The following is a 288358-nucleotide window of genomic DNA, read 5'->3' as shown; positions in this document are numbered from 1 at the left end:
GGGAATCCAGGTGGCTACCTCTTTGGAAATCTCGTGTTTGGTGGAGGTATTTGTGGTCCTTCATTGACCAAATATTCACCTATGTCTAATGCAATCCATGGATTTGTGCTTTCTACAGCTCTATATTCTCGTCCATACTTGTCAACAACTGTAGACTTCCATTGACAGGTGACTCCGTATGTATAGACATATAAGAGCTTGTAATCTGTTAGCTCTTTTGGGTATGGCTCTGAGCACCTATAAAGGTGGATCTCATTGTCATCAACGTATCTATACAATCCTTCACTCTCATGGTCTTTCATCCAAGCTCTCTTAACCAGATTGGTCTTTATCAATTGCAAGTTTGGAAGATCCATTATGATCTATCGATGGGATTCCGAAGCTTATATAAACTGAGTTTGACTCTCTGGGCTTAGTGCTTTGGTTAGGGACAGTCGAAACTATTTCCAAAACTCCGATCATTTTCTCCAATTCTCTCAAATTGTCAGTTTTAGACACCCCTAATTTTCGGATGATCTTTGAGGCCTTAAACGACGTTATTTTGGGCGTTGACCAATATTGAATGACCCGTAGGGTCTTTGTTTGTTATTCAAGGTTGACATTGAATCTTGTAGAGCTACTCTGGAGCTTCATTTTGATAAAAAAGTTTTCAAGTCCGATACCAAGAGCTCAAGTTATGGCCAAAACACTCAATCTGTGCCTGGAGACTTCATATGCATATGATGTCTATTGGTTCAGAATTGCTCCAAACTTTAACTGTAGACTCTCCTTGATGTACTCTAACCACTCCAAGTCTCAGTTTGTGATTCTGACACTTTTAGTCAGGTCTATCTATCAGTCCTTTTTCTGTTTGTTGCCTGCAACTTCTCGAGAAGGTTTACTAAGCGAAAGTGATCCAAATTGAATGAAACTTGGTCTCTACACTTCTGTACGCTCAGATGTAGCTTTTGACCTCTAATTTGGCACTTGAGACATCATACACGTATGATGCATTTTGTGGCAAAAGGAAGTTAGTTTTGTCCCGCTAACTCCTTATCACTTAAGCAACTCTCATCAACTTTCAAAATTCAATTTGAACACTTCTTATGCAAGTTATGGTCAATACAACTTAAATCTTGCCTAATTCTGTCTTTTGGCATTTTTTAGCCCAAATGTGCTCCAAATTCAATGAAATTTTGGCTAGGGACTTCTTTATGCTCTAGGACGCTAGGGTATACTTAGATGTCTTATTTGACCCATATCTGGCCCCTAAGACATCATACATGTATGATGTCTACTAGCTCAAATTTCACTTATATTTCTACCCAAGGTGCTCCTTGATGCATACAACAAAAATATGTGATTAAAACAAATCTTGGATGCCAAAATTGCTCAAAATCACTCCTTTTTCACCTTTACCTTCTTGTATCAACAAGCATCTCTTTAAATGCAAAAGTAGGTGACCAAATGAGACGAAATTTTGCAAGCAAGCTTAACACATCACTCCCAAACCCCCTATGTGGTCAAAAGTGCAATTGGACTATCAGATCTGGCCTTGAGACATCATACGCGTATGCTGCCTATGTGCTTAAAAGGCTCAAACTTGGTATGTAAGATTGTTTTGTTGTGCTAAACACCATGGTAAGCTCATATTTCAATTTTGGTCTCTAAAAGTGCCCTTTAGACATCGTACGCGTATGATGTCTAATTGGTCAAATTGAAGTGAATTTCACTCCAGAGGTTCCTCACCACATTGGTAACTCACAACAAGTTTTAGGATTGAATTCCAACACTTTGTGTGCAAGTTGTGATCATTTCAAGCCTTTACTTTGCCTAGATGCGTCTTGTGGTCTTTGCAAGCCCAAAAATGCTTCAAATTTGATGAAATTTGGTCCATATGCTTCCTAAATGCTGTAGCTCACAAGGGTGCACTCAATTGTAACTTTTGACCTCAGATTTGAGCTCTAAGACATCATATGCATATGATGTCCAAGTGGTCAAAATTGACAATTGTTTCTACCACAGATGCTCCTTGGTATGTACAACAATAATATGTGCTCACAACAACTTTTGAGTGTCAAAATTGGACAAAATCACCACTTTTTGACAAGGAAATCCACGAAAGAGTAAAGTCTCCTTAACTCTCAATCTATAAGCCCAAATGAAATGAATTTGGTGTATGTGCTCAACACAACATATAGAAGATGGGTATAAAAGCAAACTTTTTAGAGATCATGAATGCAAACCAACACTTTAGCAAATGAATCAGTGTGAATAGATCTAGATCAAAATCGGATCACTTACTTAAAGCTACTCCTACACATCATATGGGGTTTTGCATCTATGGGTAGAAAAATGCTTCAATGCCACACACAGATTAGTAAACTCTTTTATCATCTCATAAATCACTCGATCACCAAAAACTACTCTACTCTAATCTAAATCTAATACTATAAATCCTAATTAAATCTACCTAGTCGCAAACCCTCGTCAAGACACACGCTTCCTTGCTGTCCACTTGATCTCAAAATAACCTCTTTCGGACCCACTTAAGAAAAATGCTTTCTTTAGCGTAAACTAAAGCAGGGAACCATCACACGAGTGTTAGTAGGAATACCTACTCAAGTCCTTGTGTCCCCGGCAGTGGTGCCAATGTTGCGGGAGAGAATCACACCACCCATAAAGTGCACGCAACACAACCTAGATCAACATAATGTCAATCGAGGACACAGATGCCACAATAGGTGCACGGAGGAAATCTCTTTAGCTTGTCAGGCTGACTCTGGAAGGCTAACTAAACCACAGTCTCGAATCTCATTGCTCTCAACTACACCATCCAACCCACATACACACAAACAGAAGGAAACTCACTAAACCATATAAGAATCGTACAAAACTTTAGGAATACCATCTCCTCACTAGGATACACCCATCCCAAAGCCTCTACACTCAAAATCCTAGCTCTTCCATCTGTGAAAAACACGTTTTCAAGAGTTTTTTGGAGCAAGGGATTGCGCATATGTACATATACATGCATGGTGCATCAAATAAATAATTGCCCATTTTTCAGATCCAGGTGGTTACGTGGGGCCCACATGTGTACAGGTAGGACATGATGTACATAGTGCATCGATTTTCACTATTACCAGTACCAGTGTGTTTTTTCTACAATAATGAGGAGTTGGTGGCGCTTAAAACTTCTCGAGGAAGCTATCTGCGGGCCGATGACATGAGGTAAGCAGGTGCGTCAGATGGCATCTAGTGGCGTCAGGAGGCCGAACGGGGTCAATACTTGCACGTGGATGAGTACGGACACAACGTGGGTGTTTCCTTGTGATAATTATGCAAAAAGGTCATCATGAGGACCACTTTTTGGGGCCACTTCATGTGGTGGTGAGATGCATTATTGGGAAAAAGCTGAGTGCTAGGTGTGCGAATGATGCAAAAAGGTGACAACTATGCACTGCGAGGTCAGTTTTTGGCCTGTTCGGGGTTCGTTTGAGGTCATCTAAAAGGCCAAGGGTTCCCAACTAATAAATCTAAGTGTGGGAACTAAAAAAACAGAGAGAAGACCAGAAAAAACGTGGAGAAGAGAGGAGGAACAGCCGCAGGTGTGTTTTTGCTTATTTTGGAGTCTATTTTGGCCGTAAACTGCTCATCCGAGGTCGGATTTGAGCACTTTGACGTTGTAGACTGGGGTTTTGGGCCGTTCCGGACGCGATGGCGCTGTCCATTTTACCAAATTCCTCACTCTTTTCTTGCTGTTTTTCTGTGTAAGTTTCTCCTATGAGCGAAGTTTCTGCTCTAGTTTGTGATTGTATCTGGCTTATTTTACCTATATTGTGTGAGCTATTTGCCCCATTGGTGTTGGCCCAAGCTCAATTGTATCTAAACATCAGAAATTCTCCTCTTTTGAGCTGAGTTTTTTGGGTGTGTATATGTGTGTGTGTGTGTGGAGTGGGCAAGTGGATAGTCTCTCTCCTCTCACTCCAGAGGTGTATTCCCTGTTTCGGCCAGGTGTGTTGTCTAAGCCGAGTGGTGCCCCATAGTGTGTGTGTGTATCTTCCCAAGAGTGTGTGTCGGGTTGTTATAGAGGCACTGTGTGTGTTTTCATCCCGCTCACATTCTTTTGGCGCCCCCACGGAGGATCTTCTTCGAGTACCTTCTGCTTCGAGCTTCAAGCTTCGAGATTCGGGCTTACAGGCTGCAGGTTGGAGATTGCAGATTACAGGTTACAGGTTATAGAGACAGATACAGGTACAAGTGATTCACACAGCTACAGGTAGCTGGAGTACAGTGATATACTAGCAGTGATGTCACTTGCAGTTGTGGGTATGCATCATTTAGTGCCTGCTTGAGCGCATTGTCTACTGGGTTGTACGTTACTTGTGGAAACTGCCATTGTACACATTTGTGGAGCCATACTTGGTTGTATTTGGCAGTCCCAGCCATTTTTGAGACTTGGTCTGGAAGATAGTCATTTGTGAGACTTGACTATACACAATTTGCATTAGCCTTCGTGTGAGGGTCGATAGCGTGAGGTTTTTATTGAGTTGGGGGATTCTCAAATGTAGAGATCCTTTCGGTGATACAGGTAGTTGGAGCACCCTTTTCGTGACCTCGCCATAGGCTATGTATTAGTGATTCCTGTTTGATGCTCGAGTTCTATTGTTGAAAGTTTATGCATACATATACAGTCTATATTTTGGGTTCCTACTGCTCTACTTCTGGGGAAACTCTGCCAAAATGTTTCTAAGTTATGATGGCTGGTTTTTTGGTCTTTTGAGCCATTTATGATGTTATGCTGCTGAAATTTTGGCAAAATCAGAGGATAAGTCAGGTGTGCCTTCTTGGGAGCTTCATGGTTGGCTTTAATGGATGATCAAAATGGCCCTCAATTCACTCCATTTCATTTAACTCAAAGAATCCAGATAAATGTTCATGTGTCCAGGAAGATTTTTTTCCAGCAGCACATAGTCTTTATGTTCGGGCCAAGAAGATTACGAGAGATCTTGGAATGTCCTTTGCCTGTTGTAATTCCGATGATCAACTATGAAAACTCATTTGATGTGCATGTGTTTGTCCTTATCTAAAGTTGAGCTCCATTGAAGTTTCTGGGGATTGGGTAGTCAAAAGTTTTGGGTTCTTGCACGTGTATTCAAAGGGGTTCTCAAAGCATTGAAACTTGGGTAGCCATGGCTTTCTCTTATCCGGAGTTTCATGGAAGAAGTGATGAAGATGTGGAAGAATTTTTGGAAAAGATGGAGGTTGCCTGCATTAGCAACCAGATTCATGACCCTGCGCAGATGTTACGCCTTCTCCAAATTTGTTTGAAGAGTGATGCACGAGTTTGGTCTAAATAATTTGAAGAGGAGTTGCGTGTGGCTGATCCACCTATAAGGTTGAGTTGGGACAATCTACGACATGGGTTGGAAGTGGAGTTTGTGAAGATAGAAGATCCTGACAAAGTGTGGCAAGAAGTACAGGCTTTGGTGCAAAAGGAAGGTGAGGCAGTAGATGCGTACATACGTAAGTTTTCATTGGCATGGGAGCGAATGTGCAAGGCCTTAGCACCACAGGTACCCCCGCCTGACATGATGAAGAAGGACAGGTTCTTAGCTGGTCTTTGGGAGAACATACGTTGGAGAGTGGAGCTAAAGAAGCCTAGGACATATGAAGATGCACTAGAGGTAGCAAGGAACAAAGAGTGGAAGCTGAGGAAAATGAGCCAGTTAGGGGTGGAGTCTTTTCCAATGAGGTCTGAATTTCAGCCTATAGAGTCTTTACAAGGTCGCATGTCAGGGGTTCATCATGAACCAGTGGTTCCTCTTACTACTCAGGTTATGCCAACAGTGGTCACTACATCGGTGCAAGATGATGGGCTAAGCCAAGACATGAGACAAGTGGTAGATTTGATGAAGAATCTCAACCTAAACATGCTAGGTCAAGTGGGAAATAATCGAGGTCGAGGGAGGTTTGAAAATCAGCCAAGAGGTGAAGAAAGGCCTAGGAATGGTGTTGGACAAAGCAATGGTAGGTACTGGAGGTAGACGCCCACATGTTATAATTGTGGAGAGTTGGGTCACATCAGCCCGCAATGTGATAAGCCACCAAGGATGGGGGGAGACATGTATCCATTGCCAAGACAGGTGCTAACTAGGTCAAATGATTATGGCATCGAAATTAAGGGAGACGAAGGAACCAGTGGACTGACCCAGGAGGAAAAGGGAAAGACAAAAGTGCTAAGTGTAGTCACCTTGGAGAAGGCATAAAAGCTAGAGGATACATTAGTGATGCCTATTGGGAAGAGGACCAAAGAGGATAAGGAAGGAAGAAGTGCCCCAGGTCCTAGTAAGAAGAAAGGAAAGAGCCATGAAGGCGAGGATGTCAAGGCCAAGAGGAAAAGGAGAGCTCGTCGAAAGTTTCATGTTTCAGATTTTCCACTAGGGGATGGGCAATTAAGCTATGACTTGAAGGAGGATCTGACGAGCAGGAAGGCAGATGTTACTTTTGGGCAGCTTATAGAGATGGTGCCTAAGCTAAAGCGACAGTGGAAGAGGATGGTTAACCCAATGGAGAAAGAGCCAGAGAGAGGTTCAGTAAAGGTGTTGGCAATGGATGAGCTACCAGACATTTGTCCAATAGTAGATGTGTGGCATAAAAGGAAAAATTTGGGACAAGGTTATGTGGATGGCGGAGCCCAAATATGTGTCATAACACACTCATGCGTTGAGAAGATGGGTCTCACAGTGGCTGGGGTGTCAGGTTTTCGGATCAGATTGGCAAACCATCAAAAAGTAGAATGCTTGGGTGTTGTAAAGAGCTTAGAAGTGGAGGCATATGATGCAAAGGTAGTGGTTGATTTTCATGTGATGCCAGCAGGGTTGGGAGCATATCCTATTATACTGGGCAGACCATGGTTACGTGCAGTGGGAGCTGTTCAAGATTGGCGACATGGTATGATTAGCCTCTATGGAAAGACAGGTACCAAGAAGCTTGATAATATGGACACAAGGAAACGATTAGAGGAGCTTTATGAAGATGAGGATGAGTCTAGTGATGAAGACTCTTCCACGGTGACAGATGAGGACAGTGATAGTACTACCAGCAGTGATGAGGATGCTGATGTTGCATTTCTTTTGATGGACAAAGAAATCCAGGAGTTTGGTTTAGTTGCATTTGCGAATGAGGTTGAAGATGAAAGTGAAGGGCCTTATGAAGTGATTGAAGGGCTGATGCAAACCAACGTTGAGTTGTCAAAGAAGCAAGAATTGATGACACAAATGATCAGTGGAGACCTCTCAGCTATGGAGAAGGATATATATTTGCATATGCTGGATAGTTTTCCTGATTTGTTCATTACTTCATATGAAGAGATCAGAGGGTTCAAGGGTGAAGAGATGCATATAGAGCTGAAAGAAGGTGCTAAGCCAGTGCGGCAAAGGCTAAGAAGGATGGGTCAAGAGCAAATGGAAGCCTTGTGGGTAGAGGTGGACAAGTTATTGAAGGCAGGGTTCATAGTTCCAGTGGAGACCACAGAATGGGTGAGTCCAGTTGTAGTCAGTCCAAAGAAGGATGGGAAGTGGAGAATTTGTGTGGATTTTAAACCCTTAAACGCAGCCACTAAGAAGAACCCATATCCTCTTCCATTCATCGATTAGATCTTGGATTCAGTGGCAGGTTATGAGAGGTACAGTGTGTGTGATGGTTTTTCAGGATATTTTCAATTGAAGATTGCTCTTAAAGACCGCACAAAGACAACTTTTATTACGCCATGGGGCTGCTATTGCTACACAGTATTGCCATTTGGGTTGTCAAATGGACCTTCCTTCTATCAAGAGAGAGCAAATTGGGTGTTGGAACCATTCATTGGTAGTTGTGTTAAAGCTTTTATGGATGACTTCTGTGTCTATAGCAGTAGGGCTGAACACCATGAGAAGCTACAGATGGTATTGGCTCGATATGATGAATGTGGAGGACAACTAAATCCAAAGAATTGTTATCCAGCACAGCCAAGGGTGAAGTTATTGGGCCATATGGTGTTAGAAAATGGCATTGAGGCTGATCCAGATAAGGTTAAGTCTATTATTCTTCTTCCATCACCTACGAGTACGAAGCAATTGGCAACCTTTATACACAAAGTGAAGTACATGGCAAGGTTTATTCCATTGTCTTCTCAGATTCTTTATCCATTACAACAAGTGGCAAAGCATGATCCATTGCAATGGGATGACAAGTGTGAAGAAGTGTTTCAAGAGGTGTTAGGGGGTTTGTCAGCCATGCAGGCTCCTGATTGGGAGAAAGTTTTTTATGTAAATCCCTCAGTAGGGGATGATGCCATTGGAGCCATGCTATTGCAAAAGGGGAAGGGCAGCCATTATATGAGGCTAGTGTATTGTGCAAGCCGAGTGAAGTTGGTAGCGGAGAGAAAGTTCTCGGAAGTAGAGCTAGTGATGGCCAGTGTAATATTTGCTTGTCGACGATTTCGTCATTACTTGCTACCACGGCCTTTTGTTTTCTTGACGAGTTATGCCTTTTTGCCACAGTTAATTAATGGTACTAACATGTCAAATGTGGTGAAGAAATGGGTAATTGAGCTGCAAGAGTTTGAGTTCTCTTTTCTAGTGGAAGATAGTACAAGGGCTACCCTAGCTGATTTGTTGACCTACAAGGAGAATCCCCTTATTGTTAAGGAAGAGGTGGTGAGAAAGGTATTTGAAGAAGTGCCACAGATCAGCAATGCACATGTGTTGTTCTTTGATGGTTCATACAGAAAGAGCCATGATGCAGCTTCAGGGGGTATAGCACTTTATGATCCAGAGGGGAAGCTAGTATGCAAGAGAGGGTTCAAATTGGATGCTCATAGTAACAATGAGGCTGAATATGCTACTCTGGAAGCCGGATTACACATTTGTTTGAAGCATGGGGTTCGAAGGTTGAGCATAAAAGGTGATGCCTTGTTAGTGGTGAAGCAAGTGCTGGGTGTGTGGAAGAGCAAGAACACCTCATTGAAGGAAATGTGCTTCAGAATTAAAGGCCTGTTAAAAAAGTTTGAAGCATGGAGCATCAGACACATTGAACGTGCTCTAAATGGAGAGGCACATGAAGCAGCTCAAGGCATGATTGGGGAACTATTTGTGTTGAGGACCACTTTACCTCTTTATCATGGCCGGGAAAGTTTGGCTCAAGAAGAGGAGTTTTTGCTAACAGGAATCATTCCAAAGGAGATTCAGAAGTCTAAGAAGTATAGCTTTGTGCGCAGAGCATACAGGTACAAATTGATTGGTGATGTTTTATACATGAAAGGGGCTGATCTCATGTTGAAACGTGTACCTTGGCGGGAGGAGCTTTACAGAGTGTTGGAAGAGAATCATGAAGGCGCATGTGGTGGCCATTTTGCTCTAAAGATCACCTTGCATAAGATTTTGCAAGAGGGGTATGTATGGCCTAGTTTGCACAAGGATGTTCACCATTGGTGTAGGTCTTGCAATAGGTGTCAAGCATTTGGGAAGAGAGTGTTGAAGCCAGAGCTACGAAAAACCATTATGGCGTTTGATGTGTTTGAAAAGTGGGGGATTGATTCAATAGGCCCGTTACCTATCACAAGCAGGGGCAAAAGCTATATCTTGACGACAGTGGACTATCTCTCTAGATGGGCAGAGGCTATAGCAGTAAAACAGATCACTGCAAAGGATGTGGCAAAATTTGTGTATGATGAAATATGTTGCAAGTTTAGAGCTACTTTCAGATAAGGGGCCAGGATTTAGAGCTAAACTGCTATACTTCTTATGCACAAAGATGAAGATTAGGCACCAGCATACCACTCCTTATTACCCGCAGTGTAATGGCTTAAATGAAAGATTCAATGGTGAGTTGGTACAAATTCTTTCTAAAGTGACAGAGCACCAAGGAAAGAATTGGGATTTGGAATTGCCTAGTGCATTATGGGCTTACCGTACTTTGGTGAAGACAGGTACAGGGTTTACTCCATTTCATTTGGTGTATGGAAAGGAAGCACTATTGCCTGTGGAGGTAGAGTTGCCTGCGGTCAAAATGTTAGAGAAGTTGCTTGGACCGCCTAGTGATGCATTCAAAGAGAGGCTCTTGCAGTTACAAGAGGTCCAGTTGGATAGGATGAGCGCATTGGAGCATTATGGGCAGATGCAGGATAAGGCTTTGGCAAAGATAAATGAGCAGGTCAAAAGTAAGGGTATCAAGAAACATGACTTGGTTTTGCGCTACAAAAGTAAGCTGGACAACACCTTCCAAAAGAAGTTTCAAATTAAGTGGGAAGGCCCTTTCAAGGTAGTGGAGTGTTTTCCAAATGGCACATATCAGCTGGCTAACCTGGATGGTGTTCTACATAAGTCAAGGGTAAATGGATTGCGTCTTAAATTGTATCATGCTAGATTGATGATGATGGAGCAAGATGAGCTGCTGTCTGTGGATCAAGCAGTGTTGGTGAGGGATGAGGAGACCTGTGATGCGGAGAGTCACATATCTCTCTTTGCTGCTGTTGATCATGAATGATCTAGCAGGCTAGGGGATGGGCAAATTATGTCAGGAGTTTTTTGGAGCAAGGGATTGCGCATATGTACATATACATGCATGGTGCATCAAATAAATAATTGTCCATTTTTCAGAGCCAGGTGGTTACGTGGGGCCCACATGTGTACAGGTAGGACAGGATGTACATAGTGCATCGATTTTCACTATTACCAGTACCAGTGTGTTTTTTCTACAATAATGAGGAGTTGGTAGCGCTTAAAACTTCTCGAGGAAGCTATCCGCGGGCCGATGACATGAGGTAAGAAGGTGTGTCAGATGGCATCTAGTGGCGTCAGGAGGCCGAACGGGGTCAATACTTGCACGTGGATGAGTACGGACACAACGTGGGTGTTTCCTTGTGATAATTATGCAGAAAGGTCATCATGAGGACCACTTTTTGGGGCCACTTCACGTGGTCGCGAGATGTATTATTGGGAAAAAGCTGAGTACCAGGTGTGCGAATGATGCAAAAAGGTGACAACTATGCACTGCGCTGTCAGTTTTTGGCCTATTCGGGGTCCGTTTGAGGTCATCTAAAAGGCCAAGGGTGCCCAACTAATAAATCTTAGTGTGGGAACTGAAAAAACAGAGAAAAACGTGGAGAAGAGAGGAGGAACAGCCGCAGGTGTGTTTTTGCTCATTTTGGAGCCTATTTTGGCCGTAAACTGCTCATTCGAGGTCGGATTTGAGCACTTTGACATTGTAGACTGGGGTTTTGGGCCGTTCCGGACGCGATGGCGTTGTCCATTTTGCCAAATTCCTCACTCTTTTCCTGCTGTTTTTCTGTGTAAGTTTCTCCTATGAGCGAAGTTTCTGCTCTAGTTTGTGATTGTATCTGGCTTATTTTACCTATATTGTGTGAGCTATTTGCCCCATTGGTGTTGGCCCAAGCTCAATTGTATCTAAACATCAGAAATTCTCCTCTTTTGAGTTGAGTTTTTTGGGTGTGTATGTGTGTGTGTGTGTGCGTGTGGAGTGGGCAAGTGGATAGTCTCTCTCCTCTCACTCCAGAGGTGTGTTCCCTGTCTCGGCCAGGTGTGTTGTCTAAGCCGAGTGGTGCCCCATAGTGTGTGTGTGTATCTTCCCAAGAGTGTGTGTTGGGTCGTTATAGAGGCGCTGTGTGTGTTTTCATCCCGCTCACAACGTGTGAAGAAAGAGCAGTGTTTTGGAAGTGCCCAAAACTGAAATCTATGAGTACCTATGCGTAGTTTATGTCGCCACAATTCTAATGACTCCTTGCAAGCAAAAAACAGACATTGTTTGATACATTTACGACCACAAATGGCTTGGAGATGCATTAGCGCGTGCTCCGTCTTGTGTGGAATGCTTGGCGTTGTCGCGTAACTCTCACCAAGCCTATCACAATGATGTTGTTGATTCTCCAATGCCATGAATGAGCCGGGAGTAGCGTCAGGAAGAAGCTCACGCTCTCTCTCTTTCTCTCACACATAGTTGACGACAACTTAAAACTTGATTATGATAAAATTTTTGTTTACAAAATTACCTGGGTACTTTATATAGTAAGGCTACCATAGGTTAAACCTAAAATAGAGTTCAAGGGGTCAAATGGATTTGTATTTACAATTTGGAAGTGCCATTGCACAGTGACTCCTGCAACTAGACTAGCTACTTATTACAAAGGATGTTTCTAACTATAATCTACAACATTTTATAACTCTCAAAAAATAAGGCTTTGTTGCGAAAATTGAGTTATGCCGTGCTGCTGACCCACGGGTCAACACTTGAGCCAGACCATCTAGATCTGCCCATCCACTACGTCCATAGCACAAGGAAAATCTGTCCCCTCCCATCTTCCAGCAAGCAGGAAGGGGTGGTTCAGGACGTGGACCCCCGGCTACCCTTGCTTGCTCAAGGGACCTCATGCCCTCTCAGGTTCGATCATTAGGTCTCAATTCTTAGTATAAAATATGTTTTACATAGATAAAATCACAATCTAGCTTAAAAAGGGACTCCAAAGCTTTCTAAAACTTTTTATAAAAATGCTGTAGTTTTTCTGTGGTGCCAACAAATACAAGGGCTTTTAGAAAAATGAAAACCTAAGGTAATTAAGGCCAGTAATAACTCATCTCAGTAATAACTCGTCTCTTTACAAGAGATTCTTAATAAAAGTAGTAACTTATCTCTTTACAAGCTGGAATTGTGAGTGGATGCATTAAATTCTTCCAAAATAAATGTACAAAGCAACCTCTAGCTCATGTCGAGTCTTGAGGGGTCTCGAAATACACCGAGAAGCTACCTGACCCTAGCCAGATGCGAACCACTACCCATGTTCTCATAACACAGTTCGGTCAGTATGATGCTTATTGCCCTATTCCACTCGTTTGAGTTCTTCCTTTTACCAATTGTGCACGTATGTCGCACGTGTCAATGCAAGGAACTTGCCGATACACCGTGTGCAAGCCACAAATGGCTCCAAGCACACAACAAGACTAATCTAGCAAGCTCAAGAGAGCAAAGGGTGTGTCACTCACCGCTCTACGCTCGCCTTCGTGGTGGATTCCTCGCCGCGATGAAGAAGAAGCTGTAGTTGTGCCGCGCTCAACCGCTTTGCCGCCGTCGTGCCTTCGTAATGCTCGATCGCACACACACTCTCCCTCTCTCACTCTCTCACATACACACACACAAGGAGGTGAAGAAGAAGAAGATGGAGATGGAGATGGAGCAAGAGCACTCTTCAATTGCACAAATGAGAGAATGAGTGAATTTTAGGTTTAGTTGACTTGTATATGAGCTCGCCCCATTCACACTTGGGCGCCCATGCTTAGCCAACTAATCCCTTGAATGTTCCAGTTAGAGTGCGCCTCTCATCGGCGATCACTCTTACCCTTTTCCTATTGGACCCACAAGCCCGATACCTGACTCTACCAAATAAATAATATAATTTCCGTCGTAGGTTAGAACGTCTGTCGTAGGTGATAGGCTGTCCGTGAGCCGTGAGGGTTAACATGCCCCCCTTCTTGATGTAGATTCCGTCCTCAGAAGCTATTGAGTTGAAGCTCGTTCGTCGAGGTGGAAGAGCATTTGAGATGAATGTCCTTAGCCTTCTTCAGTCACTGCAAAATCAAACAACATTGGCACAGTAGTTGCATTCTCATAAGTGATTAAAAAGCACATGCAGTTTTAGGCAGACAAATTGATTGGTAACAGAATTTTAAACAATTTGTCAGCAATAAACATGAAATTGCAATATAATCAAATGCATAAACAGATGTAAAGGTAAAAAATTAAACAAGTTTGGGGTCGCTAATTTAACGGTCGAAAGGCACTAGAGATCGACTATTAATACCATGGGTAAGCTTCTTAATTTTCTCTGGTCAATTAAGTTGTTTAATCGCGAGAGCGAAGTATTTCATGTTCGAGGGCTGACTAGAGGCTATACCTAGAAGACCTTGTAGTTAAGCTACGATAAAAGGAATTTCTCATGAAATCATCGCTTGACTGATTACCTTTTCTTTGACCCCCGAAAGTGTTTTCACAGTGATTCAATTTTGATGTGTGTGCTTATTTTGTATGCCTTGGGTTTTTTGCTTTTCAAGGAAAAGCGCCCACACTGGGAACCTCTAGGGCTCTAGTACCATAGGCGATACATGTGAGTGAAGTACCAAATCAAGATGAGATTTCTTTTCCAGCTTAAGATTTTACAATGTGGCACTTTGATTTTTTGTTTGTTCATTTTCAGCATTTTAATTTTGTAACTTTGGGGGGTCATATAACACTGATACACCTCCCCAGGCTCATCACACAAGTAAACTCCCTTTATAATACTTAAGCTCAAGGTCAATAGGGTCAAGCCCACTAGAAAGCCCTAGTACATTTCACACAATGCTGCCTAAATCGGATTAAGAACCTAAGTAACCATTGATTATTAGGAAGGCATTCCCCATGGTATTAAGAGAAGATCTCTAACACCTAACTTGGTCAAACTAGCTTAGTCGGACTGCTTGATTTTTAAACCTAGACAAGTGATTATGACAAAAAATTACATTGAATTGAATGTTTGTTACTAAGCAAATGTGCTGGATATTATGCTACCAATCACAATCAAAGCAGACAATCATAGATGCAAAAAAGATAAGGGGCAATGCTAATGGACAAGAAACACCTGTTTGTGTTGATGGTCGTGCTTCATTTGAAGTGTGAACGAGAGAAAGATTCCATGAAGGTCCAAATCCTAACCACAGCAACACGTTCCTGTACACACTAGGAAACACAAAGAATTCCTCTAGGAGGCACATCAGTGGGAAAAAAGAACTTTGCTAATCACTCAACTCTAAAACAGAAACACTCCTATTGTATTAATCCTACCTACCCTCCATCACTCGAGTGATGGGGATCAAAGGTATTTTATGACATAGGTTTCTGTTTCAATGTACTGGATGTGAATGTGTAGGTCTGAGTCCATGCTTTGACTTTTATTGTGCATACTCGTTTGCTAATTGGTCTTGCTCTTTATTTTTTAATTTTTTTGTGAGTATAAGGCTATATATATACATTCCCTAAGATTGGGATATTAAGAGGTTCGGGAACAAGGTTGAGAGGGGAGTAAGTGAATGATGAATGTCAACAAACACTCCCCCCTTCCTTGGGTAGATCATACCGTTTGAAATGAGATTGTCACCCTTTGAAACCAATTGTTCCAGTTGGTAATAGGTGAGGATTTTTGCCAGTAGTTTTCTATTACCTTAGGTGCCTCATGGAGTTGCAAGGGTGGTAAGGTACTCTCCCAGGATCGAACTTGAAGTGGTTCATTAGGTGATTCTTGAACACTGGGAGGTGTGGATTCCTTTGTAGCTTTATGGAGGTCCACTATTGTAGGTTGAGGTTTTGGAGAAGCTTTTACCTCTATGGATGCATTACATGAGGAGCTAGAAGCTTCATGGGACTCCCCCCTCCCTAAGCTAGGTGGAACAAATCGTTCTTTCTTTGGTACCCAAACTAGCTCTGGAACGGGTGTGTAGCATTCTGTGATTTTTTTCTTTCCGTGATTGTTGATTCATTTTGGAGCTATAGGATTGGGCTCACATGGATTAGGTGATAGGTAAGAACACAATCTACGTTTTGGCACCCAGATTTAATCATTTCCTTCATAGTAGCCTTGGGCTTTCAATAGGTGTTTAGGAATCCAACGCCACCTTTTCTTACTTTTCTTGGAGCAAGTGGTATGTTTCTTACAAGGCTTCCACTTTTTAGTACTAGCCATGTTCGCTAAAGAAGCTTTAGGGACCCACTTGTATGTTTTCTTCATTATATTAGGATGAGTCTTATCAAAATCTATATGCATTGCTTGTAGCATATTTAAGGGTACGGGCATTTCATCCCCCTCATGTGTTACCCAGGTCGTCCCCCTATTTCCCCAAGTGTCTATGGTTGCTGCTAGGTGGACCCAATCCACATTGTCCGACTCAGTTATCCCAGGTAGTACATCCATATAAGGAGAATCTTCCCCAACATTAGTGTCCGCTTTACACGTGTAACAATACTGCAATGGGGCCGAGTGAACTGTGGTGTCAGATCTATGATCAATTATAAACCTGTTCCCTAGAGGATGTGCTCGACCCATCACAAGATCCACTCGAATGACAGAATCTTGGAACTGCAAGTAGACATGGTTTTTAGACTAGTCATGCACCATTTTTTCTTCCCTCATGAAAGGACGTCCTAAGATCATCTCCGATGCCATAGTGTGCTTGGAGAAATCCATAACAATGAAGGTAACCCTTATTTTATGTCCAAACACCTTGATCTTGAGATCTTCTAGCATCCCAATAGGTTTAACAATAGACCCATTGGCCATCTTCACTACTATGGTTGTGGTCGCAAGGTGAGGTATTCCCATAGTTTCCCAGCAATTTTTAGTCACAATGCTAACCCCAGCGCCACCATCAAGGATTCCATTCATAGTTAATCCCTTAGTAGTGATTGGTATAGTCGCATTAGATTCATCACCCTCAAAGTATTGTCCCAACTTGTTAACAGGTATTTCTATAACAAGGTTCTCATCTAGGTTGGGTTGTGGATCTAAGTGTTTCTCCTCTATTGGCATCTCCCAAGCTCCATCCATCTGTGCAAATTGTGGTAGTCCAAACTTTAGTTCTCCATTGAGGAAGGCTCGAAGAGCTGAGACTAGCTCGGGGTCTTTATATAGTTTGGACATGATGGTGGTTCTAAATTCTGAAGACATGAAATCCATCAATTTGGCAATGTTTAACGGCACCTTTTGGCCTTGAGTCCCTTGACGTGGGGAAGATGGGATCTCCATTTCTTCGATAGGATCAGGTAGTCCCTCTGTAAACATTCTTTCCATCAAGAAGTGAGTACGCCCACTTTCCCATGACTTTAAGTCACTTTCTTCTTGGATGACACTAGGTATGTCCAAGGGTCTATGGACTTGGTGAGGTTGTTGTTGCGTAGGCAACACGGTGTCTGTAATCTAGATCTTCCTAGGTGCTGGTTCTAGATCCCTTTGGGCATCTTCTACCAAACTCCTTAATTGCTCGACTCGCTCGATCTCCTCTGTAGGGTTTGGATAAGTTCCTATCTTCTTTTTGGATCCTAACCATTGTGGCTCATGAAGATCTTCCTTGTTGGTTTCTATGTTAGTGGTCGTTTTGGTCTCCATGGTTTCACCTGAATCAGAATCTTCTTTAGTGTCATTCATATATACGGGGTCGTCACCAGTCCCTATGTTGGTCTTTGAACTAGGGTCTGAATTCATTGCTTTTTGCGATCTCTTTCTTCGTGTTTTCTTCTTTTTGTGAGATTGGGCAATTGATGGCGTGTCTCTTTCCTCAAGAATATAATTTTGTTTTTGGAGCATCGATCGTGTGAGTACGTTTATTGGTACCACGGGTGTACGTGGTGATGGCTCCTCGGTAACATCAATCAAGTTTAATGGCGTGATCTTCGGTGCATTTGGATTATTTGGACATTGGGCAATCAAATGATCTATGCCACATCGATTACACATGAGTATCGGCATTGTAGACGTGCTTGCTTGATTGGTTTGCATTAGTGTGGCGTTCTTTTGTAGCCTAATAGGACACTCAGCTACACGATGTGGACCTCCACACTCATAGCATTGAAGAGGTGGTCTCTTAGAGGTGTAATTGATATTTTGGCCTCTTGCCGCAAGAGCAGCTACTTGATATACAGGTTTGACTTGTCCCCAATAGTCCTCCATGTAGTATTGTGGACTTTCTTCAAGCACATCCATCCCATAGGCGATATTAGGATCTATATCTTCCTCATAGCCTTCCAAACAAGAAATAGATGACTCACAACCCACTTGATTCACAGAAGTGATTCTCGGATGTGGTGGTTGCGGTCCTAGCACTGGAGGTGGTAAGGGTGTTGTTTGAACAACATTTTGGGCCCTAGGGACCATGTGTTGTGCTGTTTGTTCAAGAGGTGGGGCCGGCATCAATGCAGGCACTCGAGGTGTGTCTGTCCATGCTAAGGTTGGTCTATTGGCCATCGTGCGCTTAAATACTATGCAATCCTTAGCTTGATGACCATACCTCCCACATGCATTGCAGTTCCCATTGAATTTTACTCTAAAAGTAGGGCATTCATTGGTACTATGCGGTCCATAGCATACTGAGCACCATTGTTGCTCCCTTCTTGGATACATATGATTGTTTTGCAGAGCACGATTGTCTCTAAGACTCTCTTGAATAGCCTTGGTGAGATCTGCTAAAGTCATCTCAGATATCTTTGGCTCCTTAGCAATAGGCTTTAGGGTCATTGGATGATGCCCCGATGCTTGTGAGCTAATAGATTTAGGCTCAACAGACACTCTTTCTCCTTGAATCATTAAATTATCCTCCAATTGGATCGCATTGGTGGTGACTGCTTCCCAAGTGGTGATACCTCTAATGACTAGGCCATTGTAGATATCCTCATGTCGTAATCCCCTAATGAATCTATCAAGCAATTGGTTATTGTTGAAGCGCTCATTTGGATTACAACGAGAATTCAAATGCTTCAAGCGACTTATAAAGTCTCTCACCGACTCTCCTTCCTCTCGTTGGGCTTTCTGAAGCTGAGAGGCTACACCCCAAAGCACTCCCTCTCGTATGTATTCCTTTAAGAACAGTCTCCTAAGAGTAGGGTAAATCATTTTTTCTTCCACCCTTAGGGTTCTATACCAATCCCCAGCCTTTCCACTTAAGGTTAGGCTTAAAGCATTGCTCTTATGTAGGTCATTGTGTTCTCCTAGAGAATCGCATATTTGTTCAAACACTTCGATATGCTTCCTCACATCCCCGTCTCCACTAAATTTTTGTGTGAGCTTGGCTATTTGTACTGCCTTACTTGTAGGCTCTCTATCAGGCGTGTTACGCATATTCTCAGCAATAGATCGACCAATAGCTTGAGCAAATGTTGCCAAGTCACCTAAGTGAGTAGGCACCGTGGGTGAAGGTGCTCCAGAGACTACATGTGGAGTAGGTATTGGCATTGGGCCGGGCGCATAGGAAGCCCTTGGGTTCCACGTTGGGTACGATGTTGTGCCATGTGGTGGTCCATAGTTCATATGAGTGGCCCTAGGCATAGCAGACGTCCGATGTGACATGCTAATGCTAGCCAGTATAGTCCCATGGGAATAAGAACTTGTGTATTGTGGTTGTGGAGCATCGGTAGTTGAAAAAATGGGAGGGGTAGGGACTACATGAGTGTGAGCCATAGGTGCATACGATTGGTACACACTTGTAGGTACTGTTGCAGGCATTGAGCTACCATGTACTGGTGCTTTACTAACAAATGAGGTCCATGGCGTGTTTCTTGGCATGCCCATCATTGGGGTAGGCATGGTAGCCGTGGTGTCATCAAGGGAAAGATGAGCTAGACTTGGAAAAGTAAAGCTAGCACTTGTGGGCTCAGATTGCATTGAGACCCCTGGCGAAACAACATATGGGGGATCGATGGGATTCACTGGGGGAGTCTCCATTTGTGATAGAGTGGGTTGTTTCCCTTTGTCCGTGTCTAAAAATCGCATAGGACCCTTCGAAGGTATGTTTATTCCTCGATTTTGCCTCTCGGACTGGATAATCCTATGGATGACATTGCAGATCATGTGTTGTTGTTCCTCTAGACTAGTGGCACTAGATGTGGATTGTACAACTTCTAACCAACCCACATGGTATGTGTAGCCCATGTATAGGTCAGTCAAAGTCTCCGTGTGTAGGTCATATTTCCAATTTTCATTGAGAAATACCCCGTCCAAACTTGGTGTACTAGAGGGTTGCCGTGAGGTGGATGCAATGTTGCTTTCCGTGTTTTGACTTTTAGTCACCACTACCTTAGAGGCGACTTTGGAAGGTGGTAGCTCGGTAGGGCCCTCATTAAATGAGGTAGGTAGAATGTCCACGTGGACACTCTGAGGGAGTGTGGGGTCTACAAGAGATGTGAATGGTGATTCTACTTCCCCACCCCCTTCGTTACTTCACTAGCCGTAGGTTCAGAGCGCGTAGCTCTACTAAAAGTTTCCATCAAACGTCTAAAAACACTAGTTCCAGGTTGTTGGGCCCAGCTAGGTACGGTTTCATTTGTTCCCTTGGGGCTTTGTGTAAGATGCTCTTCCATAATATCGTAGTCATAGGAAGAGTCGCTAGCCGCTATATTTGGGTCTTGGGTTGCACTACCTTGGGTCCCCGCCGAGGGCGTAGACCCTAGCGTGAAAGGATAGTGAGTACCCCCGTAAATCGAAGCACTAGCTAGTTGTTCAGACTCTAGCACACGACCAGAGCGTAGATATGTGCTTTGGGTGCCCTACAAGTGTCGGCAAGTACCCTCAAAGGTTACTTGCTTTGTTTTGTGGGTGTTTTGCACCCCGTATTCTACTTGATTTTTTCTTGTTTTTGATGTTTTTTTAATGTTTGATTTTTTTTGATTGAAGTGTGTGATAGCTCGAAATGAGCGTATCACTTAAAGGGTCGCTGTGTGCTTTACAACACAATTTTTGGGCATCTGACGTTCCGTTGGTCCTTAAAAATCAATTTTTAGCTACGTGTGAAGCTAAAATTCGTTTTTTTAAAAGGCGACTGAGGCCTAGGCTTGAGCAGGCCTGAGCGTGAGCTTGGGCTTGGGTCTGGGAGATATTCCCGATCCCGGTCCTACCTTTAAATTTTTTTATTTTTTTTATTTTTTATTTTTTAATTTAAAGGATAAGGCCGCCGCGGCTTGCGCGAGAGCACACACACACACACACACTCTACCTACTTCTAACTAATACACCTACTCTTACACACTAACACACTCTATTAACTCTCATTAATCTACTTCCTACTTACTGTACACAGAAAACTAACTACCTTAATGCACAGAGAATAAACACAGAACCTTTGAAATCTCTATTAACAAAGAAAACTAACTACCTTAATACATAGAGAATAAACACAGAATCTTTGAAAACTCCATTAATAAAAAAAACACATATTATAACACCAAATCCCTCTTCTCAACACACACACACTCCTTCCTTACCTTTCCTACAATAGAAATTGCACCACGGAGAAGCACAGAGTGCTACTCGAGCTTCATGTATGGCACTCCCCGACAGCGGCGCCAAAAATGTGCGCGTATGTCGCACGTGTCAATGCAAGGAACTTGCCGATACACCGTGTGCGAGCCACAAATGGCTCCAAGCACACAACAAGACTAATCTAGCAAGCTCAAGAGAGCAAAGGGTGTGTCACTCACTGCTCTACGCTCGCCTTCGTGGTGGATTCCTCGCCGCGATGAAGAAGAAGCTGCAGTCGTGCTGCGCTCAACTGCTTCGCCGCCGTCGTGCCTTCGTAATGCTCGATCGCACACACACTCTCCCTCTCTCACTCTCTCACATACACACACACAAGGAGGTGAAGAAGAAGAAGATGGAGATGGAGATGGAGCAAGAGCACTCTTCAATTGCACAAATGAGAGAATGAGTGAATTTTAGGTTTAGTTGACTTTTATATGAGCTCGCCCCATTCACACTTGGGCTCCCATGCATAGCCAACTAATCCCTTGAATGTTCCAATTAGAGTGCGCCTCTCATCGGGGATCACTCTTACCCTTTTCCTATTGGACCGACAAGCCCGGTGCCTGACTCTACCAAATAAATAATACAATGTCCGCCGTAGGTTAGAACGTCCATCGTAGGTGATAGGGTGTCCGTGAGCCGTGAGGGTTAACACCAATGGAAACAATCACTTCCCTAAAAATCTCCATGAAACTAACTATTGAGAGACATTCTCAAACACTGGATAGTTCTTTGTCTTGCAAAATTGGTTAAATCATCAGAATGTAACAATTTGTATACAAATAAGCAATGCTTGGCTTTTCGTCACCTTCCCTCCTAAGAAAAGGTCATTCTTGAAGAACCCTATCTTCCAGGTCTTTTGAATCCATTTGCAAATCTTCCCTCTCAGGTCACATATTGTCGACGGATACTCCTTGAACAGGTGAGGGAGGTCCTCATTACCTGTTTTGCATCCCGAGCATCTATCCAAGTCAATACCTCTGGCTATAATCTTTATGCATGTCGGCAACGCTTGGGCTTTTATGTCCGCCATGGTATCTTCCACAGAAAGATCTTCGACAGTGGCCATTGTGAGCCCATATGTTATTTGCTATCATCACCCATCTTGACTCCGGCCATTGCTGTGCCCATTGCTTGTTAAGGGGGGAGAATCAATTAGTCGAGATCATTAGGGTGTGGTAGACATCCTTGGTTGGCGGTTTAAAGAAGTGTATGCTCTTGGACCGCTGCCAAGATTTCCACTCAAAATTGAACTCGTATACCTGCAATAAGTAGCTGTCAAGCCCTTCTACAACTCTGTTAATCAACAGTCTTTCAGCCCCTCTAAGATGGAACTAGGAAGCTAGTTGGTCTGTTCCTTTCCAGCTTCTACTGTTGCTATCCCAAAAATGGGCTACTCGTCTAAGCCCTTTTTTAATGATCTTTCTAGGAATTTCTCTCCAAAATGGGTTCAGTAAGATGCTTCTTGCTTTAGAGAACTAAGGGGACTACTGAGTTATGGAGTTTTGGAAATACCTTGTTATCTCTCCCCACTTGAAAGCCTTAGATGCTCTAATACACTTTCATACTAGCTCGCCCGTTGTGGTTAGGCCCTAATTCTTGATAAAAGATGTATAAAATCACAATCTAGCTTAAAAGGGGACAAAGCTTTTTGAAACTTTCTATAAACATAAGGTAGCTTCCAAAAATTCCATTTCTATGGTGCCTATAGGTAACATTCTCTCTGCTCATGTGATGCGGCTCCTCGAGAATTATTTTCGCACTTTAGTGGCCTTTGTCCTCCTTAGGTTAGTCTAAAGCTTTCTAGAACTGAACTGTAAAAGTCGTGCTTCAAGTTCCACCGTTGGTTGCCAAGGAGGACTAGTGGGCTAGATGCCCACCCTGAAGTGTCTGTTCACTCCTCAAAGGTTTGCAGGTGCTCGAGGGAAACATGACTGAAGAATAAATTCTCATAAATTAAATGATGTTTCTATTATGAGAATCTATGAGGCCCCAACATAGATCCAAGGATGTCCAACGTAAAATTCATCACTGAGAACTTCAATCAAAGTGATGAGCATATTTGCAATCTTACAAAGAATATGGCAATCAAGTCTGGTTTTGTCATGGTTTCTCATTGCATCTTTTGGGTGTTTCCCTCCTTTTAGCCCTCTCAAGAAGCTACAAACATGTAAAGATGCTTATAATTTCTACCGCTAGGAATTGGTTAAGTCATAGCTTGGCACCGTGAAGGAGCCCAACAATTGTGATTTCTAGGGCTCCAAAGACGTAAAATTCATCACTGAGAACTTCAATCAAAGTGATGAGCATATTTGCAATCTTACAAAGTATGGCAATCAAGTCTGGTTTTGTCATGGTTTCTCATTGCATCTTTTGGGTGTTTCCCTCCTTTTAGCCCTCTCAAGCAGCTACAAACATGTAAAGATGCTTATAATTTCTACCGCTAGGAATTGGTTAAGTCATAGCTTGGCACCGTGAAGGAGCCCAACAATTGTGATTTCTAGGGCTCCAAAGACCTATAGGGTTTGACTTCACCAATCTCTTGTAGCCTTAGCTTACAAAATGTTTAGATGGTTAGCCAACAATTTAGACCTAATTCTCAATGCAAAATCCCATTTTCCACTATTAGGCTGCATTTAATCACTTATTAGAGCTCTAATATGTAGCACACATTGAGAACCCAACACTTGATGTTTCCCGCATCACACATGTTCTCAAATGCATAATATGCTCTCTTTCCCGCTTCCAAACGACGCATAGCACATTCATGCCACTTGTGATTGGATGGAACCTCAAGGCCAAGGTACTTAAAGCTCTCAACAACTTCAAGTGTCTCGTTGTTGTACACAATGCATGGCTTCTTCTTATGGTTGGTTTTCACAAGTATAACCTTTGTTTTGGATTCATTTACAATCAGCCCACTATGCAAGCAAAAGTTCTCAAGGACAACCATAAGCTTTTGTGCATCTTCTAAAGTGTGTGCTAGAAGCACTACATCATCCGCATACAACAAAAGCATGATTACCGCATTGCAAATAGTGACCTCTTCAATGCCTTCTTCTTGCATAAAGTCAAGTACCATTTGTTCCAATTGATCGATGCATAGACCAAAGAGAGTTGGTGACAATGGACATCCTTGTTTAACCCCAATAGTGCTTACAAATTTTTTTGAAATTTCTCTTCCCATGCGCAATTGACAAATCACCTTCTCATAGATTCGAGAAACCGCAAGCATAAACTCACTTGGCACTTGGAGTTCTTCCATCCTTCTCCACAAATTGTTACGTGGAATCATATCAAAGGCTTTCTTAAAGTCCAAAAAACAACAATACAATCGCTTGCCTTTCAACCAACTTTCCTCCATGAGAACACGAAGAGTGACAAGATGATCAATGGTGCTATGGCATCGACGAAAACCCGCTTGTCCCTTTGCACGCTTGTCATTCTCTTCAGCCCAATCACTCAATTTCATCTCCATTATGCACCCAAAAAACTTTGCCATAAGAGAGCCAATCATTATAGTCCGGTAGTTGCTTACATTCTTTACATCCCCTCCTTTATGCAAAGGCTTAACCCAATTAGTACTCCAATCATAAGGCATACCATGTTGAAGTGCAAGGTTGAACATATCACACATCCACTCATGGGTAAAATCTCCCGTCCATTTGATCATCTCCGGCTTGATACCTTGAAGATCTCCCGCTTTGCGAGTGGCCAACTTTTAAAGCCCACCGCATACATCCTCAATAGTAAAAAAAGACGGCATACATGGGAGTGGACCATAAAATGGCATTTTTTCAGTATTTGCTTGCTCATATAATTGCCTACAATGTGTGTACATATCCACTAGACTTAAGTTACCAAAATTCTCAACCCGCTTGTCTCTCAAGTTTCTCCAAAATCTTCCACATGCATGTGCCTTTTCTTGGACTTGAAATTCTTGTTGCTTTACTTCCCATCTTCTTCTCTTCTTTTGAATCAATGCCTTGTATGTATGCAAATGACTTTGATAGTTGTCTTTGTCCATAGTTGCATCAAGCTTTATCAAGGACTTTCGAGCATCTTGACATTCTTTATCAAACCACCTTTTGCGTGATCTATCTTTGTTGATACCATGGAGATGCTTTATGGCAAAGCATTCTTTCGCACAAGAACAAATAGATTTCTTGAAAGCTTCCCATTTAGTTTCCAATGGTGCATCACATTGAAGCTTTGTCATCCATAATTTTTGCTCAACCATTTCAATGTACATTGGTGCCCGTTTGAAATCCATACATAGTGATAACTTCTCTTTCCTTTGGCTGAGATTATCATGCTTAGTTGCTTCTCCACATGAAAGGTCAATACATAAGGTGCGATGGTCGGATTCCGGGGTCCATTGACCAAACATAAAACTCTTTATGCGATACATGATGGCTTTAGAGAGTAGAATATAGTCAATCACACTATCCCCATTATGTCTCCTACATGTAAATCCATTGGTTCCACTCCACAAAGATACACCATTGGCAATGAGCATACCCGTGCTATTACACATGTGTAAAAGTAACTTTCCATAGTGATCCGGCTCTTTCTCATCCATTGAAGTATGATCATACAAGTGAACTTCCTCCAACTCCCTTGAAATGTATGGCATATCAAATTGTTGAGTATCATGTTGCAATGTTTTTGTGCGAGTATTCATATCCCCAAATACAATAACATCACCTTCACCTTTGAAATAAGCAATGTCCTCTTCCAAATCAGAAAATGGTTGATCTCTATCCATGCAAGCATAAAAGGGAGAATCATGATGAGGAATGTAGCAACCGGCTACGAAAATGGGTGCTCTTTTTGGTGTCATAATTTTCAGCCATACATAACGTTTGTACTTGTCATCTTTCACAATTGATACAAAATCTTCTAATCCTTTCTTAACCATACATGCTAACCCTCCTTGTCCTCTTCGTTGCTTGAGATTCTTTGACCACATCAATGAATGTACATTGTAATCCTCCAAGCCGTTAATCCTTTGTGTATCATGCTCCCAAGTTTCAACAAGAAGTACAACATCGGCTTTGCTTGTTCTTCACTTCGTCTCATCCGGCATGGTGCATACAATTGGCCATTCTCCCCCGGACATGCCAAAGTGGGTTTTGAAGAAATCTTCAATAACAATGGCAAGAGAAGGAGGTGTCTCTAACTTCTCTTTGGGAATTCCACGAATAATAATGTTCTTGGAACGTCGCTCCCGTTCCTTCAACTCCTCCACATCCACATTCTCAACATTCTTTGCTTGAACCATAGCTTGCATGAGTGAGGAATTAGAAACCACATTGCTACCACATACATCAGCCCAAGACTTGTTTGTGCATACATTTTTCATGTCGCATACATCCCGGCTCATAGTGTCAAATTTCTCCTCTTTCAATACATGGTCATGCTCTACTTTGCTCATCCGCTCCTTCAAAGCATTCAAGTCCACAAGAGAGCGTTTACATTCCTTGACTTCCTCTTCAAGTTGCATCAAACGTGTTGTTTGCATCTCAAGTGTCCTCTTGAGATTCTCATTCTCAACCACAAGTACCCTTAGTGTGCCATTCTCCATTGCAAGTGCTCGTAAGTCTTCGCCTTGTTTGTTTACGGTCTCTTGCAATGATACCAAGTACGCCATGATCATGGTTTCCGATGTCATTGGTTGGGTGGTTGTGTTGCTATCTCCACACTTAGGAGATTTTGGATCATTTTCCAGAATGGTTGTGGATCTTGTTGAAGAAGAAGAACCCTTGCGAGGCCGGAAGACATTGTATGTAAAATAGGAGATGAGAATTAATTTTGTTGAACCTGTTCACTTCGAAAATGCTGCTACAGAAATGCCTTCCATAACTCTGAAAATTTCTGTCTTTACATCAATGCGTAGAGGACTTCGTGCTCTTCGATTGAGGCTATAGATCACCCAAATCGGAGTTCGGATGAAGAAGTTATGATCAAAAGAGTGGAGAGAGAGAGAGAGAGAGAGAGAGAGAGAGAGAGAGAGAGAGAGAGAGAGAGAGAGAGAGAGAGAGAGAGAGAGAGAGAGAGAGATCACCTGCCAACAAAGAGAGATGGGGAATGGTAACTTTTAAAAACTTACACACAAAAGTTAACATAGAGAGATGGTAATGGCAATGACTTACTTGCAAAAAAATACACACAAAAATCTTCTCTCTCTCACGCGCACACAAAAATACTGTGCGCTATTACCGCATGTGTCAAAGGTTGGAAACTTGCCGAACACTGTGTGCGAGCCACGAATGGATGCAAGCACACAACTAGACTATCCTAGTAAGCTCAAAGGGGCAATGGTGTGTCACTCACCACTCAATGCTTTGAACATCGTGAAGGATTCCGTGCTATGAAGAAGAGGGAGCTGCCGTCGTCGTGCTCAACTGCCTTGCCGCCATTGATGCCGCTGCAATGCTTGATCACACACTCTCTCTCTCTCTCTCTCTCTCTCTCTCTCTCTCTCTCAAGCGTGCACCCACACACCCACACACACACTTGTGAGCACACGATGGAGAAGAAGGTGGAGATAGAGCAAGAGCACTTCTTTAGCATGCACTTCCAAGAATGAGGTTAGGTCAAAATGAACCTTTTATATGAATCTGACCCATTGGCACATGGACGCCCACAGTGGCGGGTCATAACCAAATTACTGTAAAAATAAGGTAAGTGGTGAGCCTCTCATTGGTGATCACCTACGCACCTATAGGACCGACAAGCCCGTTCCATGACTCAAATAAAGAGATAAGGCGTCCATCAAAGGTGTTAGGATGTCCGTAAGTGGTTAACATGCCCCCTTTCTTGATGCAGATTCCGTCCTCAGAAGCTAGTGAGGTGAAGCCCGTTCGTCGAGGTGGAAGAGCATCTGAGATTGAATATTTTTAGCTTTCTTCAAACATTGAAAAATCAACCAAAAATGGCACAGTAACTAAATTCTTATATATAATTTAAAAGAATATGCAACGAATAGGCATACAGATTGATTGGTAACAGAATATGAAACAATTTTTCAGCAGTAAATATTAAACTGTAATATAATCAAACACATAAGCACTTGAAAAGGTTAAAAAAAAAAACAAGTCCAGGGTCGCTAATTTAACGGTCAAGAGGCAGTAGAGGTCAACTATTAATACCATGGGCAAGCTTCTCAATCCTCTCTGGTCAATTAAGATGTTTAATCACGAGAGCAAAGTATTTTATGTCTGAGGAATGACTAGAGGCTATACCTAGAAGACCTTTTAGTTAAGTGATGATATAAGGAATTTCATATGAAATCATCGCCTGAAGTATTCCCTTTGCTTGACCCCCCAAAGTGTTTTTCACATTGATTCAATTTTTGATGTGCTTATTTTGTATGCCTTAGGCTTTTTGCTTTTCAAGGAAAAGCACCCACACAGGGAACCTCTAGGGCTCTAGTACCATAGGCAATACATGTGAGTGAAGTACCAATCAAGCTGGGATTTATCTTCCAGCTTAAGATTTTAAATTTTTAGCACTTTTGTAATTTTGTTTTCTTGAGTATAGGGCTATATTGATATGTTAGAGAGGAAGGTTAAGAGGGGAGCAAGTGAATGATGGATGTCAATAAACACTCCCCCCTTCCTTGGGTAGATGATACCTTTTGAAACAATGTCGTCACCTTTTGAAACCAATTGTTCCAAGTTGTAATGGGTGAAGACTTTGACCAATAGTTTTTCACCACCCTATGCGTTTCATCTAGTTGCAAGGGTGGTAAGGTACTCTCCCATGATTTTACTTGAAACGTTGTTTTAGGTGATGAGTTTACAATGGGAGGTGCTATTCTTTCCTTGTTTTTTTGTACAATTTTGGTGGTAGAGTTGTTGTATAAAATATAATATCTAACTTTACCAAATGATTTTCTCGTATTAAATTGATCATTTAATATGGAAAGATAAAAGGGAAACAAGAGTTAAGTAGATACGTGCTTCTAGACCTATCTCAACAGGGGACCAAAACGAAAAATTGTTACATCTCAATAGGGGTTCAAAAGGAGACGGTCTACCAAAGAGCAATGTGCAATAAGTGATTCTAAATTTATGTCAGCAAGGGACCAAGAGGAGAGATGGTTACATCTCAATAGGGGTCCAAAATGAGGTAGTCTATCAAATAGCAACATGCATTTAATGGAGCTTAAAAGACCTTAGTGTTAGATTCATTAAAAACCTCTAAATGTTAGTGTTCAAAAGTCCTTTGACCTTAGGCAAGCTAGGGCTGACCTTGAGGTGAGAATCCTACCCAAGCATGGGGTGCTTTTTGGCTTGCTAAGTGTTAGTAGGAACCTTACCCAAAAGATTGTTAAGTATGGAGCCTGATTTATCCTTGTAATTTTCTGTGGTAAAAGCGCACATTTGTAAGGCCCCCATTATGAGAAGAAGTCATCGTGCGTGAAAGAAAATCACTCACCGAAAACCAAAATTTTCACGGACAAGAATCAGGGGCAACTTTAGAGGCCTCGGGGACGGAGGCCCCCCGAGACTTCTTTTTTCGCAGGAATATTCCTTTTTGCCGGAATATTATGGCCGGACGGCGGCCGGAAAGTGGTCAGAAAACAACCGGTCGGTTGGCCGGTGGCCGGTAGTCAATGGCCGATGGTCGGAAGTCAATGGTCGGTGGCCGGTGGCCGAATTCAAAAGCGGACTTGTCTTCTCAAGGGCGGCCACAAATGGGCGGATTGGAGGGTCCCATTTGGACTTATTCGCACAAGGGCGGCTACACATGGCTGTCTCTCATAAGAGAGGGCAGCCCTTTTGGCCTATAAAAGGAGGCCATTTCTACACACATTTCATTGTGTGAAGTTGATGCAACAAGGTGAGTGTGAGGTGGTGAGAGTGAAGCAAGGCGGGAGCTCTATCAAGGGTTTAATCCCTTTGTAAACTACTTCTTCTTTTGAAGTGCTAAAGCCATTGAGTGGCTGCTTTCCCGTGGACGTAGCCCACATTGGGTGAACCACGTATATCGTGTGTACTCTCTCTCTCTCTCTCTCTCTCTCTCTCTCTACTCTATAATGTCTTGTGTGTGAAATCTATCTCCCTCCATTAAGTAATCTACTAAAAAATCTATTTAGCTACGTCTTATTTCCTAACAACTGGTATCAGAGCAAGGTTTGCTCTTAGCTAAATTATCTCAAGGAAAGGATTCCTTGAATTGAGTGGGAGTTATGGCGGAGGAAGGGAAGCTCAAGATTGAGAAGTTCAATGGCAAAAACTACCAACATTGGAAGATGCAGATTGAAGACTATCTCTACCAGAAGGACCTCTATTTTCCACTAGGCGGTCTTGCGAAGAAGCCCGCAACAATGGCAGATGAAGAATGGATTGTCCTTGATCGAAAGGCACTGGGAACAATCCGGTTAATCTTGGCGTCAACGGTGGCCTTCAATGTTTCGGAGATGAAGACCATGGAGGACTTGATGAAGTCACTTGACGACTTCTATGAGAAACCATCGGCATCCAATAAGGTATTTCTTATGAAGCGCTTGTTCAATCTAAAGATGGCAGAGAATGGTTCAGTTGCACAACACCTAAATGACTTTAACACAAACATAAGTCAACTTCGATCGGTGAAAATCAATTTCGATGATGAAGTGCGAGCTCTCCTTATACTATCATCTCTATCGGATAGTTGGGACAGCCTTGTGATGACTGTAAGTAATTCTATTTCTGGCACAAATACTCTTAAGTTTGATGATGTTGTGGGTGTTCTCCTAAGCGAGGAAATGCGAAGGAGAAGCACAAGAGAATCATCAAGTGCTGCACTGTCAGTGGAAACAAGAGGAAGGCCTAAGGAGAGGTTCAAAAACCAAAAGGGTCGTGATCGCTCAAGGCGGAGCAAGTCACGCACAAAGTCAGTTCTTGAATGTTGGAACTGCGGCAAGAAGGGACACGTCAAGAAGGATTGCTAGTCCAAGAATAAGAAGGAGACAGAGTCTCAAGACAACAAGCCAACATCGGAGGACAATGTGGCAGGTAAAGTAGAGCAAGATGCTCTAATTCTCTCATTAGACAATGTGTCTAATTCCTGGATAGTAGATTCCGGGGCTTTATTTCATGCGACACCACACAAGCAACATTTCCAAGACTACACCAAAGGTAATTTTGGGTATGTATACTTGGGAGATGATGAAGCTTGTGAGATTGTCGACAAAGGTACAGTTTTTGTTAAAACTGCTAACGGAAATGAATGGAAGCTTAAAGATGTTAGGCATGTTCCTTCTCTTTGCAAAAATTTGATCTCTACAGGACAATTGGACGATGAAGATCACAACATTGCATTCGGAAACAAACTGTGGAAGATCTCAAAGGATCTTTTGGTTTGCCAAGGGAGAAAAAGTCGGTACACTTTACTTGTGTACTGTTAGCACGCAACCTTCAGCTTGTGCAGCAACTACAGAAGTTGACAGTGCGGTGTGCACTACCGACTTGGCATATGAGTGCCAAAGGAATGCAAATCCTTCAAACAAAGAAGCTTCTACCAGTTTGAAAGAAGTGGACTTAGAGTTCTGTGAAGATTGTGTTTATGGTAAACAAAAGAGGGTAAAATTTCAAAAATCAGGAAATGAAAGAAAAAATAAAAAACTTGAGTTGGTTCATTCTGATGTTTGGGTCCTGCAAGTACACATCACTTGGTGGCTCATTGTACTATGTAACATTCATAGACGATGCGACTAGAAAAACATGGAGTTATGTCATGAAGAATAAATCCGATGTATTTTCCATATTTCAAAGTGAAAGCCTTTGTAGAGAATAAACAGGTACCAAGGTTAAATGCCTCAGATCCGACAATGGAGTGAATATTGCAGCCAAGCTTTGTGCTAGCAATGGCATTCGGAGGCAAATGACAACCCCAAGGACACCTCAACAAAATGGGATTTCGGAAAGATGAACATGACAATCATGGAGCGAGCACGAAGCATGCGGCTACATTGTAGAGCGAGCACGAAGCAAGCGGCTACATGTGGCCTACCGCTTGAGCTTTGGGCGGAAGCTGTAAGTACGTCTGTGTACTAATCAACCGGTCACCCTCAACGGCATTGGATGGGGAGTTCCAGAAGAGGCATGGACAGGTAAACCGGTGGATTTATGCATTTCTCAAAGTGTTTTGGGTGTGAGGCTTTCATGCACAAGATAGAACCTAAGATCAAAGCTAGATGCAAAGTCCAAAAAGTGTTTCTTTCATTGGCCTATGGAGAAGGTGACTTTGGGTATCGCCTATGAATCCCTGAAGATGGTAAAATCTTAAGGAGAAGGATTAATTTTAACGAACAAAATCTTACAAAGATTACTTGAAAAAAACCTCTTGATCTCAGATTCTGGAGAGCCGGAATCATACGAAGAAGCTATGCAACATGAATCCAAAGAAGATCTACAAGAGCAAGAAGACCTCCAGAAAGGTTGTTCCTTCCTTCAACCATCTCTTGATCTCAGATTCTGGAGAGCCGGAATCATACGAAGAAGCTATGCAACATGAATCCAAAGAAGAATGGACGAAGAGCATGCAAGTGGAGATGGACTCACTACATCGCAAAAAAACATGGGAGTTGGTTGAGTTGCCTAAAGGTAAGCGGGCACTTCAAAACAAATGGGTGTACAAGCTGAAGGAAGAAGAAGGTGGGAAGAAAAGGTACAAGTCTAGGCTTGTGGTAAAAGGTTTTTCTCAAAAGAAAGGTATTGAATTCAATGAAATATTTTTTCCTGTTGTAAAAATGAACTCAATTAGGCTTGTCTTAAGCCTTGTGGCTGCTCATGATCTAAATCTCGAGCAAATGGATGTAAATACGGCATTCCCTCACGGTGACTTAGAGGAGGAAATCTACATGCTTCAACCAAAGGGGTATGAAGTAAAAGGTAAGGAGAAAATGGTTTGCAGATTAAAGAAAAGCTTGTATGGTTTAAAGCAAGCATCAAGACAATGGTACTTGAAGTTTGATCGATGGATGTTGGATCATGGATTCACAAGATGCAACTCAGATCACTGTGTTTACACGAAGAATTTGGGAGATGGAAAATTCATCATCCTAATGTTGTATGTTGATGACATGTTGATTGCAAGTGCTAACATGCAGGACATCAAAGACCTAAAAGAGGAGCTGTCCAAATCTTTTTCAATGAAAGATTTAGGTGCTGCAAAGAGGATAATTGGTATGAAAATATCAAGGGACAGGACGAAGAAGACAATAAAGCTATCTCAAGAAGATTACATCAAGAAGGTACTAGAAAGGTTTGCAATCCAAAATGAAAAACCAGTTTCTACACCTTTGGCTGGTCATTTTAAACTAACGAAGGATATGTGTCCAAAGACACAAGAGGAGCTAGCCTATATGTCTAAAGTTCCATATGATGCAGCGGTAGGTTCTCTAATGTATGCTATGGTCTGGACAAGGCCAGACATTGCACATGCAGTGGGAGTTGTGAGTAGGTTTATGGACAACCCAGGTAAAGAGCATTGGCAAGCTGTGAAGTGGATACTTAGGTATCTAAAAGGGACAACAACAAATGCTTTGTATTTTGGAGGAACTGATATTTTTTCTAGAAGGGTATGCTGATGCAGATATGGCAGGTGACAAAGATACTCGAAGGAGCACTACTGGCTATGTGTTCATGGTTGGAGGCAAAGCAGTAAGCTGGGCTTCAAAGCTGCAGAAAGTGGTTTCACTTTCTACCACGGAAGCAGAGTATGTAGCAATGACGGAGGCAAGCAAAGAAATTCTGTGGCTTCACAGATTCTTAGAAGAGCTTGGATTCAAACAAAACCATTGTGTCTTGTACAGTGATAGCCAAAGCGCTATCCATCTTGCGAAGAACTCAGCCTTTCATTCAAGGACAAAGCACATTGAGGTGAGATATCACTTCATACGCACTCTTTTGGAAGAGGGACAACTAAAGCTAGGAAAGGTGCATACAAGTGAAAATCCTGCAGACATGTTTACAAAGGTGGTCAACAAGGAGAAGTTGAGCTTTTGCTCATCTTCAATCGGCATTCAAGGATAAGAAGCTAGAATGGAAAGCAGTCACAGGTTTGGTTTGAAGATCAGTCTCCAAGTGGGAGATTGTTAAGTATGGAGCCTGATTTACCCTTGTAATTTTCTGTGGTAAAACCGCACATTTGTAAGGCCCCCGTTATGAGGAGAATCCATCGTGCGTGAAGGAAAATCACTCACCGGAAACCAAAATTTTCACGCACAAGAATCAAGGGCAACTTTAGAGGCCTCGAGGGCGGAGGCCCCCGAGACTTTTTTTTCCGCAGGAATATTCCTTTTCGCCGGAATATTATGGCCGGACGGCGGCCGGAAAGTGGTCGAAAAACAACCGGTCGGTTGGCCGGTGGCCGGTAGTCAATGGCCGATGCCCGGTGGTCGGAAGTCAATGGCCGGTGGCCAGTGGCCGAATTCAAAAGCGGACTTGTCTTCTCAAGGGCGGCCACACATGGGCGGATTGGAGGGTCCGATTTGGACTTATTCGCACAAGGGCGGCTACACATGGCTGTCTCTCATAAGAGAGGGCATCCCTTTTGGCCTATAAAAGGAGGCCATTTCTACACACATTTCATAGTGTGAAGTTGATGAAACAAAGTGAGTGTGAGGTGGTGAGAGTGAAGCAAGGCGGGAGCTCTATCAAGGGTTTAATCCCTTTGTAAACTACTTCTTCTTTTGAAGTGCTAAAGCCATTGAGTGGCTGCTTTCCCGTGGACGTAGCCCACATTGGGTGAACCACGTATATCGTGTGTACTCTCTCTCTCTCTCTACTCTATAATCTCTTGTGTGTGAAATCTATCTCCCTCCATTAAGTAATCTACTAAAAAATCTATTTAGCTACGTCTTATTTCCTAACAACTGGTATCAGAGCAAGGTTTGCTCCTAGCTAAATTATCTCAAGGAAAGGATTCCTTGAATTGAGTGGGAGTTATGGCGGAGGAAGGGAAGCTCAAGATTGAGAAGTTCAATGGCAAAAACTACCAACATTGGAAGATGTAGATTGAAGACTATCTCTACCAGAAGGACCTCTATTTTCCACTAGGCGGTCTTGCGAAGAAGCCCGCAACAATGGCAAATGAAGCATGGATTGTCCTTGATCGAAAAGCACTGGGAACAATCCGGTTAAGATTGGCGTCAACGGTGACCTTCAATGTTTCGGAGATGAAGACCACGGAGGACTTGATGAAGTCACTTGACGACTTCTATGAGAAACCATCAGCATCCAATAAGGTATTTCTTATGAAGCGCTTGTTCAATCTAAAGATGGCAGAGAATGGTTCAGTTGAAAAACACCTAAATGACTTTAACACAAACATAAGTCAACTTCGATCGGTTAAAATCAATTTCGATGATAAAGGAGGCCATTTCTACACACATTTCATAGTTTGAAGTTGATGCAACAAGGTGAGTGTGAGGTGGTGAGAGTGAAGCAAGGCGGGAGCTCTATCAAGGGTTTAATCCCTTTGTAAACTACTTCTTCTTTTGAAGTGCTAAAGCCATTGAGTGGCTGCTTTCCCATGGACGTAGCCCACATTGAGTGAACCAGGTATATCATGTGTACTCTCTCTCTCTCTCTCTCTCTCTCTCTCTCTCTCTCTACTCTATAATCTCTTGTGTGTGAAATCTATCTCCCTCCATTAAGTAATCTACTCAAAAATCTATTTAGCTACGTCTTATTTCCTAACAAAGCTTGAGGTGTTTCTCACATGCTTAAATGACTAAAGTTCTTCTAGTATTCAATTCAAAGATAACTCTCAAGAGGCATCAATGTTTCCATGCTTGATTGACTAAGTCCTTGAAGTATTTAATTCAACCAAATGACTTAATAAACGTAAAAGACACATGTTCTTCTAGTATTCAATTCAAAGATAACTCTCAAGAGGCATCAAAATTTCCATGCCTGATTGACTAAGTCGTTGAAGTATTCAATTCAACCAAATGACTTAATAAACATAAAAGACACATGTTCAAATGATCCTCAGCAAGTGGCCCTCATGATGTGTTTGAATGCTATTGGATAGGTTTTAAAGGGGTCCAATGAGAATTTAGATACATAAAAATAAATAATTAAGTTCTTTCTCTCAAAAAGGAAAAAGAGGACACATGTTCAAATGAAATAATAAAATAATACGAGAGCGAGAGAGAGAGAGAGAGAGAGAGAGAGAGAGAGAGAGAGAGAGAGAGAGAGAGAGAGAGAGGGAGGGGTGTGGACCAAGCATGAGAGGGCGGGTATACTCTCACACACACACACACACACATTCTCTCATTGTGTGGAGTGCAAAATGCAAGAGCTTCATCTCCTTCTCCAAGCTTGTTGAGAAGTGGAGAGCCTACACCAACACTCTTGGCTATGGAATGCAAATCCAACCAAGATCCATGCTTCAATGGTTAAGCTTTCCATCTTCTTCATCTTCATTACTATGATATTATGCTCTGCTAAGCAAGAAGAGTGATGATAAGTGAGGAACTATTTCTTTCTTCTATGGATGATTCTTCTTCCTCTTCCCTACCCTCATTCCCTGCTAGCTCTCTCCACCTTCGAAGGTGTTTGAGGCCTTGAGACTGAGTCTTGGGATAGTTAATGCTTTTTGCAAAGTTTATGTTAAGCTCGTGATGCATGAAGCTTTCCATCTTCATAGCATCACCAAGGTCACAAGGAACACAAAGATTGTATTGTAACCTTGGGGAGTTCACTTTGTGTAAAACTACCATATCACATGCGTTCAAGACATGTTTGTAAAACCCTTATCTGTGAATTTTGTTAAGAATATAATGTACCCTTTTATTTTAAAATCTGTAAGTTATTTTCAAATTTGAAAAAATAATGTCCTTCTGTATATATGTTTATGTAAGTTTCAAGAACTTTAAATACCCTTCTGTTCAACTCACATGATAGGTTACATTTTTATTAGGTGACCTCCCTGGCATTGTAACAAGTCTCGCTTGATGGGAGAATCTATAATACAAAAGCCTTTTAGAGCGGGGACCGGCTCCAAGTAAATCCGATCCTCAACTATTGTCATGTTCTCTAATACTCTCTCTCTTGCAAAAGTATTGTTCATGCCAAGTTAATTAAGTACTATGTTTATGTTGCTACCATCAATTAAGTTCACCCTCCATGTTCTCAAAGTAATCTCACAAAAATGCTCACTCTAATTTTCTTAATTCAGCTATTCTTAAAGTTCATAGGCCATTTCCATTACATCAGTATCAGAGTATTTGGTTTCTCTTTTTTTGCTTAAGAAGAGAGGTCATTAAGTAGTCTATTAATGGTTGATTTTGTTAACTATATTAGGGTTAGTGGGATTGGGATCTATTCTCGGTTTTGTTGAGCCCACTATGTGGGATATGGTGCACATGTCCAGAGCTTTGGTCTTAATAATGGGGTCTTTTTAGATTTTCCTACAGATTTACTATTATTGCACCATAAGAAGTCCAAAAGGAGCTATCCCTCGGCAATTCTGTTATGTTAGACCTACCCACTACTCACTTTAATTAACCAATTCGAGCCGTGGATGTAGATACTTAGTGCTTATTTTCAAAGGCTAAGAGGAGTAGCAACTAAGGTTTTGAGTTGCCAAAGAATACAGTAATTAGACACGTAAGTATAATTAGCATGGCTGACAATAACCAAGAGAGTTGAATGAACATTGATAACTTTGATTTTACACATGAAGGTGCTAATGGTGATGCCCCCATGTTTATCAATTATCTTGTTACTAGGTTGCATCAGGCTATATGCAACCCTACTTTGCAGGCCGAAGTTACTTAGCAATTGCGTGCTTATGGGATTTGCCTTCCTCTCCAAGACAAGAGAGAGCTTAGGAGGCCTCTTGATGAGGCCCCCAAAACAAGACTCTCTCCCATACGAGAGGAGGAATCTAAAGAACATGAAAGTAATAAATCCTAAGTTCCTCAGACGGCGGTCTAGACTAACGCCAACTCCTCCCAAGAGGAAATGGTCAACCCATAGTCCTTCTCCTTGTCACTCCAAAAGGGAAGAGATGAAACAAAGGAAGAAAAAGGCAAGAAAGAGGTCACCCTCTTCTCCTTTTTCTTCACCTTCCTCCTCTTTCGACAAAAGAAATAGTTATTCTCCTAGAGAATACAAGAGGGGAGGACATTGCAAATCATACCCTACATGGAGAAGATCCCAAAAGCTCAAGAAATTCAAAGAGGGAAGAAAGAGTATCTCTTTTCTCACCTATGATGGAAGGTTTGGTGCCACGGACAAAGTATTGGCCTTCATCCAACAATTTGATGTGAACTTTAGAGACAAGGGCTTCATGGACTCCTCTAATCTACACCATGTAGCTATGCATTTACAAAAATTTGCTCATCAATGGTGGGCTAGCCTTCGTGGCAACGATGAGGCCCCAAAGACAAGGAAAACTCTACGAGTTTCCATCATGAAGCAACTCCTTGCAAGCGATGCAAAGGACAAAGTGCTTACCAAATGGCGGAGCTTGAAGCTGCTCTTCAATGAGTCTATCCACAAATGTTTGGATAAGTTTTGGGATTTACATCTCAAGGCTACTGTCTTTCAAAAGATAGACTTTGCCGATATAAAGAAACAATTTTGTGCGGGATTACCTGAATAAATGGCCGAGTATGTCAACTCCCAACGGTCTGGTTGTATCACCTAAGTAATCCACCACACCATGGTTGCTTATTACATCAATTTTCAAAAAGGGGCTAGACGAAATGTCAAACCCATGAAAAACAAAGACAAAAATGATGCAAAGGGAAAAACTAATGCCCAAAATTATTCCCAAGGCACTTTCTACAACAAAAACTACAACAACAATAGGTCCAAGGAGAAGGGAGTTTACAAAGGTAAAAAAACAAGGGTATGATGACCATCAAATTGAGCTCCTATCAGGAAGCTCACCGCTTAACCAGCCTCCTTATCGAGTTTTCCAAGCTCAAAAATAGGAGATTCTGAGGAGGCAAGTACAAGATTTGGTAGACAAAGGGATGGTGAGGCCTAGCTCCTCTCCCTTTTGTTCTCTAGCCCTTTTAGTTCAAAAGAAAGATGGTACATACCGCATGTGTGTGGATTATCGCACACTAAACCATATCAATATCAAAAATAGATTTCCCATACATCGGGTGGAAAATGTGTTTGATAATCTATGTAGGGAGGCATTGTAGCATGACCTAATTGCAACCCACAAAATTGTCAAATCGTGGATCGGCAACCCGACTAGGGCATGGAAGCACGAGCCTAAGATGTATAGACATAGAGGATTCAACGGATCCTTCTACTCATCATATAGAGAAGCCATGGAAAGGGCTTCCTCTAATCAACAACACATTCCTACTTACTAATCACTTGCACACAATCATGTGGTTGAAATTAACCTCTCACATCAATCACTCTTATTCACAACTCTTAATCACAACTACACAAGCATGCAATTAACATACCTACTATGCATTAGTGTGTCCATTCTGTCACAACCCCTCAATGTGACTACATATGCACACACACTAACTGCACCTTGTAGAGAGAGATGAAGAGAAGGAAGGCACAACCCTCACACACCATGGCCAATCGTGTGGATAGAATAGATTAACTCAAAAAAAGAGATTAGAGATCTACCATCACACTAATACAATCTCAGTCCACATAATCAAGCAAAGAAGACTAATAAGAAAGAAATAATAATTGATTATTAGAAATTAAGAGCTACATGGGCATGGAAAGCCCATGAGCCTCATGACCATCCACTCTACAAAGAGGAGAACTCACCCAAGAATGACTACTCATTAAACATAGGGCTCTTTTATAGCTTTGTGCCTCAAACCCTTCAACTATGGGATAAAGTTGAGCTCTCTAGCTTAGATTCATACAACTTTGGAACTCCTACATGAGCCCAAGGCCCTATACAATGAAAATGAAACATTGTGCACTATAGCACATCTATAGCTTGGTGCATAATTGGTGTAGCCTGTGTTAGCCATTGCTAACAAGCTACAAGACTCTACCTACTTCAACAGGAATGACCTTAAAAGTGGCTATCATCAAATAAGGATAGTGGAGGAAAATATATCCTAAAGACCCCGTTTTGTACAACGTTTGGTCTTTATGAATATCCAGTCATGCCTTTTGGCTTGACCAATGCACCTGCCACATTCAATCATTTGATCAAAAAAATATTTAGACCCTACCACAAGTTCACTAGAGTGTTCTTGATGATATCATCATCTACTCCAAGTCCTTGGAGGAACACAAGAAACATCTCCAAGTGATTTTTCAAGCATTGAGGCCCAGAACAAGCTTTTTCTCAACCAAAAGAAAAGTGAAATTTTCCTTCAAAAGATTCAATACTTAGGTCATATTATCTCTCAAGATGGTATCCTATGGATCTATCAAAGTTAGAGGTTATAAAAGCATGGCCTAATCCAAGGAATCTACATGAGCTAGTGCCGGATAGTGAAGATGCCTTAGACAAAATTCCATTCGTAGAAGAAGATTGGCCAGGACACTTATGGAAGAAAGTTATAGAGATTCACGATGGGAGCCTAACTTTGAAGTCAGATCCTATAGAGGACGTTTGGTTAGACAACCTACCTCCTAATATGGGCATGGATGTACAATCCTTGTATGGGGATTGTGGGTCTGAAGCTTCAAGAATGTCTAAACCATCGGCTTTGAAAGCACTACCCTCTTCTTTGGGAGATAACAAATATGAATCCTTAGTGTGTAGAATCACTCAGGTAAAAAGAGTGGAACAGACTCTCGAGGTAGGCAACATCCATTCAATCATGTTTACATCCATTCAATGTACTCTTACTTTAAGAAAACTATTAAAAATCAGACCATATTTATGGAATGATCTACAAAAAACTCTAGAGAAGGTGGGGATAGCAGGGCTTATTGCAAAAAATCTAGGAAAATTGAAACACAAATTGGATAACAAAGAGATTAGATCTGTTCCAATGAACAAAGTCAGAGAATACTACGAAGGGGAAGAAGGAAATACAACGCTTCCAGTGAAATTTAATGATATAGAAACCATGTCAATATTGGATAGTGGGGCAGGGATAGCCATAGCCACAAAAGCAGTATGGGAATAATGGGGGCAACCAGCCATTGAACAAACTCGAATGAAATTGCAATTGGCTGATGGACATATCAAAAGACCCTTGGGACTGCTTGAAATGTGATAGTTAATTCCTGTGGGATTTAATATCAACACACTTTTGCCACAGTAGACTTTGGTAAGAAACTCAGTTACAAAATCAACTTGGGAAGACCTTTCATGCGACAAGTACAACTCATCCAGGATTGGGAAAACAATTATCTGTACTTGAAGCAAGTGGGATCAATAACAAGGGTTAATGTAAAAGATCACACCTATCGAGATGTCATGAAAACACCCATACAAGAATTTGATTCAGTCTCTTTGGCTGAAACTAAGCTTCTATTTTGGTTGAACAAAGACAGACCTATTTGGATGTGCGAGCCTCAGAAAACGGGAGTTTAAACGAGAAGAATGTATCTTAGAAAGGGATTGCATAGACGAAGCCTATGTACCTGAACCCTTTCCAGAGCATTTGTTTGAGCCTTTTGAGTGGACTTAAATTTTAGCAACAATGGATGTATGTGTAAATACATGTATGCCTACTCAATTTTGCAATGAGGACGGCTATGACATAATTCCGATACAAATGATCTCAACTCTTCACATTGAAGACAATATTGAAGAATCCAAGGACTTTATAAAAGCTCAACAAGTCTTTTCAGAACTCTACTATGGTGTAACAAATGAGTTAGAAGACTATTCAGCTACCTCAGATGATTCGGGGTCAAAAAAAGAACATGTGAGAGATAAGCTACTCATGAAAGGAGGGGAGAAATTTTTTTTGACATTCCAAAACGAGAACCCTAGAAGATAGAAATGGTATAGAAGAAAAAGAGACATGAGAAACTCAAAAGCTAGACCTATGCCATCAGTCTCCAGTAGCACACAGTTTATGATGCACATGATTGTGTCAAGAACAAAATCGCTGGTAGATATCCTTTAAATGAAAAAGCAAGAAATGTCCAAAACATTGAGGAAAACGAGAAAGGAAATTCAAGCAAAACCTAAATACTAGGACAAGGATTCAACCATGAGACGAGTTGAACGAAGAAATAAATATCAAGAGTTGAAAAACGCTTTAAAGGAGATATATACAACTGAAATGGAAACCACTGACGAGGATAATAAAGAGGTAATGAGTGTTCCATCCCATTACAAAAAATATACTCTTCAAGACCAAAAAATCATAGTCAAACAATTTGTCAAAAAACTACAAAAACAGGACGAGTCCTATGAAGAATCTGAAAATGCAAAAAAGATAGATTTGGCCAAACCAGAGGAAGAGCCTAGACCAGCCTACATTGCAAATGACCTAACGAACAAAGAAGAAGAGCCTTTTTTAAGCTTACTAAGAATACTGAGATATCTTTGCTTGGTCTTATAAGGATCTCAAGGGTGTTGATCCAGAAATCTGTCAACATAACCATACCTATGAGAGATGATGTGAAACCAAGCAGACAAAGGCCTTATACTTATAATGAAACATTTGCTAGGAAGATCAAAGAAGAGATAGAAAAGCTAAAGGAGGCCAAATTCATTTATGAAATTGAACACACAGATTGGGTTTCTCCAATTGTGGTAGTATCCAAGACAAATGGAAAATTAAGAGTGTGCGTCAATCTCAAGAAAGTGAATGCAGCTACCATTAGAGATAACTTTCCTCTTCTAATCATTGAGCATGTTTTAGAACTAGTTGCAAGAAAAGAAGCTTACAAATTTTTAGATGGCAATTTGGGATACAATCAACTTTTGGTTGATCCCAAAGATCAGCATAAAACTGCCTTTGCAACTGAATGGGATATTTTTGCCTATCGGGTTATGCCTTTTGGGTTAACTAATTCTCTTGCCACCTTTCAAAGATTAATGAGCCATACTTTTAAAGAATAACTTTGGAACTTCTTGGAAGTATATATGGATGATATATGTGTACATTCATCAATCCGGGCTGATCATTTTGAGCACCTCAAAAAGGTATTCGAAAAAGGTAGACTTTATAGGATTTGCTTAAATCCTAAAAAGTGCACAGTTATGGGTAGACAAGGAAAACTTCTTGGAGATATAGTGTCTAAAAATGGCATAGTACTGATATGGATAAAATCATGTTATTGCTAATTTGCATAAACCAACAATAGTCAAGGGGGCTCAATCCTTCATGGGACATTGTGGATATTATATACGGTTCATTTACATGTACGTTGTAATTGCAAAATCCAGGTATAGCTTGATTACACTCTTTGAATGGACTGATGAGTGTGAAGAATCCTTCATGAAGCGTAAGCAAGCTCTCACTTCAGCTCCAATATTGAAAGCACCAGATTGGAATAAGATATTCCACATACATATAGATGCTTCCAATTTTTCCATTGGGTGTATCCTAGCACAACCACGAGACGAGAAAGCTAATTTTCCTATTTCTTATGCTAGCAAATAGTTGAATATGGTAGAGAAAAACTATACAACCACAGAAAGGGAAGGATTATGAATGATCTATGTTGTAAAAAAGTATAGACATTACCTGATAGCTAACAAATTTGTGTTCTTTCTAGACCACCAAGCCTTATTGTACTTGGTCAACAAGCCATGCAGCACAGAAAGAATAGTGAGATGGTTCATCATTCTTTGGGAATTTGATTTCACTGTAGTTGTGAAAAAGGGCACCACTTATCAAAGAGCAGATCATTTGTTAAGGATTGTTTCAGGAGAACCACCTAAAGCAGTAGATGATGACCTACCAGATGCATATCTGTTCTCTGTGGAAATGATACCTTGATGGTCGAAAAACATGGTATCATTGACGAGTATAGCTTAAGTGGATTTAAAAATACCACTTCCTATTACAAACAGATTAATTGAGCAATCGGCTATGTATAAATTACTAGCTGGAAGGTTGTACAAAAGAAATTGAGATGGAATATTGTCGTTGTGTATTAATCATGAGGAGAAAATCCAATACCTAAGTCAAGCACATGTTACCATAGTAGGACTTCACTTCGCGGAAGACCAAACTATGCGATGAATCTTGAGACCTTGAGTATTTTGGCCAACTATGAGGAGGGATGTTAATTCATTTGTGAAAGATTGTCCTCAGTGTCAAAAACAAGCACCCATACCTCATGTAAAATTGTTTCGAATATCACTTGTTCCTAAGTGGAGTAACTATCTAGTTACTTACTTATCAAGCCAAACATCCCCTGAGGATATGAGTAACCACCGTCAAAGAGCAATTGAAACAAAATCAAGAGACTATGCTCTTATTGGAAACCAATTGTATCGGAGAGGTAAAGATCAACAGCTGTGTCTTTGTACAAATGAATATGAATATATTCCCATTATAGAACAAGCACATGTTGGATTAGATGGAGGTCACTTTTCGAGTGAGATCACTGCAAGAGAAATCTTAATGGCAGGCATATGGTGGCCAAAACTTTTTGCAGATACCAAGGAATCTGTTCTAAAATGCCAACCCATGTAGATAGAATTCCCTTAAGACCAATGATGGGGGCTAGAGCTTTTGCAAAATAGGGTATAGACTTTGTTGGGCCAATACAACAACCTCCTTATAGAACCCAAGCTCAATATATCATTGTAGCTACGGACTATTTGACCAAGTGGGCAGAGGCTAAAGCAACTCAAAAGAATGATGCCAGAACCATAGTTGCATTCTCAAAAGACCTTAGGGTTCATCCCATTAAGACTTCGAAAATGCTAAGGTTCCAAAATTCAAAGGTTGTGTCCAAAGGTCAAAAGCCTAGGAAAATTGGATGCTTTGTGTGTGTCCCAAAAGCCTTTCTCAAGCCCTACAAAGGAGGGGGCGAGCCCAAGAAGTAGTAATGAGAGAGAAACTCTCTCACACACACACAATCTTCCTTTGTACACAAGGGGAAAGAGGGACACATGTCAGCTCCTTAGCCTAGATGCCCACAAGGTGTACTCAAATCCTATTGGATGGCCTTGGAGGTGGACCAATGAGAATAAGGCTAGAGTAAGTCTAGTTTAATTAATTTAAAAACACTTAATAAAAGAACCAATAAGAATTAAGCTCTCCAGAAGACTATTGGACAGTCTCCCTAGGGGTCCAATGAGCATTCAGCAGCCCATTGGCTTGCCTGATTCCTATTGGCCAGGACACACAAAGGGGTCCAATGAGAGTTTAGTTGCATTAATTAATTAGCAAAATATCTCACAAAATGGTAAAGGGGGACACATGTCAGAAGGCTATCATTATGCTGCTTAACTTCCATTGGCTAAGCCTGGGGAGGTCCAATAGGGAGTGAGCATGAGCAAATAGCAAGGGGGGTCGACCAAGAGAGAGAGGGGGCTGATTTTTCAAAGGAATTATTCACTTACACGCTCACACAAACTATGTGTGGAGCAAGAAGACTCTCTCTCTCTCCTTCGCAAGCTTTAATGGAAAGCTTATCACCTACTCCAAGCTTGTGAGAAGAGAGGCCTACACTAACAACTCTTGTCTTTGTGATGCAAATCCAACCAAGATCCAAGCTTCAATGCATGATCATCTCCTCTACCATGCTAATTACTAAGCTAAGACATACTAATATGAGTGATAATGTGAGGAGACGTACATCTTTCTCGTAAGACTACTCCTTCTTCCTCTCAATCTACTCTCATACCCCGCTAGCTCTCACCATCTTTGAAGATGTGTGAGGTCTTGGGTCTAAGACCATGAGGTAATTGATGTTGTGTTTGATAAGTATATTGCTTAGTGCTTGAAGTTTCCATCTTCATTGCACTAGCTAGTATTGAAGGAACACAAAGAATTGTATTGTAAAATGTATCTCTTGATGGGAGAAACCATAATACAAAGCCTTTTGGAGGGGGGACCGGCTCCATTCAAATCCGTTCCTCAACTATTGTCAATTGCTTAATTTCTCTTTTGAAGTATTGTTCATGCTATCTAACTAGGTGTTATGCTTTTTGTTGCTCTCTCCACCCAAGCACTCTTGTTATTCTCATTAGGAATCTATTCTAATGAAATGCTCACTATGTTCATGCTATTTTCCACTACACACAAGTTACTAGAACATTAAATGTTACACACCTTGTTTATGGTCTTGATGCCATACTGCTGATAGAATTTCTATTGCCGACACTAAGGGTAGCTAAGAATCTCGAGTGGAGTGGACATGAACTATCAGAGAGATCAGAGAGACTTGAAGATTTAGAAAATATTGATGAGCAAAGGCTAACTGTTGTAGCTCACATCTATGCAGAAACGCGGAAACAAAAACAATTTTTTGATTCGCAGGGACTTAGTTTTAGTCTATTCCCTGAAGCAACACATTCCCAAGTTTAAGAAAAGCCAAAACGAACCGTTTATCATTGAAGATGTATCTCCAAGTGGAGAAGTTAAGTTGTCCACCCTAGATGGTGAACCAATGGCTAATTGGATTAGTGGATTCCGTTTAAAGAAGTACAATTTGCCACTAACCAATGAATTGCTAGAAACGATGCATACAATAAAGCAAAGAAAGATAAAAGGACAACATGTTATTGATGAAGCCCAAGAAGAAGCTTGGCTTCAAGTACTTAAAAGGAAAGCTGCTCAAAAAATCAACAAATACCTATTCCCATTGACACTCTGGAACTAGATGACCGAATATGGGAATTGCAGAAAGATGCAGTGTCAACAGATGATGAATGGTTAGATGGAATGGACCTTCGTATCAAAGTACAACTGAACAATCATAGCACAAACGCATTAGTTGATATAGGAGCTTGAGTAAATGCAGTCAGTTATTCCACGTACAAGAAAGCAACAAGCCGGTCTTTGACAGTAGGAATAGCGACTATTAAAGGATGTAACAAGAACCCAACATTGACATTGGGAGTAGCCAACTTAAATGTGATAGTACATGGATGTTCATGCCCTCATCATTTTGTATGCCTACCAGATGAACACATGAATGAAACGATGATTCTTGGAATCTCATGGATGCGAACGTACAAGGCAGTACCGGATTGTGATACCTATCAGCTCAAGCTATCACCTAAAGGCGGACAACTCATTGTTCCAATTGCACCAAGCAAGGAGGAATGGAAAGGAGGTTACCAGTAGAGCAAAACACGAAGCAATCAAACTTCTCCATCTTATAGACAAGCAAATGCTACAACTAGCATGCAAGGATTCGGGACAATTTGGATGCCAAAAGCACAGATTAAGGACAAGCCGATTCAAATTTGGATGCCCAAAACATTATCTACAGTACCAAAGACGGTTCTAAGGTTCAAAACACAAAGAAGAACATCTTCGAGCACGGAACCTAAAACAAAATGGATTTGGAAGAAAAAGGAGCACTTATCTTCTCCACAAATTGCAAAACCGATAAAGCAATGGAGAGTTAAGTTTCAAAAGACTCAAACATAACATGCTAACCCAAACAAACCAAGATACCAATGGCGGGTAAAATCTCTACAAAAACCATCATTATTGATACCAACAACTCAAGAAATCAGTGTGCCAAAGCATCTTGATGGTACAATCAAGTAAAGAGCACACAAGCTACAAAATTTCTCTTTGGAAGACAACAAAAGAAAACCTCGACATCAGAAACCCTTGAGTTAATTACTCAAGACCCAACTTTCGCACAACATAATGGTTTTAACTGCAGTGATCTTCAAAGCATGGTAGAGCCAACCAAGGCTATGCATGGACACGATTGTTCAATCCATGCACACAGTCGTCCCGGAGTACGCCATCTAGGAGGGGTGGAAGGAAACTAAGTAATTAACGGCAATGTTTGAAGAGGGAGGAAAAGTTTGATGTTAACATGTGATTTTTTGAAAAAAAATTACCTAATAATTCTCTTAACAATCATCAACAGGGGAAATTTAACTGATAACATCTCCCCAATGAGTGTAAATAGTGTATATACTAAGAGAAAATCACAAAAATAGTTTTTTTCGTTATTTTTTATCATTTTTCTTGATATTGAGACTTAAAAATGGAGAAATCCAACAAAAAACAAAAAAGCAGTGTTTTTCAATGGATTTTCTTAATTATTGGATTTTCACTTTTCTTTTTTAGCGCATTTTGTTATTTTCTTTGATTTTTTCAATATGAAGATATGCTATGATCAGAAGGACAAGGCAGACATGCAAAAAAAAAATCAATCAAATCGACAGATGGAAGCGGGAAGCTTAAATTAGGCTGTCAAGGCCTACTTTCTCAAATTCTTGTAGAATGAACTATAAAAATCCGATTGAAGAAATTTTTGGGGCTAACATATGTTTCACGACCTAGTAGGACTAATAGGGGAATTTGAGGAAAAATGGTTTGGGAAGTCCGAATATAGATATCCAGGGTAGTCTAAAATCACCTCATTTCCACTAGTCGCCCTTGGAGAAGAGAGCTCTTGACCTTCTTCACATGCGATTTTCGGAGTTCACAGTTGCCCGTTTACAGCGCTGTCTCACACAAGACATGAGGGGCAAATTCTATGCTTATCAATGATCACTTATGTATGGCCGATAGCCAGTCTAAGCTCACTACAAGAGGTTCTTTACACTTGTGACGACCTTAGTGACGAAAATACACGGGGATGTTTTTACTCCCGGCGTCACTATAAGCGTCGCTATGCGCGTCAGAAAGAGAACGTCGCTATTTGCGTCGCTATTTGTGTCTCTATATAAAGACGAATATAGAGACGCATATAGCGACACATATAGCGACGCTACAAGTCCAAAAATAGTGACGTATATAGCGACGCCTGAGAATAACTTTTTTTGGTGGCAGGACATAGATTACCCTACCATCCCATCAACCATTTTGAACATAAAGTTTCCAAAAGTAAAATGCAAAACTGACAAAAGTATATCGACGAAAGTGAATTGACAAAGTAATAAACTGACAAAATTATACACACCATAAGCAAAATCACTTGATTGTTAAGCTTTGATCAAAATGTACTAGCTACAATACAATTATTGAATAAATACATTGTTGGCCAATAGTTACAAAATTGACGTACACACGTCATCTCCTAATACATGTTGTGAAAAAATAAAACTAGTGTTATCTAGCTATGACTACTTTGACGTCGACTAATCGGACGTCAAATCGCATCCCAACGGCATATCTGTTGAATTCTGCAAAAAAAACAAAACAATAAGACTTTCTGTAATTATAAATATATAATCACAAAACAATCTAATTTTTAGCTTATTATTAAAATATAACAAATGTAAGAGTGTAAAGTTAAAATACTAACCAAACCAAAGCGAGAACTCTGAATGTCCATAAGGACATTTAAGCCCTTTTTGTCTGCATACACGCGCTCGTACGGTGTGGGGTCATGTCTAACCATCGACCATTGTTCAAAACATACAAAGAAAACGTTATGTTAGAATTTAAAATTACAAATATCCATAACTACCATTCGGCCTCAAATGATGTCCATCTGTTGCTCCCCAAGTGGTGCGAGCTTCCTGATTCTACTCGCACTCTGGCTACCTCCTTTTGTTGCTTCCACTTGCCGGGATTCTCAAATGCTGCTTGCTTCACATTCTTTTGATCTTTTTTGGCCAGCCAATCTGGTCTACTCCACCCATGCTTTATTGCTTTCTCTGCACTTAGAGCGCTTCTGCTTGCAATACTCACGCATCCGCACCTTCAGCAAGTCTTCATTGAAGCACTCATCCCGATTTGACATGGGAAACTCGTCATGCAGCATGCTGATGACTTTGTCTTTTAATTCATTCAGCACTTCACTCCAGGTGTTTAGTATGTAGTGTCAAAACACCAGAGAGAAAAGGCTGTGCATGGACGAGATCACCTTCTTGCCTTCGTCATCCCAAATGATTCTACTGCTGATGTCGATTGAGTACGGTAAGCCCTCTCGTATGTGATGCGTGTGTTTGGATAAAGGCACTACGCCTTTTCTCGAGGTCGAACATCCGGTGTCCGGTCGCCCGTCCATTGTGTATACACACTTCCTTATTCTTTCTATACATAAGAATAAGAATAAGGAGCACCTCACTCACTTAAGTTACTTCCTGAGGTTGCTTCACCCACACGGTCTCTTATTTTCTTCCTCTTCCCCGCATGCATTTTTGCACATGTGCACTCACAAGTGGTATCAGAGCTATGATGGCGAACGGCACGCGCGATGGCTTTCCAGCGAGACGGAAGTGACGGAGCTCGGCTATGGTGGCTTGAGCTTGGTGACGGTGGATACGGCTCAACAACGTCAGATCATAGCTTAGGCATGTATATTCAGCCTGTATCAAGCTTTTGTAGCAAGCCATTGCTAATTTCCAGAGAAAGAGTAGGAACAAGAAATATTGAAGTTAGTTTTTGCTGTTTTTGGCTATTGAAACAGTGTTTTTTAAATATCTCCGTCACACAGAGCCGGATGAATATGATCCAAGAGTTTAGGTTGGAGTTTTGGCATATTCCAAACACGATGGTGATGTACATTGTTTTAAATTCTGATCAAAATAACAGTAGGTGCAACAACAATAAAATTAGTTGCGTTTTTTGGAAAAAAACGGACGTTTTTGGCATATTTGTCACTCTCGGATTCGGATACATGTGATCTAGGAGTCTACCCTGGGGTTTTAGCAAGTTTCAAATGCATTGGTCATATTAAAATTTTAAAATTCTGAGCGCTGAATTTTTTGCAGCAGCCTGTTAGCAATCTCGACTTATCAAACTTTCGCAGTTTAACTTCTACATTGTAAAGAATGATATGGTTTGCAACTTTGGCTATGTATGGCACAATGTGGTGCTATTTGAGAGATAATTCACCTTGTTTTTGCATATGGAAGTGATACTTTCAGATGTTACTTTGGTTATGCGCTTTACGCTCGGTTGAGCAGTTTGTCCCAGATTATATGCTTACAGATAGAAAATTGTGGAGCAATTTTATGCATTCGCGAGCATCGGTTTTGATGTGATTGGTCATGTTTTCATGATTGTGTAGCAGTCGAGTGATCTCCCACTTTTGTTTATTTTAAACCATTTCACGTCAAACACGTCCACACAAAATCCTCAATAGTCTATCTTGTAGCGTGCCGAAGAATGTGAGTTCTGCCACCACAGGATCTGCATTAGAGGACCGTCATCGACTAGATTGTTCAAAGTTTGCCATGACTCCATAATCTTGTGTAGAATGCTTTTTTTCAATCCGTTCTACCCAAAAATGTCAACCTTTACACCATGCTACCATGTACGACTTATATTTACAACCATTGCTCTTTACTTACTTGCAAGCTCACATGCACAAACAACATGTCTGTGAGTCGTTTGCGCATGTGAACTTGTAAACAACTACATACCTAAACTCGTGTGAGCTACATGCAAACTTCTACGAACATAATTATAAACCTAACTCTAAATTTAAACCATAATCCTCAAGCTAAACTTAAATATAGAAACTAAATCCAAAACCTAACCTTAAATCTAAACCTAAGCTCTAATTACGAACTATTTTTAAATATTCCTGGACTATTCTCCAAAATCTAAATATACATTTAAATCTTTCTCAATGTATATGTGTTTGTCTCTCTCTCTCTCTCTCTCTCTCTCTCTCTCTCTCTCTCTCTCTCTCTGCTCGTCAAAAACTAAGCCCCATCTCTGCTCGTCAAAAAACATCATTTCGCTATTATCTCGCCAACACAAAGCATGAAAATGCTTCCACTGCAAAAAAATTAAATCAAAATAAGCCCTTGATCTCACACACCATTGTGTGTTTCAACAACAGGAATTCCCTTCTGTAGCCTGATGTCATGCTTTGGTACCCCTGTTGCACGCAAGAGCTTTCTTGTGGTGGCAGAGGCACAAAGGAAGGACCCCGCCACCTGCCAAGAAGCACGAATCACAGCCCTTGAGGCTCATATTCAAGAACTCATCAGGGAGAATGAGAGACTCAACGAACGTTTACAAATTCTTGAAGATGCAGAGGAAGTAGAGAGCCAAGCTCTTCTTGAAAAAGAGCATGCAATCGAAGCCTCACTCACCAAAATTGTCATGGTAGTGGAGAAAGTATCATAGGAAGAAACACATAAGAAGATTGACACCAAGATATAGGTGGCCCTACAAGAATGCTGGCTACAAGAATCTCTTGGCCTCAAGGTCAGGATTGGGTGGCTACACTTGTCGTGGTGTACCACGGAGGACACCCTTCAGGAAGAAATCACCAAGCTCAATGACATTCTTCAACCTATCTACATCAAGCCCGAAATTGTTGCTTGGATCAAAGATACACATACGCATGTGCCACCCGAGCATTGCATACTCACTTTCAAGGACAAAGATGAGCGTATGAAGTTGCTATGTCAATGTCGACTTCTCAAAGGAAAAAAGATTTGGAATGCAGAAGAATTGACCACGAATCAACTCAAGAGTAAAGCAAGCGAGCTCAAGAAGATGCACAAAGCATGCAAGCAAGGCAAATGGGCACTCTACCAAGGTGGCAAAGAGATTATCTAGGAATTTCAAAATCCCAAACCAGCTCTCCCCTCAACTGACCCTTAGGTTTTTGTTCTCTCTTTTTCCCTACTCTACCCTCTTGATGGACCCTCAGTCCTTAACTAATATGTATCAGCCTACACTTCCCATGGGTCATATATGACCTTCATGGATGATAATTCAATCTATCTATCTCTCTATCTCGCTCTCTGTCTCTCTCTATCATACTAAAGAAATATAAGTTGAAAGAGCCATTGAGTTCGGGAGAGCTAGACATCCACGACATCAATCGAGGCTCCATTAGAGGATCAAGAGTACTCTAGCGTGATATGGGAGATGCCCATTACGTCTATTTACAAAGGTGGACATTGAGAAAGCTCTTCACCGACCGATGCACTACTTTCTCCGACAACACCCAATGTTGAAAATTGATGATGATGATGATGATGATTTTAGTCTTCCACTTTACTTCACTTTTATGTTTGTACCTAAACATTAGATTAGATCCACAAGGAGTTTATCGTATTGGTCTCATAAGTCATTTTGGCGTTTTGAAGACGTTAAATATATCATTTCATTTCTTTCTCTCTCTCTCTCTCTCTCTCTCTCTCTTTACTTTCTTTATCTCTCTCTCTTGATGTGTGTGTGTGTGTGTGTGTTCTTTGTTTATGCATGTGTGTGTATATTCTCTCTCTCTCTCTCCTCTCTCTCTTTCTCTCATACACACACACATGTGTGTGTGTGTGTGTGTGTGAGAGAGAGAGAGAGAGAGAGAGAGAGAGAGAGAGAGAGATAAAGAGAAAGAAAGAGGGGAAGGGAACATAAAAAGAAGAAAAGAGAGAGGGAGCATACCTGGCTCTCCCTCCTCTCCTTGAGCTTAACATGAAATTTGCAAAAAGCATTAACTATCCCAAGCCTTAGTTCCAAGGCCTCAAACACCTTCAAAGGTGGAGAGAGATAGCGGGGAATGAGGGTAGGGAAGAGGAAGAAGAAACATTCCATAAGAGAGAGAAATATTTCCTCACTTATCATCACTCTTCTTGCTTAGCATAGCATAATATCATAGTAATGAAGATGAAGAAGATGGCAAGCTTAAGCATTGAAGCATGGCTCTTGGCTGGATTTGCATTACATAGACAAGAGTGTTGGTGTAGGCTCTCCACTTCTCCACAAGCTTGGAGAAGGAGATGGAGCTCTTGCACTTTGCACTCCACACAATGAGAGAATGTGTGTGTGTATGTGGGAGAGTATATCCCCCTCTCATTCTTGGTCCACACCTCTCTCTCTCTCTCTCTCTCTCTCTCTCTGTCTCTATCTCTTGTATTATATTATTATTTCATTTGGACATGTGTCTTCTTTTTTCTCTTTGAGAGAAAGAACTTGATTATTTATTTTTATGTATCTAAATTCTCATTGGACCCCTTTAAACTTATCCAATAGCATTCAAGCACATCATGAGGGCCACATGTGGAGGATCATTTAAACATGTGTCTTTTATGCTTATTAAGTCATTTGGTTGAATTAAATACTTCAAGGATTTAGTCAATCAAACAAGAATGTGTCTTTTATGCTTCTTAAGTCATTTGTTTTGAATTGAATACTTCAAGCCTTAGTCAATCAAGCATGGAAATATTCATGCCTCTCTAGAATTTATCTTTGAATTTCACATTTCAAAAACCTTAGTCATTTAAGCATAAAAAGCACTTCAAGCTTTGGGCAAGGTTCCCACAACCACTTTAAGCATTTTAGCACCTCATGATTGGGTAGGATTCCCACCTCGAGGTCAGCCCTAGCTTGCATAAGGTCAAAGGATTTTTTAACGCTAACTTTTGGAGGTCTTCAATGAAGCTAACCCTAAGGTCTTTTGGGCTCCATTAGATGCATGTTGCTCTTTGATAGACTACTTCTGTTTGGACCCCTTTTGAGATCTATCCATCTCTCCTCTTGGTCCCTTGCTGAGGTAAATCTAGAGCCACTTATTACACATTTCTCTTTGGTAGACCGTCTCCTTTTGGACCCCTATTGAGATGCAACTATTTCTCTTTTTGGTCCCCTATTGAGATAGGTCTAGAAGCACATATATATATCCTAAATATTTTTTTCTTTGACCTTTCCATATTAAGTGATCAGTTTAATATGATAAAATCATTTGGTAAAGCTAGATATTATATTTTATGACAATCGATGGAAGAACCTATGACTTATACTACACCACAGCTTGCACCGATGTACTATGTAGGTAATCAAGGTGTTAGACCTCCTATGGTAAGACCCATGATTAAGCCAAGAACTGAAAACTATCATAACTGTGGTGCATATGATCACTGAAAAAATGAATGCCCAGAGCTTGACAGGAACATTAAGCCAGTAGAAGCTTTTTGTATACAATGTTGCAAAAAGGGAGGACACTTCCCTGAAGATTGTCCAAAAATCCTTTTGAGCAAAGGTAAAACAGTGGTGAACCTAGTCCAAGTGATACCTAGTAGCTCATCTGACAGTGAACCTATTGTTCCAATCAAGGTAATCACCAGAGCCCATGTTAAGAAAAAGAGACATAACTCCTTTGATGATTCGGAAATACTCAAATTTCCTCTCGAAAGACCAAGAGAAGCAGAAGCAAAAGGTATGAGATGAGGAAACAAAAACAAAGGGCTGAAATCAAAGAGAAAGCCAAGAAACTATTCCAAGAAAAAGTAAAAGAAACTGGAAGTGAAATCAAGGAAACCACCGTGAAATCTGGAGGATCAATTTTGGTAGACAAATTTTTTGAGCCAATCAATGCAGCCTTGAAAGCTTACCAAGCGACATTTAAAGCAGGACAAAATATGGAAAACAAATGAAAAAACTATCCTTCTCCAGATATAGAAGCAGCTAAGCTTGAAACTTATCAAAATCTAGTAAGAATTACTCAAGGGATGTTGGAAACCAAAAACCCAAGCTCGAGAGTATTGCAAAACCTAAGGAGCTTGTGGAAGGAACATGTAAAGAGAAATCCAAAGTGGTGGTAGAACCCCACCTTGAAACTAAAGAGCCAAAACTCATAGTGCCTGACAATGGAGAACGAAGACGAATCCATAGTGTGTAAAACCACTCAAATAAAGAGAGTGGAACACACCCTAGAGGTAGACAACATCCATTCAATCATGTCTACACCCATTCAATGCACTCTTACTTTAGGAGAACTTTTAAAAATCAGACCATATTTATGGAATGATCTCCAAAAAACTCTAGAGAATGTGGGAATAACAGGGCTTATCGCAAATTTTTTGAGAAAATTGAAACACGAATTGGATAACAAAGAGATTAGATCTGTTCCAATGAACAAAGTTGGAGAATACTACAAAAGGGAAGAAGGAAACACAACCCTTCCAGTGAGATATAACGATATAGAAACTATGGCAATACTGGATAGTGGAGCAGGCATAGCCATAGCCATAGCCACGAAAGAAGTATGGGAATCATGGGAAAAACCAGCCATTATACAAACTCGAATGAAACTGCAATTGGCTGATGGACACATCGAAAAACTTAGGACTGTTTGCAAAAGTGATAGTTAGTTCCTGTGGAATTGATTACCAACACACTTTTGCAATAGTGGAGTTTGGAAAGAAACTCAATTATGAAATCATCTTGGAAGACCTTTCATGTGACAAGTACAACTCATTCAAGATTGGGGAAACAATTATCGGTACTTGAAGCAAGTGGGATCAATAACAAGGGTTAATCTAAAAGATCACACTTATAGAGATGTCATGAAAATTCCCATACAAGAATTTGACTCAGTCTCTTCGGTTAAAACTAAGCTTCCATCTTGGTTGAACAAAGACACATCTATTTGGATGTGCGGAGCCTCAGAAAACGAAAGTTTGAAACAAGAAGAATGTATCTTAGGAAGAGATTGCACAGATGAAGCCTATGTACCTGAACCCTTCCAAAGCATTTATTTGAGCCATTTGAGTGGACTCAAGTTTTAGCAACAATGGATGTATGTGTAAATACGTTTATGTCTACTCAATTTTTCAAAGAGGATGGCTATGACATAATTCCCATACAAATGATCTCAACGCTTCACATTGAAGACAAAATTAAAGAATCTAAGGACTTGATGAAGGCTCACCAATTCTTTTCAGACCTCTACTATGATGCAACAAATGAGTTAGAAGAATATTCAGCTACCTCAGATAATTCGGGGTCGAAAAAAGAACATGTGAGAGCTAAACTACTCGTGAAAGGAGGGGAGGAAAAGTTTTTTGATTTTCCAAACCAAAAATCAAGAAGAGAGAAATGGTATAAAAGGAAAAGAGACACGATAAACTTGAAAGCTAGACCTATGCCATCAGTCTCCAGTAGAACACGGTTTCTGATGCAAATAGATCCACATGATTGTGTCAAAGACAAAATCACTAGTAGATATCCTTTAAACAAAAATCAAGAAATATCAAAAACATTGAGAAAAATGAGAAAGGAACTCAAGCAAAACCTAAATACCATGACAAGGATTCAACCATGACACAAGTTGAACGGAGAAAGAATTATCAAGAGTTGAAAAAGCTCCAAAGGAGATATATACCACTGAAATGGAAATAGCGAGGAGGAAGGTAAGAATGTAATGAGTGCTCCATCCTATTACAAGAAATATACTCTCCAAGAACAAAAAACCGTAGTCGAACAACCTATTAGGGAACTACGAAAACAGGGTGAGTCCTACAAAGGACCTGGGAACGCAAAAAAAGATAGATCTAGTCGAACTTGGAGAAGAGCCTAGACCTGCCTACATTGCGAACGACTTGACGGAAGAAGAAGAAGAAATTTTGTTAAGCTTACTGAAAGAATACCAAGATATCTTTGCTTGCTCTTATAAGGATCTCAAGGGTGTTGATCCAAAAATCTAAGAAACATACCATACCTATGAGAGCTGTGTGAAATCAATGAAACATTTTCCAGAAAGATCAAAGAGGAGATAGAAAAGCTAAAGGAAGCCGAATTCATTTATAAAATTGAACACACAGATTGGGTGTCTCCAATTGTGGTAGTACCCAAGAAAAATGAAAAATTAAGGGTATGTACCAATGTCAAGAAAGTGATGTAGCTACCATTAGAGACAATTTTCCTCTTCCAATCACTGAGCATGTTTTAGAATGAGTTGCAGGAAAAGAAGCTTACAGCTTTTTAAATGGATTTTCGAGATACAATCAACTTTTGGTTGACCCCAAAGATCATCATAAAACTGCCTTTGCAACTGAATGGGGTATTTTTACCTATCAAGTTATGCCTTTGCGTTAACTAATACTCCTGCCAAATTTCAAAGATTAATGAGCCATGATTTTAAGGAATAACTTTGGAATTTTTGGGAAGTATATATGGATGATCTATGTGTACATTCATCAATCCCGGCTGATCATTTTGAACACCTCAAAGAGGTATTCAAAAAATGTACACTATATATGATTTGCTTAAATCCTGAAAAGTGCAAATTTATGGGTAGACAAGGAATAATTCTTGGACATATAGTGTCTAAAGATGGCATAGCTACTGATATGGATAAAATTCATGTTATTGCTGATTTGCCTAGACTGACAACAATCAAAGGGGTTCAAGCTTTCATGGGACATTGTGGATATTAAAGATGATTCATTTACATGTATGCTATAATTGAAAAACCCATGTACAGCTTGATTACACTCTTTGAATGGACTGAGGAGTGTGAAAAATCCTTCATGAAGCTTAAGCAAGCACTCACTTCAACCTCAATATTGAAAGCATGAAATTGGATAAGATATTCCACATACATGTAGATGATTCCAATTTTGCCATTGGGTGTATACTAGCTCAACCAGGAGACAGAAAAAATGATTTTCCTATTTATTATGCTAGTAGACAATTGAATATGGCTGAGAAAAATAGTTGAATATTGATTTTCCTATTTCTTATGCTAGTAGACAGTTGAATATGACACTTGAATATGGATGAGAAAAACTATACAACCACCGAAAGGGAAGGATTAGGAATGATCTATGCCATAAAAAAGTATAGAATTTAGCTGTTAGTTCACAAATTTGTGTTCTTTGTGGACCACCAAGCCTTATTGTACTTGATCAACAAGCCATGCAACACAGAAACAATAGTGAGATGGTTCATCATTCTTTTGGAATTTGATTTTACTGTAGTTGTGAAAAAGGGCACCACTCACCAAAGAGCAGAGCCTTTGTCAAGGATTATATTAGGAGAATCACCGAAGGGAGTAAACGATGATCTACTAGATTCATATCTGTTCTCCGTGGAAATGATATCCGGATGGTAAAAAAATATGGTATTGTTGATGATCATAGCTCAAGTGGATTCACAAATACCACTTCCTATTACAACCAGATTAATTGAGCAATTGGCTATGTATCAATTACTACTTGGAAGGCTATACAAAAGAAATCGATTTTGTGCATTAATCCTGAGAAGAAAACCCAATACTTAAGTCAAGCATATATTACCATAGTGGGACTTCACTTTGCGGAAGACTAAACTATGCACCGGATCTTGAGACTTGGAGTACTTTGTTCAACTATGAGGAGTGATGTTCACTCATTTATAAAGAATATCCTCATTGCCAGAAACAAGCACCCATACCTCATGTGACATTGTTCAGAATATCACTCGTTCCTAAGTGGAGTAACTATCTAGTTGCTTACTTAACAAGCTAAACATTTCCTGAGGATATGAGTAAATGCCACCAAAGATCAATTGAAACTGAAGCAAGAGACTATGCTTATTGGGAACCAATTGTATCGAAGAGGAAAGATCAATATCTGCGTCTTTGTGCAAATGAAGACGAATATATCCCCATTATAGAACAAGCACATGCTGGATTAGCTAGAGGTCACTTTTCTAGTGAAATCACCACGAGAGCAATCTTAATGGTAAGCATATGGTGGCCATCACTTTTTGCAGATTCCAAAGAATATGTTCGAAGGTGCGATGCATGTTAACAAGCAAAAATGCCAACCCGTGTAGATAGCATGCCTTTACGACCAATGATGGGGGCTAGAGATTTTGCAAAATGGGGTATAGACTTTGTTGGGCCAATACAGCCACCTGCTTATAGAACCCAAGCTCAATATATCATTGTAGCTACGGACTATTTGACCAAATGGCTAGAGGCTAAGGCAACCCAAAAGAATGATGCAAGAACCACACTTGGATTCTTGTATGAGAATGTATTCACAAGATATGGATTGCCAATAGAAATTGTCAGTGATAGGGGAAGTCATTTCCTCAATGAGGTAATTGAGTATTTGCTTAATGAATTTATGGTCATCCATAACAAATCGGCTCCCTATCACCCACAAGAAAATGGACAAGCTGAGCATACGACTAAAATTATTAGCTCGGTATTGACTAAAGTGGTTAGTTCAGGATGGACTAATTAGGAAATGAATCTCCATGCCACTCTATGGGCTTATAGAGTTTCATTCAAGATAGCTTTAAATGATACACTCTTTAACCTTGTCTATAGTCTTGATACCATACTGTCGATAGAATTTCTATTGCCGACACTAAGGGTAGCTAAGGATCTTGAGTGGACTGGACATGAATTGTCAGAAAGGCTTGAAGATTTAGAAAAGCTTGATGAGCAAAGGCTAACAGCTATAACTCACATCTATGCACAAAAGTGGAAACAAAAAAAGTTTTTTGATTCCCATCTAGTTACAAAAATCTTCTAAAAGGGGGACTTAGGTTTAGTCTATTCCCTTAAGCAACACATTCCCAAGTTTAAGAAAAAGGAAAACAGACTGTTATCATTGTGAAGACGTATCTCTGAGTCTAGCAGTTAAGTTGTCCACCCTAGATTGTGAACCAATTGCTAATTGGATTAGTGGATGCCATTTAAAGAAGTACAATTTTCCACTAACCAATGAATTGCTAAAAAAGATGCATGCAGCAAAGCAAAGAAAAATAAAACGACAGCAGGTTATTGATGAAGCCCAAGAGGAAGCTCGCTTTGAGTACTCAAAAGGAAAGAGGCTCTCCAAAATCAAACAAATACCTATTCGCATCAACACTCTAGAACTAGATGAACGACTATGGGAATTACAGGAGGATGCAATGTCAACGAATGATGAATGGTTAGATGGAATGGACCTTCACATCAAAGTACAGCTGAACAATCATATCACAAATGCATTGGTCGATACAAGAGCTCAAATGCATTGGTCGATATAGTCAGTTATTCCACGTACAAGAAAGCAACAAATTAGTCTTTGACTTAAGGAATATCATCAATTAAAGGATGCAACAAGAACCCAACACCGACAGTGGGAGTAGTCAACTTAAATGTGATAGTACATGGATGTTAATGTCCTCATCAGTTTGTATGCTTACCACATGAATACATGAATGAAACAATGATTCTTGGAATCTCATGGATGCGAACGTACAAGGCAGTACTAGATTGGGATGCCAATAATCTCAAGCTATCACCTAAAGGCGGACAACTCATTGTTCCAATTGCACCAAGAAAAGAGGAATGGAAAGGAGGTTACTACCAGAACAAACCATGAAGCAATCAATCTTCTCCATCCTATAGACAAGCAAAAGGCTATAAGTAGCATGCAAGGTGTTAGGAAAATCAGGGTACCAAAAGTACAACTTAAGGACAAGCCATTTCAAATTTGGATGTCCAAAACATCATCGATTGTACCAAAGATGGTTCCAAGGTTCAAAACACAAAGAAGAGCATCCCCAAGCAGAAAACATAAATCAAAATGGATTTGGAGGAAAAAGAAAGACTTATCTTCTCCGCAAACTATAAAACCAATGAAGCAGTGGAGAGTTAAGTCTCAAAGCACTCAACCACAATATTTCATTGAAGCAAAACCAAGATATCAATGGTGAGCTAAAGCTCAACAACCGTCATCATTGATACTGGCATCTGAAATTAGCGTGCCAACGCATCCTGAAGGTACAATAAAGCAAAGAGCACACAAGCTACAAGATTTTCTCTTTAGGAAACAGCAACCGGAAACCTCGACCACAGAAACCCTTGAGTTAATTACTCAAGACCCAACTCTTGCACAACATAATGGTTTAGATTGCAATGATCTCCAAAGCATGGTAGAGCCAACCAAGGCTACGCATAGACACAATTGTTCAACCCATGCACACAGTCGTCCCGGAGTATGCCATCTAGGAGGGGTGAAAGGGAACTAAGTAATTAAGGGCAATGTTTGAAGAGGGAGAAAAAAGTTAGATGTTAACGTGTGATTTTTACAAAATTACCTAATAATGCCCTTAACAAGTCATCATCAAGGAAAATATAACTGATAACATCTTCCGATGAGTGTAAATAGTGTATATACTATCAAAAAATTGTCTTTTCTGGTTATTTTCATCATTTTTCTGGATATTGAGACTTAAAAATGGAGAAATCCACCAAAAAACAATAAATCAGTATTTCTCAATGGATTTTCCTAATTATTGAGTTTTACTTTTATTTTTTAGTGCTTTTTTTTGTTAATAAACATGTCAAAAATTAATAATAAATAGCAAATGAGCTTAGATGGAGAAACTGAAGATACATTGATGATCAAAAGTACAAGGTGGACACACAAAAAAAATTTCAATCAAATTGACAAATGAAAGCGGGAAGCCTAAATTGGGCTGTCAAGGCCTACTTTCGCGAATTCTTGCAGAATGAGCTAACGGAGTCCGATTCAAGAAATTTTTGAGTTTAACATAGACTCACGGCCTACTAGGACTAACAGGGGAATTTAGGGGAAAATAGTTTGGGAAGTCCGAGTATAGATATTCAAGGTAGCCCAAAATCACCTCATTTTCCAATAGTCACTCTTGGAGGAGAGATCTCTCGACCTTCTCCGTGCGCGATTTTTGGAGTCCACAGTCGCCCATTTACAGCGTCGTCTCAGACGAGACATGAGGGGTAAGTTCTAAGCATATCAATGAACAATTCTATAAGGCCGGGTAGCAAGTCTAGGCTCATGGAAAAAACCTAGAAACCCAGTAGTGCACGAAGTCCTACGACCCAAAATTTACTATAGCAGCCTATCAGCTCAACCGAATTGGACGAGACTTGAATTGTAGCATGCCCCTATATAATAGAACACTTCTATATCACTAGATGACCATTTGGTAGGGGTTGAGGGGGGTCCCAAGTAAATAATCTAGGTGTTTTCCATATGCCAGAATTGGATTCTGACTCCACAGGAAGCTCATAGACTGGGTCTATACACAATGTACCTGGATGGTTTCATGAAAACAGCCAAGGCAAGCTCTCGAATAGCAAAAAACAGCTTGAATGCTACAAAGCGTAAAATTTGACATATGAAGTCAAACTGACCCCAAATGGGCCAAAATTGGATGGGTAGCGTCAAGACTATGTAGCGGACAAGTCCATAGCTTCAAAAGTGACTTACCAACTCCACCGGCCATCTAGTCACAAAAATCGGTGATTTCAGAGTCGACAAGAGCACAAAGTGATGCCGACACGACAAAAATTTACCAAATTCATTTTAGGATCTGTTTTTGATGTATTGAATATGTCTAGGTCATCAAATTGTCAATCTTGCAAAAAAAAATGACTGTTGTAAATAATCACGATTATTTACTTTTATGCTTGTTTGACTTGATTTTGATCTCTTCACTTTACCTATCATATGTACACATCTATTACATGCCATATGTCAAGTATGAGCCAAAATGATCAAGAAAAACTTGGAAATTGTCAAAAAACGCACCAAAGTCTTTTCAATCTAGAGTTATCTATCACATTTTTTGATCCAAAACACCCCATATCTCATACACAGAGTCTACATCATGCCTAGAACCAAGTTGCAACAAAAAACGTACATTTTGATGAAAAAGTTAATAATCATGATTATTTACTTTCTTGCCAAAATGGATGAACTCTGTAACTTTGACCTTATGGGGCCAAAGAACATAATGTCCCAAGTCCATTGATCAAGTTTGAGCAAATTTGGATCTCTAAAACTCAAAATCTCTTTATATCTACTATTTCAAAGTCTGAAAGCCTAAATCTGGCACCATTTCCACCCAGTGCACTCAAATGAGCCCACACTTCACTTAGAGTACCTAAATGCCATATATTTCAAGCCCGTCATGGGGCCGTCATGTCAAAAATGCAAAAAGTTGGAAAAAATCTCCAACTGTAAATAATTGCGATTATTTACTTTTGTTGCAATTTTTGCTAAACTATATGATTTTGATGTTTTTATGCATCTATGCATGCTCCAAAATTGATTTGAAGCAAAAGAGTCATCATTTGTCAACAATTCAGACTCAGGGCATTTCAAAGCAGAATTTGCAGAACTTTCTAACTTTGGCACTGTATTCCCTTAATAGGAGCAACGCAAGTTACCGAGAAGGAAAAGAAAAGGGTGTCCTAGAGAGAAAATCTGCAAGAGTTTCCACCCTACTAACTAGATCCAAGTTCAGTAAAGACGGCAAAGGCAACTTACTTGTCAAGAGAGCAACTACACCACGGTTTTCACTTGCAGGTTCAAGAGCGAAGAAGGACACCAAATGGAACTGCAAATGCTACCAAAGCAGATATATGATATAGTTGCAAAGCTAGACACTAAAGAAGCCAACAAAAGGACAGGCCTAAGAGACTTCTACGACAAGGAACCATGCAGCATGGATTTCCAGAAGGCATATGAGTTACTGTCTATGATCAAAGAAGATGGGTCAGCCCAAATCACTCATCAACAAGGGCAGAAGGTAGAAGTAGTAATCACTAAGGAGATAGTGGCTGAGGCACTGAAGTTTCCAACTGAAGGTATGACGATGCGGGCCAGAGATAGAAAGACAGCAGGCACTTTTACCAAAGACACTGCTACTGTCACCTTTTTTGATCTCATCCAAAGGCAAGTGGAAGAACCAACTCGCCTATACCATCAACACTTCCACTTCTTATCAAAGAGATCGCCGCGATACACCACCCCAAACCATGCGGTTGTGACCACCTTCACCCAAGTATTGAAGCCAAAAACCAGGCAGGCAATTGATCATGGGCAATATGTGATGATGACACTGAAAGGCACAAAGAAAGAAGGAAAAATCACATATATGGGCACTCTTGAAGTGCTGACAAGAATAGCATACCATGCTATTGGAATGGCCAACAATTTGCCTCGGAGGGTCCACCTCTATGCATGTAAGTATATCATGAGAGTTCAACAGGAGGGGTTTTTTAATTCAAAAATTTTGGGTAAATTTACATAAATATATATTTAAATAAGGGGTTTTTTTTATAGAACTTTGAAAAAAAACCCGTAAGTTCATAAAGAAAGAGGGGTTGTTTTATTAGTTCAAGATTCACAGATAAGGGGTTTTTTAAATACCCTTTGAACACACATTGTATAGATGGTTTACATATAGTGAACCCCTCGAGCAATTTGCCGCCAGGCCCAGATCAGAACACCTGGATCGTGGTTGCTCAAGCTTCTCCAAGAACCACATGTTCAACAAAGAGAGTGTATAACTCAGACGAGGAATCTGCAAAAAGCTCCCATGAAGCTCATAGCAGTGAAAGCTCGGACAACGAAGAAAGACGGGCAAGAATTGAAGAAATAGAAAATAAAGCAGTAGCCACACACCAAGAAGAACCTTAGCAAAAGAAGGCAAGATTTGAAAGAGAAAAGCAAACTTTTAAGAGGAGCCGCCAAGCTACAGGTGAGGACCCTGAAAACTGGGTTCCAAGAGATATAAGAGGACCCAGAATCAAGGACCCTGCATGGAAAGGAATAGAGGATCCCAAGGATTTGCTTGAGCACATGTATGCGAAAGTTGAAGCTCTAAAGCTAAATGAAGCTCAAGAAGCTGAAAGGAAAGCAAAGGAGGAAGCGCGAACAACAAAGACAAGCAGAGGCTACTGAACAAGGTGAGTCACATCACGACCAAGGGGATGTGTCTCCAAAATCCACTTCACCCGCTACGAAGCAAGAAGACCAACCAATGCCAAGCCCAAACCCTTCACCAACAACTAAACCCAATGAGGGTGAGGAAGCCAAGGAAAAAGAGCCCGAACAGCAAGAAGAGGCCAGATTTGAACAGCCAACGACATAAACGACTGCAGCAGGACCTTCTACAACAACCCAACCAACAACAGTGGAGGCAACCACAATGCCTTAAGGAGGAGAAGTAGAACCCCCACCACAACCGCAAGCAACAACCACAACACAACCCAAAGAGCCACAAACTAAAATAGTTAAAACCTCTAGACATCCTCCGATAGAGCCTGAAGAATGGCAAGAAAATCACGAAGTCATCATGCAGGTCAATGAATATGCCAAGCATATGTAGCTGATGACAGATAAAATGCGAACAACAGCACTTAGCCGCAATGCTAAAGCTAAAGAACTTGAACTCGTCATTGATGCTCTACAAGGGGCGTTGGATGACAAAATGAACATTATTTCAGATCTCCAAAGACAGATCAAAGAGCTGAAGGATGAAGCAGAACAACACCAGCTTGCCAAAGAGAAGCAGCAGAAAGAAATGGAAGAGCTGGGAGAGCTTCTTACTAAGTTATCCGATGCATACAAAAGCAAGGATCAACAAAACTAACAGAAGTAACCAATGAACTTCTAACCACTACGCTGTCAGTCCAAAGATCCAAGTGCAGCTTGATGTAGCAAATGCACCTCTGCAGTACTTTGAGAAAAGAATCAATGATCAAGCAGCCTTTTTAAGACAGATAAGAGAGAACCCTGCTCTTGCTTTAATCGAAGGTATAGATGAAGTCTATAAGACTTTGGAAAAGAGAAACAAGGATCTTGAGCTAGAGCTGAAGCTAGAACAATCAGAGAGACGCGACCTTGCATTGATGCGGGTCTAAAGAGAAGAGCAACTGCTCAAAGAGATAACCGAATTAAAGAGAGTCAATCTGCTGCTGAGAGAGGGACATCTAGAACATCAGGAAGAAGCAAGAACATCTAAACAACCAATAGTCGACATACCCTCAGTCTCATTGGCTGAGATGGAAACACAACCGTCAAAAGGGCTAGCAAGAGAGTCGGAGTACCACTCACTGAAGCTGAGCAAGTGCTCATGGTCCAGCTTTCTAAAGCTGAGGAGGATGCACTAAAAGAGCAGATTGCCTAGGAAACATATGTTTAATAGAAAGCAGCAATGGATTGGGAGTTGAGAGTTCTCCACTCGATAAATGTAACTCAACTCACTCCCAACCAAATCAATGCTCAATGGCATCAACAATCACTGTCATACCCATTGATCAAAGTGGATCTACTACAGGTAAAGGAAAGACTATACAAAGATATGCAGGGAGAAGGCTCAGAGAATATCCACCCCAAGTGGAGAAAGAGCTCGTTGAGCAAGAGTTTGAGATATCTAATTCTGTTCACAAGAGAACCTGCAACCCTCTAGAAAGATCCTACATTCTGTCATGTACTAAGAGTCAGGACATGGCAGGTATACAAAGCACTGAAAAAGAAGAGGCCTACATGACTGAATTACCCACGCCTACCAGCTTCAGAGCAGGGAACACCAACGAAGAGTACATGGTGAAAACCGTAACGGGTGCCATGACATTCTTCGAGAGCCTCCATGACCTCTCATGTGCCCTGCTATATAAGATTTGCAGAATGCTGCTCAACTACATTCAAGCTTTTCACGAGCCTGAGCAAGGCGGAGCACCATGGATGTCTTTCATCGAAGGCAATAAAGGTCTTTGTTATGACTTAAGTGGACAGCCTTCAGAAGAAGTCCTTTACAGCTTCTACGTCCGATGCATGTTTTTACCCTCTAGCAATATGTTGGCATTTGAGGAAACATTCTATACAGGTTTCTTCACTTGGCGAACGAAGATATTTGGGCCAGTGATAAGTAACCTTACATCCAGATTTGTTGGTTATTCATCCATTGAACTTAAAAACAGAGTCACCATGCAGTTATCGCAAGTTCTTGACAAAGAAAGAAGATTCAGATATTAGAAAGCACTATATGCGCTTAAAGACCGCCTCGCCAGCCGTCAACCCGAAGACTACTTCAGTCCATGAAGCCATGTCAAGGGACGACACAGTCAAGAAGGTGGGGAATGTTAGCAGCAAGCTAACTCGGATAACATTTTTCCGAGCTTTTATTGTAAAAACACTTATTATTTTGATGAATCGGGAATTTTGTAACTTCTACTTTCCAAATAGACAGTGTAATTGATGAGCCGGGTCTACAAGCTTCCAGATTGTATCAATCTGTCTTTAGTTAGAGCTCCCAACTTATTAGTTTTGACCACAAAAATCATGGTTAAGGTATAAATGTCAATTTTTGTAAGTATTTTAAAAGTTTTTGAATAGTAGAAACACAGCGTGAGCTAAGGACGCTCACTTCTCTCCTTCTCGCACTTCCTACTCCCTTCGTGGTTGTCAAATTGCAGTGCCGTCTGTTGCGTTGCAACCGCAAGTAAGAGCTCTACACATTGACGTAAGCATTTCATGGTCATTCGTAGCTTTTGACGTCGCCGCGACCCGCGGCCTAATTTCATCATAAGTAGAAATTTAAGCTTCAAATCATAAACTAAGTATAGGCGGGGTATTGGGGCATCATTGATAAGCATAGATCCATTCTGGGTCGAAAAGGACTAGGTCAAAAACTCACTGCGGTTAATAATCGCAATTTTTTCACTTGACCTAAAGTGAAATTTGAGACCATAATCATGTGCGCTTAGGTCTTGTAAACATGTCCGAGAAGTTTCATAACGTTTGGATATCGTTTGATGCTATAACGATTGCAATTTGTTTGTCGATTAGCGACTAGCTTTTGATGATTTCCGTCATTTGAGTGTAGCTTGAGTTAGATGCGAGTTGTCTGTTGTTTTCCAAGAGATTGACAACCTCTTGTAGCCTCTATGCACTAGTCGAGTCAGCTTCGTCCCATGGATTGACAATCATATTTGTGGTTCTCGCTATGTCTGCACAATAAGATAGGAGTGAGGTTAGACACCCGTCCCACACCCTCTATCAAGAAGCTTGTCGCAAAAGCAAGTGTCTAAAATTTTACATACTAGTATTGTCTTTGCAACATGTATGTGGTAGGTGTGAAATAGTTCCACAAATAAACTTATAAGACAAAAATTAGCAATCTTCATCAATTTGGTGAGTACAAAATCTCGTAGGGACTTTTGCACATCCCTAAACAACTTACTTTAGAGAGTTTCACATACTGTGGTGTCCAGGACTGGTCAGTCAATACAGCTCCAATTGGTAGGGAGAGAGAAATTAATCAAAGTACCTCTTTGATTTCTCGGGTTGAGCTGGTAGAAGTGCTTGTAGAATAAAATGCCCTCATTTGCAAGGCTCTTTGTAGTTCTTCCAACATATTGTAAAGCACCAATGTGAGCGTGGATTACATATATGAGACCTACAATACACTCAACTGGCTCCCATTTCTCGTATGATGAAGGATAGACATTTGAAATCGCAATAACCATTAGTAAGAGACCACGTAGTCTGAAAATTGAATAGAATTCAGAAATACTTTAAAGAACTAGATCTACCCTATTTAATATAGTTCTACCTCTTCAAAAAGAAAAGAAAGTAAGAGACCACGTAGTCTGAAAATTGAATAGAATTCAGAAATACTTTAAAGAACTAGATCTACCCTATTTAATATAGTTCTACCTCTTCAAAAAGAAAAGAAAGTAAGAGACGAGCAAGGACTAAAAGGAAGAATACAGAAGGACGGCTAGGAAAGCACTTACAGTTGCATCGTGGATGATAAACTAGTGAGACATCTCTGCCATTTGCAATCACGTCAAAGCGACTGCAGACATGCTAAACCAAAACTCGTTAACAGTTTCTTGTTTCCCTCCACTTTGAAATCTAGCACTCGTGCTTTTCTTGCTAAACAAAATAGCTTTGTTGTAGAGGATCCTTTCCTCCTTCTTGGTTGCATAAGAATCCAAGAGCCGTTGGATATTGTCTTCTATTGCCATTGACTATCTATATTGATAGAGTTTGAGATGGTGATAGAGCATATGGTGCTACTTGGCCTCCTTGGCAGACTAATGGTGAGGTTAGCTAGGGAGAGAGTACAACAACCCCTTGAGTTGTTAGGGCGCACGGGAAGAAGAAGAAGAAGCCATGGTTCTTTCCGAGTGGAAAAAGAAAGCTTGAACTTACTTGCAAAGGAGGGAATTTCAATTTTGAATGATTTTGTCATGGTGCAAGAGCTTTTGGTGGCGAGAGTATGATTTTGTAGCTATCTTTCAGTATCTTTATGACTATCAAACTCTATTTACAGAGTAGTCCACATATGGATGGCGTAAAGCCCATAAAAACGAGATGTTAACTCACGTTTGGTCCTTTTTTTTAATATTTTTGATTAATTTTTTCTATTTTCTACGTTATGTTGCCTTGATGCTCATTGGACGTGCCTCCTATTCTCTTTCCTCAATAAGGCCTTTTAAAAGACCTCCAAAATCGCCTAATGTGAGATTTGAGAAGGAAGGGGAAGTCTATGGCTGCAAGCATTTGCAGCCACATGGAACCCATTCGTGTCTTTTTAATATAAGATATAGATTTGATCCTCAGCTGAATTTTATGCTTATGGAGGTCAAGGTTTTGGACTACTTACCGTACTACTAAGCGAAAAATAAAATGCTCATAACAAAAATCCTATTTAATGGTATTTTGGTGGGTCAAAAAAAGTTTTGTAGGTTAACTGTCTGAGTTGATAATGCCGACATTGCTAAAACTTCAAGAAAAAAAAATAGCACCCATACATTTTGAATCTCCAAAGTAGCTTAAAGAATTTTCACAACTCCTATCTAGCTATCAAAAGTTTAAGATGAGAGTTGATGTGGTTGAAGCGTTTGTGAATGTGAAAATGTGCATGAAGAAATTTGAGTGGTTTTGTTTACTTGATAATCTCACAACCTCATTTGAGATGCACAATTTGATTAGAGAGTTAGTTTATCCATATTTCCAAGAAGTCACACTTGGACGCAATGAATAATGGTCTATGTGAGACCTACGTTGGACTTACCCTCTTTTATGAGGCCGACCAATGAATTTATGCTTTCACTTAGAAGCGATTCTATTATATGGAGTTGTAAGAAGAAACCCATTGTTGCTTTGTCAAGTAGAGAGGATGCATGCATGGGTTGTAATGGTAATTGATTATTGTTTATTTATTGTAGTTTACAGATGGAAAAAGCTAAGGTTAGGCGAGGATATCACATTTTATGTATATGTATTATTCAAGTGCTCTTTATGAGCTATGGCCATTTATGTCCAACTGGCCAATGTGTATTCACTTTTGAGCATTGAAGAATCTATAAATAAATACATGCAAGAGGAAAATGTTTACTTTTGCACGGGGGGGAGATTGTACCCAGTGCTTGTGTCTTTCTTCTCTCCTCTTCTCTCCTTTGTCTCGTCGTGCCGGTGTAGCACTCCGCTCTAGGAGGAGCACTTGCAAGTGCTCTCTTACTCTCTTCCGCTCTCTTTCCCTCTTTGTTTGTGTATAGAAATGATTATAGAGCACAAGTTATTCGTCAGGTATACAGTTTTGTCGATTATGGCTTGCAGTATGTTGTTTTTGCAATTTTGTTAGGACCTTCTACATCTCCGTTTGTAGCAGTAGTATCACAGCACAGAGTACTAACCATTGTTTTTTATAAGTATGGTCTACAGATTCTTATTTTTGCAACTGAGGACAACTACTTTCTAACGGAGAGGTATGTAATGGTAATTGATTATTGTTTATTTATTGAAGCCGAAAAATGGAAAAATCTATGGCTAGGTAAGGATATCACATTTTATATACATTTATTATTCAAGTGCTCTGTATGAGCTTGGCCATTTATGCCCGGCCGGCCAATGTGTATTCATTTTTGAGCATTGAAGAATCTATAAATAATTACGTGTAAGAGTAAAGTGCTCACTCTTGCACGAGGGAGATTGTACTTCGTGCTTGTGTTTTTCTTCTCTCATCTCCTCCCTTCTCTCTCATTGTGCTGGTGTAGCACTCCGCTTAGGAGGTGCATCTGCACGTGTTCTATTATTCTCTCTCCCTCTATGTATCTCTTGTGCCATACTTGATATGGATTCCTTGTGTACACTATTGTCCAGGTATGTGGATCTATTGAATTTATCGTCGATTATGTGCTATTTGTATATTTTGCAGGGCCTTTCGAGCCTCCGTTTGTAGCAGGGGTGATGCAGTGGGCAACATGTCAAATAACATGGGTACATATACCACTCGAAGAGTTGGGAACACTGATACAAAGGTTGGTTGTCATTTCTTGTGATAACCTTCACAACATACAACTAGCATAGAGCCAATTTACGTGAGAGTGAGGTTGGCAACTAGTTGCCAATCGGCAAGCTGTCATGCCAAGTTTCCATGGAAATATAGGAACACATGAGAGCGAAGAGAGAGTGTTCCTTTGCAAGAGAATTGAAAAGAAAAGGTAAGTGAGAGAGAGGAGAGAGAAAGTACAAAAGGTTTGGTTTTTCCTAATTTCAAAGGGGCTCACTTTTTCAAATTCTATCCTCAAGTGTGGTTTCCTTTTTGTTCCAACCCCTTGACTTAGAGCCCAATTGAAACGTGTTGACAACATATTGCCCATGTTGTTTTGGAAACCATTCATGGGAAATGAAAAAGTTGACAACATGTTGCAAACCCGGTCCTCATGTGAACTGCACCATAGAACCCAATGTCCCACACGAGAACGAAGCACATTAGTACCACCAATTGATTGGAGACAAAGACTTGGCTGACATCGACCACTAGGGAATCCAATATGTAAAAATTTTATATAGCACGTGCGAACAAGAGGTATTTAAATAATCCCTTACCTGTATATTATATGTACCTCTTATGTACGTAATTTTGTAAAAACCACTAGCCCTTACGTATAAAAATTTTCACTTTCTCAATTAAAAAACCCTTTATGTAAGTACATTTTTTTTGTAAATGTACCTAATTATAAATCCTTTATTTTGTTCGCACGTGCTATCTTACATATTTCCTAGTGGACGCCCCAAGCATCGCCCTTAAGCATGTGAGGATGGAAGAATAGATTGCAAACATCTTCATGAAAGCCCTGGAAATAGACAAAATGAAGCGATTTTTAGTGATTCAGAGAAAGAGAGAGAGAGAGAGAGAGAGAGAGAGAGAGAGAGAGAGAGAGAGAGAAATATTATCAGACATGACCCATGGGACCATACAAAATATAACAGTGTCTCCTTCTAAATGAAGGGGTTTTGGTCGGATACATATCAGTTAAGGATTGAGGGTCCGCTAGGAGGGTAAAAGAAAAGAAAAGCCTAAGGGGAGTCAGGTGAGGGAGGAGTCCCTTTAGGAGTCCGAAACTCCTAAATGATGGCTTTACCACCTCTCTAGACGACCCATTTACCTTGCTTGCGCGCTTCGTGCACTTTCTTGAGTTCTTGTTTTTTTAACTTGAGCTGATTTGTAGTGAGTTCCTCAGTGATCCAGACATTTGTTCCTTTGAGGGCGTGCGATTGGCGTAGCAACTTAACCCGTTCCTCTTTATCCTTGAAAGTGAGAACACAATGCTCGGGCGGCACATGCCTATGTGTATCATTGATCCAAGAGATGGTTTCTGGCTTGACGTTAACTGGTTGAATAATGTCGTTGAGCTTAATAAGTGCTTCTTCGAGGGTATCCTTGGTGGTGCACCATGGTGAGGGTAGCCCACCGATTCGGACCTTGAGGATGTTCTCTTCCTGTAGTCGTTGCTCGTGATGCTCAGTTGTCACACAAGTCTGCACCTTGGCAATGGTCGCCGAGTGAGCTTGGCACACCTTCGCTTCGACTTGCTTGACCTTGTTGTTGGCGAGATCGACCATGGAATCAAAGCGTGCCTCTAGCTCGCTAAGGTGAGTTTTGAGGTCACGGTTTTCTTCCATGACTCAATCGAGAGCCGCTTGAAGTTGAGTGATGCGGTCGAGTTTACTGGTGCTAGTACTGTGGCAAAGGTCAGTCGCGCTCTCAAAGGGGTCCTCGGAGAAGTTGTCATCCTTAAACTCGAATAGATTCTTCTCCAATGTGCCTCAAGACTCTGTTCTAAGTAGACTCTGCTCCAAGTATCTCCATACTGTGCTCACTTTGCTCTGCTTTTAAGTGTTTCTCCAAAATATGCTCAAAGTGCCCGTTTTGAGAGCACCTTGAACCTCCTTTGATTGAGAGTACCTTGAGTACTGCCTGTGGTCGTGAACTTTAAGGCTCAAGACATGGACCGAACATAAATCAAAACTTTCTGAGCCATGAAGAATTTGACAAAGGCTGACGAGTAGAGAACCTGACGGGCTTGAGTCTTGTGCGCTGTGTAGAACCAGCCGTTGACCAACCTGATGACATGCAGAGAACCTGACGGGCTAAACTGGTGAACTTGTGTAGAAGCGAGGTCTCCTCGATCTTGCTGGGGCTGACCTGGGCGTTAACGCCTACCCCACAGGGTCGCCCCTCACCTTGTGGGATAGACGATAAGAGAGAGAGAGAGAGGGAGAGAGGGAGCATTGTGGTTGGGTAGGTGTGTTGAGATATCAAGCTCAAGACATCGTTTGCTTTGATGATCTGATCACTAGCACGAGATCGTAGACACCGTAAGATCATCGATTGTGCTATTATATGTGGACTTCACCGATTTGATCTACTCTAAGATTGATAGCCTTTTATCTTTCCAGCCCACTTAACATATCGGTTTCACAATGACCATTGTATACATTCATTTCATTATATGTATTTCTACGTAGAACATCTTATCATTTTGAGTAGTGAAGAAGAAGAAGTTGCTTTCAACCTCCATCTCCATCGTGTACTCTCATGGTTGTATATGCGTCTGTGTGTGTGCCGCGTGCGCACATGCATGCACACTCTTGCAAGAGGCTACTTCTCTCCTCTGTTTGCCTGCAGGCTTGTGTAAATGTCTCACCCTCATCAATAAAATGTGTGTAATTGTCTTGTAATGAGGTGATGATAACACCTAGGTCTTGTTTATCCTTCACTTAGTTTTGTGCACTCTTGTTTATCCTTCACTTAATTTTGCTCATTGAAGCCCTGGTTTGTGTGCTCTCAAAAATTGAAGGGCCACTATGGGGGTTTTACTATAAAACAAAGGCCATGCCCAAATGCAGACCTTAGGAGAGCTTATGCACACAAACAAGGACTTAGTCAAGATAAGCACTAGAAATTATCAATAGTGAATGCACAAAATAGTGAAGAAGGGGATTTGAAATTAACACTTCCAAGAAAGTAACACAAGCACGCAGACAAATATAGCAAGTGTATGAAGTAGGGGCTTAAATGAAGTAGGGTAGTGGTGCCTAAATGTAGAGCTTAGGAGCTCTCCTACCCAACACCAAGAATTACTCAAGATAAGGACTAGAATTCACCAATGGTAATGCAAGGATTAATGATCAATCGGCTAATGGGGGTTTGAAATTAACAGTAATTACACTTAGAAGGAACTTAATTATCAAAGATTTGAGTAGTACCATGCTCTGCAAGGAATGATTAGAGCTAGGAATTCTTGAAAATCTCAATCAGATCACCTCCAAAACTTGAGATTTTACTAGGCATGGTATGGTCACAAGAAGATTTAGAAATTTTCTCATGTAGGAAAATGGAGTCTTTTTCAGTGTTTTTCATACAATGCATAACATCATGAGCTTCTGCTTGGGAGGCACTACATCATACCTAGCTAGGTACGATTGGGGGCAAGGGACCGCCGGCCCGATGGGAGCTCGAGAGGCACCACATACCTAGCTAGGTACAATTGGGGCCAGGGGACTGCCGGCCCACCCACCGGGCCGGGGGTCCCCTGCCCCCAATCGTACCTAGCTAGGTATGCAGCGCCTCCCTCACAGAAGTTCATGATGTTGAGGTGAGTCACAATGTGAGAATTATTGTGAGAATCTGTCCAAAACTTCTTGTGGGTATGGTATTTTACTTTAGTAAGGGGAGGTGAGGTAGTCTATTCGTGTATCCAATTGGCTGGTTCAAGTGCTTGGCTCTTTTTCTGTACTTGAAGCTTTTACTAGTAGATCTACTGACTTATCACCAAGGTCAAAGGCCAGGTTAAGCCCTTTGAGAAGCTAATAAAAAGAAATTGGAATTTGGAAACCCCTTGGGCCTTCTCTCAATGATCAAACGCATCCAAGGTCGATGTCAGACTTCTTCACGTGCTCAACAACCAAATTCCAACTCTTTCATAACTTACAAACCCCCTGAAATGCATTAGAGTATCAGGCCTTCAATGCCTTGAAAAAGTACCTAAAAACTAGTAAAAAGTAGCTGAAAAAAAAAGTGAATTTTGAATAGAATTGAGACAACAACATATGATCATATCCACATTTAGAGAGGCACCATTTCTAAGGTGACGTCAGCTACAACTACAAGCCTCTAAACCTTAATAGGGTGACATCATGTATGCATGTGGTTGAATTGTGAGAACCTCAACAATTCAACCAGTATATTACTCAATTAGTGCAAGCAGCAGCAGCTAATCCCAATACGAACCCTTAATTAAGCATGCCTTGATGTGAGAATTAGGGGTTGATTGCTCTTACACCCAAACAGATCCGGAAGCTTATGCTTTGCTCCCTTTCCCACCCCTTTCGACTTCGACCTCCGGCTGCCACATGAGATATCCACCACAGGAGGGCCTTCCTGTTGCCAGGGCGTCTTGCAGCGACCCTGCATTTCTGTTCTTGCCATACTCAACGCCTTGACGGCTTTGCAAGCCAGACGTGCTGAATGCATAGACTCATTTTCCTCAAAATCATGACGGTGGCACACCTCGTCGGCTGTATGGGTATGATGTACCTTCCTTGATGAGAACTTGACAGAATTCAAAGGCTCTTCATCGTCATATCTAGCTTGATCAAAGGCCTTCCCTTGCTTCCCGCCACTCCAACCTTTCCTTGACTTTGTCTGAGTCTCTGGTGCGCACGCACCCTGGCGTGGTATGCACTGGTCTAATTGAATGCTATCTTGTACCCTCCTCGCAAGTCCAGAATCCGTCCTGCTGAATTCACGAGGGAGGAGCGCTTTAGGCCCCTTACACTGAACTGAAATACCCTTGTCTGCATCATTTGTGCATGCCACCATTGCCAGCCAGAAGGGGTCATCCTCAAGGGAGGGGGAGCTCCTGTGATGCCTTCTTTTGTGAAGAAACAAGGAGGCCATAATCTTCGATCCAGTGGAGGCACCACCGGGATGATGATGTTGATGATGCTGGTGCAACATGTGTGATCTTGTGAATTCGCAGCCTTCGACTGTGTTTGCATGCAGCTCCAGATGCGATAGGCATGGTGGGGGGCGTATTTGTGGGAGGTCAACTTTGCCTGTATGAGAAGTTCTGGCATGCTTGTGGAAGGGTTGCAAATTCTCATCTCCTGCTATGTCTGCGTGCACATCGAGCTCGTGGTCGACATGGCAAGCATGCCCATCCAGATGACTGGTTTGCATGGTCTGTTTCTTAAGCACTCCTGGCTTTTCTTCCCATGAGAAAGGGACGATAGCGGAAGACAGGCCGGGTGTTATGCGTCGCGGAGAGGGGCTGTGGTTTGGGGGTGTGAGAGAGTTGTGGTCTGGTGAGGAGGGAGGTGAAGAATGAGACGAAGAGGTGGAGGCGTGAGAGGTGCGAGACAAGGAGAGGGATGAAGAGGAGTGAGAGACCATGATCACCGCTGCGGCACCTGCATATAAGCGTTGAGGAGATCATGCAGAAGGAGCGACTAATTGCAGGGCGGTTGAGAAATGGCGTGTGTGTGTATGTGTGTGTGTGTCGAGAGAGAGAGAGAGAGAGAGAGATGAGGGTGAGCGCGCTAATCGTGCTGTGTGTATAGGTTGCGGGTTGAAGAGGGAAAGGCAGCCGCACGCATGCTGGGCGCCGGAAGGAAGAAAGTGTACCGAACTAAAGGAGAAAAGCAGAGAGAAACGCAGGAATTTGTGTTCGCGCGTCTGTGTGTGTGTGTGTGTGTGTGAGAGAGAGAGAGAGAGAGAGAGAGAGAGAGAGCGAATCTTGGAAACCCCTGCAAAACCCAAGTAAGCCCTGCAAGCATGATTGGAGAAAAAGGAAAATGGGCATGCAAACAGGGAGCTAACTGATGAAGAGGTTGGTGAGCGCCAACTCCAGTTAAAAGGTTACAAAAGTTAGCTCAAAAGGCCTGCAAAGCTATAAACACATAATCCTCGGGTCCTCTTCATGAGAGGCTGTGGCCCTAGCCCACTCACTGCCAAGTATAATATACCTATCCAAAAAGTACATAGGGATAAATATACCATAGTTGTTTCAATGGAAGAGCCCATGTGTGGGCACTCTAATCGCCTAGCCGTGAAGTCATTGTGCACGTCCGCGGATTTGTGAAGCCCTGAGGTCGTAAAGTTGCGAGATCGCGGGTTTGTAAAACCCTCAGGTCGTAAAGTTGCGAGATCGAAACCGGGAAGCATTTTCACCTCATATAATTTGTTGATTTCAACATTACATGTCTAGTCATGTGGGCAAAATTAGAATTGAGATAATTCCTAGGAATCAATATCTAAGGATTTAGGTATGAGAATATGATTTTGTATTGTTGTGTATGAATTCCTATAGATTAATCTACTCTCCTTGTTGGAGAGTACAACCTATAATATAGAGAACTTTGTACTATTGCATGCACATGCATCTCCATGTGTAGCCCATTTTGTGAGTGCCTTCACGAGACCCCAATTCTCTAACGCTTGGACTTTGCCTCCCCTTTTTTTAAAAGAGAGCCCACATCCTTCACCTAACCCTAAAATGGCACCCTCGTGTGAATGCCCTCTTATCGTCTTTCCTACCCATCTTGGCTGTTTTCCGTCTCCCTCATTTCTTGCACATTTGAGACGTGTCAAGGTGCTCAACCTTGACTCCTTCCCTAGAAAACCCAACTTTGTATCGTAGTTTTCACGCAAGTTAGGCTCTACCAATGTCCTTCCTCTCTTAAGGGCCACGTCTCACCAATTGGCTACACGAATTACACAACTTCATATGAGTGCACGAGAATGACTAATCACGTTCTTCATCTAGTCATTAATGCCAATGGTTGCACACGGTCTACCTTCTTCCTTGTGCAAAACAACCCTTTTAGCAAGGATGGCAGCTTGTTTGTTGATGTCCTTGCAAGTCTTCCTTACCCTTTGGCCTACTCTTTGAATTGTTTTTTGTATGCACCAAGCAAGGACATCCCAGGATTTAGTGTTCTCTAATCCTATGTCTTTAGCCCACTCGCTCGGTAGATGAGGAAATTTGTTGCCAGACTTTCAGGAGACGACTCCGACCTCATAGGAGCTTCTCTCCTCGGAGTCTCAACCCCGGTATGGACTCTCATCAATAGAGGTGTTGCAAGGCCGAGATCATTGATGGTGCAGGTCAGGGCCAACTATTAAGAGTGGCATGTTTGTGTTGTGGTCCCTCTCTCTCTCTCTCTCTCTCTCTCTCTCTCTCTCTCTCCCCCCCCCCCCCCCCGAGCTGGCAAGTTGAAATAATGCACCGTGCCTCACTCTCAATTGCATGGGTAAGTTGAACCTTATCCGAAGACGTCACCTATGATTTGTGCACCACCTTCTCACTCCTTGCAGTGTGCTTACCACCCTCTTGCTCTCACCACCTTCTCCCAAGAAGATAAGGGTGAATTCTAGAGAAGCCCATTTAAGGTGATAATGGACTCCTTATCGTGCTTTTTTGTTGATGGCATTCATGTCCTCTTTCTTGCACCACCCCTCGGAATATTGCAAGATCTCGGCATTGCATCTTCATATTCTTCTCTCTCTCTCTCTCTCTCTCTCTCTCTCTCTCTCTCTCTCTCTCTCTCTCTCTCTCTGGCCCTATCACCTACACTATTCCACTGCTTGGAAGAAGACCCACTCTTCTATTGATTACAGGCCTCCTTTGCCTTCGATCTCCAAATCTCTTGCTATGCGCCATGGGGTATTTCATGACTCTGAAGCCAAGGTTGTGCTTGCTAATTTTCCAAATGAAACGATGAACAAGGCCATGTTTTTGGCCATAACATAGCTATGATCGGCATCGAGTATGAAAATTAAAGTTGTCATGATGGCTTTGGGCTTTGGTCCCAGTATGTATGCAATAATGCACACCCTTATAGCAACTTAGCATCAATAAAGACACATATTCCCAAATTATAGAGATTTATTGATCAATCTTGAGAACCTTGAACGTTAAGGAGTTGCAACTAGAGAATGTTATATTTCATGTAACTTTCATTTTAGATTGACTACACTAAGGGAGATAGGACTTGGTGTAGATAGATTAGTTTCAAGAGAACTCATCACTATTCTCTTTCCTTGCAGTTATAGATTTATTGGTTTGGTGGAGCTCTTCAGCAGTTTAACTTAGGTGTTCATCGGTACGACATAGGTTTCCTTTTGTGCATGCAAATTTCAAGTTATGTAGTAGCTCTTGGCATATCTCTAAATATCTAATGGAATTAAAGATTATTGTAGTTGAAGTAAATAGTTAATAGCTCATTTGTTTGATTATGATTATGGTTTGAGGGAAAAATATTAATTATGGTTCAATTACATAGATGATGATATTATAGTGCAAGATGTTGTAGAGTTCGACTTCACTGGATTCTATTTTTTGCAAGTGCTTTGGTATACTCTTGGTTTACCATGTGTGTGTGTGTGTGTGTGTGTGTGAGAGAGAGAGAGAGAGAGAGAGAGAGAGAGAGAGAGAGAGAGAGAGAGAGAGAAGGGTTGTCCAATGGCTCAAATGTAACTCTCCCTCATACACACCACCGCTCTAAACAATAGCAATGAACTTTCATTAATTTGGTCTTCCATAGTCTCTCTCTCTCTCTCTCTCTGTGTGTGTGTGTGTGTGTGTGTGTGTGTGTGTGTGTGTGTGGCCACTGAGAGAGAGAGAGAGAGAGGTGGTGTGGTGAGGGATGCCAACAAGAGAGAAAAAGAGAGAATGTGATAGACACACACACAAATATATTATATACACACGTAGGTACGTATACACATACTCACATGTTGGAACTTGAGAAACTATATAAGATTGGCCTATTGGTAAAAGTGAGAAAGATCCACTGGAGATGTGGGTACATACACACATTCTCCGATGAGTGAGATTGGCAAGCTGTATAGGAATGACCCCTTGGTAAGAGCAAACGAGAACCGTCAGAGGCGGGTCACGTGAGCTCGTAGTAATAATAATCTATGATGAAGGGGTGCCACATGGCATGAGATAAGCCCCTGCTTACTTATGGGCCACTTCTAAAGCAAGCAAGAGTTCTCTCTAGCAAGTGCGTCACGCTTATTGTAGTATGTGGATATTATGGACAATGAAAGCTGATCTATGATTGTTTTGATTGAATGCAAAGAGAATGCCTATCTCAAAATGACCTCACCTAGTCTTAACATGCCCAAAAATGGTAGAGGCTTGATCCTAGAAGCTCCCAAGTATGGAGATCAACAGAAAGAATATTCACCATAATTATTGAACCTTGTGCAAACATGGTAGCTTTCATCTTGGGTACATTGAGGTCCACCTTTTTTCCTTGTGCAATGTGCCTTCCGTTCTTCTTACACTCATCTACATATAAATTATTTAACTTGAACTTGATTTGCAAAACCTACTCAACCATTTGCTCAACAAACACCAAGATAATATTGAACACATGAAATACATCAATCAAATACTTTCCATTTGTTAAGAGAAATGATTGATTTTGATTTCTCAACCATGGCCACCTCCTTGACTTGACCGTTGCCGTCTACCTCTTCCTCTTTTGTTATAGAGGATTTGTTCAAACTTGTTTGTAGCTTGAGAAGATGATTCTTTGTTGATGGTGTTCTCTTCCACAATCATCTTAGACACAAGATATGTAACACTCATAGTGTTTTCCCAAGTATTGATGGAGGTATCGAAGTACTTGTATGTTGATCCTAAACCATGCAATCAAGCTTCAACCTTGTCACTATCATCAACAACAGTAACAATAGTAGATGCTAGGGATTCACCTATGTCCTTTAAATTTAAAACATAATCATTCATCAACATGTCTTTCTTTTGCACAATATTTAGATCTATATTCAGCTACAACTTTCTCTCCTTGTTGTTGGTCAGTGCGCGCGGCCAAATCTATGAGGACCCAGGGACTGCCGTGAGAATATATCCTACCCTTTAAATTGGCCCATGGCCTCCGTATTTGGTATTCCCTTGTCCATACTTAGACAGTTGGCCCTTGGCCTGGGTCTGTGACCCTCCTGGGCTTGCCCTTGGATTGACATTATTACCCCCCCCTTGGAGAAGTGTTTTTGTTCTCAAAAACAAAAGTGGTTTTATCTTCATAAGAACACTAATGTTTTCCACAAGGCATCCTTCATGGATCCAGCTGTTCATTTGAACAAAACATGTTTCAGAAGGAGGTTCAATGAAACCAAGACTAACATCTGATTTTTCACGATGTTGTCCCTTTGTAACCGTCTTGTGTAACCGACCCATAACCAACACATTGTGTAAACTCCATTTAGAACCCACCCACATGAGCATGCTAAATGAGTTATCACAACAAAGATGTATCCCAAAGAGTACCTCTTTCACTTTCCATGAAAGTAACTGGATGACGTAAATTAGAGGAATTGTATGCTAAGATAGATAGTAGGATCAACTCCTTTCAAGCCCTTATAAGACCATGCGCACACATCCTTATACTCCTTGAGCGTTTGAATTTGCAACTCTTCCTCATCTGGTGATAAATCGGTAGAAATATAAGTAGGTTTAAGTTCGTCTCTTGGTTTTGCTAGATCCATTCGTTTAGCATCATTAGGTCCATCATAAAATTTTCTTGGTTCAGCCTTCTCCCTCATTGGTTATTCAACGATGATTTTGCGGTCATGAATAGTGTAATTTTTGTAATGTGAGGGTACGCTTATTCCGTCTTTCCCTTATTCTTCCCCATTCTTGTTGTCACTTTCCTTTTTTGTTGTTCAAACCTCTTTCAATGTTCATTTAAGATCATTGTATTTCTTTTTCCGTTCAACTTTGGTCCATTTAGGTTCACTAGCAGCATCCCATATCTTTGATGCATCTATAGGAGGTTTGGTTGGATGTCCTTTTTTTGGTTTAGTCTTGTTTGGTTGAGAAGGTGTTGTTGCCTTTCGGTTTACCATTTCTCTTATGCAATCATGAGCTCCCACTTTCCCTCAATATGTTGTATTGGATTATTTGTCATCCCTTTTGCTGCGCATTTGTTTCTGTAGTGTTGTTGTCTTCTAGGTCTCTGATTTGGAAAGTCGAAGAATTTTCAGGTTTTGTTTCAAGATCTCTCTCATGACCTTATGATTTTTCATCATCTGCACTAAGCTCCTTGTATCTCTAAGCATCAAGGGTGTCATAATAACATTCATCTCTTGATTCCCAATTTTGCTCCAAGCTGTGGCCTGAATCACGTTCCATGGTAGACCTTCAATAGAAATCTCATCCTAGATATGCAAACACTTCACGTCGGTTTCAAAACCTTGTACTTCACCAATTTGTGGTTTTGCTTCACCATAAATACGGTGGACCTCGGCGTTGTAGTTGTAGCCTGCGACTATGGGAGTCATTTCTTTCTATTCTGTACGGGTGTTCTACGGTTCCTGAAACAAGCACAGATCGTTCTTAAGACGAGAGAAATAAGGCTTGTGGGCTTCATACCAGTGAATGAGTAAGGTAAGGTTCGTGGCTAGTATGTGTTCTCGTGTGTGGATCTCTACCCTTGCCTCTGATAGATGGTTAGAGAGGTATGGGGATAGGTTATCCCATCGATCCCCGATGCATATGTCCCAAAAAACCTTTGTGGTTTGTGATAATTATCAAACATGATACGGCTATGGTGGGAATTATTACATTTTTTTTTCCAAATACATCATGAAAGTGATTGGTGTTATGGCATAAGCCACACACTGTGGGTTATGCGGATGTCCAGACACTGCGGACTAGGAATTCATGCGGCTTTAGACAGTTCTTCATGGGATATCAGGGGATAGGACGGGGTTTGCACCATTCCCAATCTACACTGGAGCAACTGGTGTATTTGGAGGGGCATACTAGTCATTGTGGATATCTCCTAGTCAATCAATATATCATTCTCATGTAATCTTGGGTTTTGCTGTGTATAAATGAAGAAGATGGTGTTTTGTTCCTGTGTATTGTCATCTATTTTTTCTTCTTATACATTGTTGATAATCTAATATAAGGAAACGTGAGCGTATCCATTCCGGTAGTGCTTATTGATCCACTACGGAGCTACAGGCATTACATATGGCGACCACGATGCGTGATGGGAGACCTGCTGTGAACATGCATGCGCACTAGGTCGCAGGGTGCTCCTGAGCCTGTTGTTCCAGTCGTGGGTAGACACCAAAGGAGAGGTGATTCGGATGAATTCATTTTCTCTGCACCCCAAGCTGAGGAACACGTGTCTCCATCACCAAGCTCGGTTTGTGATTGATGTATTCGGCGTGTGCGGCATACTTCGCGTAGTCAGTCGTGTCCTCCTACCATGCGCTTTCTCTCACCAACTCATGTTGCTCCACCACCGCCTCCGGTAAGTATTTTCGTGGTTTCACCGCCATCGTCCCTGTCTCCTATTGTTTGGCAACTCTTCCAGAAGGAGGCACAATTGGGCAAGGGGCTATGGTGCAACCAGTGGTGGGTGGACATATTAAGTATAGTCGCTTTTGAGGTTGCTCAAATGAAGATCCTGATGCACATTTGCGGCAACTTAATAAAGTAGAGAGGGTTGAATCATCATGGTGCTGTGGTTCCTCTCCATCAACAATCAGTGTTTGAGTCCACACTTTCAGGAAAAGTTGCAAAATGGTGGTCAGAGTATCCTGATGATCATTATCAAACTTATGTTGAAGGTTCTAGAGTGCTCTTGGGTTGATTCAGAATGAAAAAGATGGTCCCTCAATATTTGGAAAAGTTTCAGACCTTGCGTCAAAAGTCGTTGCCAGTGGAGGATTATGCTGCGAAGCTTCGGATGCTCTTGCAGTGGGTACCTCAGGCACAACGGCCAGCAGCTGAGGTGTTGAATGATTATTTTCTGCGAGGACTAAATAAGGATCTTAGAACTGCTATGGCAACAGTGGATAAGGTAACCACGCCACTAGATAATGTTATTGCATGGGCTGTTGTAGCAGGTGAAGCCTTGGAAGATACAAAGTCACGAAGGAAATCAAAGAAAAAGGATCGCAAGAAATCTCATCGTAAATCTTAGGGAAATGGCAGTGATAGTACAGAGTCGGAGAGTGCAGACTTAGAATCCTCAGATTCAGGCAGCAGCACGTCGATGAAAGAGTCAAAGGAGGCACCTCGAAAAAATCCCAACGTCAAGGGCAAAGTGTTTCATCCCGATTTGCGGAATCTTCTACGATGGTAAAGAGTATGAAGGAGCTATGGTGTACTCAATGTCGGAATCCTGGACATGCCGCTCAAGATTGCGTAATGAATCAAAAATGGTGTGCAATTTGCAAAGCCAATACCCATAATATAGTGGAATGTTATTACAATGGTCGTGGCCGTAGGAGTCGGGATTCTTCTACATAACGGTCAGGACAAGAGCCTGCGGTGGTATTGGCTCATGCTCATGCAACAGAGGCACCTTTTCCAGGACTAGCCGGTGGACGAGGTCAAGGAGGGGGTCGCGACCGAGGAAGAGGTGGCCAAAATCCTAATTGACCCAAGACCCGCCTTTTATGTTTGAGAGATGGGCATTGGTGGTCGGAGTGTTCAGAAGCTTTGGAATATGATCGAAAGAAACAGTAATGTGCTATCGGAAAGTAGCCGCGTGCAACTATGGTTCAGATTGAGGGATTGGAGGAATCTGAACCTGGTGGTTTCGCAGGTTAACTGTTCGGACAAAAATGTGGTACCAACATCAAATGTTAAGCTTCAAGATTGGGAAACTCAAGAAGATGTACGCAAAAAGACTGTAACATGGATGACACATTCAGTACCACCGTTGCAATCATGAGGACCATTGGCGACCTCCTCGGAGATGAAAGAGGGGAAATTCATAAACAAGACAAATACCATGGAAGAGGATAATTGGGATTCTGTTTGGAAGGAGGCACGAGAATCACCATTACAAGTGCGATTGGGATCTTTATTGAAATCAGTTTCAAATTTTCATAAATCTTTGCTGAGTCAGAAGTTCAAAGAAATGAGGGAGATGGAATTTGATGTTGCGGCAGTTGAGGAAGAGCGGGATGATTCAGTTCCGTTGCCGGTAACAAGGATTACGGATACATGCATTTTGGAGCTTTCCATAAGATATCACTGTACGTATATCGACAAAGTCCTATTAGATGGAGGTATCGGAGTGAATATTATTACTCACGCTTGTGAGCACTTTGGTTTTAGTGATTGGGAACCTACTCCCTTTGTAGTTTGCATGGCGGATCAGAGAAGAGTACAACCAGTAGGATTGCTCCGAGGCGTCGTGCTGGATGTGGCTGGTGTTGGAATTAGGGTTGCAGAGAAACACACACAGCTTGGAGAAGACGAAGGAAGCTCAAGGCACACAATAGAGAGTGTATTCCTTAGTGTGCAATGGAAAGATAGATAGCCCTAGAGTGATGGGCGTATATACAATGCACGGGGGAAAAAACCTCCTAAAGAGGGAAAAAATGCCCCGGCGGTCCTAGTGTGTTCACACACATCACTACCACATGTATATGGTAACAAATCCCCCCTGGAGTGATGCGGTGAACGAGAGCTGGCACATGAGTAAAGGGAAGTGCCATGCCCTGAGGACAGGATCAGTCCACAAAGGGGAGTAAGCCCAAAGCTTTGCGGAAAGCTTCAAGCTTCTCACGAGACAATGCCTTTGTGAAAAGATCTGCAAGGTTGTCCTGTGTTGGCACATAAGCCAAGCTGATCTCTCCTGCTGAGAGCCTCTCCCTGACATAGTGGTAATGCACCTCAATGTGCTTTGTGCGAGCATGAAAAACTGGGTTCCTCGCAACTGCCAATGCGCTCTGACTGTCAGTGTAGATAGTGTTGGCAGTGTCCTGTCCAACACCCAAGTCAGCCATAAGGCGTCTGAGCCATACACACTCAACCGTAGCTGTGAAGACTGCCCTGTACTCAGCCTCACAACTCGAAGTGGCCACAGTAGGTTGCTTCTTGCTCAACCATGATATACATGAACTGCCAAGCATGAAACAAAAACCACTTGTGGACACTCGCGTGTCAAAACAACCAGCCCAATCTGAGTCCGAAAAAGCATGTAAGTCTGGCGGCAATGATCCCCCCTTGGGATAAAACAAGCCAAGATGTAAAGTGCCACTAAGGTAGCGGAAAATCCTCTTGACAGCCTGCCAATGCTTAGACCCTGGGCTATGCATAAATCTGCTGACCTACGAGACTGCAAACTGAATATCTGGCCTCGTGTTGCATACATAAATGAGGCAGCCAACAGCAGTTTGGTAAAGAGTGACATCAGCAGGATCGCTAGCATCATGTAGACTCAACTTCAAACCTGTTTCCATGGGAGTGGCAATAGGTTTGCAATCCTCAAGTCCAAACTTACATAGCAATGTCTCTATGTAACTTTTCTGACACAAGGCAATACCACCATCACACTGCTTAAACTGTATACCCAAGTAATGATGCAACAGCCCCAAATCTTTCATCTTGAAAGTAGCATTCAAATCAGCCTTAAATTCAGCAATATGTCTCTCATTTGGTCCAGTGATCAGCAAATCATCAACATAAAGAACCACAATGAGAAATACATCATCCTCACGCTTTACATACAATGTGCTTTCTGTTGGACTGTTACGAAAGCCTCGTTTAACCAAATGAGTGTCAGCTTTCTCATACCAAGCACGAGGAGATTGCTTCAACCCATACAAAGCCTTCTTACATTTGCACACTTTGTCCTCTTGTCCTTTTATGACAAAACCGCGAGGCTGCGTTACATAAACTTCCTCAAATATGTCACCATTCAAGAAAGCAGTAACAATGTCTGATTGATGTACATCCCAACCAAAATGAGCTGCCAATGCACATAGAAAACGCACAGTAGTCATACGACAAGTGGGAGCAAAAGTCTCTTCATAATCTATGCCTTTTTGTTGTGCATAACCCTTTGCAACAAGTCGAGCCTTATGGCGATCGATCTCACCATCCGGCTTGCGTTTCAACTTGTAAACCCACTTGGTACCAATGGCCTTTTTGCCAGGAGGCAAATCACATAAAGTCCATGTGTCATTCTCTATAAGTGCATCATATTCTGATTTCATGGCAGCAATCCAATTTTCTGAATTCTGTGCTTCATCAAAGGACAGAGGCTCCTCAACATCATGTAAACTAGACACAGCCAAAGCATAACAATCTGATGCATAAGATGCATGGCGAGAGCCTGAACGAGTACGACTAGATAAAGGTGCATCCAATTTACTGTCACGCAAAGTGTGCACCAGCCATTTTGGCATACCTCTAGCCTGCTCATTTTCAGCCCTTTCCTCATCAAGTACATCATGTACATCTACATCAGTAATAGGCTGTTCTAAAACATTTTCAGAAACCCCCATAGGCTGTACATTTGCCTCATTGGAACTTACATTCGTATTTCCACCACTGAAAAGAGGCAACAAAGTGTCATAAATGTCCTGTGAGCTTACATTACTGTCTCTAGTACATGACAGCAAGGGTTGAACAGAATCTTCCACAAACACTACATCCCGTGAAACCAAAATACGTTTTGTTTGCGGATGATACAACCTGTAACCTTTGCTTTCAGCACTATAACCAACAAAAATACATTTGACAGCCTTATCATCCAATTTTCTGCGCTGCACTTGTGGCACCAAAGCATATGCCAAACAGCCGAAAACACGCATGTGCTCAATAGAAGGTTTTCTATCATGCCATGCTTCATATGGAGTAATAGACTGCAAAGCTTTCGTAGGACACCTGTTAAGTACATAAGTGGCACACATGATGGCCTCAAGCCAAAAAGAATGCGGCAAAGCTTGACTTTTGACCATACATCGTGCCATTTCCGTTAGTGACCTGTTTTTCCTCTCAGCAACACCATTTTGCTGAGGTGTATAAGGCACTGTACATTGGTGTTTTATCCCACGACTAGCCAGAAATGCATTAAATTCATGAGACATATACTCCCCCCCTCGATCGGAACGGAGGGTGCCCATAGTACATTTTGAGACATTTTCAGCCATAGCCAAAAATTGTTTGAAGCACATAAAAACTTCGGACTTCGCTTTAAGCGGAAATACCCACGCATGCCTGGAGTAATCATCAATGAAAGTCACGAAGTATAGGTAATTGCCCAAGGACGGAGTTTGCATGGGCCCACAAACGTCACTATGCACAAGCTGCAACCTGCATGTGGCCCTAACTGAACCATCCTTTGGAAACTTAGAACGCTGCATTTTACCCAGAATACAGCCTTCACAAACATGTTTGATAGGTGCTTCAAGAGGCGGCAAAGAAGCAACCATATCAGATTTCTGCAAACGTAGCAAACTGGCAAAATTCAGATGACCAAAACGTGCATGCCAAAGTTTTGCATTTGAAATAGCCCTTGAATCTGCAACAGCATTTGCAAAATTTTGTCCACACTTGTCATACAAAGTGAGCTTATACAGCCCACGGCACAAAAGCCCAGATGCAACAATTTCATCACCAAAACTGAGATCATGAACTGTACATCTGTCATCCACAAATTTGACTACAAGTCCAAGTCTAGCAAGTGCGGATACAGACAATAGATTCTTCTTGATCCCAGGTACATAAAGTGCATCAACAAGTGTGAAGGAACTGCCATTAGCAGCAGTGAGCACAATCTTTCCAACTCCCTGAACTGGATAAGAGGCGTTGTTGGCACAAGTGACTGAATTCCCATGAGGGACAGACTTGAGAGAGGTAAACAATTCACGATGTGAGGTAATGTGCTTTGTAGCACCACTGTCGAAATACCACACATGTGAATCTGCAGCAACTGACAAGCATGCATCATGGACAACAGGATTGTAAGTGCACTCTGCGCTAAAAGCCCATTCTGCATCAACATCAGCATCACAATCTCCTTTCACAGAAGACTCAACAATGGCTGCATTTGTAGTGGAACCAGCATTTGCAGTGGAACCACCCTCTTTCTTCTTAGCCTCTTTGGCCTTCAACTTAGGACACGACTTGATCAAGTGATCATTGGCTTTACAATAATGGCAACGCATCTTCTTTTTGCCCTTATCACCAAAATTGCCAGACGAAGTGCTGCCAGCAGAAGCATTAGGAACAGAATTTTTGCCACTCGCAGCAGAACCATAAGAAGTGGCTGCATTACTGTTACCACCCTTTCTTTGAGAAGCAATAAAAGCCTGCTCAACTGCACGCTGCCTAGTCCTGTTTTTTCTAGAAAGTGACTCTTGCAACAGCAATGTGCATAATGCATCAAACTTGACAACTTCAGGATTTCCTTGGGTCATCAGTCTCCAAGTACTAGCAAAAGTCTGGTAGGAATCTGGTAAGGCATCAAGAACAGTCTGCACAAGGGAACTGTCAGAAATGACTTCACCTGCAGAAATGAGTTGCTCATTGATATCCTTGACACTAGCAAGGAAAGTGTCCATATCATCTTCCTCATGCATAATCTTCGACTCTAGCTCTTTACACAGCAAAGCAATTTTAGCCTCATTGCGGCTTGCATAAAGACCTGCTAGAATATCCCAAGCCTGTTTTGCAGATTTTGCTGAACGGATGTGAGGAATAATGGTGCGCTTCACAGACAACGCAATCAATGCATGAGCCTGCGCATCCTTAACATCCCAACGAGCTTGTTCTGCTGTAGGCAAAACAACTCTAACAGCTGCAATCCTTGCAGCAAGACCTGCAACATCCTCAATATCGCCTACATCTTCAGAACCAGGACGTACATCAATGCCCTGCACAATGTTCCAGACACCTTTTGACACAAGAACGTGTTGCATCATATAAGCCCACATAGGGTAGTTGTCCCCATCCAACCTGTCCTCAGCAGCAAACATCTTGAACACATCTGTGTTGTTGTTGTCAGCCATGGTAAATGCTGCACCTGATGTGAAAACTGCCCGAAAATAGGAGAAATGGAGCGGGAACAACTTGTGCTATATAGCACAAACCGTAGAAGACTATAAGGCACCTGTTATGCAGAAAACGGCACTGACAGATAATCTGCACAAAATGACGAAATAGCCTGTGCAGTACTGCCCGTAGTGGAAACGGAGGCCGAAATGAGCCCAAATCAAAATTCTGAGCACACCAAGCTCTTCGAGCTCTCCCACAATATTTGTCGACCTGCGAACGCTCGCCAAAGCTCACTGAAATCGGAGAAAGTGAGCAGGCGTGTGCTGGAGCAGCTGGCGACTAAGCCCGGGAGGACGTGACCTGCTCTGATACCAATTGTTGGAATTAGGGTTGCAGAGAAACACACACAGCTTGGAGAAGACGAAGGAAGCTCAAGGCACACAATAGAGAGTGTATTCCTTAGTGTGCAATGGAAAGATAGATAGCCCTAGAGTGATGGGCGTATATACAATGCACGGGGGAAAAAACCTCCTAAAGAGGGAAAAAATGCCCCGGCGGTCCTAGTGTGTTCACACACATCACTACCACATGTATATGGTAACAGCTGGTCTGTCCTTCGCTATTTTGTTAGTGGTGTTAAATATTGAGGATTACAGTCATGACTATCATATTATTTTGGGGAGACCATGGCTACACCAAGCCAAGGTAAGCATAATTGGGAGGCAAATATATTGATAGTTAAAAAGGGTCGCAAAAACGTTCAGGTGATATCATGAACATGTAGACAACCAGTTCAGGCAGCATGGCCTGTGATAATGGAGACAATGAATATGGTGGAAGGATTAGAAGAGAATGAAGAGGAGAAATTCCTGAAGGCTAATCCGGATTTAGTTTTTCTTTTATCTTGCAGAATTTTTTGCGATTTCGGAGGGGAAGTCTTTATAGGGTCAAGAAATGGCAGCACTAGAGGAGCAAGAAAAAGCCTTGCCTATGCCTAAATCAATGGAGGAGATTATTAGGCAAGAACATGAGTTTGAAGCGCAGATGAGTAGAGTAACAAGGGTGAAGGAGGATGAATTGGATATAGTCTTCCTAGGAGATCCAGAGGAGACTAAGCCCATCTATATCAGTTGACGACTTGAAGCAAATTTCCGAGGGGACTTGATTAATTTGTTGACAGAATTTAAGGATGTTTTTGCATGGGAATATGCGGATATGAAAGGATTGGATCCAAAGTTTTATCAGCATAAATTCATTTGAAACCAGATACAATGCCAGTGAAGCAACATTCATATAGGATGAAACCGAATGTGGCCAAGCAAGTCAAGGTGGAAATTGATCGTTTGTTGCAAGTGGGTTTTATTACCCCTATTGACAACCCATAATGTATTTCTCCCATTGTGGTGGTACCGAAGAAGAACAAGAAAATTCGAATTTGTGTAGATTATAGGAAGCTGAATGCAGCTACTGTTCTAGACCCTTTTTTGCTTCCATTTCTAGATTCTATTTTGGATGATGTGGCAGGTCATGAAATGTATTCTTTTTTGGATGGATTTAGTGGCTATAATTAAATTCAGATGGCTGAAGGGGATCATGCTAAAACAGCTTTTATTATAGAATGGGACATTTTTGTATGCACAGTAATGTGGTTTGGATTACGGAATGCACCCTTGACTTTTCAAAGGGATATGTTTCAAATGTTTGGTCTTACTTGAAAGATTTTATGTGAATCTTTCTAGATGACCTCAACGTTTTCTCGAGATAGACCCACAGTTGTGGCAGAGGTTTACAGGGCCCATCGGCAATGCAAGATTTTTGTGGGTTCAACTACATTGACATTTCACCATCACAAGAGCGTGAGGAAGAGCAACGACCGGAGCCTTCGACACAAAGAGGCTAAAGATGTGGGTTAACGCAGTCCACTGTGCATGCCTGGTGTTACGGCATAAGCCGCACACTGCGGGTCCTATGGATATTCGGACACTGCAGACTAGGACTTCATGCAGCTTTGGACAGTTCTTCATGGGATACCAGGGGCTAGGACGGGGTTTGCACCATTCCCGATCTGCGCTGGATCTGCGCTGGAGCAGTGGGTGTATTTGGAGGGGCATACCAGTCATTGTGGATATCTCCTAATCAATCAATATATCATTCTCATGTAATCTTGGGTTCTGTTGTGTATTAATGAAGAAGATGGTGTTCTGTTCCTGTGTATTGTTGTCTATTTTATCTTCTTATACATTGTTGATCATCTAGTGTAAGGAAGTGTGAGGGTATCCATTCCCATAGTGCTTATTGATCCACTGCAGAGCTATAGGCATTACAATTGGGAGGAACGGAGTAAAAGAGTGGGATACGTTGTTCTTGACCATCATATCCCATACTCTAAACATGACAATGGAAAAACAACCCAATGTTGGTTTTTGACTGTCGACAAGTGCAACAAGTCGAATGCATTGATGTAGAGAATTTTTTTTGTGACTTGAATTTGTCGGTGCAAAGCTTTGCTTTCACCTAGTTGATATTTCCTGGGCGGGGCGTGCCAAAGTTTGGAATTCCATGAAATTTGGGTTGACCCTCACCGTATTTGTGCCAGGCACGCAAGGTATTAGGCACCACGTAGTCTATTGTCAATCGGCCATTGGAAAAATATCGACGCACTTTGACAGCCCAATAGAAGTCACCAGCAATAGGGTAGTCTTGTAAGATGGAAATTTAAATGTCTTGTAATGCCATTAGGAAGCCACTACAAATTTAGTGGTTCATGAGTCATTGTAGCCGCTTGGTTCTCAGATAGTAAGGTTTTTGCTCATGTAGCTTTTTCAGTTATGCATCGCCTTTGCGCTTTGCTCTATGATGATGTTAGATCCTATCATGTGAGTGGGACATGGTGAATTATAGTGCATAATATGGGAGTTGTTGATGTAATGGATTAAAAGGTATTCCTAATGGATTCGAAAAAATTAAAAGATATTCCTAATTCAAAGATTCTCTTAATAATAACAAAAATGATGTGTTATTCTATAGCACATAGCAACGTGCAATGACGAAGCACGTAGATTTGCAATAGTATTAGTTAGGAAGGACATTTATAGAGAGAGAGAGAGAGAGAGAGAGAGAGAGAGAGAGAGCAAGGATACTTTAAAGAGAAGAAAATGCTAGAGGAACATAAAATAAAAAAGAAACACCTCTTTATATGGATACAAAAGGTCTTTTGACTTTCTACCTTCATATGTCTTTTGACTTTCCACCTTCATCTTTCTTTTCATTTCCTAAACTCACCCTTCACTTATGCACTTAATATGTTTAGAAAGAATTTTTATTTTTCTAAGATTGGGGACACCTAATTGATTTAAGAGGATTTAAGATGGATAATTAGGGGGTGTGTTAGGAGTAGGAAGTTAGGAATGTAGAGCGAGGAGATTAAGTGTTGAGGCGGTGTGAAATGGTGATTATAACGGGGAGAAGAGGGATAACCTTAGGGTAGAATTTAAGGATGGGGAATAGAAATCAATGGCTTGTATAAAGAAGGGTTGGCTTGTTGAAAGTAGCACTACTATTGGGAATTACGACTTAGAATGGATAGTCAGTGATTTAGGTGGCCATCATGGGGAAGAAGGGTAGAGAAGAAGAGTGTAGTTTTAAATAGAGGGAAAGGAAGGAAAAAAAAATAGCCGATTGAGTTCCATTTAGGGAGAGAAAGAGAGAAAAAAAAGTGCCGCTATCCTACATGCAAACACTAAAAAAATTGAGGTTGCAGTTGGTGATGCCAAAAAAGAGCATCTTTGACGCTACACTGTAGCATGTGGGAAGTAGTGGAAAAAATAAAAAGCATAAGGCGATAATGGCTCGACTAGATGGCTGATAGATTGCATGTATTTTGGACTGTGTGGTGGAAAAGGCTGTAGGTGGAAAAGAAAGGTTATAGGTAGTTGGAGGATTTGTCGTCTCTAATTGTTGCAAACAGAGAGAGGGAAAGAGAGATGGATGGTGGTGATAGGAAGAGAGCGAGAGAGAATATATGCAAACTATAGAGATAGAGAGAAGTGGCCGAGAGAGACTTACTATGTGTGTGGTTGCATGAGAGCATGAGAGAGATTCAGGTAGCTCAGCGTAGTTGGAAGGATAAAGAGTTGGGTGCTTGAGAATCGACGGATTGCGAGCTGCATTCACAAGGTGGGGTGGTAGCTTGCTGAGTTTGTCATGATGCATACACGATTTCTGAGTGGCTCTGCGATAGGCTATGGTTGCATGGTAATGAGCATTGTTGATGGCACTACATTTGCTATTATTGCTCCATCACTTGTTTTACTAGGGATGGTTGTCCCCTATAGGCGACGGTTGTCGCCTATAGGGGATGATCGATCAAAGGCCCCGTCAATAGGCTAGTTAGGAGCACTGGCGGTTATGTCTTTCTCAATCAAATTTGCCCAATGCAAACATAATAAACAACATCAATTTTGGGCAGGTTTCACATGGTGTGGTTGTTTGGCCCTCAATTTGCCCACACAAAGTCAAAATCGAGTTTGTTTGGTATTGGCCCTTGATAATATTTTGGGTTGCATGTTCCTTTAGAGGTTGAATACATATTTATCCTATTAAACACTTTCCCTACTCCTTCCAGTCTCCATTCTGGCATCATGAACTTTATCATACCTATGTGGTAATTTATCATGTAAAACATCTTTGTTATTTTCCTTCCTTCTACTAATTTATGATATGCACATGTTCCTCTCATATTAAAGATCCTCTAAATCATCTTTCTCCTTTCTAAAATTGTTCGAATGAAACTTGTCATGCCTGTTAAAATCTAATTTACTATAGCTCAATCCTAAGAGCTCTATGAGCACTGAGTGTGCCTCTAAGATTAACATGCATGGTCTCTAAACAAATCGAGGAGGTTTAATTACATAGGCATATTTGACCTACTATTCCTATGCCCAATATTCTTCTATGAAAAGATATACAATGAAGGCTTGATTGGTAAATACAAATGATAATTAAGTAAAAACATTAAGCAAATGCTTAAGCAGAATCATGAAAATTCACATCAGAATTTACACTTATCTTTGTATATACTTTTTTGTGTCACAAGTATGTTGTGAGGATTGTTTCCAAAAAGCTGCGATACCGGTGCTACAGATGAAGGTGCGAAGAGCCCTACAAAATGGAAATAACATAACATAGGTCATAAACAATGGATCCATGTACCTGGAAAGTTTCACAAACGCATAATCAAAGCTACACACACACACACACACACACACACACACACACACACACACACACACACACACACACACACACACACACAGAGAGAGAGAGAGAGAGAGAGAGAGAGAGAGAGAGAGAGAGAGATAGCACGTGCAGATAAGCGGAGTGCAGCACCAATATGGCGAGAGAGAAGAGAGGAGAGGAGACAATAATAGACACACGTACTGGGTGCAATCTCCCTTGTGCAACAATGAGCATTTTCCTCTTGCACGTATTTATTTATAGATTTTTTGAATACTCATAATGAGTATAGACTACCTGATCAGACATAATAATGATGATGGCTCATAAAGAGCACTTGAATAAGAAAATATACATAAATGTGATGCCCTTTACATAGCCCATAGCTCGAGCATGCTTTTGCCACCTGTCAGTTGTAGTAAATTTTAAAAAAATCAATTTTCATTACACGATAAGCATTAGTCCAATGGAAAGATAGACTTGAGAAAAGTGCCACTTGAGAAAACATTAGTGTTCTTTAGAAGAAATTTTATACTTATGTTTTTGAATGCTTCTCCAAGAGGGGAGTAATGTCAAGCCAAGGGCCAAAGGCCACATGCCGGTGTGAATGTAGCTCAAGGGTGCTTATAAACGGCTATGGCTTGATGGAGAGTGGACTCACAATATGCTATTTCCACATCTTGCATACATGACACAAAAAATAGATCGAGATGCACTGCATGTGATGCATTCAAAGAGCATCATCATAAGTAGAGGGACCAATTACCTTCTAAATATTAGAAGAAAGACAACTCAACACATAGTCCTCATCTTCATACAACTTGATAATGTAGCTACTTTGTATCACCAAAATTTATGTCTAGCCCTTCAAGAACTCTGATTACTAGTAGATTCTCTGTCGCAATAAGGTTGAAGTGAGAAGAAAACTGATTAATATCTTTCCATTTCTTGTTATTGCAGTCCCAAAAACGGGCCAAATGACTTAGACCTTTGTTATTCAAATTTTTGGCAGTGTCCCTCCAAAGAGGGTTCAATTGCAAATTACCGGCTTTAGAGAGCCAAGGGAACCTGTGAGTGATGGAGTTCTAGAAGTATCTGAATAACTCTCCCCACTCCAGTGCCTCTGCTACTCTATTTCACTTTCATACTAGCTTCTGCATTATTCCTCCCAGTTTTAGGTTGGATCACAAAGGGACAATCAACTTGTCGTGCATCTCTAGGCCTTCCCAATCATGATCCTTATCATGTCATGCCAAGGGAATAAACCCCGGTGGTCAAGCACCAGGCCCAAGGGGTCGACTGCTAGTGTGAGACCCCTAGAGGGACTACCCTGGAATGAACCTCCCAACCTTTGAGGCAGGTGTTTACATTGCTACGAGCAATGTAAACACCTACTACATATAACTTTTTTGCTACAAGAGAAAAAGTTATAGCCAAAGAGTCGAAGTGTGCTTTTCTCAAGGAGGAAAGTCACAATTTTAGGGCATGTTATCTCTGTTAATGGGATGCACATGGACCAATCCAAAGTGGATGCCATTTGGAGGTGGCCTTCTCCCAAAAACCTAGAAGAGTTACATATTTTCTTGGGCTTTGCAGGTTTTTATTGAAGTTTTGTTAAAAACTATGCTCATATTGCTGTGCCAATGATGGACCAATTGAAAGGCAAAGGGAGAACCTTTTGATGGGATGTCGCTCAACAACAAACTTTTGATACTCTCAAGGATGCATTAGCTACGGCTCCTATCCGCGCTATTGTTGATCCTTTGAAGCCATTTGTTTTGGAATAGGATGCCAATAATTGTGCTATTGGAGAAATCCTTTTACAAGAAGGAATGCCAATTGCTAGCAAAATTATTCTACTTATGTTCACAAACTCTATGCAATAGTGTCTGCCTTAAAGACATGGAGGCATTATGTATGGAGCTCAGTTTAAGATTGTGTTTGACCATGAAAGCATAAAATGGTTTACACAATAAACTGACTTCAAGGGTCAAAAGGCTTGGTGGGTTGAAATTCTTCAGGAGTATGATGCAAAGCTCCGGTATCGGAAAGGACAATACAATGTGTTGGCTGATGCTCTTAGTCGTATGCCTGAGATCAACTCTCTTTTGTTCACGGAACTTCGAAGTGAGTTTCTGGATTCTCTGAAGGGCAAATATGAGCATGACGATGCATACTCCAAAGTGTGGAGCTATGTGCAAATGAGGAATCCTTCTCACTCCAATGCTAGTGGTGTTTCGTTAACCTCCACACACAGTTCTCCTCCGTCGAGTAAGAGATGGAAGAAATTTTCCATAGATAATGGGTACCTACTCCACAAGGGGAGAGTTTGTGTAATGACGGACATGGACATTTGGTGCCAAATTCTTTATGAATGTCACGACAGTCCAAGTGCAAAACACCCAGAAATAAAAAATACTTATAATGCTCTCGTAAGACAATAGTTTTATTGGCAAGGTTTATACGTCTTTGTTCAAGACTGATGCAGAGCGGCTGAAGGCAGGAGGACTCTTACATCCACTAGAGATTCCTAATGGTAAATGGGAAAGTATCTCTATGGATTTCATTGTGGGTTTACCAAGGACTATATGAGGTCATGACTCGGTATGGGTGGTCGTAGACCGGTTGACTAAATTGTGCAAGTTTATTCCAACCAATTCAACAATAAAGACTATAGAATTAGCTAAGCTATTTGTGGACAATCTGTACAAGTTGTATGGATTTCCAAGTAACATTGTGAGTGATCGTGATCCCAAGTTTAACAGTCACTTTTGGAGGGCTGTGTTTAAATGATTGGGTACACAACTCAATCTCAATACAACACATTATCCAAAAAAGGAGGGTCAAACTGAACGAGCTAACCAAGTGCTAAAGGATATTCTACGAGCATACATTAGCAAGAAACAAATAGACTGGGAAGAGTATCTCCCTTCTTTTAAGTCTGTTTACAACAGTGCTAAGCATGTCATGATTGGTTTTAGTCCTTTCATGCTAATGTATGGTTTTCAACCTAGGTCACCAATTACAGTGGGGCTGACAGCCGGAAAACTCCAGCAGGTTAAGGATTTTATCCAAGACCATAAGGATATGTTGAAACTCACTCATCAAGATGTTCGCCAAGCAAAGGATCGGTATAAGAAGTATGCTGACGAGAATGTTCTCAAGTTACCTTCAAGGAAGGGGAAGAGGTATTTTTGTGTGCCCCAAAGCATTCATAAAGTTTGAAGACTAGGCCAACACCTAAACTATCTCCGAGGTACTGTGGGCCTTTCAAGGTACTCAAGCGAGTTGGTGATTGTGCTTACAAACTCTCGTTACCAGCACAGTCTCATGTCCATCCGTTATTTCATGTAATCCGTTTACGTAAATGCTTGCATGGGTACGACAACTTCATTGACCAACATATTTTGGTTGATTTTTTTGAGCTTCCTACCCAACCTCATGAACCTGAACGTATTCTCGACTATCATGATTTACGTATGCATCATCATGTGCGTCGACAGTCTCTTGTCAAGTGAAAAGACCAACCTCAAGAAGGTGCCACTTGGGAAAACATTAGTCTTCTTAAGAAGAAGTTTCCCACTTTTGTTTTCAAGGACGAAAACACTTCTCCGAGGGAGGAGTAATGTCATGCCAAGGGCATAAACCCTAGTGGTCAAGGACTAGGCCCAAGGGGCCGACTGCTAGTGTGGATAGGGAATGAGGCCTAGGGGGCTATATAAAGGGAGGTTTGGAGGTTCATTGTAGGGCAGTCTCTCCAAGGGTATCACATATCATCCTAGACCATGCTTGGTCTTGCTCAGAGATTGCCAAAAGAATTTTGTCACAATAGGTCTCTACATGGATAATATGGTTGATAATCCCCAACCCTCCTTGCTCCACCGGTCTCGCAATGGATTCTCATCATTCCCATTGCAAAGGCATTGCATATTTGGTGTTGTTTTTCCACAGGAATTGTTTCACTGGTTTCAGAGATCTCCTTCCAATGGCACTTAGCTATCTTGAGATTCAAGCTATTGAAGGCTATGTATGGGATCATAAACATATTAATCACTTTCACCCTGCTCTGGAAGGGGAGCAACACATACTCCCATCTTTGTATTTTTCCTTGACCTTGTCCAAAACCTATTGGAATCTTTGCTTGTGAGTAACCCCAACCCCCAACAGAGCAACAAGGTGTCTAAAGATCTTACCTTTTGAAACAACCTCTCTGGTCCACACAATGGATCAAAAGAATTGTTTTTAGACAAACAAATCAATCTTGATTTTTCAACATTGCATTTTGAACCTGAGACCACCGTGAATGTTTGCATAATCTTTAGAGCCTTTCTAACCATTTGAGGCCAGGATTTGGGAAAGAGGAGAGAGTCACCCACAAACAACTTCGCTCAAGGATGTTCATTGTTGTGCAGGGACAAGGCTTGGATCTCCCCTCTCGTAGCATTGTCTTCAAGCATTGTAACCAATGGATGTGAGACGATGGTGTAAAATAGAAGAGGAGCAAGTGGGAGTCCTTGTTTGATAAATCTCTTGATCTTGAAAGTGCCCACAATTTTGTTGTTAAATAGTAGCTCAGAGTGGCTTCCAACATTAAAGGTGATAGCTAACTGACACATATGTGGCCCAAAGCCTTCATGACCTTCTCAATGAATGACCATGTAATTCTATCATATGCTTTGTCAAGATCAAGATGAAGCAAAACACAATCTTGCCTGGTGCATGCTACATATTCTACTTTGACCATGGTTGCCAAGATATTATCATAGATATATCTTCCTTTGATGAATCCATTTGGTGAGGAGTGATAGATTCATCCAGAATGGGAAAGAGACTTAGGGAAATAGATTTGGCAATAATTTTGTAAGCCACTAACATCATGAAAATGGGCCACCAACGCTTCCGTTGGGAGCAACATATGTGCTTCAGGATGGGTTTAATGAGTCCCTTAATGCCTAAATCTAGGGCCTTACTGACCAGGGTCCAATTGGCCATTTGCGTGATCAGGGACTTTAAATCCTCCAAAAATTTGTAGAAGAACTTTGTAGTTAGGCCATTCCACCTCGAGGATTTTTCTTTGCCTAGTGCCTTTAGAGAAAAAAACATTCTTCCACAGTAAAGGACTTCTCTAGGAGGTTAGCTTTTGATTTTGTCACTGTTTTCTTAACGTTCCTCAAGAGCTTGTCCTTTGATTCCTCCACTTTGGCAGAGCGGCCTTCTAGCTGGCCTATTATCTAGCTTAAGTGATCAAGCATCATCTTGGACATTCCTTCTTGGTCCTTCACCTCATTCCCCTCCCTGTTTTGCTAGCCTTGAAAAAGTGTGCTTGGTTAGCCGCCTCGAGCTGCAAGTAGGTTTCTTATGGATAAGAATCTAGCTTTTTTGACTTCTATGAGCTAAAGTTCAGCCAGGTCAGTTTTGGCTTGCAACCAACTTCTGTGTTCAACTTCAGAGGCTATCCTTCCTGTGTTCAATAGTAAGTTGTTCAAATTTGCCTTCCAATTGATTAATTTGCTCCTCTTGAGATTTCGAGTCAATCTAGGGCATGCAATTTTGATCACTTTCTGAATGTTCTTGGTGACAAAGGAATCGTAGGCTTTAGAGTTATCTGCATAGACATCTTTACCAAGCTTACATAAAGCTTTTTTGGCCATGCTTTTAAAAAGAGGGTCTTTGAACAGGTGCTCACCCATTGGGATTAGCTTTTTAGACCCTTTAGAGTGGTGTCCTTCTTGGCTTTTTTGAGTTTAATGGGAGACTGGAAAGTGATCTGACAACCATTGGGAAGTTACTACTTTCACATCCAATAGCAACAAAATGCAATCGGCTCAAGGGGTACATCTTTAAGAAACTATACATATAGCTTGCGCTCAAAGGGTATTAAAAAAACCTCTTTACTTACATGTTTAAGGTAATAAAATGACCCCTTTTTCTTAAAAGACTTATGGGTTTTCTTCTCTAAAATCAATTAAAATCCCCTTCTATTAACATAATCTTGATAAACTTTTAAAATTTTGGCAAATAAAAAACCCATTCATTTGAACTCACGCGTGTTACCATATACATGTGGTAGTGATGTGTGTGAACACACTTAGAACCACCGGGGAATTTTTTCCCTCAGTAGGAGGTTTCTTTTCTCCTAGAGCTTGTTCTGCTCAGAATTTTTATTTGGGCTCATTTCTACCTCAGTTTCCACTACAGGCAGTACTGCACATGCTATTTCGTCATTTTGTGCAAGATTTTTGTCATTGCCGTTTTCTACATACCAAGTCCCTTATAGTCTTCTATGGTTTGTGCTATATAGCACGTGTTGTTCTCGCTACATTTCTCCTATTTTTGGGTAGTTTTCACATCAGGTGCATGCATTTTCCACGACTGACAACAACAAAGATGTGTTTAAGATGTTTACTGTTGAGGATAGAGTGGATGTGGACATGCAATTACCCTACATGAGCTTATATGATGCAACATGTCCTTGTATCAAAGGGCGTTTGGAATATTGTGCAGGGCAATGATGTAAGTTCTGGTTCTGAGGATGTAGGCGATGTTGAGGATGTTGCAGGTTTTGGTGGTAGGATTGCTGTTGCGAGAGATGTTTTGCCTACAACTGAGCAAGCTCATTGGGATGTAAAATATGCACATGCTCATGTTTTGATTGTGTTTTCTGTGAAGTGCACTCATATTCATTCAACAAAATATGCAAAACAGGCTTGGGATATTCTGGCTGGTCTTTATGCAAGTCGCAATGAGGCTAAAATTGCATTATTGCGTAAAGAGCTAGAGTCAAGGATTATGCATGAGGAAGATGAGATAGACACTTTCCTTGCTGGTATCAAGGATACCAATGAGAAACTTATTTCTACAGGTGAAGTCATTTCTAACAGTTCCCTTGTGCAGACTGTCCTTGATGCTTTGCCAGATTCTTACCACACTTTTACTAGTACTTGGAGACTTATGACCCAAGGAAATCTAGAAGTTGTCAAGTTTGATGCATTATGCAATTGCTATCGCAAGAGTCACTTTTCAGAAAAACAAAGCTAAATAGCATGCAATTGAACAAAGCTTTATTGCTGCTCAAATTGGTGAATTTAAGGCTGATTTGAATGCTACTTTCAAGATGAAAGATTTGGGGCTGCTGCATCATTACTTGGGTATACGGTTTAAGCAGTGTGATGGTGGTAATTCCTTGTGTCAGACAAGTTACATGGAGACATTGCTATGTAAGTTTGGACTTGAGGATTGAAAACCTATTGCCACTCCCATGGAAACAAGTTTGAAATTGAGTCTTCATGATGCTTGTGATCTTGCCGATGTCACTCTTTACCAAACTGATGTTGACTGCCTTGGTTATGTATGCAACACGAGACCGGATATTCAGTTTGCAGTCTCACATGTCATCAGATTTATGCATAGCCCAAGGCCTAGGAATTGGCAGGCTATCAAGCAAATCTTTTGCTACTTGAGTGACACTTTACATCTTGGGTTGTTTTATCTCAAGGGAGGATTGTTGCCGCTAGATCTACATGTTTTTTCAGACTCAAGCTAGGCTGGTTGTTTTGGTACACGAGTGTCCACACGTGGTTTTTGTTTCATGCTCGACAATCATGCATATCATGGTTGAGCAAGAAGCAACCTACTGTGGCCACTTCTACTTGTGAGACTGAGTACATGGCATTCTTTACAGCTACGGTTGAATGTGTATGGCTCATACGCCTTATGGTTGATTTGGGTGTTGGACATGACACTTCCAACACTATCTACACTGATAGTTAGAGCGCATTGGCACTTGCGAGGAACCCAATTTTTTCGTGCTCGCACAAAGCACATTGAAATGCATTACCACTATGTCAGGGAGAGGCTCTCAGTAGGAGAGATCAACTTGGCTTACGTGCCTACACAGGACAACCTTGCAGATCTTTTCACAAAGGCATTGTCTCGTGAAAAGTTTGAAGCTTTTCACAAATCTTTGCGCTTCCTCCCCTTTGTGGATTGATCATGTCCTCAAGGCATGGCGCTTCTCTATACTCTATGTGCCAGCTTTCGTTCACCGCATCATTCCTAGGGGGGATTTGTTATGATATACATGTGGTAGTGATGTTTGTGAACACACTTAGAACCGCCGAGTCATTTTTTCCCTCACTAGGAGGGTTTTTTCCCATTACATTGTATATATGTCCATCACTCTTTAGGGCTATCTTATCTATCCTAAGTAATACACTCTCAGTTGTGTGCCTTGAGCTTCTTTCATTTTATCCAAGCTATGTGTGTTTCCCTGCAACCCTAATTCCACCATGTCTAAGAGGTGAACCCCCCGAGCCAGTCGGCTTAGTGAGAGGAGTAGCATCTGTCAAGGCGAGAAGTCGCCCGTGCATATTGGATGCTGGTGTATGTGAAACCGAGTGTGCTGCTCCACGACCAACCTCCCGCAGGTCCACCAACGCCCACTTCTCACAAACGATAAGCCATTTAGCTTTTTTGAAGCCATCTAACATGCTGGAGGATCCTGTTCTTTCATTACTCTTCTCCACCTTATTAAAATCTTTGACTAGGATCCACTCCCCTTCTACATGGAGATCTTTGAGTTACTCCTACAATCTCGCTCCTTCTTTCGCTATGCAGGGCCGTAGATGTTGATGATGGTAATTGGTTGATCTTACCACTTGACCTTGGCTCCAAGAGCTCTCTCAGATGGGTGATTGAAGACCACCTTGGGCTCTAGGTCCTTACCAACAATGGAAAGGACACGATTATACCCATAAACTCCCTCCCCATAAAACACTAACTTCTTCCCAAATGTTTGTTTTCTTCTGCTATGCACATCCAGGTGGTGTTCTTGGATGGTCAATAGTTGATCTCCTTGCCTTTTCTAACTTCCTTCCAAAAGAGGGAACTCTTCTTCTGGGTTTTCAGGCCTTTCACATCCCACGATTGAATAGTTAGCTCTTCCATTACTGAGAGAGGCCCGGACAAACTCTTCCACTTCAAGGAACTCCTCCTCCGTCCCCTCTTTTCGGTTATCCTCCTCCATTAGTGTTGTGAATGCTATATTGCTTAGTTGTCATGAGATTCTCAGGATTGGCATCCTACAACACCTTGTTATAGATGAAGGGGTTTTGCAGACATTTGGTGGGGCTTCCTTCAGCTGCCCAACTGCCCCCACCTAGTATTTGAGTCGCTTGCACAAGATGTTAGCGATCTGATGCCACCCTTCATCATTCTTTCTGTAAGTGGGTGACATCTTTTGCACCATAGGGGTTGACGTTTTTTATTAAGTGATGGAGGAGAAGTGGTAACGAGGGATGTCCTTACTTTGCTAGAGTGGGCTTGGATTGTCTTCTCTTTTTCTTCAATGGTTATTGTGTTCACATTGTTCTGCCCCTCTTCCCTTGATTGAACATTATTCTCTTGATGTAAGTTTACTCACTCATCTGTTGTTTGGGATAGTGTTGATACATCTTTCTCCCCAACGATCATGCCTACAACCATGGTCAAGGCGACGAGGCAAGTCCTAGCAAATTGCCCAAATTTGTTGCACTTAAAGCGCGCAATATGTACATTTAAGGCCTCATAAGGTAATATGTACATTTTCTTGGTAATTCAGTTCCTCCACTCACAATTATGGGTTTTGGGCCCCCCCCCAAAAAAAAAAAAAAGTAATTTAGTGAGGTTTCTTGTTTTAATGAAACTTTGCACATCAAAGTACTCAAAGATCTTTGTCATTTCTAAGCATTCATGCATGCCGAACTGCATGCTAAAGTACGTGATACAACCAATCTTTGTAATGCACGCATGTGCTGATTCCCAAGTTTTTCACGCTTCCAAAAACTTTTTTTGATTCCAAAGCATGTCGAGGCTACAAGTTGCCATGGTTGATAGTCAACCTTGCTGGAGGCTACGCTGACCGATTGCTCAAAAAAGAAAAAAAGGGGAAAAGTTTTTACATAAAGCTTAGAGGTAAGTTGACTAAGTATGAAGGGTTTCTATGGTAATTGTTGAGCTCCAGGCTAAAATTAAGTAAGTAGGCCGTGCCAATTTTGAAACCATTAGTATTAAAGGGAATCTTGGAGGATTCTTTCAATGCTTCGAAGTGAAAAAGCAAGGAGGAGACATGTCAAGGGGGAGAGAAAAATGGAAATTCCACGTGTGTGGGACAACACGTGCTTTGGTCAGATTGCGAGGGTCCTGACTCTTGTTTGGCAGCAAGTTGTAGAGAGAGAGAGAGAGAGAGAGAGAGAGATTGATTTTGCGGATGAGATCACCAGCAAGTCATTGCTCGAGTACACTGCGACAATCCAGGATGCTACGCAACAAGATTTCGTCAACAGTCGAGGGGGTGCTTTGGTTGCGGGGTGGTGCAGTGCAATGGAGCAAGTAATGGAGGCGGTCCGATTGATTGAAAGTTTGAGTGATGTGAGAGAAGTCAACATGCAAGCGGACAAGGAGATGCCCAAGGAGAGAGGGAAAGAAACGGGGGATCATTTTTCTTTGGTCCAATCACAGTAGGTGGGATAGAGATTGCTTTTGCATTGTTTGCTGGCAATGTGGACAGATGGGTATTGTACTAGAGACTGATCTCTGCTTGATGCTCAGCAAAAGGCAACATTTTAAAGCAAGGCAGTGGCTTGAGCTCTCCTTGGTATGGTCACATGAGAGGAGGGTGGTTTGTAGGTCCATACGGGCAGGATCGGTAGACCTGTTTCTTTGTCTTGCTGCTTCAACTTTGGGCTTGTAGAAGTGAGTTGGTGGGCTATCTTGCATGTTGCTTAGGAGGAAAGGACCGTGCAAATGAGGCCATGGCAGAGGGCAAGAGTAGCACATATGATAGTGATGGACAGATGGCGAGGAATGAGGCCAATAGAGCAGGAGGAGGACGTGGAGGAGAGAGAGGTACTGTCAGGAGTGCACATGAAGAGAGAAAGAGGGTTGTCGTCTGTAAAGAAAACGATAGTGAGGATGGTTGCTCATGCTCCTTCTTGCAGCTGCACCGAGTGGCCCCAAAGGTCCAGGTTGGTGTGTGTAACAAGCTCATTCTGAGTGCAGCCTTGCAGGTCAAGAGACTTGCAGAGAGTCGAGGCTGATGTTGAGGAGCGAGCAGCAGATATGAAGAAAGAGCAACGAGGAAAGCTTCAAGGAGACATCTGGGGATTTTTTTAGGCTCACTACGTAGGCATTGCTGAGTGCGTCTGTGAAATGGCACTGAGAGAGAGCGATGGCAGATGCAGGGAGATGCCTGTGCAAGGGTGTTGGAGCGGAGGGAGAGAGACGGTGCACACAGAGGCAGAGACCAGCCTAGGGGGTTTTTGCTATTCTTTTTTCATTTCGTGTTGAAAGATTCGATGGGAATCTTGGAGAAAAATTAATTGAGCTGCCGAATTGTAGACCCAGTAACTAAACGTAGTTAGACTTGTTCACGGCTATGCTCTCTCATGCCATTTTTGCCATCTATGTAATTAACAAATTAACCATTTTTTGGTAGCAAATCGCACACATCTCGTGCGAATCGATATAAAGGTCTTTATGAGCGCACACAATCGTTTGGTCGCCTTTGAATCCATGACCGAGTCACGAAAGAACAAAGACTCAACCAACCAACCTAGGTCCTTTGGACTATTAACTAATTAACCTTAGGTGGTGCCACAAGCCCGACCTTTCTCTATGAGGCAAAATGAGGTTTTCAAGGACAATGAGGAGGAGAAGCCTACACATGGCCCACTTCCAACAGTTGGTCAACTTGTAGCTTCAGCTCTACCATGTCACTCGATATCAAGCTGCACTAGTAAGAGTTTCAAAATAGCTTGTTCAGATCTTGGAGACCAAACTTTAAAAATGTTGAAAGTATCCAACACATTCTTAATTACAGCAACATACTTGTGTAATTTAATACTTAGTAAAAGCACTCGAAGGAGTTGCTTAAGGTTTTCTTGAAAACGTTAATTCAGATTTGAGCACATCAAGAAGAAACTAAAGACAAGATAAGACATAGATTGCATCATTAGAGTTCATTTGTGATGGGCACCCTTACACTTTAATTTTCCAACATTTTAACTTTTTTTTTTTGGCATTTTAGCGTATTTTTTGAAGGTTAGCTTACATTTTCACCCGTTAAAAATGGATAAAGTATCCCAAATCGGGTAAAATGCTTGCCAACAAAAAGCAACCTTAATTGCACGAATACACATGCATCTTTTTTTTTTTTGTTGACAAAAGTCACAATGGTTGACATCTTATGTAGATAACATTTTGGGCCACGAGTACTGCCAGCCGCCTTCGGTGGCCTCTCTCTTTCTCTCTCTTCCGCTCCCCTTCATCTCACTTGGCATTTAAGCTCATCTCACAGAGAGAAGGGTTATGTACTCCGCCATATTATGTTAGTAGATAGCATGTAGATGTTGGTAGGAATATCTCGTATCTTTGTTTTTTTGCCATACTCACAATTGTGAGTGGAAATGTTTTATAACTCAACAAAGAATGTACAATGAAGCTCAAGCACTATGTGTGCCTTGAGGGACAACATTTCCAAAAAGGGGTTGTCCAAATTATAAGCAGGAGACCCTGTGTTTTCCTTATCCCAACAGCTCTAGCCATATATCAACAATCTACTTAGCCCTAAATGGCACTACCCAAACTACTTATGCAACTTGAGCACGTTTCTATTTTTTTGGCTTGCAGAGATGAATCTACTCTTGACCATATAAAATATTTAAGCTTGACGCTTTCATGCATGATAATGTTGAATTGATCTACCACAAGGTTTCTCTCAAAGGTATGAAGGTTTTGAGATTTCCAATTCTGCTTCAAATAGAAGTATCTGGTTATTTGTTTGCACACTAGAATTGCTTGGTTTTGAAATCCTCTCCCTCCCAAAGCCAAGTCATTCCTAAAGACGTGTATCTTCCATGACACGCATTTTAACCCCTTGAGGGAAGGTAATTTTTATATAGACACTTTAGACACTGCTTTGCACCGAAAGCAAGTGTCTATGCCAATCCCTCTAGCAAGAACCTTTTTCCTAGTTGGGATAGCATATCATCACAACACCCTCCAAGTGAATATCTTTTTTTTTTGGGTGGCAAATGTTAAGTATGGAGTCTGATTTACCTTGTAATCTTCTGTGATAAAAGCGCATATTTGTAAGGCCCCCATTATGAGAAGAAGCCATCGTGCGTGAAGGAAAATCACTCGCTGGAAACCAAATTTTTTATGGCAAAAATCAGGGGCAACTTTAGGGGCCTCGGGGGTAGAAGCCCCCGAAGACTTTTTTTTTCCTTCATCGGAATATTCCTTTTCATCGGAATATTATGATCGGTCGGCGGCCGGAAAGTGATCGGAAAACAACCGATCAGTTGGCCGATGGCCGGTAGTCAATGATCGGTGGCCGAATTCAAAAGCGGACTTGTCTTCTCAAGGGCGGCCACACATGGACGGATTGAAGGGTCCGATTTGGACTTATCTACATAAGGACGGCTACACATGGCTGCCTCTTATGAGAAAGGGCAGCCCTTTTGGCCTATAAAAGGAGGCCATTTCTACACACATTTCATAGTGTGAAGTTGATGCAACAAGGTGAGTGTGAGGTGGTGAGAGTGAAGCAAGGTGGGAGCTCCATTAAGGATATAATCCCTTTGTAAACTACTTCTTGTTTTGAAGTACTAAAGCCATTGAGTGGCTGCTTTCCCGTAGACGTAGTCCACATTGAGTGAACCACGTATATCGTGTGTACTCTCTCTCTCTCTCTCTCTACTCTATAATTTCGTGTATGTAAATCTGTCTCTCTCCATTAAGTAATCTACTTAATTATCTTTAGCTACGTCTTATTTCTTAAGATCAAATCTCACAAAGAGTGAGAGAATATATTATAATCATGAAGCAATCCATACATAGCACCATGCTCAATCCGAGCCATGGCAAAAAAAAATTCACAAGTTTCAGAGGCTCGAAAGCATAGATACAAAACATAACCCAAGGCTTTTACATGGAGCCCTTAAAATCGGGATACATAAAGAAACCAATACGGACTCAAGAAGCTAGGACAGAGCTACCACTTGAGAGACACCAACTGCCACTCAGAGCCTCTCCACCTCCAACCAAAAGCTTCCAGCGGCCAAACCTTCACGAGAACCACAGTACCGGGCGAGGCCCATAGTCCTCACCCCAGCAAGGCAAGAACATTTGGATGCCGCCAAGGAGGTCCTCCTGCCACGAGCACACCCTTGTCCGAACGACCAGAAGAAACACCACAGGCAAGCCGAAAGCCTCCAAATATGTCACCCCAACACTGCGCCATCATGAAAGAAAACAACCAAACAAAACCACCAGCCAATCAGAACCACACCAGCATGATCGACCAAACAACTGCAGAGACCAGGACCTCGATCAGAGCATGATGCCCCAACTCCACAATGTGCAAAAACCAGCGCCACAACTCGTAATCTATTGAGGAAGGCCGCCACTCATGGCTCCTCGGAAGAAGGACAACATGATCCATGCCCCTCTGCAATGTGGAAGCTTCTCGCATTGCATCATGTGCCTTAGCTTAAGGAAAGGAGTCCGCAAAACTCCCCACACAACAACAAGCTTGCTGCCCTGAGCGTTTCCCTCCAAAGGAGGAGGCCTCCGTGCAACCGATGTTCCAAAAACGAAGGGAGCCTGCTTGCGCGAAGCGGGAGGAGCACAAGGCTACCCAATCACGGTCCCTTCCTTGGGAGAACCTTTGTAGCAAGGGCCTCTTGTTGCGAAGCGAAGCAGACCCTAGGAAGGTTAATTTTCTTCTAACATACCTAAATATCCATTTTTTTCTTTTTGCAAAACTCACAATTGTGAGTGAATTATATTGAGCAACCGAAAAAATTACAAGGTTTTGTCATGCTCATGTTAAGCCATGACAACATCCAGGAATCATAATTACAACGGCTATTAGGGCAGCCACTCCTACCTATGGCAAAGGTTTTCCCCCGTCCCTGGTATTCCGTCTGCTGACAACAAGGCACAATTAGTCCTAGACCATAGTCCTAGACCAATCCTCCGAGTGATGCTTGCGCCCGAGTGCCCAAATTAGCACTTTGCTTCCCTGTATAATTTTTACGAAGCTTACCACCTCAAATCCTCCTTCAAAAACACGGTGGTTCCTTGTTTGCCATACATTTTGAAAGAAGAAGTATCTGACAATCTGAGTGCCGACGAGGAGTGCATGACTACCTGAGTTTTTACCTCCAAAGCATAGGTCACTCTTGAAAAAACTAATTTTCCATGCTCTTTGGACCCACTTGCATACTTTCCCTGCGAGGCCTTTTATAGCTGGGCCGTCCATGAAAAGGTGGGACAGATCTTCACTAGTCAACCTGCACCCCGAGCATCGATCTGACCCAATCCCTCTCTCTTGAATCTTCACCCCCATCGGTAGAGCACCCCAAATAACCTTCCATAAGAAAACCTTCATGTACTGTGGAACCTTTGGCTTCCATATGTTCTCCATTACATGCTCCCACCTTTCCTCCGGCCATTGCTTTTTCCATAGCTTATTAAGGGGGCTAGACCAATTCTTCTTTTGCATCATTGTCCGATAAATGATTTTAGTATGGGGTTTCCACAAGAGACTGCTTCTGGGCCATTTCCAGGCTTTCCAGTCCAACTCCGAGTCACAGATTAGCATCACCTTCCAAGTGAATATCTTAATTGAGCTTGGCCATTTTACCTCTCAAATGTTGTTTATACTCTTCCACCACTTGTCTTTTGACCAACTCACCCTCCATAATTTGATGAGTGGTGTGAGCCAATCTGATTTATAAACCAGCTTGTCACACATGTTCCCAATGTTTTTGGAAGTGTAAATAATTTGTCATTGGGCCAATGCCAACAAGATTTCCAATCAAGCTATCTTCCAATGGCTAGCGTAGGAGAATTGCACAACGCAATTGAGACTCTACTAATCAATAGCCATTCATTTAGATTCAAGCTATGTTGCTCCACCAACTGGTCCACATCCTTGTAGAAAAAGTTGTCATCATACCAAAAATGTGCTAGCTTGGATATCCCTTTGTAATTCACTATTTTTGAAGGACCCTCTTCCTAGCTTGGACAACAAAGGGGACCAATGTAAGATAGAGCACATAAAGTATCTAAAGGGTCTCTCTCCATTCTAGTCTCAAAGCCACTTTGCTACACTTTCTTAGTATTTCCCACGTGTAGCCCCCCAACTTTACAAAAGTCCAACTTGGAGCTAGAAGCTTTTCATGCAATTTACCACAGACCTCCTTGCAAGTCAGCTCAACTTTGTCAATCATATCCCAAGCCATGATCACCTAATCTTGCGTTTGATTGGGTAGGGAGACTACTAATTTTGTAGACATGGCTTCTACATGCAACATTGTGTATAAGTTCCCAATGCCATCTTGGTCCTTGGGTCTCGCCACCCATTCCCATTTCCCCCACTGCCATGGACTTGTGTATATTGTGTTATTTTCCATAGGAACCGTTTGATGGGTTCCAATAATGTCTTACCCTCTCTAGAAGAGAGAGTTATATTATATCAATCAACATCCATACATGTAGCGAAGTTAGGAAGATCATCTAAATGCAAGATTCCCCAATTGTGCCTTTTAGCTTTGATTACCAACTAACTCTCACAACTCCAAACAAGAGCTTGAATTTTTCACGTTAAGCTTAATGGAACTCTTTTTCATGTCATCATCTGTTTTCTTTTTTTATTCAAAATTATTTATTGTGTTTGCTTAATTTATATGTCGGGGCCTTTTTGCTTTTTCAAGAAAAGCACCCACACTGGGAACCTCGAGGGCTCTAGTACCACAAGCAATACATGTGAGTGAGGTACCAAATCAAGCCGAGATTTCTCTTCCAGCTTAAGATTTCACCTTTGTGGTACTTTTTCTTTTTGCTTCCGTGTCCTTTGTATTCTCACTAGTGTCTTTCTTTGTTAAAGTGAGCAAGCTTCTCTATGCCTAAAACACTCCTAAGGTCTTAAACACCCATATAATTTTACCAACTAGGACTAGTGGTTAAGTTAATGAGTTAACGTAAAGTCACACTCTCCTAAACTCAATGCTCATCTATAAGACTAAACTCTAGCTCATCAACCTAAGCAAAGACAAATTTATATAGCTATAATGGCAGATAACAAAACATAACTAAATGCACTTAATCAAACCATGTAAAACCACAAAGTAGAAAATATAAATATCACAAGCATGAATCTTGGAAAGTAGTACACCTCGAGGTATGGAATTGCTCATTTCGTTGAAGAAGATGTTCCGAGTCATGTGGATGGAAATCCATATAAGTTCTCTTAATGCTTCTACACAACAATATCAAGTAACAAGGCACTATACCTCCAGGAGGCTTGTCAGTGTTGTGAAAAGATTAAAACTCATGGAAAACAAGCTGAAACAAAATCTAGACCCCTTACCGACCTATCTGTTATCACTTATGGAATCAAGGAAAGAGGATATTATATAGACATGGTGGCATCCCTAAGGCTAGGACTCTATCCTCATCATCTAGATAAACAAAATCATTGTTAGTGAGACCATAGCCTTCCTCAGATTCTTCATCATTTTTGTGTGCACATATGTTAATCAAGAAACTCCCTACGCGTGGATACTCATCTTGTGCAAAAGAATAGGCATGTGCCACTGGAGAAACATTCGTTACATGGTACGGGTCACTAGTAGTCCATAGATGTATTAGCCATTCTAACTCCTCAAAAATCTTCTCACACGCAAGTCTCTCTACCAAATCCCATTCACAAGAAAGTATAGGGTAGCATATGTGAAATACATGAGAAAAATAAAAAGGGTACCTTTCATAAAAAATAGAAACGCATGTCTCTGGTGAACTAGCCATCTCTAGGAACACAGATAGATTTAGTTTGTTTATTAATCTTTGGAATGTAGTAGGGACATTAGTTAAGCCAAAAGCCATAACACAAAATACGAACACTTCGAATTCAATTATAAAAGTGGTTTTAGCTTGGTCCTCTAGTGCAATCAATGCTAACCCCAACGCCACCATCAAGGATTCTCTTCATAGTCAATCCTTTGGTAGTGATTGATAGGTTTGAATTGGATTCATTGCCTTCAAAGTACTATCCTAACTTGTTGACAGGTATTTCGACAACAGAGTTCCCATCCAGGTTGGGTTGTGGGTCTAGGGTTTCCTCCTCACTGGCACTTCATTGTCGGTGCAAATTGTGGTAACCTGACCTTGAGTTCTCCATTGAGGAAATCTTGAAGAGCTAGGAATAGCTTGGGGTCTCCATATAGTTTAGACATGATGGTGGTTCTAACTTTTGAAGACACGAAATTAATCAATTTGGCAATATTTAACGAAACTTTTTGGCTTTCAATCCCTTGACATGGGGAAGATGGGAACTCCATTTCTTCAATAGGGTCAGGTAATCTCTCTGTAAACATTCTGTCCAACAAGAAGGGAGTACACCCACTTCCCAAGAAAGTGACTTTCTTCTTGGATGACATTAGGTATGGCTAGTGGTCTATGGTCTTTGTGAGGTTGATTTTGTGTAGGAAACATTGTGTCTGTAATTTGGATCTTCCTAGTAGGTGTTGGTTCGGGCTCCCTTTGGGTCTCATCTACCAAACTCCTTAATTACTTAACTCGCTCGATGTCCTCTATAGGGTTTGGGTAAGTTTTGATCTTCTTTCAATGTTCCATGGGTTGTGTCCATTGTGGCTCATCATGATCCTCTTTGTTTTTTTCTTTTCTAATGATCATTTTGGTCTCCATTGTCTCACCTCAATCAGAATCATTTTCACCGTTGTTCATATATACGGGTCGTCACCAGTCCCTATGTTAGTCTTTGAACTGTAGTTTGACTTTGTTACCTTTTGTGATCTCTTCCTTTGTGTTTTCTTCTTCTTCTTGGATTGGGTGATTGTGATGCCATGTCTCCTTCTTCAAGAATATAATTTTGGTTTTGAAAGATCGATCATGTGAGTACATTTACTGGTACCACCGGTGTACTTTGTGACGGTGCCTCAGTAATATCAATTAAGTTCAATGGCATGATCCTTGGTGCATTCGGATTATTAGGACATTGGGCATCAAATGATCTATGCCACATCCATTACACATGAGTATCGGCATTGTAGACATACTGTCTTGATTGGTATGCACTAGTATGGCATTCTTTTGCAGTCTAATAGGACACTCAGCTACACGATGTGGACCTCCACACTCATAGCATTGAAGAGGTGGTCTCTTGGCAGTGAGATTGATATTTTGGACTCTTGCTATAAGAGAATCTACTTGATAAACAAGTTTGACTTGTCCTTAGTAGTCCTCCATGTGGTATTAGTGCCAGTCTGTGAGTGGTAGGAGAAGTGGAGGTGCAGGCTTGCAAGCACATATGCAAGAAAGGGAAGGGATGATTCGAAGTAAACAAACATTTTATTTTGACATCTCTCTCTCTCTCTCCCCCCCCCCCCCCCCCCCCAAAAAAAAAGAAGAAGAAGAAGTAGAAGGACCCAAAATTGATAAAGAATGCACTTTCCATATAATGCATGGTACCAAGGCTCACCACTAGCTAGTTAAAGCATTGTAGTACAATGCTATACATAGCTAGGCTTTTCCAACACTTGATAATGGTGCATGATGGTGATACAAAGTGGCCTTCATAATGGTAGCCTCTCTCCACCACCCTCATGACTAAAGAACACGGGTTCTTGAATGAAGACCCCCCCGTCATGGGATCCACTGAGGAGAACTCTGAGCACAAAAGCAAAGGCACACGACGCCACTCGAGTTTTTGAAAATAAATTTTGTAAACTCGAACATGCAAAGAGTAAAATCAAACAAGAATAAGTAAGTGTAAACACACCCATTTCAACAAAATCAACGTGAGTGTACGGTTAGCACATTGGGTTGCCACAAAGCTCCTTTGGGTTTGAGTTCGGGGGAATGCATTGTCATTTTTTCTTCACCGAATCTCCTCAAGATCCACGCTATCGATTGTCAATCCCAATGCTTGGGTGATCGCCGATGAGAGACACACCACATATCTCATTTGACAACATTTTTACTTTGATCGGCCAGTCTAGGTGCCCATGTGTGAATGTGCCAAATCCATATAAAAGGGCCATTGTGACCTAAATCCCTCATTCTTAAGGGTGCATGCTAAATAAGAGTGCTCTTGTGTAAGAATTAAGGATTCTAGACCATAGGATCCTCCTCCCAACCCCCCATTATATAGGCGGGCTCCTAGCCCCTTGCCCTAGACATCCTTGTCCACACTATCTAGCCCGGCCCCTGGCCATAGTCCGTGATCGCCCTAGTCCTTAGGTTTGTGCCTTGCCCCTACAGACCCTTGTCTTGACATTACTCCCCCCTTAAGGAAGAGTTTTTGTCTTTGAAAAAACAAGTGGTAATATCTTCGTAAGAACACTGGTGTTTGCTTTATTGACGTCCCATACGTGGGCTAGTTGTCCGTATGACCGATAATTGGTGTAGTGAGGAGGTTCAATGAAACCAAGAGCAACATCTTGATTTTGAACATTTTTGTCCTTTTGCAACCACTTGTATCGAATTGGTAACTCAATTTGTAACTCACTTTAATACTTTAAAGGAGTAATCACAACTAAAAGGTGTCAAAAGACATAACCAATTTTCAGACTTTCGGAAGAGACTGGAAAAATGCAAGAAAACCTTGGCGCAACTATCCATGAAGTTTGAGCCAGATTTCCAACTCGCATGAGTATCTTGAAAAGCTCATAGCTACCAAGGGACATAATAGGGAATGCAGACTTCTGAACATTTTGGAACCTACAGAACTACATGTTCACCCCTAATGAAGGATATATGCCAACATGCTTTGTCAGCACATCTACTAAGTCCTCATCGAGAGAGGTAACAGAAAAACAAAAAAGACATCCTAACCTACCTATCTTGCAGGGATCGTGATTGTATGAGGACGACTTAGCATTGGCACTTTGCTTCTTGTCCTTGACAGAGTGTCCAGTGTTATAACGGAAGCGTATTTCATGAGGCGGTAGAAGTAAATCCACCTAGCTAGCATGCCATGCATGCAGACTTTTAAGCCCGTGGCAAAAGTGATGGCCTCAAATGTGAGAGCCAACACCATAAGTGCCTTGCACAGTCTAGACTGGTAGGGATGCAGTGAGGTGATATTCCCTATTTTGCCAGTTCCCCAAACTTGTGTGCCAATGGTCTTAATTCCAAGTCAATGGGCAGTATTGTGGTACGTGTGAGAAGTCGTGCCTCACGTGAAATTGTCAAAGCACTTTGATTTGCATAGCAAAAAATATTCTCCAAAGTAAATGTGAAACAGGGAAAAACAAGGAAAACTTAAAATTGTCTAACCTGGTCATCCTGTTGTAGCCAGTTGTCTAGAAATTTCGAAGGAAAAACTTGCTGGAAGATGTCTCATAGCCATAGCTACTGCATGAGAGAGAGAGTTGTCGCGTATATCATATACATCCTCTTTGCATGTAATGAAATAACACACAGACAAACTGACAAATTCCTCTAAGTGTGTGGGGAAACTCTCAATGCACGTTGTCGAACTGGAAGCCTTGCTTCCCTTAACGACTTATGGAGTGCCAGAGAGCTCATATCAAATAGGTTCTCTTGTTGACACACATATGTCCAAGCAGAAAAGGATCGACCTTGTCAAAATTTCATAGAGAATCAGCCATGCCGAATAGGGCTACTTGCTAAGATTTATGAGATTGCTCAATACTGAGAGAGATAGAATCTACAGCTGAGCAGTCAAATACCAGCTATTTCCCAACACTGCTTGATCAAAGCAACATTTGCGCGACAAGTTGGCATTATAAAAATTCATGTGATGGTATAGGTGGTGGTCGATAGTGGAATTAAGCTCATAACTATGAATACAATGTTTTGCCACTATGCTTCATGTAGTTATGTTTCCTGCTTTCCTCCTCCGCCGTGAGGTAACACAATGAGGAGATATCAAAATGAATACCCGTGCTCGTGAAATGTAACTGATGGGAGACAGATTGCCTAGGAGCCTTGTCCTAAAAAACTTGTTGTACAACATTGTAAAATGGTAATTACGGATGGGCTATGCCGAATAACTTGATCATATAGATCAGAGGCCCTGCCTAGCTTGCCTTTGTATAAAGATGCAACCTCCCACTCGCGTGTGGTGTACCGTGCATTGATTGTCGTTGCATGACAGAGCTATGCAACATGTTTGAAAGAATTTATCAAACAAACAAACAAACAATAAATAAATTCATACCTTGATGTCAATCACTAGCATGTAGCATGCAACTATACGGTTGCCAGCATGTGGCAACACTCCCCACATGGCCTGTATAGTCGAGCTTTCATGAATCTCAAACCGAGCATCGACATCGTCTTGGCCAAGAAACTTCTCGGCTCAATTGTTGAATCCAGAACCGTAGTCATGAAGTTGAGCTTTCCAAAATTTGCAATTAGGCAAAACATTAGCGAGCTACGATCATCTTTACTCAAAACATGACTGTTTCACTTGTGTATCGAGATCCAAAACAAGAGAGGGAGAAAACAATGATCGAAAGTTTCTCACTCCGAAATATTTGCATGGTTTGTTTGTTGCCTTCAACTTGCCGCCCCGACCCTCACTTAATCCTTGGTTGCCTTATCGATGCTTACTATCCTCGATAGCACGTTCGTGCATGAGATCCGGAAAAAGACTTGAAAACATAAAAAATATGCACCTGAGAAAACTTTCTGCAACTCATGGCGCCCTTGGCGGTGGCTACGGTGTCTCATCATCGAGGTGCAACGTTCGAAGCTTGTTGTGCCGCTTATCCTGGAGCTTTTTGAATGGGGGGGTGTGAATGCCCATCCAAATCCTTGAAGAATAGCCACCGTTTGACTATGGGCAGCCCCCCCAAGTGGAAAACAAAGGAAAAAAAGCAATGGTAGTGGGCGAGCGACTGCGCAAGAAGAAGCCGCATTGTTGCTGCATCATGCAATGGTCAACGACCTGCGGCCCCATGATGTAAAAGACTCCCCCGCCGTCTGCAAACCCGTAGAGCCACTTTGCGAGAGCTTTGGAGGTGACCGACCTCACCTCGCTTCCCCCTCCTAGGGGTGCTTGCACACGGCTCTCAACCATCGGCCTTCGACCTCGTCTGCTAAGTGGCCGTGCCCGCGCAGTCTTCCTGCGGCGGTTGCTCCTTCTCCCTCATGCGAGGCATGCAAGAGAGCAAGAAGCCATGCAAGGTTCCCTTCCGCCATAGCTCTCCCGCCTGAGCTCTGATATCAATGTAAGAACTAGGGATGCTAGACCATAGGACCCTCCTCCCAACCCCCCATTATATAGGCGGGCTCCTAGCCCCTTGCCCTAGATGGATCCCCTGTCCACATTGTCTAGCCCGGCCCCTGGTTGTAGTCCGTGACGTCCTAGTCCTTAGGTTTGGGCCTTGCCCCTATAAAACCCTTGTCTTGACATCTTGCCCTATCTCCATCTCCTTCTCCATTGTGTGCTCACGAGAGTATGTGTGTGTATGCTTGAGAGAGAGAGAGAGAGAGAGAGAGAGAGAGAGAGCATTGCAACAACGCACATTTTTGGCACCATTTTTGGGGAGTTTTCTCGCAACAAGCTCGAGAAGCACTCTGTGTTGCCTTGTGAAGTCACTCAGTGCATGTAGGAAAGGTAGAGGAAGGTGCATGTGTGCACTTTTGGTACAAGTCTATTAGGAATGGCAAAAAAGTTTTGTTCTATTCATTAGGAAGAGGATGGGGTGTAGGAGGGCCTCTTTATTTGCCATGAGCTTATGGAGGTATTTATATTTTGATGAATAGGCACACACCATGTGTGCAAGAATGGTGGGTGTGTAAGAGATGTGTAAGAGTGGTCAAAGGATGCACTTTTCCCCCAAAAGAGGAGGTGGATAATTTTATGATTTTTGGCCTTCCATAACTCCCATATATGATCGCTGATTTGAGCGGAGATCATAGATCTGCAATCTATGCGTTGAGCTCTTTCCATAGATGTGCTACATGATATGGTTTTACTTGCTAGATTTTAAATTCCATTTTGGGGAAAATTTTGAATTCAATAAACTAGCCATTTTGCCTGTTTGAATTTAAAGCTGTCCTTTGACTACTGTCTTAAAACTAAAGGTTTGACTTCCTTAAACTGCCAAATAAAGAGGTCCTCCTAGAACCCATTCTCTTCCTAATGAAGCTATGTACTATTTTGTTCAGTTAAGCTCTGTTCAATTTTGTTAAGCCTTGTTAGGCTTCGTTCAATAAAGAGGTCCTCCTAGACCCCATTCTCTTCCTAATGAAGCTATGTACTATTTTGTTCAGTTAAGCTCTGTTCAATTTTGTTAAGCCTTGTTAAGCTTCGTTCACTGGTTCTGCCAGCTTTGTTTTAGTTTTACTATGTTAGTTCTCCAATGTGTTAGCTCTATTCTATAGTTCCATTTTGTTCTTGTTCTATTAGGTCCACCACGCAATCGCTCAGTTCTATGTGCATCACGCAGATCTGTGTGCGGCCACAGCCACATGCAGCTTCGTGCGCATGCGGCCAACGACCACATAGACATATCCGAAAACCTTATCCTTAAATTTAAAAAAGAAAATAAAAATAAAAATAAAAACCCGCAAAAAATAAAAAAAAGAGAGAAAAAGAAAGAAAAGCATGTATTAAAGGAATGATCGGGATCGTTCCCCAAGCCAAAGCAGCCCAAGTCTAAGCCCAAGCCTCAATCCTCAATCTTATGATATAGTATAGACCCAAGACTATATATATAGTCTACCCCCACAAGAGAGAGTGAGGACATGTGAGACAAGTCCTCCACCCTCCCTTCACACTTGCATTCTTGGACTTTCCATTTTAAACCTTGTTTCCAACTAGAAATAGACTATTTTGAGAATTCTCAGGGTGTAAAGTAACCAAATCTTGTGTTGTAAAGCACACCACATCTCCTTGAACGAGATGCTCATTTTGAGCTATCAGACACAATATTCCATAGCTTGGTAAAAAAAAAAGAACAAAAAATCAGAAATTTGAGAGTAAAATAGGGTTGTAAAACACCCAAAAAACTAGGTGAGTGGCCTTCACGGGCACTCTCCAACACTTCTAGGGTGTCAAGGTCACATGCACCTGCGCTCTGGTCGTGTGCTAGAGAACGAGCATATAGAGAGAGCCTTTGTTTACACGGGCACCCATTATCCCTCCATATTAGGCTCTAGGCCCTTGGCAAGAACCCAAGGCAGTACTACTTAACACCCCCACCTAGTAGCTACTGACTCTTTCTTTGACTTACACGTGATGGAAGGTTATCCTTTACAAAACTCTGAGGAAGAAGGACACGCGTCCATTGGGGCTCCATAGCCCAGTGCTAGCATGTTTAGCCATTTTATGGAGACATTTAGTAGAGCTACCCACTCCGAACCCAAGGCCAATGAAGTGTATGAAGGGGGTGGGGAAGTAGATTATCTGTTCACATCTCACATGAACCCCACACCCTCTGAGAGTGTCCATGTGGATATTCTTCCTACCTCCTTCAATGCAAGCCCTACTGAGCTACCTCCCTTGGAAGTTCCCTCTAAAGTATGGACCATGAGGACAAAACCATGAGGAGTAACATTGCTTCCGCCTCACAAAGGACCTCCAACATGTCAAGTCTAGAAGGGTTATTCCTTAATGAAATTTGCAAATATAACCTCCACATTGAGATGTTGACGGATCTATACTCTGGCCACTCCTACCATATGCAGGTTGGATAGAGATTGTACAATCTACATCTAGTGCCATTAATATTGAGGAGCAAGAAAAAATTCTATGTAATGTCATCCATGGCATCATCCACTCGGAGAGGCAAAATTGCGGCATAAACGTACCCTCAACTAGCCCCATGAGATTTATGGATACAAGCAAGGCAAAACAGCCCACTCTATCACAAATGGAGACTCCTATGGTGAGTCCCATGGACCCCTCATATGTTGTTTTGTGTGGAGTTGCCCACGAACAACAACTTTAGTTTTCCTAGTTTGGCTCAACTTCCTCTGAAAGAAACCGCGGCGTCTACTTTAGTGATGGACCTGACAGAGAATGTACTCATGACTTCTAGGGCTAGTGTAGTACCGCTACCTAGTGGCATAGTACCTACCACTGGACCTCAAATGTACGTGCCTATAGACACTTATGCACACATGGCTCCTACACCTCCGATTATACCAATAGCATATGCTCTACGAGTGTCATTCTCGATCCCTTATCCAAGTGGGCCTATGATAAATCATATTCCATATCCTACGTTGGCTACATATATGCCAGGTCCAGCTCGCGGGGGTCACTTAATAGTTATGTGACTATCACGTGAGTGCAGCAGAAGGGTTTTTTTTATTTACATTTTCACATATGAAAGGGTACTGTAAAATGGAATTGGGAAAAAAATTTACAAACTGAATAGGAAAAGGGTGTATTTTACTAGTAAAACATTCACAGGTAAGGAGTTTTAAAAATAGTCCTTGAACGCACGTGATATACACAATTGATACATAGTGACCCCCCCCCCCCCCCTCCCTGCCCCCTCGAGAAGGGTAAAAAATAACCCCTGTCCCACATATGATTCTAGGAGTGCTTCCATTGGCCTGTAACCACCCCTGTCCTGCATATGATTCCAGGAGTGCCTCCAAACCTTTCCATATTTGCCATGTTTGAAGCCCTTGCTTTGAAGTTTTGGTCTTTGCTTTCAAAAGTCAATTCCAACTTTCTTGGCTCGACTTATCAATTTTTGTTGATTATCTGTCATTTTTAGCTTTTTAGTAAAGGAAAATTATTTACAATTATTATTATTTGGCCAAAAACTAGCCAAAATTAGTGTAATCTCTCATACATACATATTCTTAACCCGATATTTAGATGGTGTCAGTATAGCTCATGATTATGTTGGCTAAGGGTTTATAAGGCTCTGAAAAGCTCGTTAAAGGAAAAGAAAGGAAAAAGAAATGATGATAATATATACAAAACGATGATCTTGCTGCATTTTCCCCCCCTTCCTAGAGTGAGTCGTCCAAGACGAACATGTGTTAGAGTGCATGGGAACGAAGTATGTGTCTATGCATAGCCGTATATTGTGGCTCTATGATGTGAATTGAGGATATGCATGTGGTAACAAAATGTTGTGCAAGAGATGGGTTCTGAACAATAAGTTCAATGGATTTTGATGGTGAGGTTATGGTGAAGCTACGTGGTCCAAAAAGAAGTAATTGTAGCAGACGCGCTCTTTGTTTGACAGTGGCCTCCTGAAGTTGTGACTTTACCTTGTTTTGTGGTTGCAAGCTCTGTTTTTTTCGTCGCAACTGAAATAGCTTGGATGTGGTCTTCATTGGTAAGGCATCCAGTGAGCTACGTTGTTTTGGTTTCCATAACCACTTGACCTGTTTTGCTTGTTCGATGTTGATATTGGATTGGCCTAGGTTGGAGGTCGAATTTATGTTGATGCATCATGGGGGGGATTGCATTGTTTTTTTGTTTTTGTATCCATTATTCCTAGAGATTGGTTTGCATGATGGACTTTTTAACCCAGATTTCACTCATCTCCAACGGCAAACATTGCTAGATTGGAGCAGGTGGTGATTGGAGAGGTTCCCATACATGGTCTAATTGTACAAAGGATGTGGCGAAAGATTGGTCCTCTTGTCTGAGCTGCAAGGTATTAGCCTACGAGTTCCGTGTGGCTTGATAACTACGCATCCATGGCACTCCCGTAATAATTGCTTCATTAAGATCCTTATCCTTGACCACATGAAATTGATGAGAATAAACTGTTCCATCAACAGTTATTGTTAAATTCACATGTCCGTGCCTTTGTTTGTCACTTTGAACCCCATTCTATTTGGCATTAGATGTTCCTTTGTTAATTTCTTGAAAGTGGAGTAATTAACAAAATTTTCTCTTGCTCCAGTGTCTATTAAGGCATGCTCTGTGGTACCATCTGCAAGTTGCAGCATAATGCGTAAATTCGTGCCACCTAACCATGTATCCGCCGTTTGTATGGATGTTAGCAGAATAAAATCGATACAATCATTTTGTTGGTCATTTTTTTGAAAGTTTGCTCGCTTCTTTCGCTTTAATATTCTAATTTTGGCTTCCTGATGTGCCTGTTCTTGAATGTCATGGGCTTGATTTCTCCGTTGATCTGCTGCATGTATTATGTCAAGTTCTTTTGGTGTCAGTGGAAGAGATATTTCTTTAATCTGCAGCCACTTGTCCAATTACGCATCTCCTCACCTTCTAATGTTGCAAGCTTGATGGTGCCACTTTGTGATATATCATGTATTACAAAATGCCCCATCCCTTGCTTTTTTAGTTTTTTAGAGTGTTTTTTGAGGGTATACATTAAAACGTAATCCCCTTTTTGGAACTCCTTGCTGATCACATGCTGATCATGGAAAGCCTTCATTTTTTTTCTTTTGAGCATATATCCGAGATATTGCTGTCATTCTCGTCTCATCTAATTGCTCCAGTGTGTCTAGTCTCTCCCACAACAGTCCATACTAATTGTGTTGTGACTCATAGTGTTTTAATTAGGAGTTCCATGGATAGAATCACATTAATCCTAAATACTAGGTTGAAAGGAGTCGTCCTGATGGAGGTTTTTAAATCTACTCTGTACGCCCATAATGCAGTGTGTAGCTTATGATCCCAATCATTTCTTGAGTTGCAGACTATTTTGGTGAGCACCGTGCATAAGATTTTGATTGTGCTTTTGGCTTGTCCGTTAGCTTGTGGGTGATAGGGTACTGATTTGCGATGGACCACCATGAGTACATCAAGGAGGATTTGAATGACATGGTTTAGGAAGTGTGTTCCCCTATCACTCACTATTTCAATGGGTAGACCATATCTTGTTAAGATATGTTCAAAAAGGAACTGAGCCGTAGTCCGTGCATCATTTTTCTGTGTTGCCTTCTCTTCTGCCCATTTGGTCATATAATCGATTGCGACTATGATGTATTGTGCATGCGACCTATATGCTGACGGTATTATGGGGCCGATAAAGTCAATGGCCCATTTGGCAAAAGCACGTGTACCCATCATTGGTCGTAAAGGCATTTCATCTCTTCGTTTGGGTGGTTTTGTGCTTTGACATTTATCACATCGTTTGACATAGGCCTTTGCATCTCCAAACAGGGTTGGCCACCATATACCTGAGTGAAGTATTAGCTTTGCCGCTTTGTCAATAGAGAACTGTCCCCCTAGCTGGCCTGAGTGAGCTTGTTCTAGGATAACGTAATATTCGCTTTCTGTAGCACACAATCATAGTTGTTCATCCTTTCCTCTCTTATACAGTTGGTTTGCAATTAGCAAATAGTGTTTGGGCTCTTCTTCTATGGTTCTTTTTTTTGGCTTGCCCCATCCCTCAAGGAAGGTCTTATTTCTTAAGTACTCAATTATGTGAGTGCTCCATTTGGGTGCTTGTACTACTAGAAACAGGGTGGCATGTCTACTGGAGGTTGTTTTGTGCAGATATCACATGATTTTACATAAGTATGGACATTGTGTTCCATGTTTTGCCAATAGACTCCCAGTCTCTTTAGCCTTTGGTATGATTGCGTTTCCCCATTGTGAAACCCCGTATGTTGTATGTGAGCTTGTTTGAGGTAGTTTTTTTATTCTTTGGGCTGTACACATAGTCTCAAAATCCCATCCTTATTGTGCTTGTACAGTCGTCCTGCTAAAAGCTGGAGATTTCTTGTTCGTCGATGGATTATTGATGGTGGTCTTTCCACCTGTAATGATTTGATTGTGAATAGAGGGATAACCTCTTCACTCCACCTTGGAACCATTTCGATGTTAAACATGTACGAATCTCGAAGATCATCATCAATACCTTTAGGTGCTTCCCCATGAAACAGTCTTGAAAGATGATCGGCTCGTGTGTGTGTGTGTGTGTGTAGTCCCCTTTTTTACGACTACTGTGAAATCAAACTCAAGCAAGAGTATGAACCATCGAACAATCCTTCCAATGTTGCAAGGTTTGTTGACCAGATATAATAGTGCTTGGTGATCTACGTAGAAAACAAACTTGTTTGCAAGAAGGTAGTGTCTAAATTTTTTGACAGCATATATCATTCCTAGACCTTCTCTCTTAGTAGTGGTATAAATTTTTTCTGCGTTATTCAACTACCTACTAGAGTAGCAAATGGGAAAATCCATTCTCTTCTCTCCTGGTTGGGCTAATATGCATCCTATGGCGTAGGCTGATGCATCAACATGAACATAAAAGATTTTGCTCCACTTAGAGGCTTGCAAAATTGGAGCAGAAATTAGTTGCTGCTTCAACTTGTGAAAAGGCTGCTCGCATTCTTCTATCCATTTAAACTTAGCAATGAGGACATACAACGGCTTAGCTATTACAACATACATGTATATTGTAAGGTCTCCACCTTTCAAGCTAATGGATTGAACTCAAAGCTTTAGGAGAAATCATTGGTCATCCAATAAGTTAAAAACACTATCTCAAAAGTAATAAAAAAATGGTATTTTTGGAATCTTAAGCACAACAAACCCCGGGCTAGAAATTTTTAGAATTAAATTTGGAGAAAAACTCACCCCGCTAGTCCTTCCGAAAGATTCAATGTAAATAAGAAAATTTGAATGGTTGCAGTAATCATTTAAGCATAGACTTTACTAAAGGCCTCCCATATATTTTACAGATATTTACCAATTAAGCAAAAATTAGGTCAAAATATAGCAGATTTGTCTCTTGAGCAACGTTTGGAGTAGTTGATGCCTTCCTCTGCATCTTCCTTGGAGGTGGAGCAACATGAGCGTCCTTCGACCTTTGAGTCACGAGCTTTGAGTCAGTCACTTCTAGGCCATCGTATCGATGTAGAGAAGAGGGAAAGAGAGAAGAGAACTCTAGAATTCCAAGGGCAACACGACGATGGTAGAGAAAGACTTGGAGATGGAGATGTCTTGAAGGTAAGAGCTTGAGGGAGAGAGGTTGAAGGAGAGAAGGTAACTCCAACGTCAAAGCAAGAGAGCTTCCACTTCTTAGAGTGTGTGTCTGTGTTTTGAAAGTGAGGGGAGAGGGGTCTTTATATAGGCTCTCAAGGCCAGCTATGAATAGAGGACTAAGTTCACGTATGTACACGGATTCCGATGCACAATTTCGATCCTCCAATTTTAAAAGAAGCTTGGGCTCCAAGACAAGAACTTTAAACTTAACTCCCTCCTCTTTCTTTCTTGAAAATACTCCTCCTTTCCTAAAATTGCTCCTTCTTTCCCAAGAGTCAACTCTTATCTCTAGATACAATCTTGAGATTTCAGTTTCCCATCAACCTTATTGTTTTCAAGTGAATAAGGGTTATAATTAATAGTTCTAAGGTCCGATTTTCAATCCGAACGTTCCGTTTGAACGCATTATGACTTAACAAAATGTGAACCTTAAATATTTGCAAAGTAAATGAAATACTTTTATTGAAAAATGTTGGATACATTACAATCTCCCCAACTTAGGGATTTGAGATGTCCTCATCTCGAGGAAAAGTGAGGATACTCCTACTCTAATTACTAGCGACCATCATTATGTCAAAAAGGGTGATGTCTTTAGTATGCTTCACTTGCTATTGCTGTTCCATTAGTCAGTTGTGAACAAGTGTTACGATAATGTCCCAACTCTCCACATTCAAAGCATCGAACATTCAGGCGTTGAGAATCTTGCATGGTTGCGGCATAAACACTTTGTGGTTGTCTATCATTGAATCTTTGATTCTGTTTGATTCTTCTTATAATCCCTTGTTCCTTCATCAAAGGTTTAACTCGTAGTAAAGCATCTTGTATAGTGATAGGTCAGGGCTTCCAATGGCGAGATAATTGATTCTCTTAAACCTTGGCAAAAGTGATCTACCTGCTCCTCTATGGTCATTGATGGTGCATAACATCTTAGTCTTACAAACTTTGAGTAGTACTCTTCCAAGGATAAACTGTATTGTTTCAAGCTAAAGAACTCGTTCATCTTTATCACTTAATGGGTAGGAGGTAAGTATCTTTCCTTCACCGCTTGTTTGATCTCCCACCAACTCTAAGAGTTCTCTAACACTCCCATGTCATGGCAATGTTGTTTCCACCATAATTTTGCTTCCCTTGAGAGACAAAACATCCCTAACATCGCTTGATTTGCAGGTGTGGTCCTTGCAACAGAGAAGTAATGATCCATAACTTCAATCCATACTTATGCATCTTTCTCAATATCATCACCCTCTCCTTTAAAAGAAGGTGTTTGCGTTTGTTTGAGCAACAACTTCTTCTCCTGAATCTCCGTATAGATAGCATCATTCTGAGGGTTTTACCATGTAGAAGTGATTTGAGGATTCCCCTGAGTGTACATCAATGTTTATAATAACTCAAATCAATCTAGTCCACTAAAAGCTCAATCGTATGACTTAGCCAATCATTACTTATCTGATTCATTACAACTCAATCACATGACCTAAACCAATCTTGACTTAACCACTCCATCAAAACTTAGTCATATGACTTAACCAGTCATATCTATCTCAATCACATGACCTAACCAATCTTGACTTAACCAATCCATCAAACTTAGTCACATGACTTAACCATTCATGATTATCTCATCGACCAGTCAATGGGTTTTCCAATCACATGACTTAACCAGTCATGGCTCATTCAATCCTCCAAAAAACTCACTTTCATGACTTAACCAATCAAACTATTTCTTTGTAGGAAAACAACTCATTCTTCTAGTCATAAAATCATCAAAATGTCATATAGGGGTCTACGAAATATCTCTTCATGAAAAAATATAATATAGGTTTCGATCATAACTATGGTACATATCAATCAACATAGCATAATATCTCTAAGAGTCGGATAATGGGTATAGTAACCATACACATGAGGAAGCTTGAAGTAGACAACTAAATATTTTTAACCTAGGCTCTGATACCAATTGTGAGGTCCCCAACCTCGAAAAGATTGGGGCTACTTGATAGATGACCTTCCTTTATTCTCCTTTTCCATCGACGACACCCTACTCTGTTTCCACAAAGTAAAGATACGAGCAACAGAAGAGAGAAAGTCCTCTATCCATCATTTACGTGGTTATAAGGTTCATACGCCACAAGCCAGGTCAATAAATTTAGGATTCTAATGAAGATGTTTCCTAACATAAAGATGAAATCCCATTGACATATTTAGAATTAATAAACAACACCTTTTTTCCCACGTTTAAGAGGCACGGCCGCCATCCATAGACCATAAATATGATTTGAGACTTAGTCTAAACTAAATAGTAATTTTATGTCACTTAGATTTGGGTCATCTCGACTCTTAGCACAACGAGTCTCTAATTTCACTTCTCTTATAAGAGGGAGTGGAGAGTTTGTCAACTAATCGAGACCACCCATCCTTGATTGGCAACCTGAGCCAACCCCCACTTTCCACGCCACACTCACACTTTTTAGCTTGTTTTCTAATTACTACCACACTATTTTATATATACAAACAATGTTCCTTAATTAATTCCAAACACAGGTTCTTTTATATAGCCCTTCAAACAATACCAAAACAATTCAAAAAAGGCCTAATGAAGGCAGTCCTATTATTCAACCAAAATAACTTTTCCAATTTCTCATGAGTTGCCACTACCCGCGGACTTTCGCTGTCTAACCAACAGAGCCTTTGCAAAGGATTTATTCGCTAACCGCAAATTGCGCAACCTTCCCATCTCGCTAACCGCGAGGCATCCCGCTACCCGCGAGGCATCTTGCTAACCACGAGGCATCCCGCTAATCGCGAGGCATCTTGCTAACCGCCAGGCACCCCGCTACCTGCGAGACATCCCGCTAACCGCGAGGAACAAAAGAACCTTCAAACAATACCAAAACAATTCAAAAAAGGCCTAATGAAGGCAGTCCTATTATTCAACCAAAATAACTTTTCCAATTTCTCATGAGTTGCCACTACCCGCGGACTTTTGCTGTCTAACCAACAGAGCCTTTGCAAAGGATTTATTCGCTAACCGCAAATTGCGCAACCTTCCCATCTCGCTAACCGCGAGGCATCCTGCTACCCGCGAGGCATCTTGCTAACCACGAGGCATCCCGCTAATCGCGAGGCATCTTGCTAACCGCCAGGCACCCCGCTACCTGCGAGACATCCCGCTAACCGCGAGGAACAAAAGAGAGCTGATAACCTCAGCTTAATCTCTGCTAATCATGGAATCATCTCGCTACCCGCGAGAACAAAATATATTCTTTCAACAATTATTCTCTTTAAATGATTCTTCAAACATGATCAACCAACTCTTCATATCAACCAGTAACACTTATGAAACAATAATAATTTTATCAAGCAATAACAATTCAACAAACAATGACAATTTATCAAATAGTTCTTTCACTAATCTATGAAAACATATATTTGTTTCTTGTGATAGTATCACGTTTCTTGGACAGTTTAAAGGGTTCACTATGCTTAGCTTCCCAAGTCAAAGATGAATAGCAATGCAGAATTATAAATTTGTCTTACCGGATTAGCAATATGTTCGATTACCTCCCGTGTTCGAGATTGGACGACTTCGACTTCTTCCGCAACCAATACCTCCGCTTGAGCAACGTTTGGAGTAGTTGATGCCTTTCTTTGCATCTTCCTTGGAGGTGGAGTGACATGAGCGTCCTTCGACCTTTGAGTCACGAGATTTGGGGCCATTGTATCGATGTAGAGAAGAGGGAAAGAGAGAAGAGAACTCCAGAATTCCAAGGGCAACACGACGATGGTAGAGAAATACTTGGAGATGGAGATGGCTTGAAGGTAAGAGCTCGAGGGAGAGAGGTTGAAGGAGAGAAGGTAACTCCAACGTCAAAGCAAGGGAGCTTCCGCTTCTCAGAGTGTGTGTCTATGTTTTGAAAGTGAGGGGAGAGGGGTCTTTATATAGGCTCTCAAGGCCAGCTATGAATAGAGGGCTAAGTTCGCGTACACTCGTGGCTCCCAAATTTATTTTTAATTTTTGTTTTGTTTTGTGCGTACACGGATTTCGATGCACGATTTTGTTACCATATACATGTGGTAGTGATGTGTGTGAACACATTAGGACCGCTTGGGCATTTTTTCCCTCTTTAGAAGGTCTTTTCCCCCCGTGCATTGCATATACGCCCATCACTCTAGGGCTATCTATCTTTCCATTGCACACTAAGTTACACACTCTCTATTGTGTGCCTTGAGATTCCTTCGTCTTCTCCAAGCTGCGTGTGTTTCACTGCAACCCTAATTCCAACAATTGGTATCAGAGCAGGTTGCGTCCTCCTAGGCTTATTTGCTAGTTGCTCCAGGACACACCTGCTCACTTTCTCCGATTTCAGTGAGCTTTGGCGAGCGTTCGATTTGGACTCATTTCGGCCTTCGTTTCCACTACAGGCATGTCTGCACAGGCAATTTTGTCATTTTGTGCAGAATTTCTGTCAGTGTTGTTTTCTGCATAACAGGTGCCTTATAGTCTTCTACGGTTTGTGCTATATAGCACGTGTTGTTCTCCCTTCGTTTCTCCTATTTTCGAGCAGTTTTCACATCAAGTGCAGCATTTACCATGGTTGATAACAACAACACAGATGTGTTCAAGATGTTTGCTGCCGAGGACAGGTTGGATGGGGACAATTACCCTATGTGGGCTTATATGATGCAACACGTTCTTGTGTCAAAGGGCGTCTGGAATATTGTGCAGGACATTGGTGTACGTCCTAGTTCTCAGGATGTAGGAGATGTTGAGGATGTTGCAGGTCTTGCTGCAAGGATTGCTGCTGTTAGAGTTGTTTTGCCTACGGCAGAACAAGCTCGTTGGGATGTAAAGGATGCACAGGCTCATGCATTGATTGCGTTGTCTGTGAAAATGCTGCGAGTAGCAAAAATTCTGTTCCTAATGCTTCTGCTGGCAGCAATTCATATGGAAATTCTGGTGATAAGGGCAAAAAGAAGATGCGTTGCCATTATTATAAAGCTAATGATCACTTGATCAAGTCGTGTCCTAAGTTGAAGGCCAAAGAGGCTAAGAAGAAAGAGGGTGGTTCCACTGCAAATGCTGGCTCCACTACAAATGCAGCCATTGTTGAGTCATCTATGAAAGGAGATTGTAATGCTGATGTTGATGCAGAATGGGCTTTTAGCACAGAGTGCACTTACAATCTTGTTGTCCATGATGCATGCTTGTCAGTTGCTGTAGATTCACATGTGTGGTATTTCGACAGTGGTGCTACAAAGCACATTACCTCACATCGTGAATTGTTTACCTCTCTCGAGTTCGTCCCTCATGGGAATTCTATCACTTGTGCCAACAATGCCTCTTATCCAGTTCAGGGAGTTGGAAAGATTGTGCTCACTGCTACTAATGGCAGTTCCTTCACACTTGTTGATGCACTTTATGTACTAGGGATAAAAAAGAATCTCTTGTCTGTATCCGCACTTGCTAGACTTGGACTTTGTAGTCAAATTTGTGGATGACAGATGTACAATTCATGATCTCAGTTTTGGTGATGAAATTGTTGCATCTGGCCTTTTGTGCCATGGGCTGTATAAGCTCACTTTGTATGACAAGTGTGGATAGAATTTTTCAAATGCTGTTGCAGATTCAAGGTCTATTTCAAATGCAAAACTTTGGCATGCACGTTTTGGTCATCTGAATTTTGCTAGTTTGCTGCATTTGCAGAAATCTGATACGATTGCTTCTTTGCCGCCTCTTGAAGCACCTGTCAAACATGTTTGTGAAGGCTGTATTTTGGGTAAGATGCAGCGTTCTAAGTTTCCAAAGGATGGTTCAGTTCGGGCCACATGCAGGTTGCAGCTTGTGCATAGTGATGTTTGTGGGCCCATGCAAACTCCGCCCTTGGGCAATTACCTGTACTTTGTGACTTTCATTGATGATTACTCCAGGCATGCATGGGTATTTCCGCTTAAAGCGAAGTCCGAAGTTTTTATGTGCTTCAAACAATTTCTGGCTGTGGCTGAAAATGTTTCGAAATGTACTATGGGCAACCTCCGTTTCGATCGAGTGGGGGAGTATATGTCTCATGATTTTAATGCATTTCTGGTTAGTCGTGGAATAAAACACCAATGTACAATGCCTTATACACCTCAACAAAATGGTGTTGCTGAGAGGAAAAACAGGTCACTAACGGAAATGGCACGATGTATGGTCATTACAAAAGCTTTGCAGTCTGTTACTCCATATGAAGCATGGCATGATAGAAAGCCTTCTATTGAGCACATGCGTGTTTTTGGCTGTTTGGAATATGCTTTGGTGCCACAAGTGCAGCGCAAAAAATTGGATGATAAGGCTATCAAATGTATTTTTGTTGGTTATAGTGTTGAAAGAAAAGGTTACAGGTTGTATCATCTGCAAACAAAACGTATTTTAGTTTCTCGGGATGTAGTGTTTGTGGAAGATTCTATTCAGCCCTTGATGTCATGTACTAGAGACAGTAATGTACCTCACAAGACATTTATGACACTTTGTTGCCTCTTTTCAATGGTGGAAATACGAATGTAACTTCCAATGAGGCAAATGTATAGCCTATGGGGGTTTCTGAAAATGTTCTAGATCAGCCTATTACTGATGCAGATGTACATGATGTACTTGATGAGGAAAGGGCTGAAAATGAGCAGGCTAGAGGTATGCCAAAATGGCTGGTGCACACTTTGCGTGACAGTAAATTGGATGCACCTTTGTCTAGTCGTACTCGTTCAGGCTCTTGCCATGCATCTTATGCATCAGATTGTTATGCTTTGGCTGTGTCTAGCTTACATGATGTTGAGGAGCCTTTGTCTTTTGATGAAGCACAAAATTCACAAAATTGGATGGTTGCCATGCAATCAAAATATGATGCACTTATAAAAAATGACACATGGACTTTATGTGATTTGCCTCCTAGTAAAAATGCCATTGGTACGAAGTGGGTTTACAAGTTGAAACACAAACCGGATGGTGAGATCGATCACCATAAGGCTCGACTTGTTGCAAAGGGTTACGCACAACAAAAAGGCATAGATTATGAAGAGACCTTTGCTCCCACTTGTCGTATGACTACTGTGCGTTTTCTATGTGCATTGGCAGCTCATTTTGGTTGGGATGTACATCAATTAGACATTGTTACTGCTTTCTTGAATGGTGACATATTTGAGAAAGTTTATGTAACGCAGCCTCGCGGTTTTGTCATAAAAGGACAAGAGGACAATGTGTGCAGATGTAAGAAGTCTTTGTATGGGTTGAAGCAATCTCCCAGGGCTTGGTATGAGAAAGCTGACACTCATTTGGTTAAACGAGGCTTTCGTAACAGTCCAACAGAAAGCACATTGTATGTAAAGCGTGAGGGTGATGTACTTCTCATTGTGGTTCTTTATGTTGATGATTTGCTGATCACTGGACCAAATGAAAGACATATTGCTGAATTTAAGGTTGATATGAATGCTACTTTCAATGAAAGATTTGGGGCTGTTGCATCATTACTTGGGTATACAGTTTAAGCAGTGTGATGGTGGTATTGCCTTGTGTCAGAAAAGTTACATAGAGACATTGCTACGTAAGTTTGGACTCGAGGATTGCAAACCTATTGCCACTCCCATGGAAACAGGTTTGAAATTGAGTCTACATGATGCTGGTGATCCTGCTGATGTCACTCTTTACCAAACTGCTATTGGTTGCCTCATTTATGTATGTAACACGAGGCCGGATATTCAATTTGCAGTCTCACAGGTCAACAGATTTATGCATAGCCCAGGGTCTAAGCATTGGCAGGCTATCAAGAGGATTTTCCGCTACCTTAGTGGCACTTTACATCTTGTCTTGTTTTATCCCAAGGGGGGATCATTGCCGCCAGACTTACATTCTTTTTCGGACTCAGATTGGGCTCGTTGTTTTGACACTCGAGTGTCCACAAGTGGTTTTTGTTTCATGCTTGGCAGTTCATGTATATCATGGTTGAGCAAGAAGCAACCTACTATGGCCACTTCGAGTTGTGAGACTGAGTATAGGGCAGTCTTCAGAGGTACGGTTGAGTGTGTATGGCTCAGACACCTTATGGATGATTTGGGTGTTGGACATGACACTGCCAACACTATCTACACTGACAATCAGAGCGCACTGGTAGTTGCGAGGAACCCAGTTTTTCATGCTTTCACAAAGCACATTGAGGTGCATTACCACTATGTCAGGGAGAGGATCTCAGCAGGAGAGATCAGCTTGACTTATGTGCCAACACAGGACAACCTTACAGATATTTTCACAAAGGCATTGTCTCGTGAGAAGATTGAAGCTTTCCGCAAAGCTTTGGGCTTACTCCCCTTTGTGGACTGATCATGTCCTCAGGGCATGGCACTTCCCTTTACTCATGTGCCAGCTCTTGTTCACCGCATCACTCCAGGGGGGATTTGTTACCATATACATGTGGTAGTGATGTGTGTGAACACATCAGGACTGCCAGGGCATTTTTTCCCTCTTTAGGAGGTTTTTTCCCCCGTGCATTGCATATACGCCCATCACTCTAGGGCTATCTATCTTTCCATTGCACACTAAGTAACACACTCTCTATTGTGTGCCTTGAGCTTCCTTCATCTTCTCCAAGCTATGTGTGTTTCTCTGCAACCCTAATTCCAACAGATTTCAATTCTCCAATTTTAGAAGAAGCTTGGGCTCCAAGACAAGAAATCTAAACTTAACTCCCTCCTCTTTGTTTCCTAAAAATACTCCTCCTTTCCTAAAATTGCTCCTTCTTTCCCAAGAGTCAACTCTTATCTCTAGATACAATCTTGAGGCTTAAGTTTCCCATCAACCTTATTGTTTTCAAGTGAATAAGGGTCATGATTAATAGTTGTAAGGTCCGATTTTCAACCCGATCGTTCTGTTTGAATGCATTATGACTTAACAAAATGTGAACCTTAAATATTTGCAAAGTAAATAAAATACTTTTATTGAAAAATGTTGGGTACATTACAGTGCTCTTCCCCAAATCTTTTTGGATTTGACCAACTTTTTCCAAGTCAAAAGCAAGATTTTGTGTCTGCTTTGCGGTTTGTGCAAACAAATCTTTTTTTGGTATTTTGATCAGGTTCTTTTGCTTTTTTGATGCGGCTCCTTTCGGAAAATTTGTTCCCTTAGTAATTAGGAGTACATTGGTCCAATTTCACTGTCGGATGTCTACCAGGTACATGGATCGTGATCAATATTGGGAAGCATCTGGTCATGATAAAGTAAAAGTTCATGACCGAATTCTCTTCCCTTTTGAATTTGTACAAGTAAAAGCTCATTTTTTTCCAATTTTCCTCAATTCTCAAGGTTTTGCTTTGCTTCACCCAATTTCTAGATTTAAATGATCTTTTAGCACTCTATTTTTGACCAAATTCAAGGTTCTAATGCTTGAGAGTCTGTTCTAATCAAAGGAAACAATTTCAGCTCATTTTTTCAGAAAGGTACATGGATCGTGATCCATGTTGGACACATAAATTAGAAAGTTTCTGCACAATATGTATCTAGCAAGCTTGTCTATCCCCTTTTTGAAGGTTTTGTTGGGTTTGGTTCATTTTTGAAGCTCTGACCATCAATTTTTCAACTTTTTAGAGTTATGGTCTTTGGCGCCAAAATAAGGTTTTGGACAATTTTCTCCATGATCCTTTTGCCCCCGAATGATGGTGTAAATTGTTACTTATCCTACTCTTATAAACTAAAATAGATGCACAAACATAAATGAATTTAACAGCACAAAAATGACAACGAACTGTATGGTGAAACGGTCCTTTTCAAGCATGGAAAAATCGAAGAACGAAATACTCTCTTGTACTTCACTCACAGTTTTCTTTGCTCATACGGAGTAGCACTGACTAGTCTCGGACTCCAATCTCTACTAAGCACTACACCTACGTTTAGATGCTTTACTGTCTATGTGTAAGCGGAATGGGTGTCAAATGCTTTAGGAGGGGTTCTTTTTATACATTAAATCACTCACCACCTAAGGATCGACTTCCCCGATGATGGTGCCAATGTTAGTGGGTCGCCGACAGACGTCTGCAACATAGCTTTTTGTACTAACATAATGTCAATATGCAAGGAAGCGACTCAGGATGGGTCACGGAGACTTGATGAGACTGTAAATCTCACCAAAGTGAACTCAGAGGACTACTCATACTACAACAAAAGAAAATCAACCTCTTTTTAGTCAGAGAATCAGTCTGCATCCAATCTCACCGCTCTAGGTCATCACGCCTTTTCGACATCCAAACGAATCTGGAATGCAACGCAACTTAAGGAGAGTTATTACAACGCCTAGGGGCACAATTCTATCAAGTTCTGCAACCATCTAGGAAGTTACATAAATCACGATCCATCACAAAAAAATGTGCAGAAAATTGAAATGGAACTATACGGAAAGGTCTCCCTTAAGAATAGAAACAATTATCCAAGGTCAAAACATCAAAAAACAACCATTTAAGACCTCAAATCAATGCATTTAGGCTAAGATAATTACCTACACTAATCATGTAATTATGAGTTAATTATCTTGATTTATTTATATTTAGATATTTCTTTGATAAATATATCATTAACTTTTAATCATATTTACTATTTATCTTAATTAATTTACACCAAAAAACAAGCATTTTAAGCTAAGATAATTACTTTGAAAAACTCATTAATTATGAGCTAATTACATTGAGCTATTTACACTTATATTTTTTTTGATAAATATCTCATTAGCTTTTAATCATGTTTACTAATTGATTTGATTAGTTTATAGCTAAAAATAAGATTTTAGGCTAGGATAATTTGTAAAATAAATTAACTATTTTTTTTCTAATCATCAAAATTTATTCACACTTATATATATTAGTGATGATTATCTTGTGATTTATTTAAGCTAGTTTACTAAATTTTCATCAAGTTTATAAAACAATGAATTTTTGTCTAAACATATACTAAAATTAATCAAAAATTTATTATATAAATTTTTCAGCTTCTTAATAATATAAACAAGCTCTAATAATTATTTTTTAGTTATCTAAGCTTAAATGATATAATTTCATTCAAAATTGATCAATTACAAACTAATAGGAACTAATATTTAATTATATTATTAATCATAATTAAAGATTAAGCAATCAATAATCTAATTATATAAAGAAGAGTAATTAATAGTAGAAAATGATGTAATATTTTCTAATTAATAAATTAATTAGAAAAATTAAACATAAATTAATATCATTCACTAATTAATTAAGATTAGCACTAATTACCTTGCTTAATCATCACTAGAGAATTTTCTCTGTAAGTGATTTTTGAGGAGTATCTTTTTAGCACAAGAGATTTTTGGCCAGGATTTTGAGTATGAGAGAATTTATGAGGCTTAAGGCCCTATTTATAATTTTACTAGGTCACAAGGGCTGAATCTTGCACATTCTTGCAGCTCAAGCAGCCCTCAGTCTCAAGGTAGTGCTACCTGCTACTAAATCAAGCTCTGGCAGGGTAGTGATGACCCTCCCTAGCACTTGCCTGCTTTAAAATTCCACACTGCTAATTTTCAAACTTATTTTCTTCTTTATTGGTAAATATCTGGAAAACTATCTGAGAGGTTATGATGAAAGTCTTCTGCTTTAATGATTACTAAAACTTTTCAATTATATTAACAAATTAAAGTACTTGTGAAAACTTGTAGGGGGTATAGCAGGGTCGATTTTTTACCCGAATTCAGTTTTAAAAATTCCTAACTATAGTATTGTCGTGCTTAAGATTCCAAAAATACAAAACTATAATTGGGCAAGTTATCATTGATTTTTCAGAACCAAGCCTTTTTTAATAGGGCTTATACATTTTTCTTTTATTATAGCAGTTGGAAATGTTACAATTACCCCAACTTAAGAATTTGAGATGTCCTCATGTCAACCGAATTACTCTATTCCTAAGGGTTCTTTCTCTGGTTTCAAGGATACAACCTGGTTGGAGTTCAAGCATGCCTTGTTGTTGCATTACAATATGTTCATCATCCAAGGCATGATTGGGATTTGGAATGTAAGGCTTTTAGAAGGTTGGGGTGGAATACATCATGAACTTTGATGTGTTCACACAGCTTTAGTTTGTAAGCTTGGTCATTGAGTACTCTAATTACCTCATAATACATTGTCTGATGTAACTAAGTACATCACCTTTCATTCCTATCCAAAACTAACTTTTCCTTAAGGCATTAAGATTTTTTGCATATCCAAGGTGTCCTGCTACTGGGGTGTCATGTCCTTCATAAAGGATTAATTGCTTTAGGGAGGCATCCTTAGGAATGTAGAGTTGAGTCTTGTATTAAAGAAGGCCATCCTCTATAGAATGGTCTTTAACTAGTGCTACTTCTTTTGCCGTTGCGTCCTCTTGACTAAAGATTTGTAAAATCTAAAGATAAGATTTATCTTCCTGCAAAGATTCCCTCACCTTATCTGATATTGGAGTGTCAGCCATGGAGATGGCCCGTAGGAATGCTTTTTTGTTGAGAGCATTAGCAACCACTAAAAGTCATGCTCCTGCAAAAGATCTATCCAATGCCTTTGCCTCATGTTGAGTGCTGGGTGCGAGAAGATCCATTTTAGACTTTGATGATCAATGATTAGCTGAAACGGACATCCCAAAAGATAATGTCTCCACAGCTTGAGAGCATGAATAATAACTAAAAGTTCCAGATCATGAGTTGGATAATTCAACGCATGAATTCTTAATTTTAGGAAAGTAAAGGTGACTGGTTGGCCTTCTTGATTTAAGACTCCTCCTATGAGACGAGTCCGCTCGCATCCGTCCCTCTACCTCAAAATCTTGAGTGAAATCGGGTAGCTTGAGTACGGGAACAAAAGTGAGCTATTGTTTTAGTTGTTGGAAAGAATCTTCTTGCTCTTTCTCCCATGTAAGCTTGGATGATTTATTGAGTAATTGAGTCAAGGGTGCAACAATGAGTGCATAACTCTTAATGAATATATTGTACCTTCCTATAATACCTAGGAAGCCTCAAATTTCACTGATAGTTTTAAGTTGTGGCCATTCTATTATGTCCTTAACCTTTGTAGGTTCCACTGAAATCCATTTAGAAGATATGATAAATCCAATATAGATGACTTTGGGGGTGCAAAAAACACATTTGTTGAGCTTGGCATATAACTGATGTTGTCGAAGGAGACTCAATACTTTGCATACATGTTTCTCATGCTCCTTTGCATCTTTAGAATAGACCAATATATCATCAAATAATACCAGTACAAAATTGTCTAGTTATTCTCAAAATATATCCTACATGAGCCGATTAAAGTTGTTGGAGCATTGGTAAGGACAAAGGGCATGACTATGAACTCATAGTGCCCATATCGAGTGTTGAATGTGGTTTTGTAAATGTCTCCTTCATTGATCGGGATATATTGGTATCGTGATCTGAGATCAATCTCTGTAAACATTTCGTATCCAATAGTTCATCGATGCAATGGATAGGGTGTTTGTCCTCATAAATACTTGATTGAGACCTCGGTAATCTATGCAGATGTATAAGGATCCATCCTTCTTTCTCTAGTACAAAATAGGTGCTCCCCATGGAGACATAATCGATCAGGTGAACCTTTGCTCAATAATCTGTCGAAGTTGTTCCTTAAGTTCTATGGCTTCAGGTAGGGACATTTTGTAGGGCCTTTTGGAAATAGGTTCACTACCCAAAAAGGTTTCTATTTCGTGCTCTATATCTCTTGGGGGAGGTAAATTCAGAAGATCCTCTAGAAATATGTATGAGAATTCCTTAAGCCACCCTGGAAATTGGCTGGGTGTAAGCATGTTAAGGTGTCACTGAAAATGTTGTCCAAGGAAATGCTGGGTAGTAGTGCTTGCTAGCATATGTTGAAAATCCAAGACAATGTACATTTTCAAATTAAAATGTCCAAAAACAATTATTATCCATTTAAATGAGGCCTCTTTTTTGGTTACTAGAGTCGTGGGGTCGTGGACTTGCATGCATGCTCAACTCCTGCTCTCTCTCTCTCTCTCTCTCTCTCTCTCTCTCTCTCTCTCTCTGAACCAAGACCTCGCTATCCAAGTTGATGAGCTATCCACTCTAAGATCTCTCTCTCTCTCTCTCTCTCTCTCTCTCTCTCTCTCTCTCTCTCTCTCTCTCTCTCTCTCTCTCTCTCTCTCTCTCCATTAGGAAGAGAATGGGGTCTAAGAGGGCCTCTTTATTTGGCAGTTTAAGGAATTCAAACCTTTAGTATTAAGAAAATAATCAAAGGATAGCTTTTGAATTCAAACAGGAAAAATGGGTAGTTTATTTGAATTCAAAGTCTCTCCAAAATGGAATTTAAAATCTAGCAGGTAAAACCATATCATGTAGCATATCTATGGAAAGAGCTCAATGCGTAGATTGCAGATCTATCATCTCCACTCAAATTGGAGATCATATGTGGGAGTTATGGAAGATAAAAAATCATTAAAAAATTCCACCTCCTTTTTGGGAGGGAAGTACATCATTTAATCACTCTTACACATCTCTTACACACCCACTATTCTTGCACACATGGCGTACACCTATTTGTCAAAATATTAATCACCTCTATAAGCTCATGGAAAATAAAGAGGCCCTCTTACACCCCATCCTCTTTCAAATGCTATAATGGAAATGGCCTATGAACTTTGAGAATAGCGGAATTAGGAGAATTAGAGTGAGCATTTTTGTGAGACTATTTTGAGAACATAGAGGGTGAACTTAATTAGAGGTAGCAACATAGCAATAATAATCAACTTGGCATGAACAATACTTTTGCAAGAGAGAGAGTTCAGAGAACTTGACAACCATTGAGGATCGAATTTATGTGAAGCTGGTCCCCCCTTCAAGTATTATAGATTCTCCCATAAAGAGAGACTTGGTATAATACAATCTTTGTGTTCCTTGTGATCTAGGTGATGCAATGAATATGGAAAGCTTCATGCATCACGAGCATAACATAGACTTTGTAAAAAGCATTAACCGTCCCTGATATCGGTCCCAAGGCCTTAAAGACCTTTAAAGGTGGAGAGAGCTAGCAAGGAATGAGGATAGGGAAGAGGAAGAAGAAACATTCATAGGAGAAATAAATAGTTCCTCACTTATCATCACACTTCTTGCTTAGCATACATAATAGCTTAGTAATGAAGATGGAGAAGATGGCAAGCTTAAGCATCGGAGCATGGCTCTTGGATGGATTTGCATTCCATAGCCAAGAGTGTTGATGTAGGCTCTCAACTTCTCAACAAGCTTGGAGAAGGAGATGGAGCTCTTGCACTTTGCACCTCACACAATGAGAGTGTGTGTGTGTGTGGAAGAGTATACCCCCCCAGATATCCCCCTCCTTGCTTTGGTCGACCCCCTCTTCTAGCACTAGCTTGCACCTGATTGGACCTCCTCAAGCATGGCCAATCACATGCTTAATGCATATCAAGCAACAAGGGTAGCATTAGGACAAGTTTCATTCTTATCCCTTTGAGAGAGAGGGCTTGAATAATGATTTAAAAATTAATTAAATAAACTAATTTCTCATTAAACCCCTTGAGAGGCCAACCAATAGGCTCTAGGCCCCTTATGAGAGCAACATGGAGAGGAGCTTGACATGTGTCCTTGTTGCCTCCTTGGTCTAGGCTTGCCTTGTGTGAGGGTGTGTGTTTTCTCTCTCATGGCCCTACTTGTAGGACTCGCCCCATCCTTGTAGGGATACTTGTTGACTTTTTGACACATCATGCCTCTCAACCTTGGGCCTGGTTCCCACCACAAGCTCAGCCCTTAAGACCCTCAATCTTGGGACGGGTTCCCACCTCAAGTACAATCCTAGCATCTCAAGCACGACAAGCACCTCAAGCATCTCAGTCACTGGGAACTTGCATGTGCACTGTATGTGAGCCTTGAAAGGATACAAAGAAACAACTAGAGAGTCCTAGCAAGCTCAAAGAAACAATGGTGTGTCACTCACCGCTCAATGCTTCCATCGTGAAGGATCGTATGCTGCAAAGAAGAGGGAGCCCTAGTTGATGCCACGCTCAACCGCCTCGCGGCCGCCGATGCCACAACAATGCTCAATTACTCTCTCTCTCTCTCTCTCTCTCTCTCTCTCTCTCTCTAACATACACACAAAAACATACACACGTGAGCACACGAAGGATAAGGAGACAGAGATGGATCAAGAGCACGTTTTAGCTTACACCTCCAAGAATGAGGATTTTTAGGTCAAATGGAACTTTTATAAGAGTTTGACCCATTCACACATGGGCACCCATAGTGGTTGATCGTTGCAAAACTCTTGTAAAAATAAATATAAGTGGTGCACCTATTGGACCGACAAGCCCGGTCCATGACTCAATCAAATAAATAATATGCATCTGTCAAAGGTGATAGGGTGTCTGTGAGGGTTAACATGCACCCCTTCCTGATGTAGATTCCATCCTTGGAAGCTATTGAGATGAAGCCCGTTTGTCAAGGTGGAAGAGCATCCGAGATTGAATGTCTTTAGCCTTCTTCAATCACTACAAAATCAATCAAAATTGAAATAGTAACTGCATTCTCATATACAATTAAAAAGAATATGCAATTGTAGGTACACAAATTGATTGGTAACAGAATATTAAACAATTTTTCAGCAATAAACATTAAATTGAAATATAATCAAACGCATAAACAATTGTAAAGGTCAAAACCTAAACAAGTTTAGGGTCACTAATTTAACGGTCAAAAGGCACCAGAGGTCAAGTATTAATATCTTGGGCAAGCTTCTCAATTTTCTCTAGTCAATAAAGTTGTTTAAGCACGAGAGCCAAGTATTTCATGTCCGAGGGTTGGATAGAGGCTATACCTAGAAGACCTTGTAGCTAAGCTATGATAAAAGGAATTGATCTTGAAATCATTGCTTGACTTATTCTCTTTTCTTTGACCCCCCAAAGTCTTTTCACATTGATTCAATCTTGATGTGTGTGCTTATTATGTATGCGTTGGATTTTTTTCTTCTCAAGGAAGAGCGCCCACACTGGGAATCTCTAGGGCTCTAGTACCATAGGTGATACAAGTGAGTGAAGTACCAAATCAAGTTGGAATTTCTCTTCCAGCTTAAGATTTTACATTGTTTCACTTTTGATTTTTTTGTTTGTTCGTTTTCAGCATTTTAATTTTGTAAGTTTGGGGGGTCACATAACATTGTTACCTCCCTAGGCTCATCACACTAGTAAACTCCCTTTATAATACTTAAGCTAAATGTCAATAGGGACTAAGCCCACTAGAAAGCCCTAGTACATTGCACAATATGCTGCTTAACTCGAGTAAGAGCCTAAAGTAACCATTGATTATTAGGAAGTCATTTCCCATGGTATTAAGAAGAGATCTCTAAAGCCTAACTTGGTCAAACTAGCTAGTCAAACTACTTGATTCTTTAACCTAGACAAGGGATTATGATAGAAAATTATATAGGATCTAATGTCTAATCTAAATATTGTGCTACCAATCACATTTAAAGTAGATAAACATGGATGAAAAAAACAAAGACAAGGGGCAATGCTAATGGTCAAGAAACACCTATTCCTGTTAATGATCCTACTTGATTTGAAGAGTGAACGAGAGAAAGATTCCATGAAGTTCCAAATCTCAACAACAGCAACACGTTCTTGTACACTCTAGAAAACACAAGGAATAGCTCTAGGAGGCATATCAGTGGGAAGAGGCACCAACCTTTATTGAACATAATCAGATAATATAGGGAGCCCTAACCTAATTATTTGCACCCCCCCTAGAGAGTCAAGGAAACATGATATTGTAGAAATGGGGAGGTAACCCTAAGCTAAATCCCTATCCTTGTCATCATCGAGAAAAACAAAGTCATCATCCGTGAGACCATACGTGCCATCCCTGTATTCCTATAACTCTTCCTCATCATTAGAGGCATTAATGTTCACTAAGAACGTCACTAGGCATCTATAGTCATCTTGATCAAGACGGTAAGCTTGTGCAATCAGAGAGACGTCCTCTACTAATTATGGATCAGTTGTGGTCCAGAGACGTAGCTGCCATTCTATCTCCTTGAAATTACTCTCACATGCTAGCATATCTACCAAATCCCATTCACATGCAAGCACCAAGTAGACTATGTGAAACACTTGTGAAGAGTAAAGAGGGCACCTATCACCCAAAGTAGGAGTGGATTACTCTAGCATACTAGCCATATGTGTACACACAGATAGATGATGGTTAGAGTGAAAATACTATAAGGGTCGTGTCAAAAGGTCGTTTCCTTGTGCATAATGCGTTGTTATGATTTTGTGTCATATATAGGACTTGTAAGTTTCCAGATTATTGTTTGGTGGCTCTTGCTCTTTTACTTTTTTATTTTTGTTTTTGTGAGTATAAGGCTTTATATATACATTCCCTAAGATTGGGTGATTGAGAGGCTAAGGAGAAAGGTTAAGAGGGGAGCAAGTGAATGATGGATGTCAGCAAACACTCTCTCCTTCCTTGGGTAGATCATACCTTTTGGAATGATGTCATTACCTTTTGAAACCAATTGTTCCAAGTTGTTATAGGTGAAGACTTTGACCAATAGTTTTCGACCACCCTAGGCATTTCATCTAGTTGCAATGGTGGTAACATTTATTTGCAAGATTGTTGTAGGTGGTGGACTTACAACAGGAGGTGCAAACTCTTTCCTGTTTGTATGGATGTGTACAATGGTAGGTGGAGGTTGTGTCAAAGTTTCTATTTCCGTATATGAACTACATGAAGAGCAAGAAGCTTCATTTGTTTTTTCTATGGTTGAGCTGAGCGAAACAAGTCTTTCTTGCTTGGGTACCCAAACTAGCTCTGGATCAGGTGTATAGTGTTTTGTAATCTTTCCTTTCCCACGATCTTCAATCGTCTTTATCGTCACATGATTTGACTCACATCGGTCAGGTGATAGGTAAGAACACAATTTATGTTTTGGCAACTAGATTTGATCATTTCCTTGATAGTAGCCTTGGGATTCCAATAGTGGTTTAGGAATCCAACGCAACATTTTCTTCCATTTTTGGGAGAAAGTGGGGCGTTTCTTACAAGGCTCTTGTTTTTTAGCATCAGCCATGGCCGCTAAAGAATCTTTAGGGACCCACTTGTATGTTTTCTTAGTTATATTGCGATGGGCCTTGTGTGTCTCATTTTTCGTTTCAGCATCTACAAAAGTTAAAGCTTTAGAGAGTTGGGCTATAGGGACATATGGTTTAACCTCCTGGACATGCAATGTTTTGGGTCTTATTTCCTCAGGAGATAATATCTCAGGGACTATGGCTTGAATGACAGGGCTAAGAGTTGGTTTTTGCATTGTGACACTCCCCGTCCTCTAATCAATAGTGTATTTGATCGCTATCATCCATGTGCATACTAGGTTTACATTACCTTCCATAGTTCCAATAGGCATGACCAAAAAGTCTTGACCTACAACCCCATTATCATAACTGACAAAAATGTGCCAAATTCCAAAAATCGCATTTTCTTCTTGTTGACATCCTTGACTTGGATAGTACTCTCAGATAGAGATGGCTTTCCCAACTAACACCACACTTCATATGACAACAGATTATATTTAGCCCCCATGTCTAACAAGGAATTATATAGCACTTTCCCATAGGTGTTATTTAATTCAATAGGGTATCATAGAGGTGTGTCAAAGTCCAACCAATCATCCTTTGTTTCAATGTGGAATGCATGTGTAGCTCCAAGGTTGGCCTCTCGTTGGCGTCTTATGCATTGTTGTTTCTCCTTAGCCTCCGCTTGAGCTTGTATCTTCTTCAATTCTATTTGTGCCTTGGTTGCCTTTTTTTGATGGATGGCATGTAGCTCCTCTTGGATTAAAGGATCATAGTATCTTTTAAATTTGCTCCCATTGAGAAATCCAATGTTCTACTCCATCAAGAGTCTCCACACAAATGGTACCTTGTGGGGTGATTTCACATACTCTATATGGTCCTTTTCCCGTATATTTCAACTTTTTCTTTTTGTTACGCACTCGATACATAAGGAATTTATCACCAGCATTGATGTCTTTGTTCATTAGATGATGGTCAAACCATTTCTTTCTCCTATCTTTCTCCACAAAAGCATTTTGCACAGCCAATTGTCTTTCTTCATCTAACCTTTCAAGGATATATAAACGCTCAACTAACCTTTCTTCATCTAACCTTTCAAGGATATATAAACGCTCACTAACGGGCTACCATCCCAAACTTCTTGTGAAGCTACATGTAGACTAGGAATTACAAACTCCCATGGCATAACTACTTCTTGGCCATATACCATTTTGAATGGTGTACAATTAATGCCACTTTGCAATAAGTATGGTAAGCCCATAGAGATGATGTCATCTTCAAATCCTAATCTATGCGATGAGCTTCCACTATTTTTGTCAAGATAGAAATTAAGGTCTTGATAGTGCTCTTAACTTGGTCATTTGCTTATGGATAATAAGGCGTGGACTTATGGTGGGATATCATGAAGTTTGTCGTGAGTTCCTTTATCACTCCATTTATAAAATGATCACAATTGTCACTCTCAATTTCAAAGGGACAACCAAATCTTGTAATAATGTTGTAAAAGGGGGGACCTTGACCACAAGTTACCTAGTTAAGTTAGTAAAGAAGGATATTTATGTAATGGGCAATTAGTAAACTGTCAGGTAGTGATCAGGATGCATTCAGGGAACTGATGGACTAATCAGAGTTCTGATTGATGTCTGAAACTTTAAAAGGCATGTTTTAAGGGATGCGACTTTTGTCTTGTAACTACTCTCATTTTTGGACGCCTTGTTGGGGCGAAATGTTGTTCTGTAACACGGGAATGATGATGAAGATGAAGCAGGATGTTGGTTAATGCCATGAATGTTTCCTGTGTGTTACCTGTAATTCTGTTTACATTCTGAATAAGTCTGAAAGCGTTTTGAACATTGTTATGGAGGTTATCTTCATGTTTCATGGATGTTGTGGGTGAAGAATGTAATTGCAATGCTTTTAGATAACCCCTATAACACTTGGCGATCCTGCAAAACCTTGCATTGAAGCATTGTACCCAAACAGTGTTTCTGCAAGAAGCGCCGGTTAAACCTTGTTCATGGTGCGCAAATGGGATGCCGAGGCATGTCAGAGAGCGAACAGGGAAACTTGCTGCATCGGTTTTGAAACTGGCGGACGTCAGAGGAGGAATAGGAGGAGTACAACAATGTCTTCCTGCAGGAATATTACAGGAAATTGCCGACAGAATTGCAGCAAGTTATTCGTTTGAAAGTTCAACGTTATCTTGAGTTTTTGGTACCTTTTGGAGGGTGAAGAATGCCATTACGCTGGAGTTATTTAGACCCACAGTTGGTGAAAGAATATCATGAGATTCGGGAGAAGATTGTTATCAGGCGGCTGAAAAAGTGTTAAGAAGCAATTGATGGATGACTAGTAAAGAAAGCAGTCCAACGCCCCCAGAATATTCGTATTGGACACGTTCGCGAAGACAAAATACTCAGGCCAGGGAAGCTGCTGAAGAAGAAGACACAGGTGAAGATCAGGAGGAAGAGGAAATACCCACCTTGACAGCCTGGTTAGTACACCTTCAGGAGGCACTGAGGACCTTGATGAAATTCCAGAGGAGGTCTCTAATTTAGCACCTTTACATCAATTTGTTGGGGCATTGGCTTTCAGTCAAGCACTACGACCGAGAAGGCAGTTATTCCCCGAAGGAGGATCTTTGTTACCATTTGATCCGTTGCGACGAATTAATCAACTACAAGTACCAACACAGATCCCAATGGCTCAACAACCACAACACCCAAGAATTGGGGCGGCTAAATTCAACGGAAAATCCAAGCAGGATGCTGACAGCCGTGCTGGATAGTTTGAGCAGAGATGGAGAGCAAGTGGGTATGAGGTACTTCACAATGATGATACCAAAAAAGAGCATTTTGCTGCTACCCTTGAAGGGAAGGCCATGACGTGGTTTATGCAGTATGGAATCAATGCATTTGCGGATTATGCAAATCTGCAGAACAGGTTCCTGACACGATTCAGAACCGAGAAGACACCTGAAGATGTCCAGATTAAGATCAGAAAGATGAAGCAGAAAAAATTATTAGTGGAAGACTATGCTCAAAAATTCAGAAATCTAAACAATCGACTTCTTCTTGCTCAGAGACCATCTTGGGAACAGATGGGTGATTATTTTTGTCGTGGACTGAATTCTAAACTAAGGAGTTAGGTGGTAGGGCGAGGAGTAATTGCAGCGGCAGCTGACTTTAATGAGTTGGTAGAAGCAGCTACTCGAGCAGAGCGGAGATACGAAAGTCTAGATAAGAAAAAGAAGACATCCAAGAAGGATGATTCATATTCAGACAGTGATCAGGAAGAGGATGAGACTGATGACTCCTCTGATGATGATGAGTCAGAATCAGAACAGGATTCTGATGATGAGGACAATGATTGGTCAGAGCCAAAGAAGAAAAAGAAGAAGAGTAAGAAAAAGAAGAAGAAGGACTCCAAGAAGGAGAAAGATAAAGCAAAGAAAAGAAAAGGAAAGGACAAAGTTGATGCTGAACAGGATGAAATTGATCGACGGATTTCTGTCCAAACTATGGGTTTGACAAAGTTGGGGATGCCAGAAAGGCCTTATTGTACAATTTGTCAGATATTTGGACATTCGGATGATAGGTGTTGGTATAACCCTAATTTTAGAGGACGGATACCCGAGCATGTGAAGCAAAAAATGCAAGCACCGGCAGCGAATGAAGTGGGCACAGGTGGCAATCAACCAAGGCCGGTTAATTTCAGGAACTGGAATAATAGAGGACAAAACCAAAGATTTAAAAACCAAGGCGGTTGGATGAATAAGGGAAATCAGAATTTTCAGGCAACTGATGCAAATTCCCCATGTACTAATTGTGGAGTTTCAGGGCACAGACAGGGTCCTGATTGCTCTTTGTGGTGCAAACATCGTACCGAAAGAGGTATTCCAATTATTCGATACCCCAATAAAGCGGAGCCTTCACAACAACCTCCTGGGCAGCTGAATGTAGTGATTTTGGAGGAAATGGATGTGGGGACATCAAAGACATGGATGAATGAAGCAATACCTGAACGGAGTTCTGATAGCAATCTGCAAGCAGAAATTCCATGGGAAGGTCAGGTATATGATGTTCATCATTTTCAATGTGACTGTACAAAGTGTGTGAATGCAAATAATACAGACCAAAAGGATAAAGCACTTGAGGCAATGGTGGTGACAAGATCGGGAGTAAAAGGAGAGACAACAAAGCAGAGTGAGAAAGGAAAGGAAAAATACCCTATTAATTGGGGAGAATAGGATCAAGTAAGAAAAGGAGTGATGAAAGAAATTAACAGGGTACAACAAAAACAAGGCGGTCCCAAGGTTCAGAATCAAGCGGACACGGTTGAGAAAACAGATGTGATTGGACAACATTCAGGTTCCTGTCAAGCTCTTGAACAAAGCCATTTTGTACCTGCAAAGGCGACGATTACTTTGACAGATGAATTCTTTGAAACTTTAATGGATGCTCCAAATCAACTGAGTTTGAGGCAAATATTAAGCTTGGTTTTCAATTTTGCCCATCAGTTTATGCAAAGGCTAGCTCAAGAGTATGGATTCTCTGTGGAGTAGAAGAAAGCTTGGGGAGAAGAAATTTTGAGTCAAGAGGCTGAAGTTATCTCTAATGAACCTGCTGATGTGGATTATAAAGTGCCAGTGATTGGTGTGACTATGGAGCAATGTTTTATGTATGGAGTACTTGTTGATGGAGGATCAGAAGTAAATGTGCTACTTGAAGCTACTTGCAAGCAAATTGGAATTGTGAAATGGGACCCGGCTCCTTTTCAAGTCAAGATGGTAGATCAGCAGAGAGTTTAGCCATTAGGAATTGTTCGAAATAAACAAATTGATATAGAAGGTCTTCAATTCCCTGTTAATTTTGTGGTGCTCAGGTTGGAGGCATCGACTCAAAGCTATCCTATGATTCTAGGACGACCTTGGCTAAGGGTGGCCAAAGTGAAGCAACATTGGGGAGCTGATAGTATTGTGTTAAAGCAAGGAAAGAAGAAAGTTCGAATGAAGATGGTGGCTAGTGAAGTTTTACCACCTAATTGCAGACCGTTACATGCAGAGAGTATTAATATGGCAACTGAAGTGGAGGAAGATGAAGAGCAGGAGTTTTTGAGGATTAATGCATCAGTTATTCCAATCTTTGAGGTGGATGTGCAACATATTGCAGAGCAGTATGTCAGGGATCCACAGGTTAAAATCAGAAAGAAATCAGATAGCAGTCAAAAGGTGGATACTGCCCTGAAGCTGGAAGATGAGCAAAAACATGCAAAAATGAAAGCTGAAAAGGATTTTGAGCATTATTTGTCCCAAAGTTCAAGGGTAAAGCAAGATGATTTGGAAGACATGAATCTTGGTACAGAAATGGATCCAAAAATAATCAGAGTGAGTGTGAATTTGGATCAGGAGTTCCGCAGTCAACTGCAAGTTTTATTGGCGGAATACAAGGATGTTTTTGCATGGCATTACAGTGATCTGAAGGGAGTTGATTCAGCATTTTGTGATTATAAAATCAATGTCAAGGCTGATGCAGTACCCATTATTCAGCAGCGGTATCGTTTGAATCTGACTTATGCAAAACAAGTGAAGGAGGAGATAGATAAGCTACTTGCTGTGGGATTCATATATCCAGTTGACAAAGTGACATGGTTATCTCCTATTGTGGTTGTCCCGAAAAAGAATGGCAAGATCAGAGTTTGTGTAGATTGGAGAAAATTGAATGCTGCAACAATTACAGATCCTTTTCCGTTACCTTAGTGCGATACAATGTTGGATTCAGTGGCTGGACATGAGATGTATAGTTTTTTGGATGGCTTCAGTGGCTACAATCAGATCCGTATGGCGCCTGAAGACAGGGACAAGACAACATTTATTATTGAATGGGGAGTTTTTGCTTATAATGTGATGGGGTTTGGTTTGAAGAATGCTCCACCTAGCTTTCAGAATTGGGTCTAGGCTGTATTTGCACCCTTCCTGACAACTTTATGAAGGTATTTCTGGATGATTTCAGTGTTTTTGGCAAAAAAGAGGATCATTTGAAGCATTTGAGGTTTTTTTTGGAGAAATGTAGAGAAGCTCGTCTTTCTCTTAACCCTGAGAAATGTGCATTTTCTGTTGGTTCTGGAATTCTTTTGGGACACATTGTTTCAAAAGAAGGGATAGCAATTGATCCCAGGAAGGTGGAAGTTATCCTGAATGCACCAGTTCCTAAAAGTTTGAAGCAGTTAATGTGATTCTTGGGGCAAGTGAAGTGGCACAACCGATTTCTCAGGTATTTGGCTTATGTGTGTGTTCCTCTTACACAATTAACAAGGAAGGATTCAGTATTCAGTTGGGGTCCGGATCAATAGAGAGCTTTTGAATTGTTGAAGAAGATGTTAGTGGTTGCTCCAATTTTGTTATCTCCTGATTGGGAGAAGCCTTTTCATATTTTTGTGGATGCAAGTCATATTGCTATTGGAGCAGTATTGATGCAGGAATCCAAAAAAGGTTGGTTTAGACCCGTGTATTATGCCAGCAGGGTGCTGTCAGATGCGGAACAGAATTATGCAGTTATAGAAAGAGAAGGCTTGGGCATGGTCTATGCTCTCAAGAAGTTTCGCCATTATTTGCTTGCAAACAAAGTTATGTTTCATGTGGATCATCAAGCTTTGATTTACTTGGTGAAGAAACCGCAGTTGTCGGGCAAACTTGCGAGATGGATTCTTTACTTCAAGAATTTGATTACAGTGTGGTGCATACACCGGGAAAAGAACATGCCATTGCTGATTATCTGACCAGAATTGAAAATGTGAAACACCTTGTGAATGCCTTGTGAATGCCTTTATAAGGCTTATGATAACCTAACGAAATCTCTCTTTCATTTGTACAGCTCCTGTGTTTTCTCCTCTCCTATCCTCTCCTCTCTTGTGTGCTCTCACTTCTCCTCGCCATGTTTGTGCGCGACTCCGTTCGCTTCCGCGCGTGCTCAACAGAGGTCACTTTTCTAGTGAAGCCACTGCTAGAGAAATTTTAATGGGAAGAATATGGTGGCCAACACTTTTTGCAGATGCCAAAGAATATGTTCGAGATGTGATGCATGCCAACGAGCAAAAATGCCAACAAGGGTAGATAGCATAGTGGATCGGACATGAGTTGTCAGAGAGGCTTGAAGATTAGAAAAGCTTGATTAAAGGCTAATAGATGTAGCTCATATCTATGCACAAAAACGGAAGGATTTTTTTTTTTGATTCACATCTAGTCACAAAAATCTTCAAAGAAGGGGACCTAGTTTTAGTTTATTCCCTTAAGAAACACATTCCTAAATTCAAGGAAAAGGGAAATGGACCATTTATCATTGAAGATGTATCTCCAAGTGGAGCAATTAAGTTGTGCACTCTAGATGGTCAACCAATGGCTAACTGGATTAGTGGATGCCGATTAAAGAAGTACCATTTGCCACTAACCAATGAATTGCTAGAGAAAATGCATGCAACAAAGAAGAGAAAGATTAAACGATAGTAGGTTATTGATGAAGCTCAAGAAGAAGCTCGACTTTGAGTACTCAAGAGGATAGATGCTTTCAGAAATTAACAAATACCTATTCCCATCAACACTTTGGAACCAGATGAAAGACTATGGGAATTACAGAATGATGCAGTGTCAAAGGATGATGAATGGTTAGATGGAATTGACCTTTGCATCACGATACAACCAAACAATCATAGCACAAATGTATTAGTAGATACCAAATCTTGAACGAATGCAGTTAGTTATACCACTTACAAGAAAGCTACAAATCAGTCTTTAACATCGGGAATATCTCCTATCAAAGGATGCAACAAAAACCCAACACGGCATTGGGAGTAGTCAACTTGAATGTGATAGTAAATGGATTTTCATGCCCTCATCAATTTGTATGGATACCAAACAAACATATGAATGAAATGATGATTCTTGGAATCTCATGAATGCGAACATACAAGGCAGTACCAGATTAGGACACCAATCAACTCGAGCTACTTAAAGGAGTACCAATTACACCGAGCAAAGATGAATGGAAAAGAGGTCACCCACAAATAGCATGCAAGAAGTCGGGAAAATTTGGGTACCAAAAGCACAAATCAAGGACGTTGTCTCAAATTTGGGTGCCCAAAAATTTATCTACTATACTGAAAAAAGTTTCACATCTAAAAACTCAGAGGAAAATAGCTTTTAGAAGAGAAACTAGCACTAGATGGGTTTGGAAACCAAAGGAGCATTTATCTTCTCCACAAACTATAAAGCCGATGAATCAGTGGAAAGTTAAATCTCAAAACACTCAACCACAACAGTTCATCAGCGAAAAACTAACATACCAATGGAGAGTTAAATCTCAACGACGGTCATCATTGATACCTACAGCTCAAGAAATCAGTGTGCCAAAGCATCTATATGGTACAATCAGACAAAGAGCACACAAATTACAAAATCTGCTATTTAGAAAACAACAATAAGAAACCTCGCCCACGGAAACCCTTGAGTTAACTACTCAAGACCTAACTCTTGCACTGCATACTGATTTGAATTGCATTGACCTTGAAAGCATGATAGAGCCAACCACGGCTACGTATAGATGCAATTCTTCAACCCATGCACACAGTCGTCTTGGAGTACTCCATCTAGGAGGGGTGGAAGGAAACTTCAGTACTTAAGGGCAATGTTTGAAGAGGGAGAAAAAAGTTGGATGTTAAAGTGTGGTCTTTTGCAAAATTACCTAATAATGCCTTTAAAAATCATCAACATGGGAATTTCATGGAATAACATCTCCCCAATGAGTGTATTAGTGTATATGCTATAAAAAAATACATTAAAAAATAGCCTTTTTTTGCTTATTTTTATCAATTTTTATTAGTATTGGAGCTTAAAAATGGAGAAATCCGTCAAAAAGTAATAAAATAGTGTTCTTCAATGGATTTTATTAATTATTAATTTTTCAATTTTCTTTTTTAGTGCATTTTATTATTTCTTTGATTTTTCAATAAACACGTCAAAAATTAATCATAAATAGCAAATGAGCTTAGATGGAGAAATTGAAGATATTTTGATGATCAAAAGAACAAGATGGACAGGCACAAAAATTTTCAATCCAAACGACAAACAGAAGCAGGAAGCCTACATTAGTCTGCTAGGGCCTGTTTTCGTAAATTCTTGCAGAATGAGCTAACAGAGTTCGATCGAGAAAATTTTCGAGTCTAACGTAGATTTCATGGCCTAGTACGGCTAACAAGGGAATCTAAGGACAAATAGTTTGGGAAGTCCGCTAATCACCTCATTTCCACTAGTCACTCTTAGAGAAGAGAGCTCTCTACCTTCTTCGCGCGCGATTTTCGGAGAGTCACAGTCGCCCATTTTCAGCACCATTTCACACAAGACATGAGGGGTTAATTATAAACTCATCAAAGAAAATTTTTATACATTTGGGTAGCAAGTCTAGGCCCATAAAAAAACCCTAGAATCAGTTGTGTACGAATTCCTACGACACAAAAACGACCATAGCGACGTGTCAGCTCAACCAAATTGGACAAGACTTGAAATGTAGCATGCCCCTAGATAGTAGAACACTTCTATATCATTAGATGACCATTTGGCAAGGGTGAAGGGGGTCCCCAAGTACATAATCTAGGTTTTGGCCACATGCCAGAATTGAATTCTGATTGCACGGGCAACTTATAGACAAGGTCTATACAGAATGTACCTAAATGGTTTCAAGAAAACAGTGAAGGAAAGCTCTCTAACAGCAAGAAATAGCTCAAAGAGTACAAAGTGTCAATTTTGACATATGGAGTCAAACTGACTCCAAATGAGCCCAAACTGGATGAGTAACATCAAGACGATGTAGCGGAGAAGTCCATGGCTTCAAAAGCAACCAAACAACTCTACACACCAAGTAGTAACAAAAACCGGTGATTTCAAAGTTGACAAGAGCACGAAGTGATCCCGACACGACCAAAACTTACCAAATTTATTTTAGGACTTGTTTTTAGATCTAAGGAAGATGTGTAGGTCATAAAATTATCTTTTCAAGCAAAAAATGTTACTGTTCTTAATAATCTCGATTATTTACTTTTGTGCACAATTGGCTTGAAAATCATCATTTTGCTTCACCTATCATTTATACACATCTATCTCATGCCACATGTCAAATATGAGCCCAAAAGATCAAGAAAATCTCACATTTTGTCAAAAAATGCACTGAAGGCTCTTCTGTCCAAATTTTGAGTTAATTGTCACATTTTTTGATCCAAAACATCCCATATCTCACACAAAAGCAGTATAGCATGTCTAGAACTAACTTGCAACAAAAAATTGTCCAATTTGATGAAAAAGATAATAATTGTGATAATTCACTTTTTCACCAAAATGAGTTCAAATTTCAACTTTGACCTTATGGGACCAAAGTACATCATGTGATAAGTCCACCAATCAAGTTTAATCACATTTGGATCACAAAAACCCAAAATCCCTTCATATCTACTATTTCAGACTCTGAAGACTAAATCTGGCACCATTTCCACTATGAGCACTTCAATGAGCCCACACTTCACTCAGAGTATCTAAATCACATATTTTTCAAGCATCACAGTCTTCACCGGCAGATTCAAGAGTGAAGATGAAAATCAGGTAGAGTTGCAGATGCTACCCAAAGAAGTCTATGATGTTGTTGCAAAGCCAGCCACTAAGGAAGCCAACAAAAGGTTAGGACTTTGGGAATCCTACAATCAGGAGTAGATTTCTAGTGAGCTTATGAATTTTTGTCCACAATCAAAGAGGATGGATCTGCTTAGATCACGAATCAATAGGGACAGAAAGTTGAAGTGGTTATCAACAGAGACATAGTGGTTGATGCATTAAACCCGCCAATTGAAGGCATGACAATGAGGGCCAGAGATAGGAAGACAACTGGTACATTCACAAAGGCTACACCTGCCACCACCTTCTCCGAACTTATTCTCAAGCAAGTGCAGGATCCGGCCTGTCTTTATCACCAGCACTTCCATTTCCTCTCAGAGAGGCCACTAAGATACACTACTCCAAATCATGCGGTTGCAACCACCTTCACGTAGGTATGGAAGTTAACAACAAGACAACAATAGATCATTCTCAGTACGTGCTTACAACACTCAAGAGAACAAAGAAGGAAGGAAAAGTAACATATCTAGGAGCCCCAGAAGTTCTAACCCGAATTGCATACCATGCCATTGGGATGGCCGATAACTTGCCGCCAGTCCTAGATCAGAATACATGGATAGCTACAGCTCAACCCCCTCCACAAGCCACTAGATTAAAGAAGAAAAGAACATATAAATCAGATGAAGAATCAACAAAAAGCTCACCTGAAGCCCACAAATGAAGAGAGCTCTGATAATGAAGAAAAGAGGACAAGGAGAGAAGAAATGAAGAAAAAAGCAGTGGTAGCCCATCAGGAAGAACCTCAACAAAAAAAAAGCAAGGTTCATAAGAGAGAAATAATCTTATGAAAGAAGTCGCCAAGCTGCAAGAGATAACCATAAATTATGGAGTCCAAGGGAAATCAAGGGTCCTAGGACCAAGAACCCTGAGAAGAAGATCCAAGAAGATCCAAAGGACTTGCTCAAGAGGATGTACGCGGAAGCCGAAGCCCTAAAGATACAGGAGGCTTTAGAAGTGCAGAGAAATGCAAGAGAAGAGTTGGTTGTGCAACAACAAAGGCAAATAGAATCTGCACAACAAACTGAACCACAACATGAATAGTGAGAGATGTCTCCAAGACTACCTTCACCCACTACCAAACAAGAAGACCAACCAATTCCTAGTCCAAGCCCTTCACCAACTAACAAATCCAATGAATACAAGGAAACAAAAGGAAAAGAGAAACAAGAGGAGGAAGCCATTTATGAACAGCCCAAGGAAACATACAAAGATGAAGCTAGACCTTCTACAACACCACAAGAAGAATCAGCTGAAGGATCTATAAAACCTCAAGAAGATGTAATTGAACCATCTACAAAGCCTCAAGCAGAATACATTGCACCATCTAAAGAGCCGCAAGTTGAATCTGTTGGACCTCCTAAGCAGCCTCAGGTAGAATCTAAAGAATGGGAAACAACGGATAAAGTCATCATACAAGTTAATGAATATGCAAAGTAGATGCAGATGATGACAGAGAAGATGCGAACAACACCTCTCAGCCGCAACGCTAAAGCTCGAGAGTTGGAACAAGTGATTGAAGCTGTCCAAGGTGAGCTTGAAGACAAGATGAACATCATTGAGAATCTTCAGGGCCAGATCAAAAATCTCAAAGACAAAGAAAAGAAACACCAAAGTGCCAAGGATAGGTAACAAAAAGATATGGAAGATTTAGTGGAGCTTCTCACAAAGCTATCAGATGCATGTAAAAGCAAGAACCAATACTTGACTGAAGTGACAAATGAACTTTTAAGCATTACTCAGTCAGTACAAAATCTCCAAGTACAATTAAGTGTAGCAAAGTGATTCATTGCAATACTCAGAGCAGAGAATCAATGACCAAGTGGCATTCCTAAAGCAGATCAGGTAAAACCCAGCTATAGCTTCACTCAAGGAGACAGATGAAGTCTACAAGACCTTGGAAAAGAGAAACAAAGACCTGGAACTTGATTTGAAGCTGAAACAAGCATAGAGACGGGACCTCACCCTAATGCGAGTACAAAGAAAAGAGCAATTGCTAAAAGAGACAGAAGATCGAAAGAGAGCCAACCAGCTGCTAAGAGAAGGGCATATGGAAGCTCAAGAGGAGGCAGGTACTGAATAGCCAAATATAGACATACCATCCATCTCCTTTGTAGATATGGAAGCACAGCCAACAGAAGAACATACAGGAGATTCTGAATTCCAAGTATCAATCATCGAAGAGGAACAAGTGCCAATGGTCCAGCTTTCTAAAGCTGAAGAAGACGCACTTAAAGAACAGAGTGTTCATAAGGTGGATGCTGAATGGAAAGTGGCAATGGATTGGGACCTGAGAGTTCTTCACTCTGTTTATGTAACAAAACTCACTCCCAATCAAATTAATTCTCAATGGCATCAACAGTCATTGCCCTACCCTTTGATAAAGGTGGAGCTACTGCAAGTTAAAGAAATACTTTACAAGGATATGCAAGAAGAGGGGTCAGATGCTCTCCACCTCAAATGGAGAAATAATTGGCTCAAGAAAAAATCAAGGTATCTTATCTTGTTTACAAGGGCACCTGCATCAATTCAGAAAGAACTGACATTCTGTCTTGTACCAAGGGTAAGGACATGGCAAGCACATGAAGCATTAAAGAAGAAAAGGCCAACTTGGCTCGATTACCCAAAATTGCCAGCTCTACAGCAAGGACCAGCATCTGAGGAATACATGGTGAAAATCCTAACGACACTATGAACTTCTTCAAGAGACTTCCTGACCTCTCATGTGCAATGCTATATAAAATCTGTAGAATGCTGCTCACATGCATCCATGAGCCTGAGCAAGCAGGAGCCCCATGGATGTCATTCTTAGAAGGTAACAAAGGCTTGTGCTATGATTTGAGTGGACAAACTTTAGAAGAAGCCCTCTATGACTTCTATGCCAGATGTATTCTCTTGCCATCAAGAAATATATTGGCATTCGAAGAAGCTTTTTACACAGGATTATTCACATGGCATACAAAGATTTTTGGGCCAGTGAGTGATAAGCAATCCATTAAGAAGAGGATGGGGTCTAGGAGGGCCTCTTTATTTGCCATGAGCTTATGGAGGTGATTAACATTTTGATGAGAATAGGTGTATGCATGTGTGCAATAATGGTGGGTGTGTAAGAGATTTGTAAGATTGGTCAAAGGATGCACTTTTCTCCCCAAAAATGAGGTTGACATTTTTATGATTTTCGGCCTTCCAAAACACCCACATATGATCTTCAATTTGAGCGAAGATCATAGATCTATAATCTACAGGTCGAGCTCTTTCCATAGATATGCTACATGATATGGTTTTACATGCTATATTTTAAATTCCATTTTGGGGGGGAATTCTGGATTCAAATAAACTAGCCGTTTTGCTTGTTTGAAGTCAAAAGCTGTCCTTTGATTACTTTCTTAACACTAAAGGTTTGACTTTCTTAAACTACCAAATAAAGAGGCCCTCCTGGACTCCATTCTCTTCCTAATGTGACAGCAAGGTTTGTTGGCTATTCTGCCATCGAACTCAAAAATACAGTCACTATTCAGCTTTTGCAAGTCCCTGAGAAAGAACGGCACATCAGATATCAGAAAGAACGTGATATTGAAAACCATAAAACTGCAAAAGGATTAATGAAAATCTTCCTGCAAAGATGGGACAATTTTCTCTTTTTCTTTCTCTCCCTCTTCTCAATTTTACACATCTTTAATTGAATTTGACAAAACCACGTAATTCAACCTAATACCTTAAACTTTTCCTAGGCCCAAGATCTTATTTAACCTGTCTCTGATACCAAATGAGAGGTCCCTAACTCGCTGACACCAAGTCAAGATGGGGTTCTTAACAGGTCTCTAGGCCTAATAAAAGTCAAAGTCTCTACGTAAGAAAAATCCAAGAAATAGACCTTTACCATTGACAATGGCTTGGGACTATAGCCCTAGGAAAAAGATCTAGTCATGTCTTGCAAGCAAAAATGGGATGGAAACTTAAAAGTTCAAAAACACTTTTCATCCTAAGGCTTCTTCAAGTGGGCTAAGATATCCTCAACCAATGATTTTTTCCCTCTAAGTGAGTGAGGGCACAACCGTTGGTGGACTCCTCTTCCAAATAAATAAGCCTCCTAACATTTAGTGCATGAGAATGGATAGTTACCTGACTAATCAGGTCCACTTGTCCATGATCAACAACCTTAATCAATTCCCACTTACCACCCCACACTCACACATGCTTTTTTGTTACTTAATTACTACCACCTTCTTTTAGCATTTAAAATAATAGTTCATTCATCTTTTCAGCACAGTGATTCATTAATACAAGTATTGAAATCAATATCAGAAGACAGTCTTTAGCAAATAAGCATCTTTGGACTTAAGACAAGGTATGATGACTTATAATATTCCTTGAAAATCTTGACCTGTACTCAACTTGTCTCAAGCACACTTATACATGGGTGAAAAACAACACGCTTCCTTAGATAAATATCTATACTACTTTTCTAATTTTGACATAATTATCATGGCCTCTTTATACTATAATCTAGCTCTGCTAAATAGCATGTAATCATAGCACATGATTGACTAATTTCCCCCTTTAATTTACCCTCAATAATAGTGTTTTTCTACTACGATAATTATCTAAAATAAGTATATGTGGTAAAGATATATATCATGAGTTATTTAAGATGAAATTTATCTCTCATAGTTATCGCACAGCTTTTTGGGTTAATTTGCTAATTTCTTCCTTTTATTATTTTCTTAAAAAAAGTGTAATTCTATTGAGATAATTAGTTAAACTAATTATCTGAAGTTAGGATAATTTACATGGGCTGCATTAGATGTGATTTACCTTTGATATTTATCTTAAAGCATTTTGAATCAATTTGCTATTTTCCCCTTTTAATTTGTCCTACAAATAATATAATCTTGATAAGATAATTAGGTAAACTAATTATCTGAGGTTAACATAATTATCATAGGTTTTCTAAGATGTAATAAACCTCTAATAATTATCTTAAATCATTTTGAATCAATTTGCTATTTCCTCTCTTTTAATTTATCCTAAAAATAGTGTAATTCTGCTAAGATAATTATGTAAACTAAATATCTGAGGTTAAAATAATTATAATGGGTTTCCTAAAATATAAATAACCTCTGATAATTATCTTAAAGTATTTTGAATCAATTTGCTATTTTCTCTCTTTTAAATTTTCCTAAAAATAGTGTAATTCTGCTAAGATAATTATGTAAACTAATTATCAGAGATTAACATAATTATCACCGGTTGCCTAAGATGTGATTAACCTTTAATGAATATCTCAAAGCATTTGGAATCAATTTACTATTTTTTCCCTTTTAATTTGTCTTAAAAATAGTGTAATTCTTCTAAGATAATTAGGTAAACTAATTATCTGAGAATAACATAATTATCACGGGTTTCCTAAGATGTGATTAATCTCTGATAATTATCTTAAAGCATTTTGAATCAATTTGATCATTTTCCCCTTTATTTGTCTCTCAGAAATAGTGTAATTCTGCTTAATTAATTATGAAAAGTACTCAAAAAAGTATAAGATAATTTTCCTAGTATAATGATAGTCTAATACATCTCTGATAGTTATCTCATCTTAATCTAAACTTAATTAATATAATTACCATTAATTCATGGTTAAAATGGATAATTTCAGTCCTAATATGATATAATAATTAATTAGCTTAATATCCCTAAGTTTAATCACAATAATCAGTAGAGAATATTTAATTAAGAGAGGATTTTTTAGTATACATAGGATTAATCTTCAATTTTTTAAGAACATTGTAAATAGGTTGGCCTAGCTTTGCCAATTAAGAAAGATTAGAGCTAATTACCGTTTAATTAACCAACTAGAGCTTGATCTCTAGTGATTTCTACGTAGAGGTCTCTCTAGATGAGAGAGAGTGTGCCAAGGCTCTGAGTCTGTCTGAAATTGTGGAGCAAGGGTCATATTTATAGGCTTCTGGGCACTCATAGGCTGGAAAATGGCAGTAACTTGCATACCAAGCAGCCCCTACAACTCTAAAAATGTCCCCTGCTACTAAATCTAGTCCCGGGCAGGTTCCCCACAGCTCTACACCCCCCCCTAGCTTCCAGAATTGATTTTTACTAATTTCATTGATTTTTAATGATGAAAATTAAAAATATCAGTAATTTCTAAAACCTTAGGATAAGAAAGTCTTTATTAATAATAATTACTAAAACCATTCAATCTTAATTAACTAATTAAATTCATAGTATAATCTTTCAGAGCCCGTAACTTATCCAGATTTTATCGAAATTCTGTTCTGAAAATTTCTAGCCCAGGGTTTGCTGTGCTTAAGATTCCAAAAATACCAATATTTGCCATGGTCGAACAATTCTACATTGCTTTTTCAATAATTATATCAGTTTGATTAAGCTTTATACAATCTTTAAGGTTTCAAAAACTGAAAACTTTACAATCATCCCAACTTAAGAATTTGAGATGCCCTCATCTCAATCGAAATTGGAAAAATCTTTGAGAAGATAAATTCATCCTCCCAAGTGGCATCTTCGAAGGGATAACCTTTCCACTTTACCAAATGTTACTGATTACTCTAAAAGTCTTTCTAGTTTTTGGTTGGAGTTACTTGCTACTCAATTTTATCCTAAGAAACTCTCAGTGTTGAGCTCATCTTAAAAACCTTTACAAACCATTTGTATCATCTCAAAAACTAGGTTAAATCAATTCCATAAAAGATTCATATATCCACCTTGTCAACATGAACGCGCTCGGTCTAACTGACCATTCAGAGCAATCAGCGTTCGACAAGTATCATGTATTTCAGCTTTTCCAATCTGAACGCGCTCGGAGTGTTCTTGCCATTTTGAGCAATCTGCGTTTAGCACAAGCTTCCACCATTGCACCAAAGGTACCCTCTCTGTGCTCTAACTTGGTTGACCAGCATTATGTAAAGGGTTTTAAGAAGTATCAGACCAAGAGTTCTTTTCGGCTTCCTATTAGTCTCGTACCTTAATACTTTCATATCTAGGTCATTTTCCAAGGAAGCCTATCGTGTACACAAAGAATGTGAGTTGGTTTCTTGATAACTATTTCATTCTGAGAACTTTTGCACACAGGATGAAGACAATTACCAAACCATAAACAAAATTGCTTATAGCATACCCATGAGAACCATAGTATTTACAAGAGTTAATACAATCCATGAAGGTCCTACTATATACAAGGGTGACGACAATCCTATACTAGAATCTTTTGGTCCATTAAAACTAGGGCCTACACCTATGGGCCTAATTCTACCGGGGTAAATGACTTTAGACACCTGATCAAATACCCCACTGATTTTGTGATACTTGGACATCACCTATTACAAGGGTTTTCTCTGGATTCTTCGTTCCAATGAAAAAGTATACTTCAATCACTTGAAGATCTTCGACCCAATTGAGTCTCTTCATATTTAGTTCTAAACCTTCTAACTCTCTCGCATCAATGAAGAAAATTCTGCCAGATCTTGACCAGCTGATCCTCAAAGTGGAAGGAGAAAATCTCTTATCTAGCCACTTCATCACGCTTTTTTGCATTGAATAGTGTCGTGATAGGCAAGCTCTCATAAACCTTACGTTGAAATCCATGGATTTGCAATAGGCCTGATGGAAATCTTCTTGCAAAGATGGGGGATAATTCTCTTTCTTTCTTTCCCTCCCTCTTTTTAATCAAATATCTCTTTACTGGAATTCATCAAGATCACTTATTTCAACCTAACACCTTAACTTTTCCCTAGGTCCAAGACTTTAATTAACACACGCTCTGATACCACTTGTGAGGTCTCCAAACCCGCCGACACCAAAGACGGGATGGGGTCCTTGATAGGTCTCTAGGTCTGATAAAAATCAGAGTTTCTAAATAAAAAAAATCCAAGGAATAGACCTTTACCATTGACAATGGCTTGGGTCTATAGACTTAGAAGAGGACCTAGTCCTGTCTCGCACTGGAAACGGGACAATGTATTAAAAGTCCAAAAAACTATTTCGGCCCTATATCTTTCACAAATTGGGCTAAGGTATCCTCAACCAACGCTTTTTTCCCCCTAACATATGTGAGGGCACAGCCGCTTGTGGACTCATGGATAGTTACCTGACTAAGCAGGTCCACCCGTCCATGATTGACAACCTTAGACAATCCCCACTTACCACCCCGCACTCACATATGATCTTTTGTTATTTAATTACTACCACGTTCTTATCACAATTAAAATAATGATTCCTTTTATCCTTCATAATAGTATTTTATTAAAACAACCCTTGAAAACAATATTGAAAACATTCTTTTAACAAACAGACATCTTTAAACTTAAGACAGGGTACTGTCAATCAAAACATTGTCCATAATAACCGTGACCAATACTCTTCTTGTCTCAAGATCACCTAAGGGTGAAAAAAATGGCACCCATTCCTTATTCATAATCCGGAGTGGATAAACCCCCACCCAAGGTTCCGGGTGCCCATACACCAAACCAGTTGCCCGTACAACTGGGCGGCTCTCCTAGGATAAAAACGGTATCCTAACTTATGTAGAAACATCAAGACATGACACGGAGTAGAAACTCATCGTTCATGGGGGTAACTGACTTATCCGTGGCTAGGAAGCCAATCATTATCATCAATTTATACCAAGGATTTGGAGGTGTCTTGAGACAAACTTTCTTAAGGATGATCAATCATATCTTTCCTAATTCAACCAGTTTTAACCCAAACAATTCTTTCCTACTTATAAACAATGCACGTTGGAAGTTACCGTCCGTTTTTGGTCAATTATTCATTTTCTTATTCTTACTCACTCCTTACGCATGCAATGCTAACTTATAAAAGAACTTAAACTATTTAAAGACTTAATTGAACAATGAGAAATCCACCTAGGACTGATCGGCCATATGTTGTTGCACTGGCGCCATAAGACTTTCCTCCGTACGCCTACTACTAGGCCCGGGTTCGTCGTCGTGCGACGCTCTGGTTCGTTTTAGAGCTACGTCCTCATCATCAGTTGTAGGATTTGCTCGGGTCCTTTTAGGTGCCATAACTTCTTATCTGTTTATAAAGAACAATTTATCCTTAAGATAAATTAGTTGAAATCTAGACTTAACCTTTGTATTCAATTTCACCCAAATCTAAGTTAAATTTATAGTCTTAATTGATAAATTCTTAACCTAGTAATTTCTTATTTTTTTAGAATAGGCATGATAAATTTTTTGACCGCTTCCCTAAGGGTTTTCTAAGCTCTCTTAATTTTCTTATAATTTTTTATATCTTTTTCTTAATTTTTCCATCGCCTTTTAAGCTTGGAATCTATTTATTTTGGGCTTAATATTTATTCTATTTATTTTATCTTAAAGATTTTATTTTCTCAACTTGATATCATAGGTTTCCACCTACTATAATTTTTCTAAAAACTTTTGACCACAAAGTATATTTATTTTAATTAATCTTTTGCTAAAAATAGGACTTTTGGTCAATTTTAATTTTCCAAACTCACTAATTAGCTATGGTATAATTATCACAAGTAGATAATTATATTTTTGAACTCTTGTAATTATCTTATTATTTTCTAACTTAATTATATAAGTTCCATCTTTATTTTTTAGCTAAAATTAGGATACTTTGACCTAAATGAATATTTATACTACTTTTCTAACCTTCACATAATTATCATGGCCTTTTTATTATGCAATCTAACTCTAATAAATATAATGTAGTCATATAGCATGCTTTACTAATTTTCCCCTTTAAATCTCAACCAGAATTGATATATTTTGACTTAGATAAATATCTATACTAAGTTTCAAAACCTTGAAATAATTATCACGTCCTTTTCATCATGTAATCTAGCTCTCATAAATAGCATGTACTCATATAGCATGATTTACTAATTTTCCTTTTAGTTTTTAGTTAGAATTAGTATAATTTGACTTAGATAAATATCTATACTACCTTTTTAACCTTGACATAATTATCAAGACCTCTTTATCCTATAATTTAGCTCTTTGAGATAGCATGTAATCATAGCACACGATTTACTAATTTCCCCCTTTAATTTACCCTCAATAATAGTGTTTTTCTACTACGATAATTATCTAAAATAACTATCTATGGTTAAGATAATTATCATGGGTTATATAAGATGCAATTTATCTATAATAATTATCTCAAAGCTTTTTGGGTTAATTTGCTAATTCCCACTTTTTAGTTTTTTCTAAAAAATTATATAATTTTGCTAAGATAATTAGTTAAAATAATTATCGAAAGTTAAGATAATTATCACTAGTTTTATTAGATGTTATTTACCTTTGATAATTATCTTAAAGCATTTTGAATGGATTTGCTATTTTCCTCCTTTTAATTTGTTCTAAAAGCAGTGTAATTCTGCTAAGATAATTAGGTAAACTAAGTATCTAAGGTTAACATAATTATCACAGGTTTTTGTGTAATTTTGCTAAGATAATTATGTAAACTAATTATCTGAGTTAACATAATTATCACGGGTTCCCTAAGATATAATTAACTTCTGATAATTAGTTTAAAGTATTTTGAATCAATTTGCTATTTCCTTCTTTTAATTTGTCTTAAAAACAATGTAATTTTGCTAAGATAATTATGTAAATAAATTATTGGAGATTAACATAATTATCACGGGTTTTCAAAGATGTGATTAATCTCTGATAAATATATCAAAGCATTTTGAATCAATTTACTATTTTTTTCTTTTTAATTTGTCATAAAAACAATGTAATTCTGCTAAAATAATTAGGTAAACTAATTATCTGAGGTTAACATAATTATCACGGGTTCCTAAGATGTGATTAACCTCTGATAATTATCTTAAAGCATTTTGAATTAATTTGATCATTTTTCCCTTTATTTGTCTCTCAAAAATAATATAATTCTGCTTAATTAATTATAAAAATTACTCAAAAAATTATAAGATAATTTTCTTAGCATAATGATAGTCTAACACAGCTTTGATATTTATCTCATCTTAATCTAAACTTAATTAATATAAATCCCATTAATTTATGGCTAAAATGGATAATTTCAGCCCTAATATGATATAATAATTAATTAGCTTAATATCCCTAAGCTTAATCACAATAATCAATAGAGAATATTTAATTAAGAGATGATTTTTAAGTATACATAGGATTAATCTTCATTTCATTAAAAAAATTGTAAATAGGTTAATCTAGATTTGCTAATTAAGAAAGATTAGGGCTAATTACCATTTAATTAACCAACTAGAGCTTGATCTCTAGTGATTTCTGCGCAGAGGTCTCTCTAGATGAGAGAGAGTGTGCCAAGGCTCCGAGTCTATCTGAAATTGTGAAGCAAGGGTCATATTTAAAGGTTTCAGGGCAGTCACACACTGGAAAATGGCAGTAACTTGCATCCCAAGCAGCCCTACAACTCCAAAAATGTCCCCTGCTGCTAAATCTAGTCCCGGGTAGGTTCCCCACAGCCCCACACAGCCCCCCCTAGCTTCCAGAATTGATTTTTACTAATTTCATTGATTTTTAATGATGAAAATTGAAAATAGCAGTAATTTCTAGAACCTTAGGATAAGAAAATCTTTAATAATAATAATTACTGAAACCATTCAATTTTACTTAACTAATTAAATTCATAGTGTAACCTTTCAGAGCCTGTAACTTATCCAGATTTTATCGGAATTCTGTTCTGAAAATTTCTAGCCCTTGTTGTGCTTAAGATTCCAAAAATACCAATATTTGCCATGGTCTAATTTTTCTACATTGTCTTTTCAATAATCATATGAGTTTGATTAAGCTTTATACAATCTTTAAGGTTTCAGAAACTGGTAACCTTACATGTTGTGTAGAGGTAGCTTGGAGGTAAATTGTACTTGCCGAGTGCCTTTAGGATTTTAGGATTGTAAAACTAGACTAGGATTTTGAGAATGATTGGTAGATGAGACAAGTCTTAAGATCAATGCTCAGGAAACCATAAAAAATAAGAAAACGAGTGTTTGTGGACACTTTCCACAAGCTCATTGCATGAGAACCTAGGAGTAGGGTAAGTAGGATCCGAGGTGGATTTCAAAACATTGCTCTCTCCGAAAGAATCATTGTGAGTTGTTATTTGAAGTTACAGAATTTCAGGTCTACGGCTAGAAATAGCATGAAAAGACTCCAAACCACTTAATTTGAATGGAGAGTATGCTTAAAAGTTGTAAGAACCAGTGGGTAAGCTTAAGAACACAATGAGATAAAAAATTTCAAGAGTTTGTAAAACCTCAGATTGCTCACTTTTTCTTGATATTTTGGGCCAAATTAAATTTTGACTTGATTTATAGGCTTAAAATAGCTCATGAAAAGACTATCCATTGAAAAAGTGCAAAAAAAAATTCATTTTGGGCATAAAGTAAATAATTGTGATTATTTAATTTTAGTTCAAATTTGACCAAGGTTGATACTAGTGACTCATTGCATGTGTACAAACAACTTCTGTAAAGGCACAAAAGATGTGGATCACCAAACTGGAAAAAAACTAAAGTTTATACTGACTTTCGGGAACTTGAGTGCAAAAAAAAATTCATTTTGGGCATAAAGGAAATAATTGTGATTATTTAATTTTAGCTCAAATTTGACCAAGGTTGATACTAGTGACTCATTGCATGTGTACAAACAATTTCTGTAAAGGCACAAAAGATGTGGATCACCAAACTGGCAAAAAACTAAAGTTTATACTGACTTTCGGGAACTTGAGTGTAAATTGGAAAAAAATTGTTCAAACTTGATGAAATTTGATTCATAGGCTTATATTGATGTAACATTTAATGGCCTAAAAACTTATGTGTAGCAGAAATTAGCATGAACATAGTGGGCATTTCATTAGAATAGATTCCTAATGAGAATTACAAGAGTGCTTGGGTGGAGAGAGCAACAAAAAGCATAACACCTAGTTAGATAGCATCAACAATACTTTCAAAAGAGAGAGAAATTAAGCTATTGACAACAGTTGAGGACCGGATTTGCATGGAGCCGGTCCCCCCTCCAAAAGGCTTTGTATTATGGTTTCTCCCATCAAGAGAGACATTGTACAATACAATTCTTTGTGTTCCTTCAAGACTAGCTAGTGCAATGAAGATGGAAGCTTCATGCACTAAGCAAAACACTTAATCAAGCACAACTTGAATTATCCCCGTTCTCAGACCCAAGACCTCACACACCTTCGAAGATGGTGAGAGCTAGCAGGGTATGAGAGTAGATTGAGAGGAAGAAGGAGTATCTTACGAGAAAGATGTACATCTCCTCACATAATCACTCATATTAGCATAGCTTAGCTTAGTAATTAGCTTGGTAGAGGAGATGAGCATGCATTGAAGCTTGGCTCTTGGTTGGATTTGCATCCACATGCCAAGAGAGTGTCGATGTAGGCTTCTATCTCACAAGCTTGGAGTAGGTGATGAGCTCTCCATTAAAGCTTGGGAGGAGATAGAGTATTCTTTCTTCACACATGGTCAAGTGTGAGTGTGTGTGTGATAATGCCAAGCAAAAATCAGCCCCCTCTCTCTCTTGGGCGAGCCCTTTCTGCTAAATTGGTCTGGCTTTTGCCTCATTGGACCTCCCCAAGTCAAGCCAATGGGTGTTAAGCAGCATAAGTGATAGCCTTCTGACACGTGTACCCTTTCCCCTTTTGTGAGAGCTTTAGGTAATTAAATAATTAAACTAAACTCTCATTGGACCCCTTTGCCTCCTGGCCAATAGGAATCAGGCAAGCCATTGGGCTCCTGAATGCTCATTGGACCCCTTGGGAGACTACCCAATAGTCTTCTAGGAGACTTAATTCTCATTGGTTTCTTTTATTAAATGTTTTTAAATTAATTAAACTAGATTTACTCTAGCTTAATTCTCATTGGTCCACTTCAAGGGTCATCCAATAGAAATTGGGCACACCTTGTGGGCATCTGGCCTAGGGAGCTGACATGTGTCCCTCATTCCCTTTGTGTAAAGGGAGCCTGTGTGTGTGTGTGTGTGGCTTTCTCTCTCATCCCCTACCTTTAGGGCTCGCCCCCTCCCATGTAGGGATGTGCAAAGACTTTTAGGGCACACACAAAGCATCCAATTTTCCCTAGGGTTGACCTTTTGGACACAACATTTGAATTTTGGAACCTTAGCATTTTGGAAGTCTTAATGGGCTGAACCTTAGGGTCTTTTTATCCCATTGTTGCACATGGCTCTTTTGCAGATGGCCCCCCCTTTGGATCCGTATTTTCCCTCCTTTGGATCCCTACTGTGGCCGGTCTGCTAGCTTAACAAATATTCTAGCTTTTTCTCCCCTGGTACCTCCCCACATTAAATAATCAGTTTCATATGAGAAAATCATTTAGGAGAATTAGATATTGAGTATTATGACAATTGATGTGATAGACATGTGTACATGCTCACATGACCAAAAAAATGCAAAAAGTTGCAAGTAAATAATTACGATTATTTACATCTGCCACATTTTTTAACTTTTTTGACCAAGTTAGCATACCACTAGTTTTACCATGTTGTAATAAGCCCACAAACCAAATTTTGGTAAGATTTGGATCATTGGATTGAAAATTGTGACCAAATTTGCAAAGTCAGTCTGCGGACAACAAAACTGATGACCATTTGACCAAAAATAGTCCAAATTTGATGAAACTTGGCTAGAGATCTTAAGTTGAAGTGCTTAACAGATCTGTGTTGTCAAGGTTGGAACAAAAACTTGCAAAAAATTAGCCATAGTAAATAATCACGATTATTTACATCTGCTTCAAAAAATGACAATTTTGCACATTTGAGTATACCACAAGGTCAAGCATATCAAGTAGACCACACAAATCAATTTTGGTGAAATCTGGACCATAAAAGTGAGACTTAAGCTAGATTCTTGAAATCAGAGTCTGCGAAAACGAAACAATTGATAAACTTGAACAGATTTTGTCCAAACTTAGTGAGACTTGTCCATGGACCTTAACAAGTTGTACCTTGGCAAATCAAGCCAAAAAGTGCAAAAAATTAACAAAAGTAAATAATCACGACTATTTACTACTGCTACACAGAGATACTAATTTTACTTTTGAACTTGTACATGTTAGACCAACATAATACAAAGCCACCGAGAAATTTTGGGTTCAATCGTATCCAAATTGGTACATGTTCACTCAGTTTTCGGGTTGCAAATTAGTCCTTTGATTTTTGCCAAAGTCAAGTCTGAAAATTTCAATTGTTGACTACCATAGCTTGATTTGAAGTGATACACATAGACCAATCACAATAATTAGCAAAAACCACACAGTCTTTGTGAAAGAATAGCTAACTTGATCAAAATTGATACAGAAATTAGGTTGCAGACAAGGAATCGGCAGCTTGACAGAAATTGCAATCAAGTCAAGTGGAAATTGACAACAAGTCAATCCGATGGTAAGTACTTATCCAAGGCTTCACAAGTCTATATGAACCTTAGATCTGGTCTTGTACTAGGAAACCAAGGCATATTTGGAGAAACTTCCAGTAGAGTATCCACTAAAGAAATCTTGAATCAAGGCAACCCCTTGCACACTATTCTTGAAGAAGTCTCAGACACTTTTTTAGATTCAACATCTGAAATGTCTTCCTACTCGACTCACTTAGAAATCGGAACGACAATGCGCTACAATCATATACTCTTATTATATAAGACTAATCACCATGGAGCTGAGCTCAGGTTTACCTGGATCCTAACAAAGAGTATGCTATTCTCATTGATAACCATGGTATTGAGTTTGAAGAGGAAATCAGGGAAAACAAACAAGGAAAAACATACATGGATAGAAACGGAACTCAGTATTTACAAGTCAAAAAACCCTAACGTGATAGACAAATGGGGGTTAAAAGTAAACACCATAATTCTAGATATGGTAGCAAAAGAAGGAACACCAACTTTAGAATTCGAGGGATACAATCAAGTTGATTTGAAGCCTTTGAAATGGCTTAGTACGGATAATCTTAGGATCGTAGTTTATTGTTGGGAGGATAGAAATGTAAAAGATCTTTTGTGGACTTTGCATGCCAAATCAGGACAACTAACACCCATGAAGATCATCTATATCTTCAAGATAAAAAATAAGGGATCATCAGACCTACCAACCTACCTGTTTAGGGATTGCTATAAAACCAACTTCGTTGTGATGACTCCTGAGGAGCTGGAACAAACCAAATACCAACGGTACTCCATGAGAGATTGGATATTGGACCAAGGACCAGAAACCAGAAACTACCTCATCACAAAGAAAACCAAGTGACACTAAATCCAGTCCAGGGCTACATGAGTCACTATTTCCAATAGAATGGTTTGAAGGACTCGGAACAGGACCAACTGCCAGGAGATCGGGAGTTGAACCAAATAGACGTGTCAAACCAACTGATTTTCAAAAATGGGTCAAAAAATACAGTGGATCAAGGGATCCATACGACCACTTAACAAGCTTTAAGCAAGTGCTAAGAGCAGAACACATATTCAATTTCCATTCTCAATTCGAGGGGTTTGGAATGACATTAGAAGGGAAAGCATTAATATGGTTCCAAAACATTCCACCAAGGTCAATCATGGACTTGAATACATTAGCTCAAATCTACAGCTTTAAATAGAAACAAGGTGAGTCTGTTTGGGATTGTGCAACTCGAATGAAACGATACATTGCAAGATGCCCAGGGCTAGAGGTACCTACAAAAGAACGGCTAGTATCATTGTTTTTAGAGGGATTGTTAAACAAAGAACTTCATGCTATATTGTGTAGCAAGAAGCATACAACCCTAGAGAGAGTGTGCGTCACATGCTATTGACTTAGGAGACAATTGTGATATTTTCAACGAAGAAGATGTCCCTAAAGATAATCAAAGCGAGAAAACAACATCCACCAGACCAGCTCAAGTGGGAACGGCTGCTGCAGCACCACTTTCAACCATAGAAGACATGCTCAAAAGGATGAATGACATGATGAATAACATGCAAAAAGCACCTATGAGAGGACCAGGACAAGGGATACCTCAACAGGGACAACCAATTATGCCGCAAAAATGGTGTGTAATCGAGGGTAAACGGACCAACCATGAGACCATGAGTGCTACTACCGATCAAAGTATGATGGGAATGCTCAGTACGTGCCCATGAGGCCACAAGGACAACCCATGTACAGATATTAGCCTAACCTGGCACCAGCTCAAAGACCACCGATGGGTATGGAAAGACCTCAACCCGTGTTGGGTCTACAACATCCATATCTCAGACATAATGCAGTGCCTATAAAGTACATCCATCCAAAGGGAGTCATAGATGGACAAGCACTAGTACATGTTACAGCCTATGATGAGCCTAGTCCATCTACAGTAATGGTAGAAGGAGATTGGTATAATTCACACCCACCACCAATGGAAGAACCTATGACTTATACTCCACCAGAGCTTGCACCAATGTATTATGTAGCTGATCAAGGTGTTAGACCTCCTATGGTAAGACCCATGATTAAACCAAGAAAACGGAAATCTGCCATAATTGTGGTGCAGATGATCATTGGAAAAATGAATGCCCAGAGCCTGACAAGAACCTCAAGCCAGTTGAAGCTTATTGCATACAACGTTGCAAAAAATGAGGACACTTCTCGAAAGATTGTCCTAAAAATCCTTTAAACAACGGTAAAACAGTAGTAAATGAGTCTAAGTGATACCAGGTAGTAGCTCATCTGAGAGTGAACCGATTGTTCCAATCAAGGTAATCACCACAGCCGAGGCTAAGAAAAAGAAACATAACTCCTCTAATGAATTAGAGAATACAAAAATTTCCTCTCAAAAGACCAAATGAAGCAGAAACAAGAGGTATGAGATGAGAAAACAAAAACAACGGGTTGAAATCGAGGAAAAAGCAAAGAAGCTATTTCAAGAAAAGGTGAAAGAAACTGGAAGCAAATTCAAGAAAACCACCGTGAAATCTGGAGGATCAATTTTGGTTGATAAATTTTTTGAGCCTATTAATGCAGCCTTGGAAGCCTACCAAGCAGGACTTAAAGCAGACCAAAACATGAAAAACAAATGGAAAAACTATCCTTCTCTGATCATGGAAGCAGCTAAGCTTGAAGCTTATCAAAATCTAGTAAGAATCACGGAAGAAATGCTGGAAAAACAAAAACCCAAGCTTGAAAGTATGACAAAACCTGAGGAGTTTTTGGTAAGAGACAGTAAAGAAAAATCCGAAGTGGTGGTAGAACCCCACCTTGAAACAAAAGAGCTAGAACTTATAGTGCTGGACAATGAAGATGCCTTAGACGGAATTCCATTCGTATAAGAAGACTGGTCAGGACACTTATGGGAAAAAGTTAGAGAGATCAATGATGGGAGCCTAACTCTAAAGTCAGCTCCTATAGAAGAAGTTTGGTTAGACAATCTACCTCGTGATATGGACATGGATGTACAATCCTTGTATGGGGATTGCGGATCTAAAGCTTCAGGAATGTCTAAACCATTGACCTTGAAAACATTACCCTCTTACTTGGGAGATAACGAAGATGAATCCATAGTGTGTAAGACCGCTCATGTAAAAATAGAGGAACAGACCCTAGAAGTAGACAACATCCATTCAATCATGTCTATACCCATCCAATGCACTCTTACTTTGGGAGAACTGTTAAAAATCAAATCATATTTATGGAATGATCTACAGAAAATCCTAGAGAAGATGGGAATAATGGAACTAATTGCAAAAATTTTGGGAAAATTGAAACACGAAATGGACAACAAAGAGATTCGATATGTTCCAATAAACAAAGTCGTAGAATACTATGAAGGGGAATAAGGAAACACCACCCTTCCAAGTGAAATATAAGGACATTGAAACTATGGCAATACTGGATAGTGGAGCAAGCATAGCCATAGCCACAAAAGCAGTATGGGAATCTTGGGGACAACCAACCATTAGACAAACTCAAATGAAATTGCAATTGGCTGATGGACACATTGAAAGACTCTTAGGACTGCTTGAAAAAGTGATAGTTAATGTGGGATTGAATATCAAGACAATTTTGCCATAGTAGACTTTGTGAAGAAACTCAATTACGAAATCATATTGGGAAGACCTTTCATGCAATAGGTAGAGCTCATCCAAGATTGGGGAAACAATTACCTATACTTGAAGCAAGTGGGGTCAATAACAAGGGTTAATCTAAAAGATCACACTTATAGAGATGTCATGAAAACGCCCATACAAGAGTTTGATTCAATCTCTTTGGCTGAAACTAAGCTTCCATCTTGGTTAAACAAAGACACTCCTATATGGATGTGCGGAGCTTCAAAAAATAGAAGCTTAAAACAAGATGAATGTATCTTAGAAAGGGATTGTACATACGAAGCCTATGTACCTGAACCCTTTCCAGAGCATTTGTTTGAGCCATTTGAGTGGACTCAAATTTTAGCGACAATGGATGTATGTGTGAATACGTCTATGCCTACTCAATTTTGCAATGAGGACGGCTATGACATAATTCTCATAGAAATGATATGAACCCTCCACATTGAAGAAAAAATTCAAGAAACCAAGGACTTGGCGAAAGCTCAACAAGTCTTTTTAAACCTCTACTACGTTGCAATAGATGAGTTAGAAGAACATTCAGCTACCTTAGAAGATTTGGGGTCAGAAAAAGAACGTGTGAGAGCTAAGCTACTATGAAAGGAGGGGAGGAAAAGTTTTTTTACTTTCCTAACCAGAAATCGAGAAGACAAAAATGGTGTAGACGAAAAAGAGACACAAGAAACATTAAAACTAGACCTATGCCATCAGTCTCTAGTAGAACACAGTTCCTAGTGCAGATAGATACACATGATTGTGTCAAGGACAAAATTACTGGTAGATTTCCATTAAACAAAAGTCTAGAAATGATCAAAACATTGAAAAAGACGAGAAAGGAAACTCACGTGAAGCCAAAAAAACAGGACAAGGAGTCAACCATGACATGAGTTGAGCGAAAAAAGAAGTATCAAGACTTGAAAAAAGCTCTAAAAATGGCATAGATACTAACATGGATAAAATTCATGTTATTGCTGATTTGCCTAGACCAACAACAATCAAGGGGGTTGATCAAGCCTTCATGGGGCATTGTGGATATTACACATGGTTCATTTACATGTACGCTATAATTGCAAAACCCATGTATAGCTTGATTACACACTTTGAATAGACTGAGGCATGTGAAGAATCCTTCATGAAGCTTAAGCAAGCTCTCACTTCATCTCCACTTCAGTACCAGATTGGAATAAAATATTCCACATATATGTAGATGCTTCCAACTTTTCCATAGGGTGTATACTAGCTCATCCAGGAGACGAGAAAATTGATTTTCCTATTTCTTATGCTAGCCAACAGTTGAATATGGCGGAAAAGAATTATACCACCACCAAAGGGGAAGAATCAAGAATGATCTATGCCGTAAAAAAGTATAGACATTACCTATTAGCCAAAAAATTTGTGTTCTTTGTGGACCACCAAGCCTTATTGTACTTGGTCAACAAGCCATGCAACACATGAAAAATAGTGAGATGGTTCATCACTCTTTTGGAATTTGATTTCACTATGGTTGTAAAAAAAGGGCATCACTCATCAAAGAGCAGATCATCTATCAAGGATTGTTTCAGGAGAATCACCTAAAGGGGTAGATGATGATCTAACAGATGCCTATTTGTTCTCCGGAAAATTGATACCTCGATGGTCGAAAAATATGGTATCATTGATGAACATAGCTCAAGTGGATTCACAAATACCACTTCCTATTATAATCAAATTAATTGAGCAATCGGCTATGTATCAATTACTAGTTGGTAGTCTATACAAAAGAAATCAAGATAGAATACTGCTCTTATGCATTAATCTTGAAGAGAAAACCCAATACCTAAGTCAAGCACATATTAGCATAGTAGGACTTCACTTTGCAGAAGATCAAACTATGCAACGAATATTGAGACTTGGAGTATTTTGGCCAACTCTGAGGAGTGATATTCGCTCTTTTGTAAAGGATTTTCCTCAATGTCAAAAACAGACACCCATACCTCATGTAACATTGTTCCAAATGTCACCTGTTCCTAAGTGGAGTAACTATCTAGTTACTTACGTATCGAGCCGAACATTTCCTGAGGATATGACTAAACGTTGTCAAAGAGCAATTGAAACTCAAGCAAGAGACTATGCTCTTATAGTAAACCAATTGTATCGGAGAGGTAAGGACCAACATCTGCATCTTTGTTCCAATGAAGACGAATATATTCTAATTATAGAACAAGCACCTGTTGTATTAGCTGGAGGTCACTTTTCTAGTGAGACCACCACAAGAGAAATCTTAATGGCAGGCATATGGTGGCCAAAACTTTTTGCAGATGCCAAAGAATATGTTTAAAGGTATGATGCTTATCAACAAGAAAAAATGCCAACACGTGTAGATAGCATGCCCTTAAGACCAATGATGGGGGCTAGACCTTTTGCAAAATGGGGTATAAACCATTTTGGGCCAATACAACCACCTTCTTATAGAACCCAAGCGCAATATATCATTGTAGCTACGGACTACTTGACCAATTGGGCCGAGGCTAAGGCAACTCAAAAGAATGATGCCAGAACCACTACCGCATTCTTATATAAGTATGTATTCACGAGATATGGACTGCCGATAGAAATTGTCAGTGATAGAGGAACTTATTTCCTCAATAAGGTAATTGAGTATCTGCTTAATGAATTTATGGTCATCCATGCAAACGGACAAACTGAGCATACGAATAAAAATCTTAGATCGGTATTGACTAAAGTGGTTAGTTTAGGAAGGACAGACTGGGAAATGAATCTCCATGCAGCTTTATGGGCTTATCGAGTTTCATTGAAAACAGCTTTAAATGCTACACGCTTTAACCTTGTTTATGGTCTTGATGCCATATTTCCAATAGAATTTCTATTGCCAACATTAAGGGTAGCTAAGGATCTTAAGTGGACTGGACATGAATTGTCAGAAAGACTTGAAGATTTAGAAAAGCTAGATAAGCAAAGACTAACTGCTGTAGCTCACATCTATGCACAAAAGTGGAAACAAAAACAGCTTTTTGATTCCCATCTAATTACAAAAATCTTCCAAAAAGGGGACTTAGTTCTAGTCTATTCCCCAAAGCAACACATTCCCAAGTTTAAGAAAAAGGAAAATGGACCGTTTATCACTGAAGATGTATCTCCAAGTGGATGAAAGGAGGATAAAACAATAGCAGGTTATTGATTAGGCATAAGAAGTAGCTCAGCTTCAGGTACTCAAAAGGAAAGCTGCTCTCAAGAATCAACAGATACCTATTTCCATCAACACCTTGGAAATTGATGACCGACAATGGGAATTGCAAAAAGACGCAGTGTCAACAGAAGATAAATGGTTAGATGGAATGGACCTTTGCATCAAAGTACAACTCAGCAACACATAGAAAAACTTCATTGGTCGATACAGGAGCTAGAGTAAATGCAGTCAGTTATTTCATGTACAAGAAGGTAACAAGTCAGCCTCTGACAGCAGGAATAATGACTATCAAAGGATGCAACAAGAACCCAACACCAACATTGGGGGTAGTCAACTTGAATGTGATAGTACATGGATGTTCATGTTCTCATCAGTTTCTATGCTTGCCAGATGAACACATGAATGAGACAATGATTCTTGGAATTCCCTGGATGCAAATATACAAGGCAGTACCAAATTGGGATACCAATCAGCTCAAGCTATCACCTAAAGGCGGACAACTCATTGTTCCAATTGCACCAATCAAGGAGGAATGGGGAGGTAATTACCAACAAAGCAAACCACTAAGAAATCAATCAATATTCTCCATCCTATCGACAAGTTAATGCTACAAGTAGCATGCAAGGAGTCAGGAAAATTTGGGTATCGAAAACAAAGTTTAGGGACAAGCCGATTCAGATCTGGGTGCCCAAAATATCATCGACAATACCAAAGACGATTCCAAAGGTCAAAACACAGAGACGAGCATCTTTGAGCAAGGAACCTAACACGAAATGGATTTGGAAGAAATAGGAGCACTTATCTTCTCCATAAACTGGAAACCCAATCAAGGAATGGAGACTTAAGTCTTAGAAACCTCAACCACACCATTTTGACCAAGACAAACCAATATATCATGGCGAGTAAAAGTTGACATAGACAAAAGTGATACCAAAAGCTCAGGAAATCAGTGTGCTAAAGCATCCTAATGGTACAATCAAGTAAAGAGCATACAAGCTACAAGAACTGCTCTTTGGAAGACAACATCAGAAAGCCTCGACATCAGAAACCCTTGAGTTAATTACTCAAGACCCAACTCTTGCACAACATATTGGTATGGACTACATTGATCTTGGTAGAGCCAACCAAGGCTATGCATAGACCCGATTGTTCAACCCATGCACACAGTCGTCCTGGAGTACGCCATCTAGGAGGGGTGGAAGGGCACTAAGTAATTAAGGGCAATGTTTGAAGAGGGACGAAAAAGTTTGATATTAACGTGTGAAATTACCTAATAATGCCCTTATAAATCATAACAAGGGATCTTAACTGATAATATCTCCCCGATGAGTGTAAATAGTGTATATACTATTAGAAAATCATCAAAAAATATTCCTTTTTGGTTATTTTTTATCATTTTTTTATATTGAGACTTAAAAATAAAAAAATCCAACAAAAAAAATAAAGCTGTGTTTTTTAATGGATTTTCTTAATTATTGGTTTTTCATTTTGCTTTTTTAGCACATTTTGTTATTTTCTTTGATTGTTTTAATAAACAGGTCAAAATTTAATAATAAATAGCAAAGGAGCTCAAATGGAAAAACTGAAGACATGGTGATGATTAGAAAGATAAGGCGACAGGCACAAAAATTTTCAATCAAATAGACAGAAGAAGCGGGAAGCCTAAATTACACGGCCAGACCTACTTTTGTAGAATTCTTGTAGAATGAGCTACAGGAATCAGATTGGGAAAATTTTTGAGTCTAACATAGATTTCACGGCCTAGTAGAACTAACTGGGGAACTTGGAGAAAAATGATTCGGGAAGTCCGGGTATAGATACCCAAGGTAGGCTAAAATCACCTCATTTCCACTTGTTGCCTTTGGAGAGAGAGCTTTTCGACCTCTTCGCGCGTCTTTTCCGGAGTCCACAGTCACTTGTTTTCACCGCCATCTCACACGAGACATGAGGGGTAAGTTCTATAATTATCAATGATCCATTTTGTATGGCCAGTAGCTAGTCTAAACCCTTGGAAAAAAACCCTAGAATCCGAGCAGTGCACGAAGACCTACGACCAAAAATTGACCATAGCAGCCTATCAACTCAACCAAATCCTTGAACTGTAGCATGCCCCAACATAATAGAACACTTCTATATCAACAGTTGACCATTCGGCAAGGGTCGAGGGGGTTCTAAGTAGAAAAGATAGCTTTTTGGCAGATGACAGAATTGGATTCTGACTCCACAGACAACTTGCATACAAGGTCTATACACAATGTATATGATCGATTTCATAAAATCAATCAAGCCAAGCCCTCGAAAAGCAGAAAACGGCTCAAAGACTATAAAGTGTCAAATTCAACATACGAGGTCAAACCGACTCCAAATGGGCCAAAATTGGATGAGTTGCTTAAGGACTATGTTGCAGACAAGTCCATAGCTTCAAAAGTGACTAACCAACTCTACAGGCCATGTAGTCACAAAAATTGGTGATTTCAGAGTCGACAAAGCACGAAGTGATGTCGGCAACACAAAAATTTACCAAATTCAATTTAGGACTTGTTTTAGGTGTATAGAACATGTTTAGGTCAAAATTTTCAAGTTTTGCAAGAATTGTTGATTGCAGTAAATAAACGTGATTATTTACTTTTGCAATATTTTGGCTTGAAAATTGTACATCACCTCACCTATCACTTGTACACACCTATTACATACCAAATTTCAAGTATGAGCCAAAATGATCAATTATAACTTGGAAAATTGCCAAAAAACGCAAAGAAGTCCTTGCAAGCCAAATTCTGAGTTATGAGCCAAATTTTTTGATCCAAATCACCTCATATCACATACACAAGGTCTACATCATGCCTAGAACCAAGTTGTACCAAAAAATGTTCATTTTGATGAAAAACTTAATAATCGTGATTATTTACTTTTTGACCAAAATGGGAGAAATTTACAACTATGCCATCATGGGACCAAAGTACATGATGTCCTAAGCCCACTAGCCAAGTTTGAACAAATTTGGAGCTAAAAATCTCAAAATTCCTTCACATCTATTGTTTCAAAGACCATATCCTAAATCTGGCACCATTTCCATCTTGTGCACTCAAATGAGCCCATATTTCACTCAGAGTATGTATTTGGTATATACTTCAAGCCTATAATGTCAAATTTGCAAAAAGTTAAAAAAATTACTCAGTTGTAAATAATCGTGATTATTTACTTTTGTTGCAATTTTTTGTTTTGACTTCATGAGTTTGACCTTTACATGTTTTTATGCATCTATGAATGTTCAAAATTTGATTTGAAGCAAATTGGCTCAATTTGTCAGCCTTTCAGACTGAAAGACATTTTAGAGAAGAATCTGCCAAATTTGCTAACTTTGACACTCTATTCACTTAACAAGAGCCATGCAAGATGCAAAGAAGGCCAAGAAGAAGCTCTCACAAAAGGAGAAGCTGCAAGAGCTACCACCATACCAACTAGACCTCAATTCAGTCAAAACTGGCAAAGCGACCTATCTATCAAGAGAGCAGTTGGAAGAGAACAACACCACAGTGTTCACAGGTACATTCAAAAGTGAAGAAAGACATCAGGTACAACTGCAACTTCTATCAAAAGAAGTATATGATGTCGCAGCAAAGCCCGAGACCAAAGAAGCCAACCAAAGGCTGGGGTGCAGAGAGTTTTAGGAACAAGAGCCATGTCGAATGGATCTCCAAAAAAGCTTATAAGCTCTTGTCCACAATCAAAGAAGATGGAACTATTCGGAACTCTGACCAGCAAGGGAACAAGGTAGAAGTGGTCATTACAAAAAAGATAGTCGAAAAAGCTCTCAAACTGCCAAAAAAAGGAATGACAATGAGGGCAAGAGATAGAAAAATGGCAGGAACTTTCACCAAGGAAACCGCTGCAACTACATTTGTTGATCTCATCTAGAAATAGGAGGAAGAACCTGCAACGTTATACCACCAACACTTCCACTTCCTCACCAAAAGACCGCCAAGGTACATGACACCCAATCATGCGGTTGGGACCACTTTTTACACAAGTTCTCAAGTCAATAACCAGGCAACCAATCGACCACGCACAGTACGTGTTGTCCACACTCAAGGGGACAAAGAAAGAGGGTAAAATAACATATCTAGGAGCACTAGAGGTACTCACAAGAATTTCCTACCATGCTATCGGCATGGCTGATAACTTGCCACCTGCCTCAGATCAAAACACTTGGATCGTGTCTACACAACCTTCCCCTCAAGCCAGAAGATCTACCAAGAGAACATACAATTCTGATGAAGAATCTTCTGAGAGCTCGCCAGAATGGCATAGTAGTGAAAGCTCCGATAATGAGGAAAGAAGAGCACGTATCGAGGAAATAAAAAGAAAAGTCGTGGTAGCACATCAAGAGGCGCCGCAACAGAATCGGGTGAGATTTGAGAGAGAGAGAAACACTCTTATGAACGCAGCCGCCAAGCTCAAGGCAAGGACCCTGCAAAGTGGGTACCCATTGCACTAAAAGGACCAAGAACAAATCACCATGATAGGAAAGAAGACCCCACAGAGTTATTGGAAAGAATGTAATAGGAGGCAGAAGGATTGAAGCAAAAAGAAGCCCAGGAAGCAAAATGAAAAGCTAAAGAGGTGGAAGAGAAGCAAAAACAAGTCGAAGAAGCAACCGCACAAGGATAAGCCCAGCAAGAACAAGGTGACATGTCTCCTCAACCTTCTTTACCTGTTACAGAACAACATGATCACCCCATGCCAAGCCCACCACCATCACCAGTAGATAGAACCACACAAGCTGAGCCCACAAAGAAGCAGAGCTTGAACAAAAAGAAGCAACAGAATCTGCACAACAGGCAGCCACTACATAGGAGCAAGCTAAAGCAAAAGACCTAGAGCCATAAAGAGAAGCAAGTCCTACACCGGAGAAGTCAACCAAGTTTGAGCTAACACGGGAATAGGAAACAGAGGAAACACTTTCCACCTCCACACAACACGAAATGGCCAAGGCATCCACGAAGCCTTAAGATGACAAAGTAGAAGAAGGCCAACCACAGCCTCAAGGGCAAGAACAACCAACCACCACGATGCAGCCGAGAGAGTCACAAGAGACTGCCGAGACATCTAGGTAGCTCAATAGAAATGAGGATTGGAAACTCCAATGATAGGTAATCCTGCAAGTCAACGAATATGCAAGGCAAATGCAGGATATGACAAAAATACTTTGATCAGAAGCACTTAACCACATCACAAAGGCTAAAGAACTAGAGATGGTGATTGACGGTCTCCAAGGAGAGTTGGAAGATAGATTAAATTTCATCACTGATCTACAAAAACAAGTGCAAGAATTGAAAGCTGAAGCTGAACAAAATCAGCTAGCACGAGACAAACAACAAAAGGAGATTGAGGAGTTAGGTGAGCTTCTTACGAAGTTGTCAGATGCTTGCAAAGCCAAAGATGAACAACTGATAGAAGTTACCAACAAACTTCTAACTACAACTTTGTCAATTTAGAATATTCAAGTGCAGTTAGATGTAGCAAACGCCTCTCTACAATATTCAAAGAAAAGAATAAATGATTAGGCAACTTTTTTATGACAAATACGAGAAAATCCTGCAGTTGCCTTGACCAAATGGATAGATGAGGTATACAAAGCATTAGAGAAAAAGAACAAAGACCTCAAGATGGAGCTAAAACTGAAGCAATCTCAACGCATAGACCTGGCTTTAATGCGGATGCAACGAGAAGAAGAGATGATAAAAGAAATAGCCGAGCTTAAAAGAGTCAACCAACTACTGAGAGATGGACGGCAAGAAACACATGAAGAAGCAGGAACTTCATAATAGCCACAGATAGATATATTCCCTTAGTTTCTTTCACTGAGATGGAAACACAGCTAGCAGAAGGGATAGGTGGTGAAGAGGATTTCAGAGTACCATTAACTGAAGCAAATGAAGTGCCGATGGTCCAGCTATCAAAAGCTGAGGAAGATGCACTTAAAGAAAAGATTACACAGGATGTGGATGAGCGATGGAAAGCAGCGATGGATTGGGATTTGAGATTTCTTCACTCTGTCAATGTTACTCAGCTCACTCCCAATCAAATCAATGCACAATGGCATCAACAATCCCTGCCTTATCCTTTGATAAAGGTGGAGTTGCTCCAAGCCAAAGAGAGGCTTTACAAAGACATGCAAGTAGAAGGCGTAGATGAAGACCACCCAAAGTGGAGGCGGAGCTGGTTGAACAAGAATCCAAGGTATCTGATTCTGTTCACAAGATCACCTACGGCACTTCAAAAGGATTCCACTTTTTGTCTTGTACCAAGAGTAAGGACCTATCAAGCACATGAGGCAATAACAAAGAAGCGGCCAACATGGCTGAACTAACCAAGACTGCCAGCTCGAGAAAAGGGACCGCCGATGGAAGAATACATGGTGAAAACCCTAACGGGTTCCATATCCTTCTTCAAAAGTCTACCTGATCTATCATGTGTGATGCTTTATAAAATCTTCCGAATGCTTCTCACTTGCATCAAAGTAATTCATGAGCCAGAGCAAGCAGGAACCCCGTGGATGTCATTCCTTGAGGGTAACAAAGGTTTATGCTACGATCTCAGTGGCCAACCTTCCGAAGAATTCCTCTATGGCTTCTACGCCCAATGTATGTTCTTACCTTCTCACAATATGTTGGAATTTGAGGAAGTGTTCTACACAAGGTTCTTCACTTGGCGAACAAAGATTTTTGGGCCAGTGATCATCAATCTGACTTCGAGATTTGTAGGCTACTCCACTGTTGAGCTTAAAAACAGAGTCGCTATGTAGTTTTTGCAGGTGCCAAATAAAGAGAGAAAGATCAGATACGAAAAGGCTCTAAATGCACTTAAAGACCGTCTCGCCAACCATCAACTTGAAGACTATTTCAGTCCATAAAGCTATGTCAAGGGACGACACAAGCGAGGAGGGGGGAATGTTAGCAGCAAGCTAACTCGAATACCATTTTTCGGAGCTCTCATTGTAAAAACACTTATTATTTTGATAAATCGGAAATATTGTAACTCCTATTTTGTGGATAAACCTTGTAGTTGATAAGCCGGGGCTACAAGCTTCCAAAATTGTATCAACCTGTCATTACCAATCTTTAGTTAGAGCTCCCAGATTATTAGTTTTGACCACCAAAAACTTTGGCTAAGGTATAAAAGCCAATTTCTGTAAGTTAATTTTAAGTTTTGGATAATGAAATACACAGCGTGAGCTAACGACGCTCAATTCTCTCCTTCTCGCGCTTCCTACTCCCTCCCTGGTTGTCACATTGCAGTCGTGTTTGTTGCGTTGCAACCGTAGGTAAGAGCTCTACGCATTGACGTAAACACTTCACAATATTTTGTAGCTTTTGGCATCGCCGGGCGGTCTACTTTCATCATAAGTAGTAATTTACACTTCAAAATTTTAAAACTAAGCATAGGAGGGGTATTGGGGCATCATTGCTAAGCATTTAGGTGCATTCTGGGTCAAAAACGACTAGGTCAAAAATCCACTGCTGTTAATAATCGTGATTTTTGCACTTGACCTAAAGTGAGATTTGAGACCATAATCATGTGTGCTTAGGTCTTATAAACATGTCCTAGAAGTTCGTTACGTTTGGATGTCATTTGATGATGTAACAGATGTGATTTGTTTGCCGATGAGCGATTGGCTTTTGGTGATTTCAGTTACTTGAGTGTAGCTTGAGTTAGATGCGAGCTATTTGTTGTTTTTCGAGAGATGGGCAACCTCTTGTAGCCTCTATGTACTAGTCGAGGCAGTTTCGTCCCATGGATTGACAATTTAATCGTGGTTCTTGCTAAATCTGCAATAAGATAGGAGTGAGGTTATACACCCGTCCCACAATATCATTAGATAACCATTTGGCAGGGGTCGAGGGGGTCCCCAAGTAAATAATCTAGTTTTTTGCCGAATGCCAGAATTGAATTATGACTCCATAGGAAGCATATAGACAAGGTCTATAAACAATGTACCTAGATGGTTTCAATAAAGCAGTCAAGGAAAGCTCTCTAACCGTAGGAAACAGCTTGCAGACTACAAAGCGTCAGTTTTGACATATGGAGTTCAACTGACTCCAAATGAGCCCAAATTGGATGAGTAGCATTCGGACTATGTAACAGACAAGTCCATGGCTTCAACATGACCAAACATCTCTACACACCAAGAGGTAACAAAAACCGATGATTTTAGAGTCGACAAGAGCACAAAGTGATGCTGACATGACCAAATCTTACCAAACTCATTTTAGGACTTGTTTTAGATGTAATGGAGATGTCTAGGTCATAAAATTGTCCTTTCAAGCATAAAATTCAATTGCTGTAAACTATCGCAATTATTTACTTTTTTTGCAAAATTGGCTTGAAAATCAACGTCATGCTTCACCTATCACTTGTACACATCTATCCCATGTCACATTTCAAATATGAGCCCAAAATGTCTAGAAAATCTCATATTTTATCAAAAAACGCATTAATTTTGAGTTATTTATCACTATTTTTTAAATCCAAAACCTCCCAAATCTCACAAAGAGGGTCTATAGAATTCTACTGTCATAATAATCAATATCTAATTCTCCTAAATGATTTTCTCATATTAAACTGATCATTTAATGTGAGGAAGGCCAGGGGAGAAAAAGCTAGAATATTGGTTAAGCTAGCAGACCGGCCACAGTAGGGATCCAAAGGAGGGAAAATAGGGATCCAAAGGAGGGAAAATAGGGATCCAAAGGGGGGGCCATCTGCAAAAGAGCCATGTGCAACAATGGGCTAAAAAGACCCTAAGGTTCAACCCATCAAGACTTCCAAAATACTAAGGTTCCAAAATTCAAAGGTTGTGTCCAAAGGTCAACCCTAGGGAAAATTGGATGCTTTGTGTGTGCCCTAAAAGTCTTTGCACATCCCTACATGAGAGGGGGCGAGCCCTAAAGGTAGGGGATGAGAGAGAAAGCCACACACACACACAGGCTCCCTTTACACAAAGGGAATGAGGGACACATGTCAGCTCCCTAGGCCAGATGCCCACAAGGTGTGCCCAATTTCTATTGGATGACCCTTGAAGTGGACCAATGAGAATTAAGCTAGAGTAAATCTAGTTTAATTAATTTAAAAACATCTAATAAAAGAAACCAATGAAAATTAAGTCTCCTAGAAGACTATTGGGCAGTCTCCCAAGGGGTCCAATGAGCATTCAGGAGCCCCATGGCTTGCCTGATTCCTATTGGCCAGGAGGCAAAGGGGTCCAATGAGAGTTTAGTTTAATTATTTAATTACCTAAAGCTCTCACAAAAGGGGAAAGGGGGACACATGTCAGAAGGCTATCACTTATGCTGCTTAATTGTAATTGGCTTGACTTGGGGAGGGCCAATGAGGCTTCAGCAAGAGCAATTAGCAAGAGGGCTCGCCCAAGAGAGAGAGGGGGCTGATTTTTGCAAGGCATTATCACACACACACTCACACAAGCTCATGTGTGAAGAAAGAGAAGACTATCTCTTCCCAAGCTTTAATGGAGAACTCATCACCTACTCCAAGCTTGTGAGATAGAAGCCTACATCAACACTCTCTTGGCATGTGGATGCAAATCCAACCAAGAGCCAAGCTTCAATGCATGCTTATCTCCTCTACCAAGCTAATTACTAAGCTAAGCTATGCTACATATGAGTGATTATGTGAGGAGATGTACATCTTTCTCGTAAGATACTTCTTCTTACTCTCAATCTACTCTCATACCCTGCTAGCTCTCACCATCTTCGAAGGTGTGTGAGGTCTTGGGTCTGAGAACGGGGATAATTCAAGTTGTGTTTGTTAAGTGTTTTGATTAGTGCATGAAGTTTCCATCTTCATTGCACTAGCTAGTCTTGAAGGAACACAAAGAATTGTATTGTACAATGTCTCTCTTGATGGGAGAAACCATAATACAAAGCCTTTTGGAGGGGGGACCGGCTCCATGAAAATCCGGTCCTCAATTGCTGTCAATAGCTTAATTTCTCTCTCTTTTGAAAGTATTGTCGATGCTATCTAACTAGGTGTTATTCTTTTTGTTGCTCTCTCCACCCAAGCACTCTTGTAATTCCCATTAGGAATCTATTCTAATGAAATGCCCACTATGTTCATGCTAATTTCCGCTACACATAAGTTATTAGGCCATTAAATGTTACATTGGTATCAGAGCTCAAGGTTTCTCTTTTCTTGCTCAAGAAGGGAGGTCCTCAAGATAGCTACAAATGGTTGGTATTATTAATTGCCTGTGAGTAAGTAGAATAGGGATTTTTCAGCCTTGCAGTGCGCCTGCCTTCGTGCAGTTAACGGGGCATCACCATCGAGAGCTATGGTCTTAATAGTGGAGTCCTACGGGGCTTGCCTACGGCTTAACCACTATTGAGCTATTAGAAGCTTGACAGGAGCCAGTGCTGTTTTGGTGTCGAAAGACTCTCTCTTCTATTCCTTGCAATTAATGGTATTCGAGCTGCGGGTATAGTAGCTTGAGTGCTTTTTCTAAAGGGGTAAAGAGGAGTAGCAACTAGGGCTTGAAGTGCCAAAGTACACCTAAAAAGTTTACACCTAAATGTTGTTAGAATGGCTGACAATAGTAAAGAGAGTGAAATTAATGCTGATAACTTTGATTTTGCTCATGAGCAAGCTACTAATGATGCTTCAATGCTTGTTAACTATCTTGTTTCTAGGCTTCAACAAGCCATGGGAAATCCATCTCTCCAAAGTGAAGTGCAACGGCAGCTCCGTGCTCACGGGATTCTCCAAGCTCATCACCATGACGAGAGAACACCTAGGAAGCCTCCTTGTGAGACTACCAAAAGAGGTCTCTCTCCGATTCGGGAAGAAGAAGAGAATCCATATGAAGGGCTCAAGAATTTACTTCTTGATGATGCATCTCCTTCCCAAAGGAGAACTCAAGAGCCTCCACCGAAGGAATGAGAAAGAAGCGAGTCTCCTGCCACCTCGGCGGAGATGGCTCCACGAAGACGGTGGGCTAAATGCTCTCCATCACCACCAAAGTGGAGAAGACCATCACACTCTTCTCCACGCCATAATTCAAAGAGGGATGACAAAAAGCAAGAGAAGAAAAAGGCGACAAAGAGGACACCCTCTTCTCCCTCTTCTTCATCCTCTTCCTCTTATGAAAGCTATGGTGAAGACGACAAAGATCAAGACAAGAAAAAGGTGAGAAAGAGGTCACCCTCTTCTCCACCTTCTTCCAATTCTTCACCTTCTGAAGAAAGTGATGGTGCAACCTTTGAACCATCAAAAAGAAGAGGCCATAGGAAATCCTATGCCGCATGGAAGAGGTCGTCCAAGTTGAAGAAATTCAAAGAGGGAGGGAAGAGCATCTCTTTCCTTACCTATGATGGTACCTTTGGTGCTACGGACAAAGTCTTGGCCTTTATCCAACAATTCGATGTGGCGTTTGGAGATGAGGGCTTCACGGAGTCCTCTAAGCTACGCCATGTAGCTATGCACTTTCAAAAGTCCGCTAGACAATGGTGGTCTAGCCTACGAGCCAACGGTGAAGCTCCACGAACATGGAAAGCTTTAAGAGATTCCATTATGAAGTAGTTTTTGGCCACGGATGCCAAAGACAAAGTACTCACCGAATGGCGAAGCTTAAAGCTCTCTCCCAATGAATCTATCCACAAATATGTAGACAAGTTTTGGGACCTACAACTCAAAGCCACTGTCTTCAAAAAGTTGGATTTTGGAGAGCAAAAGCAACAATTTTGTGCGGGCTTAACCGAAGAAATGGCGGAGTATGTCAACTCCCAAAGACCACCTACCATATCGGCAGTAATACAACACACTATGGTCGCCTCTCGAATCAATTTCCAAACGGGGGCAAAAAGAAATAATAAGCCCCCGGAAAAGAAGGGTTCCAATGAGCCTAAGGGGAAGGACAATGTCCAAAAGTCTCCTAAGGGCAACTCCAACAAAGCTAAAGAGAAGGGAGTTTACAAAGGTAAGAATAAACTCTCTCCTAAAGAGCTTGAGCGTTATCGTAAGGATAACCGGTGTTTCAAGTGCGGCGAACAAGGGCATGTGTACCGCGCTTGTCCCCAAAAGAATAACCGCCAAGATCCTCCTAGAGCTTCCTTGGTTGAAATCCAAGAGGAGGAGACTCACCAAACTCACCACAAAGGATCTCCTCTATGCCATGCTTGGGGAAAGGTAAGAGAATATGATGCTTTTATTCTCTTTGACCCTGGTTCTACTCACAATTTTATATCTATAGAGTTGGCCACCAAGCTAGGAATACAATCCTACGAGATGGGAGATGTCCTACCTATTGACAGTGCCTTCAAGGGGCAAGAAGCTTCAGTCACTCCCTTAATCGGGAAATTGAGGCTTCATGTCCAAGGCTATGTGGACAAAGAGGACTTCTTTATCTCTCCTCTTAAGCATGAGGATGTAATCCTATGGGCACCATGGTTTGACCGCCTGGCTACCGATGTTAAATTTCCTGAAAGGAGAATCTCCTTTAAGTTCAGGGAAAAAGACATGTATATAGATGCTAAGGAAATGGGTAACACCATCCCCATTGTACATACACCAGCTTTCAACAAGTCAATAAAGAGCTCTATTTCCGTGTACATGATTTTTGTTAAAGACTCTCAAAATGAACCTAATGCTTTAGCAAAAGAAAATAAAAGCAACCAAAAGGAATTAGAGTTATCCAATTTTCTCAAGGGGTTTCAAGATATTTTAATTGACGACATCCCTTGTGAGCTACCTCCTAAACGAGGTAATGATTACCATGCAATTGAACTTCTTCCAGGAAGTTCACCGCCTAATAAACCTCCTTATAGAGTTTCTCAAGCTCAACAAGAGGAGATTATGCGGCAAGTGCATGAGTTAGTTGAGAAGGGTATGGTTAGGCCAAGCTCATCTCCATTTTGCTCACCTGTGCTATTAGTGCAAAAGAAAGATGGCACATATCGTACGTGTGTCGACTATAGAGCACTGAGACAAGCTTTTCTATGCATGGGAACCCCCCATATATTTTTTCCCTTTTACCAAAATATTTCCTATTATATAAGTTACTTTTAATTTTTTCTTCCTTTTTCACAAACGTTTTAGCCTTTATTAAATAAATAAGACTTATGATAATCAATCACGATGTAGCATAAATAAGTAAGCTTTCTTTGTTGATCTCTCTTTTGACCTTAAATATTAAATATATATTTTTTAGTATTTTCTAATATATTTTTCATGTATGTATATTATTCCACCCTACCAAATATTTTATTCACTAGTTTTCATTTTCAAACCTCAACCCCACTTTCAAATTTCAATAATACCTCCATCTAGATGATTGCCAATCTTTTCAAAACTCTAGGTCATGTTTTCATACACATGAAGGAGCTTACACTTGAAGGCAAGAGAGAAGTCCACTCAAAGGGGGCCACCAAAAGACCTTTGCAGCCACAAATAATACATTATTTGGCTGAATTTTTGAAGTAAAGAAGAACCTCGAATCTGAAGGAGCGTTCAACATATAAGATGTAGCTCGTGATCTCAACTTTTAGCTCAAAATTTTTTAGAATTTTTGGAGTTATGAACACGGAGATATGATTTTTGTAGTGGACCCCAGTTTTCTCGTGTAATGGTGACACAGGCCATCCCCAATTTTCTTCCCTCTAGAATGGCTATGGTTCTACAAGTCTTCAAACATGATTACAAGAGACAAGGCTCTTTTAATGAGGTCTTGGCAAGTCTAGAGTGATTCTATCACCATTTTTGGAGGATCCATCCTCATCAACAACTATCCACCTTTGACAATCTCTCTTGTAAATTTCTTACCTCTCTCTTCTCTCCCTAATAAGCTTATGTCTAGCCAAAGCTAAACTATTGTAAATATCTCCTATCCTCTACATCCTACCCACATTCTCTCATCTTCTCTCTCTATTGACTTTGACATTTTAAATAATGAGGAGACAAGATGGGAGCCACAGTCACATGCACCCCATTTTCCTAGTCACCAAAGTGGGACACTCACCTCAAATAGAAATATTTATAAATCCTCCCCTCCTTCCCTATATAAGGAGGCCATGAGAGCTCACTTTGGGGGGGAGAGGACACACACACACACACACACACCCCTATCCATACACACTCTTGTGCTACATGCTTGTAGCATGAACCCTAATCACATAATCACAACACCATCATCATCACCATCACCATGCACAAAAGATGAGCACCACACCTCCACACCACTTGTAATTAAGGGTTGAAGGCACAATTTCAAGAAGAAGAAGGGTGGACACATTCATGATATTCCTCGCCATCAACTCCCATCTCTCCATTATGCCTCCTACGATCTTGTCCCCTTCTCATTTTCCTGCCATACGCTACCTATTGTATTCATCTTTTGCAAGCAATCAACACACTCCATCTTGGTGCCATACTTGTGTCGCTTTGGATACATCTCATTGTGAGTATGGTATATGCTTGTTGCTTGCCCTTTTTTTTTTCTGCTTATGTAAAGGTGTGCGGATTCGCCACCATACACACACACACACTCTCTCTCCCTCTCATATTCCTATCATCTTGCTACTTCCATCTTGAGGCGTGCGGATTCGCCACCTCTTGTATGATAAGTGAGCATACTCGCAAGTTTCCCATACCTCATTATCTTCCTTACTAACATGCATGAGTAGCGAGCCCATTCTCACTCACTCACCACTCCTCTCACCTTATTCTCCGACCACCCCATTTCACATTTGGGCGTGGATCTTGAAATTGTTTTCCATGGCATGCTTCATTGTGTATATGTATGCGTCCTAGCCACATATCTTGCTAGGTGGTGCCCCTATTGTGTATCCCCCATGATGAGGCCATTGTGCATAGTCTTGATGTAGAGGCTACCGGGTCTATTTTTTACTTCCGCCTCTCATTTGGTGCCCCCACGGAGGAGGGCTCTTGAAACCTTCAGTTTACAAGGCTGATGAGTGGCTTCTTGAATTCTCTAATTGGACCACTGAAGAGGAGGAGCCTCTCATTTGGTGCCCCTACGGACGAGTGGCTTCTTGAATTCTCTAATTGGACCACTGAAGAGGAGGAGCTTCAAGAAGGTTTGACTCAAGTCATCAAGACACTCTTGCCAGGGTGTTGTATTGTTAGCATAGAAGAGGTGGTAAGACCCTCTTTCCCTACTCAAATTGTTTACATTTCTCATCATCCCCGCAAGCGTAAAAGCAAGGCACAAGCTGCATCATGGTCACATTGTAGCCAAAAACCGCACCTTCGACATGAGTGCAACCCAAAGTGAAGAGAAGGCCATCATTTTCTCCCTCGACATCCGCACAGGCGTTCTCACATCAGTAGGCTTTCAAGTAGCACCAGGCTTCTCTACATCTACGTCCACATCTTTGCCACCTATTCCACCTACGCCCACAACAAGCCTTCACAACTTGAGGAAGCTACTACGAACACGTGGTTCCTCCCTCTCCCTTGCACCAAAAGATTGAAGGGTTTTCCAGCGCCGACAATCACCCCGTCTCATAAACAAAAGGGTAAATCCTCCGAAGTCTTTCTATACCTCACTCTCATCTCATGAGCTAGGAACTAGAAACAGCAGCATGGATTCTACGTCGTCTACCGAGTGACGTGGCGGAGCTTGTCATCGACAAGGTCTTTGACACTGGTTTTGCTTGGCGGAAAGACAAGACCCTCCACCTTCAAGGGGTGTTTCTTGTGAATCAAGGCTATGATGACGACTTTACAGCTTGCTATGTATCCATCCAACTTGGATTAATACAAGTGGTAAGACTCACCACCTACCTCATCACACCTGTGTATACACTAGATGGCACTCTATCTTGCAGGAAAGTGAAGTTTCTCAAAGAGAGAGAGTTCAAGCTTTTCGAAGAGCTTGCTAGAGGGGCAGTCCTAGAGCTAGAAGACGAAGACAACCTTGTCCTGTGGTACTATAAATTTGACCTCGACTACCAAGAGCTCTACACCTCCGACTATAACCTTCCACCACAAAGGAGAGAGCCTTTCCAAATTATCATGTGATGGACCCAGCACATCAACCTTTTGCAAGGAACCAAACTTATGCACCACAACGAATTCAATCAATCAAAGTAATCTTGGACCGCAAGATGTTTTATCAGCAGATCATTACAACCATGTTTGGTAGAGAACGACTGCAAGAGATAAACACCTCTTCTCTACCCTTTATCCTCCCTATGATTAATCATGAAGTGTCTTTTGATGTAGTTATTTTCATCCTTGTATAGTATGTTTTCCATCCACCGAGCACCCATGTATTGAATCTCTATAAAAAATAAAATTAAAAAAAAAAATCTAAGTCGATTTAATTTTCTCACTCTCACAATGGCAAGTGTAGCATTTCCAACATTTACTGGTAAGGTGGGTGAGGATGCTACAGACTTTCTAGACAACTTGGAAATAGCATGTGTCATCTCTGCGAGAGATGATGATGCTTCGCGCTTGCGCATCTTCCCACTTCTAATGAAGGTGGAGGCAAGATCATGGTACAATGCCTTGGCACAAGCAACCAAGGAACGGTGGGACTTATTAAGAGCAGCCTTTGTCAAGCGTTTTGGAGAGGGCACAATATCAGAGAAGCTATGGCAATTGTTGACAGAGTTGAAGCAGGGCAGTATGCTAGAATACGCATCATATGAGTCAAAGTTTGTAGATTTATGGGGGCGATGGGTTGCATCGCTAAGAGAGGATGAGGGGGCACCTGATTTCCTAAAGAAGGATCGGTTTGTGGCTGGGTTATGGCCAACTCTTAAAGAGAAGGTGAAGGGAAGGTTTCCTGCTATGTATGAGCTAGCAGTTGAAGTGGCCCGCCTTAAAGACAAGAAGTTGCGCCTACAAGCCAGGAATATCGATGAAGAGGAAGCCGTTAGGACCCGACCACCTCTAGCACCACCTACAACAGCCGCCCAGAGGATTCAACCACAAGAACCAATTGAAGATCAGCAAGACCTGCTCAATCGAATCACCAATCAACTTGAGAATCTCTCAGTCCATTTGATACAACAAGGGCATGCACACAATCGCAACCAAGAGCAAGGAAGAGGACAACGAAGGCAAAACCAAGAATACCACTGCTACAATTGTGGGGAGGATGGTCATGGCAAGTACTACTGTCCACACCCAAGGAGGCAAAATTTCAACAGAGGATCCAGGAAAAACCAGGTTTCACCACCGAGAGCAAGACCACCACCACTGAGGGCACCACAACAAGCACCATCCGTGCAAATCCTACAACCACCCATTCAACCACAACCATCACCACCACCACAACCTCTCATTCCACCCTTACCCCCACCACTAGTTGGCAATCAAACAGTAAGCGTCATCAGTCTTGAAGGTAAAGGAAAGGAGAAAGTGGAGGAGGATATCAAGGGAGTAGCAAAAGGTAAGACCAAGTTTAAAGGAGTAGATGCCATAGGGGTAAAACGCGCTAGGCAAGGTGAATCTTCCCAAAAGGAAGAAAAGATGAAGACTAAAGAGGAATCTAGCAAAAATCCGTCCAAGTCACGACGTAAAATTGACATTGTAGATTTCTCTTTGGGTGAATGTTCTAAACCATATGATTTGGTTCAAGATGTTTCTGTGCAGGGCCCAAAAATCACTTGGCCCCAGTTACTCCACCTAGCACCTAGGGTGAGGAGACAATGGACAAAGATGGTTAGCACGAGACGACCAAAGCCAAAGATAGCTGGGGCTATCTCTGGGAGGAATCTAGATGACATACTACCAGTCATGGATGCTTACATCAAAGGGCAACACATCTCCAATATCTACATCGATGGTGGTGCACAAATATGCGTCATGAGTGAAAAAATGATGCACCGTTTGGGTTTAGAGGTGAGTCGGCCGGCACCATGCCGAGACAAAATGGCAAATAATTTAAAAGTTTAATGTGTTGGTGTCATAAATGCAATTAGGATAAAGGCATTCAACACAGAGGTAGATGTGGACATCTTTGTCATGCCACACAAAGGGGAGGGCTATCCTATCATTCTAGGGAGGCCTTGGCTTATGGCTATGAGAGCTAAGAAGGACTAGGACACCGGCATAATCCAGATGAAGGATGCAAAAGGAAGGCCAATACTTTACGACATGAAGAAAGGTCGGCAATGCGACATGGATCTAGAAACCTCTATGGATGAGTTTTCTAGTGGTGACTCTTCAACCACTTCAGAGGAGGAGTCAACAGTGAGTGAAGAAAGTGACAGTAGCATTGAGGTGATGGGGATCATTCTCAAGATGGAGCAACTTGATGCCTCATCATCAAACCAAGGGGAGACACCAGGTATACAACCTCTGGTAGAAGCAAGTAAGCTACATCAAATGCTCTCTAGTGAGTTGTGTGGGAAGGAGCGTGAAGATTATATTACATTGTTCATTGATGAATATGATAAAATCACTAACATCACAGTAGTTCAACATCACATTAAGCTCAAGGAGGGAAGTAAACCTGTAGTGCAGAAGCTCCGGCGGCTAGGAGTAATTCAACAAGACGCCCTACTCAAAGAGGTGAGGAAATTGCTAGAAGCCAGTTTTATCTATCCTGTTGAAGACTCAGAGTGGGTTTCTCCAGTGGTAGTCACACCAAAGAAGAATGGTAAGTGGAGGGTTTGTGTTGATTACAAGCCTCTTAATGCAGCCACAAAGAGGGACCATTTTCCTCTTCCTTTTCAAGACAAAATACTCAATGAGGTAGTAGGACATGAGCGCTACACGGTATGTGATGGCTACTCAGGCTACTTCCAAATTAGCATCATTGAAGAAGATCAAAAGAAGACAACCTTCATCACATCATGGGGATGTTTTGCTTACAGAGTTATGCCTTTTGGTCTCACTAATGCTCCAGCCACTTTTCAACAATATGTGACATTTGTTTTTCAGCCATTCTTTGGAAAATCAATCCGTGTTTTTATTGATGACTTTTGTATCTATAGCTCTCGCTCTCTTCATTTGGAGAAAGTTTATGAAGGTCTAGCTAGGCTACAATCTTTGGGGGGCCAACTCAATGTGGAGAAATGCCACATTGGTGAAAGCAAGGTTACTCTTCTTGGCCATGTGATCTCGGCCAATGGCATTGAAGCTGACCCAAGCAAGGTTCAAGCCTTGTTGGCTTTGACCTCTCCCACCACAACAAAGCAGTGGGTCTCTTTTCTTCAAAAGGTAAGGTATTTGAGTAGGTTCATTCACTTGCTCTCCCAAGTGGTTCTCCCTTTACAACAAGTTACCCATCAAGAGATCTTCACTTGGAGTGAAGAAAATGAACAACAATTCAATGAGGTAAAACAAATTCTAGCTTCACTTCCCACCATAGCACCTCCAAAGTGGGACGAGCCTTTTTATGTAAACCCTAGTGTGGGCAATGACACACTTGGGGCTGTATTGATGCAAAAGGATCCTCTAACTTCGTTCATGCGTCCTATCTACTTCTCTAGTCGAATGATGACTCCATCAGAAAAGGGATACACGGCAGTGGAGCATATGGTGCTTGCATTAATGTTTGCTACCACCAAATTTCGCTCTTATTTATTTTCTAGACCATTCATAATCTTAACAATGGAAGAAGTATTTCCTTATGTAATGCAGCACATGGATGTTTCTTCTAGGATTTCCAAATGGCTCACAAGGCTGCAAGAGTTTGACTACACAATGCAAGTGGAGAACTCCACAAGGGCCAGTCTAGGAGGTATTCTCACTCATCGCCACTATGAAAAGAAGCTAAAGATAAAGCCAAATGATCAAGATATTACACCCGTACTGGAAGTCCCTAAGGTAGAGGAGGCTCACTCTCTTTTCTTTGATGGAACCTACAAGAGGAAAGTGGACAAAGCTGCAATAGGCATTGTCATCTTCAACGAGCAAGGGGATAAGGTTTTCTCCATTGGGAATCTCTTGGATTCTCACTCTAACAATGAGGCAGAATATGCAGCCTTAACTCTTGGGTTAGAGTGGTGTGTGACACAGGGCATTCAACAGTTAAATGTAGTTGGTGATGCCATGCTTTTAATAAAGCAAATACAAGGAACTTGGGCTTGTAAAAATCATAGCTTGCTGGGCCATGTGCGCAAAGTCAAGGAACTTTTAGGAAAATTTCAAGTTGTACAATTACATCATGTCCCTCGAGCAGAAAATCAAGAAGCAGATGCTCTAGCTAGAGAGAAGCTGCAAGATGTTTCAGTGGTGAGTGCTATCAAGTTGAAGCTGCCTCTCTTCCAAGGTAGCGATGCTATGCCTGACATCATGAGTTTCTTGGACACAGGAGAGTGTCGTAAGGATCTTACTAAGGGCCAAAATCAGTGGCTTATGCGCAAGGCAACAAAATACCGCCTTATCAATGACGACCTCTACTGCAAGGGTAAGGATCAAATTATTAGGCGTGTACCTCTCTCTAGAGAGATCACTGAAATCATTTCAAGTTGCCATGATGGTGTTTGCGGAGGACACTTTGCACTTGACATCACTAGTAGAAAGATTCTACAAGCCGGGTTTGTATGGCCTAGTCTACATAGGGATGTGCATCATTGGTGTAAAACATGCAAGGAATGTCAAAAGGTAGGGGATAGGAGACTCACATATGAGCCACAAACTCCTATAATCTCATATGGACCATTTGAGAAATGGGGAATTGATGCTATTGGGCCTTTGCCAAGGAGCCAATCAGGTAAATTTTATATCATCATGGGTGTGGACTACATGACCAGGTGGGCTGAAGCAGTTGCCACCACCCGGATTACAGCTAAGGAAGTGGCTAAGTTCGTATTTGAAAACATTTGTTTCCATTTTGGCACTCCTCTTGAAATAATTTTTGACAGGGGACCAGGTTTTAGGAGACCTTGTAGGAGAGCTAATGGAGAAGTTAGGTATCTCACGACGACACTCAACTCTCTACTACCCACAATGCAATGGTTTGGTGGAAAAGCTAAATGGTATGATCTGCAAGATCATCACTAAACATGTAAAAAATCACAAAAGTGATTGGGACAAGCATCTTATGGCTGCACTTTGGGCTTACGCACTTCATTTCGCACATCCCTTGGGTTCACACCATATCACTTGGTGTTTGGTAAGGAAGCCATTTTACCCATTGAAGTACAATTGGCTAGTCTCAGGGTGCTAGCTGGGCAGGTGGAACGTCCTAATGCTCATCTCCACAACCACATTCTTGATCTAGAGAGGCTTCAACTAGACAGAGAGGATGCTATCAACTATTATGCAGCACAGTCAGAGAAACGTCGACTTACCTTCAACAAGGGACTTAGGGCAAAAGGTCTCAAGAAAGGTATGTTGGTCCTACGGTATGATAATAGGTTTGACACTAGGAAGGATAAAAAGTTTTCACCCAGATGGGAGGGGCCATTTGTCATTAGAAAGCGCTACGCCAATGGCAGTCACCAATTGATGGATGCAGATGGTAGGCTCCACAAAACACGTGTCAATGGATGCAGGTTGAAGCAATACTTTTTGAGATTTGATCAAATACCTATGATGGAAATCCCCGAGGAGGGAGACTCCCGCACCTCAATTGAAGAAGAATCAAGTACAACGCTAGACGCATGAATACCTCTAGCCTTAGGGGAGGGCTAATGAGACAAGCTTTTCCATGCATGGGAACCCCCCATATATTTTTGCCCTTTTACCAAAATATTTCCTATTATATAAGTTACTTTTGATTTTTTCTTCCTTTTTCACAAACGTTTTAGCCTTTATTAAATAAATAAGACTTATGCTAATCAATCACGATGTAGCATAAATAAGTAAGCTTTCTTTGTTGATCTCTCTTTTGACCTTAAATATTAAATATATATTTTTTAGTATTTTCTAATATATTTTTCATGTATGTATATTATTCCACCCTACCAAATATTTTATTCACTAGTTTTCATTTTCAAACCTCAACCCCACTTTCAAATTTCAATAATACCTCCATCTAGATGATTGCCAATCTTTTCAAAACTCTAGGTCATGTTTTCATACACATGAAGGAGCTTACACTTGAAGGCAAGAGAGAAGTCCACTCAAAGGGGGCCACCAAAAGACCTTTGCAGCCACAAATAATACATTATTTGGCTGAATTTTTGAAGTAAAGAAGAACCTCGAATCTGAAGGAGCGTTCAACATATAAGATGTAGCTCGTGATCTCAACTTTTAGCTCAAAATGTTTTAGAATTTTTGGAGTTATGAACACGGAGATATGATTTTTGTAGTGGACCCCAGTTTTCTCGTGTAATGGTGACACAGGCCATCCCCAATTTTCTTCCCTCTAGAATGGCTATGGTTCTACAAGTCTTCAAACATGATTACAAGAGACAAGGCTCTTTTAATGAGGTCTTGGCAAGTCTAGAGTGATTCTATCACCATTTTTGGAGGATCCATCCTCATCAACAAATATCCACCTTTGACAATCTCTCTTGTAAATTTCTTACCTCTCTCTTCTCTCCCTAATAAGCTTATGTCTAGCCAAAGCTAGACTATTGTAAATATCTCCTATCCTCTACATCCTACCCACATTCTCTCATCTTCTCTCTCTATTGACTTTGGTATTTTAAATAATGAGGAGACAAGATGGGAGCCACAGTCACATGCACCCCATTTTCCTAGTCACCAAAGTGGGACACTCACCTCAAATAGAAATATTGATAAATCCTCCCCTCCTTCCCTATATAAGGAGGCCATGAGAGCTCACTTTGGGGGGGATAGGACACACACACACACACACACACCTATCCATACACACTCTTGTGCTACATGCTTGTAGCATGAACCCTAATCACATAATCACAACACCATCATCATCACCATCACCATGCACAAAAGATGAGCACCACACCTCCACACCACTTGTAATTAAGGGTTGAAGGCACAATTTCAAGAAGAAGAAGGGTGGACACACTCATGATATTCCTCGCCATCAACTCCCATCTCTCCATTATGCCTCCTACGATCTTGTCCCCTTCTCATTTTCCTGCCATACGCTACCTATTGTATTCATCTTTTGCAAGCAATCAACACACTCCATCTTGGTGCCATACTTTGTGTCGCTTTGGATACAGCTCATTGTGAGTATGGTATATGCTTGTTCCTTACCCTTTTTTTTTCTGCTTATGTAAAGGTGTGCGGATTCGCCACCATACACACACTCTCTCTCTCCCTCTCATATTCCTATCATCTTGCTACTTCCATCTTGAGGTGTGCGGATTTGCCACCTCTTGTATGATAAGTGAGCATACTCGCAAGTTTCCCCTACCTCATTATCTTCCTTACTAACATGCATGAGTAGCGAGCCCATTCTCACTCACTCACCACTCCTCTCACCTTATTCTCCGACCACCCCATTTCACATTTGGGCGTGGGTCTTGAAATTGTTTTCCATGGCATGCTTCATTGTGTATATGTATGCGTCCTAGCCGCATATCTTGCTAGGTGGTGCCCCTATTGTGTATCCCCCATGATGAGGCCATTGTGCATAGTCTTGGTGTAGAGGCCACCGGGTCTATTTTGCACTTCCGCCTCTCAGCACTAAATAGGATCACTATCAAGAATAGGTTTCCCGTTCCACGGGTAGAAGACCTATTTGATAAGCTACAAGGATCGACCTACTTCAGTAGGGTTGACCTAAAAAGTGGCTATCATCAAATAATGATAGTTGATCAAGACATTGTAAAGACCACATTTCGTACTACATTTGGTCTTTACGAATACATTGTCATGCCTTTTGGCTTGACCAATGTACCAGCCACATTCAACCGCTTGATGGAGAAGCTATTCAGGCCTCATCGAACCTTCACTGGAGTGTTCTTTGATGATATTATCATCTACTCTAATTCATTGGAGGAACACAAGCAACACCTCCAGGTAATATTTCAAGTTTTAAGAGAGAATAAACTTTATGTTAATTGAAAGAAAAGTGAATTTTTCTTGCAAGAGATTCAGTATTTAGGTCACATTATCTCTCAAGATGGCATCCAAATGGATCCATCCAAGTTAGAGGTAATAAAAGGGTGGCCTAAACCAAGGAATCTTCATGAACTAAGAAGCTTCATAGGTATGTGTGCATACTATAGAGGCTTCATAGAAAAGTTCTCACAAATTGCGGGACCATTACATGACCTAACAAAGAAAAGCGTTAGGTATACATGGTCTGCTAAGGAGAACAATGCTTTCGAAAAGCTTAAAGAAAAGCTTATCTCTCAACCTGTGCTTACACTACTGGATCTCTCAAAACCATTTGAGGTCCAATGCGATGCTTGTGGTGATTGCCTTGGAGCTATTTTGCTCCAAGAAGGGCATGCCATAGGCTATGAGAGTCGAAGGCTCGACCCTGTTGAGCAAGCTCTAGGCATATACGAAAAGGAACTCCTTGCAGTTCTACATGCCTTGGACTCATGGAAGCACTATTTATTGGGGACTCCTTTCATTCTGCAAACGGATCACCAAAGTCTTAAGTACTTCATGACGTAGACCAAGCTCTCCGACAAACAAATGAGGTGGGAAAATTTCCTTTCTCAATTTCATTTTCATATTGCTCACATTGCTGGCAAGCATAATCAAGTAGCTGATGCACTCTCAAGACGACCAAGAGTGAATGTGGTTTCCATAGCAACTCACAATGATCTATCTTCAATGATAGATGAGTATGCTATTGATCCCGATTTTAGAGATGTGATTTCAGCCCTTGCATTAGGGAAGAAAGAAGAACCATTTACATTACAAGATGGTTATCTTCTCTATGGAAATAGACTATACGTTACTAACTCACTACATGAGAAAGTAATGTATGAATCTCATGCTCCACCTTATGCGAGGCATAGAGGGATTTAGTCTACCTTAAAGGGAATTGAAACATATTTCTATTGGCCTACCATGAAAGTGAACATACAAGAGTATGTTTCCAAATGTGTGGTATGCCAAAAGACAAAATTTGATAGAGGGAAGCAACTTGGATTGCTTCAACCCTTGCCAATCCCTAATTCACCATGGGAGAGAATATCCATGGATTTTATCTTTGGATTGCCTAAGTCTATCCATGGGAATACGGGAATATGGACGATAGTAGACAGGTTTAGTAAACAAGCTCATTTTATACCTGTCAAAAAGACTATCAAAGCCCATCAAATGGCAACCCTCTTTATTTCACAAATTTTCAAGTACCATGGCTTGCCCATGTCCATAGTGTCGGATAGAGATCCTAGAATGACTAGTAATTTCTGGAAGGGTCTCTTTGAGAATTTAGGAACAAGGTTAAACTTCTCTTCGGCCTATCATCCACAAACTGATGGCCAAAGTGAAATAGCTAACCTAACCATTCTCGATCTACTAAAAGCCTATGTAACGGAAGTAGATCAAAGATCCCAATGGGAGAAGTACTTACCCTTAGAGGAGTATGCTTACAATAACAGTGTACATACTTCCACGGGAAAAGCACCTTTCGAGGTAATTGAGGGAAGATCAAAAAGTCCCTTGCTACTTAAGGTACATGGGAAGATCTTCGCTGCAGATGAGTATAGCCGAGACCTACAAGAATCTTTCCAAAAGATTAAGGATGCTATCTCTATCTCACAGCAAAGGTAAAAGGCTGCTACTGACAAGCACATAAGAGCCCAAGCCTTTAAAGAAAACGATTGGGTCTTGTTAAAGTTTCCCAAGGCTCGATTAAGGCACACAACGGGAAAGAATCCTACGGGTCACCAAAAGTACTATGCTAAACTAGCAAAAAGGTACTATGGTCCCTTTCAGATTCTTAGGCCAATCAATGAGATGGCCTATCAACTCAAGTTGCCCAATCATTGGCTCATACACAATGCTTTTCATGTGAGCCTATTAAAGCCTTACAAAGGAGAGCCACCTCAAGAACCAACTATTGAAGACCCACCGGAGATCGAGGACCAAGAAGAGGTGCTGCAGCCCGAGTCCATTCTCCGACATGAAGACAAGGTACTAAGAGGCGGTAAGACTATCTGACGATATCTTATTAAGTTTAAGAATTATCCTTTTGAAGATGCTAGATGGATGCAAGGCATACAATTAAAGGATAACCTAAACCTTGTCAATGCTTACAATGCTTCCCAAGAGTAATCAAATGTACAAAATGTTAAAAATGAACAAAATTTTTGTCTTATAAGACTCTCTTTTTCTTTATTTGTGCACAAAAATGAAGTAGTATGCATGCTTAGATCAAGTTTGCGGAGACGACATCTCCCAAACACCAAGTAGAGCTTGTCACTCTACTATGGAAGACTGATAGGACTAATGTGCAGACATGCTTGCGGCAGCCTCAGTTTCTCAAGCGCCAAATGGACTAGTCATCCATTGTGGAATGATGTCGTAGGGTAACATAGGGATCCTCTACCCGCTAAGAAAAGGACTCATGAACATGCTTTATCTTCTCTACACCATAGTGGAGGAGGACTATGATTTCAAGAGAGAGGTAATGTCATAATAATCAATATCTAATTCTCCTAAATGATTTTCTCATATTAAACTCATCATTTAATGTGGGGAAGGCCAGGGGAGAAAAAGCTAGAATATTGGTTCAGCTAGCAGACCGGCCACAGTAGGGATCCAAAGGAGGGAAAATAGGGATCCAAAGGGGGGGCCATGCAAAAGAGCCATGTGCAATAGTGGGCTAAAAGGACCCTAAGGTTCAGCCCATTAAGACTTCCAAAATGCTAAGGTTCCAAAATTCAAAGGTTGTGTCCAAAGGTCAACCCTAGGGAAAATTGGATGCTTTGTGTGTGCCCTAAAAGTCTTTGCACATCCCTACATGAGAGGGGGCGAGCCCTAAAGGTAGGGGATGAGAGAGAAAGCCACACACACACACACACACACAAGCTCCCTTTACACAAAGGAAATGAGGGACACATGTCAGCTCCCTAGGCCAGATGCCCACAAGGTGTGCCCAATTTCTATTGGATGACCCTTGAAGTGGACCAATGAGAATTAAGATAGAGTAAATCTAGTTTAATTAATTTAAAGACATTTAATAAAAGAAACCAATGAGAATTAAGTCTCCTAAAAGACTATTGGACAGTCTCCCAAGGGGTCCAATGAGCATTCAGGAGCCCCATGGCTTGCCTGATTCCTATTGGCCAGGAGGCAAAGGGGTCCAATGAGAGTTTAGTATAATTATTTAATTACCTCAATCTCTCACAAAAGGGGAAAGGGGGACACATGTCAGAAGGCTATCACTTATGTTGCTTAATTGTAATTGGCTTGACTTGGGGAGGGCCAATGAGGCTTCAGCAAGAGCAATTAGCAAGAGGGCTCGCCCAAGAGAGAGAGAGGGGGCTGATTTTTGCAAGGCATTATCACACACACACTCACACAAGCTCATGTGTGAAGAAAGAGAAGACTATCTCTTCCCAAGCTTTAATGGAGAACTCATCACCTACTCCAAGCTTGTGAGATAGAAGCCTACATCAACACTCTCTTGGCATGTGGATGCAAATCCAACCAAGAGCCAAGCTTCAATGCATGCTCATCTCCTCTACCAAGCTAATTACTAAGCTAAGCTATGCTACATATGAGTGATTATGTGAGGAGATGTACATCTTTCTCGTAAGATACTCCTTCTTCCTCTCAATCTACTCTCATACCATGCTAGCTCTCACCATCTTCGAAGGTGTGTGAGGTCTTGGGTCTGAGAACGGGGATAATTCAAGTTGTGTTTGTTAAGTGTTTTGCTTAGTGCATGAAGTTTCCATCTTCATTGCACTAGCTAGTCTTGAAGGAACACAAAGAATTGTATTGTACAATGTCTCTCTTGATGGGAGAAACCATAATACAAAGCCTTTTGGAGGGGCGACCGGCTCCATGAAAATCCAGTCCTCAACTGTTGTCAATAGCTTAATTTCTCTCTCTTTTGAAAGTATTGTTGATGCTATCTAACTAGGTGTTATGCTTTTTGTTGCTCTCTCCAGCCAAGCACTCTTGTAATTCTCATTAGGAATCTATACTAATGAAATGCCCACTATGTTCATGCTAATTTCCGCTACACATAAGTTATTAGGCCATTAAATGTTACATCTACAATCAATTTGCAAGAAAAAATATTCAAATTGATAAAAATGTTAATAATTGCAATTATTTATATGTTTACCAGAATGAACACATATTTCATCTTTGACCTTATGGGACCAAAGTACATAATGTGACAAGCCCACCAATCAATTTTGATCACATTTGAATCTAAAAAACTTAAAATCCCTTCATATCTACTGTTTCGCAGTTTGAAGACTAAATCTAGTACCATTTCCACCATGTACACTCAAATGAGCTCACACTTCACTCATAGTATCTAAATCACATGTTCTTCAAGTCTATGAAGTCAAAAGTGCAAAAATATGGAAAAAATCCCCTACTGTAAATAATTGTGACTATTTAATTTTCTTCTAATTTTGGCCTGGATTGAATGATTTTGATCTACGTATGTTTTTATGCATCTATGCATGCTCCAAAATTGGTTTGAAGCAAAAAGGACATCATTTGCCAGCAATTCAAGCACAGGGCATGTTAGAGCGAAATTTGTGGAGTTTTCTAACTTTGAAATTGTATTCTCCTAATAGGTGCATGCAAGATGTTGAGAAAGCAAAGAAGAGAAAGACCCAAAAAGAAAAGCTGCAAGAGTTGTCACCATATCTGTTGGAGCCCAGTTTTGTGAAAACGGCCAAACTCACCTACCTATCAAAAGGACAACTTGAGGAGCACAACACCACAGTCTTCACTGGAAGATTCAAAAGTGAAGATGAAAATAGGGTAGAGTTGCAAATGCTACCTAAATAAGTCTATGATGTAGCAACTAAGCCAGAAACAAAAGAAGCCAGCAGGAGGTTGGGACTTCGAGAGTTTTATGATCAAGAACCATGTGGAGTAGACTTCCAAAGGGCTTACAAACTACTGTCCACGATTAAAGAGGATGGATCTGCCTGGATCATAGATAAAAAAGGACATAAAATTGAATTAGTCATCAACAAAGACATAGTGACTGAAGCACTAAAGCTTCCCACTAAAGGTATGGCAATGAGAGCCAGAGATAGGAAATAGCTGGACCATTTACAAAGAGTACAACTACCGCCACCTTCTCCGACCTTATACTAAAGGAAGTAGAGGATCCCGCCCATCTATATCACCAACACTTCCACTTCCTTGCCAAGAAACCACCAAGGTACACTACTCCAAATCATGTTGTTGCAACCACCTCTACGTAGGTATTGAAGACATCAACTAGACAATCAATAGATCATGAGCAGTATGTTCTTACAACACTCAAGAGCACAAATAAGGAAGGAAAAGTAACATACTTGGGAGCTCCAGAATTTTTGACCCAAATTGCATACCATGCCATTGGGATGGCTGATAACTTGCCGCCAACCCCGAATTAGAACACATGGATAATCATAGCTCAACCCTCTCCATGATCCATTAGATCAAAGCAAAAAGGGATTTATAAATCAAATAAAGAGTCAGCGAAAAGCTCACCTAAAACTATAGCAGTGAAGAAAGTTTAGATAATGAGTAAAAAAGGGCAAGGAGAGAAGAGATGAAAAGAAAGGCAGTGGCCGCCCATCCGGAAGAACCTCAACAGAAAAAGGCAAGGTTCAAAAGAGAAAAATAAGCTTATGAACGAAGTCAACAAGCTGAAGGATAGAATCCAAATTTATGGAGTCTAAGGAAAGTCAAGGGTCCTAGAACCAAAAACCCTAAGAAGAAGATGCAAGAAGATCCTAAGGACGTGCTAGAAAGGATGTATGAGAAAGCCGAAGCCCTGAAGATACAAGAGGCTTTAGAAGCTAAAAGAAAAGCCAAAGAAGAGTCAGTTGCTGAATAACCACAGCAAGCAAAAGTTGGGAAACCAAGTGAACCACAACAGGAACAGGGGGAGATGCCTCAAGACCGCCCTCACCCAATACCGTCCAAGAAGATCAACCTTTTCCTAGTCCAAGCCCTTCATCAACTAACCAATCAGATGAAGGTGGGGAATTAAAAGAAGATGATAAAAAAGAGGAGGAAGCCAATCAAGAACAACCCAAGGAAACAACCAAAGATGAGGTTGGATTTGTAAAGAGCCTCAAACAAAATCCGAAGAGTGGGAAACAATGAGTGAAGTTATCATCCAAGTTAATGAATATGCAAATCAGATGCAGCTAATGACGGAGAAAATGCAAATAGAAGCTCTTAGTCGCAGTACTAAAGCTCGAGAACTTGAGCATGTGATTGATGATCTCCAAGGCGAGAGCATCAATCACATTTTCAAGTTCTCCAAGGTGAGCTTGAAGACAAGATGAATATATTTGACAATCTTCAAGGTCAAGCTCAAGAAAAAAGCTGAACAACACCAAAGCATCAAGGAAAAGTAAAAAAAGGAAATGGAAGAATTAGGGGAACTCCTCACAAAGTTATTAGATCCTGTAAAAGCAAGGATCAACAACTGAAGAAAGTAAAAAATGAACTTATGAGCACTGTTCAATCAATAGAAAAGCTCCAAGTACAATTGAATGTAGCAAATAGCTCTTTGCAATACTCAAAGCAGATAATCAATGACCAAGCAGCATTTCTAAATCAAATAAGGGAAAACCCAGTAGTAGCTTCACTCAAGGGGACTAATGAAGTTTACAAGACTTTAGAAAAGAGAAACAAAGACTTGGAACTTGAGTTGAAGTTGGAACAAGAACAAATCACCCTAATGCGTATGCAAAGGGAAGAGCAATTTCTTAAATAGATAGAGGAATTAAAGAAAGCCAATCAATTGATGAGAGAAGGGAATGTGGAAACTCAAGACGAGGCAGGTACATCTCAATAGCCGAATCTAGAGATACCATCAATCTCCTTTGTAGAAATGGAAATACAACCAACTGAAGGGCATACATAAAGTTCTGAATTCTAGGTACCAATCACACACGAGGAACAAGTGCCAATGGTCAAGCTCTCTAAAGCTGAAGAAGATGCACTTAAAGAGAAGATTATTCAAGAAGTGGATGTTGAATGGAAAGCAGCTATGGACTAGGAGTTGAGGGTTTTTCACTTTGTCAATGTAACTCAACTCACTCCCAATCATGCAATTCTTAGTGGCATCAACAGTCGCTGCCTTACCCTTTGATAAAGGTGTAGCTATTGCAAGTAAAAGAAAGACTACAAGGATATGCAAGAAGAGAGGTCAGATGCTCTCCACCCCACATTGAGTAAAAATTGGCTCAACAAAAACTCAAGGTATCTCATCTTGTTTACAAGGGCACTGGAATCAATACACAAGGACCCAATATTCTGTACTATATCAAGGGTAAGGACATGGCAAGCACATGAAGCACTAAAGAAGAAATAACGACTTGGCTTAACTACCTGAAACTTCCAAGTCCAAAGCAAGGACCGACAATTGAACAACACATGGTGAAAATCCTAACAGGCGCTATGAACTTCTTCAAGAGCCTCCCTAACCTCTCGTGTGCAATGCTATTTCAAATTTCCAGAATGTTGCTCACATGTATCCAAGTTTTTCATGAGACTCAACAAGTAGGAGTCCCATGGATGTCCTTTTTAGAAGGTAAACAAGGCTTATACTATGATTTGACTGGTCAATCTTCATAAGAATTCCTTTATAGCTTCTATGCCAGATGCATGTTCATGCCATCAAGCAATATGTTGGCATTCAAAGAATCTTTTTACGTCGAGTTCTTTATATGGTGTACAAAGATTTTTGCACCAGCAATCAACAATTTAATAGCAACGTTCGTTGGAAATGCAACCATAGAACTAAAGAATAAAGTTACTATTGATTTTTTGCAAGTCCCTGAGAAAGAACGATGCATCCGATATCAAAAATCGCTTCGAGTACTTAAAGACTTCCTCGCCAGCCGTCAACCCGAAGACTAATTCAGTCCATGAAACTGTGTCAAGGGACGACACAGTTGAGGAGGGGGAGAATGTTAGCAACAGGCTAACCCATGTAACATTTTTTGGGAACTTCATTGTAAAAACACTTATTCTTTTGATAAATCAGGAATATTGTAACTCCTATTTGATGAATGGATATTATAATCTAGGATTCGGATCTATAAGCTTCCAGATTTTATAAATGTATCCTTAGTTAGAGCTCCCAGATGATTAGTTTTTGACCAAAGAAACCTTGGCTAACGTATAAAAGAAAATTTTGTAAAGTTATTATTAAGTTTTTAGATAAGAAATACACAGCGTGAGCTTACAACGCTCACTTCTCTCCTTCTCCTGCTTCTATCTCCCTTGTCGGTTGTCACATTGTAGTGACTTCTATTGCGTTGCAACCACAGGTAAGAGCTCCACGCATTGACATAAACATATCATGATAAATCATAGATTCTAACATCGCCAACCTGAGGTCTAACTTCATCATAAGTGGGAATTTAAGGTAGGAAATCACAAAATAAGTATAGGTGGGATATGGGGACATTATTGCTAAGCATTTAGATGCATTCGGGGTTAAAAATGACTAGGTCAAAATCTCACTACTGCTAATAAACATTTTTTGTGCTTTATCAAAAGTGAGATTGGAGATCATAAGCATGTGTGCCTAGCTCTTATATACTTGTCCTAAAAATTTCATAGCATTTGGATGTCGTTTGATGCTGTAACGATGATGGTTTGTTTGTCGATTAATGACTAGCTTTTGATGACTTAGGTCATTTGAGTGTAGCTTGTGTTAGATGCAAGTTGTCTATTGTTTTCTAAGAGATTGACACCCTCTTGTAGCCTCCATGCACTAGTATAATCAGCTTCTTCACATGGATTGAAAATTATGTTCGTGGTTCTCAATATGTCTACAATAAGATAAGAGTGAGGTTAGGAAACCCATCCACACACGTACTTGTAAATAACCTCACATTCAATACACATAATCGTGTGATTTGCAAAACGCACGCATACTTACTCTTCACAACATGATGTCCACTTGCCCATGACTTTGCCACTTCAAACATCACCTTAGTATAATCGTGTTTGGCAAAACCATCCATGCTTTATAACAAAGCATTGAAGCAAAGAGGGTGATACTGATGTCAACACTCAAGCATAAATGCTTCAACAACCCTTGCAGACTCCAAAAACTCACCACATGCAACACACATGCCAAACATGTGCATCATACCCACTAAACCAACAACCTAGGGCCTAGGTTATAACATGAATCTCTTCCCTATCCTAGCATCAACAATCAACTGCTTCACAAAGAGGGTGTGGTCTTGTGCTTCCTTCCTTGCTGCCTCAAGCATATCAAATTCAGCTTGTTGCCAACCAGAAACAATACAAGAAGTCCCAAATTTGTACCCAAAAACTAGCAGGTAGTCTTGAGGGCATCATACTACCAAGTAGTACCAAAGACTACCAAAAACTACCGAGCCATCAACGACACAAGACAACCATGAACTACCAAAAATAGAACAAAATCAAAAAACATGAGCTAACAATTGGTAGCAAAAACATAAGAAGAGAAACCAAAAACCCTAATAGCCACCAAAACAACATTGTCAAAAGCTACCATAACTACCTAAAACTACCAATACCACCAAAACACCATTGATAGAAAACAATCATAAACCACCAAAGGGGAAACCATAATAGTACCAAAATCATTATAAATCACCCAAGACAAAAATAAACTACCGAAACGTAACCAAAATGACCTTGCTAGATCCACGCCAAAAACTACCAAAAGCTACCAGTAAGGGTTTAGTGGTACTAGAAACACAACCAAAACTACCAAAAACTACTAGTAAGGGTTTAGCGGTGCTAGCAACACAACCAAAACTACCAAAACAATAAAATTTCTAGACTACCAAATTCCAAAAAAGAACATGATAGAAGATACCAAAACAAGAAAGTAGAGCCAAAAAGACCCAAAAGATACTAGTATGAATAAAAACTACCAAAATAGAATAGACAAAATTCAAAAAATCTACACAAGATTTACAGATACAAAAAAACACGAAGAGCTTTCACAAATATGAAAAACTACCAAAAATATTTAGACCTGCTAGAATCTACCAATACTAAAAAAATTAGCTGAAGTACCAAAAACTACCATAAAACACCAAATGTATTAGAACTACCAAGGAAGCAATAAATAGAAGTTGTAAGCACTACTAGAAGATGCCAAAAATACCAAAATCACTTTCTCAAGACACGGATGTTGAGAAATACTTGTTGCAAGTCAACCTCCTTCTCTAGCTTCTTCATGTCCTCACTGTTTCCAAGTTAGTGAAGAATGCATCGATTGGCTCCCATATCAAAATCCACCTTTTTGATGTCCTCATCATTGCAAGGGTTTTCCTGCTTTAGTTTTGGAAGTTGCACTTCAGAGTGCTCTATGTCATCTCTTGTCCACTTTGCAATAACAGCTCTCAACAAAGCTTCCTTGTCTTGCTGGTTGCAGAGCTGCTCTCAACTCTTTCAGCATTGGAGGCAATTGCACATGCCTGAGGCATTCTCTCAACAATACTTTCCATGTCTATAACATAGTCAGGTGTCCACACATGAGACTGTGGACATTGTCAGATGTCCACATGTGACATTGTGGCGGGTCTACCTTTGTACAAAGATTACTACCACTTTGTGTAATGTGGGGCTTCTTAATAGATGATGAGTGGCCTCTGTGGGAGGCATGATTTTCCCTTCTCCAAGTTTGGACCTTTTGCTCCAACCCTCCCAGGTGATTGGCATGCATACTAAGTACACTCTCTCCAAACCTTGCCCATGCAACCTTATGAATCCAACGATAGAGAATATTAACTAAAGATTTGGGACTATTACCTCACTCATTTAGTGGCTTAGCTACCTTGCTTGACTCTTATACCATGTATTTAAAATGTTGGTGACTATGAAATGGCAACCCAAAACAAAAAAAAACAAAGACCATGCAAGAGTGACAAAAAAAGGAAAACGAATCTTGAACGACAAAGACGGAGCAAAAATCTAAATACAAGGAGTTGAAGAGAACTTTGAAAGATGTATGGACCAAAAAAATGGAGTTCGACAGAAGCAACCAAAGTGCTATCAGTGTTCCATCACATTTCAAAAAGTATACTCCTCCAAAGATCATAGTGGAGCAACCATTGAGATAGCCTAAGAAATTGGTAAAATCCTATGAAGGCCTAGAGAATGCCAAGAAGATTGACCTAGATGGTATTGGAAAAGAACCTAAACCAACCTAAAATCCTATGAATGCCTAGAGAATGCCAAGAAGATTGACCTAGCCGGTCGTGGAGAAGAACACAAACCAGCATACATAGCTACAGACTTGTCTCAATAAGAGAAATAAATTCTCATTAACACTCTAAAAGAGTATAGGGATGTCTTTGCATGGTCATAAAAAGAATTAGCACACTATTCCTATGAGAGATGATGCTAAATCAAGTACACAAAGACCCTATACCTACAATGAGAAATTCTCCAAAAAGATAAAGGAGGAGATTAAAAAAATCCAAGAAGCTGAGTTCATCTACAAAATAGAACACACCAAATGGGTGTCACCAATTGTGGTGACACCAAAGAAAAATGAGAAACTCAAAGTGTGTGTAAATCTCAAGAAGGTGAATGCTACATCCATACAAGATAACTATGCTCTTCCTATCATTGATCATGTTTTAGAGATAGTAGCTGGAAAAGAAGCTTATAGCTTCTTGGATGGATTCAATGGTTACAATCATTTAACAATTGATCTTAAAGATAAGCACAAAATGGACTTTTCCATGAAATGGGAGATATTTTCTTATAGAGTCATGCCTTCTGGACCAACCAATGTACCGACAACATTCCAAAGGCTAATGAGCCATGCATTCAAAGAATATGTGAGAAGCTTCCTAGAAGATTACATGGATGATCTTTTTGTGCATTCATCCAAAAGAGAAGACCATTTTGAGCACCTTAATTGTGTCTTTGAGAAATGCCATATATATAGGATTTGTTTAAAACCTGAGAAATATGTATGCATGGCTAGACAAGGAAAATTTCTTGGACATATAGTTTCAAAAAATGGAATTACAAACCTACATGGAAAAGGTGGTAGCACAAGGGCTTCACCTCTTAGACATGTAAGTTACCATGTGAGTTTAAATGAATGAGTTTTTTAATTGCCAAATTTTTAAAATTTTAAAAGAATTATATTAATAGAACAGGTTTTTTAATCGATTTGAGAGAAAAAGCCGTAAGTTTTTCAAGAAAAGGGGCTATTTTATTACCTTAAGCATGTAAGTGAAGATGTTTCCTAATACCCTTTGAGCACACATTATATGAATAGTTTCTTGAAGGAGAACCCCCCGAGGGTGGTAGTAATTGTTGAAATGCGTAAAAGACGAATGTTAAGGAAGTTCAAGCACTCATGGGACATTGTGGATATTATTGTAGATTTATCTACATGTATACTGTCATTGCAAAACCCACTTATAGCCTTATCACTCAGTTTGCATGGACTTATTAGCTAGTAAGTTTTTCTTCTTCATGGAACACCAAGCTCTACTTTATCTTTTCAACAAACCATGTAACACTAGTAGGATTGTATGATGGTTTATCATCCCTCTGGAGTTTGATTTTATAGTAGTAGTTAAGAAGGGCACCACACATCAATGAGCATATCACCTCTCTAGGATCACCTCAGGGGAACCTCCAAAAGGAATTGGTGATGATTTGCCAGATTCTTATCTCTTCTCTATTGAAACTAGTATGGGGAAGTTAGCTAATGGTTGAGTGTGAAGTTGTTGTGGAGGGTTAGATTTAATGTGAAATGTATACATTTTTGCAATAGATTATGTCTATAATATAGTTTTTTGAATAAATATTTCTAAAATCAACACTTTATGTTTAATAGAAGTATTTTGGTTGTGTATATTTAGGGCAGCTCTTAGAGTATTTGAGAGAGAGAGAGAGAGAGAGAGAGAGAGAGAGAGAGAGAGAGAGAGTTGGAAAGAGATAACAACCCTTTAAATTAAATAAGATCTCTCTTTTTTAGGTAATAGTATTTGTTAAAAGAAGAAGGATTTTTGGAAAAAACATTGTATTCATTTGGAGTAATCGATCTAAATTTCTTAATATAAAGTGTTTCTAAGTGATTTGCTTTGTCCTTTATTGTTGTTGAATCTATAATTTTAATCGTGAACTTTTTGTTGAACGGCTTGTATCTGCTAATGTCAGTTATCATCAATTTACTAGGTTGTTTTTTATGTTGTAAATCCTTCTTTTTAGATTATTCGTTTGTCCAATATATATTTTTTAATTTATTATACACTATAATTTATAAATAAAAATTTTACTTTTATTTTCTGGAGTTGTTGATTTTCGAGGAGACTTTGCTTCTGTAAAAAAACAATTAAACTCTTTTAAAATGATTATTTATGAACTTTTATGAGTTTTAGTATAATATATAAGGTATTTAAAATATATTTAAATATTTTAGAATGTAGATTGTTATTTTAAAGTAAACAATGGATTCACATTTGGGTGGAGAGAGAGAGAGAGAGAGAGAGAGAGAGAGAGAGAGAGAGATGTGAGAATGTATTATTTGACTATGTTGATAATTGCTTTAAAATATTATTGAACTTGTTGGTATTTGAATAAAATGTGAATTTTTGGAGTAATAATTGTACCTTGACTGGTGGATGGAATATCTATATGTATTGAAGTTGATTGCAAAGATGATTCTCCTTTATTAGCTATATCCATATCTATAAACAATGTTATGTAATTTTCTTTTAGTGTCAAGAATATAATCATTTATAAATAGAGAAGAAATTATGATTTTATACCATTGCTTTGATTCATAGTAATGAGAAATTTGCAAGTAGTGCCATATTGCCTTTGTGCAAATTCCATATCTAGTGATGCTGTAATGCTCTCCAAAGTGATTGGATCTTGTTTGTTTTTTACGTTGTATAGTTGCACATACTCTTTTAGAATGATTGAAGCTAGTCTATTATCAAGAGTTTTCAAAGAGTCTAATGGAATGTTGTAGCCAAAATGCAATAAGTTGACAGCATATGCTGAAATTCCATTCGTGTGTTTATCTAATAAAGCTTGAGCTTCGTATCACTCAAGCATTATATCTTCATTTGGTAAATCTTCTTTGAATATCTCAAGAATTCGTATTGTTAGATCTGCAAAATAATTGTATTTGAATTAATTATATTTGAAATTATGAATAATATAAGTAAATTTTTTAAAACATAAGCTAAATTATTTACCATCTGCAGGGAGTTCTTTAGTAGTATGTGTTTTTTTCCATGTTTGAAACATATTTTCGGCTACGTCCATATATTGTTTTAGCTCATCATAAGATGGCCAACCATACATGTAATTTACTGGATCACGTCCTAAGATATCTGCATATTTAAGTTGTTTGATTCTTAAAAAGAAGTTTTCTTTGTGTTGCCTTTTTTATTTTCGTTGCTCTTCTTGTTCTTTTTCTTGTAGGTCTATTGTGGCTTTTGCTTTAGCTTTGATAGAATTGAAGACCTAATATATTTTAACACAATTTATACATTTAAAAGTTATAAATATTGAAGTATGTGATTAGAGATATAAGCTTACCTCCATATTGTTTAGCTTTCAATTTGAAAAATATAAAAATGAATTTATTAATAGTTTCTTTTATATCAATAAAGTAATAAATTATAGCACCTTAAGTTTGATATAAAATAATTTAGCATACGTTACCTTTGTTTTAATCTTTGGAGTATACTTTTGTAAGTCAATAATCTTCACATATATAATGATTTATTACTTGTATTTAGAAATCGTCGATTGTAATTGAATTCAATATTTTTATGTTCTTTCGGTTAGTTGATCGAGACAACATGACATATAATAGTCCAATAGAAAAACATTTTTGAACTATTAACAATGACTTACCAAAGATAATACATCCTTGGGATTTTTGTCCAGTCATTGCATATGCTAGTGTTAGTGGAAAAGATGTTTTATGATACCATGTTCCATTGTATGTCTTTTTTTTATATTTAAGTCTTTTAATAGTTAAATTTTGTTGTATATGATTTACACATATTATAAGGTTTGTTATAATAGATGTTATATTGTTATATTTAATATCTACAATTGTCCCAAAAGTTCCATTAGCTATACATATTGCTAGATCTATGTTTTGTGTAAACATTACTAATGCTCCTATTGATACTTTGGATAGGGTATGAAATTTTGTATCATTTATCCAATGTTGTAGTTCTGGTATATGATGTGCTATTGTAACAATATCTATATTTAATATATTGGAATGGTTGAATATCTTTAATAAGATGAGGTCATTATAGTATATGACATCTTTATTATGTGTACATAATATAGTTGTGTCTTTATCTATATATTGTTCTAAATCTTTCTCCTGTATAAATTGTGATTTAGATGGTTTACTTTGTCTAATTATAGCTAAGAATTCAATGAAGTCTGGATCTGAACAATGATGTATTGAGGTATATAATGTGTGGTGTATAGCTAATTTCCAAAATGTAGAATTTGTTATTACACATTTTTGGCATGTCAAGTCTTTATTTTTACAATTACATATTGCAGGTAATTGCGCTATATCTCCAAATAGGAGTAGTTTTTAGTGTTAAATATTTCTAGCATAGATAAATTACAAGCTTCTGAAATTTGGAGTATAATTGTATGTAATATTTGTGATGTCATCATTGAGAATTCATCAATTATAATTACATCAGAAGATCTTATTTTAATTGAACGAATATCATTTGATTCTAAATTAGAATGAAATAATTGATTTTTATTAGGTCAACAAAAAAAATAATGTGAAGTACGTGCTAATCGACTAAGTCTTGTAGCTGCTACTCCTGTGTGGTTGCTGTAAGGAGGACTCCTATGTTTTTGGTTATACATTTAAATGTGATATATTGAATTAGAAACGTTTTCCCAGATCCAGATGTTCCATTTATTATATGTAACCCACCCAATTTTTCAAAAATTTTATTGTATATTAGTTCTTGCTCTTTAGTCAAAGTTGTATTTTTTATGTGTTTAAGCTTTTGTAGATGTATTATTGGATCATATTGATTCTCTCCTACAGTTTTAATATTGATTTGTTTTTCTATAAAATCATTTGATGTTAAATGTTCTTCTAAATTATGTATGGGATGCATTTGCACTATTTGATTTGAAGTTTGTTGTCTAGATTCATCGATTAATAGATGTAATTGAGAATAATTTCCAACTAGATTCTCTATGTCTTCTTCATTCTTAATTATTTGTCGTATTTGACATTCTAAAAATTAACATTTTTCTATGTTGTTAATTGAGATTAATTCTTTTTCATTGCGAAAATGTATACGTTTTAATAGAATAGTTAAAACAAACCTTCCATTTGATGAACAAGGTGAAAATCGGTAAATCTTACTAATTGTTTATACTCTTCTATTTCATTTCCAAATAAATCATGCATTTTACATATCTTCTTTGTTGTATGCTTGAGTAATTTGTTAATTCTATAGTGATGAAAGTATGAATAAAATGTTAAGCTCTCCAATTCTAATGGTTTTATTGTATATAGATCAATTGGATGTAGTATAGAGGTTAATTTTTTTTATATATATTTTTGTCTTTTATTTAGGAGGTGAACAATCTATATAAGTTACCTTTTTTGATTTTTTTTATGATTGGTATCTCTAAACACACCATGGCTGCTTCAGTTTTGCTGATATTGGTTTTGTTAATACATAAGAAGATATTAGTTTGAGTTTTGTATCATCAATATTATTTAGTCCTAATGTTTTCACTGTTTCTAAATCGATATCTATTTTTCCTATAGGTTCTGATTTCAATGCATATTTTAGTAAGTAGTATGATAATCCTGTACTGGTTACTTTTTGAATATTCATATGGGCTTGCCATAACAATAATACTCCTGCATGATAAGGGACCACATTTCTGTGTTCTAATGTTGATCTATAATAAAGCCATCGTTGAGTTTGTTCATGAATAATTGGCTTAGGATTACTTTGAATATTGTATGGAAATCCATATTTACATTTAATTTTTTTATTTTGTAATTCTATTTTACAAGATTCTCTACAATTATGTATTCGTTTTTTCATAACTAAGTTATGCAATTTATATTCAATTGATGTTGCATCAAATTTATTTATTGTATGTAAATAAGGTATATGGCTATCTATCTCTAAAGACATTCGATCGATATCATTTGAATCTACCCATAGCATTATGTGTGTATGTGGTGAACCTCTATTTTGTATCTCATATCGTATTAGATAGAGGTTGATGGTAGCTAATAATCCATTAGGAGTAAATATGTATTTGTTCAAAAATGTATGTAATCGTTTGTGGAAAATCATCATGCACTCGGCTCAACAATCTGTCCAATTGAGTTTTAAGTCTATCTTTTTTATATTGTTTTCTAAATCTTCTATTTCTACCCATCTACTAGAGGATACTTCATCACAAGTTAGGGTTAAGAAGAAGTTAGGTAAACCAAACGACTCTACCATGCATAATAAGTATTTGAAATTCTTATGATACCATGACGGAGAGCCTGGAATTGAATAAGAGATATTGTGTTTTATGATATAACGTATGGTATCTAGATCAGATGCATGTGGATTTTTAAGTTTGAATTTATCTATATCTGATTATAGCATTGTTAAATTTGTTGAATTTGCTATTATCAAAGCTTGACGTAATTGGTACATCATCAATAAGTATGGCTTGTATAAAGTGAATATTGAGAAGAATGAGGCTATTCTCATTTTTAGATATGTATGAAATTTTAAAGCTCCATCATGAGCTCCATATCCTAATGGAAATAGGGCTTTCTCTATTGTAAAATCTTCTAAATTAGATACTCCATCTAAACTTGCATATAAGTTAATGATTTTTTTTTAATTTAATCTTTCATACATAACCCCACCATGAGATAACTTACCTATTTTGTATTGTGATTTTAGTTGTGTGTTGTTTACTTGATCTAAGATACCTAAATAATTTGTATTGTGTGCTACTATCATTAAGTCATAAGGAGAAGATGATGCATGTTTGTTTAGTAAAGTAGTCATTGCATTAGAAGGAATTATAGGAATTGCTAAAGTTTTTTGTGGTTGTTCATATATAGTATATATTTTTTTTACTAATGGATTATTTTTTACTAAAAAGAGCAATAGTGTGTTTATGTCATGTGAGTTTTTTGTTAGAATATTTAATAAATCATTAGTATTTTGATATGAAAATAGAGGATTATCTAATAATGATCTTTGTTCTATATTACCTATGGCTATAGATGTTATCTTTTTACTAATATTTAAAGAGATATCTAAAGTAGATAGCATTTGTACTTCATGTACATTCATTGTTAGTATTTTTTTTATATAAGTCGGGTGATAAGTTACCCAATATTTTCCTCTAATGTTGTTTTGAAAACATTTGGAGTAGTTATAAATTTCTATATTGTCTTGTTTGTTATTTTGAAATGATGTTAGATATGGATTAGATAATTCATATCCTCGTAAGTAGCTATTTGTTTTTTCTATATATTTTAAGTTTTGTTTTTCGTACTTAAAAAATAAGTTTCCACAATTCGAACAATATTTATATGATTTGATCGAATTAGAACAAATATTTATCCATGAATCAAAATCTAAATTAAAAATGTCAAAAGTTGGAAGTAAGTTTTTTTTTCTACGTAAATATCTTATAATCTTGGTATGCTTTGCTTTTTGTTTTAGTTCGGATGCTTTGTTTGTAGGTAATAGTTTATTTGTTTTCATGTTCAATTACGTATTGTTTATTATTATTTTTTATATTTGGTGACCTTAAGATTTCTATTGATATGTATATTATTTCTATTGAGCTTAGACTAATATTCGAATTTGGAAATATTTTTATTTTATTTTATTTGGTTATCATAATATTAATATTAAAATCTATTTTTTTATAGGTGTTTAAAATATTCTTAAATATGACATACATTGTGTTATAGTCAAATGTTAAGTTGCTTTGTAGATGTTGAAGAGCTTCTTGTAAACTAGCAAATGGAAAAACTTAAGAAGTTAGAATATAGAGTTATATATAATTTGATGCTAATTACCAAAGGAATTATAATCATATTTTTTATAACATGCTATAAATGGAAGAAGTTGGGACTAAATTTTGATATAGCACGCCAAGTGTGATGCACTTTTGAAAGCAAACAAGTTCTTGACAAGCTTCTTGTCTTTGGGCCGTAGTCACTTGGATTGCATTGCTTGCAGGAAATGCCCAGCACTTGGATTGCATTGCTTGCAGGCTATGCCTAGCATGGACATGCCACAAAGCTCTGGCGCTTTCAGCTAATGCGAAGCAACCAAGGCTTATTTGCAAACTTGACCATTTATGCTTGCAACTTGAAGGCATGTGGCACCATGCAAAACGTTGACCTACGCAAACAAATTCTTGATGTGGTCAGTAGTGAGGGGCTATTGAAATACAACATCGTACTTGTCAATGCTTTGACTAATTTATGCGCTAAGTGTGGTGTATGTTTGAAAGCATAACATGTAGTCAATGAGATACTAATGTGACTTGTTCAATTAAACCACTATATCAGTTGGAGATTGGACAATTGAATAAGAAAGTGAACTGTTGGAGAGGGGTCATGCAAACAGTCTAGAGCTAACATATTTGAAAGGCACCAATGAGACCGTCCTTCCTAGGAACTCAACTGAGTCCATCGCTATCAATCTTTGCAAAACATTTTTTACCTATAAACTTCTCCATTTTGATGCAAAAGATTGGCTTGACATCCTCAGTCGTCAGAACCAATGGAGAGCTTTCACACTCATGCATGAAGCCTAGGGGGAAGGCAATCGTCTATCTGTTGGCTATGCTGACAGATTTGGAGTGAAGGCCTACAGATCAACATTTTGCCCCGTACCACATGCCTTCAAGATGCAATTGCAAGTGATTGCATCTGGAGAGTTGACCTTGCTTTGCGATCCCAAAGAATCTTGTGTAACACAGAAGATTACATCTGGAGAGACACCCTCATTTCGCATCCACCAAAAAATCCCGGCACCTTAGCGTTGCGCCTATCAAGCAAATAGCGCAATTAGTGAAATTGCTAAAAATTCTTACAGTTTGTTGGCCCTGCCTCTGTTGGGCAAATCCCACAATCAGTGTGCATTCCAATAAAGGACATTCGAGACCTTTTGATGAGTATCTTGCGTATAATTACATCTGGAGAGACACCCTCATTTTGCATCCATGAAAACATCCCAGCACCTTAGCGCTGTGCCTACTGGGAAGATAGCTCAATCAATGCAATGGACTAAAAATGCTTAGAGTTTGTTGGAACTACCCCTGTTGGGAAAATCGCACAATCAGTGTGCATTCCAATACAAGACATCCCAGACACTAAGTGCTTCAAGCAATCATGTGGTTCCTTTTGAAGTACACCACATTTCAGCATTTGTGTAGTGCCATGTGCCTTGCAAACTGCAAGCATAGGTGATTGCATCTAAAGAGATCCCTCGCTTTATATTCAATGAAAACAGCCCAGTGCTAGCTGGTCCTTCTCCTATCTGAAAAAGCTTGCAATCAGTGCATTGCAAGAATGACCTCTTGGATACAAAGCTCCTCAAGCACTTTTTGTGCATTATGAGAGAAGTACACCAATGTAGACCAAGGAATTCCCAAACATGGTCTCTTTTTCCAACAATCCCTAGCAAGCTATATGGAGAGAGATTGTCACTTTGCATCTGCAAAAAACAATCAAGAGCTTCTGGCTCCTGCCTGGATTGGGCATATCGCATGATTAGTGTGTTGCAAGGGACACCCTTCCCGAGAGATTTCAGAACATGAATCTAGGACCAACAATTCCTAGCAAACTATATGGAGAGAGACAGTCACTTTGCATCTGCCAAAAACAATCAAGAGCTTCTTGGTTCCTTCCTGGATTGGGCATATCGCATGATTAGTGTGTTGCAAGGGACACCCTTCCCAAGAGATTTCAGAACATGAATCTATGACCATTCCAAAAAGATATTGGAGACAAAATAAGAAAGAAGCTGGCAACAATGAGCAGTTTGGGAAAGAAGACATCCTCTAATTTGACCCAAACCACTTTCAAAAATAGTTTGACTGATCTCGACTTTTTCCACCATTTGCACATTCCAATAGTAGAGTAGTTGCTTCCAACCATGGCATGCAAAAACTGTCACCATAAGTGCCTCCTTATGCCATGTAAGCCCTAGGTGCATACATAGCATAAGGAGGCACAATACACTGAACACGGGCTCCACAAGAGCCCAAGAGCAAAATAGGGACGGGTGTAGCCCCCAACTGGGATGGCCTGCGGCTCCAATTGGCCCGCTCAGGGCTCTGACTACCACCTGCACACAGCCCCCACTGTGGGACTACTCACTGTCTGCACTCGCAACCTGTGGCGACAAGGATGCAACCCCACTATAGGCTGCCCCGAGACCTGTATTTTCGTATGAATCATCCCTATTTTTATCATTTTTTCGTGTTGCATTTCTTATGCTGCTTATCACCTGCGTGCCTTGCTCGTGACTACCAAGCCCTTGGAGCACCAACCGTATCAAGAAAGCTACAATCATTAGTGTGCCCACTCTACCTAATTCGGGGTCACATGCCCTGTTTCGCATCTTGCGAAGTCAATCACTCTGATTGTTCATGCGTCTTCCTACCCTAGACAGTCTACTTGATGTCCTTTGTCTAGTCTCATTCTGTTTCAGTATAAATTGTTGCCTAGCTGTGCCCGCTAGCTGATATATACCAGTCCGTGTGAGTACCAAGCCCCTCGATTCGTGTTTATGCTGTTCATCTCTTGTTCGTCCAACATGTTTTTCCCTAGGGGGAATCCATTGGCCATCTGTGGCCTGCTCAAAGACCTGTACCCAAATCAGCCCCAAGATGTGTTGAAAATGAAAAGTGAGGAAAGACTCTCAAGGGCTGATGCAAAAGGCCCCAAACTGGGGCTAAATCAAGGATAAAATGCCAAGGCAGAAGCCGCAAAATCTGGTCAACAAAGAGCCCAAAAGGAGGTTGACATAATATGCTCCTCAACAAATTTTCATGTTTTCATGAGAATGTCCCATATGACGTACATTTTGACCAAGGAATCACCGATAAAAATAATCCTACCCATCACAATTTTGAAACATGGACACAAATGAAACAACCTTGGTAGTATTGATCTGAATTATACAAACATACGAAAGCCTAGAAGGAAAATTGAGACAGATCAAAGCTATAAGAATGCTTCATCAAGACCGAAATAAATCTTTGTACATATTATGAATCTGTAAAGTCTTCTCAGACCTGCATGCACTGAAGGTAGCATCTCACGAGGTGCAAGCCTAGCGGGTTGATCTGCATGTCTATCACTAGGTGGCCACTCATAGCACTCAAGCTTGCGGCCAAGCTAGCCCAGAATTGATGATAATCCCAAGCTCAAAAATGACACGATCTCAACAAAGACTACATGGAGCTTGATCGGCTCATTCAAAAAAACGGGTTGATCCTTGCCCAAGTCATAAGGCAGTCACAAATACTCTCCTCATCACAACAAGCGTCAAGTTGTGATGCTTGACAACATGAGTAGCCTTGTGCATAATGTCCAATATATCGTCATGGACTACAATTTCTACACGCTTATCCATAAGCACATCTGGGCAACCACATGTGCCGCACACCATCTCCTCCATCTCACACTCAAAGTCATGCATAACATCCTCACACTCTCAAAGTTTAATCATACCCACTGCATCAAGGGTCTCCCTTAGGCTCTACCTAGCTCCCATTGAGCGCACCCAACTTGCATATAGACACAGGCTAATCATAGCATATCTTATCGGGCATAACATCGCACCAAAACTTGTCATCTACATCATTGTCTAAGTCGTGCTCACAAACCGCAGAGGGCTCCCACAATGTACATCGACTCTTCTAGATCATACAAAACTGGGGCAAGTCATGGTGCTGATGCTTATGCATATCCTCACTGGTCATCTCTACCACACAAGCCTCATAGGCGTTCATAAGAGCATCATGTTGATCCTCCTCAACAAGAGGCAAGAACTCATCCTCACCCACGTCCACATCCTCATACATCATCTCACTAGTAATGCGCTCATCTACCACATACTCCCAAGCATCCCTATCATCATATATTTGTTCTACTACTTCCACCATAACCAAGAGGCAATTACATGTCTTGCAAAGCTATTTCTCAAAATGACTATCAGCTGATCCGTCATTTAGCCATACACAACCAGACCCAGCCATCAAATGGGGGCTGCATTAAGGATAAAATGCCAAGACGGAAGCCACAAAACTTGGTCAAAAAAGAGCGAAAAAGTAGGGCTGATTTGATAAGACAAAGGGAGCCTAGAAGGGATTAAAACAAAGGGCCCAAGAGGAGGGCTGGAGCTGATGGTGGGAAGGCTGAACTGTAGCCTGAACCTGCATATCCAAGTCTCAAGGAGGCAATGCAAACCAACCCCAGATGGGGATTATAATTGAACATAGAACACGTCCCCTCACTCAATCCGAGATCCCACAACATGTATGTATGCACAACTATGGAATAGCTCACTCTACTAAGATCTAACAACACGGAGAATGTGCCTAACCAGTAAGAAATCCAATCCGCATGTATCCACTATAGTTGATCCATGAATCTGCGTAGTGTATGGTCACTCATTTGGTCCGGAACCATGATAGCGAGTCCACACTCTTGTGTCAATCACCCACTATGCTTATCCAAAACCAATGATGGTGGAGCATCTTATAATTCCAAAACCATCAGTAAGGCTGATCCGCGGTCTCCCATAAAGGGGGCAAAACCATATCCCACATACGAAAGGTTGATCCGTGGTTTGTCATAAAGGGGGAAAAACCGTATCCCACATACGAAAAGACAACCAATCACCTAGAGACAAGATGACTATAGCTCAAGTAAATTCAAAACCCCTACTTCTAATCTCACTAAGATTGATCAAGCAATCAGCTATGTATTAAATTGTTGGCTAGAAGACTATATCAAAAAAACATGGATGGAATTTTTATTTTTGTGCAGAAGCCCCAAAGAACAAGCCAACTTTTTAAATCAAGCTTATACCATAGTGGTGGAAATCTATTTTGTATAAGCTCAAGATTTGAGACGACTAATGTGGCAAGGGGTTTTCTATCTAACTATGAAAAAAATATATGCATGTCCATGTGAAGAATATTTCTCAATGCAAGGAGCAAATAGAAATACCACATGTGACTTTATTCTAGATATCCGTTGTACCTAATGGAGTACTTGATGAATAAAAGCTACCAGAAGACATGAGCAAACAAAAATAGAGAGCAAAAAAATCTAAAGCAATTAGTTATACCATGATTGACCAACATCTATACAGACAAGGAAAGGACCAACAACTTAAATTGTGTGCCAATGAAGATGAGTACATTCCTATCTTAGACAAGCATAAGCTAGGATAGTGGGGGGCCATTTCTCTCATGAAACCATATCTAGACCAATATTGATGGCTAGCATATGGTGGCCAACTCTATTTGTGGATGCAAAGAAATTTTTTAGAAGATGTGACTCTTGTCAGAGAGATTTTTTTTGACTCAAGTGGATAGCATGCCTTTGTGACTAATGATGGGAACAAGAGTATTTTATAAGTGGGATATATAAATTTTTGGTCCAATACAACCACTGGCTTACAAACCTCAACCTAATCAATTAGGCCAAAGCTAGATCCACTAGGAAGAACAATGCACAAACCACTTCCACATTCTTGTACAAATGTATATTCATATGATACGAGCTTCCTATTGAGCTTGTGAGTGATTAAGGGACACACTTACTCAACTTAGCCTTCCCATACTCTGACAAATGTCACAAGTCTTGTAGAATTCTCTAACATCTTCCACCATAGCATTCTTGTAAAATTTTCTTATAAGTGATGTTAGTGGAGAAATGTCAACTTGCATCTACACTATGAGCCCCAGTGATGACTTGCATCCTTCCTTGCATTGGCACACACCTTGGAAGCACACCATCAATACCCAAGCTTTAAAGAGCTCCTCCAATGATGGTAAGTTTTTTACTCTTTACAATCACTTTTTCTTTGCTTGAGACTAGTCTTCTGAAAATTTTCCCTTCTATAGGAAATCATAGGCTTCTTGCCATTCTGGATTTGATCCATCTTGAGTTGTGCTCTAGAATAATTTAGCATCTATTGGTTCATCTCTAAATGATGCTTCTAAATAGACTTCTATGCATTTGGAAAGAAAATGAGCACATTAATGAGTTATCTCTCTGGCTTATGGAAGATCTTGAATTCAAATTACTTAAAAAACATCATCCATCTAATCGATCTACCCAGAATAATACAAAACAAAGCCTGATGATCCACGTAAGTGTGAATTTTTTTTTCCAATAGGTAATGTCTGATTTGGTGGCATTGAATATCATTCCCAGTGCTTCTGTTTCTCTAGTAGAGTATCCTTGGCCAGTCACACTAAACCTACGACTAGCGAAGTAACTAGGTAGTATGTCCTCCCATCAAGCTAGGCTAGTATAGCTCCCATCACCATTCTAGATGCATCAACATGCACATGAAAGATCACATCCTAATTTGGCTAACAAATAATTGTCTTCTTGTTGATCTTGTCTTTTAAGCACTAGAAACTTTTCTCACATTCTTGAGCCCAAATAAACTTATTGCCTTTCTTGGTCAATTTATACAAACATATGAATAAAGAATCTGTAAAAATTGAAATACCCCAGAAAAGAGCTTAATTTAGATATTGTCGTTGGCACTCTAGCTTGCTAATCACACTTAACCTTGTCATTGGCCATCTCAATGCCATTTTTGGAGAAAATATGTCTCAAAAGTTATCCTTTCCATACCATCAACACTGATTTGAAAGGATTCAGGCATATTATTTTCTCTTTGCACCTCTCAAAGACCATCTCCAAGAATAATAAATGCATTTCTTATGTGAAGAAGATGGTAAAATCATCTACAAATATAGTCAAAAAACTTGTGTTAAAACTCACTCAATATCTTGATCATACATCACTAGAAGGTTGTTGGAGCATTGCAGAGTCCAAAGAGACTTATTAAATACATAAATTCTCCCCATTCATTGACAAGTGTGGTTTTGTCTTGATCTTCAGGTGCAATCTTGAGTTGATTGTAACCACTGTATCCGTTCATAGAACTATACATTTTGTGGCCTACAATCTTGTCTAGTAACATGTCTGTGAAGGGTAGCGGAAAAGGGTCCTTGATGGTCTAAGAATCTACCTTCTTGTAGTCTACACATGCCCTTATATTTCCATATTTTTGGGGAACTACCACTGTTGGAAAAGCCACTCATTGCTTGTTGCTTCTGTTATGAACCTTGGCCTTGAGCACATTGTCTATCTCCTCCTTGGCATAGTTTGGATTCATCCTATATCTCTTTAGCCTTATTGGCCTGTCATTTGGTTTTAATGGTATTTGATGCTGGCACACCTATGGATCTACTCCTCTAAGATAAGCATGTTCCTAGGAAATTACATCCTTGTATATCTAGAAGAGTGCCTTTTCTCTCTCCTTGATCTTCGGGTTTAGATGCTTATTAAATTTGATCATTCAAGTGTTCTCCTTTGAGCTAAGACCCCACTTTTTGACTTCTTGATTGTTTGGAAGCATTTGGGCCTCCTTCCTTCCATTTATCTAGTGACTGAGCAACTTCTTAGTTCTAATACCAACAACATAATCAATTAATGGGTTTCCCAACTCCATAATCCATTCAAAAATTTTGTCTCATTGACTACTAGGTTTCCTGATTTGAACTTGTGTGACCTGTTTTCTCTATTGGTTTGAAGTCAAGACTATCTCTCTCTTGCTGCTTTGTTGGTTGCCCATTGCACTGAACTGATCTCTCTCCAACATTCACCTCAGTGGATTTCTCTACATACCGTTTCTTCTTTCAACTTGATCCTTGTCCTTTAGCACATCACTCAAATCTACTTTTGTTAAATGGAAAGATGTTCATTGAAGTAAGCATTCTCTCTATCTTATTTGTTCCATATTTCTTGCAAATATCTTTTGGTCTTAAGGCCTTCTTCTAGCTTCTTGTGTTATTATTCTTTATCTAAATTCTCCTGCTGCTCCCCTAAATTGTCAATGTCTTGTTGGCATAGTCATGTATGGCTCTAGTAGATCTGAGGAATGATCTACCCAAAATCATTCCATAAGCTCCGTGTTCATCTAAGACTAAGAAATTGGTTTTCACATTTTCTTTGTCCACTTTGATCTACATATTTTCAATTAATCCAATAGCATGAACCACCCTATCGTCTAGCCATTTTGACCCTAAATTGTGTTGGTTTTAAATCCTTGATTCCCAAGTTTTGTCTTAAATGTTTTCCAAGTATATTGACATCAGCTCCCCCATCCAGTATCACACTTGATATAGTGGTTCACATTGCTTCCTCGGCTTATAATCAACCTAGATTATTAGAACCTCATTATCTCTAATGGCCACTAGGCCTACTACTCTTGCTTCAGCCCAAAGCTTTTTGCTTCTATCTGATAAATTTTGTAGCCTCTGGTAATGTGCGTCTAATGTCATCTACTCTCACCATCGACTTCTAGATGCATTCACAAACCTTCACATAAATTTCCTCTCATTCATTCCCATAGTTGTAGTCTGAACTGAAAGATTTCTCTTCTTGGCTATCTTCATAGCTCCACTCAACTGTCTTCCTTGTTTAGTTACTGGATAAACTTGTGATGGATTCCTTGATTGTTCCTTCATCAGCTCAACAGCTCTAGCCTTGGTCAAGTCTGATCTGACTTGATGTACTACATTTTCTACACTTAGTATTGCATCAATCATGCACTCATTTGGTCCAGCCATTTCCTTTCCACTCTAGTGCTCTTGCATCTCTCAAGATTGAGGTGGTAGTTTTTGAATCTTGTGAGACTCAAAAAATTGAATCTGGCTATTCTGGATTTTTCTTGGCTAGATTTTCAGTGATCTTTTCTCCAAGCTCACAATGTTCCTTCCATTGATCCAATAAATTCTCCTTTTTTCTCATTTTCATCTAGAATCTCTTCAATGGAAACACTCGTGCTTCTGTTCACAACCATGGCTGGCACTCGCTTAGTGACTTCTTTTCATGCCCTCACTTTCTTCAGTATGTTTCTAGCTACATTGAGATCCATGGGATCGTTTTTGTCATTCTTTTTCTCTGCTTGTTTGCACCTAGAATGAGTCTCGAATGAGTTGCGTTCTGAGAATCCCACAATTCATCACTTATTCTTGGCCATGGAGAAACATCTAAATTATTCCTAGGTTCCCTATCAGTCTTAGAGCCTTGCTCTATTTCTTTGTGGACTAGATTGACACGGTCTAGACCATCCATGAACACTACAAGAGGTTCTTCACACTTGTGATGGCTGTAGTGACAAAAATACACGGGGATATTTTTTCCCCCATCATCACTATAAGTGTCGCTAAAAACTTCACAAAGAGAACGTCCCTATATGTGTTGCTATACGCGTCGCTATATTCGTCGCTAAATAGCGACGTATATAGAGACACATATAGTGAATCTACAATTCCCAATGTAGAAATGCGGCTAGAGACGATGCAAGACCAAAAATAGAGAGACATATAGCGATGCTCGAGAATAAATTTTTTGGTGGCAGGGCATCCATTGCCTTGCCACCCCATCAACCATATTGAACATAAAGTTTCCAAAATAAAGATGCAAAACTAACAAAAGTATCTCGACGAAAGTGAATTTACAAAAATAATACAATGAAAAAATCATAAACATCATAGGCAAAATCACTTGATTGTTAAGCTTTGACCAAAATGTAATGGTTACAACACAATTGTCATTATTGAGAAAATACATCGTTGACCAATAGTTACAAAAATAACGTACACATGTCATCTCATTACACATGCTATGAGAAAAGAAAACTAGTGCTATCTTGTTAAGGCTAGATTGACATTGACTAATTTGACGTCTCATCGTGTCCAAGCGGCGTATCTGTTGGATACTGTAGAAAAAGTCAATAAGACTTTTTATAAGTATAAACATATAATTATATAACATTCTAATTTTTAGCTTATTATCAAAATACAACAAATATAAGAGAGTAAATTTAAATGCTAACCAAGCCGGAGCAAGAACTCAAAATGTCCATAAGAACGTTTAAGTCCTTTCTACTCGCATACTCGCATTCCTACAGTGTGGGGTCATGTCCTATCATTGACCACTATTCAAAACATACAAATAATACGTTATGTTAGAATTAATAAATACAAATACGCACAACTACCAAACCTAAATGGCAATGCAAAATCACTTACAAAGTCGGTGTCAAATGATGCCCATCCACCGCTCCCCAAGTGATGTGAGCTCCTTGCCTCTACTCACGCTCTGGCTACCTTGTCAAAATTCTTGCGTGCTCCTTGCTTTGCATTCTTCCAATCTTATTTTTTAAGCCAATTTGGCATGTTCCACCCATGCTTTATTTATTTCTGCACTTCAAAGTACTTGTGCTTGTAGTACGCATGCATTCGCACCCTGATCACGTCTTCATTGAAGCGCTCATCCCAATTTGACATAGGAAACTTGTCATGCAGTAGCATGCTAATTACTATATCTTTTAATTCATTTATAACTTCACTCTAGGTGTTTAGTATGTAGTTTTGAAACACCTGAGAGCAAAGGCCATGCATGTGCAAGATCACCTTCTTGCTGTCGTCATCCAAGATGATGCTGCCACTGATGTTGACCAAGTACGAAAAGACCTCTCTCCTGTGACGCGTGAACCTGGGTGTCTCAAAAAGGGTCTCAAGTGGCATCTTGATGGGGGTATGGAGTACAGGTGTCTCCACTAGAGTCTAGGCCCCGAATCAAGGAGTGTCGAGTGGGGTGACTCTCGGAGGAGTAGCGAGTGGTGTAGCCAAGGAATGGCTCATAGTCACACAAAACCAGGAGTAGAGTGGGATCCCGTGGCTGGTGTGGAGGCGGACAAAGAAGGCGAAATTAAGGAGCCTTGGTAGTGTGGAAGCATTAGTGGAAGCTCCTCCACAACAATCGTCACCACCACTAGAGTGCCGATGCCTAGAGGAGTGTGTAGATCGTCTAGTCGACACCGAACTCTTCAAGCACGTTGATCGCTCCAAAGCAAACAAAGACTCTAAAGTAGTGGAACGATGGAATTGTGTAATGAAGCGATGGAGGTCATCATACCACCTCCTTTGGTTGGGGTCCAAGGAAAAAATAAACTGATCATCATTCATACCTGCATTAAATACACGAAAATTAAATCTTAATGATGAATGGAGAAGAAACTCTGAATAAGTTATAATCTGATTCACAATTTAAATTTCATAAGTTTAGCATAGAGACAAGAATGGGCAAAACTCTACGTGAATACAACATATATATATTATAAAAAGGAGCAAAATTGCTCGAATTAAGAGGTATCTCTCTCATCCTTGCATAGCTCATCATAAATCCCTATGTCTATATAGAGCTCTCTATTTAAGAAGATGTCCTCCGTTTCATTTTGTAGGTCCTTCGCATGCATCCCATAGAGAGAAGCAGCACTAGGCTCGTCTGGCACCACCTCAGTAGCTTCCAAATCAGCATCCTCTCCGATATCCTCCACTGATGCCAAGGTGATTGGCACATTGTAGTCCTCATACGTCTGTTCACTACAAGCGGCTACCTCTATGACATACCACCAATTTGGTGCAGACTTTGTAGGATGGAATACCACCTGCAAGAGGCACATAACTTACATGAGTGCTTTCAGACCACCAATTCTCTAAATTTGGATGTTAAATATTTACAAACTTACGATAGTGTTTCGAAGGTCGGTCCACTTTTACGTCTGTTCACTACAAGCGGCTACCTCTATGACATACCACCAGTTTGGTGTAGACTTTGTAGGATGGAATACCACCTGCAAGAGGCACATAACTTACATGAGCGCTTCTAGACCACTAGTTCTCTAAATTTGGATGTTAAATATTTACAAACTTACGAAAGTGTTTCGAAGGTCGGTCCCCATCAAGAAAACCTGACATTCCTCTGCACACAGGAGAGTTGCAACCCTCCATGTTTATCTTGAACCATTTCACGTCGAACAAATCCACAAAAAATCCTCTATAATATATCCTCAAGGAAACCTGTCTCTCCTTTGTGCACAGGAGCATTGCAACCCTCCATATTTATCTTGAACCATTGCACGTCGAACAAATCCACAAAAAATCCTCTATAATATATCCTCAACATTTACTGTAGCATGACAAAAGTGAGTTCCAACACCACAGGATCTGCATTAGAGGACCATCATCCACTAGATTGTTCAAATTTTGCCATGATTCCACAATCTTGTGTAAAACACTTTTTGTTGATCCGTTCCACCCTAAAATGTTAACCTTTACACCATGCTGCCATGAATGACTTAAACTACAACCAACAAAGATTATGAGTGGTTGTCCAAACATCTAGAAAGCCACAAGTCGTACATTGCAAACATACCTTGAGGCTACAACCCCGCGAGTAATCCCACTCCTCCTTAGTCAAGTCCGCCGCACTATTGTGCAATTTTCAATTGGTTGTGCAACCATCTTAAGATCATGAATGTTGGTAGGCTCTCAAGACCCGCCAGATAATTCATCGGTGATCATCTTCCCCATCTCCACTCGATTTTTGCCCTGTGTCTCTCTTGCTTTGCATCCTCATTATGTGAAATCCACTTTTGTATCACTAGATTGTGAATCATGAAAAATCAATTGATCTTAGCCTCTAGATCTTCCATCATTTTCTTTTCAACACCATGATTGCAGATCACAATCCCAAATATGCGCTCGTCATCTATGGTGCACCAAAGCGTATCTCAAGAACGATCAAATCCGTCTAGCCACTCCCCTATGTAAACTAGGGACTCTGATACCAGTCAACCCTCTAGCATGCTACCCTCCGGACATGCCTTTTGATGCACATATCCCTTGATCATTTTCATGAATGTTCTAAAAATAACATCCATCTAGAATGCATTGTGCATGCTATTTCCACCTCATCAACTATGTGAACAAGAAGATGCACTTGAATGGTTAGCATGGTAGTAGGAAGTTGTTTCTTGAACATGCAAACAACGTCCGCAGCGTTTAGTTTGGCGGATGGTATGGAACCTACATGGATCTCCTTTTGGGAGATCCATTACACTAACTTCGCAAGTTTGTAGATTGTGGTATGGATGCTAGGGGACAAGCAACCCTTAATGGGGCCACCGGTAAAATAAACTTCAAAACACGTCTAGAAAATGGTATTAAAGTCCACACACAGATATGCTATGCAATTCCCACTATGATCTATTTCACTTCAAACATACCTAACACATTTTATGCCAATCGTGTGACTTCAAACCAGTAAGCTTCCCTTCTTTAGTGAAACATGTTTGGAGCAAGTGCATTATGCTAGTGGGCATCCGCACAAATTGAATGATCTCTTTTACTTTGTGTTCTTGGCCTCCTGTAAAAATACATGGTGCTTTAGGGAGTTCTATCGATCCATCAGATGCTATCTGCGAGTGACCAGTATTGCTCCATACAATCTAAGGTGTTTCTCCATACAATACACATTTTGGATCCCAAAGTATTTTTCTCGCCAATGAGATGGCCCCACAACAGATTACCCACATTCTTGAATATGTGCATTGGGTCGAGCAAGTGATTGATCATGAATCTGGGTCAACATGGTAACTCGCACCATAGAGAGAATCTCTTTATCCCTAGGGGGAAACCATCATCACACATCTCCTTTTGCTCTAACCATGCTCAAACAGACATCCTTGGCGGTTCTCTTCGTAAAATCCCATTGTGAAACTCGTGATCCTCTGGAAGATGAGCCTCTTTAGCCTTCAGCTCAGGACATTGCTTGATTAAGTGATCATTAGCTTCACAATAATGGAAACACATCTTCTGTTTTCCCTTATCACCAGAATTTCCAGAAGAATTGTTGCCAGCAAAAGCATTAGGAATAGGTGATTCTCCACTCGCAAAAAAAACATAAAAAGTGGTTGCATTGTTGTTATCTCCTTTTCTTTGAGAAACAATAAATGCATGTTCAATTGCATGCTATCTAGTCCTGCTTTTTTTTGGAAAGCAACTCTTCCAACAGAAATGTGCATAATGCATCAAACTTGACAACTTCAAGATTTCCTTGGGTCATAAGTCTCAAAGTACTAGAAAAAGTCTCATAAGAATCTGGCAAGGCATCAAGAACAGTATGCACAAGGGAGCTGTCTAAATGAATTATCTAGCAGAAATAAGTTTCTCATTGATATCCTTGAGACCAACCACGAAAGTGTCCATGTCATCTTTCTCATGCATAATCTTTGACTCCAGCTCTTTACGCAGCAATGCAATTTTTGAATCATTAAAACTTGCATAAAGACCAGCCAGAATATCCCAAGCCTGTTTTGCAGATTTCATTAAATGAATGAAGCAAGGAACAAACCTTTCTAGAGGTCTACTTGCTCTTGTGGATCTTCCGGAAATAGGTTGAGGCTCCTCATTTGGTTGATGTTGTTGCATGTTGTCACCGTTTGCACTCCTTGAGTCTTCACCATCCTCAAGCTCCATGTACTCATCACTTGTTTCTTTTGTTTTTTTTCTTTCCAAGTAGTCTTTTGTACATAATTTTTTGTTAAAAATTACATCCCTACTTATAAATATTTACCATCTTCATGATTCCATAGGGGATACCCAGAGTCACCTTCTCCATAGCCAATGAAGAAACACATTTTGGATTTTGCATCTAGCTTTGACATTAGGCTTCTATCTATGTGCATGAAAGCCTCTCACCCAAACACTTTGAGAAATGAATAATTCACCGGTTTACCTATCCATGCCTCCTCTAGAACTCCCCCATCCAATGTCATTAAGGGTGACCGGTTGATTAAGTACACAGACGTACTTACAGCTTCTACCCAAAGCTCAAGCGGCAGGCCTGCATGTAGCTGCATGCTTCGTGCTTGCTCCATGATTGTTTTGTTCATCCTTTTGGAAATTCCATTTTGTTGAGGTGTCCTTGGGGTTGTCCTTTGCCTCCGTAATCCATTGCTATCACAAAAGCTTTCAAAAGCTTGGCTACAATATTCGCCTCCATTATCGAATCTGAGGCATTTAACCTTGGTACCTACTTCATTCTCCACAAAGTCTTTCCACCTTTGAAATGTGGAAAACACATCAGATTTATTCTTCATGACACAAACCCATGTTTTTCTAGTTGCATCGTCTATGAATGTTACATAGTACAATGAGTCACCAAGGGATGGTGTACTTGCAAGACCCCAAACATCAGAATGAACCAATTCAAGTTTTTTATTACTTCTTTCATTTCCTGCTTTTAGAAATTTTACCCTCTTTTGTTTACCATAAACACAATCTTCACAGAACTCTAAGTCCAGTTCTTTCAAACCAGGCTAGTAGAAGCTTCTTTGATGGAAGGATTTGCATTCCTTTGGCACTCATATGCCCAAGTTGATAGTGCCACACCGCAATCTCAACTTCCGTAGCTATTGCACAACTTGAAGATTGTGTGCCTTTTCTCCCTTGTCAACCACCAAAGATCCTTTTAAGGTCTTCCACCATTTGTTTCCAAATGCAATGTTGTGACCTTCATTGTCCAATTGACCTGTAGAGATCAATTTTTTGCAGAGAGAAGGATCATGCCTAACATCTTTAAGCTTACATTAATTTTTGTTAGCAGTTTTGACACAAACTGTACCTTTGCCGACAATTTCACAAGCTTCGTCATCTCCCAAGTATACATACCCAAAAATACCTTTGGTGTAATCTTGGAAATGTTGCTTGTGTGTTGTCGCATGGAATGAAGTCTTAGAATCTACTATCTAGTAATTAGACACATTGTCTAATGAGAGAATTATAGCATCTTTCTCTACTTTACCTACCACATTGGTCTTTGATGTTGGTATGTTGTCTTGAGACTCCGACTCCTTATTCTTCTTGGACCAACAATCCTTCTTGATATGGCCCTTTTTGTTGTAGTTCCAACATTCAAGAACCGACTTTGTGTGTGACTTACTCTGTCTTGAGAGATTATGACCCTTTTGGTTTTTGAACCTCTCCTTAGACCTTCCTCTTGTTTCCACTGATAGTGCAAGACTTGATGATTCTCTTTTTCTTCTCCTTCACCTTTCCACCCTTAAGAGAACACCACAATATCATCAAACTTAAGAGTATTTGTGCCAGAGATAGAATTACTTACAGCCATCACAAGGCTGTCCCAACTATCTGGTAGAGATGAAAGTATAAGGAGAGCTCACACTTCTTCATTGAAATTGATTTTCACTGATCGAAGTTGACTTATGTTGGTGCTAAAGTCATTTAGGTGTTCTGCAACTGAACCATTCTCTACCATCTTTAGATTGAGCAAGCGCTTCATGAGAAATACCTTATTGGATGCCGATGGTTTCTTATAGAGGTCATCAAGTGACTTCATCAAGTCCTCCACGGTCTTCATCTCCAAAACATTGAAGGCCACCGTTGATGCCAAGCTTAGCAGGATTGTTCCTAATGCCTTTCGGTCAAGGAGAAGCTTTGTATGCCATTGTTGTAGGCTTCTTTGCAAGATGGCCTAGTGATAAATAAAGGCCCTTCTGCTAGAGATAGTTTTCAATCTACATATTCCAATGTTGACAATTTTTGCCGTTGAACTTCTCGATCTTGAGCTTCCCTTCCTCCGCCATTACTCTCACTCAATTCAAGGATTCCTTTCCTTGAGATAATTTAGCAACGAGAAAACCTTGATCTGATACCAGTTGTTAGGAAATATGACGTAGCTAAATAGATATTTGAGTAGCTTACTTTATGGAGATAAAGAAACTTTCACACACGAGAGATTATAGAGTAGAGAGAGAGAGAGAGAGAGAGAGAGAGAGAGAGAGAGAGAGAGAGAGAGAGAGAGAGAGAGCACATGATATACATGGTTCACCCAATGTGGGATACATCCACGGGAAAGCAGCCACTTAATGGCTTTAGTACTTCAAACAAGAAGTATGTTACAAAGGAATTATACCCTTAATAGAGCTGGCGCCTTGCTTCACTCTCACCACCTTACACCCACCTTGGTGCATCAACTTCACACTATGAAATGTGTGTAGAAATGGCCTCCTTTTATATGACACAAGGGCTACCCTCTCTCATGAGAGGCAGCCGTGTGTAGTTGCCCTTGTGTAGACAAGTCCAAATCGAACCCCTAAATCTATACATGTGTAGCCACCCTTGAGAAGACAAGTCGGCCTTTGAAATTGGTCACCGGCCATTAACTTTCAACCAACGGCCAACCAACCAAACGACCGGCCGTTTTTCGATCACTTTCCGACTATCGTCCGGCCATAATATTCCGACGAAGCCAATCTCGAACTTTGCTCGAGACTAACCGTGAAAATTTTTGTTTTTGGCGAGTAATTTTTCTTCATGCACGATGGCTTCTCCTCATAACAGGGGCCTTACAAATGTGAATTTTTAGTACAAAAAATTACAAGGGGTAAATCAGGCTCCAAACTTAACAAAGAAGAAAGAGGGTGGTTCCACTATTAATGCTGGTTCCACTACAAATGCAGCAATTTTTGAGTCTTTTGTGAAGGAGATTGTGATGTTGATGTTGATCAGAATGGGCTTTTAGTGCAGAGTGCACTTATAATCCCATTTTCCATGATGCATGCATGTTAGTTGCTGTAGATTCACATGTGTGGGATTTTGACAGTGGTGCTACAAATCACATTACCTCACATCGTGATTTGTTCACTTTTCTTGAATCTGTCCCTCATGGAAATTTAGTTACTTGTGCCAACAATGCCTCTTATCCGATTCAGGGAGTTGGAAAAATTGTGCTTATTGCTGCAAATGGTAGTTCTTTCACACTTGCTGATACACTTTATGTACCTGGATCAAAAAGAAATTTTTGTATGTATCTACACTTGCTAGACTTGGTCTTGTAGTCAATTTGTGGATAAAAGAAATTTTTTTATGTATCTACACTTAGTCTTGTAGTCAAATTTGTGGATAAAAGATGTACAATACATGCTCTCTGTTTTGATGATGAAATTGTTGCATCTAGCTTTTTATGCCGTGGGCTATATAAGCTCACTTTGTATGACAAGTGTGGGAAAATTTTTGCAAATGCAATTGTGGATTCTAAGGCTATTTCAGATGCAAAACTTTGGCATGCACGTTTTGGACATCTGAATTTTCTCAGTTTGCTACGTTTGCTAAAAATTGATATGGTTGCTTCTTTGCCGCCTCTTGAAGCACCTGTCAAACATGTTTGTGAAGGTTGTATTTTGGGTAAGATGCGGCATTCAAAATTTCCAAGGGATGGTTCAGTTAGGGCCACATGCAGGTTGCAGCTTGTGGATAGTGATGTTTGTGGGCCCATACAAACTCCGTCCTTGGGAAATTACCTTTACTTCATGAAATTCATTGATGATTACTCCCAGCATGCATGGTTATTCCCGCTTAAAGAAAATTTCAAAGTAGCTATGGTTGAAAATGTCTTGAAATGTTATATGGGCACCCTCCGTTTTGATCGAGGGGGGGAGTATATGTCTCATGAGTTTAATGCATTTATGGATAGTCGTGGGATAAAACACCAATGTATAGTTCCTTATACGCCTCAGCAAAATGGTGTGGCTGAGAGTAAAAACAGGTCACTTACAAAAATGGCACGATGTATGGTCAAAAGTCAAGCTTTGCCACATTTATTTTGGCTTCAGGCCATCATGTGGCTGAAGGAGTACGAGTGGAAGTGCGACGCGAGAGAGAGTGCGAGAAGAAGAGCACGACAATATGGTGAACTCGCTCTACTGTAATGTGTAGAGCATAGTGAGTTCTTATTAGGTTTTAACAAAAGAATATGTGTACATACCTGGCGGCCCGCCCACTTACCTGGGCGCCGATTGGGCTTTATACCCCAACAACCTCCCACTTAAATTCCAATGTGGTACTTTAAGTGTGAGAGAAGCTACTATACAAGCTAATATACAAGAGATGTAGAGAAGTGATGTACTACCGTAGAGAAGTGATGTACTACCCTACACCAAACTGCTTGCAAAAATGCGCAAAGCTCTCTGAGGGAAGTCCTTTTGTAAGTAGATCAGCAGGATTTTCTATGGTGTGAACTTTGACAAGCTGAAGTTGCTTATCCTCGAGCATTTCCCTGATGAAATGATGCTTCACATCCACATGCTTTGTCTTTGAGTGATAAACTGGATTGCGAGCCAACTGTATAGCACTTTGACTATCACAATATAACACAGGCATCTCTTCTTTGATTCCCAAATCTGTTACTAGTCGATTAAGCCAAATTGATTCTTTGCATGCCTCTGATGCTGCAACATATTCAGCCTCTGTAGTAGACTGAGTAACACAATCTTGTAATCTAGAACGCCATGATACTGCTCCACCAGCCAATGTAAAGACATACCCTGACGTAGACCTTCGGTTGTCTAAGTCACCTGCATAATCTGAGTGTGTAAAACCCTTTACACTTAGCTCCTGACTCCCATAGCATATACGCATACTCTTTGTAGCTTTCAGGTATCTCAATATTCCTTTCACTGCCTCCCAATGTTTCTTGCCTGGGTTTGACATGTATCGACTTACTACTCCCACTGCAAATTCAATGTCTGGGCTAGTAGCAATCATTGCATACATCAAACTACCCACTGCAGACGCATATGGAATCTTATCCATTTCAGCCTGTTCTTCCTCAGACACAGGAAAATCTTGTTTGCTAAGTTTCACATATGGTGGCAATGGAACACTCAGTTCCTTTCCCTTCTCCATATTGAAACGTTGCAAAACCTTGTCAATATACTCTGTTTGAGATAACCAAATCAACTTCTTTGATCTGTCTCTCTCAATGCGCATACCAAGTATATGACTTGCCTCACCCATGTCTTTCATGTCAAACGATTTTGCCATCTTTGACTTCAAAGCTGAAATTTCTTCCAAGTTCTTGCCAGCAATCAACATGTCATCCACATACAAAATAAGGATCAGCCAACTACCATCCTTAGCCTTCTTTGTATATAGATAGTGATCGAACTCACTACGTTTGTAGCCTTGAGAAAGCATAAACTTGTGGAATTTATGGTACCATGCCCTCGGTGATTGTTTTAAGCCATAAAGACTCTTTAACAACTGGCATACCCAATCTTCCTTGCCTTTCTCAACAAACCCTTCTGGCTGCTGCATGTAAATTTCCACATCTAAATCACCATGCAAGAACGCTGTCTTGACATCCATTTGGTGCAACACCAAATCTAATATGGCAACCAATGCAAGAAAGCATCTCAATGTAGTCATCTTGACCACCGGAGAGAAGACTTCCTCAAAGTCAATGCCTTGTTCTTGCTTAAAGCCCTTGGAAACAAGCCTTGCTTTGTACTTTGGCTGACTATCATGAGCGGTGATCTTATACCTGTAAACCCATTTACAAGGTAGAGACTTTTTGCCCCGTGGTAATTTCACTAGCTTCCATGTCTGGTTTTTATGCAGAGCTGTCATCTCTGACTCCATGGCCAATTGCCAATTCCCGGAGTCCTTCATTTGCACTGCTTCCTTGTAACATGAAGGCTCATTGCAATCAGTCAACATGACATAGTTCGTAGATGGAACAAACCTATCAGGAGGTCGCGTGACACGTCCAGATCTACGCACAATAGGTGGCTCAGGCTCAGCCACAACCTGTGGTTCCACTCTATCCTGTCCTTGCTCCTCTTGAGCCCTGACATTTTGTCTTGCACGTGTAGGTCCATCTTCTTGGAAGACAACTCTTCTAATCTCCTCAACCCTCTCTGGTTTAGAATGATATTTGGATTCATTAAAGTGAACATCATTGCTGCGGACAACCTTTCTGGATTCGGGATCCCAAAGTCTGTACCCCATCTCACCAGAACTACCATAGCCTAGAAAGATGCACTTTCTACTCTTTGGCTCAAGTTTGTTCCTAAATTCCTTTGGAACGTGAGTATATGCCTCACAGCCAAAGACTCTGAGATGCTTGTATGAGGGCATTTTGCCTGAACATACCATCTCTGGCACTGAATCCTTCTGCAAAACCTTGCTAGGAGATCTATTTACAAGATGAACAGCTGTTGATACAGCTTCAGCCCAAAACCCATTTGGCAGCTGTGCATTAGACAACATACTTCTGACCTTCTCTTGTATGGTCCTATTCATCCTCTCAGCAACACCATTTTGAGGAGGATTGTAAGGAGCAGTAAGTTCACGTTTTATACCTTTTGACTCACAAAAGTCCTGAAAGGCCTTTGAAACATAATCTCCACCATTGTCAGTGCGTAAGCATTTAAGCTTCTTGCCACTCTGATTCTCCACAAGTGTCACAAACGTTTTGAAAACACTAAACGCTTCATCCTTGTGCTTGAGAAAGTAAACCCATACTTTCCTCAAGTAATCATCTATAAATGTCATAAAGTAAGAAGCTCCCCCTAGAGATAGGTTAGGCATACGTCCACACAAATCACTATGAACAAGTGCCAACTGTGTATCTCTTCTACTGCTTCTATGCTTATGTGGCTGCTGTGTTTGCTTACCATACAGACAATGTTCACAGAATTCAAAATCATTAAATGAAAAGCCAGGCAAATAACCAGAACGAGACAAGATTTCCATTCCCTTCTTGGACATATGTCCTAACCGGCTATGCCACAAAGAAACGTTCGGCTGCTCGGTTACATTGATTACATTTTTAGAGACATTTGATAGATAAATCATGTAAAGTCCTCCAGACTTTACTCCATGTGCTACTGTCATAGAACCCTTGGATATCTTCCACATGTTCTGTCCAAAAGTGGTGACGTAGCCAGCATCATCAAGTAAACCTGTGTTGATCAAGCTCTTTGTAATTGCGGGAACATGTCTCACATTCTTCAGCGTGAAAGAAGAGCCATTCTGAAACTTCAATTGAACATCTCCAACACCTAAGATCTCACATGTCAGCCCATTTCCTAGCCGAACATGATCTTTAGTGGTCACATAAGAAGTAAACCACTCCTTGTTTGGAGACACATGAAGTGATGCCCCTGAGTCTACAACCCAGTCACTCAGTGCATTTCCATCAGATGCAGTAAGAAGATCTGAGTCCATTGTATTCTTCAAGAAGTAGATGTCTCGTGACACTAGACTGTCATCCTCTGCAACAGTGTTTGTCACATTTATTTCTTGAATCTTCACTGAGGACTTGTTCTTCTCACCATGGTCTTCAGCTTTCTCTTTGCCTTTTTCTGCTTTCCATTCTCTATAGTCTCTTTTCATGTGACCCTTCTTGCCACAATGGTAGCATTCTATGTCACTCTTGCCTTTAGCACTGTGGGACTTGCTACGAGACTGATTCCTCTTTCCACCTTTGTACTTTTCTTTGGTCCTTTCCCTGACAACTAAGGCTGTTCCTTTGCCTTTGTCCATTGTCTTTCTATTGGTTTCTTCAGTAAGCAGACTTCCTTCTACACTTGCTATGTTCAAACCATCTGGAGGTGCAGAATTACTCAAAGCTGTGCAAAAAGTGTCCCAACTTTCCGGCAATGTGATCAACAGGAACATAGCTCTAACAGGTTCATCAAACTTGACACCTTGAGCTGACAACTGACTGTAGATTGTGTTGAATTCATTCAGATGATTGGACATAGGTGTCCCTTCTTTCCTCTTCAAGTCAACAAGCTTCTTAAGCTAGTATACCTATGAAGCTGCACTCTGCTTCTCATAAAGATCACTCAGCTTTAACCATGCTTGATAAGCCGACATCTCATCTGCTACATTGAAGTAAACGCTTTCTGCCAAAGTCAGCATAATGGTAGAAAGTGCCAATTCATCCATTTCGCTCCATTCATCTTCGTCCATATCTTTTGGTTTTATCCCCTTGAGCTTTATAGGTTTTATCTACTTCTTTTGTACCAACACGTGCCAAATCTGCTTCTTCCACAATGGGAAATTGGTTCCATCCAGCTTCTTGATACTGTAAAGAGCAGTGTCCTGTGATCCAGCCATAGCTACGCTTCACAGTGGTTTACTTTCCTGGGAAAAATTCGGCAGAGTTTCCCCTGTAAACTGACCTCTGAACCAATATCAACCTGTCAAATGAACCAAGAAAGCTTCAGATTCTGCATAAATTTCGGCAGAGTCTTCTTTGTAAAATGGCTCTGGTGTACTCAAAAAATAGACCAAAAAACAGCTCAAAAAACATTGTCTCTCTGACACTGTAAGCTGCGGGTAAACCTGTCCTGCACCTGTACTTTCTCTCACTGTCCTGTCACTGTCCTGTAAGCATAGACTGTGACAATGCCTCAACGGCAGTAAAGCAAAGATGCAATCCCAATTGTCTAACTCACAGTCAATACATCCTAGCTGCCTATCTAAGGGTGCTCGAGGGATCGCTCCAAGACCTGTATCACCGAAAGGATCTCAACATTCGAGAATCCCCCAGCTCAATAAAACCTCACTCGACCCTCAACAAAGGTTGCAATAAATCTGACAGTACATAAACTTTCCACAAAGTCATACATCCACAAATTTCCCACTGTATGCTATAACCGCTGCGGCGATTGTTTGCTGCGTGACTCACAGCCAGCAAACCCTCAACAGACATACATCATCTCTGACAATACATCCCATGTGGAAGTATCTGCAATGTCATGATGAAATCTGGAATATCAAGCAGCAAACACAAGCTACCTGATGAACTAGTGGATGTCGCCTACAGTCTGTGTGTAGATGCGCCCTTGTCGTATGTGACACGCCTCCAAGAACTGTGAGCCATCCTTCGATGTGTAGACAACCACAAATCAACACTCTGGGAGTGTCGATATCCTCAGCACCTGGAGTCGTAGGCCGAAAACCCCAAATTTGCAGAGTCCGCTCTGCACCCGTTGAGACCACGTAGTCAAAAATGGCCTGCGCAGACCTTTGTTGAAGCCGAACGGTGGCCGAGATGACCTCGGAATGAAATTCTGAGAACACCAAGTCCTTCGGATGCTCCCACAGGATTTGGGGCCGTGTCTTTGCCTGTCGAATTTCACTCCAATCTGAGTTGGTGACTCTAGCCTCCTGCAGTGCTGCCCCGAGCCTCGATCTGAGCTCTGATACCAGTTGAAGGAGTACGAGCGGAAGTGCGACGCGAGAGAGATTGCGAGAAGAAGAGCACGACGATATGGTGAACTCGCTCTACTATAATGTGTAGAGCATAGTGAGTTCTTATTAGGTTTTAACAAAAGAATATGTGTACATACCTGGCGGCCCGCCCACTTACCTGGGCGACCACATTGGGCTTTATACCCCAACAGTGGCCAACTTATGTACTTAGCAGGTGTCCTAGAAAAGCTTTGCAGTCTTTTACTCAATATGAATCATGGCATGATAGAAAGCCTTCTATTGAGCACATGCGTGTTTTTGGCTATATGGCATATGCTTTGGTGCCACAAACACAGCACAGAAAATTGGATGATAAGACTATCAAATGTATTTTTGTTGGTTATAGTGCTGAAAGAAAAGGTTACAGGTTGTATCATCCGCAAAAAAATTGTATCCTGGTCTCACAAGATGTTGTGTTTGTGGAAGATTCTATTCAACCCTTGCTATCATGTACTAGAGACAATAATGTCAGCTCACAGGACATTGATGACACTTTGTTCCCTCTTTTCAGTGGTGGAAGTTCAAATGTAAATTCCAATGAGGAAAATGTACATCCTATGGGGGTTTCTGAAAATGTTTTAGATCAGCCTATTACTGATGCAAATGTACATGATGTACTTGATGAGGAAAGGGCTGAGAATAAGTAGGCTAGAGGTATGCCTAAATGGCTAGTGTATACTTTCCGTGACAGTAAATTGGATGCACCTTTGTTTAGTTGTACTCATTCAGGTTCTCACCATGCATCTTATGCATTAGATTGTTATGCTTTGATTGTGTCTAGCTTACATGATGTTGACGAACCTCTATCTTTTGATGAAGCACATAATTTAAAAAACTGGATGGCTGCCATGCAATCAAAATATGATGCACTTATAGAAATGACACATGGATTTTATGTGTTTTTGCTCCAGGCAAAAATGGCCATTAATACAAAGTGGATTTACAAGTTGAAACGCAAGCCGGATGGTGAGATTGATCGCTATAAGGCTTGAATTGTTGCAAAAGGTTATGCATAGCAAGAAGGCATAGATTATGAAAAGACTTTTTCTCCCACTTGTCGTATTACTATTGTGCGTTTTCTATGTGCATTGATAGCTGATTTTGGTTAGGATGTACATCAATCCAACATTGTTACTGCTTTCTTGAATGGTGACATATTTGAGGAAGTTTATGTAATGCAGCCTCGTGGTTTTGTCAAGAAAGGACAAGAGGATAAAGTGTGCAGATGTAAGAAATATTTGCATGGGTTGAAGCAATCTTCTCGTGCTTGGTATGAGAAGGCTAACACTCATTTGGTCAAACGAGGCTTTCGTAACAGTCCAACAGAAAGCACATTGTATGTAAAGCGTGAGGGTGATGTACTTCTCATTGTGGATCTCTATGTATATTATTTGTTGATCATTGGACCAAATGAGAGACATATTTTTTAAATTAAGGCTGACTTGAATGCTACTTTCAAGATGAAAGATTTAGGGTTGTTGCATCAATACTTGGGTATACAATTTAAGCAGTGTGATGGTGGTATTTCCTTGTGCCAAAAAAGTTACATAGAAACATTGCTATGTAAGTTTGGACTTGAGGATTGAAAACCTATTTCCACTCCCATGGAAATAGGTTTGAAGTTGAGTCTTCATGATGTTGGTAATCCTGCCAATGTCACTCTTTACAAAAATATTGTTGGCTGCCTCATTTATGCATGGAACATGAGACCATATACTCAGTTTGCAGTCTTGCAGGTGAGCAGATTCATGCATAGCCTAGGATCTAACCATAAGGAGATTTTTTGCTACTTGAGTGGTACTTTAAATCTTGGATTTTTTTATCCCAAGGGGGGATCATTGCCGCCAGATTTACATTCTTGTTCAAACTCAGATTGGGCTGGTTGTTTTGACACACGAGTGTCCATGAATGGTTTTTGTTTCATGCTTGGCAGTTCATGTATATCATGGCTGAGCAAGAAGAAACCTACTGTGGCCACTTCTACTTGTGAGGCTGAGTATAGGGTAGCCTTCATAGCTACAGTTGAGTGTGTATGGCTTACACACCTTATGGTTGATCTGGGTGTTGGACAGGACACTACCAATAGTATCTACACTCACAATCAGAGTGCATTCACAATTGCAACAAACCCAGTTTTCCATGCTCGCACAAAGCACATTGAGGTGCATCACCACTATGTCGGGGACAGACTCTCATTACAAGAGATCACCTTGGCTTATGTGCCAACACAGGACAACCTTGAAGATCTTTTCAAAAAGACTTTTTCAAGTGAGAAGTTTGAAGCTTCCCGCAAATCTTTGGGCTTACTCCTCTTTGTGGACTGATCATGTTCTTAGAGCATGGCACTTCCCTTTACTCTATGTGCCATCTCTTGGTCTCACCGCATCACTCTAGGGGGGATTTTTTGCCATATACATGTGGTAGTGATGTATGTGAACACACTTATGACCGCCAGGGTATTTTTTCCCTCACTAGGCGGTTTTTTCCCATGTGCATTGTATATATGCCCATCATTCTAGGCTATCCATATTTCCATTGCACACTAAGTAACACACTCTTTGTTGTGTGCCTTGAGCTTCCTTCGTCTTCTCCAAGCTATGTGTGTTTTCCTACAACATTTTATGCCACAAAAAATCCACCATTTGGTTTGTGCTACTAAAGAGGGAAAATTAGATGCTCATATTGCTCTACAAAATTTCTCCTTACACATTTAGTTTCCTGTTGAAGATGAGGAATAGCCACTTATAAACCAGCTCCTGCCATCAATCCATAAAGTAAGGTGATGAGAAAAGAGACACCTTAAAGGATTAAAAGAGATAATCCGAAGAAGCTCTTGGCAAGAATATGGAAAGAAAAGAGAATTATGGAGGTAAGATTACCATGAAAGACAAGGATATATTGTACCTCGTATAGATGATTTAACTACGAAGAATGAATTAGCATCACCAAAAGGTCAAAGGTGTAACTTGCGTGTAAGGTCTCCACCTTTCTAGATGCAGGAGAAAGCATTGGACATACAAACATGTAAAACACTATCTCAAAAGCAATTAAAAATGGTATTTTTGGAATCTTAAGCACATCAAACGTAGGGCTAGAAATTTTCAAAATTAAGTTCTGACAAAAACTGACCCCGCTAGTCCCTTCAAAAGATTCAATGTCAATTAATTTGCTAAGAAAAATTGGATGGTTGCAGTAATCATTTAAGCATAGACTTTTACTAAGGTCTCCTAGATATTTTACACATATTTACCAATTAAGCAAAAAATAGGTCAAAATTTAGCAGATTTGATGTTTAAAGCTAACAAGTGTTGAGAGAGGTAATCACTGACCTTCCACAAATAGGAATGTTAGTAGGGGGTGCTAGGAGAGCTGTAGGACTGCCTTGGGATGCAAGCTACTGTCATTCTGTGAGTACCCAGAAACCTATGAATAGGGCCCCCTTGCTTCACAATTTCACGTAGACTCAAAGACCTGGCTATTTCTCCCTCACATAGAGAGAAACTCTACTCAAAAGTCACTAGAGAGAAAAATTTAGCTGATTATCAAGGGTAATTAGACTAATCTCTTATTAATTAGAAAAATTAAGCTAAACTATCTCTACTTTCTTAATTAATTTGATTAATTAAGAAGATTAAACCTCTTTATATGATAAACTACTCTCTTAACTCTTAGTATTCTATTGATTACTTAGATTAAGAATAGGAATATTACTCTAATTAATTATTAAACCATATTAGGGTTGAAATTAATATTTTTGGTCTTAAATTAAGAGTAATTATACTAATTAATCTTAGATTAGTACAAAGTAATTATCAAAGTTTTATTAGATTGCTAAGAAGCTAAGAAAATTATATCATATTTTTTTGATTAGTTTTTGTAATTAATTAGGTAAAATTAGCTAATTTTAATCAAAAAACTAATAGGAAACCTACTTAATTAACTCAAATATTCCTAAGCTATTTATAGCAATTAGAAAACATTGTTAGAAAGATAGAATAATTACCTCATTAAGAAAAATTTAGTGTAAGTATTTAATTTAAAAAATCACCTTTTTTTAGCCACAAATTAAAAAGGGAAATTATCTAATCAAGTTAGATAGTTATTTTCTATTTATCAAAGTTAGTATACATCATAAATAAGCTGTGATAATTAGATTATTGTTAGAAAGGTAATCTAGCTATTTAATTAAGCCAAAACAAATTGATTTTAGCTAAAAATAAAATAGAAAAATTATTTAATCAAGTAATATATTAATGTGTTATTTATTGGAGTTAGTATACATCATAAGTAAACAGTGATAATTAGATTATGGTCAGAAAGTTAATGTAGCTATTTAACTAAGTCAAAATATACTTATCTTAACGAAAAATAAATGGAAAAATTAACTAACCAGTTAGATAATTATGTGGTATTTATTAACACTAGTGTACATCATAAGTAAGCCATAATAATTATCTTATGTTCAAAAAAATAATCTATATATTTAATTAAGCTAAAACAAATTGGTTTTAGCTAAAACTAAATAGGAGAAATTATCTAATCAAGTTAGATACTTATGTTCTATTTATCAAAGTTAGTATACATCATAAATAATCTATGATAATTAGCTTATGGTCAAAAAGTTAATCTAGCTATTTAACTAAGACAAAACGAACTGATTTCTGCTAAAAATAAAAGGGGAAAATTAGATAGCTAACTTGGATAAATGCAAGGTAATAAATGAAGTTAAGAAATATCATTATCTACTTGTGATAATTATACCATAATTATTTCTATAGTTTAAGTTATTATATTAGATTTAAAATTCTATTTTAAGCTTAAATTTAACTAGGATAAAAAGAAATAATTGTTAAAACTCTCTAGAAAAATTACTAAAAGTATAAACCATTGATATAAAGCTGCTAAAATTCAATCTTTAAGAGGCAACAAATATAATAAATATTAAGCCAAAAATAAACATATTTCAAGCTTAATAAAGATGGGAAAATTAGAAAAAAGATGTAGAAATTTATAAGAAAATTAAGAGAGCTTAGAAAACCCTTAAGGAAGATATGATAAATTTATCTTGTCCATATAAACAATTAAGAAATTACTAGGTCAAGAAATTACTCTATAGGACTACAAATTTAACTTTAATTGGATTAAAAAGAGAAATTAGATTGAATACAAAGGTTAAGTCAAGTTTTTGGATGGATTTCCTAATAATTGACGTCCTTTTTAATAAGGATAAAAAGTCATGGAACCAAAAAGGATGCGAGCCAATTCTCAATCTGATGATGAGGGTAGTGTTCCTAAAAGAGTTAGAACATTGCATGACGACTAGGCCGGGCCTAGTAGTAGGCCTACTAATGAGAGCATTCAGGCCCCATTCTTGCAACAAATGCCTGACCAGTCTCAGGTGGGTTGATAGTACTCTGTCTTGAGTTTAAAAATGTATGTTTGCTAAAAGAATACTTTTCAATGTTGTCTTTAATACTTGATCGAAGGAATCGCTGTGACAAAAAGTTAAAAGAACCATTATTTTAAATGTCAAAACAATGTGATAATAAGTAGAAAACAAAAGAATCATGCGTGAGTGTGGGGTGGTAAGTGGGGATTGCTTAAGGCTATCAATCATGGACGGGTGGACGTGATTATTCAGGTAACTATCCATTCCCGCACACTAAAAACATTTAGCAAACTTCTTCGATTGGACGAGGAGTTCACCATAGTGGTTTTGCCCTCACATCTATTAGGGGGGGAAAAGTGTTGGTTAAGAATACCTTAGCCCAGATTGTGGAAGTTATGGGGCTGAAACAATCTTAGATTTTTAAGATGTTGTCCCGTTTTGCTGTGAGACAGGACTACGTAGGACTGTAGACCCAAGCCATTGTCAATGGTAAAGGTCTATTCCTTAGACCCTTCTTACTAAGAGTTCTAATTACCAACTTGGAATAGATGTTTAAAAGTGTTCAGATCATTCCATTTTGGCAATCACAGTGGCATGAACTAACTTGGTCTTGACAGATGAACTACCTTCCAATTGGTGCTACAATCATTAGACATTATCCATGCTTCCCAAAAGAGTTGCACGAGGTAGAAGGCCAACTACCAGATTCCACTACAAGAGGTTCTTCAAAGTAGAGATGGTAGTAGTGCAACTCTCAAACGTGGAAACTTCACGGTGTCACTATGATCGTCACTATAGTATTTATTGCATAGATGCTCATAATGATGCCTATATCGACAAATATAGTGATGCCAACACTGTAAGAAAGCAAAGCAAGAGAGAAATAGAGAGAGAGAGAGAGAGAGAGAGAGAGAGAGAGAGAGAGATAGATAGATTTTATTATCGTCTTTGGAGGTCAAATTGACCTATGGGACCAAAGTTACATGTGATGTAGTATGTGTATGGCTGATGAGTGACTCTCGATGCTCAAAATTATAGTGATGAGAGTCACAATGGAGAGCCCACACTGTGGCTGGGAAAGAAAAGTGTGTAGGTCTAAGTCATGGCTAAAATGTGAGAGAAGCAAGTTCAAATGTCACCAAAAGCTGAGCACTTTAGTAGTGTGTGGTACCAAACTCTCAAACTTGCAATAAGCATAATATGCACAATTTATTTGACTCTTCTCCATTGCCCCAACACCCTATCTCGCATCGAAGGAAATGGGAGATAATCCCAATGACTGCAATCGTGCATATTGCCGACAAGGGGATAGGCTCAAGCATGTAAGTGTGAGTACGGTTTCATCTTTCAATGAAGAACATGGTTTTGTAGTTGGGGGCAATATGGGTGGTGTAATGTATGAAGTGTGACCCACCAGATTTCTCCCAAGACGTAATAGAATAGCGTTGTAGAAAAGCTTCATTCACTTGAGTGAGAGAGAGAGAGAGAGAGAGAGAGAGAGAGAGAGAGAGAGAGAGATAAAGAAATAGAGACGTAGAGAGAGAGAGAGAGAAAGAGATAAAGAAATAGAGACATAGAGAGAGAGAGAGAGATAAACAAATAGAGACATAGAGAGAGAGAGAGAGAGAGAAAGAGATAAAGAAATAGAGACATAGAGAAAGAGAGAGGAAATATGAAATGAAATGTTAAATTAAATTTCTTCAAAATGTCAAAATGATTTATGAGAGAAATCCGATAAACGCCTTGTGGATTTAATCTAATGTTGCGTTGCTCGATTTCCGAGAAAGTAGTGCATCCATCGGTGAAGAGCTTCGTCAATGTCCGTCTTTGTAAATAGACGTACTATGTAGATAGATAGATAGATAGAGAGAGAGAGAGAGAGAGAGAGAGAGAGAGAGAGAGAGAGAGAGAGAGAGAGAGAGAGTCATAGGTTTATGATTTAGTTTGTATATTTAAGTTAGAGTTTAGGTTTAGATTTAACATTAAATCTTGTGGTTAGGTTTAGTATTTAACTCTATATTTAAGGTTTAGAGCATAGTTAGGGATATTAAATGATAGTTAGTGATGAGAGCTTGGGTTTAGATTTTGGATTTAGTTGTTATATTTAAGTTTAGCTTCAGGATATACCATGGATTAAATTTAGAGTTAGGTTTATGATTATGTTTGCAGTAGTTTGCATGTATCTCACATGAGCTTAGGTATGTAGTTGTTTTCAAGCTCACATGTGGAAACGGCTTGCGGACAAGGCATTTGTGCATGTGAGCTTGCAAGTGAGTAAAGAGCTTAGGTATGTAGTTTTTTGCAAGATCTTCTTGACGTCCCCAAGATAGAGTTCAAAAATGACTTTCTACTTTCTACTCTCTTCTCTCTACCTTCTCTATCTTTTTCTCTCTCTTTTTGTATTTCTCCCTCTCTTTCTCTCCACAGATACGGAATTAGGTTGGAAATATTTGAACGACATTGTACCTCACAATGGAGTCAGACATGCAATGTGCACAGTAAAACGGTGTGCACACCACAAAACGGTGTCTTCACTGACAACCATAGCTCTTCAAGGTAGTTAACAGTAGGGAATGGCTACAAATGAACAAGAGGCAAAGGGGTTTTTTCCACTACATGCATTTTCATGTAGACGTGGGTGTGTATATTTCTAGTATCCACAAATACAGGGATTGACCAATAAAGATGAGATTATAACCCAGTGGTTCTGATCTTCGTGCACCTCTAGAAAGAGGTATGCTGGGATCGGACATGGCTAGAGAATTTGAGGTACTAGTTTACAATGTGATCTACGGTTTCATGATTGTGAGGGAGATTGAGAGAGAGAGAGAGAGAGAGAGAGAGAGAGAGATAAGAGATGGAGGATGCCACTAGAAGATTAAATTTATGTTTAGGGTATAAGGTTTTTACATTCATTATGAGTAGTAACGACGATGTGGGGCCGTCCAACTAAAACGCCTATCTCTCAACAAGGATCTTATGTCCTTGTAAAAAATGCAAACATACTGTGCGATGGACAAGACACATTTCTTTGTAGCACGTTCATAAATTTGGTGAGTTTGACCCATCTATTATAAATCGAGTTGTTTCCAATTACAACTCATCGAACTCTGACGCTAGCCAGCAAGAAACAATCTTGCAACCCAATAGATGTATTCCCATGCACTTTACTCAAGCAGCATACATGATTCCACAAGATGCAACCTCTGACAGCTCGGAGGGTGATCATGGAGAGCACATTCCCAACAAGGCTATGTTTGACCCCGAGATTGACAAAATGACTGAGACGATCATGGATTTAGAAAGGCTTATCTATGATGACATGAAAAGTAAAGCCGATATGTCATTGTATGGGGGAGCACGTGTGTCTAGATTGAAGGCGCTCTTGGTTCTTCTCACCATGCATGCAAGGTTTGGATGGAATGACACTAGCATCGTAGCTCTTTTCAAGTGATCTATTACAATGTGTCTACTTCAATAAAAAACTCTAAATATATAATGTACCAAATTAATTACACAAGTTTTTTTTAATGTGTAGATTGCTCAAAGAGCACATACTGCACGCTGATAATGTGATGCCAGATTCCAAAGAGGAAGCAAGAAAGATCTTGCAAAACTTGGGGATGGATTATAATTCTATTCACGCTTGTCCTAATGACTGCATTCTTTTCAGAGGGGAATACATAGACATGGAGAAGTGTCCAAAATGTGATTCGGAGAGATATCGAGTAGATCTCCACGGACAAAAAATTCCGCCGAAGGTGTTGCAACACTTTCCTCTACTGCCTTGCATCAAGCATTTCTTTGAATGTAGATCCATGGCCACTCTAGCATCATGGCACGAGGAGAATAGATCTTTGGACGGTGTGCTATGGATACCTGCAGATTACGCGCATGGAAGCATATAGACAATACATGGTTGGATTTTTTCAAGAAAGCTCAAAATTTGCACCTTGGCCTGGTATGGATGGCATAAATCCATTTGGTTAGAGGTCAATATCTTACAATGTATGGCCAATTGTCATTGTCAACTAAAACATTCCCTCGTGGTTGACTACCAAGAAGGGGCACCTATTTCTAAGCTTGATTGTGCCGGGGTGGTACAAAGTGAAGAATATGTTAGGTCAAGGCAGTGTGCCTCACCGTGCTTTGCCCGTGTCCACCGACCAGTGTCATGTTGCCCACATTTATCTCCTTATTCTTTATACATACAAAGGATAAGGAGATCTCACTCACATTCTCACATGGTGCTCATATAGTGAGATTTGGGAGCTCCACCCCACATCTTGTGTCATGCTCTCTCTCTCTCTCTCCCTCTCTCCCCTTCGCACTCTCCGCACGTGCACCGCATTACGCACTCACAACTGGTATGAGAGCTTTGGCGACGTGTGTGCGACGGGTTTTCGGCGAGACAAAAGCGATGAAGCTCGGCTATGGCAGCTTGAGTTGGCCAAGGTGGATACGGCTCGACGGTGTCAAATATGAGCTTAAGCATGTATATTCAGTTTATGTAGCAAGCCATTGCTGAATTTTGCAAAAAGAGAGCAGGAATAAGAAGTATTACAGCTCGTTTTTGCTGTTTTTTTCTCCAACACGGAGCCATTCAAGACATCAAAAACCTCATTCGAGCTACAATTTAGGACCTGCATTTTTCAGTCCTCTTTTGATAGTTTATGCTACATTTTTGGACCGAAAACGGAGGTTTTGGCATATCTCTCACATCCGGACTCGGATACATGTGATCTAGGAGTCTATCTTGGGGTTTTGGCACGTTCTAGACGTGCTGATTATATCAAAATTTTAAAATTATGAGTGCTGAATTTTTTGTAGGAGTAGTTGTTTATTGTGTGTCGAGGATTCCACACACGGTTTGCTCTCGGATGTGAGAGTGGTATTTTCTGCAAGTTTCCTCACAGGTGGGAGGATACGAGGTATTCCTTATGTGGTTTGATGCTCAGGGAGACTCATGTGATTGTAGTTTGAGCTCGTCAATGTATGCCTCGAGCATGTTTTTTTGGCAGTCATAGGTAGAGCAGATATTTGTGTACTAAATTTGCAGGTGTTTGCAATGATGTATGCAAAGTGTGGAGATTGGTGCATGCATTTGGAATGCGGTTTAATGCACTTTGGTTGCTCATGGTTTTGAGTGTGTAGTCACTTTGGTTACTAGTTTTATAGCCGTTTTGCTGATGAAACTCTGGCAAGATTTTCCTAGCAATTTTATGCGCATCGTTGGTGCGATCGAGATTGCGATTGCTTGTAGCACTCAGGATTGCTGTGCAGTGTTTTTCCTTTTGGGTGGTGCATTGCGAACGTGTTTTGGTCTGCATTTTTGGTCTTGAGCTGTGAGTGCTCAACCATTTGGAGCTTCCAGTTTTGATTCCCAACTACAAGTTGAGTCTAGTACTCCCACAGGTGTTGCCATTTGCAGTTGAGGACATCTTCTGCAGTGTTTTGTCTTGCATACCGGTCTCGACCCGCAGGTGTCTTAAGCTTTTGCTTTGTGTATGCTTTTGTGGTATAGTGGTTGGCGTTTACTCGCCATAGTTTGTGATCGAGCTTGGCTCTCACATTGACATCTTTTGTCAGTTTGGACACGGTTTGGTGTTCTTGTACCGTCCACTCTCGTAGGAGTGAGGAGTTTTGTATGCTATGGTTTTTTGGCACATTGTTCATTCATTGACACATTTTGGCAACAGTTTTTCACTCACATATGTATGTCATTTGTGGCATCGTTGAGTGATACTCCGGCTAGAGTGGTTTGGCTCTGTGTATGACTTTGTGAGGTGATTTCGGACGAGTACATTCCTGGGTTGGCCATTTGGGCATTTGTTGTTGTCTCCATTGTGATTTACTTTTGAGTTTTTGCTCCAGTAACAGAGGAGACTCTGCCAAAATTTTGCCAAATATGTATGCCTATTACAAAGGCTAATGAGCTTGAACGTTCACTCACCTTCTTTGCTTGAGAGAGTGGTTTCCTCTTGGGTGGGAGAGTCTTGTGATCTTGAGCATTGTTTGCCATAGTTTTGGCATGCATATGGAGACGCTTCTGGTTAGAGGTGGTTCTTGCTCACGATTACAACTGACATGTTGGCACTCCGTCCACGATGGGCATATTAGGCGTTTTTGTTTTAGGCATATGAGAAAGCGGAAGAGGCGGATGCATGGTGCTACTATGAGGACAGAAGATAGAGAGTATGCATGTGATGGGCATGTCACTTTTGAATCTAGCTTGCCTTCAGACTACTTTTTGTCTTGGGATAGCACCTTGTCTACGCGTTTTCTACTAGACGAGCATACAATTTTTCACGTGATGCCACGTCGTGATTTGTTTTTCTCTTTCTCTAGTGGTGGTTGTATGCAATTTGCTGATGGTTCAGCATATGACACAGAGGGTGCTAGAGATGTATGCATGTCCTTACCTAGAGGTGCATTTCTTACGCCACATGAGATGTACGGTATGTACTAGGACACAGCCAAAGTCTTATTTCATGTGTCAGTTGCAAAGTAGTGGACATTGTGTACTGCTTGGAGAGTGGTCATTTCAGATGCATAGGGGATCACTGGTGATAGCCATAGGTGCTAGGAGTGGTCTGGTATACCCTTTGCATATTTCTGGCACACAAGGAGGTGTAGTCTCTGCATATTTGCAGCCATGTTTGGAGCGAGAGACGAGACCTGTATCTTTTGCGGATGTGCTGCATGGAGAGAAGGTTGTGCATTTGTCTTGTGGTGAAATTCACACAGATAGTGGTATCTCTAGGGATACACAACTTGGTCTGTCGTTAGTTGAGGTGACATCAATTGAGCCAAAGACCGATGCATTGTTCTATGATGTGTCCGATACTTTGAGGGTGATAGTGTCCTTCAGACACTTGTGTGTGATTGCTGTAAAGAATGAGGATGCAAGAGAGCTACACAAGACAAGCACAAAGCACACAGAGATGGAAAGCTTCTTCTTCTTCTTCACAGAAAAGAGAGTACAAAATGACTAAGTGCTAAAGCTGAAAAGTGGCTCATATGTACATGCGGTCACTAAGTGTGAACTTGCTAGAAGCGTACTAGGCTGGCACTATAAGTGTAGTCCAGCTGTAGAATCACTGGCAGAGATCCTCCGTGTCGGTCACCTAACGCGCCAGTGAGTAAATGCCATAAGCGGACAAGACCCGTAGTGGATGCCAACTCAAGGTGTAGAGCTCGACATCTCAACACTCCCCCTCGAGCTCTGCATGTCGCAGAGTCCAAGCATAGTCCAGAAACGTCGAAGCTTCTCAGCTCCGAGGGCCTTGGTAAAGATATCCGCTATCTGCTCCTCTGTGCTGACGTAGACCAAGTCGATGTCGCCCGCCAACACTCGCTCTCGAACGTAGTGGTAATGGACCTCTATGTGTTTGGTCCTGGCATGGAACACTGGGTTCCTAGCCAACTGCATGCTGCTGAGGTTGTCACAATGGATGAAAATCTGCTGGTCCACCTGCACTCCCAAGTCCTCAAGTAATGTGCGTAGCCAAGCTACCTCGCACGCCGCAACTGCTGCACCTCTGTACTCGGCCTCTGTGCTCGATAAAGCAACCGTAGGCTGCTTTTTGCTGCTCCAAGTAACAGCAGCACTCCCAAAAGAGAACATGAAGCCACTCGTAGATCTCCTATCAACAATGCTACCTGCCCAATCTGCATCTGTATACCCATACAATGCTAATGGTGCATCTGCTGCATAGAACAATGCGTAGTCAAGAGTACCTTGCACATACCTAAGTATGCGTCGTACTCCATCCAAATGTGGCTTCCTCGGAAGTTGCATGAACTGACTCTCCAAGCCTACTGTGTAGCTCAAGTCTGGCCTCGTGATAGTCAAGTAGATTAGACTACCCACAATCTTCCTGTACATGTTGACATCCTCAACAACATCACCCTTCTCTGCACTCAGCTTTGCATTCACATCCAAGGGAATAGAAATTGGCTTACAATCAGCCATACCATACTTTGACAACATGTCCAAAGCATACTGTCTTTGTGATAGCCATACACCCTCTGGAGTCCTGATCACTTCAATGCCAAGAAAGTAGCGCAACTCGCCTAAATCTTTCATTTCAAACTCCTGTTTGAGAAGACCCTTCACATGGTCAATCTCCATAGCATTGTCACCAACAATAATAAGGTCATCTACATATATGGTAATGACCACAATCCCCACATCACTCTCACGTACATAGAGTGAATGATCAGCATGAGCTCTCCTAAAACCAATACTGACAAGATACTTGGCAATCCTGTCATACCATGCTCTAGAGCCCTGCTTCAAACCATACAAAGCTTTGAGAAGTCTGCATACATAATCTGGGTAACCTGGATCGACATAACCAGGTGGCTGATTCATATACACTTCCTCTTGAAACTCACCATTCAAGAAGGCATTCTTTACATCCATTTGATGCATAATCCATCCTCTAGATGCAGCCACTGCTATGACAGCTCTCACTGTCGTCATCTTTGCCACTGGAGCAAAGGTCTCCTCATAGTCTATGCCATACGTCTATGCATAACCCTTTGCGACCAGCCTTGCCTTGTGACGCTCAATGTTACCATCAGCCTTATGCTTGGTTTTATACACCCATTTACAGCCAATAGCTTTCTTGCCACTTGGCAATGGCACCAACTCCCATGTGTCATTTGCTTCCAATGCAGCCATCTCTTCATTCATTGCATCATCCCAATGCACATTTCCAACTGCATCCTCAAAACATGTGGGCTCCACATCCTGTATCACCTTAGCCATGTAGGCTTGGTGATGCGCTAGATACCCATCATAAGTCAATTTCTGAACTGGATTTCTGACTCTATTAGATCTGCGCGGTCCTGGGTCACTGCTTTGCCCTCTAGCATCTTCTTGTACTTTCCTTACACCAGGTGTCCTGACAGCCGGAATTCCAAATTTCTCATCAAGACTTTGTTCAGAACCATCTGAATCCATGTCTACATGTGAAAAACCTGATGATGCATCAACCATAAAGGGAGGTTCATCAACCTTTTCCTTTCCTTTTTGTGATACATTCCCTGTACCTGTTGGTGGAGTAACCTGCGTACGTAGTCTACCATTCCATGGTTTCTCAACAGAGCCACGAGAAGAGGACTCTTGTGGTCCACTCAAAACCTGTGACTGTGGCCTCACATTTTGTACAACCACATCATCTTTTACATCAGCCCCAATAGTGCCATGTGCATTACTGTACCAGCTGCTCATCTCATCAAAGACTACATCTCTGCTCACTCGTAATTCTCGTGTAGTAGGATTGTAGCACCTGTACCCCTTTTGTTCAAGGGAATATCCCATAAGAATACATTTCTCTGCTTTAGGATCCAATTTCCTACGCAACTCATCTGGTACATGCACGTAAGCTATGCAGCCAAACACTTTCAAGTGTGCCAAATCAGGCTTTGTACCTGTAAACTTTTCCTCAGGTGTTACATCATGCACCGCAGCTGTAGGTGTCCTGTTCATAATGTACACAGCTGTATTTACAGCTTCAGCCCAGAAATTATGAGGCATGTTCTTCTCATTCATCAATGCACGTGCAACCTCTGCAATGTGCCTGTTTTTCCTTTCTGCGACCCCATTCTGCTGTGGAGTATATCTGCATGTAAACTGCCTGTGTATACCATGCATTCGCAGAAAATCTGAAAAATCATTGGAGAAGTACTCTCCCCCTCCATCTGACCTCAATGTCTTGATTTGCATATCTGTCTCCTGCTCAATCATGACTTTGAAGTCTTGAAAGTGACCAAACACTTCACTTTTGTTACGCATGAAGTAGACCCATACTTTCCTTGTATGGTCATCAATGAAAGAGACATAATACCTGCAACCATGTATACTTGCAGTATCGGTTGGACCCCAAACATCTGTGTGCACCACCTCAAGTGGCTTTTTACATACATTGCGCTCATGTGGAAATGAGCCCTTTGACTGTTTTCCAAACTGGCATGCTGCACACACTTTATGCATACCATCCACCTTGAATTTGGGCAAACCTTTTACAATCTGTTTTGATTGCATGCTGCGCAATCTCTGCTCATTGACATGGCCAATGCGTTTGTGCCAAATGTCAACATCAGCCACAAAACCTGTGCCCTGTGCAAATAATGCAGCTTTTACCTCAGGCATGTCTACATTCAGCGTAAACATTCTGCCCACACATTTGCCCTCTGTGATCAGCTTACAGCCATTCTGGAAATCTTCTACATAACAACCATTTGGATTGAAGCAAACCTGCAAACCCTGCTCAACCATTTGTCCAACAGAAACAAGATTCTTTGTAATGTTTGGGACATGAAGTACATCTGCTAAGTACTTTGATTTCCCACTCTTCGTATTTAGAGGTATGTCCCCTACATGAGCAATGGGGTGAGCTGTGTCATCTCCTGTCTACACATAGCCTGACACATCTGGTTTGCGCATATCTCTAAACCACTCTCCACGAGACGTCATGTGATTAGAGGCACCTGAATCCACATACCAAACATCATCTTGGGTGGAATTCTCTGCAGTCATTGTATTCATTACATGTTGCATAACAAACATGCGCTTGTTTTTGCTGTCATCTGCATCTCTGCTAGTAGATGCATAGTTTCCCTGTTCTCTCTTTCTACTTGCTTTTCCCTTTGGACAGTCACGTGACATGTGACCTCTTTCACCACAAGTCCAACATTTGCTACTATCTGGAGTATGTTGCTGCCTGCTTGATCCTGCACCACGACCTCTTTGACTCCCCCTACCTTGAGACTGGTTTCCCCTGCCACCTGTATTGTTTTGATTTGATTGACCTTCCAGAAATTGGCCCCTGCAACCCCTTGGGCCTCGACCACGACCTCTACCTCTACCTCTACCTCTGTTGGAGTTAGAATAGAAGGCATGTTCAGAATTATTTCTGCCATGAGAAGAAGATGTGTCAAGGTTCTTCTCCTCAAGAATAAGCATAGAAATCAAATCTTGGAACACGGGGATGTCGTCTCTTGTATTCATGGAAGACCTAAAATGTACATACTCATCTCCTAGACCATCCAAGCATGCACGGACAATGTCATCGTCTTCCACTGAGACTTTAATAGATCCAAGAGCCTCAATGATACTCTTGATCTTCAAAGCATAATCATTGATGGAGAGGTTGTTCCTCTTAACCTGATTTAGCTCCGACTTTAGTTGAAGCTTCCTGGCCTTGGTGTTCACCTCGAACACTCTGCCTAAGTTTTTCCATGCAATGGCGGGGGTTTCAGCATCCTGTAGATAGCCCATCATGCCATCTGTGATGCTCATAGAAAGCCAATACATCACTTTGCTCTGGCCTTGTTGCCAGTCCCTCAAAGCTTTCCTTTGTTCTGCTGTAGCATTTGCCTCGGGAATCTCTGGTTCCTTTTCATTGTCTCCTTCTACATAGTCCCAATAACCTTTTCATTTTAGGAAATTTGTTATTCTGAACTTCCATGCAGGGTAGTTATTTTTCTCAAGCTTCTCAGTAACAATCTGACTGAAACCGTCAAACATCTTGAAGCACTAAGACAAAATAGCTGCAATCTGCAAAAACCTGCAAATCTGCTGAACCTGCTATCGTGGTTCCTGTAACGCTTTCTACACTCAACGAGTATCCACAATCAAGCGTAGATACAACCACTGTACTTGTACAGTAAATCTCTGTATACTGCACTTTGGAGACCTGTTCAGAAACTTGTGCGAAAAACTTGGAAACCTGTTCTCTAGGGATACACAACTTGGTCTGTCGTTAGTTGAGGTGACATCAATTGAGCCAAAGACCGATGCATTGTTCTATGATGCGTCCGATACTTTGAGGGTGATAGTGTCCTTCAGACACTTGTGTGTGATTGCTGTAAAGAATGAGGATGCAAGAGAGCTACACAAAACAAGCACAAAGCACACAGAGATGGAAAGCTTCTTCTTCTTCTTCACAGAAAAGAGAGTACAAAATGACTAAGTGCTAAAGCTGAAAAGTGGCTCATATGTACATGCGGTCACTAAGTGTGAACTCGCTAGAAGCGTACTAGGCTGGCACTATAAGTGTAGTCCAGCTGTAGAATCACTGGCAGAGATCCTCCGTGTCGGTCACCTAACGCGCCAGTGAGTAAATGCCATAAGCGGCCAAGACCCGTAGTGGATGCCAACTCAAGGTGTAGAGCTCGACATCTCAACAATTGCAACGGTGCTGATTTTTAGGTTTTGTAGACATTCTTAGTAGATACGCCTTTGCCAGACGATGCTAACATGGTGATGCATAGTCAGGTGGTTCCTAATGAGGATGCATATGGCACTGAGGTTGCTAATAGGGATAGGTTGGCACACATAGTGCATGTTTTGTCAGATTTGTTTTGACCTTTTGGTCTCGAGGCCTAATCTTGCTTATACGGTTGGTGCATTTGCAGTGGGAGTTGTCAGTCGTGCGATGACTGACAATGGCATTGTGCATTGTGGAGCCATGTAGTTCATCACTCGATACCTGCATCAGGAGTGTCAGCATAGCTCTAGCCCTAGCGGTATGCATGTTGCATCTAGACTAGAGCAGTTACACAGTGAGCTAGTGGGCATAGGTTGAGAGTCTTCTTCTCTCATCTCTTGTATATACTAGTTGTAGGCTAGTCTTCTCGCCACTTATTGGCATGCATCCTTTAGTGGGAGAATGTTAGGTAAAGTCAGTGTGCCTCACCGTGCTTTGACCGTGTCCGCCAACCAATATCCAGCCACCCACATTTATCTCCTTATTCTTTATACATACAAAGAATAAGGAGCTCTCACTCACATGGTGCTCATACAATGAGATTTGGGAGCTCCACTGCACATCTTGTGTTGTGCTCTCTCTCTCCCTCTCTCCCCTTTGCACTCTCCGCATGCGCACTACATCCGCGCACTCACAACAGGCACATCGTGCTTTGCCCGTGTTCGTCGACCAGTGTCTGGCCACCCACATTTATCTCCTTATTCTTTATACATACAAAGAATAAGGAGATCTCACTCACATGGTGCTCACACAATGAGATGTGGGATCTCCACCCCACATCCTTTGTCGTGCTCTCTCTCTCTCTCTCCCTCTCTCCCCTTTGCACTCTCCACATGTGCACCACATTTGTGCACTCATAGAATATGGATGTGTATCTTCGTCCACTATTAGAAGAGCTACAACAATTGTGGATTTTCATAGAAGTGGTGGATATGAGCCAACACACTCGCTGACGCAATGCTTTGATCACAAGCATTTTGATGTGGACCATGCATGACTATCCCGGACTAACAGAATTCCCAGGTAAACTCAAACACTATAAACCTTTGTTTTTCTCATGCTTCTCTATTGTCATGTGTATACATTTAAGGCTCTAGACAACAGGATACATAGTATGCATCACATGTGGACCTAGACTTAATGCATGTCGGACGCCCTCACTCAAGAAGCTAATATACAATGATCATCAAACGCATTAGGAAATATGACATAGCTAAATAGACATTTGAGCTGATTATTTAATGGAGAGAGAGAAATTTTCACACACGAGAGATTATAGAGTAGAGAGAGAGAGAGAGAGAGAGAGAGAGAGAGAGAGAGAGAGAGAGAGAGAGAGAGAGAGAGAGAGATCACATACAATATACATGGTTCACCCAATGTGGGCTACATCCACGGGAAATCAACCACTTAATGGCTTTAGTAGTTCAAACATAAAGTAGGTTACAAAGGAATTATACTCGTAATAGAGCTCCGGCCTTGCTTCACTATCACCACCTCACACCCACATTGTTGCATCAACTTCACACTATGAAATGTGTGTAGAAATGACCTCCTTTTATAGGCCAAAACGGTTGTCCTCTCTCATGAGAGGCAGCTGTGTGTAGCCGCCCTTGTGTAGACAAGTCCAAATCGGACCCATAAATCTATCCATGTGTGGCTGCCCTTCAGAAGACAAGTCCGCCTTTGAAATCGGCCACTGACCATTGTATTTGGTCATCAGTCACCGACCACCGGCCATTGGCGATTGACTATTGGTTGGCCACCGATTGGTTGGCCACCGGCCAAACGGCCGGTCTTTTTCGACCACTTTCCAACTGCCGTCCGACCCTAATATTCCGGCAAAAAGGAATATTCGAGTGAAGCCAGTATCGAGCTTTGCTCGAGACTGGCTGTGAAAATTTTGGTTTTCGACGAGTGATTTTTCTTCACGCAAGATGGCTTCTCCTCATAACGGGGGCCATACAAATGTGCGTTTTTAATACAAATAATTACAAGGGGTAAATCAGGCTTCATACTTAACAATCTCCCACTTGGAGACTGATCTCCACACCATCCTGGCTTCTTATCCTTGAATGCCGATTAAAGATCAACAAAAGCTCCACTCCTCCTTGTTGACCACCTTTGTAAACATGTCTGCAAGATTTTCACTTGTATGCACCTTTCCTAGCTTTAGCTGTCCCTCTTCTAAAAGAGTTTGTAAACATGTCTGCAAGATTTTTACTTGTATGCACCTTTCCTAGCTTTAGTTGTCCCTCTTCTAAAAGAGTGCGTATGAAGTGATATCTCACCTCAATGTGCTTTTTCCTTGAATGAAAGGATGAATTCTTTGCAAGATGGATAGCGCTTTGTCTATCACTGTACAAGACACAATTGTCTTGTTTGAATCCAAGCTTTCTCTTCTAAGAATTAGCCATGTTATTTTTTGCTTGCCTTTGTCATTGCTACATACTCTCCTTCTGTGGTAGAAGTGAGACCGCTTTCTGCAACTTTGAAGCCCAGCTTACTATTGTGCCTCCAACTGTGAAGACATAGCCAATAGTGCTCCTTCGAGTATCTTTGTCACCTGCCATATCTGTCACCAGCATACCCTTGAAGAAAAATATCAATTCCTTCAAAATACAACATAAGGTTCCATACATCATGTGATAACATTCCATCACCATAAACATGATGCAAAATAGCTCTGACTCTTAGGTCGACCATAAACCATAACTTCACACATATACAAAAAACAACTTTTTTCCATTTTCGGGAGCATGCATAACATGCAAATGAAAGTGCTTGACCTCAAACCAATGCATCAATCTCAGATCCATAATATAGACTAACACCCTATCACATCGCTTTACCCATATGATACTCACACAACAAACGATAACCCAAAAAAAAGCCACCTTATTCATATCAACCTATGCCGTTCGAGTTGACTAACCATATACCCTCAAATGAGTTTATGGACATCTAATAACTGAAATCAACTCACCAAAATAAACCATAAATCATACATAAGCGGCTCGGTTAACTCACGATGTCATATGGTACTCCCCGATAAAATTGGTTATGGAATGATTAATAACTCGCAAACCCAGGGTGATAACGGAGACCTAAATACATTTATAATCAATTTCATTTAAGCTTTTCAATTGGTTAATTGGGCTTGACCATCCGGAGAATCTATATGGTGGTTCTCCAAGGAGCTTGGGTCCAAAATTTTGACAGTGCAGTGGGCACTAGCAAGCTGTTCTTTTACCATATCTCTTAGCTCTTGTGTGATTTTCACATGACACATCAAGAAAATTTTTTCTAAATGATGTTTTTTATTTCTAGTTTAAAGGGTTCGGGCTGATTCATAACAGTTTGTGAGTTATGACCAAAACCGTGTTCTTATTGCTTCTATGACGTAAACGAAAAGCACTTTTTATGCACACATGTGATCATAAATACATCGTGTGCATAAATCAGCATGTTAAACATGATGAAATAATCATGGAAAAACTTCATACATACTCAAAAAATCCATACATGCACTCATATATGAAAAAACAATCACCGAGAGGGTGACTACTCAAAAAAAGACATAGAGATAGAGATGATGATGGCTATGGAGTTTAGAGCTTCTCACCGTGCTTTAGAATTGATTAGGGACTATCAAAAGGCTTCTTGCTTTGCCACAAGAGAGCGGTGATGAGAGCTACGTAGAGGTATTCACCAAGAGAGCTTTTGGAGAGTGCGTACATCGTGAAACGAGAGAGGAGATAGTAAGCAAGTAGAGAGAGAGAGAGAGAGAGAGAGAGAGAGAGAGAGAGAGAGAGAGGGAGTATCCTTCCTCTTCTTCTTTTTCTTCTCGTAAACAAGAGAGAAGAGCTTATGGTGATGGTGATGAAGAGCTTGCACCACTCCGTATAATAGGTAAGTATTGCCTTGCGCTAGTAGATGCAATAGATGGCACTAAAAACTGAGCACTACCAGTGAATTTATAGGCAATGGGCAAGGCTAGAGTGAGCCCCAAGTAGAAAACTAGTGCTAGTTTTTTAGCTAGGAAGCATTTTGGGAACTTTGCTAAAAACATGGCTTGGCTTTTGGTGGTCAATTCTCCCACTTACCATCCAATTTTTACAATAAAATTGATCAAATGAACAAAATCTGGTTGACTAATGAAACCTTGGCTAGACTATGCTACACCGTGATGTCCCGACGTAATTATGACTTCCCCATACTGCGTCAACGTGTTACGGTACTACTTTTTATAAAAATAATTCCCATAAAAATCCCGTTTAATCCCGTTTAATCCCGTTTTTGCTTCGGGTGATCATTCTTTAATCTGACGGAGACTAAAATTTATATTTTTATATTTAGGTAATCCTAAAAAGGACATTGCTTTTCAAAAACGCCAAAAAGCACAAAAAGCTAAAAATAGCGTAAAAAGAAAAAAAAACAAAATTTCCTAAAATTGAACCACGGGTTTTCCTTGTCCACTGGAATAAGAAAGCAGACTCACTTTTCGTTAGAAAGTACTAGAAAATCATGAAAAGCTAAAAATAGCGTAAAAAGCACTCGAAAAGCAGATTTTTTAAAAATTGAACCATAGCTTCCTTGGAACACGTAGGTTAAGGATCCGACCGTGCTTTTTTTAAAAAAACACCTAAAAGCATCAAAAGCATAAAAAAGCAAAAAATATCAAATTTTTCCAAAAGTGAACCAAACATCCATCTAACTTACTGGAACATGGAAACGACCTTGCTTTTTACTTTAGAACCTTTCAATACTGTCAATCAAGCATCATAAATCAAAATTTGACAAAACGGCCCATCCAAATCTATTTTTTTTATAAAGAGATCCAATTTTGGGGATCTTACATATCCCCTGAGCAATTTTATTGGAGCCGGCAAGATCAAAGTAGTAACCCGTCTAAATTATCCATTCTTCTAGTTGAGTAGGCACATCATCATCCGTGCCTAAAAATGGATGTGGTTACACAAATTTGAGTAGGGTCTTAAGGTTCTTTTTACGCACAAAAATCCTCTACAAGGGATACAACAAACGACATCTAATTTGATACAAGGTCAACTTGAGGTGCTCGCAGTGCTCGTTCATCAAGAAGCACATGATATAAAGAGTTAGCTATAGGCGAGTCTCAATTAGCTCTATCACTTGGGAGTTTACGTGGCATATTTTCTTGCTGTGGCAAAAAAATCATGAGAGATACCCCTCCCCAGGGGTCTATGCACAAATACACAATTTACACTTTTATACAATCTTCCATATAAAATTTTCATTATACAATTTCTAGTATACATCAGAGTTGCGGAAGCATTTGCATCGGGGAGGAGTTCTCAGCACTCAACCTAGCATGGAGTTTAGGCCATGAGCTCGACTACATCCAAAGGCACCTAGAGACTAGTGCTATCTCTGAATGATTTTTATGAATGAAAGCATCCTCAAGAAAAATAACATTATGGAGGGTGAATAGAAGTGTACACCGCATTGCGAGAATTAAAAAAGAGAGAGAATATAGTGGAGGGTGAAATATAGTGCTCATAAACACAAGAGAATGACAAAAGAGAATCTTTAAATGCCCCATCTAAATGAAACAAGTAACCATGAATTAATGCAATAAAAAAATCTAGGTGTATCATAACATCAAAAAGGTATAACAAAATAACTAGTAGAGCATCAAACCCTATGTAGGTATTGATCATTCCACCCATTCACTTTCGCTCTAATATGGACAGAGAGAATTACACTTTGCCAAGAGCAAGCTAGAACACCTCCAACCTACCTGAGCTAGACATAGGCTGAGGCCGTGTTAACCCTCACGCACATTCCTATCACCTACGACGGATGCTGTATTATTTTATTTGGTAGAGTCAGGTACCGGTCTTGTCGATCCAATAGAAAAAGGGTAAGAGGGATCGTCGATGAGAGGCACACTCTAACTAGAACATTCAAGGGATTAGTTGGCTAAGCATGGGCGTCCAAGTGTGAATGGGGTGAGCTCATATAAAATTCAATTAACCCTAAAATTCACTCATTCTCTCATTTGTGCAATTGAAGAGTGCTCTTGCTCCATCTCCATCTTCTTCTTCTTCATCTCCTTGTGTGTGTGTGTGTGTGTATGCATGAGAGAGAGAGAGAGAGTGCGATCGAGCATTGCGGCGGCACGATGGCGGCGAGGCGGTTGAGCACGGAGTAGCGGCATCTCCCTCTTCTTCGTGGTGAGGAATCCTCCACGACAGCAAGCGTAGAGCAGTGAGTGACACACCATTGCCATCTTTGAGCTTACTAGTTTAGGCTTGTTGTGTGCTTGGAGCCAGTTGTCGCTCGCACACAGTGTATTGGCAAGTTCCTTGCACTGACACATGCGACAGACACATACATTTTTGGCACCGTTGCGGGGGAATTCCATACACTAAGCTTGAGTGGCACTCTGTGCTTCTTTTGTGGTGCAATTTCAATTGTAGGAAAGGTAGGGAAGGAAGGTGTGTGTGTTGAGAAGAAGGATTTTGTGTTGCTACTGTGTATTTCTTTGTTAATGAAGTTTTGAAAGGTTACTATGTTTTCTCTGTGGTAAGGTCTTAGTATTAAGGTTGTTAGTTCTGTGTAATGCAATGTACAGTAAGTAGGAAGTAGATATGTGAGAGCTAATGAAGTGTGTTAGTGTGTAACAATAGGTGTATTAGTTGTAAGTAGGTAGGTAGAGTGTGTGTGTGCTCGCGCGCAGGCCGCGGCGACCTTATTCCAAAAATAATATAAAATAATAAAAAATAAAGGTAGGATCGGGATGGGGAATATCTCCCGGACCCAAGCCCAAGCTCACGCTCAGATTCAAGCCTCAGTCGCCCTTTAAAATTACGTATTTTAGCTTCACACGTAGCTAAAAATTGACTTTTTTGAGGACCAACGAAGCTTTAGGTGACCAAAAATTGTGCTAATAAGCACACAGCGACCCTCTAAGGGATATGATCGTTTCGAGCTATCACACACTTAAATCAAAAAAATCGATCATTAAAAAACGTAAAAAAACGAGTGAAAACGGACGCCTAAAAAAGTAAGCGGTTAACCTTCGAGGTTATTCATCGACGCTTGTAGGGTGTCAAAGGCACATGCGTCTGTGCTCTGGTCGTGTGCTAGAGACGGAGCAACTAGAGAGAATTTCGACTTACGCGAGTTCTCAATATCCACCTACCTTAGGTTTCGGGCCCCTCGGCGTGGACCCAAGGTAGTACAAACCAAGACCCAAACATAGTCGCTAGTGACTCTTCCTCTGACTACGACGTCATGGAGGGTTTCCCAATGAATAATCCCAATAGCTCAAGCCAAGACATGCATGCCATGGGCCCATGGTCTGGGCCGAGCGTGCTTAGCCGCTTGAGGGAAACCTTTAGTAGAGCCACTCGCTCCGAACATGGAGTTAATGATGTAAATGAGGGGGCTGGAGAAGTAGATTCTCCATTCATGACCAACGTAGTGTACCCTTAGAGAATGTGCACGTGAATACTCCATTCACTGTACCCCCTGACTCTTCAAAGCTATTCCCATCCGAGGTTATATTACCTGATGGTAGAAGCCTTGCTGAAGTGCAAGAGGTTGAGCGGTATATCCTTGCAGCGAGGGAAAAGGAAATTGAGAGCTTACGCAAGGAGGAGCAACGAAGAGAGTTAAAAGAGAAAGATCCTATGTCAATATCCTTTCTAGGAGAGCAATCGAGTGCTCATGACTTAGCAACCGCTAAGGGACAACCCCTAGAAAGCAACATTGCATCGAGTTCAAAGGACACCCCTAGCACCTCAAGTTCAGATGGAATGTTCCTAAATGAGAACTGCGAGTACGAACTACAAACGGAAACTCTAACCGACCTATACACAGGTCACACCTATCATGTGGGTTGGTTAAATGTACTACAATCCACAATGGGTGCTACTAGTGTGGAGGATCAACAACAAAGAGTTTGTGAGGTCATCCATAGGGTCATTGAGTTAGAGAGACAGAACAAGGGGATCAGCATGCCTTCAACGGGTCTCATGAGATTTTTGGATACAGGAAAGGCTAAATAACCAACCTTATCGCAAATGGAGACTCCCTCGGTAAGTCCAATGGATCCCCCATATGTTGTTTCGCCAGGGGTCTCGGTGCAATCTGAGCCCACAAGTGATAGCTTTACCTTTCCAAGTCTAGATTATCTTTCCCTTGATGACACCACGACTACCATGCCTACCCCAATGATGGGCATGTCAAGAAACACGCCATGGACCTCATTTGTTAGTAAAGCACCACTACATGTGGTAGCTCAATGCCTGCAACAGTACTTACAAGTGTGTACCAATCGTATACACCCATGGATCCTCGTACTCATGTAGTTCCTACCCCTCCCATTGTTTCAACTACCTATTCTCCACAACCACAACATCCAAGCTCTTATTTCCATGGGACTATACCGGCTAGCATTAGCATGTCACATCCGACGTCTGCTATGCCTAGGGCCACACATATGAACTATGGACCTCCACATGGCACAACACCGTAGCAAACGTGGAACCCAAGGGCTTCCTATGCGCCAAGCCCAATGCCAATACCTACTCCACATGTAGTCCTTGGAGCACCTCCACCCATGATTCCTGCTCACTTAGGTGACTTGGCAACATTTGCTCAAGCTATTGGTCGATCTATTGCTGAGAATATGCATAACACGCCTGATAGAGAACCTAGAAGTAAGGCAATACAAATAGCCAAGTTCACGTAAAAATTTACTAGAGACGGGGATGTGAGAAAGTATATCAAAGTGTTTGAACAAATATGCGATTCTCTAGGAGAACACAATGACCTGCATAAGAGAAATGCTTTAAGCCTAACCTTAAGTGGAAAGGCTGGGGACTGGTATAGAACCCTAAGGGTGGAAGAAAAAATGATTTACCCTACTCTTAGGAGACTGTTCTTGAAAGAATACATACGAGAGGGAGTTCTTTGGGGAGTAGCCTCTCAACTCTAGAAAGCCCAACGAGAGGAAGGAGAATCGGTGAGAGACTTTATTAGTTGCTTGAAGCATTTGAATTCTCGTTGTTATCCAAATGAGTGCTTCAATAATAATCAATTGCTTGATAGATTCATTAGGGGATTACGACATGAGGATATCTACAATTTCCTAGTCATTAAAGGTATCACCACTTGGGAAGCAGTCACCACCAATGCGATCCAATTGGAGGATAATTTAATGATTCAAGGAGAAAGAGTGTCTATTGAGCCTAAATCTATTAGCTTGCAAGCATCAGGCATCACCCAATGACCCTAAAGCCTATTGCTAAGGAGCCAAAGATATATGAGATGACTTAACAAATCTCACCAAGGCTATTCAAGAGAGTCTTGGAGACAATCATGCTCCGCAAAACAATCATATGTATCCAAGAAGGGAGCAACAATGGTGCTCAGTATGCTATGGGCTGCATAGTACGAGTGAATGCCCTACTTTTAGAGTAAAATTCAATGGAAACTGCAATGCATGTGGGAGGTATGGTCATCAATCTAAGGATTTCATAGTATTTAAGCACGCGATGTCCAATAGACCAACCTTAGCATGGACAGACACACCTCGAGTGCCTGCATTGATGCGAGCCCCACCTCTTGAACAAACAGCACAACACATGGTCCCTAGGGCCCAAAATGTTGTTCAAACAACACCCTTACCACCTCCTGTGCTAGGACCGCAACCACCACATCCGAGAATCATTTATGTGAATCAAGTGGGTTGTGAGTCATCTATTGCTTGTTTGGAAGGCTGTGAGGAAGATATGGACCCTAATATTGCCTATGGGATGGATGTGCTTGAAGAAAGTCCACAATACTACATGGAGGACTATTGGGAACACGTCAAATCTGTATATCAAGTAGCTGCTCTTGCGGCAAGAGGCCAAACTATCAATTACACTTCTAAGAGACCACCTCTTCAATTCTATAGACACTTGGGAAAATAGGGGGACAACCTGGGTAACACCTGAGGGGGATGAAATGCCTGTACCCTTAAATATGCTACAACCAATGCATATAGCTTCTGACAAGACTCATCCTAATATAACAAAGAAAACATACAAGTGGGTCCCTAAAGCTTCTTTAGCGACCATAGCTAGTGCTAAAAAACAGAAGCCTTGTAAGAAACGTCCCACTTGCTCCAAGAAATGTAAGGAAATGTGGTGGTGGATTCCTAAACGACTATTGGAAGCCCAAGGATACTATTAAGGAAATGATCACATCTGGGTGCCAAAACGTAGATTGTGTTCTTACATGTCACCTGACCCATGTGAGCTCAATCCTGTGGCTCCAAAACAAATTGAAGATCGTGGAAAGGAAAAAATCATGGAATGCTACACACCTGCTCCAAAGCTAGTTTGGGTACCAAAGAAAGAACGATTTGTTCCACCTAGCTCAGGAACAACGAAATCAAATGAAGCTTCTTGCTCTAATTTGTGTAGTTCCTATACAGAAATAGAAGCTTCAACACAACCTCCACCTACCATTGTACATATCCATACAAGCAACAAAGAGTTTGCACCTCCCGTTGTAGCTACCCCGTATCGCCTTCGGACTCACCTTCTCGACAATCTGTGGAGACAAGCCCAACCAAGGCACGCACAACAACTCCAGTCTCAGGGTGTGTTGCACAGAATAAACAAAGGCAATGCTCTCTCTCTCTCTCTCTCTCTCTCTCTCTCTCTCTCTCTCTCTCTCTCTCTGCATTCACGCTTAGACATTGTGTACCTTCTCCGGTCCGCAACCATGCATCTGGCATTATATCCTCTATGTTCTCCCTCACGAGGCTCTTCTCGACACTCCGTCGCAATGTCAACACAATAGAAACAGAGCAAGAAAATCTCACTACGACCTTCGTCTCATGGATTTTACAGCAGAGAGAAAAAATCTATGTCTCTTCATATCTCTCTCCGCTCCACGTGCGAGATGCTAACCTTTTCCCTAAAATGCATGCACAAATGCACAGAAAGGGATCCATCTAGGCTTCACAGCCCGGCTTTTATTGCTCTACCTGACTTTGATTGTGAAATAGACACAAATTAGAGTGTTTAACCTAGCTTCGACAGAGAGACAGAGAGAGTGCGTGCTCCACTTGCGCACCTGCAGCGGTGAGAGCCTCTCTCCTACCTCTCTACTAGCGCACGCCTAAAAATTGAGAGAGAGAGAGAGAGAGAGAGAGAGAGAGAGAGAGAGAGAGAGAGAGAGAGAGTCTGCTCGCCCCCTTACCCTACCTGCACACTACTGGCCTCCCCTGTCCTGGTTGCCTTTGTTGCTTGTCCTCCTCCCTCGTCCGCACAGTGTCGGTCGAGCCATGCGTTGTTTATACCCTGCCTAACCTTGGGACCTCATCCACATGTCGTTGGCCCCTTTTTTTAGTTCAAACCAAAGTGAGCATCATTGCAGATTCCTTAAAAAGAAACTGTGCAAGCAAGCACGTGCTAGCTCCTCGCGTTGTCCCCTTGAAGCATTGGAACAGATTCTCCTTAATTCACCTCCTTCCCAAAGTTGGCAGTCCTACTTAGACGGTAGCATGGAAACCCAAAATCCTTCCTTGATAAATGAGCATTCATTCATATTTCAAAACCCAAGACATGTCTATCATTAGATTTACACACTCTTCATTTAAATGAGTGTCCCGTGTCTTATTTCAACCAATCAGCTTATTTAGCCTATCAAAAAATGCTTGAAAATATAACTCAATCTTTTTTCTATTTTAGTTAGCAAAAAGAGAAGGCATCACTATAGCCTTGCCCTTTGGGCAGGCCAAAAAAAATGTGAGCCTTCGTGTGCAAGGGCCACAGAGCCTTCGACCACCCTCCCCCCGATTCCCCGCTCACAAATACCTGAGCGAGAGAGACCTTGAGAGAGAGAGAGAGAGAGAGAGAGAGAGAGAGAGAGAGAGAGAGAGAGAGAGAGAGAGAGAGAGAGAGAGAGAGAGAGAGAGAGAGAGAGAGCAAAGTTGTGTGTGTGTGTGTGTGTGTGTGTGTGTGTGTGTGAGAGAGAGAGAGAGAGAGAGAGAGAGAGAGAAAGAGAGCAGGTTTTTTGGCAACCTCGATACATCGGCATCATCTTAAGTCATTGGCGGCGTCCAGTGATCCTCGGAGTGTGTGTGTGTGTGTGTGTGTGTGTGTGTGTGTGTGTGTGAGAGAGAGAGAGAGAGAGAGAGAGAGAGAGCAGGTTTTTTGGCAACCTCAATACATCGGCATCATCTTAAGTCATTGGCGGCATCCAGTGATCCTCGGCCTAGGCTAGAGGGTGAGACAGCGGGAGAGAGAGAGAGAGATTCGACATCTCTCCGGTTCGCGGTCTTTGAGATCATCTTTAGGCTTCCTGCTCCGACGAGCACTTTCCTCTATGACTCGACATCGACACTGCTCTTGCGACACAACACCGACACCGCCCTTGACCCGACGTCTATAAGGTCTCTGCCACCCTTGGAGAGGGGATTCCCATGTAAAGGGTTAATATCAGGAAATTTTGTCATAAATAGAAAGTTTTTATTTTTTGTAGTTTTTCACCTTTGATAAAATAGTGATGAATATATTGATGTAAGCTTTCCAAAAATGAAATTTTTACATTTTTTCACTTTTGTTTAAAAATAGTAAGTTTTGAGGTGCTTGCACCCACCTAGACGCGACCGTCTCGTCTAAATCTACCCCTTCCTAAATTTCCATAAAAATAGTTGTCTGCTCTAAAAGCTACTAAACATAGCAGGTGTGTGCATCTAACACCTTAGCTTGTCTTCCTCAAGCTTGTCTTTTAATAGAAACTTTTTGAATTAAATTATGATAAGCCAAGCTCACTTTAGACAATTAAATTTTATCCTAATGTTAATAAATTAACTCATAAGTCTAAGGTATGCATATATATGCATGTGCATGGGCATGTATATGCATGTGTATGTATGTCCATAAATGACCATATCCATGGACCCATGTCTTATGGTATGTTGACTCTAAGCATGGGTAAGTACATGAGGCGTATCACTAAATTGGGTAAATTGGGACACCTCTAGTGGTAAGTGAGAGGCTTGTGACGCCTCTTCTTCTTCATTTGGAAAGATGGGGTAATATAGGGAGGTATGGGCATGCCTTGAGCATCAAGAAACCCCCAAAACTCTATATAAAGGGCATTCACACTCAATTTTACACACACTTGAAGACACTTGGGAGAAGGGAGCTCTGTTGTTATGGCAAACAACTTGGTGACTACCGCATCAAATCTTTGAGAGATCCATAACTTCAAAGCACATTTGGGTAATGTAAATCTATTATTTAGTCAAGTTATTATCAATCTCTTCTCTCAATTTGAATCATTTCCAATTGCTACCATATTATTATTCAATTGTAATCCTTTCCAACCATATTATTATTCAATTGGAATCTTGGCTACTCTATTATCAAATTCTATACTCTTATTTACCTATCCTCAATTGAAAATCAACAATCATTATACCTATTTTATGGTAGTCCCTCTATATTACAAAGTAATGAAAGCATCAAATTTTATGACTCTCTATACAAATATACAAAATTTTATCCAACTCAAATGATGGATTGTTCTTGCAAGTAGACATAAGTGATTAATCATGTGATTAGTGTACCAGTTATAACGCATGTTTATGATAAGATTATGACAAGATTAAGCAAGCATATGTTTTTGGTTTGATGTATGGAATATGTTTTGGAATTAAAACACTTATAATCATTTACCCTACTTTCATTGGATTCTTATACTTTAGCTTACAACTTCTCAAGTTAAGTTAAGTATGCATGGGTGAGGTACCTCTACCAAAGAGGAGTGACACCCGTCACTGGCATCAAGCACATCGATCACGCTCTATGGCACCATTTTGACTCCGAGCATCTTTGGAGGCTATTTGACTAGCGTATTTCCGCTGTCGTTTCTCCAGGTTTCCAGACATAGTGCTTTCATGGGCAATTTCAGTAGTCATTTCAACAGTAGTTTCTCTACGGACAAATGTATTGACACATGTATGTTTGCTTTAGCACACCTAGTGCTATTTGAGCTCTTTTGAGAGCAGATATCCCTGCAGATATCACTTTTATTGCATGCAGCAATTCTTGGTGCCTGTTTGAGCACAGTCACTCATGTACGTTGAGTTGCAAACACTACCCATTGTACTATGTGTGGAACCATTTTTTTTTGGCTATTTTGGCACTTTTCTCAATCGTTTCCGAGATTTGCACCAAAAGAGCCCTTTCTGAGACTGTGGCTACTCGTTTTGTGTCTGCATTAGCCTTTGGAGGGTTAATAGCACGAGGTTTTCTTTGAGCTAGGGTATTATTGAATGTTGAGATACCTTTGGTGATACATGTAGCTAGATTAGTTCCCCTCTTACGGTACCCTTGCTATAGGATATATATCTGGGCGGTCACATAACAGTGGTTTTGAGTAGTTTATGCCCAATGGTTCTTTTGAGCAGTTTATGTGTTTTTTGAGTTGAGTTTTGACTCCTCATAAAAAGAAGATTCTGCTTGATTTTTCCTGCAAGTCCATTTTATGCGTTCTTGACACTTCTAGTTCTTTTTAAAAATTGATTTTATTGCTTTTGGTTTGAGTTTTCACATAGGGGAAACTCTACCAAAATTATCCCAGGCCATTTTCCATAAACTTTTTGGCCACATTATCTTAATCATGGCTACAAGTAGTGATTCTGAAAGAGAAGAGTACTACATCAAAAAAATTGATGGTTCAAATTTTGTCATTTGCCGGCAGCGTATGCAAGATTCTTTGCAAGGGGATAGGACCATTGCGTGCAAGAAAAGAGAATGCGTACACTAATGATGAATGGGATGACTTGAATGAGTGTGCTATGGTGACCATTCGCGTACACCTTGGTGAATCCATTCACTTTAACATAATGGATAATACCAATGCCAAAGTTTTGTGGGATGCTCTATGTCAGGCTTGGGATGGCAACAATGCCTCGAACAAGGTTTTCTTGACGAAGAAATTGATGCGCATGAATATGAAAGAGGTCATTAATGTTAGTTCTCACTTGAACGAGTTCAACATCGTGTGTTCACAACTTAATTCAAAAGATCTCAATTTTGATGATAAAATGGAGACCATTGTCTTGCTATGTTCGCTACCATTGTCATGGGATACCTTCAACACAGCCATAAGCAATTCTACGCCTAACGGAAAGCTAATTTTTACTTATGTTGCTAGTGCGTAGCTCACTGAGGAGACTGGACGTCAATCCCTTGATGCGAGTCGGCATGGTGATGCGTATGTGGCTAGTGGCAATCGTGATAAAAGAAAAGACAGCATGGTTGTAGACGCAATCATTCTCAGGATCGTAGGCAAGGTCATAGAAAGAGTCACGGCAAAGAAGTGCAATATGTTGGGTATTACTACTACCATAAAACGAGACACTTGAAGGAAGATTTCCACAATGCAGTGTGATGAGGGCAAAGAGAAAGCAAAGTCTGACAAACCTAAAAGCAACATGAAAATTGAAGAGCTTAATGTGGTTGAGTATCCAGCCATTGAGAAAGTTTTTGACGTGCCAAATGATGTTGATTTTCACATCAAATTTGAGTCCTAATGCATTGCTAGCTCTTGACGAGGTTATGTGCAAAATTGAATTGTGGACTTAGGTGCTAGATTTCAGGTGACTCCTCACAAGGAGTGGTTTTCTATATACACTACCAATGGCACAATGAAGCTAGGAAATTCTTATGAGCTTGATATATACAATGTGGATAGCATCATGTTTTCTATGCGTAATGACACTGAGTTTTTGATGCACAATGCTAGACATTTATCCAAATTGACAAAGAGTTTGACGTCAGTTGGATAGCTGGATGATTTATGTTACACTACCACATTTTCTCATGATTCTTGGATTATCAAGAAGGGAAATCTGGTCATGCTTAAAGGACAAAAGTCTGGCTCATTGTACTCACTTTATTTCTCTTCTCTGAAAGAGAATTCTATTTGTGTAGCTGAGCTGTCTTCTACAAAGTTGTGATATAGTCGGCTAGGACATATGAGACAAAAGGGAATGAAAATCTTGCAGCGTTCCCGTTATATACTTGTGTTAGATGACTCTAAATTCTCTTTATGTGAGTGTTGCATCTATGGCAAACAGAGTAGGTTTGCATCAGCGCCTTTGGACAAGGAGTTACTAAGTCCTCTAGATCTCGTTCATAGCGACTTGTGAGGACCTATGCCAGTCAAGTCTCTAAGGGGGGCATTGTACTTCCTAACATTCATAGATGATTTTACTAGAAAGGTGTGGTTTTATCTCTTGAAGCAGAAGAGTGACATCTTTAGTGTTTTTCAAACGTTCTTAGCATTGGAAAAGAACCAATCGCGTAGAAATCTCAAAGCTTTCCGTAGTGACAATGGAGGCGAGTACATCTCCTCCGAGTTCAAGGACTTTTGCGGTAAACAAGGCATTAGAATTCAGTGTACCACATCTTACACACTCACCCAAAACAATGTGGCTGACAGGATAAATAGAACCAATGATTCATTTGTATGTTGTCTATGGCTATCTACGGACAACTTACCTCAAGAATTTTGGGGAGAAACTGTTACGACGACTGCTTACTTGATCAATCGGTCACCTAGTACACCACTAAAGTACAAGGTTTTGTAGGAAATGTGGACGGGCAAAGAGCCCAATTATGACAGATTATATGTATTTGGGTGTGAGGCATTCTTACATGTGCCAAAAGCGCTTAGACAAAAGCTGGACCCCAAATCACACAAGTGCATCCTCATTGAATATGGTATAGATGGAGAGATGGGATATTGTCTCTAGCACCCGGAATCTAAGAAGGTCATACGCAACTCACATGTGATATTCAACGAGTCTAAGATGCATAAAAATCTAGTGAAAGACATTGAGTATTGAAAAGTACGGCTTGAGGATGTTTCCTCACCATCAGTTACACCGAATGTTGAACATGCTAGTGATGCACCTTTCACTATAGTACAAACACACATGTTTCTCCAGAAAGAGAGGAATCTAGTAGCTAGGCACGAGTCAGAGATCTACTCATACATCTTGTGCACATAAGCATTTTGAGCCAAGATTGGACTATTTACTAGTCACTAATTGCGGTGAACCCACTTGCTACAAAGAGGCCATTCAAATGGATGATAGCGTGAAGTTGGAGGAGGCTATGCAATATGAGTATAACTTGATTTTTGCAAATGAAACTTGGGAATTGATAGATTTACCTATGGGTAAACAAGCATTGCCATGCAAATGGGTGTACAAGAAGAAGTATATCACAGATGATCATGCCTAAGTATAAGGCTATATTGGTTGCTAACTTGGGTTCAAGAAAACGAAAGGCATGGATTTCAATGAAATCTTTTCTTCAGTGGCCAAGATGACTACATTGCATCTTGTGCTTGGTCTAGTAGCCATTGAGGACTTGGAATTGGTCCAAATGGATGTAAAGACAACATTTCTTCATGGGGATCTTGAAGATGACATCTACATGAAATAACCAGAATGTTTTGCGATAAAGCCTGAGAAGACAACACGAACAGAATTGGTGTGTAGACTCAAGAAATATTTTTATGGATTAAAGCAAGGCTCAAGGAAATGGTACATCAAGTTTGATAAGTACAACCAGTCCCAGGGTTATGTGCGGAGCCACAAGAGGATCATTGCTTGTATACAAAGAGGTTTAACGATGGTTCCCTAATCATTCTGACTCTATACATTGATGATATTCTCATAGCCGAGAAGTCAAAAGATGAGATTGAACTTCTCAAGGATGCCTTAAGCAAGCAGTTTGCTATGAAAGATCTGGGCGATGCACATCACTTAGACTTGGTATGTGTATCAAGAGAGATCGCAAAAGTGGTATAATTGAACGTTCATAGGAAGAGTATATTCACAAGGTATTGTAACATTTTAATATGCAAGGGAGGAAAGCATTGAGTACCCCAATGGTAGCATACAAAAAACTTAGCAAGTATGACTGTCCCAAATCAGATGTTGAAAAGGCACAAATGGCAAAGGTTCCATATTCTTTGGCAGTTGGAAGTCTCATATTTTCCATGGTTAGCACACGGCCATACATTGCATATGCATTGGGAGTGGTCAGCACGTTTATGGAAAATCCAAGCAGAAATCATTGGGAAGTAATGAAGCACATCTTGAGATACATCAAGGGCTCAACTAACAAGTGCTTACGCTTTGGGAACAATGATGCATCCATAGTTGGATACACTGATTCAGATTATGCGGGTTGTGTGGACACTAAGCGATCCACATATGGCTACATTTTCTTGTTCACTGAAGCGGCAGTTCCTTGGAGATCATGTAACCAAAATTGCACTTCGTCTTCCACAATGAGGCAGAGTATGTTGCAGTTTCTAGTTCCAGTAAGGAAGTTGTGTGGCTATCTTGTCTAGTGGGAGATTTTGGTATACACTAGAATCCAATAGAGTGTGATTGCATTAGCAAAGAACCCCATGTTTCACTCCAAGTCAAAACACATAGAGGTCATATTTCATGTGGTATAGGATATTTTGGCTAGCAAACACATTCAGCTAGTCAAAGTTTACACAAATGAAAACGTTACAAGAATGCTGTAAGAATGCTCGTAAGAATGTTCAAAGCATTACACTTCATAATGATAGAAAGGCTGGGGAGGCTGTTTTTCCTGAGTTCTTTCCGGCCTCAAGAAGCTACCTCACAGATTCTCCACCTCGTTCATCTAACAATTATACAAGGTTAGCTGGAGATTTGATTCAAAGGGGAGCAGAGCGTACTGAGACTTTTACCAGGTAACTTTCTAGCCATGAACCTTTGTCAATCAGCACACACATCTTGATAGTTCAATGAAATCTCTTGTCATTAAACTTTGATTATTATGTTTGGCACAGTTGGTTGCTAGAAACATTCACATATAAGGACGACCATGTTTTGGACATCTTTGCTGGGTGTGGTGGCTTGGGGCTTGCTTGCACAAAGGAGATCCATCATTGGGTGATTTCTTTGTCTTCTCTGAGTGTTTAGAGAATAAAGTTTGTGGGCCTCCTCCTGAGGAGAAAAGCTAGTAGATAGTTACTTCCATTGGTGGACAATTATTTTTGTAACTTGACTGTATGTATTGTTTGAGATAGTATTTTTTTAATGCAACAATGAGTAACATATGGAGATTGTGAGTTTTTCCCTTGTCCCCACAAGGGCTTTTTCACCCACAGTCATGGTACCTTGATTTGGGATGATGTTTCATATCTCAAACTGAGGATCAATCTATATGTTTTTCAATCATGGGAAAAATGTTGTGTTTCTCATGTCATTATCTTGTTCTTGTTGTTATTAATTCCTTAGACTTGCATCTCTCTCTCTCTCTCTCTCTCTCTCTCTCTCTCTCTCTCATATTCTCTCTAATTGCTTATAGAATGAACAAGATAAAGATAAAGACTCATTACTGAAGTAGATTTCAATTTGTCTCATACGAAAATTTCAAATATTTCACTTTGTACTCTCTCTCGCTCTCTCTCTCTCTCTCTCTCTCTCTCTCTCTCTCTCTCTCTCTCTCTCTCTCTCTCTCTCTCTCTCTCTCTCTCTCTCTGTAATGGAATTAGCCTATTCAACTTGAGAATAGCGAAAATTAATGAGAACACTTTCGAGAAATAACTTTGTGAGCATAGCGGGTAGACATAATTGAAGATAGCAACATAATCATAGCAATTAGTTAACTTGGCATGAACAATACTTTTGCAAGAGAGAGAATTTAGAGAACATGACAACAGTTGAAGACCGGATTTATGTGGAGCCGGTCCCCCCTCCAATAGGCATTTGTATTATGATTTCTCCCATTAAGAGAGACTTGTTACAATACATTCTTTGTGTTCCTTGTGACCTAGGTGATGCAATGAAGATGGAAAGCTTCATGCATCACAATCATAGCATAACATGAACTTGAAGAAAGTTTGAATTTTCCCAAGCCTCAGTCCCAAGACCTCAAACACCTTCGAAGGTGGAGAGAGCTAGCAGGGAATGAGGGTAGGGAAGAGGAAGAAGAAACATTTCATAGGAGAAAGAACTAGTTCCTCACTTATCATACTCTTGTTGCTAGCATACATAATAGCATAGTAATGAAGAAGAAGGAGATGAAAAGCTCAAGCATTGAAGCATGGCTCTTGGTTGGATTTGCACTCCATAGCCAAGAGTGTTGGTGTAGGCTCTCAACCTCTACTTGCTTGGAGAGGGAGCTCTTGCACTTTGCATAGCACACAATGAGAGTGATTGTGAGTGTGTGTGGGTGAGCATACCCCTCAAGCAAGCCCCTAGCTAGCTTGGGTCTACCCCCCCTTGTAGCTCATGCTTGAAGCTCATTGGACCCTCCCAGGCCTAGCCAATCATGAGCATGAGGCATTATAAGCAGTAGGGGTAGCCTTGAGACAAGTGTCCCCCTTTCCTTTTTGAGAGAGAGGGCTAGATAAATGCTAAAACAATTAGATAATTCATGTAATTTATCATTGGACCCCTTTGAAGCTTAGCCAATAGACTTCAAGCAACACATGAAGGTAACATGGGTAGGGGCCTGACATGTGTCCTTGCTGCCTCTTCAAGTTGGGGCTTCCCTTGTGTGTGTGAGTGGGTGTTCTCTCTCTAGCCCCTAGGAAAAGGGCTCGCCCCCCCTCTTGTAGGAATGCTTTTGACTTTAGGTGATCAAGCACCTTACTCACCAAGCATGACAAAGCACTTGAACTAGGGGGTGTTCCCACAAGCATCTCAGGCAAGCTTCTCAAGGCACCTCAAGTACCTTAATCATGCAGCAAGTCAAGCACCTCAAGCATGGAGCCAGTCAAGCACCTCAAGCATCTTAATCAAGCACCTCAAGCATGACAAGCACCTCAAGCAGGACAAGCACCTCGAGCTTGGGCCGGGTTCCCACCTCAAGCTCAGCCCTAGCTTACCTAAGGTCAAAGGACTTTTACACACATTTATTGGAGGTCTTCAATGAAGCTAACCCTAAGGTCTTATGCTCCATTGTTTAGCCTTGCTCTTTGATAGACCATATCCCTTTTGGGGCCCTTTACCATTGGCCCCGTGTTGAGATAGATCTATAAGCACATATCTATATCTTAACACTTGTTCCCGTTTATTCTCCCACATTAAGTGATCAATTTAATATGAGAAAATCGTTTGGGTTGGTTAGATATTAGATTTTATGACATTACCTCTCTCTTGAAATCATAGTCGTCCTCGACTATGAGGTAGAAGAGATAAAGTCTTAGTCATTAGTCAATCGTACTTAGCGGGTAAAGGATCCCTTTTTACCCTACGACATCTTTCCAAGATGGATGACTAATCCATTTGGTACTTGGGAGACATAGCTGCCGCAAGCATGTCTGCTCTTTAGTCCATTTCATTCTCCCAAAGTAGAGTGACAAATTCTACTTGGTGTTTGAGAGACGTCGTCATCACAAACATGATTCTAAGCATGCATACTAGTTAAATTTGTGCACAATTAAAAAGAGGACTAGTCATATAAGACAAAAACATGAGTCATTTAAAAGAAATTTGTACATTTGCTTACTCTAATGTAGCATTGTAAGCATTGACAAGGTTCATACTATCCTTAAGTTGTACTCCTTGCATCCATTTAGCATCTTCAAAAGGATAATTTTTGAACTTAATAAGATACCCTCGGATTATCTTACCATGTCGTAGTACCTTGTCTTCATGCCGAAGGACAGCTTCGGGTTGTAGCACCTCTTCTTGGTCTTCGACTTCGGGAGGGTCTTCAATAATTGGTTCAATTGGTGGCTCTCCTTTGTAGGGCTTAAGTAAGCTTACATGAAAGGCATTGTGTATAAGCCAATGGTTGGGCAACTTGAGTTCATAAGCCGTCTCATTGATAGGCTTCAAGATTTGGAAAGGACCATAGTATCTTTTTGCTAGTTTAGCATAATACTTTTGATGGCCCGTAGGATTTTTGCCCGTCGTTTGCCTTAATCGAGCCTTAGGAAACTTGAGTAAGACCCAATCATTTTCTTTGAACATTAAGGCTCTTCTGTGCTTATCAGCAGCAACTTTTTGCCTTTGTTGAGAGATGGCTATAGCCTCCCCAATCTTTTGAAAAGATTGTTGTAGGTCACGGCTATACTCATCGGCGGCAAAGATCTTCCCATGTACTTTCAATAGCAAGGGACTTTTAGGTCTTCCCTCTATGATCTCGAAAGGTGCTTTCCCCGTAGAAGTATGTACAGTATTATTGTAGGCATACTCTACTAGCGGTAAATACTTTTCCCATTGTGAGCGTTGATCTACTTTGGTAACATAAGTTTTGAGTAGATCGAGTATCGTAAGATTGGCTATCTCACTTTGGCCATCCGTTTGTGGGTGATAGGCCGAAGAGAAATTCAATCTTGTTCCTAGATTTTCAAAGAGACCTTTCCAGAAATTACTGGTCATTCTAGGATCTCTATCTGACACGATGGATGCGGGTAATCCATGGTGCTTGAAAATCTGAGATATGAAGAGAGTTGCCATTTGGTGTGCCTTAATAGTCTTTTTGACAGGAATGAAATGTGCTTGCTTGCTAAACCAGTCGACTATTGTCCATATTCCTGTATTCCCATGGATAGCTAGACTTGGGCAATCCAAAGATGAAATCCATGGATATACTCTCCCATGGTGAATTTGGAATAGGCAATGGCTGGAGTAATCCAGGTTGCTTCCCTCTATCATACTTGGTCTTTTGGCATACTACACATTTTGAAACACACTCTTGTATGTCCACTTTCATGGTAGGCCAATAGAAATACGTCTCTACTCCTCGGAGAGTAGGTTGAATACCTCTATGCCCTGCATATGGAGGAGCATGGGATTCATACATAACCTTCTCACGAAGGGAATGAGTAACACATAGCCTATTGCCATGGAGAAGATAACCATCCTGCAAGGTGAATGGTTCCTCTTTCTTCGCCAAAGCAAGGGTTGACATTATGTCTCTAAAGTCAGGGTCAGTAGCATACTCATCTATCATAGAGGATAGATCATTGTGAGTAGCTATAGACACCGCATTAACTTTTGGTCGTCGTGAAAGTGCATCGGCAACTTGATTGTGCTTACCAGCTATGTGAGCAATATGGAAATTAAATTGCGAAAGAAAATTTGCCCACCTCATTTGTTTGTCGGAAAGCTTGGTTTGCGTCATGAAATACTTGAGACTTTGGTGGTCGGTTCGTAGGATAAATGGAGTCCCCAATAGGTAGTGCTTCCATGTGTCTAGGGCATGTAGAACAGCTAAAAGATCTTTCTCATAAATGCCCAAGACTCGTTCATCACCATTGAGCCTTCGGCTCTCATATGCTATGGCATGCCCTTCTTGAAGCAAAACCGCTCCAAGGCAATCACCACAAGCATCACATTGGACCTCAAATGGCTTTGAGAGATCCGGAAGCACAAGGACTGGTTGGGAAGTAAGCTTCTCTTTGAGTTTTTCAAAAGCATTTTGCTCCTTAGCAGTCCATACAAACTTAACGTTCTTCTTAGTTAAGTCGTGTAGTGGTCCTGCTACTTGAGAGAATTTTGCTATGAAGCATCTATAGTATGCACACATACCAATAAAGCTTCTTAGCTCATGTAGATTTGTTGGGTTAGGCCATGCTTTTATTACCTCTAACTTTGATGGATCCATTTGGATACCATCTTTAGAGATAATATGACATAAGTATTGAATCTCTTGAAGGAAGAATTCGCTTTTCTTTTGGTTGAGATAAAGCTTGTTCTCCCTCAATGCTTGAAAAATCACTTCGAAATGCTGCTTATGTTCCTCCAAAGACTTGGAGTAGATGATGATATCATCAAAGAACACTCCAATGAATTTTCGATATGGTCTAAAAATTTTCTCCATCAAACGATTGAACGTAGTTGGTGCATTAGTCAAGCCAAAAGGCATGACTAGATATTCATAAAGACCAAACGTTGTGCGAAACGCGGTCTTTAAGATATCTTTAGCCACTATCCTTATTTGATGATAGCCACTCTTAAGGTCAATCCTACTGAAGTAGGTAGAGCCTTGTAGCTTATCAAACAGATCTTCTACCCGAGGTACGGGAAATCTATTTTTGATAGTGATATGGTTTAGTGCTCGATAGTCCACACACATACGGTATGTACCATCTTTCTTTTGCACTAAAAGGACTGGAGAACAAAAGGGAGAGGAACTAGGCCTCACCATCCCTTTGTCTACCAGCTCTTGTACTTGCCTCATGATCTCCTCTTGTTGAGCTTGTGAGACTCGATAAGGAGGCTTGTTAGGTGGTGAGCTTCCAGGAAGGAGCTCAATACGATGGTCATCATCCCCTCGTTTTGGAGGTAAT

At 40.3% G+C, this 288358-nt stretch overlaps 3 protein-coding genes across 8 annotated transcripts; 1 reads left to right on the top strand and 2 right to left on the bottom strand.

Moving 5' to 3' along the window:
- Positions 1–72811: 72811 nt before the first annotated feature.
- LOC147456825 (uncharacterized) lies at positions 72812–75766 on the bottom strand. The gene has a single exon (XM_086511942.1). It carries the CDS (start codon positions 73520–73522, stop codon positions 72989–72991), a length of 534 nt encoding a protein of 177 aa, XP_086368068.1. The 5' UTR covers positions 73523–75766; the 3' UTR covers positions 72812–72988.
- Positions 75767–75951: 185 nt separating this feature from the next.
- Positions 75952–77658, bottom strand: LOC147456824 (uncharacterized). The gene has a single exon (XM_086511941.1). The coding sequence runs from the start codon at positions 77295–77297 to the stop codon at positions 76140–76142; it is 1158 nt and encodes a 385-aa protein (XP_086368067.1). The 5' UTR covers positions 77298–77658; the 3' UTR covers positions 75952–76139.
- An 862-nt stretch (positions 77659–78520) lies between these two features.
- On the top strand, positions 78521–211136 carry LOC147456823 (uncharacterized). 6 transcript variants are annotated; one of them, XM_086511939.1, is made up of 3 exons: positions 78521–79010; positions 79953–80008; positions 81739–86327. In XM_086511939.1, exon 3 carries the CDS (start codon positions 84551–84553, stop codon positions 84875–84877), a length of 327 nt encoding a protein of 108 aa, XP_086368065.1. In that variant the 5' UTR covers positions 78521–79010; positions 79953–80008; positions 81739–84550; the 3' UTR covers positions 84878–86327. The 6 variants fall into 6 exon arrangements, 1 of the variants encoding a protein (XP_086368065.1); XR_015188036.1 differs by lacking the exon at positions 81739–86327 and adding an exon at positions 207640–211136 and having other exon boundaries at positions 78584–79010; XR_015188037.1 differs by lacking the exon at positions 81739–86327 and adding an exon at positions 136105–136333 and having other exon boundaries at positions 78584–79010.
- The last annotated feature ends 77222 nt before the right edge of the window (positions 211137–288358 follow it).

Source organism: Adiantum capillus-veneris, chromosome 5, assembly GCF_014529385.1.
Source record: "Adiantum capillus-veneris isolate H3 chromosome 5, ASM1452938v2, whole genome shotgun sequence".
Lineage (NCBI taxonomy): Eukaryota > Viridiplantae > Streptophyta > Polypodiopsida > Polypodiales > Pteridaceae > Adiantum > Adiantum capillus-veneris.
Note: the sequence above shows the minus strand (reverse complement) of the source record. Positions and strands in the feature narration are given on the sequence as shown.

Bases quoted from the DNA above. Each gene is read 5' to 3' on its own strand.
- LOC147456825 (XM_086511942.1), bottom strand. From the start codon at position 73,522: ATGGAAGAAAACCGTGACCTCAAAACTCACCTTAGCGAGCTAGAGGCA.
- LOC147456823 (XM_086511939.1), top strand. From the start codon at position 84,551: ATGAAAAAGATGGTCCCTCAATATTTGGAAAAGTTTCAGACCTTGCGT.
- LOC147456824 (XM_086511941.1), bottom strand. From the start codon at position 77,297: ATGGTCTCTCACTCCTCTTCATCCCTCTCCTTGTCTCGCACCTCTCAC.